Source organism: Acipenser ruthenus, chromosome 10 (genome assembly GCF_902713425.1).
Source record: "Acipenser ruthenus chromosome 10, fAciRut3.2 maternal haplotype, whole genome shotgun sequence".
Taxonomy (NCBI): domain Eukaryota; kingdom Metazoa; phylum Chordata; class Actinopteri; order Acipenseriformes; family Acipenseridae; genus Acipenser; species Acipenser ruthenus.
Genome location: NC_081198.1, coordinates 30,672,884 through 30,891,618, shown reverse-complemented (window position 1 = coordinate 30,891,618; position 218,735 = coordinate 30,672,884). Strand labels below are relative to the sequence as shown.

General features: G+C 39.0%; 2 protein-coding genes across 2 annotated transcripts; one reads left to right on the top strand and one right to left on the bottom strand.

Moving 5' to 3' along the window:
* Positions 1–13,203: 13,203 nt before the first annotated feature.
* LOC117401326 (aryl hydrocarbon receptor-like) lies at positions 13,204–131,379 on the bottom strand. Its single transcript, XM_034001923.3, has 11 exons — positions 130,956–131,379; positions 106,110–106,297; positions 42,193–42,314; positions 38,664–38,753; positions 30,301–30,421; positions 25,335–25,480; positions 24,972–25,174; positions 24,522–24,631; positions 24,133–24,274; positions 21,873–23,880; positions 13,204–18,402 (listed from the first exon to the last, which is right to left on the bottom strand). The coding sequence occupies exons 1-11, from the start codon at positions 131,012–131,014 to the stop codon at positions 18,292–18,294; spliced, it is 3,300 nt and encodes a 1,099-aa protein (XP_033857814.2). The 5' UTR covers positions 131,015–131,379; the 3' UTR covers positions 13,204–18,291.
* Positions 131,380–160,932: 29,553 nt separating this feature from the next.
* On the top strand, positions 160,933–215,635 carry ndufa10 (NADH:ubiquinone oxidoreductase subunit A10). The gene is made up of 10 exons (XM_034021927.3): positions 160,933–161,111; positions 168,380–168,548; positions 170,787–171,002; positions 171,927–172,013; positions 173,361–173,482; positions 181,482–181,549; positions 182,849–182,903; positions 207,498–207,583; positions 211,006–211,114; positions 215,302–215,635. Exons 1-10 carry the CDS (start codon positions 161,025–161,027, stop codon positions 215,368–215,370), a joined length of 1,068 nt encoding a protein of 355 aa, XP_033877818.1. The 5' UTR covers positions 160,933–161,024; the 3' UTR covers positions 215,371–215,635.
* Positions 215,636–218,735: the final 3,100 nt, after the last annotated feature.

Genomic DNA, 218,735 nt, shown 5'->3' with positions numbered 1-218,735 from the left:
TCTATGGCAAAGCATACCACCAACCTTACACAGCGCCGTTTCTGTTTGGGAGGGAGATTTGCAGCTCAGATTCCTTCTCTCTCTGTCACAGTGTCCTGTAACACTTTAAAACTACCTTTTACTATACTTAGACTTCGACTCCAGGAACCACTATCACACAAGTCCATTCATGTCGTAGTATGCTATCTCTTTACAAAATCATTTACTATTTGCAACACATATTTGCCGATTGTGACTCATAACTTTTGCAAGATAGACACATGGTATTTCTTATAAGAATTACTACCCGGAGAGCACAAACACTGCCAGTTTAATTGGTTAACCATTGTGCTATGATGATCCCTCCAGCCTGCAATGTCTTGTAACCTGCACTGACTTGGCCTCCCAACAAGAACTCACAGAATCATGCCTACACTAAGTGTATCAGGCACACCACTACTCACCCTGTGTTGTCCTTTTTTTGTAATATAATGACTGGCAAGCGATCAGTATTTGACAGTGTTGTTCCTGAAACACTGCACTAAAGAAGCTAATTTTCCTGACACAATTTTTTTGTCACTGTAGCAGAGGGTTTTCTTTATCTTAATATTTAAATTATATTTGATTGTAACATGATTAAAGAGTAAGTAACGTCAAAAGTCATTATAAATTGCATTTTTTGCCGTCATTCTTAGTGGTTCTGGGTTCTGTTACTCCCAACTCTGCCCCACCTACTCTATATTGAGAGGAACGGATAGTTCCTCCTACAAGTTAGAAAAACTACCAAGTGTCTCTATACAGCTCAAAGAGTTTAGCTGTTTTTACCATGTTGCAGCGACAAAACTAAATCACTTAGAATTACCATCTGTACCAGTATCAAAAGTCTGAAACTTTCTTACCTCGAATGTGAAAAAAAAACCGTACATACCTCTTATACACAATGAGATATAAGTCGTCAAACTAAGGTAAAATAATAATAATTCTTCTTCAACTTTTTAAGGGTGTGTAGCGACTATTCAAACAGAAAAACTAAATAACTGGACATCTACCAATCATGTGATTCCACATGTTGGTCAACGTCAAAACAAACCAGGGTATGCAAGTAGTTTGATATCCACACCATTTATATTAAACAAATTATTTATGTTTTAAAACAGCACATATCGCAGGAAAAAAACAACAACCCCCCCCCCCCCCCCCCCCCCCCAAAAAAAAACGTGGTTTGAACTTGCAACATGACGTTCTTGAATAGCACACGACCTCAGCCCGCTACGCCATTACGCAGTTGTTGCAATGCGTTCTTTTTTTTAAGCTTACATCCAAGCCTGACCAGCTTCGAATTCCTCAAAATTTCTAGTTTCCTGCTTGTTAGGGTAGATACCATAGAATGGAATTGCACACAAGAATAGCATGTACCTTCCTTGTCTAAATCTCTGATCTCTGGTAAATTGTAGTTCCTCGCTTAATTAAAAATAAAAAAAGGAATAATTTATTTGGTAGAAATAAATATATTATTTAAACAAATGCATAGAGGAATAAATACATTTATAAATAAATATTATTAAATAAATAAATGTAGAAATGAATACATGTTTATATTATAAATGTATAAATAAATTAATAAATAGCAAGCTAGAAAACTACATGTCATATTAATTGATTTGGCTGATGCGTTTATCCACAGCCATTCACATTTATATACCTATATAAAAAGTATATATTGCAAGTTGCCTAAAATTAATAGCGCATCAAAGAAAGTCACCGAGGTTGAAACATTTAATGGTAGCTACTGAGTCAACATTTACATTGTAACGTTTAAAACAATCTTTTAAAATGTAACAAACAAAGGTCATTTAAATGTGTTGGCTGAAAAAAGTAACAAGCAGACAAAACTGATTAAAACTAAACAAGTTCGAATGACAAATTCGGCAACATTGTCGAGTTTTGTAAACATTTAAAACTCGTATGCTATGTTCATACAGTAATTAAATTGACTGTGTTGTATAGCGTTATGCTGACATTGAAAAACAAAATGTTAAAAACAGGGTTTAGTGCAAGTGACAAAACCGTTTTTCTTTACACACACTAAATTATATATGATGCGCACGCAAGCATGCTCTCTCACACACACACACACGCGCGTGCGTACACACACTCCCACACTCACACACACTCACTCACACACTCAAACTCACAAACACGCACACGCGCGCACACATACACACACACATTATCTGGCCCTTGAGCAGAAAACGAGTTATTTGTTGAAAGCCAGCATGTGCAGCAGTGTGAAGTATTGGTTAGGGCTCTGGACTTGGGGGACACTGCTGCTGTACTAAAATAAATAACAATTCTAATAATCGTGCATCTTGTTGCAGTTTCAGTACTTGTGGTTTGTCTTTGTTGTGTAAAAACCTGTCCATATGCAGAAACTGCTTGTGTTGCATCCGCAGAGTTTGGTGGAATTGACAAAAAACAGCGTGCAATTTTTGCCATGTTTCGGAATCTGATTTCATACATCAGCCAGAAATCAATAATATTTACATTTTTCACGGTAGGCAGTCAAATACGTGAAATCGTATGTTTTAATTGCATTTGGATCATTCCAGACACTACGTGAGCGCAACAAACTCAGCAATGCACTGAACATTAATACATTTTAAAAACAAAACATCAAAGTCACAGCATGCATTATATTCGGGCTGGGACATTTCCGTTTTATGAGAATAAGCAGAGTGTGACATTAACAGAAATGGCATTAAATTTACACTGTAAAACAGGAGGCTGAAGTTGGCTTATTTGCCAGCTTCTTATTCGCAAGCTTTTAAGTGCATAAATGTATGTGTCTACGTTGAAGAAGTAACCTTGCATTTAAAGGCTTTAAATCACTTTGGGTCGCCGATTTCTCTGCAGGTACCTGAATGCAAATCGCTCAGCTTCTTATTCGCTTTTTATGTATCTACGTTGAATAAGTACAGAAATCGGCGGCACAAAGTGATTCAACCCTTTAAATGCAATGCTTTTTCCAGCGAAGAAGCTGTGCAATTGGCATACGCGGCATGTTTGCCCTCTGTTCTGCCCCAGTAAACCACGTTGGGCTGGGCTAAATACAGGTGTAGCTTACAGAGGGGGTGTGCCTCGCCAGGTACCTGCAGAGAAATCGGCAGCCCACGTGATTTAACCCGTTAAATGCAAGGCTACTTATTCAATGTAGATAAATAAAGAGCAAATAAGAAGCTGAGCGATTGGCATATGTGCGAACTGTATTCGCTGTTCTGCCCCAGTAAACCACGTTGGGCCGGGCTAAATACAGGTGTAGCTTGCAGAGGAGGTGCCCCTCGCTGGGTACCTGCAGAAAAATCAGCGGCCCAAAGTGATTTAACTAGTTAAATTCAAGACTACTTCTTCAACGTAGACAAATACATTTATGCACTAAAACTCAGCAACTAAGAAGCTGAGCGAATGAAAAGCTGGCGAATAAGAAGCCAACTTCAGCCTTGTCTGTAAAACAACAGACTTGTGAAACGTTTGTATGTAAATGGAATGTGTGTATAGTAAAAAAAAAAAAAGTGCTCTATTCCTAAACAGCAGTGTTTATACCTCATTATACCTGGACTCTTGACCAGAGGGTTGTGGGTTCAATCCCAGGTGAGGGACACTGCTGTTGTACCCTTGAGCAAGGTATTTTACCTAGATTCAGTATAAACAGCTGGATAAATTGGTAATTGTATGTAAACATAATGTGATATAATTGTGACAATTGTAAGTTGCCCTGGATAAGGATGTCTGCTAAAAAATAATAATTTAAATGCAATCTATTGAACTATTTGCATTTGACTTGGTATTTGTATATTCTGAAATATAAGAATTTGCATTTGAATTTCAAATCATGGGAAAGCTTCAAAAATACTTCAATTTTAAACACTTTTCAATAATAATGCTCATAATAAAGTAGAGAGACTTTTCAGTATTGCTGGTAAAATTGATTAACCTGAAAGATGCAAACTAAAGGACACTTTTGAGAACTTCATGTTTATTAAACATAACAAACAAAACAAGTAAAAATAATAATTGTGCAATGTACACATATATAAATATATACATATATCTCATCATTTATGTCAGTTTTTCACAAACCTGGTCCTGCGGGCCCACTGTGTCTGCTGTTTGTGTTCCAACTGAGTTCTCAATTATTAAATTGATCCCCCGATTGAACTAACAATTAGTGACTTAATGCAATGTTAGAAATAACCTGAAATATCCAACTCTTTTTGCTGCTTCCACAAACCCTGATCAGCACTAATCTTGGACTATCTTACCTGTGTTAACATTAGGTAGTCCTAGATTAGTGTTAATTTAGGCCTGTGCAGCCAGCCATTTCTATAAATAATTCAAATGCTCTGATTAGACATTTAATTCATTCAATTGAGGGTTCAATTCGTAATTTAAAGCTCAGTTGGAACACAAATCAGCAAACATTGGGTCCTCAGGACCAAGATTGAGAAACATTGTTTTATGTAACTTGCTTCCCATATTGGTACATACCTGTTAATTATTATGAACTACGTGATTACTGTGTTTATGTTGTCATTATATAAACTGTTTTCCTTGTATGTCACCTTGGATAAAGGCCTCTGCCTAATTCATGTTAATAAATTAACATTTATTGTATGGGAAAGTATTTGAAGTCCATTTAGCATTTGTCACATATTTGCATTTGTATTTAGTTTGGTAGTAAATGTATCACATTTGCATTTGTATTAAGCAAATTCGCAAGAACATTGACATTGCCACTGGTCTCATCAATTTCCTCAAAACCATAACCGTCAAATTTAACAATGGAGTCACCCATACCTTTCAACATTTATGCTCAAAGTTTGAAATAATGGAGAGAGTCTACATTGTTCGAGAGCAGTTCCCAGTCATTGGTGCTCATGCAATCACCATTCACAAATGACAGGGGATGACTCTAAAAGCAGTTATGATGGATCGTGGTAACTCCATTTTCTCCTATGGACAAAGTTTCGTTGCACTTTCCACAGTTACTTCCTTAAGCGGTATCCACCTTATCAACTTTGACCCCACCTGCATCTACGCATGTCAAACTGCAGTTGAAGAGTACCATCGGCTCAGAGGGATTTATCGTCCTAAGTTGATAAGCTTGAGGGAGACTTACATGCTCAAGGGACATAAGGTAAAAGATCATGCACATTTCATTCACTGAGCCATCATTAATGTTCAGGAACAGCAAAAGCCTCTCACTTGGCGCCTTTTTTTGATCGCGTCGCTCCACTTTATCGCTCCACTTGAAATGCTCTTTGTATGACTTGAAGTGACTGAGACACACACACTGAGGCACACACACAAAAAACTGACATACAGACACACTGAGACACACATACACTGAGACACACACACATACACTGAGACACACACAATGACATACACACACACTGAGAAACACACACACTGAGACACACACACACAGACACACACACAATGAGACACAAACACTCTGAGACACACACACACACTGACACACACACACACCAAAACACACACACTACAACACACACAGTCTCAGTCTCAGAGTGTGTCTCATTGTGTGAGTGTGTGTCTCAGTCACTTCAAGTCATACAAAGAGCATTTCGAGTGGTTTGAACTTGCAACATGACGTTCTTGAAGAGCACACGACCTTAGCCTGCTGCGCCACTGCGCATTTCAAGTGGAGCGAAGCGATCAAAAAAAGGCGCCAAGTTAGAAGCAAGAATTGTGTGAATCTTGGGCCCCAGCACCTTTCCAATTGTGCCTATTTGCTTGATGCTTGACAAGATTGGCCTAACTGCTTCTCCTAACTTGGACTTTTGTGTTTGTTATCACCCCTTTAAATGGCTGTTGCGTTTTTCTAACTTGTTTTTTTACATTGACAATGTTTTTGTTATATTTATATAAACAGGGAGAGGAGGTCAGGCTGGCAGACTGGTCATATTGTAACATGGTTTGAGTGGAATGAGAAAGGCTGTTCAGTACCTAACACTTAGGATTCCACAGACAAGTTCAAAGCAGCTGAAAAGCTCATTTACTGAAAAATTATAATAACTGCTTACAAACATCGAAAAAGGTAAGGGGTGTGTAAAAAAAGCTTTGCAACCGGTTTTCTTTATGTATTTTTTTTAAAACACCCTGTTATAAATGGATTGAAAAACAAATGGCATTTGCAACAAGAAAAACATGTCACTGGCATTTACTCTAGACAGCAGCAATACAACAAGACAGCTGGGTTTATCTGGCTGGCACTTGGCGAGAGCTGTGTCAGGAAAATCGTGCCCTTCTTCAACATTCTTGCTACAATTTGCAGGTCTTAAGACTACTTGGCAGTCTTTGATGTATATTTTAGTTACATTGGAACATGGTTGCATTGTACTGCCGGTGTGTCTTTCAGTAATGTTTCCATGAGGCTAAACAGATTGTTACATTTAAAACATGAATGTGAACATCATTATGTGGCAGAGCAGTGTGTCCCCGGACGTTCTCTAGTGTTGTTTCTGTCAGATAAATAGTCACCATGCTTACTAACTGTTCCAACAAAAATAAATTCCAACCCCATGTATTACATACTACAGTACAGAAATAAAGAGGGGGAGCATTGGAGTTGCATTGGTCCTTTGAGTTTCTTGTAGTTGCATGTGTATTTGATTTTAGATTTTTAGATTTTTTTAGGAATTGCTAGCTTTAGTGCTTTCAAATACATCATGCTTTAAATCCCAAGCAGTTGGGTCAGTTTTGATTAAAACTCTAATATGAATGCATGTCATTCATCAGCACTTAAACAATTAAATGCGTGACTGTTCCGAAAATTGAATACACATTTATGTGGAACGGTCACGCATTTTATTATTATTAGAAAGATCTACAACATGCTTCATATCTAAATCAACAGCGCAGTAGTGTCTTGAATAGTCCTGCACCTCTCATGATGGATATACTAAATAAATGATATCCTTGCGCAGAAACCTTTCCCAAACATTTTGAAGTAGGCCTACAAAGGCAATTCACCATAAATTCCATCAGCAGATTCACCTGAAAACTCAATTAAACTATAATACGGAAGAAAGGAGGGCCAAGGATTTGATTTGTATAGAGACTGCTCGCTCCCTCACACCTAAGAGAATGGGTGCTCCCTCCAGTCCAGGCCAAGCTTGAACCACTCCCTCACCCCCTAAGAGAACAGGTGCTCCCTCCAGTGCAGGGCAGACTTGGGGCATGGAGACTGAACCGCTCCCTCCCTAAATGTTTATGCAATGACAAAAGAAAGACACCGATTAGAAACTTTCGATGGCTGGAATACTTTGTTCATTACCAAGCCTCCTGAGCTATGAGTGAATCTTAAAATAAATCTACTTCAAAGGCTTAAGAAACAAACTCCCGATTCCTTTATTTTAATCAATTTGAAATCAGAGGAATTATCTTGAAAAGAGTATTTCCTTTCTTTTATTAACCACAAGTTACTTACATGGTGGCAGCGGACCAGTGTTTTCATAGAAACATCTTCAGCACTACCAACATGATGAAATTTTATGTGAGCTTGGAATTCATGGAAACAAAGAGCACATTACTCTGAATAATACTGACCGCAGAAAATGTATATATTCAGTCTGTGTCAAAAGATAAATCCAAACTGCTCTGTTATACCTTTTTAATATGGATAGAAACCCTAGCAGGACCACAGTATTACCAGCACTAGCAACACATTAGACATGGAACCAGTATTGCACAGTGGACCTGATACTGTAGCACACTGTCTGGCTGGTACTGATATGGTATCATGGTTCTGCAGTGAACAACAAGCAGTGTGTATTGATCTATACTGTATGTTGCATGAAGTAGGTGTTGTTTTTTAATGTAAATTAAAGACAACAACCAGACACTGCTCTCTCTGTTTTCTATGGAGGTCAACCGTTCTGTTATTACTCAATACAGGAAGAGCGAATAAAGCATGGTTGAGAGATGCTACTAATTAATGACATCAGTTCTAAAACCACGACTTACAGATGTATTCGTTTAGGGCAGCAACAATGATTATTTCAGACAAACAAAGGTAAATAAATAAATACGTTTTAAAAGGCCCTGTATAATAGTGATAATGATAATTACTGTGGCATGTTTGGTAACAGAACTTTATTGACTCAGGAGTTCCAGTATTACCCCATAACACCCCACAGCAAGGCCATTATACACCAAGTAAGTACCGTTAAATGGCAGGGAATTCATCCAATTACAATCTTGGCATTTCCCCTTACTCTGTCACTGTGTAGAAGAAGAACAGAAAAACTTACTTGGTAACATACATTTTAGTTAGAGTCTGTAATCTGAGCATTTTCAAACATCCTCTTAGGTTAAACAGTGCTTTCAGAATGAGAATGCACTTATTTGATTACTTACGCCTCATTTCCACTGCGGGCTGGGGCTGGTGCAGGCCGGCCCAGGCCAACAGACACGCGTTTCTGTGTTTTTTTCCTAACGTGGTCAAATTGGGAAGTTCTTGTCCTGCATCATCAGGTCTCTGGGGGTTGTGGGAAAGTTCTGTGCGGTGTTTTAAAGAAACCTGTCGTAGTAGAAGTTCAGACACAGTTGCTGGCAGCTTGTACGGACATTTTTCGATCCCAACCAAGCACAATTTTCCCTCATATCTCTTTTTAGCTGAAGCATTAAAACTTTCGATATAATCATATGCCATTTCTGTCGCAAATTTTTTTTTTTTCCCCAAGTCCGAAAGTACGCGTAACTCTATGTAAACTCTACGCAGCCTGCTTTTGTTTTTCCCTCCAAGAATGGTGGCTGTGCGTTGCTAGGCGTATTAATACATCTCATTGTGACACGGACTCCGTGGCATTGAATACGTCTAACACGCATGTAATTGTACATAACTTCCGTTTTGTTTGTCGTGGACAATATGTTTTTTTTTAATGTCCGTCACCACTTGATATGGTGCCAACCCCTGGCCCATACAGTCAACAAACATCATCCCGTCTGCTTCCAATCCTATAAAAGTACACGCCTCCCTGCTACGTGATGATGTAGTTCCTGTGTCAGCAGTCTGGCCACATCGGGTACGATAAAGCAAAGCAGGCCAGAAAAGCCATCCGTGGCTGACTAGGGCTGTTGTGGGCAACAGGGGAAAAACTCTTTTACAGACGTGGCCTACCGTGACATTATTCAAAATGGACATGTAGTTTTCTTTTTTGTTTTACCACGCCATAACGTTGTATGACGCTTGTGATTAATATGAGATGCACACATTATCTAAAACGTGTATTTGATTTTCAATGGTATTTTTTTCATAGCATTTGCAAATAAACAATAGAACGAATGTATGGACATGCATTCTTGTAATGTTGTTGAGGCAGGAACACATGGATCCAAGACCCAATTTGACAAAGTTCTGAGATCAATCAGGTACGGTACCTGTTACCAGACGACCTTAAGCCCCTTTCACATTGGCACTTCTCCCCGGGTCCGGAGCTGCGTCCCCAGGTTGAGCGAGACAAAATGCATGACGGCCGACGAAATAACAAACAGCCACGCCTGCATGACGGTTTCACTTCTGCAAGGAACACTTTAGTTTATTCTGTTTAGCCATATTTTTGTTGCTTGAGGCACACCATTAGCCAGATTGCAGCAGGGATGAAGAAACATTTGCTGTAATTAACATTTGAGCCAATGGTTCAATCCAGAGAAGCTTGGATGGCAGCGTCTGTAACAAGTTGCTTCTGGGGCATTGATATGCGTATTGGTTACTTGCGTCTGTCACCCAGGTCAACCCTGCTTTATCAAAAGCAGTGTGAAAATCTCGTAGCCGACCCGCATGACACCAGGTCCTGACCCGGGTAGAACATGCCAATGTGAAAGGGGCTTTAGATGGGTTGAATAGCCTCCTATCGTTAGTAAACTTTCTTATGTTCTTATATTCTTGCGCTCTTTTCCATGCTGTACTTCCCGTCGAAGGAAAGCATCCAGCACACGTGAGTAGCTTCTGTAAGTTTGAGTCTTTGTAGAAAAAAACAACTTCCTGAAAGTTTTGAAATATGTATTTCTCCAGAACCCCTCCCCCCCAATAAAAAAACCCCAAAACATTCTAAATGTTTGCCGTTTATTTTCTTTAACGGAACTTGAGCTCCCAGAAGCATCCTTTAAAGAAAATTATTTTAACATGGTTGGTAAATGTTTTAGTCAGTGAAAATATAGTCAATCAATAAACACTTGCTAATTCAAAGCAGTTGGTACAGGATTGTGATTTTGTAATTTGTCTAGGGTTTGTTTGATGTTTTCATAACTACAGTTCATCCATAATAAGTAATAGACATTGAGAGTGTAAACATATTAGGAATTATGATATGAAGGTTTATTTCTGCAGCTTCATCAGATAGATTGTATTATGGTAGAGCGGTTTGGATTATAGGTTGGATTAGTAAGAGAGTCCATTGCTATAAAGGTGTAACATGCTAGAGACTGGGAGCAAGCATTTTAGCCACTATGCAATAGAGCCAGGCTTGTTTGCATTTGTGGTTACACAGCTTTAAACCTCATCTCATCCTCAGGGGTCAGAATTTGGAAATGCTAAAAAGAAACTAAAATCCAATAACAAATAACAAACGTTTTGACTAGAAGTCTTTTTCAATGCCTTAGGTTCAGAATCCATACTGGCAGTGCATTACAAAAGCTAGGTGTGAAATCTGGTGGCCTCTTGTGGAAGTTTTCTTTCACCTGATCCACTGGCTACTTCACAGCTAACGCAGTGAGGATGCAACACATTTCAAACACCCGAACCAATTTAGCTATACCCCTTCCTAAATTGGAAGTGCGTAAATATCTTTTGTCCACAAACTTGCAAGGAGTGTTCAACTGTAGCCAGAACAGATGGAAAATTGAATTGAACTTACAAAAGGACAAACTGAACGTACAGACCAGGTTAAAAAACAGCACAAGTAGGGGTGGGAAAAATATCCTAATATCAGCAGCGAATGCAATCTTACGCTTTCAGCAGTTTTACCTGTGATCACAAACTTGGTTGACAAAATTAAACCAGAAGGGAGTGATTCACCCGCTGTTAGACAGACAAAAACTTTGATCAGAACTGACCTGGAGAATCGTTTCCTTAGCAATAATCAACCAAACTTCTGTGCAAGTACTAACAGTTGCTCTCAATCCCCGATTTAAAATGCTTCAGCTTCTTTATGATGTCCAAAAAAAAGAAACCAAAAGAAAAATTGAGTACAGATTACACGCACGCAACCCAGAGCTGGCAAGTACTACTCTACCTGGGGTTTCAGGGGCTGTTTTGGATTTGGGAAGCGAGACATTTTCAGCATTGGCTTCCGTCAGCAACACTGACGCAATTACCACAGAAAATACCCGCTGTGGCCAACAGAAAGCAAAACACGACTACAGCAGTTTATTTGGGGACGTAGATGAAGACCCGCTCTTATGGTGGAAGCAACATGTCTCCCGTTTTCCAACACTGTCCCAATTTGCATGGGAAATGTTATGCATACCGGCAACATCGACTCCGTCAGAGAGGGGTTTCTTCAGCAGCCGGTAACACCGTTACAAACAAGCGGCCCCGCCTAAGTGCAGAAGTCATGGACGCAATTCTGTTTCTTAAAAAAAACTGAACTTTAAAAAAACAAAAACTTTTTTTTTTCTTCAGATTTTTGAATTTAAATTCTATAAAGGCACTTGAACACGTATTGCGAATTAAATGTTAATACATTTAAATTTCTTTATTGGTTGGTATTTGTTAGTTATGAAAAGGCCTGAAGTACTGCCGAAATGTCAATGGTATACACAAGTGCTGTGTTTTTGTTGTTTTTCAGATTTCTTTGTTTAAATGTCATACGCAGTAAATATACTCCCTGAGTATCTCTCCACTTAAAATGTTTCATTTAATGGCTTTTTCTAAATTTCCAAACGAATATATTTATCTCGGACAAATATCCAAACATAAAAAAAAACATGTTCATCCCACCACTAAGCATAAGTAATCATAATAGCGATATTAAACAAAAGCCAGAATATGACTGTTTTTACATATTTAAGAAGGCTTTTTAAATCTCTGTATTTCACCTTGATGAACAATGTTTTCTATGCTGGGTATCATATTGATCAGGAGAGTATCCTGAAAAGGTGTGAGTAGATTTAGTAAACATTCATATTTATGAAACATTCACTGCGGTTTTGTTGGCCACAGGATTATAATAAATGGCATTTTTGGTGCACTGGATTCTGAGACTATATTTCCATTGGAATTACTGCTTTGATTTTTGCTTTGTGATGATATGCTGGTGTATGTATGTACACATTAGGGGTGCTGAATAGTAGAACACAGGTTCACATTTATGTAGCTCGAATTGTATGATCGGTTTCTATTTGACCTTCTGTTTAATCTGAATTGCTGAATCTGTTGGCTGGTTCCACAGACCCTGATTAGCACTAATCTTGACCTACCTATGGTAACGTTACCCTTGGTAAAATGGTCCAGGATTAATCACAAGTCAATGAAGCTAACAAAATAATTGAATAAATCTTCCGTGATGCATTTATATAAGCTACATAGGTCAGTTTTGAAAGAAACACATGCTATAGCAAACATGGATTTTCATTTTATAAAACATGATAAAAGGTTCTACACCAGGTTAAATCTCTGTTTGCAATCTTTGCTTTCAGATAGTCTTGCACTCCCTTGGTCACTTCACCTATAAACTAAAAATGTCCCCAAGCCTTTAAACACCTTCTTTCCAGTCATTCTCCAATTGACTGACATGCGTTGCAGCTTTGACCCTGAAAACTGAGTTTAATGACTTAGGAAGTAAAGCAGTAGCAGCAAACTGAAACCTGTTTTACCCTAGTACAGTACCAGATTTCATCTTTCAAAATGAAAATAAGTGTTTGCTGTAACATGTGTTTCTTTCAAAACTGCACATTTGAGACCTTTGCAGAGAGCATAGTTTGGTGTAATGACTGTATCTGACACATAAGATTGCAAAAAATAAGTGTTACCACCTTCACCTTGTAAAGTATGGTTTGTAAAAGGGTGCTTTGTAAAGAAATTGGGGTATTCTGGTAAATGAAATGTATTAATCCATCTTCTCTCATTTATTTTCTATGCACCTTCCAAAGCTGCATCAAACTAGCTACCACATTTCCACAACACAGAAGCTTATGAAATTATTTATTAAAAACGTCTTTAATAATTCAGGATGAAACGTTACATAACATTAAAGAGCAAAACTACTGTTTTTTTTAATAGGTCAAATAAAGCAAAAAGCTAAAAACATTTCTTTTTTTTTCTTTATAAAGCGAGCAGATGACTATGCAGTGTGCTGCAAACTACAAAATAACATCAGGTAAGTGCAGGGCAATAACAATTTAACTGCTAAGTGCCAAAAAAAGAAAACATTAAAAAAAACACACAAGAACAACCTGTACATAATACATGGATAATGGATTTCAATGTGGAGACCCTGGACACCCAAAGACAAACAAACTAAAAGACCAAATCAAATATCCTTCAGCAGCTAACATGCAAGGAGTGTCAGACCAGATGGACAAATTGAATTGAACTTATATTACAAAATTCTTATAAAGATAATCATCGACATATGAATGGTAGGTTGTGGTGGTATCACAAGTCTTATTTTCAGTGGGTAACACAAAAATAATAGATTAGTAAGGCCAGTGAACCCTTATAAAAGTTTACTATAGTAAAAGCACAGCAATGTGTAATAAAGAATAGTTAGCATGGTAAAACACAGGCAAACTTTGTAAATTACAGTGAGGTACATGTATGGTAAAGCATATTAAAAAAACATTGCAAACCATGGTAAATGCATAGTATAACCATGGGAAAAGCATAAGACAACGGCAAAAATACTGTAGTAAACTTTTATAAGAGAAGCCTCATTATTTGGTCCGCTCAGGAGGCCAACACAATGTGGCCTTAACGGGGCAGCCTTACTACTGAAGATTAGTCAAAAAACGTCACTAGGATTTTAGTTTTCTGTTCCTACTTACCGTTTTAGTTCAAATAGTCTAATTTGCAGATGAGTTACATCACATTGGATCCAGAGTCTGTATAAAAAATGATTTACAGCATTGGTTTGGTTTTATTAGAGGTCATTTAACAGTGTCTTGATACATTTGGGATCTCCGATGATGTCCTTAATACTGAATACAAGGGTGGCCTTAATATTGAAGGAGACGTTACAGTGCTGCCAATGGGAGCAAATCCGGACTTTTCAAAAGTGCCCTTAATAGCAAGGTGGCCTTTATATTGAGGTGGCCTTAACGCAGTGTTTTACAGTGTTTTGGAAAGTACGTCAGTGGCTACTTGAGTTTATGATTACGAGATTGTTAATTGTTGTGTTACCCACGCAGAGAAAATGTCCACTGTTTATCCTCCGCAGAAATATATAATATACATACACACGTGACGTGTTTTACATCTCATAAGCAGAAATCATTCAACACCTGAATAGATTAAATTGTATTTTTAAGAAGATGTGAGATTCTATTGGTATGGAATAAAATACTATTCACTGTTCATAAACCGTATCATAACTGGTATACATTACAAGGGCCCCTCTCTTTATTCTTAAAGTCTTTTTCATAAAGCTTCTCTTATCAGGTGTTACTGTCATGACTTCAGACATCTAGAAAAATACATCAATTTAAAATAGCTGCCTCAATGGTGTTATTACTTAGATACAGGATCTGTGATGGTTCCAAAATAATCAGTGACAGAAGACATTATTTAAGGAAAAATAACTATCGATTTATACATAAATTTGCTTATGAACCCTGCCACGCAGGATAAGAGGGTCTCACAGCGGCCTGCTTTCTGGCAATTATTATTTTATTTATAATATGCAAAATGAAAACAATATAGGTCAATGGAATTTCATGGACAGACTGGGAGAAAAAAGTCAATATACTCATAAACAGCAAAAGCCAGTTCCATTTTTTTTTTTTTTTTTTTTTTAATATTTATTTCATTTTATATTGGTACAAGATTGTGCCAGAACCAAAAGGTGTTTTAGGATATAATAATACAGCCCTTAGAAACACTTATTATTTGGGTGTTTACATAATGCCGCAAATTAATTTTTTCCCATGTTTGAATTGGTCAAATCTGGAGTAAAATTCTGAAAATGATTACTGAATTATTGATAATGTACATTGGTTAACATGGGCAATAACGGTCCAATATTAAAATCCAAAGTGGTATTGATTTTTTTTACGATTGTCACAGAGCATTATATTACTGTCAGAAATGCCTTTCATTGATACTTTTCATTAACATATTAATGTCAGTATTAAAAAAATACATTGGACTGTATAAATGTTATAAAATACTTTTTTTTTACAGTTGTGGTGTAATATTTTTGATATACTTTATTAATGTAAGAAAAAGGAAATTTCACTCTGGATATTAAGAAAACCAGTAAAGTATACATTATATTACATCTTCAAAAACATTATTGGGTAATTAGTCCTTGCTTATTTGCATTCATGCCTCTTATGTACATAATTTAAGTTAATGTTTGAATTATGAAAAAAGGCCAAGTATAGACTTATTCCTTGAAACTATGGCAAGAAAGACAACCTCTAGAAATATATGAAGCCAATTAGTAATACCAGTATTGTATTTCTGCAAATCTTAATGCCAATGTTTTATTTATTTATATTTTTTAATACAAATAAATAATATCTTATGACATCTTTCTTAGAGATTAAAATATGTTCAGCTCAAAATGACTTATCTTTTGTCTGTCAAAAGAACTCTGCTGGCATCAATGTTCCAAGTACCAGGTTATGTATCTGAAAGATCTGATCCTGCCAACATGTGCTGTGGAGTCTCTTCAGTTACATTTCATTAAGTAAATACCAAAATAAATGTGTTGAAGCTGTTACAACAATGTACAACACAGGAGAGAGAGAAGTGGGACGGAATGACTTTGACTTAATGATTATTTTAAGTTGTTATAAAATGCTTTTAGATTTACATAGAGTAATGACGAGGGCATACTGTTCATATGCAGGGCAGCGAAAAAGATTACCGCAAGATATTTTTCATTCTTATTTATCGTTTCCTTAACTTGCTATTGACTGAGCAACAGGTATCAGTGATCTTCCTTGAAAGCATTTGAGGCATGATTCTTCAACTCCTACTGTTGTTTGACAGGCAGCGTCTTTCTAGATATATGACTAGGTACTGTAAGTAATCCATACATATTTCTGGTTGTCACACTTGTTTTCACCAGCATTTCTGTACGTTTAGCCCTCACATCCACTCCGTTAACACTAGCCCCGGCGAATCTTCTGCTCTGTAGTGTAAAGCACTTTTTAAATAGCTGCCACTTTACATCTCTGTCTAACTGCAGAGCACAACCTTCAGCTCCCTTCATGAAAAACAAAACAGAGAAAACCTATAAAATATTTGCTTTGGTGTATTAGCTTTAAAGATGTTATATAAAGTCAGTTACATTAAAAATGCAATTCCCATTTCAAAGCCCGAACTACAAATCACTGTCCAGCTAAATCCACTGTTTGCATTACCTGTACATATATTAGCTCTCTCATTTGTGTACATTAATGGCATTCCTGCCAATGATCTATGTTACAACAGATTATTAGGGTATATAATTTTATTATATAGTATACATCTATTGTTACGTTGTTACAGTTTTCAAGCCGAGACTAAAAATGCACTTTTATAAAATGGCTTTCTTATCTTAGTGGCTTTTAATGTAACTTTAAAATTGCCGCTTTTGTATTATGTGTATACTGTTATTTAAATGTGTTATTTAAATGGTCTGATTGTGGCAGTTTTATGTGTGACATGCTACACAAATGTATTGTGGTTTGTTCTTTTTTTCTGCTATGTACTGTACAGTGCTTTGCGATACTTTTGTATAAAAAGCGCTATATAAATGCAATAAATAAATACATAAATCTGTTGTAACCTGCATCAAACTCATCTCCTCAAAAATACACAATAATCAATTGCTTGTTTCTTTCAAAGGGAAATGAGAACTTCATTGTCCAGCATCCTTTGCAACTCCCATCCCATCACCTCCCCATGATTCCAGCAACCAGGAAATAAACAGCCCGATCCTCCACAGAAGCTGTGTTTTGTTAGATAATGTTGGTTTTATAGCTAGAAAAATATGATATTTCAAAATTCACATTTCCCATTAATTGTGGTTCGTTCATAATCAAGAAATTAAAAAAAAACTAAGCTAAAAGCATCATTAAATTGTGCTTTAAATTTTTTAAAGAAATTGCAAATTTTTCAGCACATTGCTTAATTTTTTTAAGAAGAAAACTTGTATTGGTTTTCCCTGGGCTTTGAATCCAAAGGATATTGCATTTTTAACATTTGGCCAGGGTGCCTCCTTCTTATCTACTAACTGAGAGCACATACACAAAAACACACACGCTCACTCACACAACAAAGGAAGAAAATACCATACAATAGAGTTTCAATGGCTCAAGAGCACAGGTTAATAATGTCAATAAAATGCATACAAAATATAAAAAGGGTGGGGTTTTTTTGTACAAACAAAATCAAAATGAAGCACCCACAGGATACAGTTATAATAGCATTGAGATTAATATGATTAGCTATATGGGAACATTCACATGGAATCCTGCTTTTGGGTTTTCCTCCAAATTGCCTCCAGACGTTTCTGCAATAAAGGTAATTCTGGTTTTATGAACCATTTGTTGTTGCTGTGGTTTTGTGATTATATTATCCACCGAATATTGTATTTTGACAATCTGGTATTTTGACCCTACCATAGGTTTTACAGAATGCCAAGACAAATACATACCCTACGCAGAGCTGTTTTCATTCATCAGAATGAGATTATGGAATATAATCCAGTCCATTTTGAGTGTGAACATCACCATGCTCACATTAGTTCATCCAGCCACATTTACTTGACAAAAGATTTGTTTTCTTCAGATGGCTTTTCTTATACCAAAAACTTTAGTCTATCATAAAATCAACATGCTGGACTCCTTTCAAATACTTGGGAATGACATCTAAGTAATCCCTTTTGGATTTAGTAGAATTTTGCCCAAAAAAAGAGAGGAATCTTTCTGAGGGTGAAACTGTCCACATCAAAAAGGAACAACAACCCATAATAATAATAATAATAATAATTTCGTAAGGCAACTGTTGATTTCACATGGCTGTGTGCTTCTGCTTTTTTTTTTTTTTTTGGTGTTCTAAAATACAGTGATACTCATCTAGTAATCACAGCAGTTGGCTTGTCTGGAATGTTCTGGAAAATATGTGTTTCCGTTAGGAAGTGCAGTATAGGGTAACTCTCCATTTTCTTCCATTGGATGGCCTGGTTGCTAAAGATACAAAGAAAGAAAGGCAGTTGAGGGACTCACAGAAATAGTCATTTAAAGTTAGTGTTATACATTATCATAAATATGCATATGAACTACAGATGTTGGCCTTAGTGTGTATATAGTAGTGTCTGTACAGTGTAAGGTTATTTACTTAATACCGTAGTCCTTCGAATTTAAGGTGCCCTCGAATTTAAGACACAGACCAAATTTCCCACCCTCAATTTGAGGAAAAAATAAAACATCAAATAAATATATGCATTTACAAATATGCCTCAATTACACATATGGAGGCAGTTTGCGGCCATCTGTTGTCACACAGAGCATTACAGTTAGGGTTTGACCCGAACAGTCCAGGAATTGGCAGCTGTGTCCGGGTGGCAGGAATTAACAAGCCTGAATGCCCTAATGTCCCGTTTTAAGTGAAAAAGAAACACCAACCTTCCTTTAATATTTTCTTTGACATACCGTATAATGGGACATTTTGGCATGGAACTTATTTTGGCTTTATTGGCGGTTTTGATTGGATCACTAAAAATACTTCCACCAATCAGAGTGTGGCATACAGTGAGTGATCCCGCTCTGACAGACTAGTATGCAGCACAGGTTAAAGAAGCGATGAACAAGGGAAAGAATGTGTCGGATGTCAAAGTGAATATGAGAATGGCAGTGAGTGATGAAGCCAATTTTCTTGAAAAAAAATTAAAGCAGACCAGACATTTCCATCAATGGATTTAGGAAATCTGGAATTGATGAGATGATCAGAAACTGAGGCAGTGTAAACTGCGCCTGCTACTGTGGTACCTGTAGGACTTTTTTGATATATATATGTGTATATATCATATATACATATATATATATATATATATATATATATATATATATATATATATATATATATATATATATATATATATATATTTTTTTTTTTTTTTTTTTTTTCAAGGGGTTAAATAAGTAACAGCCAAAATGGTTTATGCCAGATAAAATGGTGCAAATTTGCTTTGGACTGTTATTGTCGATACGTTGTAGATACTATTACGACACTCACCGTAGAGGTAACGCAAAGTCCCTAAACAATATGTTAAAATAAATTAGTTCTGCACCATATAAAACTGAACTGATTTTTCCAGTGCTTGCTAGTCTATTAACCAGTTTTAAATGTAAAGTGTTTTAATTTTGGCTTTATTGTTAAAGTTTTCACATGTGCAATTGTTGCTTACATTTAGTAAATGATACTGTGATCATTCCACTGTGTTATGTTAGTCAACCATAGCTAAGTTTTAAAACTGAGTTAGCAAATGCCTATCATTAAAGTGTACTCCAGTTAGAATATCCTTTCCAGTTACTGGTATCTTAAAAGGGCCATATATAAGAATGATAAATATTGTAACTCATTTTTAGAAGGTCTTCTTTGTTCTCCAAGTTGCTGCAGTGACATTGTAGATTCTATAACATGTTACTGTAAATTATATACTGTTTTAGCAGACAGATTTAATTAAGTAAACATGCATGTGAATGTTTGAATTCCTCAGGAAGCTAATAACGCTTGTTTGAAAATGGCTGTCTGTATGTCATGGATAATTCGAGATCGGGCTGTAATGTTTTGGTTCGTCTTTTCTCGGCAGTAAGTCACGTTGCAGTTTTTGTACTCTGGTAGTCACATCTTTTGTTGATGATTTTAATGCACGCATCACTGTACTGTACTGCTATTTTTGAGAAGCAAAAGATTGTTAAAAAAGTGCGTCTTAAATTCGAAGGAATACAGTATTATGTATTTATTAATAGCTTATTCCATATACACATTAGTACACATGTAGTTTATACACATTCATATTGTAGTCATTTATTATATTATAAAATATATTGGGAGTGCTTCTTAATATGAGCTATCTGATTGGTTACCAACATCCCAAATACATTGAAGTTAAACATTTATTCTTAAAAGTTTAAACCTTTAGCTGGGGTCCTCATAATAACATTTGTATACAATCAAGAGATTATTGGATTATATTCAAATGCAATCGAAATGTCTAAAGGTGGCTTTGTGTTGAAGTTTGTGATGAGTTTCTGAAGTGAGGGGGTTTGAAGACTGACCCCCAGGGGCGTGAAGCTGTCATTTCTGTCCCCACGGATTCTGTATTGTGATGTTCCTGCAACTGACACTGTGACATTGCCACAGTCGCAGAGGGTGTTTTTCTTTAACCTTTAAAAATGTATGGTGTAAAAAGCTTTGAAAATAAAATATACAGACATTGAGCCATTTTTCAAAGCGTTTACACCAGTCAGTAATTAAATCCTGTTTGTTTATTTTTTTTAAGGAGAAATTGTCAGGTTAATGTTACAGATTTATTTTTAATAGTAGACGATCAGATTTAAAGAAATTAAATCACAAAGTTATTTCCAGCAATTTTTTAAAATTTGTTTGTTCTCTTTCGGACTAAAATAGGGGCTATTTTACGTTCTTAAAAAATGAATCATTCCATTTTATTTTCCAAAGCTTTAGGATTCAGAAAAAAAACCACACTGTTGGCACTCTTTGAAATGCTACATGACGTGGCTATATCCAGGGATGGGGGCCATGTGGCACTGTCCCTGATTCCAGGATGTCTCTTTGATTTGGTAAACCATAATCTTCTGATAATTAAATGGTCATTGCTGGGTTTCACCCAAAATGCACTTTGCTTTAAAATGTGATTGCTTTAATTTGATTGCTTTAATGACTGTTTGCGTTACAAATTATAGCTGTAAATAAAGTTCAAAGGGCTTTGTTTCGTGTTGTCGTTACATAATTTGTTACACTGCTCTTTACTGCATTCATTTAAAAGACTGTTCAGTTCAAAATTAGGTGCTATTTGTGAACAACTCCCTGATTGCTTTTTTGATAATATTGTTTCTCATCCATTGTTTTCAAAGGGACATTTTCAGGAAGGAATAAAATAATGGGGCTGATTTTCAGATTTATTCCATCATAAATTACTAAAAACTTGAGATAAGCACAGCAGGGGTTTCATTTAAGGCATTAATTGGAGGATATTTCTGATCGTTTGTTTACCTTTTGAAAAATAAAATTTTCACTTTGGCCTAAAGAATCTGTCCCAATGTTAACAGTATGAGCCAGAAATAACACTGAACAATAAATGACCTGCTCCTTCTGGCAAACAAGTTGCTTTTCATTAATTCCGTGCTATTGCAGTTGTTTTATTACTAAACCTTACACTTGCGATTTATGCTGCCTGTTAAGAAATATGTGGGGACAGTTGGGGTCCTATTTCATGTAACACAAGAAGGAAGTGACTTGGGCATGAAAATCAAGTACTGTACTGCTCTCCTATCGAAGTGAGCAGTGGCACTGGAAAATGGGTTCATCTCACCACAATCTCAGTGAAAAGTCAGGGAAAAAAACAATAAGGGACTCTAATGCCAACTAGAGATGCCTTGCTTTTTAACATTTAACATAAACTTTGAGTTACCGGAGTCTGCCCATTGCAGTTTATAAAGCACTGCTCCAGGAGAACCTCAGGAGGAAAGCCAGGCTGGAACTGGCATGATGGAGGGCTGATGCTGATGTCTTCCTGCGCAATTACTGTAGTGCCCACTATGGGTTCACTAGGTTTTGTCTGGTAGTAGCAGGATGCCTGGAGGGGGCTTTCGTTGGGGGACGGCTTTATATTAAGGCAAGAAGGGGTAGAGTGTTCCATGCTGCTGAACTGCACCTCGTTCATCGGGGGAGAGGAATTGTTCTCGAACATGCAGCTGCTTGTCGAAGAGAGGCCTGCTGACCCCACAGGGGTCTGATAGATCTTTCTTATTTGCTGGGCTCCGGATCCCAACCCACATTGTTGAAACTGATTGCTCTGAGCCAACAGAGAACTTATTTGGGGGATGCTTTGAAGTCCTTGGGTTTGGCTATAAGACACAGTAGGGTGAACACCCACTAGTCTTTCCTGTTGTGGCTCGGTGGGGTACAGCTGTCCATTTTGGATCACTGCTTGTGGCTGCAACTGTTGCATTCGCTGCACTAAATCTGCTGGATGATGGTGCTGTGTTGGTAGTTGGTTCATCATCAAAGGGTTCTGGGGTAGGGATAGCTGCTGCAGATCCCTTCGTATTTCATTGTGGGCTGACATGGGCACCTGTTGATGGTTCTGGGTGTAGTTAGTGTTGGATGCGGAAGTAACCCATTGACTATCCTTGTTAGAAGCCATGGGATTCAGTAGCTGCTGTGCTGGCATCAGCTGGGACTTCTGAAGTGGGCTTTGGGGAGTCAGTGGGTTGGGCTGACCCATGTTGGCCTGAGAGTTTGGTCTTATTTGGTTTTGAGAGAAGCCACCCATGTTATTCTGGGGTATCTGTGGTTGCCTATGGTTGGACAAGCCCAGGGAGCCAACTGTGCTCTGCTGCAAGCTGTGTCCCATGAGGTTCTGTGTACAGGGTCCAGCCAACATCTGGCCAAACTGCAGCTGATTGTTAGCATTGAGTTCCATGTTGTCTTGGGAGCAGATGTGAACGAAGGAGTTTGGGGTGTTCAGATTGGCAGGTGACTGCTGCTGCTGAAGCCTGGGCTGCATATCGTTTGAGACATTCAGTCCTATGTGATTTTGAGGACCAGCCTGCAGAAAGCCTTGGAAGCCTGCCAGACTGGGCTTACCCATTCCAACTTGGTTGGGCTGGGTGCCTATCTGATGGGCTGGTAGCAACTGCTGGTTTAGATCCATCTGAGTGGCCTGAAAGGATTGCAAGGGCGGCTCCTGGAAGTCCTGTAGGGTTCGACCTTGCGGCAGCTGTGAGCAAGTTTGATTGCCAAACTGGGCAACAAAGCCATTCAGAAGTTGGCCTTCAAATACATTTGGCTGAACAACTCCCATGGAATCCATCTGGTTGGCCAGGGAGTTGATAGAAGACTGACCGTTATCTTTGCCGTTGTTCTTGGGTTTGCATTGCTCTTTGAACAAGGCATCCTCAACATAGGAGAAGATGTCGTTGTTAAGGATATCATTGAGCTCTATGGACATTTCACTGTTGTTGATATCCATCTTGAGCAAGGTTTCCTCCCAGTGCTTTAGCTCCAGCCCATCAACACCTTGGAGGTCATTTCCATTGAAGAGCTTCTCCAAAGTGTCCATCATGGCCAAAGTCTCACTTTCCTGCTTGACGTTTGCATTCTGTCTGTGGCTTCCTGGAATCCTGGGGTCACCCAGGGCATTCACAATCGTGGTGTCTTCCATGGCTTTATCGAGGGAGTACTGGGGCTCGGTGGCTGCGTGCGACACGTAGATGGCCTGGTCTTGCTTCAACATGGCGCCCAGAAGAGAGTTGGGATCGATGCTCTTCTGTTCGGCACCCTTCTTGCTCTTGGCTGGAAAGAAATTAGAGAAATCCCCAGTAGAACTGGTTTCGTAAAGGACCGCCTCTCCGGTGGCGAAATGGAAGGGAAGCTGCAGCGTCCGCTGGCGTAAGTGCTCCTCCCCTTCTTCGTTTCTGGAAAATATAAAAATACAGTTAATGTACATTACAGAAATACATGCTGTGCTTCAATATTAACAGGGAGCAGTTCAGAGTGAGAAAGAGAGTTAGAGAGATTAGAAGGAGGCTATAGAAGACAAGTGAGTGTGAGCTAGTCTAAGCAGGACACAAAGGGCTGCCATGCTTTAGGAAAGTTTTCATTGAACCACATTCTTGTGAATGGTTTTCATGCAGAAAAAATAATAGAAGTTTCAGGAAACTACTTACGTCAAGGCTCTTTGTCGGGCAACGATGAAATCTGGCCTTCCTCCCTTATAAATAAGGCGAGCATTTGCCTGGACCCAAACCCAGCTTCCATTCTTGGTCAGTAGTCTGAATACTGTGAGGCCGCTTTCTCCTGTTTTAATCACTGCAATAATACAATTAAATAAATAATTTTAAAAAAGAGCTTGAATAGAATTCCGTAATGCACAACTGTGGTGGTTAATTCACAATTAGGCCATATTGTCTGAAATTGTTACAAAAAACAAAGAATAAGCTGAAATGATTGTCTCAAGGCTCTTAAACTCTCTTAAGCAGGAACTGCTTCTGTTTACAGGCCATTCAGACTGTGAGAGGAAAGGCCAGTAATGCAGTGATGACAGACTTTAACTTACTTCTGACATGGCTGTCTGCACAGTGCATCATATCGGCTGCGTGAATAAACTGATACCCGGTGCCTCTCATGCAGAGCTCAGTGTCTGTGTAACCCAGCACCACCTTCCCTCTAAAAGGTGAAACAAAAAAACATTTTCAACATCAGAAAGGAAACAGAGGCTTCTTTTCACATATTGCTTGTTTCTAAATGTCTAAGCAACATATAAACTTTTGGGGGGGGGGGGGGGGGGGTCTTAGTTCGGTTTGATCAGAACGACCTTTGGGCATTCATATGTGCTTTCAAATGTACCTAACGCATTCATGTAAAAATAAACTGCAGAAATTGCCAGCGGGGCATTCAGGAGTGAGGTGAGTTTCTTTTCATTTGCATGACGTCTGCCATCACCTCGGCTGACTGTAGTAAAACATTGGAAATCAAGTATCAATATTTAAAAATAAAAAGAACGTACCTGGTGTCGCATCCCGTAGGTGTGAAGTCCAGCTTGTGCTTTGTCTGGAAGATGAGGGTCTTGGTCCTGATCTCCAGAATGGAAGGAGGCTGGAGGGGCGTGCCAATGGCAAACAAAGCCAGCTGAGAGGGGACCAGGGTGCCATCCTCCGATACCTTGTTCTGCCCATGGAGGAACTTCAACCGGCCTTGGAAATTGAGTGCCTAAATAAAACAAAATGTTAACAAAAAAAACGACCACTTGCTGACAGGGAGCTAAATTATTAAAGATTAAAATTGTCAGAAAAAAAAAAAATGACCCAATCAATAAAACTAAAGCTTGTAAGAAACCCCAGGTACATTTGTAAGAATTAAAACTACTCACCAGAAAGCCAGAAGAGTTGTCAAGGAGACAGCGGAAGCGGCAGCAGAAGCTTCTCTCCAGGAAGGACGAGTTCTCGGGCGGAATGAGTTGGGGGTCATAGTTCACAATGTTGGAAAGCCCGGTGCTATTGCTGCCACTTTGCATGACTTCAAAACAAAAAACAAACATGCATTTTCATCAGGACTTTATTATAGGGTTACTGGACGGCGAATGTCTGCGTATGTGGGTAATATCGGCATCAGTAGTGAACTGAACGAGACTGAAAGCCGAGGTGACATGACCCATACACAGACACTCGCAGTCTATTTCTATTATATACTGCTTTATGAAGTAAAAAGAAATCCAGCTATATTTGTTTTCTAATCATTAGCCTTCTTATTTAGTCCATTGTCAATTTCATTGAAAAGAGGTAAAAGGTTGATGAAGAGAATACGGTCATACGTGGCTGAGGTACACGACCAGTTGTGCTGTCACAGACTTTGCAGCTGATTGGTGCCTCGGTTATAATTTTTTAAAGCAGGTGACGTCAGCCATGCTGATGTAAAAACTAGGGGTGCACCGATAATCTGTAGCCTATCGGCATGACACCGATATAAGGAAAAAAAACACAATCGGCGATCGGCAGTTTTTGTTATTTTAGCCAATAATGTACACTGATATTCATGCTTGAATTTCTTCCAGCACAGAATGTAATGTTTGGTCAGGCGCGCTTACTATACTAATGACGCAAGAACACTGAGACAGTCATTTCCCTGTGCTGTGTAACATACGATCACCCTGCAGTAAATATATAAATATATGGATTTTTTTAAAATAATGTAGAGAACAATAGGATAGCTGAGTTGTGTGCAGCAGAACAGACTTGATGTTACATTAAATCCAACGATGAACTGTGAGTAGAATAGTATTCTGATGCGTTTTAAAAAAAAAACTCTCTTCTTTGAATGCCGGGTTGAGTTTGACTGAATTTTGTAACCGGAAATGTAATATTTTTGTGACATCTTTTTTTTTTTTTTTTTTTTTGATTAAGTGAACAATTTAAGTTGCACTTAAGCAGTGTATGCTTAAAATACAAATTGAACAAAAGTTGACATGCGGCTACTGTAAAGTATAGGTCGAAGTTATAATATGCAATGTCTGACAGCAAGTGGCTATAAAAGTTAATGTCACATTATATATATTTTTTCTACAGAAGTGTTTTTACTAGTACAAATGCAAAATGTTATTTTTGTGTGACTGTTGTAAAACACATGTATAATTTGCTGTCAAGCACACAATATAATAGAACATTATTCTGAAGTAAATGGAACAAGTAATGTGGAGTGTCCCGCCCCTTTGTTTATTATTTATTTATATTATAATTTATATGTTTATATGACGGCGAAAGCCAATGTTATTTGTTATTTTGTCTTTTCATTATAAAACCTCGTGAGGATGCATGACGGATCAGCTACTCTCCTCCGAGCGCAGACAGCTGCAGGCTTTTATATTCTGGCCGAGTGGTTAACTAGCTATTAATTAATTATCTTATTACCCCTCGGCCACAGTCTGCACAAGTTTAATAAGGATGCGTGACTGTCAGCTAGTTAAACAATCAGTAGCTGATCAGTCACGCATCCTCACGAGGTTTTAATAATCAAAAGACAAAACAATAACACATAATATTGGCTTTTGCGGTCATATAAACATGTAAATCATAATATAAATAAATACTAAACAAAGGGGCTGGACTAAACAATACCTGTTCATTTTTGTCATAAATACAACAAGTACACCTGTTCATGTTTTAACATTTATAATTATAAAATAGTTTAAATATAGGCCCTATGTCTTGTTCCAGTAGATTAAAATAGCTTACCTGCACTATCTATTATTATCAGTATCGGCAGATATGGGTAGATAATCATTGGCTATCAGTAACAGCCAAGAAAATCTATATCGGTGCACCCCTAGTAAAAACTGAAAGTGGTATGGCTGATGTCATGAATTGGGTTTCTCCCCCAGTAGGGGAGAATGGTGTGCTAACAAGGGGCGAGCCTTGATGGGCCGAATGACCTTGTCTTGTTCCCAAACATTTGGCGAAACATGCGCTTTGATTGGCTGAAAGATCCTGAGCAGTCTATAATAAACATTATCAAAAAACAATTTCATGTTATGGTTATTCATATGTAAATATTTGAATTAGAACGCTCAACATGAAGATATATAGCAGCTGCTTCCTGGTACCTATGTCGTAGGTGACATGGTCTACAGCTGGACAATTGGAATGAGTTACATCTACAACACAGGAAATGATTAGGAACATTATTAGGTTATTACCATAACCCTGGTACTCTGAAATAGAAATGTAACCATTACCGCATGGGTATTTACCTCTTAAAGACCCGAAACCTGAATAAGATATCAAAACTGCTTACAAAGCCTGTGACGCAGTAATGGTATGCCCACGAGGACTGAGTGCAAAGATCTCAGCATCATTCTTCCTACAAGCATGCTGCAATCATGGATGCAGTGACCTTGAAGGTTAATGGTTACATTTCTATTTCAGGGAACAGGAGTTAGGATAATAAACTAACTTTCCTTTTCGAGTACGAAATGTAACCATTACAGCATGAGTAAGTGTACCAAAGCCGTTGCATGCCAAGATTGCAGAATGACTGGAAGGCAAGATTGCAGAATGACTGGAAAGTTGAGAGGCTGCCTTGTGCGTTACCATATGGAACCCCAGTAACAAGTAGCTAGGGCTAAAAAACTGAGGGAGAAACTTGCCTCTATGCCTGTGTTGTAAGGGTCAACTGAGAAGTCACCTTTAACACTAGGTCCAAAGACAGGGTTTTGGGGATCCACGACATTCAGTCCGTAGAACCTAGTAGACGTATGGGGAGTAGCCCACACCGCTGCATTGCAAATGTCCTTTACAGGCGCACCCTGGAATAAAGCCCACGAAGTTGCCATGCCCCTGGTGGAAATGGGCAGTGAGCTTTTCTGGAGAGGGCCAGCTCATAGGCAGTCCTGACTGTGCTATCCATTTGTACAGCCTCTGCTTAGACAAGGCTTCACCATGGGATTTAGTCCCATAGCAGACAAAACATTGTTAGGACTGCCCCCAACTTTCCGTCCTATCAACGTAGTATGCCAGGGCCCGCTCTGGGCAGAGCGTATGGAGCTGTCACTCCTGTCAGACTGGAAAGGAGGTGGCTGGAAAGCCTCCAATTCCACAGACTGGTTGACATAGAATGCTGAGATCGTCTTTGGCAAAAAGGCAGGATTTGTACGGAGCATAACCTTTGTCCTGGCCTTTGTAAAAATTAAGCAGGCTTTTGCAATAGAGATGGCCTGCATCTCACTCACCTGCTTTGCGGTGATAGCGAGCAAGAAAGCCTCTTTAAACGATAAATATTTCAGCTCAGCTGAATGCATGGGCTTAAATAGAGGCTTCATGAGTGCCTGAAGCACCACATTTAGCCTCCAGCGAGGAACAATGTCCTTCACAATGTCCCACCAGGAAGTGAACTCCTGGGGAGACCAAGTCAGTCTTGACATGGCAAGGTGAAACAGCTGCCAAATAGACCTTTAATGTACTTTAGTATGGAACCCCAGTAACAAGGGGATTTCCCCTCGCCAAACAAGTTCTGCAAAAATTGCTGTATAACTGCCATAGGACAGGTAGTGGGGTCAGACAAACGAGGCAGGCACCACGTCTGAAAGACGCCCCGCTTGTACCCGTACTGTGTCAATAGCCCTATTTGACAGACCCAGACTGCTCAAATGCAGCTGTTCAGGGGCCAGACCCAGAGGGGCAGGCTCGATGGGTCGGGATGCCATAAAGTCCCCCGTGCCTGACTGAGCCAGTCACGGTGCTTGGGCAGTCTCCACGGCTAGCCGCTCAGGAGCTGCATGAGGGCTGAAAACCAGAGTGAGTCAAGGTTCGCGTGTGCCCAGAGCAAAAGCTTGTGGGTCACACGATGGAGACTGGGTGACCTGAGGCCGCCCTGGTGGTTGATGAAAGCCACCACTGTTTTGTTGTGTTGTCTGTACTGTTTCGGTGGCTTTATCACCGGGTCAGTAGGGTACAGTACTAGGTCAGAACCAGACCGTACTGGGATGGTGCCGAGTCGGCTTGGTTCGGTATCGGTTCAGTGTCTGTAGCACCAGGTCGATACGATGCCGGGTCGGAACCGTGAAGGTACCGGTCTGTTCGGTACTGGTTCGGTGACTGTAGCTCCGGGTTAGTATGGCACAGTACTGGGTTTGTACAAGCACAGCACCGATACAGCACCAGTTGGGAACGGAGCAGGTCGGTGACCTCAGTACCGTTACAGTACGGATTCACCGGTTCACAGTTACCGCGGGTAGCAAGGTACAGGGATGCCCACCCACTGTCAAAACCACTCAGTCAGTACCACACGCAGGACACAAGGCCACTGCGCACTGTAGCACACAATATACGCATAATTAATTTATTTAAAACTATTACATCGTAAATAAAATCTGGCATAAATTATGTAAAACACAAGTCATAAGCAACAAGTACTCTGATACCAGGTTCCCGTCAGGGTCAGTCTTGAAAAGAAAAATGCTGCCGAGATCTGTGCGTCTTTTTATGTCTTTGGCGGCGGGCCATGAGTGCGTCACAGATTTTGCAAGCAGCTTTGATATATCTTATTCTGGTTTTGGATCTATAAGAGGTAAATATCCATGCGGTAATGGTTACATTTCGTACTTGAAATGGAACCAGGAAACAGAAGAACTCTTTAGTGCTGTATCTGAACATCTGCATCACGCGCAATGAAGGTTGGACCAGCAAGTGCTCAAGCCCATTCAAGATTTAATAATATACAGTTCTTGTACTGAATGTTTGTCTGACAGAATATGCTGCCGTTCTGAATTTGCTATTGCTGTGGTAGGGTGTCTTCGTCTGTCTCTACTGTGTTGAAAAAAGGAGCGATCCCGTCAGAAAACTCACGTTCTGTGCCCTGCTCAGATTCGAATGGGTTGGGATTGAGGGCGAAGTGAAGCTGGCGCCGGAACGTAGCCCGGTCGTCTGTATGGATCAGCTCAAACACACTCTGATGGACCACATCAGACTGCGGGGAGAAAACACAAGAAAAATAATGGATCGCTGTTCTATGTACTACCCTTATCAGAGTTTACCAGGGATATTAGCATTTTTTCCCATGCTTTTCCCATGGTAATACCATGCATTTACCATGGTTTGCCATGTTTTTTAATGTTTTCTGTAGTTCAATTTTCCATTCAGCCTGCCACCACACTGTATATGCTCTCCCTGTGCAGCATGTATGAGGACACACCTGAACCCTCCTAATATCCTACAGCTTCGAGTGGGGTCTCAATACCTGTTGCTCAGGGAGTGAATCTGCAGTGTGATGACTGGTTAATTAACACTAGAACCACCATGCGGGTCAGTTTGACCCATTTTGCATTTAAAATGTTAATTACTCTTCCGTTGTAAATGTATGTGTAAGTTCATTTTTGACTTTTCCTAAATATATGAATTAAATATCCTGACGGCGTTTGATAGCCAGAATTGCAAAAATGACAAAGTTATAAACAATTCTACCTAGAACCACCATGTGGGTCAATGTGACCCATGCATTACAATATATATATTTTTTTAATATAACTTAAGATATTCTATTATTTTTGTAAATGCGGCAAACAAGACACACCCCCTACTCATAGCACATGTGTTTTTTTTATTTCAAGCCTTTCTTTGTTTGTAGACTGACTACGAGACAGAGATTGCTATGATTGTGGATTTGTCAAGATGTCAACTCAGTGAAAGCCTAGTTGATTTATTTCTCAATGTACCTGGGAGACAACAATCCTTCGTTTTGTTCCACAAATGCAACTGGGAATATATCAGAAGGAAATATTTAATCTTGAAAGTAGTCATTTTGATTGTCAGCTGGCAGACGCGTACGCTCCTCCATAGTGTACAGTGTAGCCGTCATACCGGAAATGGTGTTATATTTTCTTTTTATGTAGTATTAGAAACGATGATTTCGGTTTTATAGCTTTGTGTGTACATGTACCAGTTTACACCTGTACACGGGTATACTGTATGTACAGACTCGTTTCTTTTGAAATGTGAATTTTTTTCACTGTTTGTAGTTGTGCTGTATACGTGCTCATTTTAAAAATAAAGCCCTTTAGGTTTCATTTTCCATTTAAATGTGGTGTTTCTGCAATGCAAATGTAAGATATGATGTTCATGAATAAAACTTTTAAGTTGTATCCGATAGTATGTCTTTCATTTTCATAATGAAGCAGTTTAAAAATGTATGGGTCAAAGTGACCCACCTGGCGGTTCTAGGTAGTTCGAAAATCCGGCGGTTCTGGTGTTAAAATGTAAAGATTGGAAAACTAAACTGAAACAATGTGGGGAACTTGCAGAAAAGTCCATATACTAATGAAAAGGCTTAGTTATTATTCATTCAAACCTGTAGTTTTCTCAGATAGACAAAATATATGCCCCTTGTTAAACAGTTTTAGGAGGAAAAAAAAAAAAAACTTTTTGTTTTAAGAGCCCGCCTCCTCCCCAGTGGTGTAGCCCAGTAACTGCAGAGAGCATTAGATTGTATCTGACAGTTGTCATGGAAACCCAGATGGAATTCAGCACTCAGCACGGATAAGCAAACAGCTCTTCAATGTTTATACCAATTAGCTCTGTGAAGCACAGCCTGCCTGACTCTGCTGGAAACTCCTGCCATGGAGCTACATGAATGGGTATTGAAGGACAAATTAAACCAGGGCAAAAAGTTTTGTGACATTCAAAGTTTGCCACTATGTATTATAATAATAATAATAATAATAATAATAATAATAATAATAAGAAGAAGAAGAAGAAGAAGAAGAAGAAGAAGAAGAAGAAGAAGAAGAAGAAGAAGAATAAATAGTTATGGTATACTGTTATATATGTCTATGCAGTATTTAGGAGATTGATTCTTACAGCAGTGAGCCATGTTGTAATCACAACGTAATTTAAGGGGCCCTCCAGGCAATATCAATGAAAACGTTTTCCTGTGCTTATTTTGTCCTCTTTTCTGTTTTCTTTTTTGTTTTTTTAATTTGGAATCACCAATTATTTTTTCTCATTTTCTCGACCATTTTAGAAAGCCCAATTATTTTTTATTTCAACCCGGCTCACCGCTGCCACTCCCGTGCTGACTCGGGAGAGACGAAGACCTACACATGCGTCCTCCGAAACGTCTGCCGTCAGCCGTCCGCTTCTTTTCACTCTGCAGGCCTGCCATGGAGCCACCTCAGAGCTACAGTGTTGGAGGACCACGCAACTCCGGGCAACTTACAGGTAAGCCTGCAGGTGCCCGGCCAGTCTATAGGGGTCGCTGGTACTTGGCGAGCCGAGGACACTTTGGCCGACCAAAGCCCTCCCCGGTGCTTGGCCAATTGTGCACCACCCCCTGGGAACTCCCGTCCATGGTCGGCAGTGTGTTTGTTTCTTTTTAATCTCAGTTTTTCTCACTGAAGTCACTCTACAGCTATGGCCAAACGTTTTGCATCATCTTATAGAATTAACAAATTTTGATTCATAAAGTCGAATGAAACTAGATGAATAATGTTACATTAACATATTGCATTACATACTGCTTTGTAGTTTTTCATAGACTTAACGAAAAACTGACAAAAACTTTTGAGAAATCATTTAGCAGTTTCTTTGATTACATGATGTTAAATAAAATATCAAAATGATGCTCAATTATTATTTTTCTTTTAATTACACTAACATTCTAGGCCATAGCTGTAGTTTCTGACTACCCTTCAGCAGACTTGTCCAGTAGGTCACAAATGCTTCAGATTTGTACACTGGTTGAAATGCTCATGCAAAACTGAGTTGTAAGCTAGACAGAACAGCAAGTGTTGAGTCTATCTGGAGATCAGCTGTCTGTATTTGCAGTAGTATGAATCATATGGCAACTAGTAACATGAAATGGCTATGGAAACCTGTGTATTAATACTATAAAAGTTCCAATATATATATTATATATATATATATATATACACAGTACTGTGCAAAAGTTTTAGGCAGGTGTGAAAAAATGCTGTAAAATAAGAATGCTTTCAAAAATAGACATATATTAGCATGTTTATTTTTGAAAGCATTCTTACTTTACAGCATTTTTTCACACCTGCCTAAAACTTTTGCACAGTACTGTATATACATATATATGATACTTTAAGCAGGAACTCTAATTGTTTTGTTGTAAAGGAAACTAGAAAGTACAATGTTAATTGTTGCTGCTAGTTTTATGACATCCTGTTCGCAGCCAGTCTCTGCCTGTTACACATGCTAAATCACTCTGTGGTAAAATCAGCTATGGCCAAGTTTTATAAATGTAGCATCTAAGCTGGAGCAATGCAAATTAAACTGCACATTTGCACTCCCCTTACTATTGTATAGTGTTTGCAATCATTCTCAGTGGTTCTGAGTTATTATCATTTTTCTCTAAATCTGCCTTTACCTAGCTTTAGGAGAAGCCTAAGTGCCGGGACAGAACAGCCTTCCACGTTCTAGTCAAGTGACAAGGTGGTCTTGTAATTGCCAGTTTTATACAATTACAATCCTGTCATTCCTCTCACAGATTTTCCTTTAGTATTCTGGACACTTCCACTTCTTTTTCTTTTTTTGGAGTGGCAGACATCGCATGACTAACTGTAATAATGTTTTTCCTAAAGCTTTCGATTTTGGCCCCTGGTGCCAGTGCATGTTTTTCCTCGGTATTAAACTATAGGGCTTATCGCTTGGGCTGTCAGCCAAAATAGCCAGAGCTCCGTTTCAGAGCCAAATTCAATTTTAGAAGCAAGTTTATGTAACAAGATCCTCGTTTCTCATCCTGCCTCGACAGGTTGTGGGTTAGGAGCCTTTCAGAGAGACTGACATTCCATCAAACTGCCTTCAGATGGCAAAAAGGAGAAGATAGAGCACCTTGTGTGGGAGAACTCTGCCGTGTTTTAATTTGCCAAGAGCAGGGAGTACCAACACATGAGCAGCAAATACATACTGCTGAGAAGCACCGGCGTAGATTTAGCTAGGGACGGTAGGGACATGTCCCTACCAATGTCAAGGGACCGTTGAATTGTCCCTACCAATAATTTTGATAAATCTGAAACGTCTTTTGTCAAGTCATTTTATCCGCTCCACAAAGGGTTAACTCTCTCAAGATCCCCTCGTTGCTCCAATGCTAAACAATGCTAATTTGATTGGCTTAGGCCCTAGGTTTTCAACCGGGGAGGCCTGAAACCTTCCAGGGGGGCGCGGTGAACATTTGAATAATAACGTACTAGTAATAATAACAGTGACGTGCCAAACGATACTACCGATTTCGCCCTTTGAGTGCAGCGAGTTATTAAAGAGAGAACAAGAGATACCGGTAGCTTTAAAAAGAATGGCACCCTGGGATGTGTAGGTGTTTGGTGGGGTTTTGGGGTGTAATTAGCAGACAAGAAAACTACAAATTCCATAATGCATCACTGTAACACTGACTCAGTGCGCGGCTGACGTCAGGGACCAAGCAGAGTGTGTTGTTTTCATTGAGGCGCGAAAGTGCACAAGGACTCGGGAGTGAAAGGTCGTGTTCCGGGTTTAAAATTTAAAAAATCTAGTCATTCTTAAACAGTGTATATTGTGCCACAATTTTCACATTTATTTTTTAAAATAAGAATAAATCTAATCAGTTGAATTCGATATTTGTGTTTGTTGGTTAATGCGTTGTCACATTATTTCTATCCTCCTCCTTCCTCCCTTTGTAACTAACTTACTCCTTGCTAGATATTTTTGTATTGTGTGTGTAAAAAGCGAACACGAACATGTGTATTTGATTGAATGGACAGTGTGATTATCCAGGCGGCTAAATAAACGCACTATATTATATAGGCAGTAAAAAAATACATATTAAAGTCAAATTAACCGGGGGGCGGGGGCGGGGGGGGGACAGATATAAAAAGTAATTTCAGTGGGGCGTGAGTAAAACAAGGTTGGGAATCGCTGGCTTAGGCTGGACTCTGGAAAGACGCTCATCTGAAGTTGCCGCTTGCCGGTCAGTCTGATATGAGTGTGAGCCACTGACTGAATGAAAGCCAGGTACCGCGGCTGAAGGTATTGTCAGCTCGTCAGCAACATAGTTTGAGAGAATAAACCTACCTACCTACCTAATGGGTAGGTAAGTAGGTTTATTACGTTAGCGACCCATTGTTGCTAAATTGTTTCACAGCTAAATCATTGTGTGTGTGTGTGTGTGTGTGTGTGTGTGTGTGTGTGTGTGTGTGTGTGTGTGTGTGTGTGAGAGAGAGAGAGAGAGAGAGAGAGAGAGAGCATGAGCATGTTTTGATATCGTCAGCCAACTAAGGTTATCTAATCACTTCAATTTGGCTTTAGGTGACTAAAGCATAATGGCAGCCAAAAAAAGAAAGATGGACGTAAGGAAGTTTTTTTTTTTTTTACAAAAAGTCAAAGTGTAAGTAGGAAGATGTCATTAAAGTAATAAACACAACTGATAATGATTCTCATAGCAAATGTAAAAATAATTTACTAATGAAGTTTGCAGTCATACTTTCTCTCTAAACAGCATGCATCAATTTATCATTTTATCAGGCAAATGAAGCAGTGCAACCTGGTAAAAGCAGTACAGAGGTAGGTGAAGCAACAGGGTCGCAGGTGAGGTCTGTAATGGCTTAGTGATTATAACAGTGAAAGTATTAGACTCAGTTTTGAGATATGTTATTGTTTGAGGCACATTGTGATATGATAGTAGGCTAATGCTGTATAGTAATACTCAGCAAATAAAGTTAGCATAGCCATATATTCTCTCTCTATATGGCATGCATTAATTTATTATTTTATCAGGTGAATGAAGCAATGCACCCAGGTACGAGCAGCAGCACAGACACAGGAGAGGCAGGCAGAGCACGTAAGCGTGCATGTGCTCATGCTTGTAGTGGCAGGGGTATTGGTAGCTTACAGTAAGGCTGGGATAGGTTATAATTCAGGTTATTAGTAATTCTATAGCAGGGATATCAAACCAGCTTCCAGGAGGATCACTTTATCATAGTGTTTTGAGTGTATACCAGCCAACTTCATGTCAATCAGATTGTCCTCGATTCATGTCCAGCATTCATTTCAAGCCACCAGATGTGACCATTTAACAGCTGTCTCCTAAAAAAAATTTTCCCGGGTGGGCATGCCCCCGAACCCCCCTAGCAACCGCGACTCCGCCCCCCTAAATAATTGTGTCCCCACCAATGTTCAAACCAAACCTACGCCCTTGCTGAGAAGCACAGACCCTCCTTAATAAAACATTCCAATAAAACTGCATTGCACAAACGCAGCCGCTGTATTTGATGAACTATCAACTTGCATGGCAACTCTAAATTTGAATTTAGGTTAAATTGGTCATTTTGCCTGTGACCTTTTCCTTTTCTCACTGTTGAGTAATATAAGACAAACCCCTTAGTGTTTGTGGAAAATTCTGTTTGTATATTCAGGTTTAATGATGGTGAATTCATCAGCTTTACATTAAATGGCAAAAGAAAAATAAATGTGAAGGACAACATTCATGGAACTGCCACTGTTAAATCTGTTTTGACCATGTTAGTTAGTTGCAGTTATTTACTTAGCCACAACGTGCTCCTGCAATACAAGCTTACTGTATAGAGTATGCAAGCAGCATCTACTGCGTGTACACAAAACAAAGTGTATTTCAATTTTATTTTAATTATAAAAACGTGATTAAGAGTATACTAAAAATGTACATACCTGAGCTTCATTATACAGAGACGTGTGATACTCTCGTGTGTGGGCGAAGAGGTTGGATGTATTCCCACCTCTAGCTGTGTTACCCGAATCCTGCATGTTCTGCACACTGGCTTTCCATCCGCAACTACAAAGCCTTCATTTTTGTCATACCCAAAATATCCCCAGACGGATGATTGTATCCATTTTGCAGGGGAAGGAGGTCACTTTCGTTACTTGTACGAGATTGTTTACTATCTGATATATATATATATATATATTTTTTGCTTGTTTAGTTTCAACACAACTGCTTCCTGTGCTGAACACCACGCAGTTTAAATGGCAGCACCGCCGCAATTAGGAGCTGGTAGAGACGTAAATGCGTGAACTACTTTAGCATATTGTGGTAAACCGTGAACTCATATACTGTGAAACCAGTATACCGTGACATCCCGAGAAGGAAGCACTTTTTTACACAAATGCAAAGAACATTCTCCCAGATATCTAAAACACTAGGGGCATAAAAACAAATAAAACATAGATTATATCCTATTTAATACAATACCCCAGGTAGGGGCAAATAATTCTCAAACCATTCATAAACATGGAATGTAGCTTGTGGTCCCTTACAGTCTTAACATAGTAATATAAGACCAATTGCCATTGTGTGTGTGTCAGTTGCTGTGGGTTTTTGTGTGTTTCTGTATGTGTCAGTTGTGGTGCTTTTCTGTGTGTGTCAATTGCTGTGTGTTTCTATGTGTGTCAGTTGCTGTGTGTGTCAGTCTGTGTGTGTTAGTCACTGTGTGTTTCTGTGTGTGTGTCAGTCTGTGTTTGCGTGTGTAGGTTGCTGTGTGTTTCTGTGTGTGTCAGTCTCTGTGTTTGTGTGTGTCAGTTTGTATGTGTTTCTGTCTGCGTCAGCCTCTGAATGTGTGTGTGTCAGCCTCTGAATGTCTTTCTGTCTGTGTATGTTTCTGTGTATGTCAGTCTGTGTGTGTTTCTGTATGTGTCAGTCTGTTTGTGTGTATGTGTCAGTTTGTGTGTGTTTCTGTCTGTCAGTCTGTGTGTTTCTTTGTGTGTGTTAGTCTGTGAGTGTGTGTGTCAGTTTCCTTAGTATTCTCTTGTTATTGTTATTTCAACATTCAGTCCTTCACGTTGCTTCCTGAGCAAGCAGGTTTTTCTAGTTTAATGAAATATAATTAAAGCCCCAATTATAAACTCAAAACAAGAGCTTGTTTTAAACTCCTCTTTTATGTATCTGAAGCTATAATTAAGCTTTGAGTCACAGATGAGACGCTTTCTTTCTATAGGATTTAAACAGGATAGCTTTGCACCAGATCAAAGGGCCGTTTCATCTTTCACATTGACTGTTAATCACTGTGAAATACATTATTTCCTGAAAAAAGAGTCAGAGCTTGTTTTTTAAATGTAAGATAGAAAGTTACAAGTGATTTGCTTTTGCTTGAAATGAAGTGTGGGTATTGTAGCTAAGATGCAGGGAATCTATTTTGTTATAGCACTTCATTTGACCCTGCCCCAGCACCCAGTCTTGTGTTACTAACCTGGTGAAAGCCAAGATAGTCCTGTATGGTAGGTGATGAATAGAAAACATATCCTTCTGCTGTGACTGCCAGGACAAAGCCATTCAGAGCCTGCAAAAAAACAAAGGCACAATACATCAGAAACCAGAACCACCATGCAAACAATGCATTACAATCTAAATATAAATGCTCTCTCTATATTTATTTTTATTCATTAATATTCCTATTCATTTCCAATAGCTTGCATGTACAATAGGCCAGGTAAAGCTTAGAATACAAAAATGTAAACTACATACCAGCAAATAAAATACTGTGATGCAAAAAAGTTGAGAGACAATTTAACAAGTAGTGAAACAGAAACAATGAGGTGAAGGGGCTAGTCTGCACAGCAAGTTAATTAACTAGATTCCCAGGCTTTTCACCTCTGGAGGCCTGGGTCTGCCCTCAGAAAAGTTCCCCATAGTGTAATCATCACAAAGTGCAATAAAGTACAGTGAAAGCGAGGTAAGCACAAGGGAGCATTGTAAAGAGACGATAAAGCCTAATAAAAAACATGGCAAACCATGGTGAACTGTGGTAAATGAATAGCAGAACCAATGGGAAGAGAAAATTACAAAATTACCCTGCAAACTTACTGTGGTAAACTTGTTATAATCCGGCTGCTCAGGTCACAAGTTAATGAGTTAGGTGGTATGTTTTACATTTTTACGAAAGTTGTTTTATATTTGTATGCTTTTATTTGTATCACTGTTTTTATGATTGTTTGAACTGCTTTTGTCCTGTTTGAATGATTTTTTTGATTTTATAATTATTTATTTCTTGCCACCTTCTCTTGCCAGGATCCCCTTAGAAAATTAGATGTATATCTCAAGGGTTCTTTCCTGGTTAAATAAATACATTTGAAAACTGAAAAATTAAACTGAGCCCCATCAGTCTACATCAAGCAATTAGCAGTCTCTGCGCCAGAGAGGCCTCAGGCTGAATGGCACGCTTCTGTACAATATATTTTATTTGATTTCAAACGTCATTTATGCATTGGTTTCCTCTACACGATATCTTTTTAATACAGTCATTTATCAACAAACACGAACATGGACCTTTTTGACACTGCAGTGTTTGTTCGAATATTCAATATTCCAGCACTACTAAATTCACAAGCACCCCAAATAGACTGGGTCCAATAGAGAATTTTAGAAGGGGAAAATGACATTGGCCTATTGGTTCTCAGACATTAGACGTATTACTGAACACAAACTTAAATCTGAGTACCTGTAGAAATACAACGATGTCAATAAAACAGAAAGTGAGCTTGACTGGGTAAACTTCCCTTGCAATTAGTGGCTCCTTTGTTCGGGTGTTAAACATGTTAACAAGTAGGAGAGAATAGCCCTTCCAGTCACGCAAAGGACCTCGTTCCCTATAAACAAAGCACTTCCGGCGCTGCCTGATATTAACAGGAGGGAGGGATCCTACTTTACACTGCTGCCAAAAACAACCCTACTCCTACCTCAACCCCATGACCCGACTGACCCAAACATGAGAGACAGGCCGAGTCCAGTGGCTGGACAACGCAGAACTTTCATTTCAATCTCTTTATATCATCTACAGTTTCATTGTATTATATTGCTTACCAGTTTAACTCAACACTGCAGACCTCTAAACAGGCCTTAACCTCATTCAAATCCAACAACAGAACGACAAATCACACCGCATTGCTTAAAGCAGACGGACAGCCGTATCTATGGAAAGCTGTTTCATTCTGATTGTAAAGTAACTTCTTTTCCATACATTGTACTTGTTATATAAACAGAATCCGGCATCAATGTTCATAACGGCCTGCCGTTAATCAGCCTAATCCTCACTTGTGGAATAACTACACTGTTCCGTGAACTGCAGGGCTTGCAACGCTCATGGTGTATAGTGTATGTATTTCCGGTTTATACTGTCAAGTCTTGTATTTCTATTATTCTGGCACACTCAAGTACCACCCACTGATACAAAGAGTTAATTTCTTCCAATAAAAACCTTCTTCTAGTTCTGCCAGACTTGTTCACCTACTGCCACTTGCCACCTCTGGGAAAGAACAAACGGGAAACAGACAGCGCAATCCTCGTACCTACCATGAAAGCATGAAAGTGAAAACAATTGAGAGTCTTTAAGGTTAAACTGAAGCAGTGCAGTTCAAGGCAAGTCAGCAGCAGTGGGGAGCAGTGCTGTATGTGTTATTGATCACAAGACACAATTCAATATTACATTACCTAGGGCTCTGTTCATTACACTTTAAAGAATGTTTTTGGAGCATGTTAAACAGTGGTTTTCATGTAGGTGGTTTAAGGTAGGGATGATAATAGTTTACAGAGTTAAACATTTAAATGCAGTGTTAAACGTTTAGAAATGTGCCAGTCAAATCTAGGTGTTATCCTTATTGTACAGGGTCTGCTAATTGGTTTCATATTCAATATAAAATGAAATGCTGTACAGTTTTCCACACATGTTGCAGTAATGTATCAAACTATGCCCAGGATCGTGTACATTTATTTATTTCTTAGCAGACGCCCTTATCCAGGGCGACTTGCAGTTGTTACAAGATATCACATTATTTTTACATACAATTACCTATTTATACAGTTGGTTTTTTTACTGGAGAAATCTAGGTAAAGTTCCTTGCTCAAGAGTACAGCAGCAGTGTCCTCCACCTGGGATTGAACCCACGACCCTCCAGTCAAGAGTCCAAAGCCTTAACCACTACTCCACACTGCTGCCCACTTTGGAATGGTTTGATTTTATGTTTCTATTTTATACCACTGTTTTTATGACACTTTTTTTTTTGTTTTCTGTTAATTGTTTTTGTCCTGTTTGTAAGATTTGTTTCTTTTTTGTTATTGATTTTATAATGCTGTTTCTTGCCAGCTTTTGTTGCCAGGACCCCCTTGTGAATGAGATGTATATCTCAAGGGTTCTATCCTGCTTAAATAAATACAATTGAAATGTATATCAAAAGGTGATGGCTTTCTGATTGGTTAAAAATATCCAGCAAACATGAACTTCTTTAGGTTAAAGAAATTTCTCAGTTTCCATGCCTTATTTTCATGATATCTGTTATGCGTGCACTTCCTGGGATATTTCACCTCTGTGTTTTATCGGTCAAAGCATGTTACTGGCTGTAAGCATGTCAGTCAATAGGGGAAGCAGCTGGTTGATTACTAATAGGATAGAAGCCATGGAAGGGGTGGGAACAAATCTACCCTCCAATTGCAGCACTAACTGAAAACATGGCTTGCAAACAGATATTTCTGTAACCAAGTCTAGTCCCAGATATCTTTGTTTACAATCAACATTTTAAAATAAAAATACATGTTTACTATAGAATGTATGCATATTTGAGACCAATATTAATTGAACTGGTAAGATTAATAGAATTATTAGATTTAGGTAATGAAATGGAAAATAGCATGTTTGTTGTTTGCACTGGGGGCGTGACAGCACGCCTCACTAGATTGAGTTAACTGGAATTCCCAGGGGAAGGGTCCAGGCCTATTCATGGATTTACCTGGAGCAGGAGGTCCCCTTCGGAGAAGCTAGCTCCGTTAGTCTGAGGCACGCTCTGTCCATTCCCTCCGAAAGTCCCTGGCTTCTCCCTGAGCCAGCCCACATTGTTCTTCTTCATGGTGGCTGCAAAAGAGAAAAGAAACAAATTTAGCATCGGCACGCAAACTTGAAAGCAATACATGCAGGAATTTGGAACAGTCTGCTTTTTTTTTTTGCAGAATGTTTATAGACTTACTGCCAAGTTGTGAAATTATCTCTTTTTTTTGTGACACCAACACCACCATCCCACCGACCCTCCCTCCTTTCCATTTAAGGAACAACAGATTGAGAAAGACACTGTGCGGCATCTTTTCAATGTGTTTACTCCAGTCTTTAATTAACTCACTTGTAAGAATTCTCAGGTTGTTTTTATGTTTTTTCTTTTTTTCCTCAGTTTTATAAAATTAATATTTCCTTTAAAAAAAAAACAGAAGTTAATTACAGGTAAGTAGCTTCAAATGTAATTGCAATTGCTTCCAGTTGTATGGTGTTTGCAATCCTTTTGAATGGTGATGGGTTCTGTAAGTCCATTATTGAGTTATCATTTGTATTTTTCTTCTCTAAATTTGCCTCTACCTGGCTTTGAACTTGCATCAAGTCACATTATCAATTGATTTGAATGGAGTGAGGAAGGCTGTTCTGCTTAGCATCTCAGGTCACCGGGAATGTGCCGTTAGATTTGACTCAAGGAGTTTCCGTATCACTGAAAATAGGAATGTGCCAGCTGAAATGCTTTAAGAGATTTTAGCAGTTGTCGTGACGATGGGGAATTTGCAAACAAGCTCCCTTCACTGGGATACTAAAATTTGTACATGTATATTCTCACATTCGGGTACTCGCAATGGCCAAAGAATGTCCTAATGAAGTTGGAGAAACTTGTGTGACATATCTGAGAATAGAAGTAAATGTTCCACCTCTACATTCCTTCCCTTGCACCCAGGCGAGACTTAGTACTCAATTCACAAGCAATCCTTCACGGAGGGCGGGCTCATTTGTTATTTCCTTGCTTTCTATTTCAATTTTTGTAATTTTTTTTATCAAAGCTGCTTCCTGTGTGCCGGTCCTTAAATATCTTTCCACAGGAGACAGATGTTGTACAATAATTACAGGAATTTCAGACCAAGTGTAATTGGGACTATGGCCTTTCAATACATCAATTTAACTGGTCACGTACTGTAATGCCCGTGCCAAATAAAAGAACACTGTATAAAAATCCCCCACCTTCAGGGATAAGAGACACAGACTGTATAGCTACATCTCATACCCTGTCAATATGCTAAATAAATAAATACATTCTTTACAACATATTTTAATAACCAAAGCTTTAAAAACATCTTTATGTTCATAACAATAACAAATATTGTTTCTCTTCACTTCCTGTGTTATAGGCAATAGGACCCCACATAGTTCCCTATGTGTAGCAATGCAGCAATGAACAGAAGTGCAAGGTTTAGGTGGGATCCTAATACCTGCAACACAGGAAGTGAATAAGGACAGTACTAGCACGAACAGCAAAGCAATAAGGGCCTTTTCAGAATGTCAGGTAAGCACGTTTTTAATGCTTTGGTTATTATAAATTCTTACAATTATGTATATTATGTATTGAAGAAGGAAAAATTGGATTGTAAAGTGAAAATGAAGCGTGAAAACCAAAAGAAAAAAAAAATAAAATAAAGTTTACCATGGTAAATTTGCACAGTAATTTTGCAGTGTTCCAATGCTTTTTGCATGGTTATACAGTACTTTGCATTTGCCAAAGTTTATATAGTTTGCTAGTTTTTTTTTCAAAATATGCTTTACCATAACTCGCTGAGCTTTACAATGCTACCTATAGTTTACAAAGCTTTCACTAAGCTTCATTACACTTGCTTTTACTATAGGAAGCTTTTATAAGGGTAATGAAAAGTAACGGCCGCTTCTGTTTTCTACTCCTTTAATACCAGCCAGCTTTCTTCAAAGCTCAACCAGCTTATCTAGTAAGAAAAAGGCAAAATGCCCGCTTGGCAGAGGGCCCTGGCCATATGGACAAGACCATCAGAACACCTCTTTGAGAATGACTGGGCCATACTCGACTGACCAGTTAGGTTAGTTCTGTGTGTTGGGTGTTTTCCTCTCTCCTGAACTTAGTTTCCAAACTGCAACTGGTAACAATGACTGGCGATCACTTTTACACCACATTGGTTGAGCTAGTGAAGGCTATTGCCAAAATTAAACTTTACATAACAAGTTTTACAAGAAGTTGTTATAGTTATCAAACAAAAGAAGCATTTAAAAAGGATGGCTGCTACTGTACTGTATGCAAAACTCTGAATGTTAAGAATAACACTTCCAATGGAAAAGCGATGTTAATGCCTCCTTTTTTATATGCAACACGTGCTTTCGTCAGATGTGGTGCCAAGCCTGGTCTGATCCCTGTATTCAAATTCAGCAGCTATGCTGTGGTATAAACTTATTTGCAAGAATTATGTCCCAGATGTTTTTCATTTAACTCGCCGATAATCTGTCCTTAGAAATTTTCTTTCAGGTTAAACAAACAAAAGTACACAAACAAATATGTTTTTGCAAACAACATAAATTGATTTATTTGGGGAAACCAACATTTTTAACAAAAAAACTTTTTTGTTTTCTTTTTTGGGTTACTTTCCACCCCCCCAAATGTCCTCACCGACCCTCTTGCTCTACAAATAGCATTAAATGCAATTTGATATACCTTTTAAGGTTTTTTTTTTTATGACAAAACCATTCTTCAGAGAACAAAACAGGTTAAGTATGAAATATTATTCTTTACTAATCTTTTCTTTATTTTTGAATGTTACTGTAGCATTTTTAATGTTGTCCCTTGATTTTAAGACTAAAATGTCCTCATCGACATTTGACCTTTGACATAATTTTGCTCAGATCTAAGTTTTTTTTTATTTTATTGAGATGAAAGGTCAACTTTCTCTTGACGGACAACAGCTGTTGCTGAAGTAAGGCCTGTCTTGGTGTTCATGAAATTGTCACATTTTACATGAAACCTCAGTGTAAGGACCTTATAAATGTCTTTACCAACATGCATAGAAAACAGGGGGAATACAGACATTTTAAAAAAATAGATATATATATATATATAGATAAAAAACAGGGTTTGCTCTCTGTACCTTGATGTCAAGGCCAGATATTAATGGCCGTCAACATAAAAAAAAAAAAAAAAAAAAATGAAACGTTGGTGAAGATATTCACGTCAGGTAGGACAATTTATGTTTTTTTCATCTTCGCTGTTCCTGAAGTCTTTTATAGTCTTCAATAAGCTACATAACTACAAACATTGTACTTGTAATTGTGAAAACTAAACATTGTAAAGTTTGAAAACTGCAATTGTATATACATTTTAATATTCTACATTCAGAAATATCTATCCACTGCTTGTGCTTCACAGTGTGCCATTGTGTCTGCTTTCTCTTGTCTATTTCTGCTTCTTCTGATGCACTGTTTTTGTAATGCACTGTATTAGAAATCAGAAGTCTTACTGAAGTAAACTGTAGATTAAGCCAATATTTCTAGAACTCTAGAAGCATCGATTGCTGTGTAATGTATACGTTGCTTGAATATTCTTGGAATACTTTTGTGTCTTAAAAGTTACCATTACTGCCTTGTCAGTAAAGAAAAGCAAACAAAAGTTCAAACCTTTTAATCTATTTTTCTAGTCATCATGCCAGCCAAGAGTACCAGTAAGCTGACAAATACTGAAAGATGCAGGAGGTATAGAGAAAAATGGTTGCATATGGTTTGTTTAATTATAACTCTTTATATAATTTTGGCGCATCCGGTAATGCACTCTGCCCGGAGTGCAGGAGATCGCTGGTTCAAATCCAAGCTATGCTATACAGACAGGGAAAGCGCATAATTGGCCAAGCACTGCCCAGGCGGGGAGGGGTTAGGTCGGCTAGGGAGTCCTTGGCTCACCGCACACCAGCAACCACTGTGGCCTGCAGGCCTGCCTATATGCTATTCAGAATTGCATGGTCCTCCGACATTGTAAGTTCTGAGATGGCTGCACAGCGAGCTTGTAGAGCAAAAAAAAGTGGATGGCTGATGGCATTCTTTTCAGAGGACGTGTGTGCTCGTCCTCATCTCTCCCAAGTTAGTTCAGGGGTTGCAGTGGTAAGCCAGGATGAATAATAATTGGACATTCCAATATTGGGAGAAAATCAGGAATTAATGAAAAATAATTGTTAAAGAAAAAAAGTAACAATAATAAATATAATTGTAAAGTGTACATAAAAAGAATCTGATTGAAGTCTGTTTCATGAATTTATCTACTAAAATATGCAAAACCCTTTCATTTTAAAACAACATGTCGGTGAATACTTTTCACTCACTTTGCCTGTTAAAAACTGCAAAAATATGGAAAAAAGTAATTTCAAGGGTCCCTTTTTTAAGAATATTGCACTTAAGGTTGTGGTGATTATAAAAAAGGTACTTTCTGAACAAAAAGTGTTGGTCTTTGAATATCAGCATGTTAAATGAAAAATGCCCATCCCCTGGCAACGGTCCCAGTTGTAAATATGTACTTGACGGAGCTATTGTTGGAAGTATGTACAGACATGTTTGCAAGCTACAGCAGAGCAATTCAACTAGGAGCCTGAACGCCTACTATACTCATAAACTCTAAAGTACACAGAGCTAACATAACAATTCCAGTAATTCTTATTTTATATGTATAGACATCATTTTGCAGGTCTTAAAAAACATGATTTTTTAATAGTGTTTTAGTTGAAGCTGTTAGTGCAGAAAATGTCAGCTGTGTTCCTTTATGACAGGAAGTGCAGCATTGAGTCGGTTGGCGTCGCTAACGGGTGAAAATTACAAATTACAAAACAAACGTTTAACTGAGATTTTTTTGTTTAGGAAAATGCCTGATCCCCAAGGAGATGGTAATACATATTAGGTAAGATTTACTGGAATTATTTTGTCAGCTCCATGTACTTTGAAAAGAACTAAGATAACTGCATTTTATTTAATGGCAGGGGAATACAATACACCAGGCCTTGTTTTGGAGCAAGTGGAAAAGCAGCTAGCTAATCTCATCTAAAGAACCAGTCAATGTTTTGTCAGCTTTGGTAATCTTTTAATAGCTATATGTGTTTTCACATCTGCACAGGGCTTACACACCCAGAGAACTGTCAGATCACTGGAATAAAAATAGAAGAACCAAAGAAGGCTGGCCCTGTGCTTTATCTCATCTGTTATTTACAATTTGGTATTCATGAAACAGTTTTAGACGGTTGTCAAATAACCAACTTCAGTAAAAAGGTGAATTTAAATCTGTATTTTAAATATAAAAACAGACTTTACATAAGAATAAACAAGAGAATGTGAGGAGGCCATTTGCCCCTTCACTGCTCATCTGGTTCTTGTAGCTGACTGATCTCGAAACTGTCAAGTTGGTCTTAAAGAATACCAGTGATTCAGCATCAACAACATGCCTAGGTAACTCTACCCTCCTTACCCTCACCACTCTCAGTGTCTCTACTGTTTATAATATCCTACTGCTTCAAGTAGCAGCAATAACATCTTACTAGGATACAGTGGTACTGTCAGCAGGGTACAGTAGTGGACAAGATATAGTGCCCGTTTTTGAGGAATGTAAACAAACTGGACAGTCAACACAATTTCTTTCTGACAAAGAAGAACACACAGAATTCGAAGCCCGTTTGTGTCTGTTTTTGAGGAATGTAAATAAACTTGACTGTCAACGCGGTTTCTTTCCAATGGAGCACACAGAATTATAAACTATGGGAGGAATGTAGTAAACAGAGACCATCTGGTTTAACCCGAAAAGAAAACCTAATTGTATAATTTTTTTACGCACATGAAACTGCTTAATAGTGGGTCTTTAATAAATTAGCAGCTACATTACAGAACCTAACCACTTAAACCAGGGGTCTGGATACAAACATAACAGATTTTTAGTTAATGCAACTTAGAAGATCATTAATGACTTTTATGAGTAGAAAGAGTCTAGTCATTAGGTTTCCTGGTTTTGTGCTTTCATTTTCTTCGACAAAACCCCCTTCTTCTCTTCTATCAGGGGATATGTTTTCCTAGAAACGATATCAACGGCTGCATAAACTTGGGTTTTTTTTTTTTAACATTGCTGTAATTTACAACATATAAAAACACTGTTTTTTTCTCTTTTCTGGCATCTATCAACTTTCTCTATATGATGAGTGAATTGCAGGAATACCAAAATTGTCAATAGGTGAAGATTTAATGATTACTTTTAATGCTTCTTAAGAAGGCTATGTGGTGGGCTACTTTGTTAAATGGCTTCCACCTCTAGGGGCTTTGGTTCTAAGCCAGCTCAGGTCACATTAAATTGAGTTTGGAGGTCTCACCTTAAAACTAGGCCGCAGTTAGCCACAATCATGTTAATTATTATATTTAAATATTTTTCCTGGACGACTGTTTACATTCTTCCATGGTTTAGCCTTCTTTTTGCTGTACTTACCTGCTTGTTTACATGCTGGCAGTTTGACTCACTGGAATACTTCCTGACACTGTCACCCTGTGAACGTGACAGGTATTTTAACCCTGCTAGCAACTTTTTAAAGCACATGTAACCGCAGTGCTTCCTCCCTTTTTAGGGTCAGTTTTCAAAGTGTGGTCCCTTATGCACTGATCGTGTCTCTGTGTCTGTCACACTCGGGGAACAAAATAGGATTCTCTGTATGTGTGTGTGCTGGCTATTTGTTTATATTACCTTCAGCAGCAGGAGGTTAAATGTGACCTGCAAACAGGAAAACCAAAAGAAGGGGGTTACTGTTACAAGGAAATTAAAAATTGTTGGGAGGGCCGTACAGAGCTCTAGATAGCTCAGCCAAAACTTGGCACAATAGAGACTTTTTATAGTCATCATATGTACCAAGGAATTTAAGTGGGGAGAAATAACTACATGTAGATATCTAGCTGTTGTAAAAAAAAAAAAAAAAAAAGTTGTAGTATTGAATAGTTTCATTATTTAATTTATATATTCCTTTTCCCCTTTGTTTACATTTCTATTTTGCTTCCCTACGCTGCAGGGGAGCTTGTGGACGTCATTAACATATTGTTACTGCAGGCACTAGTAGGAGCATATTGTAGTTGACAGAGTGAACAAGTCAAGGCCTCTGGAGAAAGAGGAAGTCTGTGTGCCTGCAGTGGATCTACCTTTAGGGAATATAAACAACTGGCAACAAAACTGCCTGACCAGGCCTGTCTGTGATACACAAACAGAGTGTGCAAAAGGCTAGGGAAGAATGTAAACCGTCTCCAAATGATGACACTGAAGTATAAAGGGGTAGTCTTTCACAGATACAATGAAGTTAGCTCCATTCAGACACTTTTACCGGCTAAAGGGGGGATCCATTTGCTCTTATTTGGCCTTGTTGTTAATGACCATTGCGTGCAGAGCGAGCCTACATCCTTAACAGCACCTGAACACCATTAGCTAACAAACTGGATGGCGTCCCAGTTTTTTTTTTTATATATATATTTTTTTGGTTTCTTAATGGTGTGCAGTCCTAATGGTTTTCTTCTAAACTTAATTAAGTTCATAAATCTCAGAAATACAAGTATGATTAAACTCTGGCACACTGTGTATGTAATGTATCCAGAATTAACAGGCTGAATTTCACGCTGTTAAAATAACACAGTCTAAAATAAACAATATTTAACCTTTTTCCATACTGCATATTGTTGAAGTTTAAATCTATGTTATAAATGTTATGACCAGTTGCAATAAAAATAATATATTCAAAAATATTCAAATATAATGATCCTATACATGAAATAATCTGTATACTACTAAAACATATACAAAACTACAAACAGTCCCCTCATGTGAAAAAATAAATACTCTTTTATATTGACAAACAGAAATACACTTTAGCTGCAGCTCAGTATCAGCTTTGCTATATAATCAATACCTTAAATAAAATTAATACATTTGTCATTGGCCTATTTTGCTATACTTCATAAAACAAGCAAACAAAAAAATCTCAATTTAGGATTCTCGATATGGTTATTCTGGGAAATGCGTTTTAAAAAGACAACTGGGTTTCTATAGCCCACAGGTTTCAGAACTAACTTTCATCCCAGCCTCAACCTTCTGACTTTAATTAGAACCAGCCGCTAAGACCAACCCTAATTATAAAACAAGAAGACCCCCCCCCCCCCCACCCCCCCCCCCCCCCCACTTGAAATAATTTCCAATTTGAACCACTAGGGGTCCCAGAGGGTCTTCCATACAGCCTGATCCATTCACCCCACATTTAGGGCCCTATGAAATCCGTGTTGAGGAGAACACAGACGGAATCGCGGAATTCAGAGAAAAAAATTGAATTAGGCACCTGAGGACATTACCATAAAAACAGTTTAAAGAAACAAAATATATATGTATATATTTTAAAAATTACATTGAAATAGCACAGTGTAGACAAGAGGCTTCAAGAAACACATGTCATGGGAATGCATAAAAAATATATTTTTGCACCTCCCAGCCACCATACATGACCGTGAGTTTAACTGTAAAAAGCACTGCCTCTCATGCCACTTCACTTGCTAGCTACTGTTATCGCTTGGGGGGGAAATGACTACCTATAATTATTCTGAGCAGATAGTACTGTAATTATTATTATTATTATTATTATTATTATTATTATTATTTATTTCATAGCAGACACCCTTATCCAGGGCGACTTACAATTGTTACAAGATATCACATTACACATTATTTCACATTATACAGATATCACATTATTTTTACATACAATTCCCCATTTATACAGTTGGGTTTTTACTGGAGCAATCTAGGTAAAGTACCTTGCTCAAGGGTACAACAGCAGTATCCCCCACTGGGGATTGAACCCACAACCCTCCGGTCAAGAGTCCAGAGCCCTAACCACTACTCCACACTGCTGCCCCCCTGCCCTAGTAATTACTACTGCAGAATGTAGGGTCTAGTTGCGCCATTTTTTCTCCAAAGTTCCCAGGGAGATACTACTAAGTGCCTTTTTATTAAATTTGAATAAATCAAAATATTTAGGCTTTTATTTACACTGTTTGTCATTAATTATTAATGAAAACATTAAAGCTATTTTGAAATGTTATAGTTCAGCTTGTGTTGAAAAGAAAAACTACTAAAAAAGCCTACATGTTTATTTCTTTTAAAATTAATTTACAATGTTCCTAGCTTGTTTCTATTCCATTGTGCCAATTTGTACCCTTTTTTCTGAAAGCACTTTGATTAAAACCGTTTAGAAAGGGGTTTTCATCATTGCTGTCAATGTATCAAACACTTGTGGTTATAAAAAACTAACTAACTAACAAATTACAGATTTTTAAAACCGAAAAATCCGAAATCAGGAAAAAATAAATCAGAAAGTTCAAAATAATAAAACGGATTTCATAGGGCCCTACACTTTGAACAAAGCCTTCACATAAAAGGGAATCCCTCAGTACACCCCCCACGCACAGAACTGGAACTGAATTGAACCATTGTTTCCCAAGCTGGGAGTGTTAGATCACCCGCATTCGTTCTCCAAGCGAGTCCAGGCAAGCAGGCCCAGGCTTTTTGGTTGCACAGGGGCTGACTGTGAAACTTTAAGACATTTATGAGCTTTCCAATCATGGCTAAAGAGAGCCCTGGCCTCCTTCCACGCTTCTTTCTGTGCAAGGCTGTTGCCGACTAAATCACACCCAGGCTGTGTCTTAATGTGCCTACGAGAAGTTTTTGTGTCTGCCACTGTGTAGGGGTGTCTCTGCCTCTCTCAATGTATAGGGAGGACCACAGTTTAATAATTCAGGTAAAACAGGATAACCTGGGGTAAAAAGTCAAGAAAGTTACTTTAAAACGTACAGTACTTAAATATCCCCCTTGTTACAGTATATATGCTTTAGAGTTGAGGAGCAATGGCACTGGCTTCAGTTAGGCACGGTGCTGGCAGGCTGGCGCCATGAGAGCTTCCCCTCGCAGCTGGATCACCAAACTCAATTGAGTTTCCAGCGGTAAAAAGCACAGGCACCTTGTAAATTAGCCTGCCATCTGTCTGTGCCCCCTAACCTAGAGATTCCAACTGTAACACCTCCAACTGGAACATGAAATCCCTCATAAAACAGTTCCATCTCCCCCCCTCTGCGCAGCCCTTGAATGCAGAGAGCTCTGTGTCAGTGACCCATGTACTGTGAATCTACTCGACTGTTGCATGCCTGGCTCACCATTTAGGCATCTGTGTGCCCTGGAGCTACACAGGTGTGACAAAAACCTAACCAGCAGCCGAGAGGACACGGTGAGAGATGAGTGCACTTCAGCATCTCAGCTCTTGGTCCTTCTCTCTATTAACACCAGCCTGGAGAGGATTAGGAGACCAAAAATAGCTCAAAAGCCTGGTGCCTGTTTCTAATTGTGATCCTTCCGTGTTAAAGGACAACACACAGCATTATACTAGGATTTTTACCCCTGTACATATAATTCAAAATACACCTGAACTGTGTCAAATATTACTTTTTATGGTAGTATAAATATGTACAGTAACCTTGCTTTAAGGCCAACTCAGTATAAAGGCCACCTAAAAGTTCAGGCCACTTTTTCCAGTCCTGATTTGCTCCTATTGATGGCAATGTAAAGTCACCTTCACACAGCTAAAGAATTCCTTTCCTTGGCACACTGGTGACTCACGCTTTGTCTAGACTGAATCCTAATTTCTCTGTATAGTTTCACAACTGTACAATCAGGGCTGGAGCCAGGAATTTGGGGGCCCAGGACAAGTCCTATGAGAAGGGCCCCCCTCTCAATTGTCAGAATTTACCTTGTAACAACCTTCTAATTTTATAATTTATTTTCTTTGTATTTTAACAAGACCTCACTTGTCACCCATGAATCATCTTGAATCAAATACAGTAAACCTATTTGAATAAAAAATGCTATTTAGATATACACATTCATATGTTTTTATATGTACTTATTCCCCTACGATTAATAGCCCATGTCAAAGAATCAAAAACAGATCAAATTTTTCTTTAGACTACGACTATGACTACTACTACTACTACTACTAATAATAATAATAATAATAATAATAATAATAATAATAATAATAAACTATTCCTATCTGTATGTTTGAGAAAAATGTTGATGATTGAAAGTTTACTGAAATCTCTTTCTCCCTCAGCAACAGTCACAGGCAGTGTGCAAAAGATCCTAATGGCGATGCAAATTTTCCCAAAAACAGTTTGCAGTTTAACTTTGTAGATTGCATTCAGTAGGTCGACGACCTTTCTCTCTGTGAAAGCGCGTTGTTTTTCTCTTTATTTACAAAATACTTTAAGATAGGGTTCCTGCTTCTCAGCTTCAATTCGCCTTTCTCTCTCCTTTCTCTCTTTTGCTTTCGCGAGCCGGATTTATGATGATACATGTTTTTGAATCATCAGACTACAATCGCACATCATTTTTATGCATTGAGGAGCACGGAAAAAATATTTAAAGCTTATGGTATGATTATGCAAAAATTATTGGGATAGAGTAACAAAATATTTCCAGGACTTATAAGGAAATGTGTTTTGGCAATATAATTAAAACAATAAATAAAGCTGAGGAATATTGTATTTCCATGCAGGCTGCTGTGTTACTACCATACTCACTTATTACAGTACAATGACACTTGATGCAACTAAAGGTAAGGTTGAACGACCAGTAGCATTAAAAAGCGGCTGTACAGTGGCGTGCAAATCTTGAGAATTACTGAACAGTCAAAGAATCACAGAGAATTGGGGGCGGGTTTATCAACTGACTGTTGCTAAAACAAACTGGCGGCTATCCTCGTCTGAATCACCACTCTCGCTGCCTGAAGAGGTTAGACTACTGTAGTCTAACAATAACGGCTCATACAGGTACTGTTTATATTGTGTTGGAATTATTCTCTTCATCCATGATATTTGTATATTAGTGATCAAATGACTTTGCTTTGTGTATAGCTATAGGCGACAATTGTGGAAATTACACCTTGATCCATGTCTCAGCCTACACTGTTGACCAATTTACATTGTCAGAAGATGCTTTCTCATGTTCATTGATTGGTACCAAAAAATGGAATAGGCTGGAAATGTCATCATGCAATTAACATGTTTTTAACTGGTTTCTTTCTGTTTTAACTCATGCCCGTCATCTTACAACATGTTAAAGGCGGGATTTGGAAATACAACTATTCTGAGAAACTTAAAGGGTTTGCCTACATGGATTACTATTTACCATACTTAACTACTTCAGAAGGAAATTCCTGTTTCTGCAATCTGGGCAGCTTCTAAACAAAACTCAGAAAAGCTGATTAGTGGGCTTCATTTATTACACACAGTCAAAAGATAGGATGTTGAACTCATTTCATCACCTTTAAAAGTAACAGTTTAATAGCAGAAAGTGGCTGAAAAAAGATCCACGCAGAAACTGCAATAGAAAAAAAAAACATACAGAACAAATACCATGTCATATTAAATGGTAAGAAATTAAATATTTTGAAAAAAAAAAGATTCTATGAAGTAACCATTTAATAATTAGAAATATTGAGATATGTAATGTTTTCATACAGGCAGGGCCTGGTTTGCAGATTGGACACTGGAAGATAGCATAGAGATGGAGAAAGATGGAAAGTGGAAATCCAAGAAAGAAGATGTAGTTTCTTAAACAGAAAAGGGACTAGATTTTCAGCATTAATCAGCAATAAAATAGAATCTCCGAATTTGATATTATTGAACAGCTACTGTGTAATGTAATTATTTGTGTAAAAATGAAATTACAAAGACAATAAGATCATTTATTCACAAAGAGAAGTTTTTGAAAATAAAAGATTCCACTCTGAATATCTCCAGTCTCTGTATTCACCTTCAATACGGTATTAGATCAAACATTGCCAAAGTGAAAATAAAAACCCTAGAGCTTCCCCGTAGCTTGAAAGTAGGAAGTTATTCACAATGTTTCCAAACTGTCCCAGTTTAAGGACTTAAAAATCTGGTCATGTTACCTATGCGGTTTGGGAAAGGGGGATCCTAGAATTCCCTTTGAGACCTGATGAACAAGGGATTCTGGTTCTGGCGTCTTTTGGAAAGCAGGAAAACCAGAAAAGCTTGTACTGAGGTTTTTTTGTTGTTTGTTTTTCTTTGTTTTGGAATTTCCTTTGTTTTAGGTTGAAAAAACAGAATTCCTTTTGTATGAAATTCCAAGAAAACCAAAACAACATTACTAGTGTTTGAGGCCTTGAGGCCTACATTTTGAGAACACTTTATCTTATGTTTGTCTAATGTAATAGTCATGGCATCCCGAGCTAGTATTCTGTAATATATAAAAGCTGCATCTCTCTGTTCAAAGTCAGTTTTAGTTATGATGAGCAAGATGGTAAAAGCAGTGGCAACAACCATCCTACACTATACAGAGCCATACATGTTTAAAATTGATTGATTTTTAAAGATTATTATATCCTCCTTTTACATATTATAGGATTCTCTTCTCTTCCTTTCTATTTCAGTTCTTGGAGTCAGTGTCTGGTCTCTTATACAAGGCATAGTGTACATTGCTACATGCCAACTCTTATTATAGACTCATAGCATCATCCCACACCAATTAAAAATCCTAGATTGATCAGATTTCAGCTTTATAGGGGGACAAACCTGACAGAGGGCATTACCAGGCATTATGGAATGTTTGGGTATTACAACCAAATGATCCATAATACCTGGTAATGCTCAATGTGGAGGGTCATATTGGTTTTATGCTTATATTACAGCACAATTAATTATCATTTGTATGTATTTTAACTGTATTTATTTCGCTTTTTTATGTATCCTTCCAATAAGCATTCTAAAAATGTTGTCCTCTATTATAACAATGTTGCTATGAGCGTCTATATAAAATGAGTGTACAAAACAGTGTTTTTAAAACCCATTTTTGCCATTATATTACTGATTTTTATTGCAAGCCTGCAAGTATACCAGATATTTTGATTAATCTCAGGATCTAGTCCGGTTCGTGGATAAAGATAGAAAGCTGGTGGATTCTTCAGACATTTCATTATATATTTCTCCAGTCACTTGATGGGGCAGTTTGGATCATCGGGGTCCTCATACATTTAATGATCATATTTTGATATGTTGTAAATAAAACATTACCCTTTTAAATGACTCCTATGTGTTTTATTGCAGTACGGACGTGATTTACAGTGAGAGGTACGCATTGTAAAACCAAGTCAGCGATTTGCTATTTTAACAAAACAATGCAGCACACGTTCAGATTTAAAAAAAAAAAAAAAAAAGCATTTTTAATATGATTTTTTTAACTATTGAAACTTTAAGTTAGTTCAGCGTGCACAGTGAATCCAAGATGGACTTCTGGTTGAATAATGAGCTGAATTATGCATATTAAACAGATATGTAATGATTTAAAAAACTTTTTAAAGTCTTTGTTTCATGTATCGTTGCGTTTAAACTGATTAATAAAATGCATTTTTTTTTCTGTTTCACCACCCTGCTAGGTGTAGAAGGTTTTTCAGTTTGTCCTACAGTACTCCTCTCATCAGGTCAACATATGATGTTCTCCCATCACCACAGAACCTTCATCTATGGATCCGTGGTGTCAAAGGATCCGCTTTGTGTTCATCGCCAGCTACATTAGACACATTTTGACAGGATGTAAGGTGGTTCTTAGCCAAGGACGGTTTGCTTGGTGTTATGACCAGGTGCTGCGATGTTTGGTCTCAGCATTGGAAGACAAGCGCAGCATGACCAACACGTTGCCACCAATGCCAGCAATATATGACACACAAAGAACAACAATCCTCCATCCAGGGAAGCAACCTCCAAGAAAAGGTATTAAAACCAAAACTCGTCTAGGACAACTGGAAGCTGCTAGAGAATGGAAAATGCTGGCAGATGTTGGACAACAGCTTATTTTCCCACCTGAGATTGCCACCACTAACCTTCAACCTGATATTGCCTTGTGTTCTGGATCAGCACGCCTTGTTCACCTGGTAGAGTTAACAGTGCCATGGGAGGATGCTGTGGATTAAGTGTATGAGAGGAAGAAACTTCGGTACGCCCAACTAGCTGCTGAAGCGAAACAGCGAGGATGGAGAGTCCGGGTTTACCCAGTAGAGGTGGGTTGTCGAGGAATTGTGGCACACTTCACACTCCGGTTTCTCAGAGACATCAGATTCAGTGGTCAAGAGTTGCGACGCATAGTGAAGAACTTATCTGAAGCAGCAGAGAGGAGCAGCAACTGGCTCTGGTTGAGATGAAAAGATTCTGGTGGGGGACGAGGGGTGGTGGTGCTGGGATGCATCTCTTAAGGTGTCGTGGGCTAAAACACCAAGGATGGAAGGAGCCCACTTGAAGACTCCAGAGAAGTACCCTACTCAGCTCAGTCCAGACGGTTGTGATGTGCTAAGGAGGCCGCACTGTGTTTGATCCCTGAAGCCAGCATTGCAGCCGTTGTCTGTGCTGATGCACCAGGGAGGCAAAATAGGCTGATCCCTGGAGCCAGCACTACCCTTCAGCCATCAGCACCAGGCAGAACGCAGATGGATCACATTAGTTTACAGTAAATTAAGCTATGTTTTAGTTGGTGCTTATCTTGGCGAGAGCTGAGTTCAATATAAGCATGAAGTTTTAACACCTACAAATCTTGTTACAAATAAAACTGGTGGGAATGATATTGTGTGATTTCTTTTTGTGATGCGGTTACAAACATTCTAAGGGCATATACTAGAGATTATATCTCTCTAGCTCAGCCAATCTGTATCTGGAGGCTGTCTGTCACACCTATAAACGTATATGTATAGAGAACCCTTCATCAAGTTGTGATGAAATATGCTAAGGACATTCGTCAGCACAAATTCTTGAGCATATCAAAATCTGAGGGAGTCTATAGTTCCTCATGGTCCACTTTTTCTTGTTAATGATATTAACTTACAGCTGTGGTGACGGATAATTGTCACTGTTATGCTTGTTAATACTAATAATAGTTTTCCAATTGTCTCTGAGATGTTTCAATTCAAAGCATGCTGTTTTGGTTGAGAGATGAAAGTATTGTAGTCAAGGGTAAATGGCGTTTGCCTACTCATTTAAGCAATAAAGTGTTTACTCTGTCCTCCTACTCTCCTGTGATACACAAATCCTGCCTATATCAAGGGTTAAAGCTAAAGCCGTATCCACACTGGACGCGAGCGACACGAGCGAATAATGTAGAAGTCACTGCAGTCAAATGGGAGTAGCCACACCAGCAGCAAGCGTCGCTAAAATATAACCTGTTTCTATTTTTTTTTTCCGTCGCACGACTGGAATGAAACTGACCAATCAGAAGCAAGGATAACACCCTTGACACACGCCTCAAAACACATCAAGCCTGAAAACAAGTCACGCCTCAAAACAAGTTAATCATGGACGGCGAAAAGTTAATTTATGAGGTGCAGCAGTATCCATTATTATATGATTGCAAACTGAACGACTACAAAGACACTCAGAAGAAAGACAATGCCTGGGTGGCTTGCAGGTGGTGCATTTAGCAGCACTAAGACATTTTTTTTCTGATTATGCAAGTTGGATAAAAATAGGTTTATTAATAAGCAAAAATAAACCAGACCATACATGCAGTCTACATATGCATAAAGTGAAGCTTTGTGGAGATTCACCAAACAAACAAAATTATTATCGAGGTCCTACTATTCAATACTTTTGTATTCTATGTGACACATCCCAACATTACCAAGCTCATGCATAGTTTTGAAGATCATGAGCCATATTTATAAAGCATTTCCTGTCACTGGACTGTTTGAAAAGGAAAAACTAAATAAACGTAAATAATAACACAAGGTAAGTGGTGACATGCATAATAACATGGATAATAATAATAATAATAATAATAATAATAATAATAATAATAATAATAATAATAATAATGTTGCACTTCAAAATACTTAATAAAGTTAATAAACAAAAAGGATCAAAAAAGGAATTTGTAAAGAAACACATTTGAGATTTCAGTAAGTTGTATATTAAATGTATAACAATAAAATAATTTTGTTGAAAATATACTACTATGGTCCAGCTGTCTCCTGACAGCTGTAGATGTACCGGGCTTCAAATCAGACTACTACCACAACTACTGGTACCACGAAAAAAAAATAAAATAAATACTACGACTACAACTGTACAATTACTACAAATAATAATGATAACAATAAAACTGTTGGATATATAGGGATGTTCAATAACTCTGATCTATATAAGTCCAAGCTTTATTTTACAACAGAGTTGTCAGAGGTCAGGGTGGTAACCTTTTATCAAAACAAGCCCTGTTTTGTAATGGGACAGCCCATCTCTAGTGTGTCCAATAGGAATGCATGGGCGGGGTCATGTATTTATTTCCAGTCTTTTGGATTGTTTGGAAGTCTCGTCTGGTGTGGATTGACATTCGGCAACTTTGCTTGCGTCGCTCTGTCCAGTGTGGATGCAGCCTAAGCATATTATTATATAAAGCAACCATACCGAGTGGTGACAGACATTTAAAAAAAAACCAAAAAAAAAAACATATTGTCCACAGACAAACAAAACGGAAGTTATATACAATTACATGCGTGTGTGTGTTAGACGTATTCACTGCCACGGACACTGATAACTCTTGCCACGGACATATGTGTTGTCGACTCCTGGCTTTTAATGATGGAAAGGATCTCTTCCGATTAACCTGTAACCCATAATTCTGTATGACCACCATAACTGACAAAAAGGTTAGTTTACCAACTTTTTTTTTTTTTTTTTTTACCACTTCACCACTGTGAAAGGGTTAACTATATACTGCACTGTGTTATTGAAGTGAGCGATTCCTCTTAGGTGGTCCACTGTGATTCCAGTGGTCCAGTGATGTCATTGTTGTGACTGTTGAGCATACCATGCAATTTCAAGACCCTGGTTTGAAGGAAGAGACTCGTTTTCTGAGAGGAACAAAAACAACCGTAACAGTAAAAAAAAAAAAAAAAAAAACATTTTTCGGCTAAAGCCTTCAGCAGAGACCTTGTTTGCAGTCCAGTCTGTTTATATTCCCCAAAGTAGTTTTAGAGGCTAAAGCTCCCCTGATGAAGCCTGCTTGTCGCTATGGCACTCAGGAAGCGTTATAGTAAGCAACCTTCTGGTACTACTTGCAGCAGAAGGATGTGGATTTTAAAAGGTTTGATTTTCTGTAAGGTGGACCAGTGGCTAATTTTGTAAGCATCCATAAGAAGTAAAAAGATTGATTTTAAAGCCTTGTTTCACACTACTTTAAAGGGGAACCAATTGCAATGTTGCTAGTATACATAAGAGGTAAGAAAATTGATTCTGAAAGCCTTGGTTAGCACTCCTTTAATGGCCCTGCAGCTCTTTGTAAACTTTGTAAGCTTGTACTGCTGGGAGCCAGAGGAAACGGGACCTTGAAAAGAAAATGAATACCAAGCAGTCTTTTCCTTGGCTGGCCACTTCTCAGTTAGTTCCCTGCTGATCCTAATTACCCAACTCCATATCCTTGTGTAACCCAACCCCCCCCCCCCCCAAATCGCCTCATTCTCTGCCAGGGTTTAAAGTTTGCACGCTTTCTCCGCACGCAATGAAAAGGGAGCTTACTCTACTTGAATACAACTCTTCCAATCTGAACAGACAGCCAGGCCCAGGTAAACACAATAGCGCTCATTGTTAGAAAGTTGGCAGTTAGACAGCTAAAAAAAAATGAAACAAGCGAGGACTGTCACTTTGATGCTTCTAAACAGGTAAGTTTTTCTTCTTTCCTTTTGCCAATTGCCTAATACAGTGCTCCCTCCCTTTTTTCCTGCTATCTGACACATTTAAAAAAAAAAATCATAATAAAAACAGACTTTGAAAAACTCACGAGCTGGAGTTAATCTTAAGCAACAATCAAGAAGGGTTTAATGAAAATCAAACAGCATTCACAAAAACAGACTTAGGCAGGATTCTCTCTCTCTCTCTCTCTCTCTCTCTCCCTCTCTCTCTCTCTCTCTCTCTCTCTCTCTCTCTCTCAGCATCATGCCTGAGATGAACATTTCAATTCCAAATGTAAGACGACATTAAGAAATAATAATAATAATAATAATAATAGGGACTTGTTCTATCATGCGTGATGTCAAGGTTGGAAAAACAGTTTGGTTAGCGTATCAGTAAACTGTAAAAAACGAGACACGCATCATTTGATGTAGCCTGCACAGTCGAAACCCCACCGAAACAGTGCAGATTATTTTGAGTGCGTCAGACGCTGCTGTACGCAAAGATACCATCTGACAGGCTTCAAATCAGAACCTCCTGACACAACAACGAACAATGCACAAGATGGGGGCTTGCGTGCCAGTAAAAGAGCTTGTGACTGGACAATACGCGCTAGCTATTCTCCTAATATGGCTAGTTTTACTTGCTCAGTTTCCTCTCATCTTTCATTTCAAAACAGCAAGTAAACACATGAAAAACACCCCAGTGCAAACAGCAACACAGCCTTGACAGACAGAACCCACCCAGTACTTGATGGAAGCTGGCAAACAACAAACAGATTATTTGCATAGACTGCATGATATCAAATAAGTAATGTAGTGCCAGTAAGATCCAGTTTCATATATAAGAAACTGTTCTAGACTATTGCTGCCTTCTGCAACAACAGTCTACTGCTGGACTGGTAACATTGGAGACTGGAGGGAGCACCCTTTCTCTTAGGGGGTGAGGGAGCAGTTCAGTCCCCAAGCCTCAAGCCTGCCCTAGACTGGATGGCACACCTTTTCTCTTAGGGGGTGAGGGAGCAGTTCATTCTCCAAGCCTCAAGCCTGCCCTGGACCTGGATGGAGCACCCTTTCTCATAGGCTGTAATGGAGGGAGCAGTTCAGTCTCCAAGCCTCAAGCCTGCCCTGGACTGGCAGGAGCAAAATGATAATTAATAAAACTGGAAATTGGTAAAATTACCACACTTCTTCCAAAAGGCCCCAGTATAGTGCTTTGCAAGGAAGAAATCTCTTTACCCCATATTTTATTTTTTTTGTTTCACCTTTTTTTCATTTGTGGTCAGTTTTATTTTGTCTTGCTTTGTGCTGCCAAAAAGGCTACACTTGAGTTTCCTGGTCTGTAAAGGATTGTTTCTATGGAAACTGAAAACAACCTTGCTGCAACATTCCAAGCTTATTTTATCTTTGTAATGTTAATATTTCAAGTAAAAAAAATGATATATATAGCAGTAGCACAACATATATTTAAAAAAATGGAAATACAACAAAACAATCCTTTCGCCTTTATTTTTGCTGTTACTGTTTCAAATACATGTTAATGCAGGAAAGGCGAAAGTGCCCATTAGCGTCTTCATACTTCCCTGACTATCAGAGATCCATTAGCCTCTTCATATCTCCCTGATTATCAGAGATTCAGGTTCACCCTTTTAGCACGTTATGTATTCCCCTTTGGGCATTCATTTTATCATGTAATCAGAAAATAGCCAAAAATGCCGTTTCACCCTATTTGCAGGGTAGGGACCGTAACTACTTGTCAAAATTACAGAAAAAAATGAAGACTGCAACCTTTTTATTACGATAAACTCTGCACATCCGTTCACAAGGATACAAAAAATTATGAGAACTAAACTGTGTACATAGTCCTCCACCTTGCTTTGCACGCAGAGTGAGTGAGAAAGCCACCATCAGTCACGATAGTTACTCCTGCCAAGTTGAAATAATGAATACGAAAATCTTACTGTTGATTGATTAGAAGAAATAAGCAGTCAACACGTTAAAAAATCTTGTTCTCCTTGTTAAATAACATCGTTAAAGAAAACGGATCTTCATGAACTAGGGGTGACATTTTTTAACAATTATATTAATTTTCTAATATCTTAGTTGCCACCATAGCCAATATTTAAAATATATACAGTACTGTGCAAAAGTTTTAGGCAGGTGTGAAAAAATGCTGTAAAGAATGCTTTCAAAAATAGACATGTTAATAGTTTATATTTATCAATTAACAAAATGCAAAGTGAGTGAACAGAAGAAAAATCTGGTGTATTTGGTGTGACCACCCTTTGCCTTTAAAACAGCATCAATTCTTCTAGGTACACTTGCACACAGTTTTTGAAGGAACTCGGCAGGTAGGTTGGCCCAAACATCTTGGAGAACTAACCACAGTTCTTCTGTGGATTTAGGCAGCCTCAGTTGCTTCTCTCTCTTCATGTAATCCCAGACAGACTCGATGATGTTGAGATCAGGGCTCTGTGGGGGCCATACCATCACTTCCAGGACTCCTTGTTCTTCTTTACGCTGAAGATAGTTCTTAATGACTTTCGCTGTATGTTTGGGGTCGTTGTCATGCTGCAGAATAAATTTGGGGCCAATCAGATGCCTCCCTGATGGTATTGTATGATGGATAAGTATCTGCCCGTACTTCTCAGCATTGAGGAGACCATTAATTCTGACCAAATCCCCAACTCCAATTGCAGAAATGCAGCCCCAAACTTGCAAGGAACCTCCACCATGCTTCACTGTTGCCTGCAGACACTCATTCATGTACCGCTCTCCAGCCCTTCGGCGAACAAACTGCCTACTGTTACAGCCAAATATTTCAAATTTTGACTCATCAGTCCAGAGCACCTGCTGCCACTTTTCTGCACCCCAGTTCCTGTGTTTTCGTGCATAGTTGAGTCGCTTGGCCTTGTTTCCACGTCGGAGGTATGGCTTTTTGGCCGCAAGTCTTCCATGAAGGCCACTTCTGACCAGACTTCTCCGCACAGTAGATGGGTGTACCAGGGTCCCACTGTTTTCTGCCAGTTCTGAGCTGATGGCACCGCTGGACATCTTCCGATTGCGAAGGGAAGTAAGCATAATGTGTCTTTCATCTGCTGCAGTAAGTTTCCTTGGCCGACCATTGTGTTTCAACCTACATATTAAATTGATGATCATTAGCACCTGTTTGGTATAATTGTTTAATCATACACCTGACTATATGCCTACAAAATCCCTGACTTTGTGCAAGTGTACCTAGAAGAATTGATGCTGTTTTGAAGGCAAAGGGTGGTCACACCAAATATGGATTTGATTTAGATTTTTCTTCTGTTCACTCACCTTGCATTTAGTTAATTGATAAATATAATCTATTAACATGTCTATTTTTGAAAGCATTCTTACTTTACAGCATTTTTTCACACCTGCCTAAAACTTTTGCACAGTACTGTATATATTTTTTATTTCTTTATAATTTCCTTTTGTAAATAACATGATTGTTAACTTTAGTCTAACTTGGTTGTTTTTGTACTTGTAAAATGGTCTTGTTTTAAAATAGCAAGAAACAACTTCAACATTGCAACAATTATTGCATTCCTCTCTAAATAAACGGATCCCTGGGTTGTTGTTTTTATAGAAACACCTGGCAGGTAATCATTGTGAAAGACATGAGAGACACAACCTTATTTGTATTTTCTTGCATGTACAGTTGTGCCAAAAAAAAAGATATTAGCATGATTTCTAGAGGAGGAAAAGGCTAATTATTTCTGGGGCGCTCTGCACAATAACCAGCCTGTTCAAAATGAGTTGTTAAAAGCCTTTTTTTAAGATTGTAAACAAAGTGAATTACGTAAAGCTGTGTGCCAGGATGACCATGCAAGCGTAATTAATATGTTTACATAACTGAATTGACTTCAAGTGTGCACAGTCTTGTGTGTTCAGTTAACTGAATAATGAGTTTCCAGAATGTCTTTCCATGATTACATGCAAAGTGAGGTTATGCAGCCATGTTCTTTGTGTATATGTGTGTGTGTGTGGGTGTATATATATATATATATATATATATATATATATATATATATATATATATATATATTAAACTAAATTTGTGGTGAGGGCTTTGGCCAAAACGTTTGTCAATTTTACTTCCTATGACCCAATACTTGTTGGTGTGCATTCTTCATAATGATTGTCTAATGCAAAATATAAATGCATACAAAGTTGACACCGCAAAAAATAAAAAATAAAAATGCTGTCATTCTGCAGTAGCAGACAGGAATTTGTAAGTGCAAATTGCTGCACAATAAAATTACTGACCACGGGACGCTGTTCCCTAAATCACTGCTGTTGTTGGCAAACAGCAGCTTTCCTGGCTGGCTCTGTATGCTTCACGGTTTCAGATATTATAAACATTCTCTCTCTTTCCCCCCATCTCCCCCTCTCCTTCCCTCGCTAAATAAACTCTTTACACGCAAGGCCACTGGCACAGGCAGACACTTCCAGACTGCATCTGCCAATTACTGTCAGTCCACAGCTTAGGCCCCGGGAACAGAGGAGCCGACGGAGAGGCTTGTCCAACAATACAAACCCTTTGGTCTGCTTTCAGACGGGTCAAACAGAGGCTAACATTGGAGCCCAGAAAAAACATTCCAAAAGAATTAAAAACATTACCCTTAGAACAAAAATATGTTAGTAACATACATCCACCGCCATGATAGTACATACAAAATACAACATTACAAAAAGGTCAGGGGTCCACAAGTTGGGCATTTAGCCTACAAGTGATGGCCAAAAATCATATTTACTATGGAAGTCACCTTTAATGGTGCTACCATAGGGCATATTTGAAGAAATGAACTGATATATTGCCACATTCTTATTTACTTTTCTGCGTGTATCGAATCCTACTGTTTAGAGGCCCCTTTGTGCCTCCTTTGTGCTCACTTCAGGTCCTTATTTGCTTGCATCCATTTTTGAATGTTAGCGCCATCTTTTAGTCTTCAGTATGTTGTTAGCATTATGAGATGTAATGAATTTCAAATGATTATATTGCTTTGAGTTGGATGCACGGTTGGTGAAACAACTTCTATAGTAAACATTTCATTTAGGCAACCTTCCCATCTTATAGACCCTTGTCCTTTTCACTATGGATTACAAAGACCTATATCAATCATATGTATACTGTATGTAAATGTGAATATGACATACGGACTGCCAGACAAACTGGTTCCAACATATAGCCCTAGTTTTTATTGCCAGGAGGTTCTCTAGATATAAAAACTACATTGTGACATGCAAAGGTACATAAGGACAGACAGAGAGCCATGCTCTTGTAACCCACAATTCTGATACTCTGAATACATTGTGCCAAAGAATATCCAAATCAAGCTTCATCACCACTGGGTAAGTGGTACAGACTGGAGATAAAAACAAATGAGGTGGGGTCCTACTAGAAAAGGTCTGAGGTAATAATAATATCTGGAAAATAATCTACAGGGGACCTGTGAAAATAATAAACTGAGTTGTAAACCCTTGGCTCATTTTGGCTAAATACAGAAAGATGTTCAGTTCCTTTTGGTGACATGCTTTGACTGTGATTTATCACACATTGTTTTGCTTTTACTTTAGTAATTTTTTTAAAGGGCTATAGTAAACTATAGTTAAATGGGTATAAGCTTGGGGAATGCATGACTACAAAATGACCGCTCAAATTGCCCATAAACATTTAGAATTTCTCCAAGCGAAGCTCTACATTAGTCAACGAGTGCAGCTGTCCTGCTTCAGACTAAACAAATGAACAAGCCGCCCTCTATAAAATTGGGAATAGCAAAGGAAGGATAAACACTGGTTTACCAGTAAGGGAACAGAGATAAGGGAGATAGGGAGGTTAGTGCCTATGCCATTGACCGATGGGGTGTCAACAGCAGAAGGTTCTCTCGCCTGTCTGGCTTTCTCACCAGGAACCTCACTGAACTGAAGGGCATTCTCACATCTGCTTTACTTCCTAATGAATTCAGTACAGTATATTTGGAAACTAACTCTGAAAAAAGACCAAAAGTAAAATTACTTCCTTTAGAATTATCTTCACATTTCTGTGCTTTCTAAAAGCTAATCTACAGTGTGGCTGCAGGATAAATATACCTGTCAAGAAAGTGAAAATAAAGAAGTCTGGTAAATGTCCAAGCTGTAATAAAGCCGTACAAGACTTTTTTTGCTGTGTAAAGGTCAACTTGTTTATAGTTCAGTCTTCTGTGCACCCTGCTTCACCAGAAACCAACCATTGTTGGCTTAGCAGTTTGTTTTAGCTTTTAAAGTGTGTGTATTGTTTATTTTATTGATTTATTTATTTTGTTACATTTTGACCACTTTTTTAAACTTTTAAATTGCATTCCCTGCCTCAAGATGGCTTCCCATGTACCCGCATGGACCTCTCAGAACTACATTTCCCATCATCCTCCTGCTCAAACAATACACACACCTTACATAAACAGTTGTAGCAACACATGGGAACATGTTACACAATAAAACAAAAAAGTCCTTATGTACCCTTTAACCTGAGTTCAGATGCTGCTCCCCAGTTCTACTTGCCTGCCATAGATATATGCATCACAGGCTAGATCAGACAGCGTTTCTTTGTAGAAACAACAGTCAGCACCATTTTCTGATCAAGTAGATGCAGTTTATTTTTGCTTTTTAGGCAATACACTGCTGAGCACTAGATGGCATTAGTGCATCCCATGTCCAAGCTGACCATGGTATTTTTGCAGTTTTCCCCCATGCTTTTCCCATGGCTATACTATGCATAGTGTACCCTGATTTGCTGTGTTTTTAAAATATTCTTTATCATACCTCTCTGGGCTTTATAATGCTCACCTATGCTTTACCATATGTGTGCTATGCTTTATTACACTTTGCTATAAACACTATGACAAACTTACTATGACAAAAGGGTTACTAATATAACAACACTTTGGCTCAGAAACATTGAACTGAAAAGCAGCTCTTAAAACTCATAGTACAAGCACCTTAACTAAAACAATGTTTAAAAAATAAAAAAAAACAATTTGAAAATGTCAATTATTATGTTATATGTGATGCAATCAGAATTAAAAATACATATTCAAATAAATATAAATAAACACTGGATACATTTTTTTTTTTTTAAACAGCCGTTGCCATGCTTTTGAGGGTTTGTTCATTGACAAACAACCTGTTTTTTTAACCCAGTTTTTGTGAATGGATACATGACTGTATTTGAATCACAGGATCATGACAACAATGTGTCCCTGTCACGCTACTTTAGTCAACACTGAAAAATGTACTACAGTCAAAGCTGGGATCTAGAATGAATCACTCTGTCAAGGAAATACTCTGCAAAGTTACTGCCTGTGTGGGGCGGAGCAGTCAAGCAGAGAGGCACACTGAAACTGGGAGTAGGAGGACTGGTATGTGAAGTATGAGATGCACATTGTGCTGAGGAGGTGCTTCTGAAAAGGGGTTTACAGCTAAGTGTTTAAACCTCTAGAAACACACCAGGTCAGACCTGAGCAATAAACTGACAGAAACTGACAACTCACAGAGGGAAAGTACTTATAAAAAGGTACTGTAAGCACTGTCATCCTTTAGTTTTAGGGCCCTATTTACAAAAAATGTAAGGAATGTTTTGTTAAGGAATGTTTTTTTTTTTTACATTTAAAGTCAAGTTTTCAATTCAATTCGTCAGTGAATTTTTCCCGAAAAACTTTTCAAATGTTTTAGAGAGGGTTTATTAGTTGATTCGATTTTTTTTTTTTTTACCTCAGAGACTGTTTATAAGCACTCTTCCAAAAACAGTCCTTAAAAGAACATTATTTAAAACGGTCCTTAAAGTTTTGTGAATAAGGCCATTACATACTGAACAGCAAGTAGCTCCAAAATATAATGTTCTTAGTTTTTGTTTTTAATGCCCTCTTACCTTTTTATGACCGTTCTGAGTGTTTTTTGGTGCAATTAATCACATAGTGTTTTTTTTTTCTATAAGTCATGTTCAGGAGCTGCTCTTCAGAGTAGTTGCCTGCACTAAATATATATGTAACATAGGCCAGATCTGCCAAAGTGTCTTTTAAAAAAATAAGAGCCAGATCTTCTATTTTGGATCTAGTTTCCTTTTTGGTGGCAATACACTGCAACAGAGGGTACTGGCACTTACTAATAGAAAGACACTGGCTAATACAGCTGTGTTGTTTATTAGATCTGTGTGCCTGTGCGACGTGTCAACACCCACTGCTCTGTGTCTGCCTCAGTATTATTCAGTGATGACCCCCGTAACACTTCACCCTGTTACAGACACTCTTCAGGTAACTTTCACTATCAGTGTGGAGAGATCAGATTCTGCCAACTCCTCAATCCTAACCTGGGCCTGATAGACCAATTCAGTTTGATCTCAATCTGCTGCCAGTGGAAATGAACAATCACAAATAAAAAAAGAAAGAAATTTGACTTCATAGCCTTATCACTGCTTTCAACGTTAGAAGAAAATCTTATAAATCTGTCAACTGAGATTTTGTAATTGACTAATTTACTCAGTGATATTAACCTTGATCTTGGTATTTATACATATAAAACCTATAATGTCATTTCTGAAAATATTTAGATCAAAACTAGATGCCCAGCAGTTTCGTAGGCTGTGCTTTGAAACATTCACCATCCTTTTCTACACTGTTCACCAACCTTGCGTTTCCATGGCGAAGATTAAAAAGGGCTATTCAGAGTTGTTTGCAGTAAATGCATCCACAGTGGGAAAGCACACAGAGATTAACACAGGATATACACATTTACACACCAGAGGAAACCCATTAGAACTCAAAACTCTCAGCAAGCGAAGTAGAGTTCTAAACACCCATTACCAAATTAGCTGCAGACTTTCCACGTGAATAATCAGAATGAATGTGAATCATCACTCCCTCCAGCGAAGTGGAGGAAATACACTGACAAAGATCAGAGGCATGAGATTCCCCTCAAAGCAATGCTGTAGCTCTTCAGGGATTGGTGTCTGGAAAGACTATAGTGTAGATACCGAACAGTGACATTTCAACAGCACTGGTACATTTGCATTGATGGCAATTCCTCAAATGCAGTTAACATACATTGTACATGTGCATGCCTGACTGGTTTTACGATTGAAAGTGCTGCTCACTCAAAAGACTGCAACACACTACTGAATAAAGTTATTAATTGTTGTGCGATGCCTGTGGATTACTATAAAGTGGGATGAATCTGTGATTTGCGCACTGCCACAGCTATAAATATTAGCGCTAACAATATCATTTCACAGGTGCTTGCACCGTACTGTACACAAAGTGGAATAAAAAGACACTCTAGTATATTTTGATACAGTGCTCCATATTTAACCATTCGATAATTCAAACAGTACCAACTATAAATCAGATTACTATGAAATAAACAACCTAGCTGTACCTAAAAGTCTAAATTAAATATCAGTATTTCTTGTTTTGTAGCATTTGTATTGAATTAATTAGTCAAATTATTGCATTAACTTATGTATAAACACTTTAACCCTTCCACTACGGCGCCGCTAGATATCGTTCATATATGAACGATGATGTAATGGTGATGTCAGGCGCCCATTTTAAGCCTTTTTAAACAACCATTAGTTGCTTACCAAATCACTGCCATCTAAAAACACTCCAACAACCAATTAGAGATGGTTTTATATATTTTCAAAACGAAAGTTAGATAGACAGAAAGCTAGAAGAGCAAGTTTTAGTTTTTTGTGTTCTGTCGGGAGATCAGCGATCTCAAGTACAAGCACAGGCGTAATTTACACGTGGGACACGGGGGGACATGTTCCCCTCACTTTTGAAACCACCAGAAATAATACTAAATTGTCCAAAATGTTCATAAACCCAAAAAGAAATTAACAAAATATTAACTGTAGTGAAATATGTGTATGATGAACTTCAGGGATGACTCTCATTACCTGAGCGCATACCATCTGATGGTGAACGTCTTCACATTGAGCACCTGTCAAACAATCTGATGTAAAATCAAAACCAGACACGGTAATTATTTCTGATCCTAGTTCCTGAGGGTTGTGGCTACCACTGATAATTTTACAGTTTTTAGGTAGGCGATCACTAAATTACACTTATGAGGTCATTTCTAAAGAAAAATGAATTTGAGTAAATTTTAAAACTTATTTTTTACATTCAAACTAGGTAATCGTGGGGTATTTCATCATATACCTATGAAAACAGAAAAAAAAGGTATTTTCTGATTACTAGGCCTAAGTACTTACTGATGTTAACTGAATATATATATATATATATATATATATATATATATATATATATATATATATATATATATATAAAAAAATAAAATAAAATAAAATAAATATATATAAATTCTTACCTACCAATGTGATAGCCTGCTTTTTATCACAGATTTCAGTAAAACTACACTGATTAGTAAACAATGCAGCCCATACACAAGGGTATGTTATTCTGTTTTTTAAAATGAACGAATAGGACTTCAAGTTACAAAAAAATTTAAGTGGGTCATTAAAAAAAATAAACAAGCCTCGATTTGCTGGCTCAGAAGGCACACAGGGAAGGAGGGACTAGAGTTCAGCCAATTACTGTTCATGGAAAACTGCTGTTAAACTAATTAAATCAAATTAAATTAAATTAAATTAAATTAAATTAAATTAAATTAAAACTAAAAATGCTATGTAAAATTATTTCAAAATCCAGACAAATAAGTATGGCAAAACGAGTCCAAAAACAGGTTATGCTTTTGAAAAACAAAAACTAGGGTTCTAATTTAAAACAAAATCAGAAAGCAATTCTCAACAAAAGTCGTGCATTCATTTCTTCCAATAAATCCAGAAGTGTGGAGAGAAAACAGACAGTGTATTTTGCATAAAAACAATTTAAAATTTACAAATGCAGGCATTTTTAAAAAAAATCAGGTAGCATGCGCAACTGTGTCGTGTGCAGTATCGAATCCAGCCAGAATAAGCACATTGTTTTGAAGTGAATATTTCCAAAAGCTAAATTTGATGAAAGTAGAAAGGTGACATTTATATCATGCAGTCAAAAATGACTTTTAGCAAAATGCTTCCATGTTAGTGTTTAGTGCAGTTTTCTGTTCATGGTAATCAGCTGCCAGACAGCTTGTTGATGGGCACTCGCTGTATGATATGAACACACTCAATAGGTCTGGAGATGGGAATCCAGTTCCAGACACTTCCCAATCCCAGGAGTTAGGGATTGATTGATTGATTTTTTTTTTTTAATCGTACGATTCCATTTTTGTAATAAAAATACCGTGCTTTTGCTTTTATTAGCCTAATAATTAGCGGCGTACATGCGTAGGCTAATGCAATCACTCGACAAAGTAGTTTTTCAACGAATTAGTTATAGTGAAAAAACACATAAAGCATTGCAAGTAAAGATAACACAGTCGTGAACGCTCCCGCTCCAGCGCTGTGACTTCACTGTCTTAATGAGCACAGCTGCCTGCTCAACTCAATAATACTGTTATTTAAAAACATAAACTTAGATAAAACACACTGAACTGATTAAATTACAAACACTGAACATTTAAACTCCAGAAAGTAAATGTACCTAGTAAATACTACACGTTTTTTAGCCGACAGACTGCAGAACCACCACCCTGCTGTTTAAATATGTAATTTAGCCATGTGCGCTCAACGCTCACTCACTGTCAGCAGCCGGTTGGGTGTTTATAGTTAACCTCGCCCAACAGAAAGGAAACGTACACCAGTATGGTTGTGGTTTTATTTTTAAGGAGATTCAACATTATTAATTCGATTGCTAAGTCGCAAAAGTACTACATCCATTACAGGATTTTTCTTGCGTACCACGAGGAGCACTCGAGTACCCCCAGGGGTACGTGTACCCCAGTTTGAAAACCACTGTAATACAGTATACTCGGTTGATATTCGTCCTGCTACAACAAGCTGAAAGTCAAGTTATGTCAGTCAGACCTCAAACAGACCTCAAGGGTTTGTTACTGTTATGCAGGCCTCTGCTTAGGCCTTGGCGTTACCATAGTTACCGATCTGTGTTTTGATATAACCTTGAAGGTACACTTGGAACACTCCCTATTGCCACCTCCACTGAGAATATTCCATTGAGAGAAATTGCACTGGCCTGGTGGCTGGGTATTAAGCTTGGGTTTCCCTGATGAGTGACTGGTCTCCATCACGACTCTAGTCAGCTGAATGGAAAACTACAACACCCTGCTGTATTCACATCTGGAACCAAAAAACCCTGCTGAGACCTGAACCCGAAGCTGGTGTGCCCTCGAGGTTAAAGGATTTCATCTGGGAATATGATGGACTCAAAATGACCGTCAATGACAGCCGCATTACAATACAATGCAACGGTTTTGTGCAGTGAGAAGGGGAAATGGTAGCACAAGAGCAGATATTGCATCATACTGGTAATTTGTAATATTTTCACATCATGACGGTATCACAAGCATGGCATGAACCGTAATAGGACCATTGTGCTGGTCCATGTCTATTATGTTGCCATTGCTGGTAATGCTGAAGTCTGCTATTGGTTCTGCTAGGAATTCTTTAGGGTGGATTTATCAGAGTAAGATTTTTCATGCTTCTCAATAATTATCAGAATTTAGAAAGTAAATGGTTTTACATTAGCAACTTCAATTAACTATATAAGGCTTGTTTTAGTGAATCTCAATGGAATAATGTATCCTTATAAAACTAGAAAGGCTGGCTCTGTACACAGAAGGTATTAGGTTGGCTGTAACCATGAAAAACAAATACAATGTTTTCATCCTTTGAGATAATCCTAACACAAAAGGACCAATGATTTATTCTGAATGAAGAAAATGTAATGGAACTGCCATTAACTCCTAATGACTATTTAAAAATGTATTCTCAAGCTAGCCCAGGGTGAAATGAAAGAGCTTTTTACCAAGAAAACTGCTGGTGCACAAGCAAGTACATCCCTTAGCAACCTTTACCGTTGTTAACAGTTGCATAACTCCAGTTCACTTACACAAAACAGACATAAATGTATTGAATTACACTAGTTTACTTTAAAGGTGTTAATGGATTTAAAACTGTTCTCTAAAAATTGAATTTTGTCTAAACTTACAGTAACTGTTTGAAGTTCACATTGTCCTTTTATACTCCAAGTGCAGCATTAGAGAGAAAATGGAAGTGTCACACAATAAAAAATAGGGGTCCTGGGCTCCCGAGTGGCGCATCTGGCAAAGGCGCTTCGCGTGGAGCGCAGGATGTGCCCTATAGCCTGAAGGTTTGCCGGTTCGAGTCCAGGCTATTGCACTGCCGACGGTGGAGAAGAACTCCGAAGGGGCGGCGCAAATTGGCCGAGCGTTGCCCGGTTGGGGAGGGTCAGCCAGGGTGTCCTTGGCTCACTGCGCACCAGCGACCCCTGTGGACTGGCCGGGCGGCTGCGGGCTTGCCTGTAATCTGCCTAGAGCTGCGTTGTTCTCCGACACTGTAGCTCTGAGGTGGCTGCATGGTGGTCCTGCAGAGTGAAAAGAAGTGGTCGGCTGATGGCATACACTTCGGGAACAGCGTGTGTTCGACTTCGTCACTCCTGAGTCAGCGCGGGGGTGGTAGCAGTGAGCTGAGCCTAAATTAATTGGCTATTTCAAATTGAGAGAAAAACGGGGTAAAACTCAATTGGCAACTACTAAATTTAAAAAATTGATATTAACCTACACAAACTGAGGACACGCCAGACCAATACTAATAGAGACTGAGGGCAGGGCCAATGCTGACTCACTCAAGAATTAAGGCCATCGAACATGAAGGCAATGTGTTTCGAATGCATTGGGTAGTGCTTACTGAAAGCAATAAACTTGCCTCTAGAGTTCAACAGCAGGCGTGTCTCTGGTTTGTTTTGTCAACAGATACTTCGCAGTAGAAACATCCTTTTCTAAAGGCATAATTTCCATTAATATTAATTAAACGACTCACAACATTTCAACTACCATTGCAAACTGATACAGGATGAGTTCAACAACTTCAAAGTTACAGTATGTCATTATAGATGCAACACTTACATCCCACATTCAACAAGTCAGAGAGAGAGTCAGATGCAGTACAAGTTATTCCAGTTTCTGGGAAGCTAAAGCCATACATTAATAATGGCTATTATAAAAGTCTTTAGTAGGACTGATGCCCGACTATGTAGATAGGTGCTTGAAGTTAATTTAAAACAGTGTCTTATAATCATTTTCTCTTCAATACTAGAAAAAGGTTCTACTGTTTGTATTTGACTATGTTCTTCCTTTTCAATAATGTTTCTCAAAGCATATATTAATATGTATAATATTATGCACGTCACGTTTTGTAAAGAGCCTTCACATTCTGTGCTACTTGCTTTTGAATGCTATCTCAATACGTGGATTATTGTTGATTATTATAGGTTTGATGTTTGGAATGTGATTGCTCCTTTAGTCATCACTATTCTTCAGTGCAGAAGACTCTAGTAAAATTGGCTGGCTCACCTGCAATGGAGTAACAGCTGTTTTGCAGTTTATCACAAACCTACAGGGTCAGCACAAGCCCTCTTTTTGAAGAGCTGTCACAGGTAGCAATAATTGCAGGCTGAATACCAGACTTCCCAAGATATGCACAGCTTGACATGCTGCTCCCAGGCACCCCCAAGGTTAATATTGTTTTAAGTCTGAAAGGGGCTGCCTTAGGTGAGCCGGTCACCAGATGCCTCCTTATGGGCTCTCCAGTCCCAGTATTCATTTCAAATGGGTGTAGCAATTTACCTTCACAAATCATTTTCACTCATAAATCATTCATTGCAGTTTAAGCCATTGTAGGCTTCATGGTAGGCTTCTATTGTATTTCCTGCTCTTATTGTATTACTTGTATTGTAACACTTAATGTATTTGCTTACGATTGTAAGTCGTCCTGGATAAGGGCGTCTGCTAAGAAATAAATAATAATAATAATAATAATAATAATAATAATAATAATAATAATAATAATAATAATAATAATAATGGTGAGCATGTAAATATTTAAGTGCATTTTTTATGTTATTATTTTAAATGTCTATTTATGTACTGTGACAGGATTTGGCAGTCACACCCAGTATGGGCTTCAGAACCTCCCTGGTTAGGAATATTATTGAAATGACCTGGTGTCAGGAGTTTAAACAATCAGGCCCAAATCAGGCCTGCTCTAAACTGATCACACTTCTCATCACAGCATGAATAAGTCATACCAGTCTTGAGGTGTTCATGCGTTAACATCAAACTCCTGATTCCTGACCATTTCAATAAAATATTTCACTGAGGGGAGTTCTGAAACCAAGGACTGGGTGCAGCAGGGCTAGTGTGAGCTTCTAACCCTGCTCAAACTCCTGGCTCATGATCATTTCAATAATATACTTGATATTGGGGAGTTCTGAAACCCAGGACTGGGTGCAGGGCTAGTGTAAGTTTCAGTGCTTCTGGTAAAAGGACAATGGCACTGGCTACAGTCAGGCACTGTGTCAGACTATGCTTGTTGAATAAAGTCCACTGGGGGCTAAATTGAGACCAACGAAACTAATTTGAGAGCCGAATTCCAACAGAGACCTCTAGAGATGAAAAGCATTCCAAGTTGAGTCTCAGATTTTTGTATCCTGTTTAAACCATGTTAACCACGTTTTTTTCCCCATGTTTTAACCATGAACTATCAACGGTCAACCCTGACTTGACCCTCAGTTACCATGGTTACCCATTGAAATGCTTGGTATGTTTCTCCATAGTCAAACCATGTTCAACACATTGTCATTATCAGAGTTTCTGAACATGGTTGTAAATCCCAGCCAGTCACTGTTATATCAGGAGTGACCAGGAATGATACTGTGGTTTACAGAAAGCCATGGTAATTACAGCTGAATGTTCCAAGTAATTGAGACACTTTGAGATTTGAGTGTACAGTTTCAGAACACGGTGTAATTTTACTGCAATAATATTTTTGATTCCTTTATGAATCTACAGACTAATATTCTAAGCAAAACAAAGTTGTTTCTTACAATTTTTTAGGTGCTGTATTTAGACCACTTAAAGTGGTTATAGATAATTACTTCCTGCATAAATCTTGCATGCAATGCATGTGCAGTTGTGAAGGAAACATGCATTACAAAAAACTGATATCTGGTACCATGTTTAGCTACCAAACACTTGTAAACATTTAAGAAGTCATTAAATCTAAATAAAAAACAGACATCAACGTATTTAATCTGCTTACATAGTCCCTGTTGTGGTTAAACATTTAAAAGGCTTTGTCACTGACATTCTGAATGCAAGATCTACAGTCAGTGTCGTTGCTCTCAGTGTAGTTGCTGCTAACAGGTTCCAATGGGTCGTGACCTGTAATGTACTCTGGGACAACCATCCAGTATAAAATTCTCCACTTTACCCACTCGAAAAGACTGTTACCGTATCTCCTCATAGACTTGTCCTGTGAGTCTGTGGTGATGATGGTGTCGCAAGCAGAAACTCCCTCTACAAACACGTATAAAGAGGCTTATTCTTTGATGATGACAGTGATTAGACCAGGGATGAACACTGTGGTTGTTTTAATGCAAAGGAGGCTGGTAGTGTGGACAGATGCCTATTGTGAATGGCTGAAGGATGTGAAAGGTATTAAACCCCACCAGGTGAAAGGGACATTCACATTTGCATTGGGTTTCAATTAGACAGGTGCAGCGATGTTCACTGCAGTTTCCTGAGCTGAAGCACCAAGCGTGTCTTTTTGAATAATACTGTTTTTTTTAAAGGTGACATTTATGTTACAAAACTAAAAAGAAAAAAAAAACTTTAGACGAATTATATTAGTTTGGTTCTAGTTTTGTAAAACTTGCAACCAAATATAAATGAACGTGTTTGTTTAATTATTTAATTGAGAAAACAACCAATCAGAGCTAAGTATTCCAGTACATTTTGTACCTATGTCATCCTGTGCATGGCACCGACACAAACAAATTTCTAAACAAATCTTATTTTTTTGTAATTTTTGTAATCATGTGTATGTGTGTCTCTTGTTGTTATAAGAGATGTAATTTCATGCAGTTTGGGTTTTATTATCATTTTGCAACACAAGAAAAACATGTTTCTCTTGTTTTCAGAAGGCCAATTTCTGATGGAAACCCATGCACTGGTAATTCTATGAATTTCTTATTAAAGTTTGTTTCTGTCATGACAGACTGTGCCACCCAGGTTTCTGTGGCAACGGTAATACTGGCCTAGGATCCATTAATCCTAGAAACTATGTTGTGGTACACTGGAGGAGGTGTCTGACATATTAATTGCCATTGAACCTCAGCACTGAAAAGTGGATTGAAATGACAAAATCTCCTGAACTGAAGGGTGGAACTTTAAACTACGACTCCTTAGTGCATTCAACATATATACAGCAATTTTAAAAAATGACTGGAGAAACAGGAATTGGGGGGGGGGGGGGGGGGGGGGTCTCTTTGATATGTGCAAATAAAATAAATATATAAAAACAACAAGACAATAAAAGTACATCTGGAACTCCAGGTTTGCATGACACAAGCTTGTCTCCCTCTAACTCAGAGCTTCTGTCAGATAGTATCAAATGGGCATGTTTATTTCAGAGCGGGAGAGGGAGAAATTAAAACATGCCAGCTATGCAGTGGGATATTATCTTAATCTGAAAACATTTATTTCCAGCAGATTCTACCAGCAGATTCCTGCTTGCACGCATGGGCTGGGGTGGTCGTGTATGTACTACAAGAGATTGACACAGCCAATCTGTACAAGAGTCAGGGAGCCTGTGCAATTATAAATCCCCTTCCCACACACCTCTTTCCCAGGCTAAGTCACAAATAGCCCATTTTGCTACCAGAACCACTGTTTACTACAATGGGTAGGGCATTTGAATGACTGCAAATATATCTTCTCTAAGAAATGATTTGTTTACCCTACTCCCAAACTAAGTATGCATTTTCTGGGTTAGTATCATGCAGTACATATCCACAGATACAGTATAACTGCATATATTGGGCAAAAGAATGTTTCAACCAATATGTATAGAATTTGATAAATTATGTACAAATGTATCTATCTGGCCTGAGTGTGTATGTACAGTTCCTAACAACGGTTTGATACAGAGAATCATTTCCCTATATATCATAAATAGCTAGGAAAAAATGTATATACAAATGTGTTAATTTCAACAGAAATATCCCTTTACAGTGTCAAAGAAAATCACTTTTTCCTGTAACAAACTGCATTTAAAAGCGTTAAACAGTAAGAAAGTGGTAAACTGGTTTCAATTTTGAATTAGTACACTACATTTGCTCCCAACTGAGGTAGGTATCCTGTTTACATATTTCAACTCAGACTTAAAACAGAAATCCCAGCAGGTTGGGAACCTGCTCACACAGGCCCACTTCGCCCCAGACGAGAACTTCACTACAATAGCTGGTTTGTGTACTCTTCTCTTCACAAAACAGCTTCCATTAATCCAGGTCAGGGGGAAGAGCATGACAGGCACCTGACAGGAAACATTAGGGATGGCTCCTTAGACTACAACTTGCTGTTGCTGCATGTGTACTACTTGTGTATTGTTGCAAATTTCAAGGTATTTACTGAAATTTGCACTGTTTTTGTGAATAAATCCATTAGTTTCAAACCTAGCTAGAGCAGAGGTTCCCAACCGTGTTTTCAGTGTCAGTGTATTCCAGATCGTCTCTGAAAAATTGCCCAAATGAGTCTGCTACTTTCAGTACTGTATATCCATTCCCATACACACACCCAAAGCATTAATCTGCTGCACATGTCTACACCCAACACATCTCAACATACCCTGTTCCGAAAAGACTTCAGAACTCTTGACTTGTTATTCAATTAGAAGTAACGAAAAGGTGACAATTAGAAGTGGTAATGAGTAGAATAAGCATGATTTTTACATAACTTCAGAGCCATACCTCCTCGGAAACATGCTCAGTCATCATTGCACTTCATAAGGAAGGTTTTAGCAGTCGTCAGATAGCCAACAGAGGTTATGTCAGCCAAAGCACAGTATCTATGATCATCCAGAAATATAAGAAAGACTGGAAGCTGTAAAGCTGCCCCCAGGTCTGGACACCCAAAAGTCAGCCCTGCTCACCTGGATCACCACCTGTGCCGTTTGAGAGACACGATGGCCAGTAGTGCCCACTTACTGCAGCAATGGAAAAAAGTTGGAGTGATGGCATCATGCGCGCACCATAAGAAGACGTCTCTTGGAGAATGGTCTGGTGTGAGGGAGGCCTAATAAGAAGCTCCTTCTGAGCAAGAAAAACATCAGAGATTGCCTGTAGAGATTGTCACACATACAAAGACTGGACCAAATATGACTGGACCAAAGTAATTTTGGAAACCAAGGTGGATTAAGAGTTTGAAGACCGAAAGGAGAAAGATACAAGCTAGACTGTACCATCCCAACGACGAAGCATCTGGAAACTGTCCATATCTGGGGATGCACAGGATCCCTACACGTTTTACCTAAAGAGACAGCTATAACCAAGGAGTGGCACTGCAAATACTAAGTACTACTATTATGGCTTCCAGTAGACTTCTGCAATATCATTTTGTAGTTTCTTTGATTACATAATGTTAAATAAAAGATCTAAATTATATTCATATTTTTTTTTTCTTCTTAAATTATGTCTCAAATCTAAATTCTAGGGCGATGCTAGGAGCTCAGAGGCTGGGAGCCCAGAGGCAGGGAGCTCAGAGGCCTGCGAGTCCCCTGCTTCAGTGTTGACAGAGGCCCTGTGTTTGTGCTGAGCTAGGCAGGAACTGGATACCACATTAGTACAACCGTTTCCTCCAGGAAGACATGGAAGGACAGACAGACACAACCAGCTCTGGTTTCTCTAGGATTACTCGAGATTTACAGAAACCCATCTGACAAGGACGAGGTGAGTGACTGTCACAAGCCTGTGAAGAGCTCAGTATACTCACAGTATACTGACAGTGAGATGAGGCGATATGTATCCTTTATATTAAAACATGCACTTCCTCAGTCATTTCACCTGGAGAGTGAAATTTCTCCACATTTCAACGCCTTCTTTCCTGTTATTAATCGACCAGCCACTCCCCTAATGTCAGGCATGCTTTTATTGCACAGCCACCTGTTTTAAGGACCTTGTAAAAAACATATAAAACTTTATATTTAATTTGAGTTTCCTGTCTGCCCATTGTAGGGGCTTTCCACAGTATTATTGACAAAATTAATGTAAATGTGACATATATTCTCCAGATTATGACACTAATTTAATTTAAAGAATGTTCTTAGAAAGTTTAATCAATATTGTTTAACAAATAAAAAACTACTTTTAAAAACAAAAATCAAGGTTTATTGAGGTTCTATTTATTTTGCATTCAAGTAAAGTTATTTGTTATAGAAGGGATTTTGAAAAAGGGGTTTGAAGATATCTGAATTTGGATTAAGAATTGCGATAATGTGGAATCTGTCTTTCTTTAGTTTTTTTATATATGTTGTAATGTTCCAGGAGATCAGATTGTGACACAACCTGCTTGGTTAGTTTAGTCTAGCCCCTACACATTTTCCCAGCAGCAGGTGATCTCAGGGAATCGGAAACAAATTTAGACTCAGGATGTAGTTGCGGCCAAACAGATAATTCTAAATAAGGTGTTGTATGTTTTGCCAGTTCACATTGGAGAACAATTGTGTGCTAATTAGACAGCATCCCTGGAAACCACTTGGGAATCCAAACTGTGCGTGACAACTGGTTAACCCCCACCCCCCTGGACTGACACACACACACACCCACACACACACACACACGCAAATCCACAAATTCCAAACCTTTCTGGCTTTCTGGAGACAATCAGCATTGCCTGCCCATGTTGAAAGAAACCCTGGGTTTGAACACTAACACCCGATTACTGCTGAAAGAAGAGGGCATTCTGTCCCAAATGGGACACAAATCAGTGGTCTAAGACCAGTGACATTGGCACATAAGGGGGGCTGACGACAGATCTATAGCCCTCTGTCACGCATCTATACCTCGAGGTGGGAGGAAAGATTAGCAATGATACAGAGATTAAAACATTTGTGTCACTTCTTTAAATAACTATGAGGCTTCGTGAAAAAACACCAAACCAGCCAATCAGAGTACTATGGACTACAAATCAACAATGAAGTTGTATACTGCATCGGTAAGACCACACTCAGAAAACTGTGTTCAATTCTGGTCCCCAAAATACTAAAAGGACACTCTGGCCTTCGAAAAAGTCCAGAGAAAGACTAATCCCAGGGCCTAAAGGAATGAAATATGACTGTTGAGGGAAATTAATCTATTTAGCTTAAATCAAAGATGGGTTTAGGGTGGGGGTGACTAGATTTAACCGCAACCAATACTTGAAACTCAGCACAGAAACCATGACCAGAGGACACAGTTGGAAATTAAGTGGAGACAGACTTCCAGCACATGTGGAACACTAAGCATTGATAAGCACCAGCACTGGTGAAGCACTAACATTAGAGGAGAACATGTTGCTGGCTATATAGGCAACACACTGACATTATAATAGTATCATGAATGGTGTTAAACAACTATTTGTAAAACCAGCTAATCCACAATCTGTGTCTTTCCCCTTGGTCTGCATTTGCCCGGTAATTATCATTTTGAATGAGCAGATAAGGATCTGCATGAAAATCTTCATTCCTCTGCATACAGGCCTGATTATACAGTGCAACCTCGTTAGGCTGTCATTAAGTGAGCAGACAAAACCTCAAGCCAAAACCTCAAGTGAAGGTGATGTTAATCAAAGGCAGGGAACTGTTTTGAAATTATAATTTGAAGAAGGGAAAAAATGTACAATTTAAGCAGTACAACATCCGTTCAGAACGTTGCACTTTTTGTCATAACATTCCGCAGAAGTGAAGCAGTTACAGCCTTCTTGAGGCTAAAGGCCTATTCACACCGGACACGATGCCACAAGCAAATCTGTAGTACCACACACTGTGCCACGACAAAAAAAATAGAACATTTAGTTTTGATACGAACCAGTCACACTGCCTGAGATGCGATGGGGCGACACTGAAGCGATGCAGAAAAAATAGGATAATCGTCTGTTTTTGAGATTTTGTCCCGTGGCAGCTAGGGAATTGACCAGTGATCTATCAGAGGAGAGTCGCCTATCAAATAATGCGTGCCTGTCGCCACTGGTGTGACAGATCATGTCACAGCGAAAGTATCACTTTATCGCAGGACAAATCGCATCATTTTCTTTAACCAAGTGTAGTACCAGGTATAATGACTAAAGATCACACACTTGAGACCTATGTAGCAAATGAAAGTGCAAAAGACTTTTAGAATTATTATGTAATCCACATTCAGTTTCGCAAGTTAAATAGCTGGTTTTCCAGCCATATGATTTCTCATTTTTAGCCCATTGGCCCTCACTCACCATTAGCTACTTTCAATTTCCATCCCTAGTATCTCCTTATCACTTATATGCCAGGCAGCTGTAGGAGTTAATGTTCCTGGTTTTAATGATTGAATAAAAAAAATAACCACACCTGCCTCAGGTGTTATTTCAATCAACAGCCCAGATGCAAACACTGGCTTAGCACTGGCAGGGCCTGCTGCTTCAAATGATACACCAAGCAGAATGCCAGGAACAGCTCCTCACGTCTTAGAAGGATGACTGTCATCAACTGTGCTCCAGATCTCTCTGGCAGAGGGCGTTAAATCAGCACACACACACACACACAAACCGTACATCCCTGAGCAACATCGCCTCAGGAAACTGACAATGTTTCAAGTGAACTGTTCAAACAATTCCTGCCAAAAAAAAACAAAAAAAAAACTCAAAATGACAAAACACTTCCTGTCCTTGCTGGCTATACCTGTTACAAAAAAAACATTTTTTTTTCAGTGTTAGATAGTGTGTTATGTACTGTAAATATGCAAGTCATCCGAAACTCTGGACATACTTAAAAGTGGCTTCCAAAATGTTCCACTTTGTAAAAGTATTCTTTGTGTTACAGTAGGTTTGTCTTTGCAAATTAATGTTTTAAAATCCTCTCCTGGGGTTTATAGCGGAGGCTGACATATAATTGTGACGAATCCTGTTTAAGTTATTGAATGTACAGTGTTATAGTTTCAGTTTATATGGAGGATTCATGTGTCCCACTGTCTTCCTTTTTGATATGTATGCATGTATCTAGAGAACGGCTTGTGCAATTGTTATGAAACTTGCTTAGGGCCTTCTCCCTGTCCGTCACATGTTATTTATAGCTCTGATTTTAAATGTACAGCCGTGGTGGAGGAAGAATGTCCCTGCCATGCTTGTTAGTCCGTGCAACATTATCGCTGGTTCCCCTTTAAAGGAATGCTAACCAAGCCATTAAAATCCATTTTATTACCTCTTACTGGCACTAACGACATTACCACAAACAGCAATACTGTATACGGTGCATTGGAAGACATTATAAATTGGCAAGGAAGCAGGAACATCACTTCTCCTTTATACGGCTTTGTTTTGTCATGTGTCTTAGAACAAGATTAAATGGAACCCCCATTTCCCAATTTAACACTCATTAAGTTATTGTGTAATCAGAGCACAGTATCCAATAACAACTAACCTCATGCCCACTGAGGCTCCACTAATGAACTGTTCACTCTGCTGTTCTTAATACACTGCTCCCTCGATATCAGATTGGATAAGTGGCAAGCACATGAGGTATTTGTATCATGATGAAATAAATGTAAAAATCTATGAATGACATACAGCCAGAAAAAAAAAAAAAACACTATCTGAAACTCCCAGTGCTAAATAATGTTAATATGGGCAGCAGTGTGGAGTAGTGGTTAGAGCTCTGGACTCTGGACCGGAGGGTTGTGGGTTCAATCCCCGGTGGGGGGACACTGCTGCTGTACCCTTGAGCAAGGTACTTTACCTAGATTGCTCTAGTAAAAACCCAACTGCATAAATGGGTAATTGTATGTAAAAAAAATAATGTGATATCGCCCTGGATAAGGGCGTCTGCTAAGAAATAAATAATAATAATAATACCAACTGTTAACGATTTTCAAGATGTATGGGAAAATGTAGTGTGACATATGTAGGAGGGGGATAATAAAACAGAAAAGGAAAGATGAGTAGCTTATTACATAGAGGAGCCCAGCTCTTCACAGCCCAGTCCCACCATTAAAACTAACAAGACAGTACCCCAATCTCTCACACAACCCTCCACACACAGCCTCCTAGTACCTGGATTCTATTGGTTTGGTTTCATTGAAATTTTATTGTGTCTCTTTATACACACTATTTGTACGACTGTGACACTAAAGAATACATTTAAGATAATAAAACAAGGACGTTTTCAGTTTCCAGCTGTTCTAGACTGAGGTCGCGAGAAGCATCAGGTGAATTCTATTGCTGAAAACAGCAATAGAAGAGCAAAATTTAATAGCTTTGATACTGTTTACCTTTCTTTCTACTACACGTCACACTATGCTTGTATATCCCACCCTCAAACAAACAACACATGTCCTTGGTTATCCTTACCTAAGTAACAGTAGGTAGTGCTAACAAGTATGTCCATACCATACATCCCTGCCACAGCAGTACATTCAAAAGCTATATCCAAACGTTTTGCATCACCTAGGATTGAGACATAAAACATTTTAAATAAGCTACATGAACATAATTTATATATTTTATTTCACATCATGTAATCAAAGAAACTATAAAATGAACACTGGTTCTCATATCAACAGGTAACGGTACATATTATAACTTGTATCTAAGTTTCTATTTTAACTGTACTGAATAAAGTCCCTTAGCAGGGGCACCTTTTCATTTCACCTGCTTAAAATGGGGCTTTTCTTTCCGCAAGGCAGTTACTTGAGTTTTAACTGACTGTCTCTCTGAAGAACTCAAACTCCTTACCACCCTCATAGTTTCCTGTAAATGAATCACCAGACAGTTTCATAAGCCATTTCAAAAGCCACTCCACACCGGACATTGGAGCCCCCTGCTCTCCTGGATTTCCACAGAGGCTTGAGCTCCATTTTGTAAAAAATAAATTAATCATTTTCACAATTGTTTGTTAAACAGGCAATTGATAAGCAGTAATTCCATTTAAAAAAGTATTATCTTTAAATGGATTGTCATTGGGTTATTGTACTTTACCATATGGACAATAGTATACCTCAAAATGTTTCCTGTCAGTGTTAAGGTTTCACTACGAGTTCAGGTGCTGTTCATCAGGTTGAGGCGCCTGCCAAAAATACATGTAGCATAGGCTAGAGCAGTGCCATTCTACAAGGAACAGCCAATGCCATCTTGTGATCTGCCACACCGGATCAAGTTTCACTTTGGGTTTTTTTCTGGCAAAGCACCGCTGTGCATTAGATGGTGCTGGAGCTTACTAATATAAAGACACACTGGCTGATCTAGCCTACATTAAAAAGGACAGCTCCTGAACTTATAGTCAAAGCACCTTAAAAGTGTTTGGGTAATTGCAATAATTGCAATAAGATCCACTCAGAATTAAAGCAAACACTATAAAAAGGGGCAGTAAAACACGCTAATATAATGTCATTTCCAGCACCACTTTCTGCAGCACCATATTTCCCATAGAAGGCCCTATCCATGTACAGATCAGGCTTAACTTAAGATCGGTCAATATCAGTCTCCAAAGTGATACAGAATTGCTACAGACAAAGATATCCCACATATTTTAGGTTATTAAAGTGATAATTGAGAACCCTTAAATGTGTTTCTGTCTCAGGATTACATCATCAACTGATGAGCAGCTTGGGAGAAAAAATTCCTGTTCACAGTGGGGTTCAAAAGGGTGTCGGGGGGGGGGGGGGGGGGGGGTCACAGAGGGTTCAAGAGGGCGTCATAGGGGGTTATAGAGGGTTCTCAAGGGCGTCACAGGTGGGTTATGGGGGTCACAGGGGAATCACAGGGGGTTACAGGGGGTTCATGAGGGTGTCACAGTGGGGTCATAAGGGAGGTTACAAGGGGTTCACAAGGGTGTCACAGGGGGAGTCACAGCGGGGTCACAGGGTTGGTGACAGGGGGGTCACAGGGGAGTTCAGGAGGGCGTTACAGGGGGTTCACAAATAGCAGCTTTCCATGAGGGAGAGACGCACCTCTTCAGACACACACATACTGCAAGATTTTTATTTTCATAAAACCTGTGACCAAACCAACTTGTTAATGTAGTTTAGTTCTCTTGTGTCAAGCCCCAGATTATATGGGCCTCCAATATGAAAAGTAAAGCCTGTCAGATCTTTGCATTTCTCAACTAGCAGAGAAGGGGTTAACTACAGGTGTTTCAGATTAAATTGACTTCTTAAAAGCTTTTCTTCAGTAGAAAATAGAACTTCCTGTATACGATATCAAGCAACACGTCTAACAGGTTTTCCATTAAGAGTGTTAAAAGAAGTCTGTGAGTACGCTGAGAATCAGTGAAGATCAAAGTTAGGGTATACAACAACAAGGTTTATTTTAAAAGCACAGAAACACACATAAACACACATCTCATTCTTTGGTTGTTTTTTCTTGTGATATAACCCCTTTTTTCCATTGTTTATTAATGTTTTACCATACACTAACTAAAACAGCAAACCTGATCAAAATTGGTCAAACCCCCTGAAAAATCATATCCACATATTTTTTTTAATAATGTTTTAAAAAGAGAAACATACAATAAGACAATCTGCATGAAAAGTATTTCTCCAGACAACTTGATTGTCACTAAATGCTATAAAGCAAGGTTATTACTGTACAACCATTTTGGCTAACACCTTCATCATCAGTGTTATGTTCCCTATCATTGTACCTAACAATCACATGTCATGGATCTGCAGAGCTGGCCTGCATTGTCCTGATTAATGACAGTATGAATTAGTTATTGTGGTTTTAAACAGATCAGGTTTCAGAGTCGGAAACCTGATTCCTGAAGAGACAGGAGGTAAATCTCTGAGCGCTTCTCTCCACCTCAAGGCATGCCTGACACCTTCCGATACGTCTCCTTTTACTGCACTTCCCAATCCCAGGGTGTTCATTAAGAAAACTCCCAAGAGAAGATTTTCATTTCTCTTTTATTTTGATGTGTGTGAATTCTTGTGGGTTCACAAGCCAACAAACAAGCCTTATTCCTGACCTGAACACCCCCTGTCAGTCAGTCATTCCAGTACCTCCCTCAAGCACAGAATGATGACAAATTCAGTTTTTTGATGTGGATTCAAACAACGAATGTGAGAAGCGTGAATCAGCCTGCTATAAACTACGCCACCGGACACAGATATAAACACTACATACACACTGAGGCTCACTCACCAACTCAATGCCCAGCCAAGTTCAAAGGGTAACTGCGAGTTTTAACAGGTGAATCGCACCCATGGAAACTTGAAACAAGGAAAACCTTAAGTTGGCTGGTAAAGGTTTTTCTTATTTCAAGCAGATGCTATGACAATGTAGTGTGGGTAAGGTAATGGCTGCAGATACCAGAATATTTGAAAATGAATAAATCATAAGAAACTTTAAGAAGAGAAAGATGCCCCCTCCCCCACAGCTGTGTGTTTCTGTTACTGGAGCCTGTGATCGTGTAATAGTACTACTCCAGTTTTCTCTTTTGTTCTTTAAACTGGTTTGCGTGGCATACTTCTTTCCGCAGCACAAGACAAAAGAATTTGTTTTCTTCTGCTGAAAATCGCAGCCGTTTCTCTTATCAGCCCCTCCTTATCAAAACAACTTGTAATCAATTCAGGATACTCCGGCTCTTTCTGTTCTAGCCCTTTGCACTTTCCCTCAGCTCCCTCCTGGTTTAGTCCAGATAGAGAGTTCAAACAATAGACAGAGGGCTGGGTTCTTCAAATAGGCCAGGGGAACTTACTGAACTGGAAAGAACTGCCGGCCTTTCTGAAAACACAAACAGATATCCCTGTACTTAAATCACAACACACCTCTGCCACTGTACTGTCCTTTTAAAAGTTTTCCATGTACATTTCATTGTCATTTTTGGTAATACAGTAGTCTCTGGCTAAGAGAACACCCTTCGGGAAGCAAGCGAAGTGTTCTCTAGACGGAGTTAGCCACCAGACACAATATGAATCAATAAATAAATATATATTACTTGTCATGAGGCACGCGCATCAATATATGAAATGAAATGAATAAGTAAAAGAAATAGGCAGGTGTATATTAATAAACTATAATAATAAAGTAACAGACAAACTATAGTTAATAAACTGTCAAACTCAATTAACACAGCATCCCTATTCGAATAACCCCTACACACGTTATTCAAATAAAACTCATGTGTGTGACTTTTATTTGAATAAACTCATCTATGTCCTGCCTGACTTGCTACACTGTTTCCTAATTCAGAGTTATCTACACTTTACTTCAACAGAAAGTTTACATCCCCCCAAACCCTTTTAAAAATATTCCATGGTAAATTTGCTTGGCAAATGTGCAGTTTTTCCATTGGTATACTATACTTTTACCATCATTTACCACAGTTTGCCATGCTTTTAAAAAGGTTTTACCAAACCTCTCTGGGCTTTACAATGCTTACCTATGCTTCACTGTACTTTCACTGTGTTTTTTTTACACTTTGCTTTTCTTTTACTATGGGAAACTATTGGAAACTATGGGAATAAGTGAGGATAACCAGTGCTTTGTGTTCCAGCCCTATGACAAACCGAATAGCCATGCTCCTGCCACTACCTACAGCAGCAGTGTAGGTGGTTAGAAATCTTCAAGCTGTTGCCCATGAAGTGAAACAAACATCTGAAAATGGGATTGTCTATTTGCACCGTCTTTTTACACAGTACATTTGACAGGAAACACCTAAAAAGCTTTTTTATTTTCAGAATGGACTTTTCAACCTTGAACTGTAAGATACATGTTTTTAATGTTTTTAAATCTGTACAGAGCACTGCACCATGAATTTAAGGATGTAAGTCTGGAATTTAAACCTGTGGGACATTCTACACACATACTGTGTCAGACATGGCAGAAGTTTTTGTATGTAGTCAATATTGCTTTATATCAGGTTGGCGAGCTAAAAAAATGAAAGAGCTGTATTTTATCTTGTGTGAGACTACACCAATTTATGAGGTCATTTGATAGTCAGTTTGTATCGTTAGTTTAGGTTTGTTTGTGTCTTTCTGTTTTGCTATGGCCCATATAGTTTGCTGTTTTGTTTTCTCCTCTGTACGCACTCAAAAAGCGTTTCTTTTTCACTTTAAGTCAGCTTTGCACATCAGAATGTGCTTTTGTTTTGAAAAAGATCATTTGAATGCCGGCATTTCAGTGCTGTTGTTTTGTCACAGTTTGTAAAAGGGAAAAAATGATATAGCCTGTAACAATTTCAGTATAATATATTACGTTCTATTCACCAACCTTTAAGGACTGTTCAATACAGAGTTTATATCTCAGTCTGAGGTAGTACAAATATATGTAAAAAAAAGGTTTAATCTTGTTCTCATGTATACTCAATTGAGTTATTTTTTTAATTAGATAACTTAATTTTGTATTCTTCAGGTCGACAAAAGTAATTCAGGACTGAATGGGTTCAAAAAATTTTGAGTATAGGGCCCATATTCCAGCTGTTAGTTTTTAAACCAAAATATGCCCTGAATCTGTTCTACATTCCTTTACTCAAAATGACTGGAGAACATTTCTTCAAGTTATTTTCTCAGTTCAAAATTCTTATCAGATCTCTAGGCCTGTTCCTGCACGACCCTTCAATCTTCATATTTTGACTCTGGTACTCTCAGATGCTCCCTGACTGTCTTGACGATCGACGGGATCTGATCATATCAGAAATCGGTTAGGGTCGTCATATACATACTTGTTGCCGGGAGTACAAAGTAACTTGTTTTTCTTTATTAAAGGTATGCAGCCACTGGGATGTATTTGTGCAGTCACAGTAAACATGTTATAACCCTTTTATCCTATAACTAAATGACTTTTCAGACCCAGTAAGTTGTTTTAGTGCCAATACTGCAAGGGAGAAGTTGTGTAAGGGGGCACAGCATGTTATTCACCTCTAGGGCGTGGGTTTGATTCTGGCTGCAATGCACTCACGTGAAGTGAGTTTTATCGTCAACATTTAGCCCGCGGTGGGCATAAGGAACTAGGTCAGAGGTTCGTTCTCTCTCTCTCTCTCTCTCTCTCTCTCTCTCTCTCTCTCTCTCTCTCTCTCTCTCTCTCTCTCTCTCTCTCCATATGCATTTGTACAGACGCACACAGCTATGTAGGGTAAGCATATTTTTAGCCTGCATGGTTGATGCTGACGGAGACTGTATTAAGAAGCACTTTAAAAGGGCTGGGCTCTGTGTCAACTGTGGTGAAGGGAAAGTTGACATCAGTGCGGAATGCTGATTTCCTGTCTTGCTTACTCCAAGGTTAAAGGCTGTATTTTAGTGGTTGTTGAGGCGTAGTGATGAAAAGCCTGACATTGGCAAACCCAAGGTCATTCAGAGTTCAGTACAGCATGCCCAGTCGCTTCCTCTGCTTGTTCCCTGACCCCTTTTTTAAACCAGCTTCCTTTTCTTCTTTATGGTTTCAGTTTTGTCATACACAGAAGTACAGGGTGTGGACAAATACTTGCCACCATGGGCTGCCAGTGCCACTGATTTGGTGACAAATCTCTAAGCTCTTTGAAACATTCTTGAGGGATTCGTGACCATACCTAAATAATAAACCAACCTCCAATTCAGGGACAGAATAGAAATCACATCGATGGCCAGCAATCGGCATAATAACTGTATGTGGACTAAACGACTTCTGTGTCAGTTTGCACAGTCCTTCCTGTCCACGGCGAGCACAATAGAATTCTATGCCGAACCAAACCTTGTTTAAAAGCCCAACAGTTATGTCACTTGAGAGCAAGAGAGTTTTTAATTTAGTTTTAAATATGTTTCTGAAATCAGAGGGTAGTGGTGAGATGTATCTGTTGTGTCTAATTTAAACATTGCATACTCACTAATCAGTTTTATAAGGCAATATTTAGTTTAATAAGTAGATGCCGTTGCTGTATATATATTACATGCTGAGTGAGACTTGCGTGGTGATTTCTCAGATGGCTTCTGAATAACGTGTTACTGCTACTGCTTACCTCAGAGTTTTCTTTGTTCTGTTGTCTGACTAAATACCACAGTATATTTGCCAGTTTTTCTGTAATTCTTAGTGACAGAGATGAAAAAAACAGATTGTTGGGTGATTTAAATGCTGTTTCAGTTGTATGTTGACATTTCTACCTAGAGAAACACTGTTTAGATAATTGTTACTATTAAGATGTAGTAATATTAACAGATCAGGTAAGTATTCTTACCGCATGGTCATGTGATCTTGTTAAGCCAATCACAGCACTTAATTTATCCCAGCCATTTTATAACATGATTTCTGTGATGTGCATCCATGTTCTGAAACTCTGTGTTCCTACAATACATATGTTGAAGACAGATTTTCAATAGCCAATGGGTTGAGCATTTTAATAGAGCATGGTTTTAACATGATGCAAATATCTGGCTCTGAAACCATCTTCCATGGCTGCTTTATAAACATAGCAGTCAAAGGCTGTCACTGTTACAGCAAGGCAAAGTCTGCTTTGTCACTTATTTTCTCAACCAAAACATGTTACATCTGATATAAGCAATGCTGGGGCATTGAAAAGAGCAGATGACAAAATCTGATCCAGCTGACTTAAAGAATTCCAATTATATATCAATATGAAAGAAAAACTAAGCTGTCAATAAGTAGTACAAATGTTTTGAGGCATATAACTTTGCCTCAAATGCATTCTCCTCTTCCATTATTAACATTTATAGCAAATGATCTTATCCAGGGTGACTTACAATTGTTACAAGATATCACATTATTTTTACATACAATTACCCATTTATACAGTTGGGTTTTTACTGGAGCAATCTAGGTAAAGTACCTTGCTCAAGGGTACAGCAGCAGTGTCCCTCACCTGGGATTGAACCCATGACCCTCCGGTCAAGAGTCCAGAGCCCTAACCAATACTCCATACTGCTGCCCTGCCATTAGTTCTAAAGCAACAACATTAGTCTGACAAAACTTTTGGAATCTAATTATAACCCCAGTGTATTACCCTGAAGAATCCTGAGCAGAACATAAGCAGACCACAGCATTTCCAGCAATGGCAACACAATGGATTTGGAACACATTGTGGTCCTGATACAGAATCATACTGTCTTGTCAGGTACTTGCTTGGCACTGCAACAGATTATTACAGTATCTTTCAAAACCTCAAAAGTATTTTTTTCAAGTGTAAGTGGAAATGTAAAGACAACTAATAGGAAATTCGGTTTTGAACCTTACTTTAAACCACCATGGTAACAAACAATGATTCCTGTGAAAGGCCTTGATGTTTCTGTTGTTTTGTTTCTGTTGCTAGTTTTCTTATTTGGCTGCCTTATTTTTCCAAGGTATTTTTTCACAGTATTTTTTGCAGTTTCCTCATGCTTTTCCCATGGTTATACTATGCATTTACCATAATTTACCCTGCTTTGCCGTGTTTATTAATAGGCTTTATCATACCTAGTTATTCTTTACAATTCTTAAGTTGCCATGTTTTCACTACGCTTTTACTATGGTAAAGTTTTATAATGGCAGTTTGATGATGTGCATTCCTTTGACACGCAAAGTAATAAGCTCACACAATTTTTGTGTGCGCGGTCTGTCTGACAGAGACGAAAGGGGGAAAGCCTCTGTCCTTTGATGTGGCTAATAAAGAATGTTTGATAATGCACCATTAAAAGACGTTTCTTCAAAGCCATTAAAATAATGTCAGAGATGGGGAAGGGCCCCCAAGCTAGGCCCAGAAGAGTCTCTGGAAGGGGAAAGGTGACACTCGCCAGAGAATGCTGTGTGTCTGGCTTTCACTTCAACCCATGGTCCAGGCTTATATTTAAACTGAACTACACTATGCTTTTCTTTTCTACTTCTGCTGCCTCCAGGTTGTGTAATTAACTCCTCCAATATCTGGGCTAATGCTTGATTCACTGTATACAGAGAATGAAGGTCAAAATGTGTGAAATTACACAGGCTTATTCAGTGCAAAACAAAGCAGGCCTACTGGCAAAGCATTTATTGGCGCTATTTTGATGACGGGAGAAAAACAGCCATTAGGGTTACAAAACTAACAACCCTATTAAGAAGGTGTTTTTGTTCTTTCAGAAATCAAACTACTTTCTGATAAAAGCCTTGAAAACGTAGACCGACATTGAACGGATTTGAAAATAAGCAGAAATTGCATGAGCCAATATTGACATTGTGTACACAGTTCCACTGGGAAGTGTGAATTGCTCTCCTTGTAGCTCTGCTTCACTTCAGGTCACTGAACTGAAAGGAATTGAATTAATCCACTCCAGGCCCTGCTTAGAAGGTCATTTCTGCAGCAGGTTTTTTTATGCAAAAAAAATGGTTCCAGTGCCACTCATTATTGACAGAGATTATCACCACCTCTAGGAAAAACAGGGTCTATTTCTGCCTCTCTCAGCCATTCTTTATTCATGTTTCATCAAAATACAATCCTAATTTAAAAGCTGAAAGTGGAGCTGTGGGCTAATTCACTAGTCTTATAACCTAGCCCCCATTAGACATTGGTCCACATCACAAAACCATCAGAAAATTCAGCACAATTGACTTCAGAGAGACCCAGGTTTGAACTGTAGGTGTTCAGATCGAATTCGGTGCTCGAGCCAAGCAGGGAAGCACTCGTGGCATGTTCTGGCACTATTCCTGGCTGTAGCCATGGGCACTACATTTAAAAATGTGTGTAGCATTTGAGACATGTTCCGACACACATCAGGCCCGAATCAAAGGCCAGTAAACTTTATTATTGACAGTAAGACTCGAAACTGTGACCTTCCTCAGGAGTCTGGAAGCAAGCAGCCACCATGTTTATTGCCAGCAGAGCCCACATCTAGTGCCCCCATGCTCTGGAGACAATGAACAAAACACACCCATGTGAGGTAGCCACAGATGGGAGGAGCACAGATCAGGTTATTGATACAGGGCTTGGAAAGAGACAAACACAGAGAGGAAGAGAGAGACATTGAAGGGAGGCCAAACACGACGAAAGTTTAAAAAATGTGCTTTGTTTTTACATATTTCGATGACTTCTTTTGACATAAAATTACATTAATCTGAATTCCTGTTTAAATTTCTTGTACCATACATTTGGTAAAACATCTATTCATTCCCGGGCACTGCTGGTATAACAATGGCCGGTTGTGATGCATAACTGTGTTCTGAAACTCCATGGTCTGACGATGAATATACACTAAAGATAGTCTGGTAATGATTTAGTAAATGAAGCCAAATCAGGGTTGGATCATGGATTAATAAGGGGAAATTACATGATTAAAACAGGATAAAACTAGTGCAGGCATATTCGGAGTGTCCTCATAAGCACATTGAGGTTACATAGATTATAGCCAAATGCAATCCGAAACATCTGTAGGAGGCTAGGATTGAATAATAAAATATAAGTTTGGTGAACATTTGTCCAGAATCAAGGCAGTTATTGTGTTCACCATGAGAAGTGTGGGTAACTATTATTGAGTTAAAATGACCTCAATTTACAAAGCCTCATTAGTAATTTAAAAGTAATTTAAAAGTTATCTATAAAGTAGAATATAAATTAAACCTGAAATGAAACTATAACAAGCATTTGGCTGTCTCAAAAAACATAAACATGTTTTTGCTTTCCTTGTATGCATTTAGCTCTGCTTGGTTTAGCGCTTGTTAATGTATCCATTCATTACATGAAAGGCCCTTTTCTTGTTTTTTTCTTTCCATGCTGGTTGTGTGGTGTAGGGTTTTTACTTTTATCTTGTGGTGATGTGGTCTCATGGATAGTACTAGAGACTTGTCTTCTGAGTTTTCAGGCCATTGACAAAGTATAGATTTTTTGGTAAAGCATTCCAATATTTTTATAATACTGAAGTTTATTGTAGTAACACTAAAAAAAAAAAAAAAAAATACAGCTTGTGTTTGTTTGGATAAGCTACAAGAAAAGAAAATATCTTAGCCTAGTAAATGGGCCTTGTGACAACCGCATGTGATGCCACAAACTGTCAGCCAAGAATAAAACTGCATTTCCTCTTTTTCATGACAGAATAAATAATTATTCACTGGAGCTGTTTGGCTTTAAAAGTCAAACACTATACTACAGTAGTGAATATGGACCTTTTACCTAAGAGGTTATGTGTGTCCAAATGAAATCATTCCTATGACATAGTATCTATTTGTGTTCCTTCTTTGGTGTTTATTTTAACAGTCTGTCTAAATAGCACTGATCTTTAATTCTATATTAATTCAAGTGTTGCTGTAACGATACACTAATGTTGTGATATGAAATGTATCATAATACATGTGATTATCCTGATGAGCTTCTTGTATCATGCATAATAAGACCAAGTGTTGAAAGGCAAACATTAAATGGGAGAGTATGCATTCATACTTTAAAGAAAAGGGGAGTGTGTATCAGATATATTGTGGATAATCGATCCCAGTTTGTGCTATGAATCCACAGAAAACTGTTGATTCGTCAACCAAACCAGTCAGAACAATTCAGCAGAAAAGCAAATACCATTTAATTACGCAACAATCCTTTCAACAGTTAGTTAATTATAGTATAACACATTTCAAATGTAACACTTAGAAAAGGGCTTGCGATTTCAATTTAGCCTTCCTTATTGTTAAAGAAAAGTAATACGATTATACAGTAACATAATTTAAAAAGTTTTCATAATTACAAATACACTTCCACATAAACACCCCCATTTTTAATTGTTATTTCTTTTGGACAACTTCACTCTCCGTTCCTGGTACATTTTTATTTTGCTAAAGCCATTTTCACGTTCTACATCAAGAACATAGTCCTCGCTCACCATCTTCACTTACAATAGACACTTTGTATGCAGGATTTCATACTCAGAATGTTTGAACCAAGTAGAACAAAAGGGCAAAAAAAAAATCAAATTACCAAATTAACAATCAACTGAATCTCATTATCGAACAAGTATCAATTAGGAAGAAATGTTTTAAGTTGCATAAACAACTCAAAGTATTATTATATTTCTAATTTACTGGTAACATTTACACTGACGAAGGCATCAGTTGAAATGGTTGTCCATTGACTTTAAATCCAATTGTTTAACTACAATATTTACCTGGGAATTGACAATAGATTTTCATATTTAGGTTGAGCTACCTTCCTAAATCAAAAAATCAAACAACACATGAAAGGCTATAAAACAAGTTTAAAACTTGCTATGCAATGATGATAAGAAAGGATTTCACAGACATTTGTATTCAGTTCACACATAATAGGTCATACATCTGGGGAATACCTCTCTCAACTATGTCTTGTTCAAATTTCTTTTAGAAGCATCAAAGTGTACCCAGAACATGCTCCCTCCTGCAAGAATGCTGCTTGTTTTCTGTTCCCACATACTCAATCAGAGCACCAACATTGTTGCAGGAGCGGGCATGGTCTGGATACAGAAAGAGGAATCCTAACAAAAGATATGTCTTAAAAAGATCCACTGAATTCTGGAGGCAAGTTCTGGCTTACCGACAACAACACAAACAGAAAAAGAAAAATAAGAGAAAGAGAAGTGATTGCGACACTTTGTTCGGTTCCAGCAGTACCTTTCATTTCAAAGCAGGTCCAGATCTCAGCACATACGGTATCCAGCAAGCTCTGCCTGACATCTGGCACTGAATCGACGTCTGGCACTCAACTGTACCTCACTGTTCTCAGTACAACAACTTTAGCTGTAACCCTACAATACATTAAACCTGTTTACCATTTAAATATGCATACTCAGTTTGAATAGAAAAGTTGGCATTTATAGTAAATTTAATGTTTTACTTCTGTTTACTGTTTAAAAGTTTAAACCATTACAGCCTTAAACTTTAGCAAACAAAAGTTGCCATTCAGTTTGATTTAAAACAGAATGAGGTAAAAGTTTCTGCTAACACTCAATAAGACAGGAGCCAAAAGCACCACTGAAAAGAGAAAATAAGCAAATAATAAAGCACCGATGTATTTTTGATTGAGTCCAGCCTTTTGGATTTTGTGTTATTTATCCGTTTGATGCGCTATTCAGTCACAGTTCCAGACATACAGTACCGTAGGACATCACGTCTCAAACATATCACTGCCTAAACAAGCCGCAATAGAACAAGGAGCTGTATTTTTGATTGAATCCTCCCTTTTGCTGGGATAAATATTCGAATATTCGAACAGACACTGCTAGACATGTATTCTGTGGCAAAAATGACCATTTGCATCCGTTCATAAAACAAAATGTACAAATGACAGTATCAAACATATCATGCAAAGGAAACCAATGCATAAAATACATCAGAAATAAATAACACTAATACTGTATAGAAAAGTGTTTCTCTTCTCAGTAACAGCTCATTTGATGGGGCTTTAGGTTACTCATGAGATCTGATTACTGTAAAGTGGAACAAATTATAGGCTACTTTTGTTTTTTAGCTAATTTAAAACTAAAGAATATTTGAATATTCCTTTAAATTTAGCAAGAATATTCAAACATGAAAAACTCTTATTTGTCCCGACACTACAAACAAACCAGATTAAAGCTTTCTAGTTTACCTCGTAAATGTAAACTATATGACTATTCTAAATGGGGAAGGACTAAATACTGTCCTTATAAAAATGAACCATGGTAAACTTGTAAATGTGACGTTTCCCCATGCGTATACTATTTATTTACTCTTTACTACACTTTACTATGCTTTTACATTGATGTACCGCAGTGAACATTTTTACATACCATTTTCCTTTGAGAAAGTATGCCAGTTCATCTGGCCCCGTTAGTGTCTGTTATGAATTATTGCTAAGACTGAACAATATGAGGAAACCATAAACCCAGACTCGCGCTGACAGACTGGCAATGCGGCCTTGACTGCCCTGTCTGCCCTTCTGAAAAGCTTGGCTAATTAAACCTCAAACAGGGAAGGGCATTGAACCCTTTTACTGCTGGAAGTTCCAGGCATGCAACCAAAGAAATTCGATCGGATAAATCTGCAAACAATACGCTCCTCACTTCCTGTCAGGAAAGGGCAGCTTCCCTCCGAACCTGTGACAGCCTGGGGTCAGAGCTTCTCAGAAGACTCATTTCTCTATTTAAAAACCTCAAATTAAAAAACAGCAGGCTTTTGGCCTTGCTGTCTGAGATGAAGCAAATGAGTCAGCCATAAGCCGGTATGTATTTATTTTTTATTTTTTTAAACTGATTTATAGTTAATGTGAATTTACTTCTGAAAGGTGTGAGACAATGGGAATGGCAGTCGGAAGCAGGCAGACAGATGTCATGAGCTTCCCCTCAGGGGGAGAGGGAGGGAGAGAGGGAGAGAGAGAGAGAGAGAGAGAGAGAGAGAGAGAGAGAGAGAGAGAGAGAGAGAGAGAGAGAGAGAGAGAGAGCGCTCTCCAAACAATTGATATAATAGGGTATTTATTTGGCAACAACTGCTGTTTGACATACAGTAATGGGTTGCCATGGAAACCTTATAACTAAACCTAAACTTGGTATCAATAATAATGCAATAGCAAATATCTATGTTCATGGTAAAACAGGACATATGGTACTACATTAGGTTAAAGAAATGGTATTTTATGGGCCAAATCATGTGACTGTAACAAACAAGTGTACAACTGCATGTGACTGAGGGACTCAGCTGTCTCTTTAAATATGCAGAGACAATCTGTCTCCAGTGTCTTCACAGTGACAGAGCGGGAATGCTGTGATTTTAATTCTAACTCCACAACGCTCCGGCAAGGTTAAGCAAACACAGAAATAGCATGGATCACAGGGATTACAAACTAGCTTTTACATTTTTAATGTTTCAGAGGCAGCATCTTGAAACATTCATGCAGTGTTCACTGAGTTCCTTTCAGTTTCCTTTAGCAGCTGTGTTTAAAACAAAAGGCTTCTTTCTTTTTCCTTTAAACTGTATTCCTCTGCAAAACAGCATTTTTATTGCCTGCTTAGGACTACTGAAGTAATAAAAGGGAAAATGACAACACCTCCCCCACTGTGATAGACTAGCAGAAATATATTATTAAAACATGATGTGTCAGATGTATGCTGCTGTGAAAGACCTTGTAGAGTTCTATGATGATATCTACGCTACATTCTTACAACCTATTTTCTGCAGAGTTCATCTTCAATCGAATACAACTGTGCACACAAACACTGTAGCACCATCTTAAACACCCCCTTGGAATGCCGTGACTCCTTACAGAGTATCCCCTGTGCTCAAACTGAAATGTTCACATTGAAACTGGTAAACTTCCATGACAAAACGATGGGGAAGTTTATGCAGTACTAAGTTGGCATTATTTATTTTGGAAAATGAAAGCTGCTACACAACTAGGAAGAAACAAGTGTTACCTTTAATGCTAACTTAACCACTAATGTCTGACGTAACTGTCATTACCTGCTAGATAACTGACCGTGATGACAGTTAGGTGGCTTGAGCCAATTGTGAGGGCATTTCATGAAAGACAAGATCAATTATCCACAGTGGAGGGTATTAATGCTATTACAAACCAATGTTTTTTGTGTATGAAGACATTTTTTTAATTGCATTTTTATGTTATATTTTGATCTGGATTGCTTATTCTGACTGCGGGATAATGACCACTCTACTGGGAACCAGGCTGATCTGTGAGCTTTGTCATTTCTGAATATTGCCCTGGTTCTATATTTTTAAGAGAGATATTTTTCTGTGTATGTTTTTTTTTTAGTTTAGTATTGTTCAGACACGAGTTTATTTCTCTCTGAAAAATTACTTTTGCATCAAAATAGAGCCCAGTTTATAACATTCGAAGTCCAGCAATATAACCTTGTGTTGAATCAAAAAAGCTTGGCCAGGCAGACGCGATTATTATTTCTGGTTTGTGCTTACACATGCATAATAAATTAGCAGTTTGTGCTTCCTGACCCATTTTTATATACTTGCTCTGTGCAAATGCGAGCTGTGTGATATTTTCACCCTATAGCAGCAACCATCTTTGCTTTATGATGAACTCATCTGAATTTTAAACCCTAATGGTTTCAATTTTCATTGAAAAAAAAAAAAATCTCTTATTATTATTTATTTCTTAGCAGACGCCCTTATCCAGGGCGACTTACAATTGTTACAAGATATCACATTATTTTTACATACAATTACATTTTTTTTAACATATTATTTCTACATACAATTACTCATTTATACAGTTGAGTTTTTTTACTGGAGCAATCTAGGTAAAGTACCTTGCTCAACAGTACAGCAGCAGTGTCCCCAGCTGGGATTAAACCCACAACCCTCCGGCCAAGAGTCCAGAGCCCTAACTTCTACTCCACACTGCTGCCTTAGGATGACCAGTGAGCAGCACTCCTCAAACCTGTCCCCTTGTGACCAGTGTTGTGCTGAGAACCAATCTGACATAGGGTCGGTCCAAATCAAAGTTAGCACTTAGTGAACGAGGACGCGAAAGCATTCAAGGTAATAAAACACAAGAAAAATTCCAAGAGAAATCTCGCGGAACCAAAACAAGCCCTTTTCGCCCTTCAAAAAGCAGCTATTGCTTGTTGACTACAAGTGGGTTGAGAAGGGGGAGTGGTTTGCTATCACGGACCAAATCTACTCAATTCCAGCTATAAATCACATTGCAAGACTTTCACAGGACCGGATTTTATAGTCAGCTTTGAAATTGTCTAAAGCTATTGCGTATTAGCAAATAGTAAAAAAAATAACACTAAACATCCTGATATTTGCACAAAAAAAGAGATGGAGCGATGTCTCTTTCAGTGATGGTAAAGCTTTTTAGATATATTTTCTTTTATTTCTTATCTTTGTAGTAAGCTACGACTACGGTACACTTATTTTTAAGTCCATGGACAATACTCGCACATCATCTGTGACGTCACCTACTTCTGTTCAAATTATTCATTTCCTAAAGGCACAGTGGTTCATTACATTGAACTTCGATCAAACTCAAGGCTAGCAAATGTAAACAAACTAGAATACTAATAAAGAACGTATGAATGTTTTAACCACTTTAAAGATATTAACTTTTATTTTTTAACATTTGGTTACTCTCGTAAAGTACTTAAAAATGTAGGCCTACACAGAAACATTGCATGAAGCCCAAATTCTCGGCATGTAAGAACAAGCCCATTGTTCCAGTACAAGGGAGCACAATTTTTATTTTGGCTATACCGTGTCAGCATGCCAAGTGGTCCCCTCGAAACATATAACAAAATTACGTAATACCTATAATGGTAGTCTAACTGCCATCTAAGAAGCATCAAGATGAAGTTTTTTTAATTTGCTTTGGATTTTCGACAGAAGAAATAATAATAATAATAATAATAATCTGCAATCAACCTTTTTTTTTTTCACGGCACTGGATAGCATTTCATTTGACTTCTTATTGTATAATATGTACTGGTACTGATCCTGGTGACAGTGTTATGTTGGTTTTTGGATGTTCTATTTTTTTTATCAGCATTTAAATTTTATAATACTCGCAGAGTTTCTTTGTTAACCGACTTTTTTTTTTTTAATCTTCGTTCTTGTGCAGTTATAGCCTACTATACAGCCTTGATTTTGCATTAGCTGGAAAACAGAACTATAATTAGTACCATATTACAGCAAACAAAAATCTCAGCAAAACATTTCCCCATCAAATTAGCTATTAGAGATAGGGGAGAAACACTCTTATGTGTGGTAGAGTGTTTGTTATTTATTTCAGACATCATTGATGCACCGCTTTCCTTGCATGTTATCTTTTTGAAATTGTTAAAATTACAGAATGTATAAATGACTTACTCGCTGAACACAAAACTAGCCTACTTAGCTTGTAAGACAATTTGCGAGTTCCGCTTCCTGTATGAAAGCCCTCCTCTTCTCCCTCTCCTGTAGAGCTTGCTGACCTCTACTCTAGACAACACTGAGGTGCTTATCATCTCTAATCTCTCATTTGCTCAATTCCCTCTGGGGGGGAAACTGAGGGGCAAAGTTTCCCAGACACCCTTCCTGCCGTCTAATTAAAGAGACCCCTTGTATTCCTGTCCCACCATCACAAAGACCCAAACTCAAACAGGAGACAACTGGATTCATAGAAACGAGAGCAGGGGTCTGAACAAAGCTTCACATACAGTAAATACACCCTCAGGGCTTTAGAGAATAACTGAGTTCGTTTTTACTTTAGAATACTGTACACTTTATCCAGAACAGAACTATAGATACTATAAATGTTTCATACAAGTGATATGGTTCATAAACGTTAAACCTTAAATGCTATTGTTTGTACAAAGAACAAAAAAAAGAAAAGTCTAAAATATACTTTTTTAAGCATTATGGAAACATGGAGGTCTTTAAATGCCAGTTAATGACTTACACGGGTGGTTTAAGTCTGAAGCTTTTAGGCTTTATTTAGCCTTTTTTTTTTTTTTTTTTAGCTATTAACAAACAAAACACAAACAAAACTGGTAAAAATTGGATGACATATTTATTTGTTGTGAATTCTAACAACTGTCTTACAAACTAGTGTCTTGAAAAAGTACTTCACTGTGACCTACAGCACATTGACAGCATGTAGAATCTCACTACAAAAGGCCACATGTAGTTTCATCAAAAGTATAAAAATGGTTCTCAAGATATTGCCTTTAATAGTTCAGTCAATGAAATTAAAGAATCTTGTCAAATGACTTCAGTCCATTTGATGTTTAGTCCAATTTGTCCATAAAACACTCAATCATAAGCTACTTGCATTTGTCTCATTGTATTAGTATTTCTGTTTAGTACTTCTGTAAATTAAACATGTTTTCAGAGTAATATTTATTTTACACAACCTTTTAACTCGTTTTACTCTGAATACTGTAACACAGTCCTCACATTTAAACACTTTGAACAATAATACGTGCTTATGAATGTATACCATTTATATGCGAGTGAAGGTGCTAAATGTTCATCCGTATGTCGTATTCTTCTGAGAGGAGAAACAAAATAGATTGAAGACTTACCTTCCCCCCCCCCCCAGTTGTATCTCGATTAGTGGTCTGTGGAAGTGTAATAAAGCACAGGAAAAGCAAGGCAAGGCACAGACGAACATGGTTAGTCAATAAGAAAAAGTGTGAAAAAGCATTGGTCACAAAAATATGACTAATACAAGCAAAGGGAAAGAGTGGGAAACTGCAAAACTACTTTGTACCATGGTACACTGCCATGATAGCTCTGTGGAAAGAGCACCATGGAGAGAAATCCTGCTCTCTCATTGGCTGACAGGGTAGAGGTAAAGGGTGTATTTAACATATATACAGCGAAAATGATTGAAGGACTCAACCTGTGGTCTGGTCCCACAATCCTTTCCGCAATCCTCAAATTGCACATAATATCCACCCCAGTGTTCTTCAGTGCTTAATTCTACTAGAGTATTTAAAATAATAATAATAATAATAATAATAATAATAATAATAATAATAATAATAATAATAATAATAATAATTCCATATATTTTAAATGTATAAACCATATTGAAATATATTTTATTTCCATATCATATCAGTATATTTCAGTCACAGGTACGGTATTCTCTTATTCAATATTCTTCCAAGCTTTTATAAAACAAGCTTTGCTATTACACTATTGCATTACATCAGTCCTAAGAAATCTACAGTCCAAGCCTAGATGTATGGACAAACACTGCTCTGAATCCTCAGAATCTGACATATCTACATACGACCGTCTCCACTATATCCCCTTCACAGGGGACTTCATCACCAGCGGAGGATAATTAACAGGAAACACCTATGGAATGCACATTTCTGTGTAAAAACTTTAAACCATAAAGGGACTCAAAGGCTTAAGAAAAGAAAGTATGTGTCTCCGTTCTGGACTCTGCTAAACCCCTTGCGTGTGCCTACTTTCAGACCGCAACCTTGACAGACACAGACCTCATAAATCCTTTTTTGCAGCACCGTGAAACCTGAAAACACCACAACATGGCCTCCTGAAATCCTCCACCATACAAGGAAACAATACTGCCCTTTATTGAAACTTGAAGTTGACAGAAAGGCTTGTCGACGGATAACTGGCAAACAAAAAGAGGCTGTCATCCACCTTTGCGCTCAATAACACCTATTAACTTCTCCACCAGCCTGATATCGAGATAAGCCAGAGGTGCTGAAACATAAATGATGCCAGTACTTCTGTTTACCAGCTCTTCTAACAGCAATTTCTATGAGGGTACCAGCTGGGTAAAAGCTAGTGCTTTCAAAACACATTTTCGTAATCAGCATAATAACATTCTAACAAAGACCCTTGTCCATTTTATTTTCCAGACCCTTAAATTTACATTCACTACTGCCTTCCTGTGGAGCAGATATCAGGGCCCCACACGCTGAGCCTCACTCACAGGACATGGGGGACCCTTAAATGGGAATGAAATTACTTTATAGTGCGATGGCAACATTAACTCGCTCCACTGTTCTCTCCCGCAAAACAGGGGGACCGAATGAAGTTATATTCCATTGCCCACTTTGATTATGTGGCTCACAACCCCTACCAGAATCTCTGTATGAATAATAGAGAAACAAAACATCCTGGTACCAGTGGAGCTGATCCTTTTTAGCTTTGGATAATTGTCAGAAACACGATTACTGTTAACAATACTATTAGTGGGAAAAAAAATTCAGCAAAATTAATAACCAAAACTTATAAAATTCTAGATACTACCATGATACACTTCTCCAGGCATGCATCAGCATGTGGATGGAGAGTTGTAACAGGGCGTAGACAGGGGGCGAAACAGCGACCTCGAACGCCACAAGCAAGCTTAACCGCTATGCAAATGAGCCAAATTCGTGGTTATAGAGCTTTTAACTTTATCACACCTCACCAACAGGGGACAGAATCTGTAACAGCAGTGCATCACACAGCACTGCCCGTGACACCAACTCAGGGTGCTTACCATTGAAGTAGCTCTTGACTTTGAGATAGCCCACGCTGAGACGCAGCACAGACAGCTTGTCGAGGCGGGCACGCACATCCTCCGAGAACGGCAGGAGGCTGGTCAGCTTGTCCAGCTCAGAGTTCAGCCTGTCCCGGTGTCGCTTAGATGGGTTCGATTTGATTCCATCTGTGGGCTGGGGCTTTGGGCTACAGGACAAATAAATAAACATTAATTATTCATTAATACAGGTATTTATATAGACATTATAATAATCTTAAAACATTTTCATCCGTATCTTCAAAATCACAGATTCTAAGGTAAAGACACAAGCCAACCTTTCTACTGGACATACTGTAAGGCCCAAGATTCACAAAACTGTAAAGACTGTTTCAAGGACTGTTTTTTTTTTAACATTCAATGCTTTGGAAAATGACAATAAACTTAAAACCCTTCTCTAAGAGTTGGAAAAAAAAGGTTTTGTGAACTGCAAACTTCATTGAATTAATCAAATGGGATTTAAAAAAACAGTTCTTAAAAAAACATTCCTTAAAACAGCCCTTAAATGTGTGTGAATAGTTTTGTTCACCATCTTCTTTTATTATTTTTACATACAGCATCTTTGGTTTGCGTGCACATACATGAGAGTAAATGGACTGACCCTCACAAAACCTGGCAATTTAGTTATACAAATGGAATCTGTGACAAGGATTTTGTAATATATAAAAGTTGCATCTCCCAGCTTAAGTCCCAAGATGGCAAATCTGTCAGAGGGCTCAAGCTTGTATGTAATCAGTTGGCAAGTGACACTGTATTCAAAACTGCACTTATATCTTTGTGCCCCATACTTTACATTTCTTAACATCTTCCTTATTTTAAGTGTGGTGTACTTATCATCAATGTGTTGTGTGGTGTCAACCTTAGCAACCAGGTTAGCAACACAAACCAATATGACAGGCCATAAGGGACTACACACCTTTAGCCTAACATCATGGCCTACAGGAACACAAAGAGACCACATCCTTCCCCTTTTTGGGTGTTTGCACAAATACTGGCCAAGAAAACTTAAATTTGCCCAGAGTAACCACATTCATGTGTTTTATCAATGTCACCAAAAAACAGATTTGTACAGTAGAGTGGACTTTGTTACAAGTAGTAAATGATTACATTAATTTCTCTGTTTTCACATTCATATTAAATATGTATGTAGCTTGTTGTTGTTTTCATTGTTGTAACATTTTATCGGAATATATTTGTTCTTCCTCCTCATAAATTAAAATAATTTGAAATCTGGTCATCATTTTGATCTGCTGATGTTGACGTTTGGCTTGTACAGCTGATTTCAGTTGAAGTCAGTGAAGATGTTGCGTTTATTATTATTTGTTTATTTATTAGCTACAGTTGGCACTGCCCAGTCACATTAACTTACAGGGGACGCAAGACCGTTGTAAATACTAAGGCTGTAGTTTGTACTACAGAAAATAACTCCTGTAGTTTATACAGATGTACACGTTTACAACTAATTAAAAACAAACTCACACTACTGAAATTCAATTTGCTTTTTGATTATACTTATACTAAAATGATAAATCATTTATTTGTAATGAGTTTCATTCTGAATATTTTTTCAAAGTGTTAAATCGATGCAGAAATGTTCTCTTTGAGATACAGCGACTCACTGGCAGTCACCTGCCCCACAGTTTCAGTAAAGCGTGTGTTTTAAGTTTTAAGTAGAGTTTGAACTCCTGTATTCAAACACTCAATCATATATTCTTAAGTGTCAAAACTAAGCCAAGTAGACAGACGTGTGGACTAATGCCTTTATGAGGACAAGAAAATCACTCACGAAGGCGTTTGCCACAATATTTGTCATCTTGTTTTAACAAGTGCAGTAAAGACAGCTTGATAGGACTTTAACTTCCATTAGAAAAGAGAAGAAAATGGTTCAAGAAAGGAGTAGTGGAAATTAAAGTATTAAAGCCAATTAGGCAGGAGACTACTTTTAAAATCTGAGTTACAACACCTTTCAGTTGTTTAGTACATATTACTCATGATGTATTACATGCAGTGGTATACTGAGTTTGTTATACAGTATCATGGGACAGAAAGCAAAGGAAAGCGCATTAAGATATAACTCACAGAATTAGACTGGATTGTGCATCCTGGAGAAAATACTCGACTCCATGAGCAACTCATAATTGAAACTTAACCAGATTACATTTATTTGATTCAGAAGCACAAACTTGCACGTACAGTAATCTCCGCATATAGGAACATCTCCTAAGAGAACACTTCGGCTAAGAGAACTACCTTGTAGTGAAACTGATTTTTCCCATTGTAAATGCTCCTCCTAAGGAACAGGAACTTAAAAGAACACCTTTTTGGTAACGATAGCAACTCGTTCACAACTAATACAGTACTGTTTTATAACCTGATAACTCATCATCATGAAACTCAAATTCAAACGGTTTATTCAATCTTTTCAAATGTGACTTGTTATCGTGAGTGTCTTGAGGCACACTGATTCAATTCAATCTTTCCAGAACCGCCGCCACTTATCATTCATTGCCTTTTGTATTGATTTCCATGACTGCACCGCATCGCTACAAGTCGCTGAGCAATTTGGTGTTTCCTTTTCTGGTGAGTTGCTTCAGTACATGTATTCATAATCTAGAGTTGCTGCTGCTGCTGCGTTTTTTAATGTGTGTTGGGGTGCTGTGCTAATTTAGTTTGACAGTTTATTAACATTAGTTTGTCTGTTACTTTATTATTACAGTTTATTAACACTTGCCTATTGCTTTTCTCTTATTCTGTTCATTTCATATGCTGATGCACGTGCATCATGAAAGTAATACATATATATTTATTAATTGATTCATATTGTAGTCAAATCCTTCTCAGGAGAACACTTTGCTTGCTTCCCGGAGACTACTGTAGTAAACTTTAGTTACATTTAGTTATGTAAGGCAGACACTGGCAGCAAATAGCAGATTTAAGATAATGGCCAAGTTACCTTTTTTCTACTGGGAGGCAACGGTATAGGACTCCAAAGTCATAAGCAAATTTCTGTCAAACAGGTCATTATGGTTCTCTCCTAATAATCACCTTACAATATATACCATAGGTTAAACATAAGTCAGTACATATATATTCTTTTACCAAAGCCTGATATAATTTTGTACATTGGTCACTGAGCACTTAATTCAAGCTCCCACTTATTCCCAATCATTCTTCAGTTAAAGCTATAAAGCTCTCTCACTCCAGTTGCTGGTACACTTGGTTTACATGATCATCATATTTCTCTACAAGGTACATAGTACAGTAATAGTAATACAATTAGGCATTTCTTTTTATTTGTTATTATTTAGTGTGCCCAATTATTTTACCCCCGATTTTCTACCCAATTTGGAATGTCCGATAATTTTTTCCCCTCACCGCAGTAATTCCCCGCACAGCTTATGAGAACTTAAGGTTTGGTGGTCGTTCTCCAATCCCACGACAGGGCCAGCTTCCTCTTCTACACTCAGGAACTCGAGAGCGCATGTTAGCGAGCTACTGGCCTCTGGAGGACAAAGGCCAGCCCTGCAGATGTCTGCTTGAGCTCACCAGTGCCTGACCAGCAGGGTTCGCTGTAGCGCGATGAGGAGAATCAGTCCCTGCCTGTTTTGCCTACCTAACCCACGGGAGCACCAGAGTCAATGCGATCCTCCCCTTCGGAATTCTCAGCGAAGACTGGCGACTTCACACAGCCAGGATGCGATCCTGCACACCACTCGGGGACCCCTGACCGTATTTTAAAGTGCGTATTTGGGTGTTTATTTCACTGCACATACTTAACCTTTATTAAACATTTGTCTATGTGGTATTTCTGTTGAACGTTATAATCAAGTACCAATCATCTTTTTCCAGACACTGCCCTCTCTTCTGAGTCCTTGCACTGCAACATGATTATATTGTAGTTGCCACAGCAGACTGGGAGTCTGGACTTCTATTTGTTGAAGTAATGTATCGTTCTACCTTTGTAAAAGCTGAAACAAAAGGGAAGGGTGTTTTTGTATTTAGAGTGCTGCTGATTCACTGCATGAGTGCCTCATTAGATCTCTCAGTTCAGAAGAGCTAATCTATTTAATCTGCCTTGAACCACCCTGACTGGCTAATTACACCCATGGAGACTCCCCCACCTGTACCTGTGGCTGCAGCAGAGAAGACATTCTCCCTGCCAGTGTTATTGTTGCCAATAATAGTATGAAATAGGGGCAGAATGTCTACTAATTGGACAGGGTAAAAATGGTTGAATAGGTTGAATATGGATAAACCATTCGTATTTGATAACGTCTGGTGCCCTATTTGGGAGCAGACTGTTTTGTAACACTTTGCTGTTTGTTATGAACTGCTTGGAATTTTTCTTTATTAACGTTTTAAAATATAATTTGTGTGTGAATGGATTGCAACTGCAACGGCACTTCCGTCCGTCAGGGTGTGAACTATGTATCAACAACTGCTGCTGCAGAGTCACTTACAATAGGACCTCTGTGTTACACCTCCTCCAGTGTACTAGCTCTGTTCATTAATAACATTCATTGTCAGTGCAGTTTTTTACCCTGTACATGTACAACGCATTGTAATAATTAAAAACATAAGAAAGCTGTAAACATCCACATTGCAGTGTTCTGTATTATATAGTGTGGTGCCATACCTTACTTACAGTAGAACCTTTAAATACTGTATAGCAACCTACTTACATGTAAATCCTCCATGTCATGCATCTATTTCCCAGAGTATTTGTACGACTGCTAAATGTGGATGATCCCTCATAAAAGTTTCAGATTGTAAAAGCATAGCAAAGTACAACATTGTACTTTTATTAGGGCTAAACTTGTATTAGGGCTAAACTTTTATTAGGGATATTAAGTGCTATATTTACAAAGGAGACTGTTTTTTGAATGATATAATGAAGGCGAATGCCCAGCAGGTATTGTTCTTGTGTAAGCCTTTTCTTTTGGTCCTTGTGAATTTTAGAACCACCACTGCAGTAATTTTGACGGTTTTCACTTTTAAAATTGACTGTGTGTGTGTGAAAGATACGTGGTTGCCTGTTCTTGATTTTTCCTAAATACATGTATTAAATACCCTGATGGCGTTTGAAAGGCAGGCTATCAAAAATAAAAAAGTTATAATCCCCTCTACCTAGAACTGCCACAGCAGTTATTTTCACTGCCTTTTACAATATATTTAATATAACCTACAATACTCTATTTTATTTTTATATACAAGCCTGTTGTTATCTCTACTGGACCTGGCAGCCATCAGTTCTTTCGTTTGGTACAAGGAGTACACCGGCGAAAATATCAGTAGGAGAGATTTCATCTTGAAGCCAGCCACAGCGCTTCCGCAGAAACTCTTCGATCAGAAAACTGCAAAGCAGCAAAGCAGCAGGCTGCAGCAGCTCAGCCTGGATTCTCTGCTGCACCGAATGCCACATGCAAGAGCTATAACACATGTTACTTTAGTTTTAAATTTAACTAATTTTTTCAGTTTTGTATGTACACATACCTTGTTTACACACTAGTTTCTTCTGAAATGTTTATTTTATTATAGGTTTTCATTTTTTTGAAGTAGTGCTTTTATATGGTAAGTTAGAAAATAAACCCTTTTATGTTTAATTGTTCATTTAAATACAGCATTTCGGCTGTGCAGACGATATGATGCGCTTGAATAAAACTTTTGAGTTGTAGCCGACAGTTGACACTAAGTCTTGACACTAAGTCTCCCTCCTGCCAGCTTGGGCTGTGACGCTTTCCTGCCACAGCATTTTTTGGGGGTAAAAAAGCTCTGATTTGTGAACTATGAGGTGATTTACTGTATGTGTTATCTTATCAATAATATTGCAAATTACTGCAGAAAGTGCTTGATGACCCATATACAAAAGTTTGTGAAGAGCACATTTATCCACGCAAATAACAGTTGTAAAATATTCTGCCCTATAACAATTAAAACAAGAAAAAAGCATGAAGTTTAACATGGAAATGTACTGTGACTGTCAGTCCAGGCAATCCAAATAAAAATGTAACAAAGTAATTTTGCTTTTCCCATTGCTATGCTATGCATTTATGGTTTGTCATGTTTTGAATGTCCTTTGCCACACCTCTCTGGGTTTAACAGTGCCTTTTCTGCTTTCCCATGCTTTCAATATGCTTTATTACATGTTCCTATGGTAAACTTATATAGGAAGCTGCTGTCTAGATCTGTTTACATATCCTATACTCTACGATGCATTGTTTTTTCTTTTATTTAAATCATCTTATCAACAGTTCATAAAAGTTAAGCTTGTGGTTCATAAAAATTATAATGTGGCCTTGAATATTTCATCTATTAAACTTTTAACACATTAGCACTAATCTATTAAATACAAAAGTTTCAACTAACAGTAATCAATTGCAGTTGTAAAACAGTTATGCAAAATGTATTTTTATGTTATTGCTACAAAAAAATGACCTTTGGCCACAAGTGGCGCCAGGAAAGTCGTATAAACATCAGTTAGAATATTATGTTTTGCATATGTCTGCCTGTTTTGCATTTAAAAGGCAGGCGTCATGACAGCTTCCCCTCACAGCTCTGCAAACCAGAGAGAGAGAGCGCACCTCAACTCTGGCCAAGCAGAGACTGTGTTGAATTATAGTGTGATATGGATTAAATTTAAACTACAGGCTAAGTTGAGACCACAAGTTCACATCACTTATTACCTGGCTGACTGGATTCAAACCCTACACAAAAGGCTGCTACTGTATACCACCCCTTACACAACTTTGACCGTATTGCCAACAAATTATTTTTAACCAGAATTAAAATAATTGGCCTTCAAAGATGTCCCTGTTGCAATTCAGTTTTAGTCATGGGGAATAATATTGAAACTAATATGGCATTTCAATCAAATGTGCAGATTCGTGTTCTGTAACCGTTCTGTGAATGGGGTACTGTATTGTTTGATAAGTTATGTAATATGTAATGAAACATATAGATGACCCTTGCTACCTTCTGGGCACCCCTGTAAACAAGATGGTTCATCTCAATGGGTCTTTCCCAGGTTTTAAGTAAAAATAAATACATTTAAAATAATACAGTTAAATTGTTAAGGCCATCTTAATATTTTACAAATCTGACAAACCTTCAGTAATAAGGCCACCTTCCATACTAAGGCCACATTTGGTTGTTCTCTTAAATCAAGTTTTTACTGTACTGCCGCTCTAAATAAGGATTCCAATGCTTGACTTTGCAAAGACACTTTTAAAATTGAACTTCTGTGGGCTCCCAATTGGCGCATCCAGTAAAGGCGCTCCACGTGTAATGCAGGATGCGCCTATAGCCTGGAGATCGCAGGTTCAAATCCAGGCTATGTCACAGTCGACCGTGACCGGGGGTTCCAAGGGGGCGGCGCACAATTGACCACCACCCGGGTAGGAAGGGCTTAGGTCGGCAGGGGAATCCACGGTTCACCGTGCACCAGCGACCCCTGTGGCCGATAGGGCGCCTGAGGGTCTGCAGTGGAGCCATCAGATCTGTGTTGTCCTCCAGCACTATAGGTCTGGTGGCCTCGCTGTGGATCCGCAGTGCAAAAAACGACAGATTGGCAGGAACACGTTTCGGAGAACGCGTGTTCCAGCCTCCGTTTCCCAAGTCGTCGGGGGGTTGCAACAGTGGACCAGAATACAAATAATAATTGGGCATTCCAAATTGAGGAGAAAACCAGGGTAAAAAATAAAGAAAAAAAAAATTGAACTTCCCAAACACTTAAGTGCCTGAATTTTACCAGCAGACCCTGAGTCTCTTTAGGATTGGAAGTTTGCATAACTGGCTCAGCAAGTCTGTCTGAGGAGTTGTTTGATGTGTTTAAGCATGCGTCTCAACGACAGCGTCTCATTCACTCTCTTACAGATTGGAGTGTTCCTGTTCCACCTATAGAATAGAAACCTGAGCTAGAAAATGTTTACATTGATGCTTAATTATTTATTTACCATAAGCAACAAAAAAACTCTGTGTCTGGTGTTTCTGACTATAAAGTAAGTTCAGGAGCCTTACTTGCCTCTTAAGCCCTGGACACACTGCCCGATGTGATCAATAACGACACAATTTTTCAGTTGCATCAGGCATTGTGTTATGCTTTGCGTCTCAACGACAGCGTCTCATTCACTCTCTTACAGATTGGAGTGTTCCTGTTCCACCTATAGAATAGAAACCTGAGCTAGAAAATGTTTACATTGATGCTTAATTATTTATTTACCATAAGCAACAAAAAAACTCTGTGTCTGGTGTTTCTGACTATAAAGTAAGTTCAGGAGCCTTACTTGCATCTTAAGCCCTGGACACACTGCCCGATGTGATCAATAACGACACAATTTTTCAGTTGCATCAGGCATTGTGTTATGCTTTGCAGTGCGATTTTACAAGATCGGCCTATCGATCGCAAAGTTTAAACATGTTTCATATTTTGCAATGCAAATCACTAGCATCAGGAACAGGAACAGTCAGGAACCAATGACTTCATCATGTTCAGTCATGACTGGAGACAGACATGCATGTATTCTCTCTCTATTAATATATATACACACACACACACACAAGGTATTCCATTGGTTTGCATATGATGTCCGTGCTGATATCTTTTGAAAACAACATAAGCATCGTATTTTTTAACTGTTAGACAAAATATTTACAGAATACTTAAAAACGGCTGATAACCATGATTTATTTATTCTTAATAGCGTTTTAATTAAATTATACCGAATCATGTTTTTATTTACAATGTAAGGGAAACATCATACTGTGCATGTTTTCATTATAAGCATTTGGGCGACACAGTATGTTCCCTATATTGTAAACAAAAACATGATTTGGTACAATTTAATTAAAACACTATTAATAATAAATGAATCATGGTTGTGGCAGCAGTTTTTAAGTACTGTATTCTGTAAATATTTAATCTAATAGTTAAAAGGCACAATGCTTATGGGGGCTGTCAGGGCTTGTTTTCAAAAGATACTGGCACAGACATCATATACAAACCAATGGAATACTGAGTGAGTGTGTGTGTGTGTGTTAATAGACAGAGAATATATGCATGTCTCCAGTCATATGTGGTTTTCACAATCACGCTGCCTTCTAGCCAAAATTGTAGATAGTAATAATAATAATAATATCTTTATTTTTATATAGCACCTTTCATAGAGGACCTCCATCACAAAGCACTTTACAAAGGTAGGCTGTGAACTGTGCATTATATGCAGAGTCACTTACAATAGGACATTGATTTAACATCTCATCCGCAGGATGGAGCACAAGGAGGTTACATGACTTGCTCCGGGTCAGACAGTCAGTGGCAGAGGTGGGATTTGAACTGGTGACCTTCTGGTTACAAGCCCTGGACTTTAACCACTGGCCTTATGTTTTTGTCTATTGTCATTGATTTACCCCATTGCTACTATACTTAATGCATCCAGGGCAGGTCAAACATCAGGAAAAAAATCACAAATTGTGTGTCCCTTCCTGCAATTTCAATCAGGCAGTGTGTGATGCCCTCCTCCATTGAGATGCAACTGTTGCATCGTGCAGTGTGTTCCAGGCTTTACAGACATATGTTTCATAGGCTAGATCAAAGTGTATATTAGTGCAAGCACCCTCTTGTGTACAAAAAAAGGGAAACTTGATCTAAACTGCCACGCCACTAGATGGCGCTGGCTCTTCTGTCAAGATGATTGTTATATATATCTATGGCAGGCAACTGTCACTGAAGAATTCATAGTGGAAAAAACGTTCACTATAACAAACCCTTCTCATAACGAACCCTCTTTTTTAATGATCCAAGCAGCAAGAACCTTTTATTTTTTCAATGGAAATGAGCACTATTAGAACGATCACTTTTACAAAATCTACCCAGATAAAACGATCTCGGTAGTGACTGACAATGAACTTTCTCCAGTGTGAATGTGTATTCTCTCAGTGAAAACAAAGACCTTGGTAGGCTAATTCGAAGATATGGCTGATTCATAGATAACCGATTGTAGTGCGAATCATGTGTGACGTATGCAACCGTTGCCATCTTCACATAAACTGCAACCATGGCAACAGGCGTGAGGAGGCAACAAGATTGAAACAGCGTGCATTGAGAAAAGCACGAAACGCTTGAAGCAATCTACGCTGGATATGTTTTTCAAGAGAAAGGGCACATAATTACTGTATTCAACATGTAAGTGTACTTTTTATTTATTTTTCATTTCTTTACTGTTTTCTTTTAAATATACAGTTTAAATGTTGATCAATGTGAAAGTTGTCTTGAAAGAACTACTGTATACTCTATAAAGATGTTCAATTCAATGTGGGCGGTTCTTCATTATTCTGATACAGCAAATTGCCAAACCCTATTATAGTGAACAACCTGATATAACAAACATTTCTCCAGATCCCAGGGGGTTCGTTATAATGAAGTTAGACTTTATGTGTATATATATATATATATAAATATATATATATATATATATATATATATATATATATATATATATATTACCGCCTGGTAAGGCCCGGCTCGTGTTATTAAATGTCCAGAGCTGAAGGCGAGGGCATCTAACATAACAAAAAGGAACTTACCAGACGGTGAGTTAAAAAAAAAAAAAAGTTTTTCTGTTTGATTTTTTTGTGATTTTATGCAGCACTAGTTTTTGTTGCTCGTGAACACACAGGTTTTCCTCATTATTCCACGAGTAATGCGGTTTGCTCAGAATTCCACCGGTGGTCTGGTATCCTTCACAGGCTTCATTATCCCAGCGGTGGATGCTTCATGTGTATTTCCAATTACCAAATAATACCTCAATACTAAAAGAAAAAAGCTTCTACTTACATGGAGCTGTTATTCAGTTCAGGTACCTCATACAAAAAAAGCAAACATGGTTTGTGAACTGTTTGTAAAACATGTAAAAGTATAAAAGTACAGCTCAGTTTTTAATTTTTTTTAAAAGGATTTCAGTGCCTGTTCATGTATTTGCATAAGTTTCAGTATTTAAGTTACCGTTCATAAAATGTATTCGTCTGTGTTAATGCTGATCATTCAGTAACTTGTTCACAATGTGTTCATAAAGTTTATTCAAAGCCTCCTTCCTGGCTTTCGAGAAGAGAGCACTGTGCATTTGTTGTTACTGATATGCTGAAATAAATTTGCTAAAAGTAATCAGACTGAATCCAGTTGTTTGATTTCTTCACTTGTCATTCAAACTAGAGACCAGTTGCTATTATGGTTATTGTGTTGCTGCTGACAGAAAACACTATTCTTGATTTTGTTTTTTACTTTATTTGTAATAAATTGAAATAGATAGATAGGACAGCAAGATAAACAGAATAGTCTACATTGACAGCTAACATTCAGAGGGCATGTACAAGAACTGAGATTTTCTTTTATCAAGCAGAAAAAAGGTACACATTTTCCAGCAGACTGATTTGGAACCGTGATTAAACATAGTGTGAAAGATATATTCGATGTCCTTTACCAGAGATTAAGGCCCTCGTATTGATCATTCAGGATAATGGAAATGTTCTAATACAATGTTATTGCATAGTTACATGGTGATCTGAAGTGCTACAATTGTAAAATCTGAGAAACCAAGGTTTTTATAGGTGTGAAAGTGAACACACTCCATGTGTCCTTAAGGTACAGCTATTATCTGACAAGGTCTTGTTGGATTTTTTTTTTTTTTTCTGTATTCGTTTTAAAACGTTATTTGAGCTGCCAAAACCCCCAGAAAATCCAAGCAACATAACTTCTGAAAGTACCCCAAAAAACCACATCTAAAAATAGTAATGGTGCCCTGCTGTTGCTGCAAATGCTTCTTGCGATTGCCTGTGTGCAGTGTCTGTCACCCTCTTGGCTCCATACCCAGTGTGTTACGGTTAGTGTAAGAATGCTAGACAGTCTGTGTAACTACAGATATACACTACTTCAGCCTGCTTGATTTCTGATAATGTAAGGGGAAGTATATAACGTCTCAGGAGTGCTCTTGGACAGTTACCAAGGTTCATGAAAACCCAGATATTGTGATATGTGAGAAAGATGTTCTTTATGTTACTTAAAAAAATGTTTCGTCTTTAAATATTTCTCTATTTTTGCATTTAGAATATATAATCACAAATAAAAGCGGTCCAAAGAAATACGTTTTTCTACTTCTTTTTGTATTTTCTGTTCAAAGATTCACTTTTTAGGTGCAGAAGCACATGGTAAAAATATAACTGGAAATCAATATTACAGTGTAAAAACAAAGGGATTTCATGTTTGACTGCAAATAAAATGGAATGCTGCGGAGCAATCAGAGACCAAGGTCCTAATCAACAGGAACTGATGCATTGAAAATTCTGTAGTTTTCAAAAGCAAGGGTCAACTATTAATATAATAGCCTTTCAATACAAATAAAGGCCTGCATGTCCATATTATTATACAAAGTAATATAATATGCATGTTGAGCAAGAGACTAAAAAATGTACTCTTCACAAAAACTCAAGATACAACTGTACACAGGAGATATTAATATAATATAAACTTTAGACTCACCAGAGTGATTAAATCGATCAAAGAATGTTTAACTAAGGCATGCAAAATAAAAGCCATGGGGATCACAGATTCATCGAACTGGTCTGGGGGATCTTGCTTGAACCAAAGTCATTGTATTTATCTTGCTCTTAATTGTATTATTACTTGTACTGTAACACTTGAAATGTATTTGCTTACGATTGTAAGTCACCCTGGACAAGGGCGTCTGCTAAGAAATAAATAATAATAATAATAATAATAATAATAATAATAATAATAATAATCTAGTAGCTGTAGGATTGTGTAGTTAAATGAACAGGTAATAGAAAACACTATTACACTTCACAAACTTTTCACATAATTAACTAGAATAGCCAGTGTTTTTATATTGTTATTCAAAGAAAAAAATGAAGGTAACATCCTTGAATATTGGTGGATGAGCTTATTTTAGCAATAATATGGTCATTGTGAAAACTCCAAATTCACAAATTAAAATCCAGTACAGGTAAACTGCTTAAAACTGTATAGCCTACTGCAACATGTCAGCTTTGCCTGGCAAGTGAGAACTTGTTTTGGGATCTGTTATTCCTCCCCTTTCTCTCCTAATCGTTTGAGGCGCAGTACTTTCATGCAGGTTGTCTGTCTCTGCTTGGGTTCTTTTCTTCCTAAACATAACACACAGAGTCCATCAATCACTACCACAGCTGTGGGCCTAGTTTTGGTAAAATAAAATGCGCTCATTATTCCAGGTACTGGAACCAGTGCCGCCCACCGGGGGTTAACCAGGAATTTTGTCCCACGCCTGTACATTCTGGGGGGCCCAGACTGTTTTTTTTTTACAGCCGAGATAAAAAAAGTAATGCCGAGGGGAGGGAGCCTGACTTAAAAACTTGTCCTGGAAATTTCTGTGGGTGGCACTGACTGGAACTGCTATTCCACTCGTTCTATACAAATAAATTAAAATATAACTTATTTTTGTTGTTACATTGCTGGCTGCAGGCAATGCTTAAAATTATGTATAAATTAATGTTTAGAGTAGTTAATAAAATAATTAAATATAGTTTGTGTCTCTTGTGCACTTCCATTCATTATAGAAAAGTATTGTTTTCACTTTAATGATATGGTGTATTGTACCATAATAAAGAAAAGCATGCTTTACTTTTACAGGGCACGAAATAACCGACGGCACCGCCACTTGACACAATGCCTCTCAAATTTACAGTAAAAGTTGCCTGTAAGCCCATCTGTCATTGCCATCGGTGTCCGTCAGCTGGCCTGTTCTGTCACAATTCAATTTAATTCTGTCTAATCTCGTCCTGTGAGAAAATGACTGTATTATTGTTGCCATCCTTTTTACTGTGCACCTCCCAGCACTAAGCCACGAGAAAGACGTTCTGTAGCCGTAGCCATTAATTCTAAGGGGGGGCGGGGGGGGGGGGGGCAAGGTGTTTAAAAGTAGTCGGGTAACATGGTTTTGTATTGCATAATAATTCTTCTAAGCCTCATTTACATTAACAACTGAGACTTAAGCTAAAATCCAATGAAATTCAATACTGTAAATGTGCCTCCATTAGGGTTCGTAATTTTATTTGAATATAGATGCTCAGAAATTGTATTCTGCAAAGGAGTAAATTACAATAAAAAAAAACAAAGATTTGCACAGTGGAGCTGAGAGTAGCTCCTACCCAAACAGCAACCCTAGCCTCCATATTGACTCCGATTACCAAATTCAGACTAACGAACGTCAAGAAATACAGAGTAACATTCTTTAATCTAATAAGTTATAAGGTACCTGACTGGTCTGGGTTTCTTTGTGCTCCTGGTTGTTTGAATGTGTGAGTTCTTTAATGTCGCACTGCCTTTCTCTCCCTGTAGCCAGCCAGCTTGTTATCCTATAGCTTTCAAAAACATTATATCATCACCCGAATAGATTCTCTGTACTACTGCGCACCACTAACTGAGACAGTTAAGGTAGGGCTAAGGAAAGGGTTTAAAAATAACTAACAGATTTTTTTTTCTCACTATTTATTATTTAAGATCTGTAAAGTAAATTACTACCAATTAATGAAGATTGGGTCATTTTATATGCATTCTGAGACCAAAAAAAGGTCAAAGGTCAAATTTCAGGGTAATGCATTTTAACAAGACCAATATCTATTTACATATTTGTTCTTAACCATTTTTTTGTCTGAAAAAGATGACTCTACATTGAATTTTGTTTTGTGAACTTTAGCAAGGACATACCTAATTCATTTTTGCATAACAATCTTAGAAAAAACTTTTTTTTTTAAATATATATATCAATTTGTCAGGTAAGTAAGCTGGGCTGAGTTGAGTGGGGGACGGAGGGGGGTGATGCTGGGACGCCAGAATCACCGTCGAGCCCTCTTGAGGTGTCGTGGGCTAGTCGACGAAACACTGAGGATGGAAGGTGCCCACTTGAAAACCCCAGAGATGTACCCTACTTAGCTCAATCCAGACGGTTGTCATGCTGATGCGCTGGGGAGGCCGCACTTTGGTTGATCCCCGGAGCCAGCATCGCAGCCGTTGTGTGTGCTGATGCGCCAGGGAGGCAAAATAAGCTGATCCCTGGAGCCAGCATTACACTTCAGCCATTAACACCAGACAGAAGGATATCTACATCATCATATGGAAGGAAACGTAAATGGATGGAGACACATATGGATCACATTAGTTTACTGTAAAGCTACGTCTTAGTTGGTGCTTATCTTGGCGAGAGCCGAGTTCAAATCAGCATGAAGTTTTAACATCTACTCTCGTGTAATGGAAATCATGTCTGCTTTCTTTAGCCTTCAATGGCATACAGAAAAAGTAATATGGTGATCTTTCAATTTTATAGCTTTAAAACATTTCTTTACATCTATTATTTGAAACAAAACAAAAAAATGCATTCTGGCAAAATATTAAGATATAATGAATTATATGCAGTAAAATGCACTCGTGAGTAAGGGTCAGCACAAGGATTTCCTCTGTATTTTAGAAGTAGTGTTAGCCCATTCAGTCCATCACCGGGGCACTGATGAAAAAAGGGCACTGCTAGTGTTCGATTCGTTTAGAGGCCATCTACACGATTCTGTGCGCCAGAAGCTGAAGGACTGCAACACCGACGTGGCCGTTATCCAAGGGGGCATCACTGGAATTTTGCAGCTGCTGGACGTAGGGATCAACAAGCCGTTTAAGGATCGTGTGAGACAGAAATGGGTGGACCAAGGTGAGTGTTTTTTTTTTCTCCGTTTATGCGATTGCTCTGATTATGATGTTGCAAAAATAAGATGTGTGTTGTGTTTAGAACATAATTAATTGATGTTTATTTCATACAAGTTGTTAAATGGATAGACCAACAACACTATTACAGGTAACTGTCATTTAAATATACAGTAAATGATACAAAACATACTTTTCTAATATCAAAATGTATTGTTAATGTAAACTGCTAAAAAGTTTTTTAAAAGTTTGCATTTGTTTAGTAAGGCTAAACGACTTTTTCAATCAAAAAACGTTGTTACAGACCTTATATATTGTATATTGTGTATATGAACAAATAAAATAACTCTTATAATGTTACAACACTAAAAACAACCACATTGAAAGCGCTTAAGAGAACTTGAATTGTATTAGCTGTTTTGTTGGAGTAATCAAAGACTGGAGTAAACGCTTTGAACAAACAGCACGGTCCTTTGAATCTTTCTAGGATTCTTCTTTTGTGCACAGGTGCACAGCATAGAAGATTGAGAGTTGCTGCTGCGTCATTGTGGCTGATGTACAGCAGCGGTATAAACGTCACAGACAGAAGCATGTTGGAGTTGACAACAAGCCATTACCACAGCATTTCTGACAACCACATTTGGCGCCCATGAGAAAGTTACTAATTTAGGAAGCGTGAGGTAGGCCAATAATCAAATCAGAACAAAGCCTTAAAAGGAAATTAATTTTATAAATCTTTTATATAGGGCCTTTCGCAATAAATCGCCTCAAAGCACTTTTCAGATAAATATAACAAAAAATGTATACTATTGTGACAGGGTAGCTCCTCGGCCCAGGCTGGTTACTGGTTACAGAAACAAATAAACAGGGCATGCGGGCCAAAATAAACAGTTCAAACAAAAGAACAACACACTTGTAGGCTGGGCCGCTGCCTTCTCTACAGTTCAAAACTCAAAGCACAAACTCCTCCAACAAACAAAGGCTGTTGCTTCTGTTTTTATACACATGGCCACTCCCCAATTAGCACTCAATTACCTAATTTGGGAAAGGCCACACCTGTGATTGCTGGCAGGGACCAATTTAACCCCATCCCTGCCAATCTTACATTTTCACACAAACACTTCTATTTACAGCAGCAGGGCTTTCATCCTGCCACAAATACACAAAAAAATTCAGAGAAATAGTAGATAAGGTGATAAAATACATTTTAAATGACATACATTAAAATAATTAAAAAAAAAATGTAAATGTCTTTAAAAAGCAGTAACAAAATATACAGGTGTTGTTAATCGTACTTTAAAAGCAGCGTGAGACGATGCCTCCCTTACAAATTGTGGCACATCACTCCACAACTTAGGGGCTCTAAAGCTGAATGCTGTGCCACCTGCCTTCTTTGTATCCATAGAATACTGAACAAACTTATAATAGAGCAACTAGGGACATATAGAGTCAGCAAATCTTTTAGATATAGAGGAGCAATACCTTAAAATCAGTCCTGAACCATACAAGAAGCCAATGTAAGGGAGCTAACAGCACTTTCAGTCGGAAGTATGCAATCACTCAACTATGTATGCAATGGAACCAGACTAGCACTCTTATAAGTGGCGTGCTGGCCACGAAGAAGGCATATTACTGCACTACCAAATGTATCCATACAAAGGTTAGGCTCATTTCAAAGCAAGTAAGATACTATGAACATTTTAAACAAAACAGTTTTTTGTTTAAGCCAAAAGAGACAGAATGCTTGAGCAAGCGGCATGACTGCATGTTGTTTCAAATAAAATTAAAACAAGCGCCCAGGTTTTCCTGGATGCTTAAATCTGTTTCTGCTACAGTTATGCTTATAATGCTATGTTAAATATGCATAGTACCATGTATAGTACCATTTTAAAGACTGTTAAATCATTACAATACTGTGCTAAGTGATTGTATTTTTCCCCAGATTAAGATGGTAGATAGCAGGTGTGAATCTGTCCTGTGGTAGCTGGTTAGATCTAAATTCACCAGCTATAAAGGGACGACAAACATGTCAGTGACTGTTCACTATGCACATGTTTGGGTTCTCGATGCACCATGCCATATTAAATTAGGAAAATGTTTACTGATTTTAGACTTCCTAAAAGTAAGGCATGCAAACAGTTTTTATTTTATTATGGTACGGACAATAAATGTTTGCTGTAAAGAATGGAAATGCATAAGAGGTAACATTTATGTCCTTATTTCATGAACTACAACTGTTAGTTTGACATACAGAGCCTCATGCTGTATACCACCATCTTTACTCTTTGTAGAGTATATTCAGACCAGGTTTCATCCCAATTCAATAAGCAGTTCTTTAATTATTTGTACAAGTGTAAGTGTGGCATATACATATATAGTGTAAGACATATACATGCATCCCCAGCAGGGGCCAATAAGTGTCTCAGTATAACGGTACAGTTTAGTTTATGGCAGTTCCTGTGCAGGTTTACAAAAGTGTAGGCTGCATATCCCTGAACCATGCAGATTTAGTGGAGGTGTCACATTTTTGGTTAATCTCAAGAAATGCTTATGCTATTCTGATGAAAAGTGGTAAGGACCTTCTTTAGTTACTGAGAGTATCAGTTGCTATGTAATATCACAGTGGTGATTTCTGACAGTCATAATGAAGCTTTCAAGATTATATGAACTGATTCATATCAATTCAGAATGGTAAATGTTTTTTACTTTTTTCTTTTTATTTGTCCAGCATCTCCTCTACTAGGAACCAACCCAGCCTTTTCAGAGCCAACCCAGTACTGTCCCTTTTCTCAAGTGCCTTTTTCTTACAGTATTTCAACCTCTTGTTTGTAGTCTAGGGACGAACAAGGGTGTTTTTTCTGGTCATCTAGTGTCTATAAACTGTGTTTCCCGACACAGTACTTGTGTATGATATTATTAGTTAGAAATTACACACTTGAGATGCCTGCTGTGGCTTCATTAAGGTTCAATCTGCTTTCTGTCTTCTGGACTCAAATGACTATGCTACATGAACCCATTAAAAGAGAATGTTATTTTATTTTGTATGCCCAATTATTATTTAAGTCCTGTTTTTCCCTCACTGCTGCAACCCCCACAGCAGCTCAGGTGAACTGAAGCTCAGTGAGCATCCTGATCACAGCCAAGCCAATTGCCTCTTTACACCCAGGTGCTTTACCGGTCTGCAAAAGGAGGTCCATGATGGCCCTTATCCTACTCACACAAACTAAATAGACTGGCCTAAATCTGTTGCAGACAGCAAAAGCACAGCAGGATTAAAGTAATCTGCATTTACACTTATCAAGATCAATCAGTATAAAATGGCAAATTGGAGACACAATGACAAGTGTATTGGAGACACATCTAATACCACTTCACTTCAGCAATGTAGGAGTCTTTTAAAAGCTGATCGCCGTGGTTGTTTTTTTGGGTTTTTTTTTGGAACAGGTATGCTAAACAGCAATGGAGGAGGATAGCAAACACATATTATAATATATTACACGGGTAACAGGCTGAAACAGCAATAGAAAATGGTACACTGAGCACATACTGTACCATCAACCTATTTTAAATGCTGTAACAGACTAGAAACTTTCCATAAAGTACGTCAGGGGTGCAATTTGCTAACCATACGAAACTGTTCGGTCACGTTCGGAACAGCATATTTTGCTATCTATTACTGGGTGTAAAGCTGTATTTAATTCTCTCCCAGAATACCCCTCTCTGCAGAGCACTGGGCCAAGTGTTCATATAAGACCCTTTGTCATTTTGTTACTAAACATTACATCATTGCCTAGACACTGTTTCATAAAAGTGTCTGGGGCCAGAAAAAGGGTCTCTCTCATTGAGTCAGGGGTATGTCTGGTATTGGTTCACCAAGTTCTTTTCTAGTTGTATCTTTAGCTGATTTTTGTATGTGAAGCATCAGTGAGGGCCCTTTTCTAACAACTACGCATGTTTGTAAAATGTTGTAAATACAAAATTACAGCTGTGCGTATCATTAAAAAAATAAAATAAATTAATCCACTTTATGTTTCTAATCCCAGATTGTAATACACCAATAACTTGCTTTAAAGAATGTCCTTAGTTTTATCATGAAAGGACATCAAAATACAATGTGTCCTGCACACCATGCGTATGTAAAGATAGAAGTACAGGCATCTCCTTAAACACACAAATTCTATTGTGAGGCCCTTTAAACATTAAGTGACCTACTTTAAAAAAATCTTGTCTTACAACTTGTGTTAACAAATTCCCGAGACCCCATTCCCAATCTGGAAGCCTTGTGGCTTTCATCCCGGCACTATAGCTGGGAAACATTACTGATTAAAATTTGGCTTGAGGGGCCTTGGGATTATCCTCTTAACGCCGACGAGGTCCACTCAATTGAGCTAAACGGTAGGGGACTTTCATTTTTACAGACAACAAAAAATGAATAATATGAACATAACATATTCATTGCAAGCCCCTTCTTCGTTATAACTTTAAAGTGGGTACAGGCCTTTTAGCACGACACCGCTGTACTATAAATTCACCCCTTTGCAGCACATACTATCATCCCACATCCTGACACCACAGCACTGCAGATTATATGGACTGCGCCTGAGTCATGTTGAAAATAAACCTGGAATCAACAGAATTCTGACTTGTTGTTTCAAGTGACTGTAGCTATCAAAATATTACATAAGCCTTACTTGCATTTCCATTTGCATTACAGGTCTCAAATGTGTGCTTCCTTGATCATTTGTTCTGGAGGGTGAAATTGCCCCCACCACTTCAACATCTTATTTTCTATCGTTAACTAACTAGCCACTTCTCCAAATGACTGACATGATTTCAGCTTTAAACATGCTCTGATCCAGAAGACACTGCTGAGGTGGAAAGACCTAGTAAGTGCCCGCATAGCACCTTTCTTTAACCTAATGTCATACAAGAACTCATATTTTAAAATGAAAAGACAGGCTTCTTATAACATGTATTTCTTTCAAAACTGCAACACCTACAGTATGTGGGTAATGGAAGTGCAGGCCAGGTCAGATTTATGGAATTATTTTGGTAGCAGTGAGAGGAATGATATCTAGGACACTGACTGATACTGACCTGGCATCATCGGCTCAGACATTTCAATAGGGTTTGGGTGGGATGCTTAATCCTAAAAGCAGATCACCCTTTTTAAGACAACGATTTGTGGACATAAAAGTGGCTTGCCCATAAGTTAACTGTAAATAGTACTTTACAGATGTCAAAATATTTATGTATATTCATTGGGCCTAAGCCAAAGCTTATCAGCGAGCTTTAAGTGGTTTATATTGCTAGGGACATCCCCTATTCATCTTTGCAGAGCCCCAACTCACAAAGTCCTTTAAAATACGAAAGAAACAGTAATTTCTGGCAACAACAAAGTGATAAACATGCCAAATTTGGTAATGGCACAGAACGAGCACAGGAGGCGCTGTTGAGTTCCATACGTGTATTACATAGTTAATTAACTTTGAAATATAAAATGTAAACAGCAAAAAAGACAGAAAAGTGCAAATGTCTGATACGGCAGTTACACAAGTTCAGCAGAGTGTGTGCTCATAATACTAAGAAAACTATAATGCAAACTCTCCACTGTGACCCATAGGAGGCGCTGTGCATCCACAGTGAATTTTGTGACAATATGGCGCTCATCATGTGGCAACTATACCTACCAAATGTCATTGCTATGACTGATACCTTTTCTACACCCTCACTGCTTTTTACAACGCTCTCAATTAATTTCAATTCATGTAGCGATGACACAAAGCAGGTGCTCTACGGCGTGCCAGAAAATCGTATGGTCATAAAAATCTACCATCTTGAAACTAATTCAAAGCAGTGTATATCTGCAGCTGCCTTTCTGTGAGGACTCCAACTGCTGTACCAGTGGCCAAATCTATCAGTAACCAACCCCTGCTCTCCCTATGACTGCGTTCATCAGATCTCTTTTTGCATAAGTACAAGAGTGAGCTTTTGGCATTTCTTCAATAATATATTTAAAAAAAACACTGAAAAATCAATAGGAAATGTTTTCTGCTAAAATATCAAGCAACATATGTCTGTTGTTATGTCAACTTGACATGGCTTTGAAATACACTTCTGAACGAACCACACTCAGGATGAAATAAACAACCCCTGGAAATGTGTGAATGGGACCATTTCAAGCCCCCTGTACTATATAAAGCACACTGCTGCAGCCCCTGCTTCCAGGGCAGCAGATACTACAAGCTAGCAGGCCACCCTCATGCAATAGCCCATAGAGATCACTTTTAAGAATTGCACTTCTATTTACTGAATGCCTTGCAGGCTATGAATGCAATTACTGTAAGTGCTTCCTTGCTCGCTCACTGGCTATGAATTAGAATAAGCCTGGGAAATGAACAGGACAGATATTCACAGAAGTGAGGTCTGGAAATGATAAGAGGAACAAATAACCAACAATTACATGGGGCAGTATACAGATCCCTGTGAAAATGTCAGTGTGGTATCCTTATCAAAAGTCTTTAATGTTATATTACTGTAATGTAGCTACGCGCATTCTTTCTTAAGTTAAACGTTGCAGTTTCTTACTTGTCCTCAATCCCTTTCAGGGTTGTAGTGCAGTTTTAGGAAAATTAATCAGAATATTGTATGTGTCTACTTGAAAAGTGTTTTATGGAAACTTTATATACATGACTTCTGAAATTTGAATTGTTCCCAGTATAGTTACCTATCTTTAATTCTGAAAAAAATGTCTTATTTCCAAAATTGATTTATGCATTGAACAAACAAACACATAAACGTGCTAATTAAATAATTATCAATTGAATAATAAGCCTAGTTACTTACAAGGCAGACTTCAAGGGTTCGGTATTAGAAATGGCCAACAAGGACTGCAGAGGGAAGGCTAGGCTCATAAATGTGCTGGTTTTGTGGTTATTTCCAGAAATATTTTCTGAACTGATTTCCGTCATATATACTGTATAGGAGGTTCATAGGTCCTTTCTCATTACCGAATTAAGTAGTTTTTTTCCTCTGCAAACTTTTTTTTTTGCCTGAGTGAACAGTCTTCAAGCCAAGAGGATTGTGTATTTTTGTTTACTACATTTCTCACCATAGTTCAGCCTTTTGGGTACTGCTTTGAAACCAGACATGGTTGGCTTACCAGTTTGTTTACATTAACCATGGTAGCTTTCGCTGCAGACACCCAACCTTCCTTACTCCTTGAAGCTTATTGGCCACTCAAGCACTAACCTGCAACCACCTTGGTACCAGCACTTACCATACAGAAAATTTGTTACAGCCAAGGAAGTGAAAAATAAATGTGTTAGACAGGAAACTGTAACACTAATTTGGATTTAGGAGGCAAAGCCTTAAATACCAATACATAATATACGCTTTAAAGGACAGTGCCTATTCAAATGAGGATACAAGAAAAGGGAATTACTTAAGAGTAATTTAGTTATCTAGTCACCCTGCAAAAAAAAATTAATCTGCCTTGGACACAAACTGAAGAGACTAGACCTTCACCACCTACAAAAAAAATGTGCAAACGCAACAGTAATACCAAAAAGCCCTTTTCGCGTCGCTCGTCTGGAAAACCCAAAAGTTACAATCTGAATACGCTTTGTAAAACGGAAAAACAGTACAACTCAAGTTCTTCACGAGTTTGAGGATATTATTGTGCGTTTCAAAATGCAGTATTTAATAACGTTCTAAAATAACTAAAAAACACAGATTAAATTATATGTCGTGGCTTTTATTAAACGCAAAGCGGTGCAAGATGAAGAAAAGTCAAAAAAAGCTTGTTCTAATATGACAAGAACCCGTGTATCGGATTACAATAACACACTTCAACTTGAAGCCCGCACCCCCGCCTCTCGCCCTCAGTAAGCATCGCGTGAGAGCAGCTCCAGCTCTCAACTTGATTAATGCAAGCGTAGTATTTCCATGCCAAACCAAAACTACACTATCTGCTTCTTAAGGTGAACCTACTAGAAATTAAAAGACGTCAGCATGCTTTTACCCCATAGGTCCTTACAATATTCCTCGACGACTAGAAACATTTGGCATTACATTTTTTTTTTTAAAAAATACCAACCAGTTTTTAGCAAAGTTTTAAAAACAAAGTTAGAGACCTAGTTAGTTAGGTTGTTTCGTCCTGTCAGCACCATTCAAATGGTGGTATTGTTCATTACAAGAAATAAAAGCAATTTGTTGGCAGAATGAAAATTGAAATCAATACCGAAGCACGAAAAGCATTTAAAAGTAACTATTATGTCGAAATACCATTTCACTGTGACCGATTATTTATAACTACAGGTAAAAGCACATGTGCCAGTTACACTTACAGTAACGTAACACGTTGGTAAAGATGTATTAGTTTTTAGTTGTTGGGTCTGCTTAGATCACAGACAATACGGCACTGACTTTTCATAGACGAATTGAGAGTCAAAGTAACACCTTCGTCTTTTACAAGATACATTTTAACTATACTGTTAAGGTTTTGAAAGTTTTTGAGTAAGATGTATATTTACCAAATAGTTATGGTTCTAGATATTGTATTGTTAATACCACATTTAATAAATTAGCGCTACTTTATGTATTTTTTAAATCGACATTAGAAAAAAAAAAAAAAAGTATAGGTCCTACTACGCAGCCAAACTGTATGGAATTCATTTCCTACTCAAATAATTGAAAATGACCTTACAAAAACGCATTCCATAATCGTGTCAACATAGTTCATGTTTTGTTTTTTTTTAATTTTATTTTTTTATTCATTAAACATCGTGCTGCCCTTTATTAAAACATCGGTTGTGAATATATATATATATATATATATATATATATATATATATATATATATATATATATATATATATATATATATTAAAGCATAATTATTAAAAAGTACAATTTATAAAAAATCGCCTAAAGGTGTTTTTTTTATATATATGTTGGTGGTTTCTGCTAGTGATTGCTTAAGCAATACAGAAAGCATGCGTTTATGTAAGCAAATCATATATACCCAACACACCTTAAACCATTGTTAACGTATTATTATATAGATATCTTACATTTTCTGTATCGGCTTCTTTCGTTTTTTGACAGCGTAGATCCCTCCGGTGGCCAACATACTCTTCTTACAAGTTAGTGTAACTAGTGAAGTTTCTTTTCACTGCATGCAATTTTTCAAAGAAATGCGATCAAACACCGAGATAAGTAAAATCCCCAAAGAGAATGTATGTAGTCGACATTCAACCACCTCAGCGCGGAACTGGCAAATGCGAAATCAAAAACAAATGAAGAACGATCCGAGACACCCACAAACCCAAATAACCCTTGAAAAAGATTCCAAAAAAGTGTCCTGTTTAACAGCGAATAGTAATGGCGTGATCAGAACAAATTTCCCTTCTTCTTTTCAATTTTTTAAAGCTGTCACTCTATACTGCCCCCAAACAAAGTTTCCTTGTGTTCTTTGGTGTTGTTTTCACTTTGCTCAGACCAATCCGGAGTACTGTAACAGTACCGAGCTCGAAGCAGGTACAGTATTGGTGCGCCTATTCTGCGCCTCCCATTCAGGAAATAGTACATTGTATATAACAGTGCTTTTTAACGTGGAGCGGAAGCAAGAGGGAGTGCAGTTAAACGATCACGCATCTCCCTCCTCCGGTCGCATAGATGAACTGGACTTCTTATACAAACTGGTAGCATGAACACACACAGGCATATGGTATTCATGATAGACTAAGGCTGAGATAAAAAAAAAAAGTAAAAACTGCACAGGTAGACCAGACCGAACCCCTTCCCCCCTAATAAGGAGCCTAAATATACATTTCTCGAATTCCAGTGGCTATGTAGGCCACGTTTAAATGCATACTGTCCAGCTCTGTTCATCAGCCTAATAAAGTATGTTATGTGCATATTAATTAATTGTTAAAAAAAAAAAAAAAGGATAGCAATAATGCAAATATAATACATTTCATAGCATCGTAATTTTGCTTCATTCAGGAGTGCAGTGGGTTCAAATGGAAAGTGCGGCTGGATTCACTTTTCTTAAGGGTTATTTGAAGTGGGGTCCCTTACTCTTTGAAGCCACAGCAAACCCATTGACTGACCAGGAGGTCTGAAAATAGACATACGACCAACCTTCCCACTGTCAAGCAAATCACCTCTGTTAACTTTCCGAACCATTCCCATTTGCTACTATACTCATGCGAAATGTAAAAAAACAAACAAAAAAAAAAAACATCATTAGGGGTTTTTAGCAGTGCAGGGGAAAACAATTGTAAAGCAATGAGGGGCTCGTTGGAAAAAAAACTTTGAAACAAGAAAAAACGCCGCCTTAGTCAAGTGAAATTCCTCATAACTCATATGACACTCACGATTTTTAGGGCTGCTCTGTGCCGCTAATCTCATCAACAATAGACACAGAGTCATCAGACGTGACTTGTATAATTCTGGATGAACGCATTTTTAACCTATCATATTTCAGAACAGTCATATTAATAGCAAGAACTGGCCCTGAGGTTTTATATGATGTCATGTGCCAGTTGAGAATGTGAACCCAGTTCACCCTGCTAGGGTCTCTGAAAAGGCAACAAAGCCCAGTTAATCCAGATTTGGATGTACAGTACAGTAGCTGCTGATGCTTCTATTCCCTTCCTGTGTTACAGGCAATAGGATTAAAAAAAGTTTTCACATTTAAACTTTTATAATTAGTTTATAGTTGTTACCGTGTATCCCGATCACATATCCTGTATATAATAAATCTATGGTCTAATCTTTACATTTTCTGTTTTAACCTGTTGCATATTTTCCTATGTTTATGATTTGATACATTTTAAAAATAATAAAAACAACCTATGATTTGGTCTTTTTTCATACTGTAAAAAGTCACTGTTCATAATTGCACAAAATGTCAGTATCAGAAGTGCACTTTACTTGGGTACCTCCATTTATATCTATACATTGTTTTTCTTTTATATTGTTTTCTGTGTAATTTGTGGGATTATGAGTTGTTTTTGCACAGATGCTGTACATATATGGACATTAAAGCTGTGTTCAGTCTAGGCTGAAAAAACAAGTTGAGACTGATCAGACTGTCCAGACTCACCCTCAAATCAGACTGACTGGTTAAACAGACTGATCTCTGTCCAGACTCACCCTCAGATCAGACTGACTGGTTAAACAGACTGATCTCTGTCCAGACTCACCCTCAGATCAGACTGACTGGTTAAAACAGACTGATCTCTGTCCAGACTCACCCTCAGATCAGACTGATTGGTTAAACAGACTGATCTCTGTCCAGACTCACCCTCAGATCAGACTGACTGGTTAAACAGACTGATCTCTGTCCAAACTCACCTTCAGATCAGACTGATTGGTTAAACAGACTGATCTCTGTCCAGACTCACCCTCAGATCAGACTGACTGGTTAAACAGACTGATCTCTGTCCAGACTCACCCTCAGATCAGACTGAGACTGGTTGAACAGACTGATCTCTGTCCAGAGATTGGTCTGAGACTGGTTAAACTCAGGCCTGCTGGGGAGTGGGTCTCAGATCTTCACAAGAAGAAATACAGAACTAAATAACTATCATACTATACTGTAATAGAGGTATCTGTTCGTGCAGTTGATGCACATTTTCATGGTGGTTTATTAAGGACAGGGATTTTTTTAATATCAATTTCATATCTCTATAAATTATAGAAGCATTTTGATATATTGAGAGCCGAATACAATTTTGCAAACTACTACCGTAATTCTTGTCAGGGAAGATCTACAAACATCCGAAAACTGTCACCATAAAGCATTTCTCATTTAAGGTTTTTCAGATTGATTAAATAAAAAGAGTCTCGTCAGAACAGTTGAGAAGAGAGAAGAGAGACACAGATTTCCTTTTCCTGCATATTCTAAACAGGGAAACCCCATCAAAGTGTACTTTATTTCTTTTAATGCAATACATGTGTGATTTTTTTCCCTTACTAAAATTCAGGAGATTCAGACCGATTCTTGTTTTTTTTCTTTTTTTTTAATTAAACAAAACACCTAACAATTTAGTGTTGGGATAAATATTCAAATACCCAAACAAACACCGCAGTAAATATATTCAGTAAAACTGGCCATGTTTATGTTCTGTATCTTAAATTATAAATGAATGCATCATTATGCAAAGGAATTCAATGGAGAGATGACATCTGAAATGAATTATGCATTCTACTGTTTATAAGGTCATTTGATAGGGTACTGGGTTCATTTTACTCCCAACTGATTTTTTTTTTTTTTACTGTAATATGGTACAAATTATACATTTCTCCAGCTAATTGAAAATGAATGAAGCTTTGAATATTTGTTTGAATTTTGAAAGACTAACATGAAAAAAATCCATGTTGATCCCAGAACTATATACAATGTTATATACAGTATATTCCATACCATAAATAACATGAACACATCCTTAATGAGTCATTCTTGCACAAACAGTGTTTGTTTCCTTAATGAAGTAGTTATGCAACATTTGTAAGCTAATTGTTTGCTACTGGCGTGAGAGGTACTTTAACTGCAGCTTTTTATTTTTAATTACTCAATTTACTTTACAGCATGGCTTTTTAAATTGTGAAATACATGTTTTGTCTCTTTGTTTATAATGTACACTATTTAGCAGGAAGTGCAGAGGCAAATAAATAAATAATAATACATCTGGGGTATTCACCAGTCTTTATTAGAAATAAAATGGCAAGATACAAATTAGTTGCTTGTAGGAGCAGTTGAGCTCAGTAATTAAGTTCAGAAAATGTGCCCTTTGAAATAGTCCACATTAGCCTCATTTGCTTCTTTGATAAAGTTGCTAAAACGGGATACACCACCAGTGACAGTACTGTACCAGGCGATACCTCAGAATAGCAATATATTTAGACTGTCACATAGAGTGCTGCATAACACAAACAGATATTCACTCAGGTTAGAGCAGCCAGTCACTCTGAGTGAGTCAAAAATATCTAGTATTATGGCTTCCAGTAGATTTATGCGATATCATTTTGTAGTTTCTTTGATTACATGAGGTTAAATAAAAGATCAACGTTATGTTCATATAGTTTTTTTTGTTTTAAATTAAGATTCAATCCTAAAACTCTAGGTGATGCAAAACCTTTAGCCATAGCTGTAAATATCCAGACCTGACTGACAAGGCAATCCTCATAAATATAGCAGCAAAACATTTTTTTTTCCTGATAGAAATATGTGTTTTTGACATGCTTTCAGGACAGAATATGTAAAAACAAACCCACTGTAAGGCTCCAAATTAAATACCTTATTTTCAATGTGGACAACAGCTGCTGCTGCTCATTATATAGTTTATATGCAGTATACATTCCAAATGACTACACTGGACTAGCTTAATGAGGTCTATGGGCTCTGAATGATACCCACAAAATAAACTACAGTATTCAGGCGGATTAACAAGGGACATGTTATCTAGCTCTGCCTCGTTGTAATTTTCCATTTTGTTTTAATATTATTATTATTATTTATTTCTTAGCCGACGTCCTTATCCAAGGCGACTTAAAATTATTACAAGATATCACATTATTTTTACATACAATTACCCATTTATACAGTTGGGTTTTTATTGGAGCAATCTAGGTAAAGTACCTTGCTCAAGGGTACAGCAGCAGTGTCCCCACCTGGGATTGAACCCACGACCCTCTGGTCAAGAGTCCAGAGCCCTAACCACTACTCCACACTGCTGCCCTAGGGGTGTGCAGATACTAGGGGTGTGCAGATACTCATATTTTCCAAGTAAGTCCCTTTAATGAGTTTTAAGTTGTTAGGTATTGATGAAACTGAATACAATGTGTTAATTACTCAACACAAATCAAAGCCAACCCTCAGTTGCCCTTGTTTACACAACCAATAACAATGAGTGTAACCTGTCATAATCAAACTAACTAAAACTACTTATATTTCATTTGAGAATATTTTACCCTTCTTATATCTTTTTGATATAAAATCATTCTGATTTTGCTTTGCTTGTTTCCTTAGAAATGCATCAGCTCTGCAGTAAATTGTGGGATTGTAGTTTAACCTCTGATTAAATCTCCCAGTATACACTAGATAATTCGGTACAGCAGTAAAAATTATGTGCGTTAAAACATGTTTCAGCTGTGGTACCGTATACTAAGCATGGTCTAGCAATGGTAAATGGGAGATGACTGTGTTAATGGTTCATGAATTAACCATCGAAAAGCATTGTGTAAAGGAGTGACGACTCTATTTAATCAGCATTACCATATGCTGTAACTGTATGGTATTCAGCTTCAACCCAAACGATGCAGTAGTTTTCCTAGTTTCTAAATAGCACATTTGGAATTGTCTTCTCACTGCACATTTGTCAAATAAATACATAAATAAATACATTAATAAACAACATTGGCCAGCAACATCAGGGTTCTCATAGTCCCAAGAACAGGAAAAGTGAAAAACAGGAAATGAAGGCAAGTCAGACTCCCTGCAGGGGGCAGCGTGGGGTCAGATAGCGGTATCCCAGTGGCAACAACAGGGCTACAGGACAAATAAACTCAAAGCAAACTGACAGAATGAATTCTAAAGGAAGATAAACACACAAAGGTTTCCATTCATGGTGCAGGGACTATATTCTTCCTCAGACCTCTAAGGTTCAGCTATTACATCCATATTGGTTTGAATAACTCAAATCTACAGGGATCCACAAACCCATCTCTATTTCATTATCCACTCACTCCCCAGTTAACAAATGTCATCTGAAAACCTATTTTAATAAAAGCATTTATAATGTGGTTTTGACAATGCCTTATTGAAATGTACAAAGTAAACTAACCATTAACAAGAAATATGTATTTAATTGTCTAATAGAAACGTATTTATTGTATTTTCCACCAAACTCTGCAATAACGCTAAATAATATTGCCACGTTTCCAATTCTTCTGGCAAAATAAGATGCAATGGAATGCTCAGCTATCTGGCGTTTGGATTTATTGAGAGTTGCTTCATGACTCATAATAAACACTAACAGCCCCATATCAGTTTTAAACCTGGTACCTCCACGCTATTACAGGACATATTCGTCCTGTAATACACCACCGATACACCACTGCTGTTGTTTAAACACGTAAAAAGCACTACCCTGACCACAAACATCCTTGTGGCATGCCCCTGAGCTGACACTTCGATGGGGTTTTAATGATCAGATCTGAAATGTCCCTGAAGGCGAGTGTCACAGTCAGGTGTTACATTGCTTTTGTAAACCAGTCAACTCCGACCCACTCCCCCTGAAACCAGAAGCACGGCTTGTTTGTATCAGTTCCTCGCCTGTTTCCCCAATCCTGCTTGCTTGCCTCTTGTGTTACATTGCTGCCAAAATCTTTTTAGACGGCTTCAAGATAGTTGTACTGGTATTTAACTCAACTTATTTGGACAGTACTACTTATGCTTGATATACTTTACAACACTATACATTTGATTTGATCTAGGTTGTTTAAAGAGTAAGAATCTTCACATTGTATTTTCTTAGGGCTTTTTTTCTCCATTTTTGGTTCTAATTGCAATATCTATTGTGTTTGTATAACTATTCTTTTTTGCTTATTTGTTAGGGTGCTTTCACTTGAGTTCAGAAGCTTTATGTCAGCTACATTTGCCTGCCATAGATATAACCCAGGCTAGATTAGCACAAGTCTATAGAAGAAAGAGACAGCGCCATCTAGTGGTCTGCCACTTTGGATCAAGTTTCCTTTTGATTTGATTTGCTAGATGGTGCTGGTGCTTAATAATTTAAAGACACTTTGGCAGATCTAGCTTACATTACATATCTCTATGACAGGCAACTTAAACTGAAGAGCACCTTAATACAGACTTATCAAAACATAAAGAAAACAACACAATATTTGCGAGTAATTGCAAAAATCACAAATAAGAATGATTGCAAACATCATAAAAATAAGGGGACAGCAATTGTCCTAACCCTTATCTTTTCATGATGTTTGTAAGTTACTCAACCTTTCCTGACACTTTTGTTGTGTTACTTAACTGAATTAACATCAATCGAATAATCTGTCTAGCTAAATAAAAATATACTTTCAGGGGTGTATTAGCAATGGCAAAACAAATGTAGCATAAACATTCATGATAGAAGTAAGTCGTGGGTACAGTAGTCATAAGGGAAGGTTATAGCCAGATTTGTGTTGCACATTGGTATACTGCACCACAACCAAACCATGTTCAATGTTCAGCTCACACACATTTCCATTGTCTGACCATAGAGTTTCAGAACACAGTACATCATAACCAGCTATTATTACATCATGAGGGAGCAGGAAGCTATCACAGGCAACAATGGAAATGGAAAGAAATGGAATGTAACTCCTTGGTTATTATTCCTTTAGCTTCGCCATTATTACTGGAGATTACTGTACTGTAGTGTGTCAGAGTTAAGGCTTTGTCATTTTAATAGAAAGGCTCTATTCTTTCTGGGGAAGTCCCTACAGGTTTTGCAGTAAACCACACTCCTGCTGAAAGCTCATTTCACCTTCTTCCACTGTGCATTATCATTGAGGTCACAGGAAACTGTGGGGATCTGTTTCTCAGCTCATTGACAGTGACTCAGCTATAAGGATTGCAGCAGTGTCACTCAAAGGGGGTGTGTGGAGTCTGACAACTCCCGTGAACGTTTGAGAGTAAAGTGTAACTATCGTTATCTGGCAAATGTGTGGTACACATTTGTGTTGTAGTGCCTGCAATGGGAGGCCAGAAATATACTACAATGACACAACTTTAACAGTCGTAGTAGGCCTGCACTGTTGATAAACATTTCACAGTACCACCGTTGTGCCAAATTTTGCACCTTGCCTAATTTTGGATTCTTTTGAGATATGCACATTTGTGTTTGTTCCATCATCATGTGTTGCTAGCGAGGCTGCTTTTAGTATTGCAGGTGTACCGTCGCAATAGGTCCATTGTGACGTGATGAGTGGACATTTTACATTTCTAAGAGCCCCAGAAGACATGCTCTCCAGAGGACACCAATTTCCACAGCTATAATAAACAGTATATCCAGCCGTGGATATAGGTTTCTTTTATGCCAGGGTGCACCATTAAAATTTAAGGGAGTCCATGCCATTTGATATGGGAGATACTGAAACTGAACACATGAAAAAGACCTAGGAGTTTATGTTGACACAGGAATGTCTTCATCTAGACAATGTTGGGAAGCTATAAAAAAAGGCCAACAAGATGCTCAGATATATAGTGATAAGTGTTGAGTTTAAATCAAGGGAAGTAATGTTAAAACTTTACAATGCATTAGTAAGACCTCATCTAGAATATTGTGTTCAGTTCTGGTCACCTCGCTACTAAAAGGATATTGCTGCTCTAGAAAGAGTGCAAAGAGTGACCAGAATTATTCCGGGTTTAAAAGGCATGTCATATGCAGACAGGCTTAAAGAATTGAATCTATTCAGTCTTGACCAAATAAGACTACGCAGCGATCTGATTCAAGCATTCAAAATTCTAAAAGGTATTGACAATGTCGACCCAAGGGACTTTTTTCGACCTGAAAAAAGAAACAAGGACCAGGGGTCACAAATGGAGATTAGATAAAGGGGCATTCAGAACAGAAAATAGGAGGCACAGAGAATTGTGAGGGTCTGGAACCAACTCCCCTGTAATGTCATTGAAGCTGACAGTGGATCAATAAGCTACTAACAACCAAACGAGCAAGATGGGCCGAATGGCCTCCTCTCTTTTGTAAACTTTCTTATGTTATTATGTTCTTATGTAATGTAAACCCACAGCAATTTCTGGCAATTATAGACGTAAAAATGTGCCACCTTGTGAGAAATTGTCACCCTTGTTTATGCTATGGGGAAAAGGAAGTAGTAAATTCTAGCAAGTTTTATTGTTGTGTCAGAAAATGCCAAACGTATATATTATAAACAGCAGCAATCTTCTCTTCCACTCTGAAGACAAATAATAAGAAACTTGTCACACAAAATAAAGTATCTTTTACTATCTTTTAAATGGGTGTTTTACAGAAATGTAAAGCAGAAACTACAGCATCACATAGTTTTCTTACCGATCAGGAATATTCATTACCTGTGTTTAAAATAGTCAGCTACTGCTATGCCTTCACTAGTACACTGGTACTTATTTTTTCATTTAAGTCAGTATAATAATTGTGTGTAAAGCTACCAAACATCTCGGATTGGCCAGGACATTCCAAGTTTCAGAAATGCTGTCCCGGTGTTGCGAAGCATTCGAGAAAGTATGGAAATCAGTGCTTTTTGCAGTCTATACACGGGCTCTGTCCCCTGGCTGGATGTACTGTTTATTATAACTGTGGAAACTGGTGTCCAGAGAGTGTGTCTTCTGGGGCTCTTACAAATCTAAAATTCACTCTGTCCACTCCTCATGTCTCAATTTACATTATAAACACGGCATAGCCTATAATGTGACTCTTTTGTTAAGAAACCAAGGGGTCACCAATTTGCACAGCTATAATAAACAGTATATCAAGCCGTGGAAACTGAATCGACCGTTTTAGACATGGAAGAAATTGTGAATTAATCACTTTCCATCGATGCCAATCAATTAGGAGCAGCATGTGTAAATGACACAGAGGTTCATCAGTTAATAGAGGGTATTATACTGTATCTTACAGGATTGGATGTGACAGATTCTGCTGTATTTGAATGATCAAATTGCAGCTGAATAAAACTACCTGTTGCAGGAAATTACCCAGAATAATAATGTAACCCCTTCCTGCAGCTTGGTTGTTTTTTGCTATTTTTTATCATTACAATTGGAATATTCCTCTCTGAACATTGACCTTTGTGATTCCTCCAAAACAGGGCAAGCAGCTTCAAGCGTTTCACCGGTCAGACCTTTCTTGTAAAAAAGAACGTCAGTGAGAACTGCCTGTTAACTATGGATTTACAGAGTGACGATGGATGAGGGAAAAAGGATCCATTCTAGTGAATTAATCTAAAAAGAAGTGATTATCAAAATAGCCAAACACGTTACTGAACAGTTGAACCACTCTAGGTGTTTTTTTTTATTTTTTAATTTGAATTATTTTATGAATTCTAATCAACCGTTTTGAATTTCTGATACATGGAAAGGCCTGTGATTGATAAATCTTTAAATGAAGAAGATTGTTCTGCTATCCCACCTGGTATTAGCTCTTATTAGTCAGAATATATAAATATATTAATAATTAAGTGTCCATCATTATATATAAATATATATATATAATGTGAAAGATTGGTAGTGTGGCGTTACTGGACACCGGTATTTTCTTCCCCAAAGACTGGAGCAAACTCTTTATGTATTCAGGTAAGCACTTTTATTTACACAAGGTTGAAATTATCCAAAGGCGTTTATTTACCCTGTACGGGCTACTAACTACCTCACTTCTCCCCTCTCTATGCTACTTTGAGACGACCAGACTATGTCAGGCTTTGCCTGTAGAAAGTCCCGAATCTGCACCACAGGAAAGCTGAGGCTGGGCTCCCTCTGGTGGAGTGAGCCGGGAACACAAGTAAGTCGAGGCTGGGCTCCCTCTGGTGGAGTGAGCCAGAAACACAGGTAAGTTGACGTTGGGCTCCCTCTGGTGGAGTGAGCCAGAAACACAGGTAAGTTGACGTTGGGCTCTCTCTGGTGGAGTTAGCCAGGAACACGGGTAAGTATAGGTTGAACTCCCTCGGTTGATTACCTCCTGGAAACAGAGAGCAACGACACCCTCTGGAGGAGTGAGCCCGGAACACGAACAAGGGAAGTCCAAGATATTTAGAAGCTTTCCTACAACAGCCAGGTCCCAGAATAAACACGGATGAATACTGAATCCCCTTAAGCAGAATGTCATACCACTTGTTCTCCCACTGCAGTGACTGTTTTAAAAGGCCACCTTCAAACAGTAATAAACAATGATCCACTACCTCTTCTTGTGGAAACAAACAGTGTTTTAACCAGTTCCGGTCATAGAACTAACACACTTGGTATAACAGATCACTGCTCCTGTAGCTAGGAACCATACAGTATTTTAACCAGTCCCAGTCGTAGAAGTAACACAGTTGGTAGAACAGTATCATTCACAGTGACTGTGCCACGTAGGTATCCAGACTAGCCCCGCTGGTCACCTACTAGCAACGGCACAGGCAGCAGTAAACACAGTAGTTTAATGAATCGCCACAGCGAAACAAAACCAAAACACACCAAAACAAAAGGCTGCCTCACCAAGAGGAAAAACGTGCTAAACTAAACTTTCACAAAATAACTACGACTGAAATGTAGTGCACTTACTATAGCTTTCCAACGATACAGGTAACTCCAAAGGCTGATGCAGGCAAGACAATTGGGCCGTGTTCCCCACACTCACACAACCCCCGATTGTTCTGCTTCCTTTTAAACTGAATAACCCCGCTTCACTAATTTGCGCTGAGGTTTCTGGGGTGTGTAGTTTTTCCTCAGCGACGCCATTCCTTAAAGGCGTCCCTGCTCTCTCTTCACAATAAATTTAAATACAACCTCGCTGCTTTGTCACAGGACCACGAAAATGTAACCTTATTACTGAAGGTACCTATGCAAAACTGTTCTATTTGTTTTTAATTTAAACTTTACATTGCTCCCAATAAAAAAAAAAAAGTGGCCTTAATTGTGAGGGGGTCTCTTTACAGGAGTCACTGTAGTAGGAAACCACTCATTATTGAAAAAGTGTTTTTTAGCTGCTTGCTATTCTGCTCTATTTGATTAGGGACTGCTGCTTTTAATGGTCTACTGGGGCAAACCTTCATTGATTCAGCTAGCTCAATAAACCCAGGATTGAAGCTACTCTCCTGGAACATGCAGTCTATTATCTGCCAACTGTACAGGCCTCCTGTAAACCTTTTAAAATAACAAAGAAGGGGGCAAGAGTAATACAGAGTAGGCATACAGCTAAGTAACTTAAAGGGGTGGCAGCATTTTACAATGGGGTTCATACCTTCTAAAAAGGGATCTCCCACTCCAGTTCTAACCAGATATGGAGAAACATATTCAGCATTGTTTAAACTGGCATGACACAGAGTCAAACCAGTCTGACACCCAGCCATCCCTAACATAATATTATGAATGAGCGCACTTTTATTCAATTCAGACTGCATTCATATAAAGTAATATGGCTAATACACAGAGCTGGCCCTTGTGCTAACTAGTTATGAGAGGCCTATACCATCAAAAGTGATCAAACAAAACTGATCTCATGCCTGGGAATACCCTAATCCACTCATTTATTTGATATTCCATAACTTCCTAAATGTAGTCACAGCTGTACTTCCTCTAGTAAGCAGGGCCATGCTCTTGACCTCAACCAAAGTACACCCTCTTTAGACAGATGTACTCTCACTTCTCATACACATTAAAGGTCTACCCGCAACTTGGCTCCTTTTCGTAACCCCCTTTTTCTCAATATAGTTGTTTACTACGCAGACAAAGGCCTATATTTGCTCCTATGGGCAAATTGCTGGCAAATTGCTTCACCAAAGTAAATGTATTACATGGGCAATTTGCCCACAGTGGATAATCGGGCCCAAAATCTCTTTTACTATGAAGACGACTTGTCTGCTAAATTCAGTTTCATCAGTAATATTAATCTTTTATATATATATATAAATACATTTGAGAATGACTCAAGTATAACAAGGAAACTGACAATTAGGATGACCAGATCCAACCTGTCAGTATATTTTAAACCCTGTTTCGTGTACCTCATTGCAAAAATAAGAAAGTTAGCATAATTTGTATTTGAGGGACACAGTGCCTTGTACCTTAATCTTTAAGGGTTAAGGTTAAACAACAGAGGCCTGAACCCTCAGAAAGAAGGGAAACATAATTGGACATCGTAAATTGGGGAGAAAAAGCAAGGATAAAATAATTGTGGACAATAAGTAAATAAATATACAAAATATTTTCAGAAGACAAAGACAATTGAGAGTACAAATATTACTGATGGCTCTAATGTTATCTATGCAACTGTGTCACTAACACATGTGTTTTTATTATCACTGAATACAATAAAAAAACATCTATTTTATTTTCAGATAGCATATGATGAGAAGTTTCTCAATATGTAAAGATGTTCGTAATACAATAAGTCTGGCAAACAAAAAAACACTTTTATAAATGACAACAATAATAATGGGACTCTGAAATTACTGTGAGAAGATGTTTTGTTTTAATAGTTGAGTTTCGCTGTAGTGTTCCATGCACGGGATGATGACATTATATACACTAGATAAGAGAAATCCTTTATTTCATATGTTATAATATTCTTTATTATTATTATTATTATTATTATTATTATTATTATTATTATTATTATTATTATTAGTAGCGTTAGTAGTAGTAGTAGTAGTAGTAGTAGTAGTAGTCATAGTAGTAGTAGTCGTCATAGTCATAGTAGTTTATTTTGCAGACACCTTTATCCAAGGTGACTTACAAGGTGACACTGGATTTGTATGTTCTTTAAAATGTTGATGATAAGTTGTGATGAATTTAAGGGCTGTTGGTGATAAAACTTGTGACGAATTTAAGGGCTGTAGATATTTCTTTGGATATGTTATAGCCACAAGAAGAATTTTCCAAAGCCACAAACCACAAAGTACACTTGACTACAGCTCAAATGGTCTGCCTGTTTTCAATAGCCTTGCAGACATTAGACAATCGACTACATTTGTGGACAAGATCCAACACAACACAAAAACTATGTTTTGTGGTGATACAGAAGTATTCCTTTTTTATAATGTTTTTATAAAGTTCTTAGAATGACAGAAAACGTACAACTTTTAGACAAACTTTTATTGTCATGGCAACTTCTTGTACCCCATGGAATTCAAATCAGCCTTTAAATATAAAAATTAGTTTATCACTAATAATCCATAAATTCAATTGAAATTATTTTATTAGTTATACAGTAGATCAAACCTTGCTTGGCTAGTCTTGTTTTCTGTGATGTGCCACATTAGTGAAGAAACATATTTCAGAGCATGTGTATGCTAATGGTGCGTACACACCCCATTCTTTGTTATACATGCAATGACTAATGTTAAAGCCACGCAAAAACCTCACAACACAGTTGCCATTGTAAGCGCCATGTTATCCAAGCTTCTTACCTTTCCTTCTCCCTCAACATGTAGGAACCTGGCTTGGTAACACAGGATGATGTCATATTTAACTTGGCTTGGTAAAACACGATGATGTCATATTTCCTGTATTTAACAGTCCTTGGCAACGTTATTGTTTTCAATTATCTCTGTATATATTGTTGTGCCACTGTGAGTACATTTCATTGTGTAAGCCATTTCATTATATATATATTTAATTTAGAGTGATCAATTATTATTTTTCATTTATTTTCCCCCAATTTGAAATGTCCAGTTATGTTTTTTCTCCTCATCGCAGCGACTCCCCACACAGCACAGATGTTCTGAGGCTGTATGAGCGTCCTCCAATCTCACAAGCCTAAAGCCACAATCGCTTTTAAGCTCAGCAATCCAGAACATAAGTGGGCGGGCTACCGATCCTGGGAGACAGAGATCAGCTTCTTATCCATTCTGAATATGCTCTTTGTCTGGCCAGTAGGGTTCACTGTTGCGCGATGAGTAGAATAAGTCCCTGCCGGTTTCCCATCCCCCACCCCGGGGAGTGTCAGAGCCAATGTGACGCCCCCCTCGGGGTCCCTAGCAAAATTCGGCCTCTTTGCACAGCCTGGACATGAAATAGCGGCGTCCAAGCTGTGTGACTCATCCTGCGCTCCCTGTGGCAGCGCTTTAACTGGGTGAGCCACTCGGGGACCCGTCACCAGCATATTGTGACTTTCTCTGAGCAAGGTAGATTTCTTTAATGAGACCAGTATAAAAACACCACTATGGCCCTGTCACAAAGACGGCCAGAGTGGGTGGCGTCAGACCAGAAACAGGAACACAATAAACAGAGAGATGGGGTTTTGGTGAGGCTGAACGCGTGATCGCGTTCAGCATTTAATAAACAGACAGAAAATAAAAGGTTTGAAACAACAAAACACAGGACACGGCACTTGCGCCAAAATAAACAGACATACAAAACGACTAACCACTAAACAGACGGTGCAGGACAGACGAACAAACACGGTGAGTGAAAACACTTATCTTTACGATTTTACTTTACTTTTACTTTATAATACCCTCCGTCTCCTAACCCGTTCTCCACTCACCGAACACCAACCCCGACTGAGTGAAACTGTGCATCTATATATACTGTTGTGCTGGGATTCAATTACTAATTAATTACTCACTTGAATCCCAGCACGTGAATTCATTACGTGCAACCCCGTGCCACACATTATACACATTTTATCTGCACGTGAAGTGATGTGCCATCCTCGTGCCTAAATATAATTATACACTTTAAACACACGTGAAACACAGACCCGTTTATATCCCGTGTACCAATCTATACACCAACATTAACATACGCACGCAACATACATACACAGAACACACAAATGCACACAGGGGCGGGGCACTTTGCCACATATACCCCCCCTTGTGCGCAGCACACATGGCCTCAACGGCCACCTCCCCCCTTAAAAATCCAGCAGTCCAGGACAAAGTCTCGGGCTGGGAAGGGAGGCTCCAGTGGGCCCATGGCTGGCCATGCTGTCAGCACCCCTGCCGGTAGTGGCACGGCTGACAGCCTGTTGGTCCTGTCCTGCAGCGAAAAAGCTGCGGGGGCAGGTGGTCCCCCGACCTCCCCCTTCTTCGTAGCCGGCAGCTCCCTCCTGTGGGGCTCCGGCCACAAGAACTCCTGCAGCGAAACTGCTGCTGGGGAAAGTGGTCTCCAGACCTCGTCCCCCTTCGTGGCCGGCAGCTCCCCTTTCTGGGGCTCCGGCCACCGTACTCCCTGCGGAGGTATGGGCAGCAGAGGCAGCTCCTGCTCCTCTGCTCCGGGCGGTGGCGGAGGCAGAGGCAGCTCCAGCTCCTCTGCTCCTGGCGGTGGTGGTGGCGGAGGCAGAGGCAGCTCCTGCTCCTCTGCTCCTTGCGGTGGTGGTGGCGGAGGCAGAGGCAGCTCCTGCTCCTCTGCTCCTGGAGGTGGTGGAGGCAGAGGCAGCTCCTGCTCCTCTGCTCCTGGCGGTGGTGGTGGCGGAGGCAGAGGCAGCTCCTGCTCCTCTGCTCCTGGAGGTGGTGGAGGCAGAGGCAGCTCCTGCTCCTCTGCTCCTGGAGGTGGTGGAGGCAGAGGCAGCTCCAGCTCCTCTGCTCCTGGCGGTGCTGGCTCCCTCTGCTGTGGCGGCTGGGCATGTGCACGCCGTGCTGCCTTCAGCAGCATAGCGAGAGGCTGCTGGGGGACACCAGCATCCTGCCCTTCTCCCCCCCAAAAATTTTCAGGGGGTTGAGCCTGTAACTCCTCCCCTTCTGGCTCCTGGGGCTGAACCAGCAGGCATTTTCCCTCTGCTGGTGGCTTGGGTCCCAGGGCTGTGGAAGCCCCGACTTGCCTCCCTTTGGGCTGTGGACGCCCCGACTCCTCCCTGTTGGGCTGTGGACGCCCCGACTCCTCCCTGTTGGGCTGTGGACGCCCCGACTCCTCCCTGTTGGGCTGTGGACGCCCCGACTCCTCCCTGTTGGGCTGTGGACGCCCCGACTCCTCCCTGTTGGGCTGTGGACGTTCGGGCTCCCCCCACTCAGGCGTAGGACGTTCGGGCTCCTCCCACTCAGGCGTAGGACGTTCGGGCTCCTCCCACTCAGGCGTAGGACGTTCGGGCTCCTCCCACTCAGGCGTAGGACATTCGGGCTCCTTCCGCTTGGGCTCCTCCCATTTGGGCTGTGGATGCTCAGGCTCCTCCCATTTGGGCTGTGGAGGCAAAACCAGCAGGCATTCACCCTCTGCTGGTGGAGATGGGGACAGCAGGTACTCACCCTCTGCTGGTGGAGATGGGGACAGCAGGTACTCACCCTCTGCTGGTGGAGATGGGGACAGCAGGTACTCACCCTCTGCTGGTGGAGATGGGGACAGCAGGTACTCCTCTGCTGGTGGTCCTGCTACCTGGGCTGCTGTTCCATTTATGGTTGCCTCCAGGTAGCTGAGGACAAACTCCACACCTTCCTCCAAGGTGTTTGGGGTGTGTTCCTCCTGATAGGCCTCCCATCTCTCACTGTCCATCATCCACAGGGCCTGGACGACTATGGGCAGAGACTGGGCCTCCAGCCCAGCATTCTCCAGCATCCAGTCCCGCACTTTGATGGCGTCTTCTGCCATTTTTTTTTTTTTTTTTTCTCTTTTTTTTAAATCCAAACTGCGGTTCCTGCTCTGGCCTGAGTCCTGGAGGCGCTGTCGATCCCACGCAGGACACCACGTGTCACAAAGACGGCCGGAGTGGGTGGCGTCAGACCAGAAACAGGAACACAATAAACAGAGAGATGGGGTTTTGGTGAGGCTGAACGCGTGATCGCGTTCAGCATTTAATAAACAGACAGAAAATAAAAGGTTTGAAACAACAAAACACAGGACACGGCACTTGCGCCAAAATAAACAGACATACAAAACGACTAACCACTAAACAGACGGTGCAGGACAGACGAACAAACACGGTGAGTGAAAACACTTATCTTTACGATTTTACTTTACTTTTACTTTATAATACCCTCCGTCTCCTAACCCGTTCTCCACTCACCGAACACCAACCCCGACTGAGTGAAACTGTGCATCTATATATACTGTTGTGCTGGGATTCAATTACTAATTAATTACTCACTTGAATCCCAGCACGTGAATTCATTACGTGCAACCCCGTGCCACACATTATACACATTTTATCTGCACGTGAAGTGATGTGCCATCCTCGTGCCTAAATATAATTATACACTTTAAACACACGTGAAACACAGACCCGTTTATATCCCGTGTACCAATCTATACACCAACATTAACATACGCACGCAACATACATACACAGAACACACAAATGCACACAGGGGCGGGGCACTTTGCCACAGGCCCCCATGAAACAATGAGTTTCTCGGACATTTTGTATTGTAAATATTTAACATCTAAAATGTTTAAAATAGGGTCCAATACGACTGCAAGCTGAGAACTAAAGATAATTCAAAGAACAAGTAGCTTGCCTTCCGTAGATATATCTAACATAGGCCATATCAGCCTACATGTCTTTATAAAAGTAAGAGACAGCGCCATCTAGTGATCTGCCACTTTGACTTAAGTTTCCTTTTGTTTTGCTGATGATAATACACTGCTCTGCACTAGATGCTTATAGATGATTATAGCAGTTGTTGATATAAAGATACTTTGTTCGAGCCAGCATTACATATATCTATGCAATGCTGGCATTTGAATCATTGCAATAAGAATCACGCAAAATAATTGTAAACATCACAAAAATGTTAGGGGATACAACTACTGTTTAGCCTCAAAGTTGCTATAAGAATTTTCTGTTTTTAACAGAATAATTTTCTTAGGTGCATCCCTTTTTGCGTGTCATGGGTTGCCAGGTTTTTCAGCCAAGTCAAATAAAAACCCATGAACATGTCTAAAGACTTAGACATGAAATATTAAGCGGTGTCTCTGACAACAGATTAGGCCTTGTTGTTTACAGACGTGGTTTCTACGGAAACTAAGTAAACAGTTGTTTGGTCTGTGTAACTAAGTCTTGCAAATCTCAAAGCTATTAACAGAATATCTGGAAGTCAAATCTTCAAACTAAGATCTGAAAATTTGATAAAACCCCAGAGTTGCTGGCTAGCTGTCTGCTGAAGCTTGGCAGGCCCAGTACTGCTGTTTTGGGTACTTTGTTGGCACACTTCAAAGTACAACACTGCCTAAAGCTTGTCAGCTATTGTTTTTGTAGAAGGCATTAACATTAATAACTGGTATAATTATATGTTACAGACTGTGCATTAAGCGGCGGCTTTTAAAGTCTTCAAAATAGCTTTTGCTGTAAGCTTTTAGTAATGGTTTGATCACATGACCAGATAGTAAGACAATTAAAGTTACACAATCCTTTTTTCCTCTCACTCTAAAATTATTTAAACTCTGTTTAGTTGCGTCACGTGTAGGCCCTACTTGTAAGTACTACTGCTGCTGAGAAAAACAGAAGTAGTTTACAGTATATAAGTTGTAGTAACAAAAAACAAAATAAAGTTTAATTCAAGTTTTTCCACCTAAAACTGGAGTGAAAACTTTTGTCAAACCATAGTCAAAGATGAAAAACTCAGGTTGTTTGTCTGAAACTGAAATTTGGGGACAGAATTTAAATTAGGTGAACTGAACAGTTTTCATGTTTCACAAACCTAAATGTTTTAGTAAATTGGGATATCATTTCAGTTAGGTGAAGATTAGTTTCACAAAATGTATTTAAAAGACTTGATTAAATTACCATAAAACTTTGTTTGATTAACTTTAGTTTTTAGTATCTTTACTAATACTATAGTTTACGGAAACTAAAGTTATCTGAACTTTAAGTTCACCCAACTTTGTCCCAATGTGCTTAAAGTCTTTAAAGCATTAGTTTGTTTTAGTATGGAAGTGCCCTGTAGTTTTAGCTGACTAAATCCCACTTTAAGGAGCTCCAACTGGCTTTGAAATCCATTTTGTACCTCTTATTAGTTCTAGGCTAGATTATGTTCACTTTTGTCTTCGTACAGCAACTCATGCATTTTAGTCCTGGGATTAGCCTAGTTCCTCTTCATTGTTTCAAAATCTCAATGTCTTCTTTGTGCCAAAAAACACGTCCTGAGCAAGTTCACTCCAGATGTAGGTACACAATATAAGTGTGAAGTATACCTCCACTATATCCCATTGCAGAGGATATGTATCCCTAGAGAGGGTTAAGAAGAGCTTTGACTGTAAAAAAAATGTTTGTAGAAATATGAGACTCAACTCAAACACCTTGATCAGCAATTACAACATCCCTCCTGGTCCTATTCCTTTCACTGCAAACTCAATACATTTTCAGCTCCAACTCAATACATTTCACCCCAGGCTTACTTGCTTCTTTGAAATGCATTGTGGTTACATTTTCATTTTTGACATGTTCTTAATTACCACATACGTGCCAGCATCTGCTGTGCAGGTTATTGGTTCATTGACTGAGAAAGGCTCTGGGAACATCAACTAATCCATTTCTACATGCAAACTTAACATCATTTGTGTTGGACTCATCCCTGTAATCTTTAAGTTTAACAGATTCTATAATTAGATTTGCTGTGCTATAAAATCAATGTTATATACGGGATTATGCATCTGTACCCTGTGTGGATTGTACATGACTGAACAGGTTATAGCCCTTGTATAACACCAACTTCTTGTGTACTACCCCATTAAAACCATGGTATACGGTATATAATATTATACATTGGTAACAATCTCCCTCCTATTTGTTTCAATGTGCTTAGTGATGTCATAGCTGTGGCGATATCTCAGGACGCATATCTCAGGATCGCAGTATGGCACTGTAGCAGGGGAGATCTGTGCTGACTCTTCTGGCGTGTTCATAGTGCTGCAGGGAGAGGGCAGCAGCTCGTCAATATCTGCCTGTCAGTCATGGCAGTGACACGGAGAGGGGAAAGAGTGGGTGTGCGGACTTTCCTTCTCTCTGAGTGGCTGGGAGGCGGGTCTTGGGGGGATTGCTGACCCTATAAGTTTCATTCTGCTGTTCCCTCAGGTCTGCCCACGGAGACGTAAACCGGCGTGCGGAAGCGCTGGAGAAAAATCAGCCCGGACGAAAAATCCCGGCGAGACAAACAAATAAGAAACCAAAAGAAAGAAAGATTTAGCAGTAGCGGGGGAAAAGAAAACTCTTGGGCAGCCCCGACAAAGTGGATAGCAGGCTGAGGGAGCCGCTAGAGTAGGACGGAGACCCGGGCCGTACGGATAGCGACGGTTGGGGAGAAGCTGCCGAGTGCAGCACTTTTTATTTTGTAGTTTTGTTTACTGTGTTTTGTTTTCTCTGTTTCTTTTGCCTTTTGATTAGTGTTCTTTTTGTTCTCACTTCTGTACCCTGTACCGCTCCGGTATAGTTGTGGCTCTGTCGCTACCATAGTTGGTACGGCAGGCCACCGACAACAGCGCCCTCTGCGGGCTGAACCCAAAATAAGTTTCTAATAAAACTGGGCACCTGTGCGGTGTTTTCAGCCTCATTTCTGTCTCCTGTGTCAGTGAATTACCCACCACCCTTCCACACGTGGTGTCAGAAGTGGGATTCACTGGCACTGCCCCCTTCAAGCAGTGCACACCAGCATGGATGCTTCCCAGTTTGCGGAGATGATGAATCTCCTGCGCCAGACCCTGACGGCAGCGGTGCAAGGGCCGGCTAGACCGGCGGGACATGACCCCCGGTTGATGAGACCAACCAAGATGACGGCAGAGGATCGACCCGAAGCCTACCTGGAGGTGTTCGAGGCGCTGGCGACCTCTGCCGGGTGGGATCAGGCCCAATGGGCCAGTTACCTCTTGCCCCAGTTAACGGGGGAGGCGCAAGCGGCAGCGAGGACGCTGTCTCCCGACCGGATGATGGACTACCCCACGCTAAAAGCTACCATCCTGAATCGCGTGGGGGCCACACCGGAGGGCTATCGGAGGAGGTTTCGGGAGGAGCGCTTCCCGCCCGAGGAGCACCCTAGAACCATAGCGCATCGTTTAAATGAGTATGCCATGGGGTGGTTGCGGCCAGATGCGACCACGAAAGCGAGGCTGGTGGAGGTGATTGTGGTGGAGCGCTTTCTGGAGTGTCTAGCTCCGGAACCACGGCTGTGGGTACAGCGGCAGGCACCCGCCACCATGGATCAGGCGGTCGCCCTGGCAGAGCAGTACCGGGCAGCCGAACCAACGCCAGCCAGGCTGCCGGGGAGAAGCACTGCGGCATCATTGGCTCCACCGGCCCCGGATAGGGCGAAGGGACTGGGGGGAAGGGGTGTACAAGGTTTTGGGCGGGGGGGGGCTGTGCGAGCTCCCGGCCCGGGGACCGGGGCAGCGTGGGGTTCCCCGCGGGCTGCTGCGGGGTCGGACCGGGGTCTCGCACGGTTTCCTTACCGTCGAGCCCCTTTGATGGCTCCGGTGTTTCCACCTCTTGCCGAGGCTCCAGGGCGAGAAACTAGCCCACTGCGGTGTTGGACGTGCCGGGAGGTGGGACACCTCGCGCGGGATTGCCCCGTGATGGAGTGTGACCTCAGCCAACCAGGTAAGCCTGTTCAATTACCTCAGTCACTTCAGCAGACGGGTTTTGTTATTCCTGTGACAGTGGATGGTACAAAAACCCAGGCGCTCCTGGATTCAGGGTGTGGTCAGTCCCTAATACAGGATAGCCTAATCTCACTGGGGCATAAACGGTTATTGGGACAGGTGCATATCAAATGTATTCATGGGGATGTACGCTCCTACCCTAAGATAAGTGTGAATATAACGATTGGCCAGCAGGGGACGCAGGTGCATGTAGGGTTATGTCCTCGATTGCCAGTACCAGTAGTTCTGGGGCGGGACTGTGGGCAGTTTAAGGATTGGTTAGCTGCTCTGACAGCCCCGCCCACCCTATTGGCCAAGAAGGAGGAAGTAATTGGAGAGATCTTCCCCTTCTGTGACCCGAATTGGTTTTGCCAGAGATTTAGACCCCGAAAAACTAAACGGGAACGTCGGGCCGCTAAGAATGAGGGCTGGCGATGGAAGGAGTCCGAGAGGTTTGAGGTGGGGGCGGTTGGTGAAGAGTCGGGGGGGGAGGCTGCAGAGCCGGCACAAGCGTCCGGCTCGGCTGCCTCCGCTCCGGACCGACCCGACCCCGAGCTGGAAGCCATGGGAGCTGATTTTTTAGCTCGTTCCCGTGACTTCCGACTCGAGCAAGGGCGTGACGACGTGCTGGGCAGGCTCTTTGACCAGGCAGCGGTGGTTAATGGTCGGGTGGTCGAGCCCAGACGCGCCGCCACGTACCCTCACTTTGAGATTAATCGAGACCTGCTGTATCGTGTTGACAAATTACCCCAGACGGGGGAGGTGCGTCATCAGTTGCTCATCCCTCAGCCCTTTAAGGAGGATTTGCTGCAGCTTGCTCACGCTATTCCCCTGTCTGGTCACTTAGGAAGGGACAAAACCAAAGCGAGGCTTGTGACACGGTTCTATTGGCTGGGGCTGGATGGTGACGTCAGACGGTTTTGTGAACGGTGTGGGGAGTGTCAGAAAGCTAGCCCTAGAGCCGTCCCGCGAGCCCCACTGGTGCCATTGCCCCTAGTGGAAGCTCCGTTTGAGCGTATTGGGATGGACATAATCGGGCCATTGGAAAGGAGTGCGGCGGGATACACACACCTATTAGTCATTTTGGATTACGCGACGCGTTATCCAGAGGCTATACCCCTCCGATCTATGTCCGCTAAGTCTGTTGCCGACGAGCTCGTGAAGGTTTTCTCCCGGGTGGGGATCCCCAAGGAGATACTGACCGACCAAGGCACTAACTTTATGTCCCGGCTAATCCGCGGGACATGTAAACTTTTGGGGATTAAGACCATTAGGACATCGGTGTTTCATCCTCAGACCGATGGGCTTGTGGAGCGCTTTAATAAGACCCTTAAGAACATGTTGCGCAGATTTATTAGTAGTGATGTGCGTTACTGGGACCAGCTGATTCCTCCCCTTCTCTTTGCGATCAGAGAGGTACCCCAGGCTTCCACGGGGTTTTCTCCATTCGAGCTGCTGTATGGGCGAAGACCCCGGGGTGTGCTCGATCTGGTCAGAGAGATGTGGGAGGAACAGCAGGATAATTCGACGAATGCCGTCCGGTATGTGTTGGACCTGCGCAAACGTCTGGAGTCTGTTGGAAAATGGGCGCAGGATAATTTGCAGCAGGCACAACACAGACAGGAGACCCAATACAATAGAGGAGCCCGGTTGCGCACATTTCAGCCGGGGGATAAAGTGCTTCTATTATTACCCAGTTCCGAGTCAAAACTCCTGGCTAAGTGGCAAGGACCCTTCGAGGTTACACGCCGGGTTGGGGCGGTGGATTATGAGATCTGCCAGCCGGAGCGGCGGAGAGAGAAACACATTTATCATGTTAACCTCCTGAAGCCCTGGCTGCAACCGGAGGCATTGATAGTGGCGCAGGCAGATGACGTCACCGACCTGGGACCTGATCTTTCTGTGTTGGCGAAAACAGGGTCGGTACAGATTGCAGAGAATCTGACACCAACACAGAAATGTCAGGCTCGGGCGCTGGTGACGAAATTTCCTGATGTGTTTTCTCCCGTCCCGTGGCGGACTCGAGTAGCCCATCATCACATTGAAGTTGAGCCGGGGACGCTAGTTCGCCAGAGGCCATACCGTGTACCTGAACGTAAAAGACAGGTAATAAAAACGGAAATTGATGAAATGCTGAGACTGGGGGTAATAGAAGAGTCCCAAAGTGACTGGAATAGTCCAATTGTTTTAGTGGATAAGCCGGACGGGTCAACTCGATTTTGCATTGACTTCAGGCGAGTTAATGAAAAATCGAAGTTTGACGCTTATCCCATGCCCCGGGTAGATGAATTGCTGGAGCGTCTTGGCACGGCTCATTTTATGACGACACTGGATTTAACGAAGGGGTACTGGCAGATACCCCTGACCCCGAAATCCAAAGAGAGGACGGCGTTTTCGACTCCCTTCGGATTATACCAATTTAGGACCATGCCCTTTGGGTTGCACGGAGCACCAGCCACTTTCCAGCGGATGATGGATCGCATTTTGCGGCCCCATCAGCAGTACGCCGCTGCTTACATAGATGACGTGGTTATCCACAGTGAGGATTGGCCGAGTCATCTGTGTAAGGTAGCGGCGGTATTGCAATCCTTGCGGGAGGCTGGGCTCACTGCTAACCCAAAGAAATGTGCCATTGGGAAGAGTGAGTCGGAGTATTTGGGGTATCGAGTAGGGGGTGGCCAGATCAGACCGCTGATTGCTAAGGTGAAAGCCTTGGCTGACTGGCCGGTCCCTACGACCAAAACCCAGGTGCGCTCTTTCTTGGGACTAGCGGGCTATTACAGGAAGTTCATTCCGGACTTCGCTACGCTCGCTGCTCCCTTGACAGACCTCACCCGGAAGGCTGCCCCAAATACGGTTCAGTGGACGGAGCCGTGCCAGAGGGCCTTTCTCGCTTTGAAGCGGAGATTGTGTAGTAAGCCAGTGCTATGCAGTCCGGATTTCGGTAAGAGGTTCACCCTGCAGACGGATGCGTCAGAGACAGGTCTCGGGGCAGTGTTGTCTCAGGAGATGCGGGGAAGCGAGCACCCGGTCCTGTACATCAGCAGGAAGCTCCTTCCCCGCGAGAAGAACTATAGTACCATCGAGAAGGAGTGTCTCGCAGTAAAATGGGCAGTCGAGTCACTCCGGTACTACCTCCTGGGGCGACACTTCACCCTGGTTACAGATCATGCCCCCTTGGCATGGCTTCACCGGATGAAGGATAACAACGCCAGAATCACGCGATGGTACTTGGCCCTGCAGCCCTATGCCTTCAGGGTTGTCCACCGAGCAGGGAAACTGCATCAAAACGCAGATTTTTTCTCTCGGGAAGGCATGGGGTTGTAGGATTTTCGAATGGACCGGTGGTGCCATTCTAAGGGGGAGGATATGTAGCAGGGGAGATCTGTGCTGACTCTTCTGGCGTGTTCATAGTGCTGCAGGGAGAGGGCAGCAGCTCGTCAATATCTGCCTGTCAGTCATGGCAGTGACACGGAGAGGGGAAAGAGTGGGTGTGCGGACTTTCCTTCTCTCTGAGTGGCTGGGAGGCGGGTCTTGGGGGGATTGCTGACCCTATAAGTTTCATTCTGCTGTTCCCTCAGGTCTGCCCACGGAGACGTAAGCCGGCGTGCGGAAGCGCTGGAGAAAAATCAGCCCGGACGAAAAATCCCGGCGAGACAAACAAATAAGAAACCAAAAGAAAGAAAGATTTAGCAGTAGCGGGGGAAAAGAAAACTCTTGGGCAGCCCCGACAAAGTGGATAGCAGGCTGAGGGAGCCGCTAGAGTAGGACGGAGACCCGGGCCGTACGGATAGCGACGGTTGGGGAGAAGCTGCCGAGTGCAGCACTTTTTATTTTGTAGTTTTGTTTACTGTGTTTTGTTTTCTCTGTTTCTTTTGCCTTTTGATTAGTGTTCTTTTTGTTCTCACTTCTGTACCCTGTACCGCTCCGGTATAGTTGTGGCTCTGTCGCTACCATAGTTGGTACGGCAGGCCACCGACAACAGCGCCCTCTGCGGGCTGAACCCAAAATAAGTTTCTAATAAAACTGGGCACCTGTGCGGTGTTTTCAGCCTCATTTCTGTCTCCTGTGTCAGTGAATTACCCACCACCCTTCCACAGGCACTTTAGGGTATGTGTCCCCACTTCTTGAGTGGCTGAACGCCTCATGCCTCACAACGCACCCTATGTGTGGTGATATCCCACAACGACACACCCTGTCATGCTATATTGCTCAGTGATAAAATGGTAAAAAAGAGGGAGCAATCTCATTGGCTAACAAGTGTTCCAACCTGTCACTATATCAACAACAGGTTAGTATTGTGAGCCTTGTACACCACTCTCCAGTTATTTTAATAAGTGTGCACATTATTATTATTTTCTTAGCAGACACCTTTATCCAGGGTGACTTACAATTGTTACAAGATATCACATTATACAGATATCACATTATTTTTTACATACAATTACCCATTTATACAGTTGGGTTTTTACTGGCGCAATCTAGGTAAAGTACCTTGCTCAAGGGTACAGCAGCAGTGTCCCCCACTTGGGATTGAACCCACGACCCTCCGGTCAAGAGTCCAGGGCCTTAACCACTACTCCACACTGCTCCCCTTTGCCCACATAACATGCCATACATAAAGATAATAAACGGTATTAATCAGGTAATTGCTTCCAAAAATGGTTCCCTTAATTCTTTTCTCCAAACTGGAAATTCAAGTACAGGACTAATAAAGTCTGATTAGTGTGTTAATTATAGGTGAAACACTAATTTGTACTTTAAATGGCTGGTCCATCACAATACTAATAAATGCAAATACAATCTCTGACATGTATTCTGTATAAAAGCTGCATTCATGTTTTTTCAGTTATATTATCACCAAATGCACACTGCTACTGACAATAGAGAATATGATATGGGTACCGGTGTAGGGCTAAAAAGTGGTAAATTGTCAGAGTGGGGTACGCATACCAAAACTTGACCTGTGTAAGGTCACAAATCATTACAGCTGCAATCAATGGCTATAGTCATAAGGTTTGTTGGAAAATTGAAAGCAAATGCTAAAGTTAATTATACATTATTTTTTTGCAAACTTAAACTGGAAACAGACAACCAATTTCTCTTAAAAGAAAAAACCATTCACGACAAAACGAGAAGTCACTGCAAAGTTGTACAAGTAAACAAATTTACAAGACCCAATGTATTGCATATGATAAATATTCACATGATATTTTCATAATGGTGGGAAAATATGATGAATTAAATTTAAGAAGGTGTTAAAGACCAACAACAACATAACGTACCGGATTTGAAGGGGCATTTCCCTGCTTTCTTAGCGGAAGTTCTTCTTCTTCTTCTTCTTCTTCTTCTTTTTAGGGGTTGTTGGTGCATACCATCTAACATCTACCTTTATATATGTACATATAGTTCTTTCCTTGCATCGTCTCCCATTTCTTTATGCTTTCTACAAATTATAATATACATTTCTCTTTCTCCATTTGTTTTTCTCTCCCTTCTACCTTCAAAATATAATTTACTGTTGCTACTTCAACTTCTATATCCCTTAATTTTCTAATGTTTCTTTGCTGATCATGTGTATTGCATTTCATGAATATACAGTATGTTCCACTGTTTCTTGTTCACCAGAATTATTACATAACCCATTCTCACAACTCCAAATTCTGAATAAATGATAATTTCATGCTGTGTGCCCTATCCTTATTGTATTAATATTAGTTTCTTCCTCCCTGTTTTTCCCTTTCTCCTATGTTTGTATTTTCCTACTCGAGTGATTTTTATAGTAACACCTTCCCTTTCCATTGTTTTCCCATTGTTCTTGCCATACACCCATGCTTGCTTTAGCCACAGCATTCACCTCTGCAGGACTCAAAGGTATTATTATGTACATTTAAAAACATTATTTAAATTGATAGTTGAGTGCTGTATATGATACAAATAGTTTAAAAAAATTACAAAAAAGGAATCAAATCCTTGTTTCTTTTTACCTTTCTTCTTTAAAAATATCTAATAAGCTGCCTTAGAGGCAGGGTACGGCTCTTTTTTAATTTGGTGACCCCTTATTTTTATTTCTGTGTTAAATGTATTATAGAAGAAGTATATTTTATCCTGCAAAGTTTAAGAAAAAAAATTGAGACAATGGAGTACTCATATTTAAGATTAATGCTATCTGTTGCATACGTGTGATAGCTAAGGTATTTTATAAGTATTTTACTTTATCACATCTATTAGTTTTATAGAAGAAAAACAACACATTGATAAAAACATGTTCTTCCTTCAGCAAAAGAGGCAAATGTCAGCGCTCGAATTACTGGGGGGCTGGAGGTGGGGTCGATCCCTTTAAGTTTCTCCAAATAATTTTATTTCCAAATTTCCTTTTTAACATGTTTTAACTCAACAGGTATCACTTAAAACTGAAAGGAACCTGTTAATTGTATGATGACATTTCCTGCCTTGTATATGCAGTTTTTCAGTACCAATCAATGATAATGAGAAAGCGTCTTGACAATCTGAAAACATCTCTGCGCACTTTACATAGGCTAATGCTTATGCTAATATTAAGGACGATTAAATTGAATTCCTTTCGTAATTAAATAAATGACAACATTTCATTTGATCACAAAAGGAATATGAAGTAATCTTATTACACATTGATCCATGTCTCAGCCTATACTGCTGACTCAAAAAAATAAACTGCAGCGAAGATCAGCAAATAAATTAGCCATCGTAAAATGCGTAGTTAATTTAGATCCAGAATACGCTTTCTCATGATCATTGATCGGTACCGAAAAATGGAATAGGCAGGACATTTCATCATGCAATTAACACGTTTTTAACAGGTTCCTTTCCGTTTTAAGCCATGCTACAACATGTTAAAGGGGGGGATTTGAAAGTACAACTTTTCGGAGAAACTTAAAGGGTTTGCCCACGTGGACTCAGAAAAGCTGATTAGTGAGCTTCATTAATTGCACACAGTCAAAAGATCCTATCTGAACACATTTCATCACCTTTAATAGTAGAAAGTGGCTGAAAAAACCCTAGTATCTATTAATCACAGCACACTAATGATCCAAGTAGAAACTGCAATAGAAAAAATATATACGGAACAAATACCATGTCATATTAAACAGTAAAAAAATATATATTTTTGAAAGAAAAAAAAGATTTTATGAAGCAACCATTTAATAAATAGAAATATTGAGATATGTAATGTTTTCATACAGGCAGGGCCTGATTTGCAGATTGGACACTGGAGGATAGCACAGAGATACAGCGAGATGGAAAGAGGAAATTAAAAACAGAATATGCAGTTTCTGCTCAGGCAGAAAAGGGGCTAGATCTGCAACAGTAGGCCTAATCAGCAATAAAATAGAATCTCGGAATTTGATATTATTGAATTGCTACTGTGCAATGCAATAACTATACTTAATGTGTAGAAATGAAATTACAAAGACAATGAGATAATTTATTAACAACACTTTTTTTTTAAGTAAAAGTTTCCACTCTAAATACTACCATGAGTGCATTCACTTTCAATATGATATTAGATGATTGCCAAAGTGAAACTAAAAACCCTAGATCTTCCTCGTAGCTTCGAAGTTATTCACAATATGTCCATACAGTCCCAGTTTAAGAAGTTAAAAATCTGGTCACTTTACCATAGTCAGGCTGCAGTCAGTCGTACAATGTGAAATACACTAGTGGTATTTACAGTCAGGCGCTCGTTGGCCACCCTCTCTTGGTTTCAACAGTAGGCAATGACGTGTTTATACAGCGCTTCTAGAGTGGCAGGCACACTGAAGTTTGAGACTGTCGCAAGTGGCGGAGGAGGGCGAATTTGGGGTCAGGTTTGGAGGTTTTGCAGTAAAAAGAAATGGCTCTCCGGGTTATTAGGCTGCTTACCCCGTCGGGTTCAGCCGCACTGAGCGCCTCGACTCGGATCGGAATCACAGTGCAAGCAGTAAGTGTAATCTCAGGGTTAAATTGTTGTCAATGTATTTAATGTCTGTCTTACATAGAAGCCAAGGACATGAGCCTAGTCTACATTATGCTACCGGTAAACTGTAGTATGGGTTATTCACTGCTACAGGTTCCTAAATATAAGGACAGTAGATCTGCAAAGCCCAAAGTTTCTATGATTTCATGATAAAAAATGCTGTAAAGAGGCACTGAACGAAGCAGGTGCCAGTACTGTGCTAGCTTTAGAAAGAAGGTCAGTGTCACAGACAGAGTGCATGCCATGATGTATTTTATTTTTTTAATTTAAGATAATTATTATTATTATTATTTATTTCTTAGCAGACGCCCTTATCCAGGGCGACTTACAATTGTTACAAGATATCACATTATACATTATACAGATATCACATTATTTTTACATACAATTACCCATTTATACAGTTGGGTTTTTACTGGAGCAATCTAGGTAAAGTACCTTGCTCAAGGGTACAACAGCAGTGTCCCCCACTGGGGATTGAACCCACAACCCTCCCGTCAAGAGTCCAGAGCCCTAACCACTACTCCACACTGCTGCCCATAATTGCTGGTATACTGCGAGTGTATGGAAGCCGTGTTCAAATTCCATGTTAAAACAGTTCTGCCAGAATGGGTTCGATTACAAACATCTATACACATTTTTTTTTTCTAGTAAATACTTTTTTTTTAGACTGTAAAGCATGACAGGGTGATTGCCATGTTTTTTTTGTATTGATCCCAAGCTGATCCTGTATTATTAATTGCAAAATATTGATACAGGGTGCGCAGATTCATACCAACTCCCTCCATGTATTAATTATTTGTGGACTACAAGTTGCTACGTTGTGCTTTTATGTATAGCGATGTATTCCTCTGTCACTCAGTTAAGAGTAGGTGGTGTTTGCAGTCATTCTGAGTGTTCAGGTGTGTGTGTTTATTTAATGTGGGGTTTTTCAGATCTTAGAATCATGAGCTGCTTTAGGCAAGAAACCTAGGCAGGGGTGCGGAATCTAAGCTATATATATATATATATATATATATATATATATATATACAGTACTGTGCAAAAGTTTGTGTGGCAGGTGTGAAAAAATGCTGTAAAGTAAGAATGCTTTCAAAAATAGACATGTTAATAGTTTATATTTATCAATTAACAAAATGCAAAGTGAGTGAACAGAAGAAAAATCTACATCAAATCAATATTTGGTGTGACCACCCTTTGCCTTCAAAACAGCATCAATTCTTCTAGGTACACTTGCACACAGTTTTTGAAGAAACTCGGCAGGTAGGTTGGCGCAAACATCTTGGAGAGCTAACCACAGTTCTTCTGTGGATTTAGGCAGCCTCAGTTGCTTCTGTCTCTTCATTTAATCCCAGACAGACTCGATGATGTTGAGATCAGTGCTCTGTGGGGGCCATACCATCACTTCCAGGACTCCTTGTTCTTCTTTACACTGAAGATAGTTCTTAATGACTTTCGCTGTATGTTTGGGGTCGTTGTCATGCTGCAGAATAAATTTGGTGCCAATCAGGTGCCTCCCTGATGGTATTGCATGATGGATAAGCCTGTACTTCTCAGCATTGAGGAGACCATTAATTCTGACCAAATCCCCAACTCCATTTGCAGAAATGCAGACCCAAACTTGCAAGGAACCTCCACCATGCTTTACTGTTGCCTGCAGACACTCATTCGTGTACCGCTCTCCAGCCCTTCGGCGAACAAACTGCCTTCTGCTACAGCCAAATATTTCATATTTTGACTCATCAGTCCAGAGCACCTGCTGCCATTTTTCTGCACCCCAGTTCCTGTGTTTTCGTGCATAGTTGAGTCGCTTGGCCTTGTTTCCACGTCGGAGGTATGGCTTTTTGGCCGCAAGTCTTCCATGAAGGCCACTTCTGACCAGACTTCTCCGGACAGTAGATGGGTGTACCAGGGTCCCACTGTTTTGTGCCAATTCTGAGCTGATGGCACTGCTGGACATCTTCCGATTGCAAAGGGAAGTAAGCATGATGTGTCTTTCATCTGCTGCAGTAAGTTTCCTTGGCCGACCACTGCGTCTACGGTCCTCAACGTTGCCCGTTTCTTTGTGCTTCTTCAAAAGAGCTTGGACAGCACATCTGGAAACCCCTGTCTGCCTTTAAATTTTTGCCTGGGAGAGACCTTGCTGATGCAGTATAACTACCTTGTGTTTTGTTGCTGTGCTCAGTCTTGCCATGGTATATGACTTTTGACAGTAAACTGTCTTCAGCAACCTCACCTTGTTAGCTGAGTGAATCTAAGCTGCTGTAATAAAGCAAAATACCTTGTGCCTGGTTGATTAATGTGTTTTACTGCTGTTGCCCAAATTGTTTTTCAAATGTCATTATTATTATTTATTATTATTTATTTCTTACAGACGCCCTTATCCAGGGTGACTTACAATTGTTTCAAGGTATCACATTATTTTTACATACAATTACCCATTTATAAGGTTGGGTTTTACTGGAGCAATCTAGGTAAAGTACCTTGCTCAAGGGTACAGCAGCAGTGTCCTCCACCTGGGATTAAACCCACAACCCTCTGGTCAAGAGTCCAAAGCCCTAACAACTGCTCCACACTGCTGCCCTAGTAGTGAATACTGTTTCAACTAATTTATCTTATGACTCATTAATTAAAAATTAACTCGGATGTATAAAATGAAACTGACCAACAGGTATTGCAGATCACCATGGGTGAAAACCGGCAGAGACGTTATATATATTTCCCTTTCATTCAGGCAATACAGCATATAGGGGATCAGGTGATGCTGCGTATACTACCCTGGCTTAGAAACCCTACCTGTCTGGACGGCTGACAGCTGCTGAGGAAGCATTCAACACCACGCTTGGGCAAATACGGGTAGTGGGCACTTGAAAGGGAGGTGGCAGATACTGATGAAACAGACTGAAGTGCAGCATTAGTTCGTTCCCAAAATTGCCACTGCCTGCTGTATCCTGCACAAACTCTTGCCAACAACAAAATGAGGTGTTCAGGAATCAGTGGCTGCCTGCGAGAGATTTTATGCTGGGAAAGCTTGTCTTGAAATGCTTCTAAACAGTAAACTACATTTTTTAAAACATCCCAACAAATACATGCATGACCACAAAGTAGACTCAGAAATTTTTTTATAAATTACACAGTAATCCGCGAATACCTTAGCGACTTAAAAAAAAAAAAAAAACTTTACTAGAATGCTGCATTTAAATGTCCGATTCATGTATTAAAAAAGCAGCATTTCTTATTTGCTAACTTATAGAAAACGTAAATAATACCTGAAGTTTAAAAGATTAGTCTGTGCCTCAATAGGGTATTACTGCAGCTGCTGTCTCATAGCAGAAGTTGAGGTTGTCACATGGTATGTAGTGGGCAGTATGACAGTTGTATAAACAAGGAAGTAATGTGTAAAACTGTGTTTTTCATTAATAACCAACAGAAATTCATCGTCACGCTAATTCGAAAGTAATATGTGTAAAGTTAAAATTATATTGCACTTCAGCTGTTTGTTTTTGTTTACTTTCTCTGACGGATGCGCCTTTGCTCCCTTACCAAAAAGTACGGTAGTATACTATAGTACTTTATAGTAATACTATAGGACATCATAGTAGTACTATAGTATATTGTAGTACTTTATAGGAATTTATAGTATTTTATAGTAAAACTGTAGGACATCATAGTAGTACGATAGTATATTTGAGTACTTTATATTAATACTGTATGTCGTAGCATTTTGTAGTAGTACTTTTAAGTACTACCTGTACTTTAATGCACTTCTTATTAAGTGTTTCTGAGTTACCTGCAAACACCACTGCACCTTCTACCTCATATAAAAATCCTTCACACCCTATAGCAAGATCACCAACCTCAGCACACTTACTGGTCAGCATTGTTACATGTCTGAAGAAACACATGCACCATTGCTGCTGGGATTGCATTGACAGTCAAGGACATCATGTCAACAACATATCTCCCATTCTCTAACTGACCTGCATGGTTGATTCTCTTAGTGGCTCTAGTGTAGTTCACAGAATGATACAAAGTGTGATTAACAACAAAGGGGGCAAAATATTCACCCATTGTATTTATTAAGATTGTATTGGAAGCATGTTCTAGAGCTAGTTGATGAATGACAGACATACCATTATTAAAACCACATCCCAGGGGCATGATTTTATGACCTGTGATAGTTGGATCCAGTTTAAAATGTGGAAGTATCCTATTGAATGCTCTTAGAATATTCGCAGAGGCCTTATACATGCACTTTTCTGCTTTCCGAGGTAGACTATTAATAAGATATGCATTGCAAATCTGATGAGGGACATACTAAATAAAACAAGAATACTCTGTTGTTACCTTCATAATGTTGTTACCTTCATAATGAAATGCAGACATACACCGTGCTGGACCCCAATCTCTGCAACTATCTGACAGGTGCAAAAGCAGGTGTATATTTTCTAAGTCAGAGCATTTCCGTTTGTTTTTTTAACACATTTTTTAAGAGCATGGTTTACTGACCACAATTGTACTGTCTGTCATTTTATCTGCCAATAACACATGAATGGCATAAACAAGGAGGAACCAAAACTGTGAAAGCAAGGGTAGTGAATAAAAAGTAAAAATGCTCTTCACTCAGATGCTTTCCAAATGTCCCCATATATCTACGTGAAGAATGAGGTTTTGGTGAGCTAGACGGATCAAACCAAAGATTGACTAACTGCTGTACAACCCCTAGCAAAACACAGTGCATGTAATCAAGAATGATATAAAAGTTTGGAATGAACATCAAACCACTGGTTTGAATAATAATAATAATTGTTAGTCAAAATAATAATTCATGTTTCAAAATGATGCCTGAAAGCATTTAGGTACCTCAGGGAGGTGGGTTAACATGTATTAGCCACGTGTAGTCACCCTATTAGAATGTGAATCCTTGATTAGAAAACAAATGTATTGGAAAGATTTTTTTTTTTCTTCAACAGACAGCTGAGCACACAGTAATAATTGTTGTAAGTTGTACTTTTATGGGGTTTTTTTGCATGCAAGGCAAAGGAAGTAAATGCAGCTATCAGGACAAAACTGATTAATGAAGAGAAACTGCTTGCAAGGAATTCACATTATTAATAAATTAATAAACAAAGTTCTGAACACTATTTTTTTATGAGAACTCTCTTTTTGAGAGTGTATTGCACAGTACAATAATAACACCGTGTAACAAATTTTTTTTTGGTTCCTGGGTAGTAAGTGTTATTTCCTAATTGCTTATGCCTCAAAAGTATAGAAAATGGCTATTCCCCACAAACTTTGCTTTTGTGACCAGGACAGTGATATTTTGAAATTTACCTATTTTCCAGAACATTCCAGATAGATTCAGTGCTGAGTAAACTTGGAGTAACTTCTAGAACTTTCTAGAACTTTCCAGTAATATAAACAGTAGTATAAATACAGGGGCCTTAAGCCCACCAGTTCAGTTTAGTTCCAGCTGCCTAAGTGGATACATATCTGCATTTTTCTGAGATGGCATCAAGGTCATAGGAGACTTCAAAATGGTGGCATTCCTGATGGGTCTCCAAGGCGGTTTTACCAAGTTTCCCTGCTATCTTTGCCTTTGGGACAGCAGGGACACCAAGGCGCACTACCACAGGCGGGACTGGCCACAGCGGACTGAGTTCTCTGTGGGGAGGAACAACGTCAAGTGGGAGCCACTGGTGGACCCCCGGAAGGTGCTGATGCCACCACTGCACATCAAATTGGGCCTTATGAAACAATTTGTCAGAGCTCTAGAGAAGCCTTCAAGACTTCTTCCCTAAGCTGTCTGAGGCAAAGGTCAAAGCTGGTGTCTTCGTCGGACCACAGATAAAGAGGGTCCTGGAGTGCAATGAATTCCCCAAGAAGCTCACTAGTAAGGAGAAAGCGGCTTGGAACAGCTTTTTCGCAGTGGTTCGGGGCTTCCTGGGCAATCACAAGGCCGAAAACTATGTGGAGCTGGTTGAGACTCTGGTGAAGAACTACGGCACAATGGGCTGTAGGATGTCCCTCAAAGTCCATATCCTTGATGCTCATCTTGATAAATTCAAGGAGAACATGGGAGCGTACTCGGAGGAGTAAGGCGAGCGCTTCCACCAGGATATACTGGACTTTGAACGCCGCTACCAAGGACAGTATAACGAGAACTTGATGGGAGACTACATTTGGGGGCTGATTCATGAAAGTATAATCGTAAATCTCAAAAGTACTCACTGCTAAATCTTTTGCAGTCATTTTTGTATTACTTTAGTATAAATACATGTTAATTTGGATTCATATGTTGTTTTTTTCTGACTTTATGTGAACAAAAAGACACACATTCGCCTGTTTTCTCATTGGAAATAGGTACATTTCAAAATATCACTGTCTGGTCACAAAAGCAAAGTTTGTGGGGAATAATAGCCATTTTCTATACTTTTGAGGCATAAGCAATTAGGAAATAACACTTACTACCCAGGAACAAAAATTGTGTTACATAGTGTAATTGGATTGTAGCCCAGTAATAGTAATTGTAGTACAGTACAATAGTACAGTATTATAGTACTGTATTACTATAGTAGTCTCATTTTACTTTAGTACTACAGTATATTTTGATAGTAATACTATAGTATTACTTTTTGTAAGGGCTATAACGTGTGCCTGATTTAAATGAACCGTCTGTGTCTGTGCTCCACAGCCTTCCTCATTCCATTCAAATCAGTCCCACATACTCCCTCATTGGTATAGGCAGAGAGTAGTCTGGGCTGGCAGAGTGGAAAGGTTACACTGTCATCTTATTTGGCTGTGTCTGTTCAGTGCATTGATGATCTCTAGCTCATGTTCTAAGCCAAGTAAAAGCAGATGCACAACATGTCACGTTGTTATATGTGAAGTATTCCAGTTATTCAATGCAGTTCATTGTTTCACAGAGGGGCGTTAGTAGTTTAGACTTTAAACGTTAGTCAAGTGTTAAAACATTTAGAATTTTTCCTAAACGTTTAACTGTGCAGGCCAACTTATATAATATTCAATGTTTATTCAGAGTATTTTCTATACAGATAAATGCTATACACATACTATCTTATACACAAATATATGTTGCAGTTATTTATAAATTATGACTTTGCTTTACAAACATTCCCAATATGTTAATGTTTAAACAATTTCTATACTAAAGTTTTTAGGAGACAACTGACAGATTGCCGCTTTGTAAACTGCCGCTCTGCTCCCTTCAGGCGCGGATCCATGTTGGTGCCCAGAATAATCTGCAGTATGGCTGGTGGGCCTATGCACTGGGTGAGAGAACCACCCCCAGGTTCAAGGAGAACAGCAAGATCATCACCATCGATGGGAACCTGGCCTCTGGGAAGGGAGCGCTGGCACAGAAACTTGCAGACAAGCTAGGTAAAGTATCCCGTGGCACTGTACAGACCCTGGCTATCTCACAAGCTTATAGACTAGGTTACACCATTCTACACGGAGTACTGTACTGTAGTTATTCCACGAATGAGGATGGCCGAATAGTGAAGTCATTCCATAACAAGTCACTCAAAAAATGTTCGATTTATATTAATCCTTCATATCAAACTGAGCGGTTTTTTCTAAACTGTTGTACAGATTCTGGCAAGATAGTAAATCAGTGCAAGACAAAACAAGTTGCTTTACGTTTTTATTATGGTAAGATATATATATATATATATATATATATATATATATATATATATATATATAGAGAGAGAGATATAGAGATATATATATCTATATATCTCTATATATCTATATAAAATATATCTATATATCTATATAATATATCTATATATATATATATATATATATATATATATATCTCTATCAATTTTTTTGCAGCAACAAACAAAAAATATTAACTTCCTGTAAGCAGATTCAGATTTTTATTTGTGAGGTTTCATTCCAAGGTCAAAAACGTTAAGGGTTAACTTGTTTGTTTTTAATACCGTTTTTGGAGTCCTCATGCAATTTCCAATAAAATGACACCCAACACAAATCTGAAGCACAAACAGTTTTTGAGTAAAAGGTTGATTTAAAGGGGGGTCCTAAGTTGACCAAGATTTGACCCCTTGAGCCGATCAGGCTGAAAACAATTTTTGTATTTTATTTGTTTTGCTTGGAACAACCCCGAGCACAGAGTTTAGGGGAGAGTGTGTTACCTGTTAGGTAATTTGTCACGGAATGATCTGTGAGTTGTTTTGAAATAATCACTGTACTTGAACTTCCCTGGAGAGCTCTGTTTATTTAACAAGTAAAATTAAATAAGTTTAAACCTAAATTAAACTGCTAAATTCAAATACTTTCATTAGAGCAAGCTCTAAATCTGCTTAGCAACTTAGCCTAATTTGGAACCAAGAAGCATCTCAAACTCAAAGTTTTTAAAGTAATGTCACCTTCAGAATTTCTCTAAGTAATAACATTTTAATCCTTGTAGAAGTATTCCTGTAACTCACCATTTAGAATGACAGCACACTTCCCAAAATAGTCAGAACAATGACATCTCTGCTAGCTACACTCAACTACTTAGTAGTAGCAATAGTAGGTTATTAAAACTTAAAACCTGCTTAAGTGTGAAAACTGTTTTAAAAACTGCTACACTAACTGGTAAATAATTAGAAAAGGCCTTAAAGTGGGCGGGACCACATAGTTCCTGGCACATTGTTTGAGTGGAAACTGGTGTGTCTTGTCCAGTGTTTCTGTGCTTTGGGCTGCTGTATCAAGTCTGTTGCTAATTTTCAGTCCATTGACTTGTATTTATGAATGAGATAATTGCTTCCTGAAAGTAATCTCTTCATTTTTATTTCTGAACTTGAAATTCAAGTACAGGACTGATATCCAATATGGGTCAGAGTGAACTGAAACTGTTAACAGGTAGTGCGTAAAGAAACTAATATTGTGGTTGTAATTTATAAAGATTCATGTCCAGACAGTAATTAAACATTTAACAAATTTTCTTTATTTGATTCCAATATTCAAGAGTTACACCCACATTATTTAAACATCGTCTTTATACAAAAAATGTACTGTAGTACTAGTCATTACAGAAGTACAGGTAGGGCTCAGTTACCTATCCCTCTGGGAGCGCCTCAGCCACACTTTCAAGGTCGCCGGGAGGAATTGGAGCGCGTCTCAAAAAGTGTCTTTCCTGTGCTTATATTTATATGCCTTTATGAAGCTGTGAGCTATAAGCTTGGTGTGTTGCCAACTGGTTATTGTTAACTTGCTAATTGTAGTCAAAAGCAGTATTTTCTCTAATAAGCAGGATGTGGGTTCTTGAGTTCAACTGAAGTGCACCCCCTTCAGACAGACATACTCTCACTTCCCATTCACCTTAAATATCAAACAGCAACTTGGTTCTTTTCCTAAAGAATAGTCTGTATTCTTAATATAGTTGTTTGCTACATAGACCAAAACTATTTTCCTATGAAGACAACTTGTTTGGTAAATTCAGTTTCCATTAATATTAACCCTTTCTTAGTTAATCTCTAACCCTGCAATGTGTAAATGAATTTGTCTTGCAAATGGATCCCGGGCGTGTATTCTGTAATATATAAAAGTGGCACCTCCCCGTTTCAAGTAAGATCCTGAAAAGTGACCTCCTGGGTTTTGTTTCAGGCATGCTGTACATTCCTGAGCCAGACGCCTATTACTGGGACAGGAAGATGGGGGAGAAGGAACTGCTTGACACCAGGTTTAATGGGAACTGCAGCCTGGAGAAGTTCTACAAAGACCCGAAATGTGCCGATGGGAACTCCTACCGCCTGCAGTCCTGGATGTATCACATTCGCCTGCTTCAGTACTCCGACGCGCTGGAACATCTCCTCACAACAGGTACAAACACAAAAGAATATGTGCCAGGTGGAGCTGTCCAATTGCTACAAACCCGCCCCCCAAAAAGAGTTAAACAAAGCCACATTTACACACATCGCATATCGATGAATAGTGAGACTTTTCATTACATTATATATCATCTGGTAATAGTGGTTTGTGTCATTTGTATTGTGATACAAGACCAACAGCACAGCACAGCTCATATTCACCAAATGGTACTTGAAAGAAGAACATGTATCATGATGCGTATCGTATTGCAACCTGCATATCGTATCGTGATATTAGTGTTTAGTTACACCCTTAATAATGAGTGTGTCTTTCACATTGGAGAATGCAAGACCTACACAGTGAATAATAACACATCAACATTAATATTGACTGGGATTAGGCAGTCCCTGGGTGGCTCATCTGGTTAAGGCGTGACCGCGTGGTGTTCGGGGTGAGTCCTACAGTCAGGAGAGAGCAGATTCAAAGTTGAGGAGCTTTGTTGGGGATTCCACAGAAAGTTTTGGCTCTGGCACTCCCACTGGTTAGGATGGCAAAATCTTCAGGGACTGTTTCTCTTCATCACGCTGTAGCAGGCCCTACTGACCAGGTGCCTGCTGAGCTCAAAGCTGACACCTGCAAGGCTGGTCTGTCTTCCAGGGATTGGTATCTCGCTGATGTCAAGCTCCAGGGTGTGAAAAGACCTTTAGTCTCCTGAGCTGTTGTAGGGAGTTGCTGCAGTTAGTGAGCAGCTGGACATTCTAAACTAATGAGAGAAAACCAGGGTGAATAATTTAGCACACTAATAAACAAATTAATAAAAACCTTCATTAGTTTTATGTGCTTTAAGAAACTGTACTAGTGCAGTAAACTGTGTTGTATTTTTTTGTACATGCTAGCTTTAATGCATTCTTCAACATATGTTTTTCTCCATGACAGGCCAAGGTGTAGTGCTGGAGCGATCTCCCTTCAGTGACATGGTGTTCCTGGAGGCCCTGTACAAGCAAGGCTACATCAGGAAGGAGTGTGAGTCTCCAATTTTCATGAACCTCTTGTTTTATTATCTGTGCTGTTTAAAATCTGCAGAGCGGGGAAAGGTCTTGGTCAACATGGAGATGAAACTGAACAAACAAGCCACTTGAGAAGTAAACATCTCTGTCTCTCTATGTAACGCATCATGCTACATGTATGTTGAGGACACAAGCAGTGTCATTAGTTGGATACTCAATATGAAGGGGTAGAAATTACAAGACACCTGTGTTCTCAGCATTCTTTTACGTAAGTTATAAGTGCTGCCTGTATTCTGCAGCAATTCAGTTAGATTGCACATTAAGAGTGTTTAAGAGAGTTATTGTAACCAATATATTTCATTTTGATGCCCTGTTGTTGCAGAGCACTGACGCAAGTGGTTTAAAATAAGACACAAGTCATTGTTGCGGTGCTGTCTTGTTTTTTTCCATTGAGTATTTTAAAGGTCCGTGTTGGTATTTGCTAATAAACCTTTCTTGTTCCATATGGTAAAAGGTCACCTCATTCCAAGTCCTGAGGCAGTCTAAATCATATCCTGCAATACTGGCATGACACATAAGAATGAAATGTTCTGTACAAAAATTAATTTGAAATGTAATGGATCTTCACATGAATAAACTTTCAAAAAACAAATGGGTTTAGCTCGAGTCACAATGAAAACAGTCAGTCTCAATACTTAAAGGGTACATAAGAACCTTTTTATTTTGTGTTACATGTTCCCATGTGTTGCTACAACTGTTTACGTATGGTGTGTGTTTTATTCTTTTACATTTTGACCACTTTTTTTTTTAACTATTAAATTGCATTCCCTGCCTCAAGATGGCTTTCCATGTTCCTGGCATGGACCGCTTAGAACTAACTTTCCCATCATCCTCCTGCTCACATATTTAACTGAGATGGATTTACCAGTGAGCAGGAGGATGATGGGAAATGTAGTTCTGAGAGGTCCATGTGGGTATATGGGAAGCCATCTTGAGGCAGGGAATACAATTTAAAAAAAAAAAAAATAAATAAATAAACAATACACACACCTTACGTAAACAGATGTAGCAACACATGGGAACATGTAACACAATAAAATAAAAAGGTCCTTTTGTATCCTTTTAATGGTCGGGATTGATAGTGCCATCGTCTCTCACATTTTTAATTAAGGGTTTTTAAATTGTTTTAAAAGGCTGTATGTCAAACTTGCCATTGCAAAAATATGTAGAGACCTGCTTATCCAATTGTGATGCAACTTGCTAAGGATATTCCTTATTTTCCAATGGCATAGAGGTGTGTTTTTGTATTTACTGTCGAGCTGGGATGAGTGCCACTGACATGCTGCTTTCCTTTTTGCTGCAGGTGTGGATCACTATAATGAGATCAAGGGGATCAGTATCTGTGAGTTCTTGCCCCCGCACCTGACCATTTACGTTGATGTCCCTGCGGAGGAGGTGCATAAGAAACTCCAGCAGTCTGGCAAGGTAGAGATACAGTCCTGCTTCAGAGCTTCACTTCAAATGCAAAAACTATTATATATTGAACGTCATCATAATGTATTTAGTAGTATAAGGTTGGAACAGTAATCGATTATATCGATAATCACAATCATTCTTTTGTAGCGATAATTTTATCGCATTGAAAAATTATCGAAAATCATAATCGTCGTCCGTGACCCAATGAAGCAGGAAGCGGCTTTGCCTTGAGCAGTAAGTGGCACTGAACTGTCTGCGTGAGGCATTAAACATGATCTTGTGAGCACTGCGTACATTGGGAACTTACAGTAAGTATTGATTTTAAACAATATGCTCAGGATTTTAACTTACGTCATGGTTTCATTTTGATAATAAGTTGTACACTGGCAAAGGATGACTGGTTTTCTAACATAAAAACACAAATAGTGTAAATTGTAAAAAAAAAAAAAAAATAACGTTAGCTCACCTGTAAAATTACTGTAGAAAAGGACATTTTAACACAGGATTTTTTTTTTTTTCTTAACGTAAGTTGAATGTAATTGAAAACAACAAAAAAAGCACAACCATGTGGCAAACATTTAATATAGCCTCAACAACTTTGTTGCTTCTGTTGCTTCTTTATTTTAAACTACAGTAAAGACATTAGTACTATACTGCAGCCTATGCACCGCATGGGGAAAAATAAGTGGGTGTTCCGCACCCTCGTATATATACCTGTTCCCTTGGCGGTGCAGAACACCCACTACATATATATATATATATTAAAAATTATAATTATAAATGTATTATAGAAGAGATATCTTATTCACAAAATATTTTCTTAAAGAATATTGTAAGATGAAAAACCCTTATTCTCACAGCACTAGTTTAAACTTAAAACTCTTACATTCTCCAAATAGTATATTTGACAGAAAACACATTATGGCATTTTAAACATGGGATTTCAATTACTGGCGTAATAAAAAAATAATGTAGGGGGCACTTAACCTTTAAAACCTTGTTATTTTATTATGACCAGACGTGATTCTGGGAACATTTCTCCTCTAAAGAGTTTCTGGCTTACTATGGCTTACTCCGCTGCAGAAGCTATGATAACACTAAAGGGTGAAAAAATGATGTGTCAAAAAGTGTCAAATTCAAATACATGACATTCTGTATATCACTGGAAAAGTAGAAGTTTGTAGATTTGGAATTATAAATTATTTTTAAATCCCGCCTCCCTCAAAGAAACTACCGAAAATGTGTATAATTATACATGCCTGCGCGTTGCAGACATAACCAGGAACAGTCCACACTTGCTGAACTGTGTTCCAACAAAACGAATCCTTCCCGTAGGTAGTTTACCTACTATAAGTGGGTCAGTATAGCTTCTGTAAAAAGACAACCAATTGTTGTTTTTGGTTCATTTTCATTATTCTCTTTTAATATTTAAGGGCAGCAGTGTGGAGTAGTGGTTAGGGCTCTGGACTCTGGACCGGAGGGTTGTGGGTTCAATCCCCAGTGGGGGACACTGCTGTTGTACCCTTGAGCAAGGTACTTTACCTAGATTGCTCCAGTAAAACACCCAACTGTATAAATGGGTAATTGTATGTAATGTGAAATAATGTATAATGTGATATCTTGTAACAATTGTAAGTCGCCCTGGATAAGGGCGTCTGCTAAGAAATAAATAATAATAATAATAATAATAATAATAATAATAATAATAATAATAATAATAATAATAATATTGTCTAATGACATATTTGGCCACAATATATTTCAAATAGCATTACTATTACATTTTATATAGATGACTGAAATTGTTTAGTTTAGTCTGCATTGGAATTGTATGCTGCTCTGTTTTTAAGTACTTTAAGATCCACCACTCTAGTGTTGAGGCTACAAGTCAATCAAACTACACCCTCTTTAGCATAGTACTGAAAATGGCAGATATCATGCATCTAAAGTGCTACAAAATCATAATTTTACATGAACAAAGTGTCCATGATCTGTTTCCATGTGTTGGTTGATAAACTTGGTAAAATATAATTCAGACTTGCTGCCTTTTTGTGCGTGACTTGCAATGACAGTTCTGCATGAAGGCTTGTGTTACAGAACACCTAGAGGTCTCCCTATTTTGTGGTCATCACTGGGTGACAATCACACACAGGCTTAAGCACTGTTATATCTTCCTACAGTACATATATTGCATTGCTTTTTGTTTATTGTTTTAAGTGTTGCTTCATTAAAGCTTTTCTACATTAAAGGTTACTCTTTAAGAACACAATACACAATGTTGCGCATAGAAAAAAAACATATGGTGGCTGTAACCTATGATCTAAGCCAGAAGCGGCTTAATTTACCACTGTGGCATTTAATGGTTCATAATGCACATGCTACTGTTTTAAAAGTCTGGCCCCCACTAAGATTTTCACATATGCTGTAAGCTATTAGCTTATCTTATAATTCCAGCCTGTAGTTAAACATGGATGTTAAAAACAGGGGTTTATTAAATGAGCTTGTGACAGGATGGCTTGCAGTGGTGAGGTGTGGTGACGTCACGGACCAGGAAGTAACTGACACCAAAACAGTGGATGGGCAGCTGAAGCTGAATGCAACTGCATTCAGCGTGGATTTATAAACAAACAAAACAAAATATTTTAAAAAAAACATCAAAACAGAAACCAAAGTGCACGAGGGCCAAACGAATAAACAAACAAACAAGTAAGTGTCGTGCTGGATAATCCAGCAAGTTTTAGCAATTGTTTTTAAATGTCGTTCTTTCTCTCCGCTCCCCGTACTCTCCTCTCTACATTCCAACCCTGCAGCACGGGCAGCTGCCGGTTCTTATACTCTGGCCGAGCGGTTAACTAGTTGTTAATTATCTTATTACCCCTCGGCCAGAATCTGCACGCGTTTGGTAAGGATGCATGACTGTCAGCTAGTTAAATAATCAGTAGCTGATCAGTCATGCATCCTCACGGGGTTTTAAATATAAGTAATAATAGACGCGGCGCTTTTACCCACGCCGCAAACAAAAATACAAATAATTATACATAGGGGCGGGACACTCCGCCACAGAGCTATAAAAAGAAGCTCTGAGAGAGAGAGAGAGAGAGAGAGAGAGAGAGAGATTGATTGCAGGTAGCCTTGGTAAGAAGTGCAGTGGAGTTATCCATATGTATGTACTTATGTAATTCATAGTTTTACATACACTTTATTGGGACCGTGCCCACAAGGGATACAGTCATAAATATTTCACACATTTTGTTGCAGAGAGAGGTTGACAAAGGATTGTGATGACAAATGTGGTGTTCAAGTTCATCCAAAACTTGCTCAATTGGATTGAGATTTGGGGATTGTGGTGGCCATGGAAGACACCTGGGGTCTCTGGCAAACCATTTGTACACAATTCTGGAATGGTTGATTGGTGAATTATGTTTTGAATGTAGCCAACCCCATCAGAGTAGTAGTGCAGCATTAATCCTCAGCGATACTTTATTAAAGTTTGTTCAGCCTTCCACAGAAATCAAGGGACCTGGGATACACAAGGAGAACATGCCCTACACCAGGGCGATGACAAATCCAGTCGCGTAGACTGGTCTTAATAAAGTGGCCAGGCAGCACATCACTGTACCAGTTTTAGCAAGGGTTAAGGGGTGAGGGATTGGTTTTACCTCCTCATCTGCAGAATGTGGTCTCTGTTTGGATATCCTGAGGAAAGAATGTCTTGGATTAAAAAGTTTCCACCTGCCTGACCGATTGCTGTAGTGGCTGATCACTTACTGATCTATAATTACATTCAAAGCAAATGGGCCGGAACACCAGTTGTAATTATTTGCCTAACTGGAAACAGTTGATCAGGAAGCTTTCATGTAGCTTTTGTAACTAAATAGCTGAACAGATTTTCAAGCAAGATTACATTGGGGGCCCCATTTAATATTTCTTGGAAAAAAATCAGAGAGCTGTGTGATGGCACACAAGGTAATGTACAGCTGTGGCCAAAAGTTTTCAATTAACTTAGAATTTTAGGACTGAGACTGGGTTGGTCATATAATGCTGCACTTTATATGACCGACCCAGAGTGAACACGTACACAATTACCGGTGTTCGTTTTTTAAAACACGTACATTATTGGTATCCTTTATAATGCGGGAAACCACAGCTTCCCGATTTGTAGATGACTGAGGTTTGTACCGCCCAATGCAAATCGTATTGGACAGTGGAGTACAAATACCTACAGTACAGAACAGCGTGGATACAATTTAAAGGTATGAAGTTTATTTTATAGACCAAAAGTAAAATCAAATTACTATTAAAAACATTGCGATTTTATAAGATAACAGGCAGTGACCTAAGTTTATTCAGTGTCTATAACATGCTAATTTAATCTGTCATGGAGAATGGCAGCTCCGGTTTTGTTATACGAAGTGTCTCCAGGTACGGCGCGCCGGCAAAATGCACAGTATTCTTTTTTTCCCGTAGGTGGTCAAGTGGGATGCGGAGGTCACGTGACGTGGGTGGGTGGGTTGGGAAGAGTGCGAGTGTGACAAGATAGTGAGATGGAGTCGACTGAGCTAAGACACAGTCCTGGCTTTTGGTAGTTATCAGCAGCCGTACTCCTAGTAACTGCCTTTGTTATAATGTTAACCCTGGTTTCACCCACGCTAAAAATAAACACATAATAGGTAGATAATCCTTACTTTATGAAAATTCTGACAAAAAAAAAAAAAAGGAGCAAATAGCTAGCTACAACGTTACCATGATCCAGGTAACGGCTTCCTTGTTTTATCAGTATGAATAATAGACAAAATGCAGTCTTGAGGTGCATTAATTTATCTAGGTTTTATAATGGATTATCACTGCCTTGCATACTTCTCCTGTTTACATGTGCTTTAACAAAAAATGTATAATATTTATTGCACTGTCAAACTACAATTTACACACATAGCTAACTAATGTCACTGTTTAATAAAACAAACCCAGTGTGTGTGTTTTTTTTTTCTTGGTTGATATCCCTTATTCTGTTATTACGTCTTAGTTAATTTCTTCAAAATTGTACAGCATTTAAAAATGCAGTGAAAAGGCAGGGTGCGAGTATGCATATTTATGAACAAACCAGTTAGTGTAACACTGGAATGAGCTTTCATTTTCAATGTTGTGGTTATAACCTTGTATTTTATAAGGGCATACAAAGCAGGATTCAACGATAATGTGGCACACGTTACTTTTTTTTTAAATTACAGTCTTTATAGGTGTGTATGATTTGTTAGTTACCGAAATGTCAGTCAACAACTGAAGACAGATAAGAGGATAATTTTGTACCACTTAATTTGCACTGATGAAACATGACCTGGTTAACCATACTGATGGCATATCAGATGCTTAGATGACAGATCTGGTTGCATTCTTGTAGAACTTAAGGATAAAATAAAATACATTTCGACAAGGAATTGCATTAGTTCCATTACTTAGTTTAGCTAGGTGGTCTCAATAAATACTTTCTGATTTAACTATAAGCTTACAATGTTATAATTTGTGATATTTGGTTTATTTAAAACATTAGGTAGGTGTTCATTTTTTTTCATTATTTGTATATATCATTATTTGTCAAATAAACTGCTACTGAATAAGATCATTTTGCTACCTACTTTCCAGGCAGGTAGCAAATCCTCACTACTGCCTCTAAAAGTTAACTTCAAGTATGCACGTTATGTCACAGATATCCAATGAAGTGCTTGCAGACAGTGCCCCCTGTCCTACCAGGCAATCACCCCACCACACCTTTGCCCCATAAGCCCCTCAACTTCCTCAAGCTCACTACCCGTTAAAACCTATCCCTCTGTAAAATGCCACAGGGTGTTTTAAGACGTTTTATTTAGGTGTCTATTACTTTTATTTTTGGGTGATCAAGATAGTATATATATATTTTCTACCCATTTTAAAATGCCCAATCTGAGCCTCACCTCACTGCTGCAACACATTTACCAGTAAGGACCGCTGAAGGTATACAGGCGACCTCACTTCCCTCTGTTAACCCAATGGCTTCTTTTCAATTGTCAGCAAGGCCCAGCCCAAAAGAAAGTGTCTACTTGATTTATAAGTTTTACCTTAAAGTGATTGTAGCTAACAAAATCATTCTGTAAATCTTACCCATTTTGCAATTCCATTAGCTACCTAGGTCACAAATGTGCAGCTTTTAATGAGCCACATGTTATAGCAAACAAGCATTTTCTTTTTAAAACATATGGTACAACAGTAGGTTAAAGAAAGATCCCAGTTTGCTTGCCCTTCCTTCCAAGAAGTCTGTTACTGCTTTACTTCACAGGTCATTTCACCCCAGCAGTGTCTTCTGGGTCAAAGGATGTTACTGGCTGAAAGCATGTCAGTCAATAGGAGCAGCTGGTTTCTGGCAGGAAAAAATCTGACTCCAGGTGAAAAGACCCAGGAAGTGCAAGATGGTCTAAAGGCATGGTTTGCAAACAGATTTCTTTAACCTAGTGTAGTACCAGATTGTTTTTTTAAAACTGCACATTTGGTGCAGAACAAATACATAACTACTTAGTTAGCTACAATTACTTTAATACAAAAAAAAAATGTAGTCCACTGTATAGTATAGAAATTTGCCCCCAACTTCAAACACTTGTAGATTCTAAGCTTAAACTTACAATTACACTGTTGAAGGCCATAATGTTCGCCTATTTGACTTTTCTTACAAGTTTTACATTAAGATATTTACTAATCTTATATTTGGGTGAAGCGAATTTAGTTCTGGTCTGTGCTAGTGTTCTGAGATAACAATCAATCAAATTGGCAAGCGGGATTTCTTTTATCGAGTTTAGAATTTAAATTATGTTGCATGAAAAGCTTAAAAACAAACAGAAAGTTCTGGTTTTTGACAGATGCCCTGAGTGAGGTTTGACTTTGAAAACGTGCCAAAAGCTCAGTAATTGGTCTCAGATGTTAGAAGAGGCTGGGGGAAGGAGGGTGGCTCAGTGAAGTTTACCTTGCATCCCGCCTAGTCTTCTCCTTTGCAGTGCTTTTTCAAAGTGTTTCGAGAGACTGGCTGCTGAGTCACAGCTCACTGCGGGAGTGACTTTCATTCGCACGATTCTGGTGGGATCGCCTTTGCTGAAAAATACACCTTTTTTAAATTTATTTTTACTGTTAATAGTCGTTGTAATTAGTTTCAGACTGACCTGTTTAATGTCATTTAATGAAATCTCCTGATTATTAGGGTGAAAACAATTCATTGACTATTAAAAAAACTAGAGATGTGTTAGACCAAATGCTTCTTGAATGATGAATGCATGGGAATAAGCATCCCTGTGGGTGAGCTCATGCTTTTGTAAATCTGCTGCTATTTCAACTGCTAATATCTTGGGGTGTAACAATTTATTGTGTATTGATGAGTCGCAATACTTTCTTTACATGATACATCATTTCTATCACAATACAAGACCAAAAGCACATCATAGCTCATTGCAGTTCACCAGATGGTTCTTGAATTAATAGTAAGTGTGTTTTATAGCTGGTATGAATACATACTCTTCCTAACTCGTTTACCATTTGTCTTTAAGAAAATAAATTCGGTCTTAATATGCATTATACAAGCATCCTGTCAGGACGCATAGTGACATTAGTGTATTGTTCTGCACCTACTAATATGTCAAACATTTTCACTGGACCATTTTCATATTTTCAGTTTTCAGGAAAGTACTCTCAATCTAACCTGACCTTTTTTTGTTTGTTTTTTTAATATAAAGACTTGAGGGGGTGGGAGAAGCATATTGGTGTGGCACTGTTCACAGAAGCCCATAGGTAAACTTACACAATGCTAATATGCTTCCCCATTGTCAGCCTTGAGGAGGTTATCCTAGAACCATGGCATAACTGATTAAAGTGAAATCAATAGAGAATGATGCAGAACACACACAGCAGGATATAAAGGGTGGTGGGCAGCTACATGTCTCACTGCTGTGTTATTGTTGTTAAAGCTTTGTCTGCTCCTCCTCTGCCAATACAGAATGTCCCTGTGGCCTACCTGAAGAGTATAGAGGATGCCTACAAGAAGACTTTCCTCCCCCAGATAAGGTAAAGCATACAGCCAGCAATGCTGACACATGCTGTGGCTTATCTAGCCTATGTAAAGTGCTGAAAGTTGGTACTGGCAAAGAACAAGCCATGGAGAATAGACGGACGCAATACAAAAAAAAAGCAAGCCCAAATGTTAATTATTTGTAAAAATAGAATTGTCTCCATAAACAAAATGTTAAAAAAATATTTATTGTTTAACCAAAGTGAAAAGGGATATTACTTATTAAGATCAAGATCTTTGTAGTGAGATCCTGAGTAAGGAAGCTTAAGACAAATACAATCCAAAATACACTGTACACACAAAAATCAATTAAACAAAAATAAACTATGAATCAGTCTAGTAGTCAGTGTGGACATTTAAGAGTGAGAGTTTGAAGTCAACCGGTAAATCATATGGGAGCTCAATCCATTAAGAGTAGCCAAGATAGAGACGAGAGTTACAAACCTGTTTGTTATCACTGCTTTGGAACACTGTTCTCAAAGCGTACAAAGATCAAATGTGAGAAACAATATTAGTAAGGTTATCTTATACAGTTTTATGATGACATCAAAACAAGATTAGCAACTGAATAGTAGCACTAAGTGGCAACCATCTAGTTTAGCGTATACAACACAGTGATGAGTGTTTTAATGAATTAGTTTAAGCTTGGAGGCATCTTTTATACTGCAGACCTTTATACAGGGAAAGAGAACTCCACTCGACACTGCAGGCTGCTCTAGCGGTATAGTAAAGATACTGTAACTCCATTTAAAACTGTAGAGCGCTCTAGCAGTATAGGGAAGAGAACTCCACTCGACACTGCAGGCTGCTCTAGCGGTATAGTAAAGATACTGTAACTCCATTTAAAACTGTAGAGCGCTCTAGCAGTATAGGGAAGAGAACTCCACTCGACACTGCAGGCTGCTCTAGCGGTATAGTAAATATACTGTAACTCCATTTAAAACTGTAGAGCGCTCTAGCAGTATAGGGAAGAGAACTCCACTCAACACTGCAGGCTGCTCTAGCGGTATAGTAAAGATACTGTAACTCCATTTAAAACTGTAGAGCGCTCTAGCAGTATAGGGAAGAGAACTCCATTCAACACTGCCGAGCATTCTGTACTATAAACTGCAGACCAGTAAATGAATCTACTAATATCTGTACTGATCATTTATATTTAGTTCCAGTTTAATAACCTGAATCAATTGAATTAGTTATAGTCTTTCTGTAGAGTTAATTAGCACAGAAAGAGCTGAACATTAAATTCTGCATACTAGTCCAGTGTGGGTAATGTTTCTTTTCTTTTTGCATTTCAGTGAGACGTCAGAGGTTCTGGCATATGATGGAACTCAGTCCCAAGATATCGAGAGGGTAAGGACTAAAATGCCCAAATAAGGCAACCTGGTAGTTGTATCTTGTTCTGGTTAGCTTTTCATCGGAACAATGGGGGGACGGGGTTGCATGTAAAGAAAAAAGCTTACACTGGTAAACACATTATTAGCCAGTGATTGTCTGTTGGACTTAGTTCTTATTGTTTCACTCAAACGTCTTTGGCATAATATACCCAATTGGCAAATATTTAAGACTGATGTGGCGTCCAGTGGTAAAAAGTGCAAATAAACATTCCTAGGTAGCAAAATGCAGTGCTGATAAACAAAATGCAAGGAATCCTTGTGTTTCTTATTCAGTGTGACTTGCCAAAAACAGTAATAGCTAAGCAGGGGTATGTGATGTTTATTTAGATGCAGGACAAGATACAGGACAATGTAGGAAACATTTCAGCATGTTTGCTGTATTATTGTGCAGAGGCCAAAACATATTTATCAAGCAGTTTCCAATTGATTTGGCTGCTGGTAAAATAGTCTTGGAAATATCGGTCATGCTGTTTAACTGTGGGGATACTCAATACTCAAGCACATGTGCAAATAAGGGGAGTTTAGATGGACGAGGGAGGGGTGTGACATGGTTTAGACAACACCAAAGAAGCGTCTCGTATAACACAGTGTGTAAAGTATATAACGCAGCATTATTGACCAGGACTTCTCTGGCATTTATTGTGCCAGTATTTCGATATATATATATATATTTTTTTTAATTGACACCACCTTACTACAAACATTGCAATATATACAAAACATGCTTTCCTGTTGTACCGAGAGCAAACGGATAGTTATAGTTCTGACTGTCAATGGAGAACACACTGTTTCAGTGTGTTTTTAAATCTGATCTCAGAGTAACGGGCAGCACACTTCTAGATTGACTGGTTAACCAAACTAGGACTCCTGACTAGTGTGAAAGATGTGAAGATCCAATGCTGAGTTTTAACAGAAACACAGCTCTCCTGACTTATTTCTGTTTTCTTCTTATTATTATTATTACCCATGTTAAAGATGGAGACTTTTTTTAATACAGCACATAGCCAGGAAATCACTGAAAATAGTACAAGTTTCAGAGTTAAAGTCTTCAGTCTTATGGGCATCCTCCATTCCCTATGTGTTTGTAATTTTGGGTAGGGGTGAAAATGATGGGTGTCATTGTAATGGAAACCAACATGCTTTTTACTATAGTCACAGGCAGCGCTCCAGATAAGGTTTCGGGTCATTGTGTAGTTTACTCTCCAATTTAGACATAATGCGAGTAAAATGTATTTTGGGTGAGTAAAATGCATCAAATACCTTGAAGTCATGAGTACTTTTAATAAATACATATGGCTTTTCTTATTTTTCCCCATGAAAAAAACAAAACAAAAACAACCATGTCTTTTTCACAGCAAGTTTCACCTTAGTCATGTTCAGTGGCGACGCGTAACTGTTGATAGTGGGGGGGCACAATTTAAAGTTCCTGGTGGTATGCAATGTTCAGGGTCAGTAGACAAAGTAGTTTTAATTACCCCAAATCTCTCGGGTATTTGTTAACCACATAGCAAGTTTTCCAAAAAATAACACAGCGACGACTGCACCACAGTAATGAGACGACTAGCGGGTGTTCTTAAATCAGAAAGAAAACAGAGCGACTTCCTGGGTTGTGGCGTGCTAACTTTCCATTCATAATAAACATAGCCACGCCACCTTGCGGCTCCCAATACGAAATGCTTTAACAAACATATGACCTAATCCTATTATTGTGACAAATAACCATTAGCTAAAAAATAACACATGTAAATGACAATAACAAATTCAATAACAAATGTACATGCTTTAAAAACCTTACCTTGTCAAAAGAATTGTAGGCGTCGGTCCTTTCTGCTTGCAAACCTTGTTACAACGTCCAGTATGTTAACAGCGTGTCCTCCTTTTTCAATCTGTAGTATTGCCAGGTTAGAAACACGAGCATCTGTCATTGTCGTCCTCAGGTAAGTTTTCAGTTGCCGCAAAGAAGAAAAGCTTCTCTCAGCCGATGCTGTAGTCACTGGGATAGTTAAGTAAAGCACGTAGAGTTTGGACAGATTTGGAAGGGTGTCACGCAGTGCCATTTCACGAAAGAATCGCAGTCTTTTTTCCAGCTGGGTGCGCTCCTCTTCCTCATTACTCTTGTCAGCAATGCCATCTTTAAACATCCGGGAAAACAAATTGATTTCAGAGTTCAGATCTTCTTGATCAATACTGTAAGTGGTGGAAACAGCGCCAACACTTTCATCTGATGGGCTTTCAGAAGAGAGAACGTCTGCAAGGGACTTGAAAATGAACAGGTCATTCTCGGAAAAGCGGTCTTCTACTTCCTCAATAAGGGTATCCAGAGTGCTGTACAGTATTTCAGTCCTGTAGTAGTCCTCAGGCTTTTCAAAAGAGGACTTTACCCCTCCTCCCAGTTTTGTGGGAATAACCGGTTTGCGTGGCACACAAGGGCCAGAATAACCATTTTTCTGGCACAGTTCATTGACGTGATTAAAGGTTTGGGATGCAAAATCATCACTTCTCATTTCCTTTAGTACAGACACTGTGGATTTAGCCATCGCCATTGCTGTTTGATATGTAAAGTCTTTTGATTGAAGAAATTTGGACAGGTGGTTTGTTTGCATTAGCACTCTCCGCATAAAAAACATGCAGTACAGAAAATTGAAGTCTTGCACATTTCTGAGAAGTGCATAAGCTTCAGTTCCAGCTTTTGAACCCCCATGTGCAATTTCGTTCAGAGCTTGAACCATTTCATCAAAATTTTCCAATACAGCTCTGATAGCCTCGACTCGACAGTTCCAACGAGTGTCGCTGAGTGATTTAAGAGTAGCTGGCCCCGCAGAATACGTTTTTTGTGACGTAATTTTTTCAAACACAGCATGTCTCTTTGAGCTTACTTCAATGAAATTTCGTAGAGCCTGGAGAATTCCGAAAGCATTTCGGACAACTGGAATGCAGGAAACCATGTCCACTACGCACAGATTTAATATATGAGCATAACAGTGAACATAGTAAGCTAGAGGATTTTCGCTAAGTATCCGTGTGGCCACACCTTTGTAGGGTCCTCTCATGTTGGCGGCTCCATCATAACATTGACCTCTTAGAGCTGAAATATCAAGTCCCAAGGCTGATAATGTACTCTTGATCAGTGTGGCAAGTGAAGCCCCGTCCGTCTGCAGCGTCCTGTAGAAGCCAATAAACCGCTCCTGTATTTCAAATGACTGGTTTACGTAGCGCACTATGAGAGCAACTTGCTCGTGTCTTGACAGATCCATTGTTTCGTCTGCAATGATGGAAAACACTTCAGCTTTTTTTACTTCATTTACGATTGAATCTGTTACTTGTGAAGCCATGATTTCGATTATTTCATTCTGACACGAGCTGTGAAGGTAGGTGCAGTATTTCTCTCGGTTAACCATAAATCGTTGAATCAGTTCGTTGTCTGTACTACGCAGTTTCATCAATTCCCGCAAATTGCCTTGATTTGTGGAATCCATTCCCTCTTCGTGTCCCCTCAAAGGTATACCCTGGCAAAATAAAGTACTCTCTATTACAGTTTCTAAATATGCTCTGTTGTCCGCCACTCTTTTTTTCTTTTGACTATCAAGCTGGGACGCAACACTCCCTGTTTTACAGGACTGCAGCCTACCCTTCCATTTAGCAACGGCCTCTAGATGAGCTTCACACTTTGAATGTTCCCGAAATCTTTCATTTGCTTTCTTCCATGTTTTAAAACCAGTAACTCGAAATGCCAGGTCACTGTTTGGCCCATTGCCAAATGCTCGACAGCAAAAGCAGAAAGCTCTGTCATCATATACACTGTATTCAAGCCATTTATACTCATTGTACCACACTTGCCTGAATTTTCTGGTTTTGATCCCACAGGCACTGGCTGGAAAATCAATTACTGGCTGATACGGACCTTCTTCGATATATTCCAAAGCTGCATCCGGTCCAAGGCAAGGGTCTCTTTTATCGACAGACTCGACAGTTACACCCGCACTAACCAGGGCGTTTGAAATGGTATCGTCACTCTCGTTGCTGCTAACATTCTGAACTACAGAAGAGTCAGGTTCGGTTTCTGTTGATGTCTCTGGCGTTGGTGGTTTAGATTTTTTGTTGTAAAAAAACTCCAAACTTAGCTGTCTTTTTGCCATTTTAACATATTTTCGAATGCCGCGCTGACTGAAAAAGTGTCTCTCACGAGAACAAGTATAACGGTGAACGGTCAGACACTCGTTCTCGCGAGAACAAATATAACGGTGTGGTTATGTTAATAAGGTTTGAAAGTCTGAAATAAACTACTGCGCACTCACACATTCTCTACCCACTTACGAAAAACATTAAAACAAAACAAAAAAATATTATATATGTATATATATATTAATAATAAAACCTGGCAGAAGTCTGGAAATCTGGGGGGGCACGTGACCAGGCGTGCCCCCCCTACGCGTCGCCACTGGTCATGTTAGTATTATAGTCTGGGAAGTTGCTACTCTTGATTTACCGTATTCCTTTGAATTTAAGACACACTTTTTTTAACCATGTTTTATTTTTTCCTCAAATTAAGGGTGGGAAATTTGGGCTGCATCTTAAATTCGAAGGCATATAGTAGGTAGCTACTGCGTTCACTGTGTCTCTTCCCACTAGTACTAGGCTGTTGCAGTTTGTAGAGTTGTTTTGTCTTTCTCAGTCTCCTTATACTCTCTCGTTCCAAGTCGACAGACACACTCCCTAAAATTTTAAAAGCAAGCCTTTTTTTCCCAAAAATATTTAAGAAAATATACCTATAATGCACTAATCCAAATAAATAAACAATACTATTGTATTCCTTATTGATCACCTTGCTATAGCAATATAAAGCATCTTGACTCCCAACACATAATATTGTATTTATTTACAAATTTACCTTCCAGAAATTCAGTTGACAGAAGGTTAGTTTGAGGGGGATTAACACTCCGCTAAGAAAGAATCCAGTCGCTGATCCACCAGTGACAAGAAGCGTGAAGCTTGCCTACAAGTGACAGCAAAAATATAATATCTACTACGAAAGTTGTTTCACATTTTAATGGAACTACCATGTGTACTGAATCCTTTGAAGGCCCTACTGTGCAATTTTACAAATGTTTTCCTACTTTTGCATACGTTTAATAAGAGCGCCATCTTTCTACTATACCATCCTTTAGTAATTGGTGACTAAGTCAATAGTAATACACAATGATTACCTAACTCTAATTCCTAAAAAAAAACATTTGGTCATATTCTATAATTACACAGAGCTTTTAAAATGAATGGGGCGTGCCCATATTGTATTGCTTGGGCTTGTTAAAAGGGAAAAAAAAACAGTGCTTTTATAACAAAACCCACCATTATTATCTAACTTTGTTTTATTTCTAATGGAAATTGCTTCCCTTCTAAAGAGAAGCTTATGTTAAACTGCCTTTGTGTCTGTTGCAGTTTTAATTTACAATTATGAATTAATGCCAGAAAAAAAGGATGTCCGCTTACAATTACAGATTCCCGACTCAGTATTAAACATTTAGGAGCCCTGTAGGCAAAAAACCACTAGGCTGATTAAAAGTAGTTTATCTAGCTTTACCTGTCTGTCAGCCATATCATTTTACACAGGCTTTGTATGAACTGGTTACTGTTTCTACAAGAGTCGGTACATTTAAATGGCTTCTCTGCTCTTCTGTTACCATTATGAGGGGAACAAAAGATTGGGGGAAGCTTGCCTGGATTTAACAAGCTAATCATTTTGATTAATTTTCTTTATTTTTTTTTGAAGACCCTAATATGTATCACAGCTCATAAAATGAGAACAAAAATGAGCAGAAATTAATTGTACACAAAATAAACAATCATTGCGTTAAACTATGTTCTTCTCTTGTTTTAAATAAGTAATAACCAGGGCTTTTAAAATCAATTGTATTACCTTTTTTAAATGTGTTATATTTGTTGTTGTTGTTTTAACATTTCAATGATCTAGAGCTTTTTCATATATCCATTTTACTTCATGTTTACAAACCATCGGATCTGATTTGACATTCCCCTTTAGATTATGCCCCTGCGGATGCTTTTGTTTTAGTTCACAAGATGGCATTTCCATTCTCACTCAGTAGGATTTGTCCCCTGTGATTCAACTGTTTCCACTGGGGTCATATGGGACAGCGGTTCATTATGTTACAGTTAAACAATGCAGACAACATTCATGCAATAGACCATTTCTGAATGTCCGCAGACAGATTAAATATGCACATTTTAGAAAAGCAATCGCATCCTATTTTTTTCTTTTTAGTATTTTTTTTCGAAAAGCAAACTAGATCACATTATCTGGAGCTCTCTGTACTACTCTCTAATATTCAGTGCTGCAATGATCAGTTACATTTTTTTAATAGTTGATTTTTTGAAAAAGAATAGGACCAGGATTATTATTGAAATGTATCAGTTGGGTGCATGTAAAAAGTAGTATATAATATGACATGGCAATGCAAAGATTCCTGAATGTGATTCCTAAGATAGTGTGACATATTAAAGAATGCGTACGTTTAGTTAGAATTAGATTCTCAAGATACATGTAAAAATATACCATATACCCCATCCTAAAATCTGCTACTTCCAATTACTTATGCTAAATAAGGTTACTACAGAGTTTCATCACAAATGAAAATGCGGTTTTTTAGGTATATGCAAAAATGTGTGACATACATATAGACAAATGTAGAGACAGGCAGACATTTCATCACAAATGAAAATGTGGTTTACCAGATTAATGGAAAAATGTGATGTGTGACATTATGCATACATGCATAAGTGCGTAGGACTGCCTCCACTATATTGCAAGGAGCTCCTTTCCCTGATGGGGATTACAATGAATATGTTATTCAAAATGTCCATGTGTTTACTTGGTTTGAAATGCAGTACTATTCTATACACTGCCAAAAAGCATTTCTAAAAAGTTGAACTGAGAATTGAATATGTGAATTGAAAATTAAAGCAAATGCCAGTTTACTCTCTGCCATGTTCAATTTCTTGAAGCTTCAAACACAAATCTATAACACAAATCAGATGTGCTCTCGGTGTTTTATGCATTCCACAGAACAATTTGGTGAGAGAAGTAAAACTGCTAGTCCTTTGCTTCTGTTGCTGAACTTGTTCCATCAAGACATTAGAGGTGCAGCATGCTGGAGTCTATTCAGTAAATCAAAATGGTGGTCTACCTAAGTAGTGTTGCTTTAACAGTACACTTAAATTCACCGAAACAGAAATGTGTGTCACACTTTGTCATGAGAATTGCTTGTTCAGTTCAGATATGCTAAGGATGTTCTTCAGCAGGTATCATGGTTAGGGGTCTACTTTAATCGCTGAGAATTTACATATTTTTTGCGGGTAGGTTATGGAATAAAATTAGGATTTCGCGGACCTGTTTAAACATTAAATAAACCTAAGAAGATAATATTTCAGAGCACTATAAAAGCCTAAAACTGAGTGCTGTCATTTGTTAAAGGCAAGCATGCAACATGCCTTAGTAGTTGCTGCTGACATTCTCTGTCTCTGTGTTGAGACTGCACCGTAGGTTGTTTGAACCAAGGTGGCTGTGCTTGATCGTACCTATGGTACTGATTTAAATTGGCTACAACCGACAGGAATACTTTTTTTTATTATTATTATTTGTTTATTTAGCAGACGCCTTTATCCAAGGCGACTTACAGAGACTAGGATGTGTGAACTATGCATCGGCTGCAGAGTCACTTACAATTACGTCTCGCCCGAAAGACGGAGCACAAGAAGGTTAAGTAACTTGCTCAGGGTCACACAATGAGTCAGTGGCTGAGCCGGGATTTGAACCGGGGACCTCCTGGTTACAAGCCCCTTTTCATTAACCACTGACCCACACAGCCTCCTTGTCTCTTAATGTGTTATTCTGAAGCTAAATAGCGATCGATTGTATTTTCTCCAAAGTGACATTGCAAGATGTGCAAAACAATTTACCTCTATCTGCATGCAAAGATCCTCGGCAGAATTTTTTTTGCTTTGTCATCCATTTTTCGTATTTTACCTCCAATGTTTTTTTTGTTTGTTGCCTAAGTGCAATGCACACAGACAGCAAAGGAATAAAAAAAAAAAGACCATCTACAGAATTACGGTACGTAGTTTGTGTCGCTTGCGGTGTGCAGTAGTTAATTTAAATTGGGTTTCTTCTCTTTTTTTTCCCCATACTAGTCCGGTTGCATTTGCCCCTAAAAAAGGTGGATTTCGCAGTGACCCCTCAATTTCCCGATTTCCGCGAAATCATGAATTAGGTAGACCCCTAATGGTATGTGAAGTCTGTCTGGCTGTCATTTTTTCGTACACTGCCTGGATATTTTATTAGGACCTGCCCCTAATATTTGTTTGGGCCACATTTTTCAATGATCACAGCCTTTACATGGGGAGGCATGAACACCAAAAGGTGCGGAAGGTATCTCGAGGGATATTAATCCTTTCAGTCAGTATTTCACACAATTGGTGCAGAGAGGTAGACAGAGGATCATGATGTTGATGTTGAAGCTCATCCCAAACATGCTTATTTGGATTGAGATCCGGGGATTGTGGTAGCATTGCTAGGTGGACTTGATCCGCAACAAGGCTTAAGTAAACCAGGAGGGGTCGGCAACCCCCGGCACACATTTTGGGGGGCGGGGGGCGGGATATGTGGGGTCACGGTGTGTTCTCTCAAATACATTTCACAAAAGTGATTGAGAAATAAAATTGCACATACCTGCAAAAAAAAAAAAAAATAAATAAAATAAAATCCTTAATCCGCGAGCTACTGTGTATCTCACGCCAAAAAAAATAGCATCGAATCATCTTGTGGTATTTAAACATGAACTTCAGAAAATGTTTTAAAAAATGTGTAATGATAAATAGTTATAACACAAGATGTTCAGTACATGTACTGTATTATTAAAAAATAATAATCTCCAAAAACAACTCTGACGCATCTCATTAAAAAAAAATATATTCCACCCACCCTAACCTAAACCAATTATGTGGAGACATGTCCCGCAGTCATGGTTATGACCCACAGGGGAAAAAAATAAAATAAAAAAAGTTTGCTTCTTGCTGTTTGGACGGAAGAGACATGAAACGTCATCGGATACACAAACATTAAAGCACAGTGTTAGTAGGCCTAGCTATTCTTAACTATGGAAAGTAAAATAATTAAAATTAGATAATCGAGTTTCAGCCAGCATGGACAGAAGTATATGGATTTGTGCAGAAAGGGGATCGTGTTGTTTGTAGCCTGTGCAGTGAAAGTGTGGTATCTCGTACTTCCAGTGTCCAGCGCCATTTCACATCCAAGCACGAAGCCAAATTTTCTGGAGTTGATGAAGCAGACAAACGGGAGTGCATTAGAAAAGCTGTTGATTCTTTTGAAAAACAGACAGTCAGCTTTTCTAAGTGTGTAACTAAAAATGCTGCTCCTACACGGGCAAGTTACATCGCAGCTCTGCTATAGCTCGGAAAGGCAAGTGTTTCACGGATGGAGACTACATAAAGGAAGCCTTCGTAAACTGTGCTGAGGAACTATTTCACGACGTTGCGAACAAGAAAGACATCATTGCTCATATTGAAGAAATGCCATTGTCAGCCAGGACTGTTCAAAGGCAAATAGATGAAATGTCAACTGATGTTAGGAAACAAATGACGGAAAACCTACAAACATGTGATGTGGATGAAAGCACAGACAGAAATGATTCCCCTGTCTGGCTATACTTGTTCGCTACTGTATCAATGGGAAAGTTAAGGAAGAACTGTTTTCTTTGACTGCTATGCATGGTACAGCGAGGGCTACAGACATGCTGTCAAATACTTTTTCACACAACAACAAATCTACCTGCATAAAGTGTTTTCTGTTACCACTGATAGCGCACCTGCTATGGTGGGTAAAACAAATGGTTTTATAAAATGTATGGAAACTGAGATCGGACGTTCTCTTAAGAGTTTCCGTTGCATCATTCATCATGAGAGCCTGTGTGCTAAGATCGCACCTTCTGATTTAAACAAAGTAATGACAACAGTTGTGAAAATTGTAAGCTTTTTGATTGCCACACAGGAGATTCCGCAAACTTCTGAATGATATGGATTCTGCATATGGAGATTTAGTACTGCACAGTAATGTACGCTGGTTGAGTCGAGGTAACGTGCTCAAGCGATTTGTTGCTTGTCTTTAACCCATCAAGCTCTTTCTTGGAGAAGAAAGTAGTCAACAATATGCAGACCCTACTGATGATAAGTGGCTAACAAAACTTATGTTTCTGACAGACATCACATCACATCACACTTAAACGACCTGAATACTAAGTTACAAGGAGAAAACCGTACTTCTGGAAAGGTTTCTGTGCTTATCGGTTTTCAGACGAGATATCGGAACGTCTACCTTTCGTTACTTCCCCCACTGTGAAAACCCATTCAGAGGAGCATCATGTGAACACTGGGGATATATACCTCATCCCTCTGCCTCTCCCCCCCTCCTGCACACTCTCTGGTGCACTCTGGAACTGTCACTCTTCTGCTAACAAAGCTGATTTCATCTCTGCCTTTGCCTCCCACCTCTCTCGATTTCCTTGCTCTCTGTACTGTACTGTCCCCCTGGGCCTCTCACTCACTTTCTAGATGAACTCGACTATCTACTCTCCTCCCTCCCCTCTCTGCCTTGCTTCTCCCACACTACTCCGCTCACTCCACTCGCTCCTGATCACCGCTCGCATCCAGTTGAAGACTCTTGTACTAGCCTACAGATGCCTTGACCAGACTCCACCCAGCTACCTCCAGACCCTCATCTCTCCCTACACCCCCACTCGGCCTCTCCGCTCCGCCTGCACTATGACTGGCTCTACCTCCTCTACGCTTCCCTGCCTCCAGAGCCCGCTCCTTCTCCACCCTCGCCCCGCAGTGGTGGAATGACCTTCCTACAGATGTCAGGACTGTCCAGTACCTGACCACATTCCGGTGCCTCCTCAAGACTCACCTCTTCAGAAAGCACCTGTAGAATTCCTCTGTTTTTCCCCTGGGACACTTATCACCCTTCCTTAAATGCGCTTTACTTGCTCTTATCTGCCCCTATTTTACTGCATTTAATCCTGTACTTCAGAGTACTGTAATCTGCCAAGTGTTTAATCTGTAGTATTTTATATTTAATCATATCCTGATGTAACTATCACTGACACTGTTATCTGCTGTATTATTGAATTGTATTTTGTCACACTTGTACTTGCTTGAACCAAAGTCATTGTATTTATCTTGCTCTTAATTGTATTATTACTTGTACAGTGATACTTGAAATGTATTTGCTTACGACTGTAAGTCGCCCTGGATAAGGGCGTCTGCTAAGAAATAAATAATAATAATAATAATAATAATAATAATAATAATAATAATAATAATAATAATATGCAACTATATGGGACAGCTTTAAAATGTGTTCAGAAGACGATTCCAAGACTTTCGAGACAAAGGACCCATGTTTTCATTTCTTGTGAACACTGACAATACAAAGGAAAGCGACATACAACTTCTGTATTTTCAGTGGATGAACATTGACGGATTTGAAAGGAACCGATTGACTTCCAAAGCTCAGGCATCTGGGTATCAAAGCAAATCAATGCGAGGTGAGCTTGAAAAGGAAAGCGGCTGGCAACTCAAGATCAAAGTACGCCTGCATGAAAAAAGTAGCTTTTGCCTTGCTGTTGGCCTTTGGTTCTACTTACTGCTGTGAACAGGTGTTTTCACAATTGAAAACTGTACTAAGTCCAGTTAGAAGCCGTCTGACCACTGACCATTCTGATGCATGTTTGCATCTGATGACAGCTTGACATATCCAACCTTAGCAGTAAGAAACAGGGCCAAGGAAGCCACTAAAGAGGACACAGGTAAGGATGAGAGCTACTTTTATTATTTTTTTATGTGTTTATGCAAGTGCTAAACAAAGTTTGCATTGCAATATTCAGTGTTATCGATATTAATTGTCTGTATAAGTTTAAGTAGGTAATGTTTATTTATTTTTTTGGTGTAGTTTTGTGGCTGTGAATACTGGGCATCTGTGTTGGTGAGCATTTAGCTCAGTCCCTGCATATATGCGTTTCTCTTTGTAGTATTTATTTGTTTATTTGTTGTCACTGGTTGTTAGCTTTGGTATTGTTTAAATTTGGTATTTACTATAAGAAACAATAATATAGATGGGAACCTTAATAATTATGCAGGCCTGTCACACTGGCTGAGTGGTGACATCAGAACCAGGAAATGAATACACAGAGAACAGATGAGGTGAAAGCGCTGTTGCACGGTTTATTATAAATAAAAGGTTTAAACAAACAGAAGACAGGACACGGCACTTGAAGCCAAATAAATCAGATAAACAAAACGGACTAACACTTAAACAAACGGTGGACGGACAGACAAACAAACACGGTGAGTTTAAACACATTATTATTATTTTAGTTTATTTTCGTTAATTTTACCACCTCCTCCACACCCGTTCTCTACTCACCGAACACACAACCCCGAGTGAGTAAAACGTGCATCTATATATACTGTTGTGCTGGGATTCAATTACTAATTAATTAATTATTCACTTGAATCCCAGCACGTGAATTAATTATGTGCAACCTCGTGCTCACATATTATATACTTTAAATGCACGTGAAGTGATGTGCAATCCCGTGCCTAAATACAATTATACATTTTAAATAACTCGTGCTGCACACACCCATTTATATCCCGTGCAGCCATCTCTATACACCAACATTAACACACCACACACAACATACAACACAGAAATGCACACAGGGGCGGAGCACATTGCCACAAGGCCTTAATAATTATGCACCCCCCCCCCCCCCCTTTTTTGTTTGCCTGGCATGCCAACATCTTAAAAGTAGATTTTGCGGGTTTTTTTGGCACTCTGCCCAAAAACGTTGCCGACCTCTGAACTACAGCATGTATTCAGCCTTCCAGAGTATTTAAGGGACCGGGTATACCAGGAGACCTCTACCCCAGGGTGATGCCTAATCCAATTGACGGGTCCTGGCAGTGAATATCTAGGGAAGTGTTTATTCAATTGGGATGGAACTTGATTAGGACATCCTTTAACACAAGTTCAGAATTTGGGGAATACAGTGGATATGCATCTACTTTTTCATGTTACTGATCAGTAATTTCATGTTTACAACTGTGGCGGGTGATTGTGTTACTGAGCATACTTGCTTTAATTTATTATTTGAATAATCAAAGCAAGTATCAGTAGATTTGACTATTTTGATAGGCAACCAACTGTTACCAAACAAATACAGACATTTATAACCTTAATTATACAAGTTGTTACACCAGGGCGTAGCGTACATTGAGGTAGCCGAGGCGGCTTAAAATCAGCTAGGTACATTTTTGAAAGAAAAAGTACAAAAATAGATCTAAAGATTTTTTTTATTTTTTTTAATAATGTGCCCATTTGAATTAAGAGTGACATAATCGACATGTTGCCATATTATTATTTTTATTTGCCATTTATTTGTAAAATTATTGTGATCTCAGGCTGTATAGAAATTTGCCACCCCACATAGATATGTTCGCTTCTCATTTGTCAGTTTCCCTAGTTACGCTGCGTGTAGCTCCAGAATTGGATCAAGATTATGGATCAGTGTAGTCTGACACAGATCGGCTTAGTAAAACACCACCTTATGATCCGACTTAAGTGAATTCAGATCTGATCCCATTTTTTGTTCTCGTTAGTACAACCGGCACCTGATGCAGCGAATAGTCCAGTGTATTATTTAGTGGACGGTTCATTACTGTACATACTCAAAGATTAAACCAGTCTATAACGCATTTCTTTTAGAAGAAGACAACTCTTGGTAAGAATGTTTAGTGGTTGTATTTCTTATATTAATATTGTTTTTCTGCTGACAGTCCTGTGCAATGTGATGTTTAGCTGCGATACGTTTTGAAAAATCAATGTTTTTTCTTGTGCAATGTCAATGCCTTCCCCCTCCCCCAATATAACGATTCATAGCTGTTAGGCTTTAGTACTTTTCATGCATTGTATTTGATGCCATGTGCTAGAAGAATTGGAGGTAATTAGTGGGGCTTGCGAAGCAAGAGTCCCCACTTTAAATCTTCGACATACTACTTCTTCTTATTCTTTGGCACGCTACTCCTCTTACACTGTTTAAGCTAGAAACGCTGTTCAAACTTTAAAACGTGTAGACTGGTCTGGAATAGTGTGCTTGTATACAACTTTTTGATATATTTTATACTTTTTAAACTATTAAGCTTTTTGTCCTTTTTTGTCCGTGTTTTGTCATTCACTTTAATGGGACTTTTCAACATTCTAAAGCTTCCCATTGTTTAAAAACTCCCAGACTTCCAACATTCTATTTACTGTAAACGATGTAACTTTTGACACAAATCAGCTAATTTGACCACTTTCCCAACAAGTAAGACAAAAAGTTACTTTGGAATGGAATATTCCTCTACTTCTCTGCTATTCAAAAACAGAAATCTGAAATCAAAACAGAAATAACTTTTACAAATCAAGACGTACAGCTGTTTTAGTAACCACATCAACTACATTTTCTCTAACTTTTTATAAACTGAAATTTTGAGCACTTTCCCTAAGCAAGCCCCACAACTTTACTTGTAAAGTTACCATCTAGTTCTATCAATGTTTTAAACATATATATATTTTCCAAATGTTTTCTTTAGAGAAAAAAAAAAAAATTAAGGAAGTACTGTTTTTAATACTGGTGTGTTGTACAGAATGTGTAAACCGGGCAGCTGAGTTTGCTTTATTTATATGGGTTTCATTAGGTTTGATGCCGATTCCATGATTTCTTGCATTGCAGGCATATCTTGGTTAATATTGTGGTTCATGGCCAGGGATCCTAGTTTTCCTCAATAAAAAAAAGAAACAAATTCTCAGATAAAAATCTGTGTTTTTTCTGCAATTTCAATAAAAGGCTAAAATTATAAGATACACAGATAGTACTATTGAATAACAGTTAACACAGTATTTATTGGTACACTTTTAAATTCTAAGGAAGTTACAAGCTCACCAGTACCATCAATCAGTAATATAAACACACTTACCACTTTACTTTAAACATTACAAATAAGTCAAGTTAGTCTTTGTCACCTGGATGGCTATTGCCAAACTCACTGACCCAATCTTTAAGGGTGATTTTTTTTTGCAGTAACGATGCACTGGATACTGAAGAAACAGCAGCTACGTTTCAGCATGAATGTGTTGTTCAACCTTGACACCAGAAGCAGTTTTTTTGGAACAAGTATATTTACGTAAATTTAAAGCAGAATTGCCTGTGTTGATGATTATATATGATAAGTGTATTGATTTGGTTATCAAACAAACAAAAAAAGCCTTGCTTTTTTTTTTGCCCCACCCAAAGTGCAAAACCTAAAAATTCCGACAGCATTGAAAATTCGTGTTTTTCCACGTTATTCCGCAGCAAATGGATTCCCTGTTAGTGATGTAGACAGTTTAACAGTGCATCCTTTCGATGTGTTTGAGTGGTGTTGCAGCAGTATGGGTGAAAATAGACTGAATGGCCTTGCACTGCTGTGTCCACAGAGACAAGGAGGTGTCCCTGGAGGAAGTGTTACAGCATTTCAATAGATCAGGTCATAGGAGGATTGGCAAACTCTATATTTTAAAGTAAAGCCTTCTAAATCATGGCATCATACAGTCTCAGCAGTACAATCAGTCTAAGCACTAGTATCAGCAATCTTACCAGATCCCAGCAGTATCAGCACCAGTCTTACCAGTCCACCAGTGTCGGCACCAGTCTTACCAGTCCCAACAGTGTCGGCACCAGTCTTACCAGTCCCAGCAGTGTCGGAATCAGTCTTACCAGTCCCAGCAGTGTCGGAATCAGTCTTACCAGTCCCAGCAGTGTCGGAATCAGTCTTACCAGTCCCAGCAGTGTCGGAATCAGTCTTGCCAGTCCCAGCAGTGTCGGAATCAGTCTTGCCAGTCCCAGCAGTGTCGGAATCAGTCTTCCCAGTCCCAGCAGTGTCGGAATCAGTCTTCCCAGTCCCAGCAGTGTCGGAATCAGTCTTACCAGTCCCAGCAGTGTCGGAATCAGTCTTACCAGTCCCAGCAGTGTCTGCACCAGTTTTGCCAGTCCCAGCAGTGTCAACATCAGTCTTACCAGTCCCAGCAGTGACAGCACCAGTCTTACCAGTCCCATCAGTGACAGCACTAGTCTTACCAGTTGCAGCTGTAATATCAGTGTAATCAGTCTCAGCATTAACTTCAGTAGCAGTGTACCAAACGCATGTCTCTCAATATAAACCCATCTACTTATTCATATTGCTTTGCAGTTTCCATTAATAGTCTGTCTAAGATAGGCTTTATAAGATGATAACTATCACCTTCATAACAAACCGGATATGCAGGGTTTTTTTTTTTTTTTAGACAATTCGATTTTTGCCTGAGTAAAAATCTATTCCTAGCTACGCCCCTGTACACATAACATGTTATAAAGTTGCAAACAGCTGCAAGGTATAATTCACGTAATGTATACAGCCCATGAGTGGCTGGATCATATGTTATACATTATTTTATGGTTACTTTGCACTTGACAGATTCAAAACGCCCTACTATAATACATTGTTTCTTGTGGTATGGGGAAGGGGGTGGAGAAGAAATATGTTATGGTAGCAATGGCGCATACAGCTAGCACATACTGTATGGAAACAGTTATGTTTTGTTTGGGCTGTGACTTTGACTTTTATGTTTTTTTTCCCAGTGTACCGGTAATTACTTTTTTGGCCCCTTTTTAACAGTTTGGAAGATCATTTTGGATTTCTTAAATTTGTATGCAGTTGATTCTTGGAATGTTGCTCACCATTGGAAGAAACTCAATTTAGCGATACTGTGCAGAACAAATATCCCTTCCAGTCTTTTCTGCATTGGTTGTTAAGGGTATGGAAATGAACTGACTCCTGAGTGCAGGACTTTGTCGAGAGCTGTTTGCACTAGCAAGGAAGACATTTTTTGCATTTATGCAGCAAGTGTTTTTAGAAATGTCAGAGCCTGGCAACAGTAGAATCTCTGACTGAGCTGGAAGTAAAAAATGGAGTTCTAAAAAATGGGGTTGGACACCAGTGAAGAAATATCGCCGTAGTTGACAATTTGTAATATTTAAAAAAAAGTTATTTTTATGAGCAACCATAGGAGAATAACTAATCATTATATCCACATACTTATTTAGATAGCTATTTTAAGTCAGTTTCATTTAAAGTGTTGTGTGTGTTTTGTTTTTTTTGTGAAGGGGAGCACATTTATATTTTCAGGATATACAAGGATACATTCCCAAACCAGCAATTTTTTAGACCAAATTACTAAGCTACAAGTGTCTTGTGTTAAATAGAGCCTGCCTGACCGCTTGTTTATGTCAAACTGACATTTTTACATTTACCTAGGGAACCGCATGTCCAGTAATGATGACTTTCAAAGGATATTCTTTTGCACATGTTATTAGAAGTTTCAGAATCAGTCTACGTGTTGCATGCCATATATCTAGAACAGTGCTTGACTGTGATTGAACTTGGTTGGGATATCCTTTAGCATCAGTCATGCCATACTCATTTTTACTTGTGCATGTAGGTTGTGGTGATCAACTTTTTGATGTTACTGATAGCTGAATTTTGCGTTTGGCATAGTGTCAATGTCACTGACATACTTGAGGCAATTGCATTTGTTTTACCTACTGTATTTATAGATAACCTCTTATGTAGCAGTGATAAAGTGGTAAAGTTATTGAGAATATCGGGGGACATAGTGCGGTGCCTGTCAGTCTGTTGGTGCATATGTCCCACTTTACATTTTTACATGGGCGTACTGTGTGTGTAGGTCACTGAGATTGTATGTAATATACATGTACTTGCTAACATACTATAGTAACATTCTGCAGAATGAAAGAACAACAAAACTTAAAGCCATTGAAATAAGTGAAGACAGTATGTGTCAGCTTGCGTGAAAAGTGGAACTGCTGACAGTCCCTGGGAGTTGATTCCCTGGGAGTTGTGCCCTTTCAAGGTCAGGGATTGCGTGTTATTTTTAGTGTCATTTAAGAACACTTTAAATACTTTCATCTGCAGTCAATTACACAGAGGCTCCCCATGTTGACATGACGTGTGGGCCTTGCAGATACCAAACAATATACAAGCACAAAAAATTGATGGATTGCCATGAAGTTCAAAATAAATAATCCTTAAATGTGACTGAGGAGCCAAATATGTTAATGAAGATCCTCTGTTTATTGTTGTGTGTATTACTGCCTAGTAATATACATCATGATAGTGAAATACTGTATTGTACAATTATGTTTAGTAAAGATCTGGTGGATTCGAGGTAGGGTGATAGGTTAGAACGGGTGTCTGAAAGCACTGTTTAACAAGGAGAATAAGAATGTGAATTGTATATAGTAGTTTGTGTTTTTTTTTTTTAAAGCATGAGCTTGGCTTAAATAAACTTGGCAGCTAATTTGCTTAATGCACTAACTTCGAGGCATGGGTCCCTCACCCCTGTGAGAGAGGGTGCTCCCTCCAGTCCAGGGCAAGCTTGAGACATGGAGACTGAACTGCTCCCTCACCCCTGTGAGAAAGGGGGCTCCCTCCAGTCCAGGGCAAGCTTGATGCATGGAGACTGAACTGCTCCCTCACCCCTGTGAGAGAGGTTGCTCCCTGCAGTCCATGGCATCCTTGATGAATGCTTTCAGTGTCGTTTGTAGATGCTTGCATTCCCACCTCCTGTGCTGTCCAGCTCTGGATAAATCGAGAGGTCTATACTTTCTTTCTGTCTCGGCATCCGATACTGCCAATCCTTTTGTGAGCATCCATTACAAAATTAAAAACAAGTGCAGCTGATCAAAGTGAATGTATGTGTGGCTGAAGTCTTGTGTGTTCCTCAGGCCCATTGACTTGGCAAAGCTTAAAAGCACAGCACAATGGCAAAGGCATTATTGCTCGCTCTGTATATTAACAGCTGTTAACAGAAGTTCTTGTGTTTGTGCCATGCAAGCCCATACATTTGACATCATGCAAATTCAGTGGTTTAAAAATAATCTTGAGAGCTTTGCTAGTCCTACAGACTGGTATTTTGATTTATATTTGAAAGAAATTTTAGGACTGTGATGGGGTACCCCCCGCCCCTATGTGTATTATGTATTATTTTTCATTTGTGTTATTATTATTTAAAACGTATTGTTTAATTTGTATAAAACACAATGTTTTGTTGTTGTTGTTTTTGCAGCACGGATAGGGTTAAACTTCCCCATCCATGCTAAACCCATGCAGAATGTGACCATCTTCAGATTGATTTATTTGATTGATTAATTTATTATTAATTTGGAGACGATCACATGTATATAAACCCGCAGCTTTGGCTGATCGGGGAAGGTGTTCAGAGGTGGATACTTGTTTTATTTAGTGCTCTATTTGTTTTGTGTTTTGTCTGTTTGTATTGGCCAACAAGCCATTTTATTTTGTGTTTGTTTAAACCTTTTATTTATTAAATAAAACACGCAAGTGGCACTTACATACCCCAGTACTGTTCCTGACGTCATGACAGAGCTATCTTATGGTGTCCTGCGTGGGATAAACAACACCTCCACAATTCAAACCAGAAAAGTACTGTGGGTTTCAAACTCTGTCAACAACTGCCCCCGCCCTGGAGAGGAGGAGGAGAAGGGACGACCGGAAGGCAGTTGGGAGGCCTACCTCAGTGCTCTCGAGGCCTTGAACATGTGCCCTACCTGCGGGGAATGGGACCAACTGCCCCCTCCTCCAAGAAGATGATAAGGAGTACCAGTTCCTGGCATTAGAGGGAGAAGCTCTGCTGTCTCCAGTGATTCAGGGAGAGTCGCACCAGCCTCCAGTGACCTGAGGGAGAGCCGCACCCGCCTCCAGTGACCTGAGGGAGAGCCGCACCCGCCTCCAGTGACCTGAGGGAGAGCCGCACCCGCCTCCAGTGACCTGAGGGAGATCCGCACCCGCCTCCAGTGACCTGAGGGAGAGCCGCACCCGCCTCCAGTGACTGAGGGAGAGCCGCACCCGCCTCCAGTGACTGAGGGAGAGCCGCACCCGCCTCCAGTGACTGAGGGAGAGCCGCACTCGCCTCCAGTGACCTGAGGGAGAGCCGCACTCGCCTCCAGTGAATGAGGGAGAGCCGCACCCGCCTCCAGTGACTGCGGGAGAGCCGCACCCGCCTCCGGTGACTGAGGGAGAGCCTCTCCGTTTAATTAGGTATTCGATTATACTTTTGTTACTTTGGTAGTTTAAACGATAACATCTGTTCCGTACATTATGTTGCGTATGTTATTGTACTTACCAAGAATCACATATTCAGTTCTGAAGTTACTAAGAACAGTAAACAACTGCAGTGCGACCAAAGCTCCAGAACAAAAATCAATTTCAAGAACCCAAATCCAGTAATATTATAAACATTCTCAAAAAAATTGGCTTCATTCAGAAATGTTATTTAAAATATATATATATATATATATATATATATATATATATATATATATATATATATATAGTTTACAGTAACTGTGTCTTCCTTGAATCGTTTTAATTGTTGTCCAACTTCAGTTGGTTTTAGTTTAAGAAAATTCAGTTTAACAAAAGCTCCAGAACAAAAAGCAATTTGAGGAACTCAAATCCAGGAATATTCATGGCAGTTTTTCAGAAAAGTTCTGCTTCATTCAGAAATACCTATTTTTTTAAAAATGAAAAAACTAAGAATAATAAAGTTCAGTTTGAATGTTTAGTTTAACTGTGCCATTCTACTTTAGTTACATGCTTTCAGTTGTTTTTGTTAAATCATCTCAACATACTTCAGGGTGAGTCTTGTGCGTAAATGATTGACTGCAAGCCCAGCAGCGGACAAAACACGTTCTGAGTGCACAGATGATCCTGGGATGCGCAAATACGTCTTCGCCAGTTTTGAGAGCCTGGGCAAGCGCTGAGTATTAGCCGTCCATCATTCCAATGGGCTTGCACTTTGATAGAGTGCAATCTCCTTAAAATAAAAAAAAACACCTTCCATTTCACTTTCTACAACAGTCTCTGTGGCATCTGGTAGTCATCTCCTTAAAAGAATTGCCATGGCACTCTTTAGACTCTCCGTCTCTCTGTACTGTAACTTTGATGCTGGCTCAGTCGTTACAGTTGTTGTACACCGTGCAGCTTTGCTATCAGAGAGCAATTGCAAAAGCTTTGATTTTGCAGTCATTTACAAATGACTGGATCTAGCAGTGGTGCTTTACCTGAAGCTTCATTTGTTTTTTCTCTAGTGCTTTAACGGCAACAGTGCTGTGGTGGAAGTGTGAAACTAGCCGACCTTGCTAAAGTAATAACGTGATCAACACTACTGAGAGAAAAAACGTCATGAACGCATGCAACAACTTGGCCAACAAGACCCCATTTCTCAACTGCAATATTCAGCCTTTCAGAAAGATTTTCCTCTCTTTGTCGTTCAGGCAAGTTTTTTGTCTTAAGTACAGCAGATTGAAGCTTCCAGTTTTCAATGTAATGACATGTAATTGTCATGTAGCTTTCAGTGTTTAATGCAGTCCAACAGTCTGTGGTAAGTGCCACTTTATCAGCGGCCTGCAGTTTGTCACAAAGCATACTTGCACATTCTTCGTAGTGTTTCTCCATGCATGTGGTTATAGTTTACCTCAAAGACGCATGGTATTCTGGCTCCACAAAAGCCATTCATTTAAGAAATCCTGCACCTTCAGCAAAATGTATTGGCAGCATGTCTTCAGTTACCATTGTGCACAAAAGCTCACTTAATTACTCAGCCCAGGTTGTGCCTCATCTACATGAATTTTCAGAAACAAATGTCGGTGTTATTTGCTTCGTATCATCTTTCTTTCCCATTGAAACACGTGGCTGCTCAAGTTTAAAATGATTTAGCATTGTTCCAGTGCTGTTTTGAATAAGTAATCTCTGCATACATATTTACATTTAACACACGTTTCTTTAACCTTTTCTAAATGATTCCACACGTAGCTCCTTTTCGAACGATCCAGTTAGCTAGTAGCTGGATTCTCCTTCTCACCCACGTGGATGCAATCAACCAGAGTTCTTTTCCCTCTGTCACTACGCAGCATGCAAAATAGTATTTATGTCACATTATGTATTTATGTGAGACATATTTATGTAGTTGTTTTTTACTCTAATTTAAACTAATTAAGTATATACTAAATGTTTAAGAAGTTTATAGTTTAAATGATTTAAATGTTTAAACTAGTACATCCCTAATAGCTACAAATGGTAAAATGCATGATACTTTTAAGATGCCTAATTAAAGCACAAAGTGGTCTAACATTTTCACACAAGTGCCTATTGTTTCTATATCGCCGATTACCGACCGGAAATTTAAATTCTCGGTAGGTAGGCTAAATAGAGTCCAGTACAGCTAACGTAGTTTGGTGAAACCTGTTTAGTGATGCATTTAAAATGCCAAAAAAGAGAATTAACATAATTTGACAGTCAGATGCTCAATAAATGACTAATCTTTTTTTTTTTTTTTACGTTGATTTATTTTTATTTTTAAATTGAGTGACCAATTATTATTTTTATTTATTTTTCCCCCAATTTGGAATGTCCAATTTATGTTTTTTCTCCTCATCGCAGCGAGTCCCCACACAGCACAGACGTTCTGAGGGCGTGTGAGTGTCCTCCGATCTCACAACCCTGAAGCCAGAATCGCTTTTGCGCCGAGCAATTTAGAGCAGAGGTGGACGGACTACTGATACCGGAGAACAGAGATCAGCCCTGCTTTTTATACGCTGTGAATGTGCTTGGTGTCTGGCCAGTAGGGCTTGCTGTTGTGTGATGAAGAGAAGGAGTCCCTGCCGGTTTCCCATCCCCCACCCCAGGAGGGTCAGAGCCAATGTGATGCCCCCTTCGAAATTAATTATATCCTGTGGTTACTTAAAAAGACCGGTGACACAGCATTTGACAGGCTGCACAAAACGAATAAGCGGGTTTGTTAGACTATATTAGAGAGGTAATTTCTCAAAGAACTGACCCGACCCCAGCCCAAACCATAATATACAAACTACACACGACCCGACCTGAACCCGACACTTACTGTTGGGTCCCATCGGGCTCGGGTCGGGTAGCAAGGCTTTACTTCCTAAGGTCCACTGCATCATGATTCAGATACTGGTGCAAACAGGATATGTGATCTTTTGGGCAAAGGGCCTCAGTAACAGGCTTCAAGTCATTTGGTGCAGAAGCTGGTTGGTTGAACTGGAAAAGGATATTGGACTGAAGTTACATGAAGTTAAATACATTATCTGAAGCCAGAACACACTGAGGCAATTAAATGCCCCCAGGAAGTACAGGCAGTACCCAATTGGAAGTTATTGAAAGTACTGAACTGGCTGGCCTCATGTTGCCTCCATATATGTTGAAACCAGAAAGTCATGTTTGTTTGGTGGTTTCAAGCTAGACCCCACCGACAATAGACATTACTCCACATCACAAAAAAAACCCCACAAAATCTGGCACAACTGTTTGCTTGAGAGATAATAGGCAGAGTGTTCAGGTTGTGATTCAGCTGCTCTCTCTCTTACTTCGCTGTGAGGGGAGTATGTAGGTAAATTCACAAAATCGTGGTGTAGGAACTTCCAGAAGAGATTTTGTTAAATGTTTAATGAACTGTATGCAACAATTACACTTGGAACACAGCTATATTCTGTGATCAAAAAGGTCCATTACTGGTGTTCTTGAGTATTAATAAACTGTTTCACGTTTCATGTTGAAACAGTTTGTTTGTTTGTATGTGGAGGACGAGCGAGGTGCCGTCCGCCACGTTATTGTTTTGTTTATTTATTTTAGAACGGGGTACCCCTCCACCCCTGTGCAGGTGTATTATTTTGTATTTGTTTATTAATATTATTGTTATAATTATGTATTTATAAATATGACGATGAAGCCGTAAGTTTTGTTATTGTTAAATGTGTTCTGGCAGAGGCGAGGTCGGCAGCTTGTCCTCTGCCATTAGTAATTGGGAAAACCCGTGCAGAATATGGCTGAGGGATTAGCAGATAATTGACAGCTAGTTAATCCCTCTGTCACTAATATAAAAGCCTGCAGTTCTCCCTGCTCTGGGTGGGTTGTTTGGAGGAGAGAATAGAGCGAGAGCGAGAGCAGTGTAAGAATTAAAAAATTAAAAAAATATAGGCGATTGCCCAGCCTGACCTATGGTTTTTTGGCGTTTTTGTTTATCTTTTTTATTTTGCTCTGTGAGCAGTGTGTTTTTTGTTAAACATTTTATTTTTGTTATTTTTAAAAATAAGCTGCGCCGCAGCGTCTTTTGCCCTGCAGTACGTACTTGTTTGTTTTCTTCCTGCATCTGGCCGGACGTCGCCACTCAGCCATCCCTGTCACAGATACATTCCCCTAACATTATGCACCACGGGGGATACCTTGTTTTTGTTCTAGTTAACCTGCTACTCCAGGTCTAACGGTTTTGTTTTGATTCTCCTAGGTGGCTGAAGATATTGAGTACCTGAAGTTTGAAAAGGGGCCCTGGTTGGAGCAGGATGATGTCACCTTTCATTACATCCGGATGCTGTAAGTCTTATTGGAATGATTTCAGGTGTACAGTTTCCCATTGTATCTGTTGTCTTGGCTGTGGTGAAGTACACGGTCTCCTAAGCAACAGAGGAGATGCCTTTGGATCAGATGTTTTAATATCCCTCTTTGTAGACTCGCAGGTTTAATGTGAGCATCATAACACTAAAAGAATAGGTCACATTGTTGTACCACAGGTGTGCTGGTCTGCACATAGCAAACAGTAACATGTGAAGGTGTGACTGCCAATTATCGCTTTCAGTCACAGTCAGAGGAAGTAGAATTCAGTAAAATGCAAAGGTACTGTCAAGCGTACATTTGTTATTATTTTTTTCATGTTAGTTGGGATGTGCTTTTGATACATTTTTATGAAAGTTAACTCTTTGCAATGTCAGCATTTACATGTTTAAACCATATCTACATACACACACTCTCTTTATATTCCATTCTGGTACCGACAGCCCTGGTTAGTGTTTTCTAAGCAAATAAACCCTAAATAAGCAAATAATGTTTTAACATCGCAAAGACTTAATTACAAAGTAGTAAATAATTAATTAAATAAATAAACAAACACGTACACAAAGTATATATTGAAATGTTTATATTTATGCCACTCTCCTCTACATACCGTACTATGTACATAAACCTCCCAAACATTGCTACAAGTCCTATTTTAAATGCCAAATTAACACACACAAAAAGTAATATATTAAGTAATTAATATAATGTTTGCCTTCTTGTGCAGTTAATTGTATATAGTCAGGTATTACTAAATAACGTAAAGTATTCAAATTCATGAATCCACACAACTTTACATTAAATTGTAAAAAGAGATGCCTGGCCAAACTGTTTGAAGTGTGTCTCAGGGGTCCTTTACTTTAGTGCAGTAGTTCCAACATACAAATAAAAACTGTACTAAACATAAACGGCCATTCAATCCAAAAGCTTACAGAACAATTTCAAGTGAAAAAAGCCTTCCACCTGTGGGAAGATTGGGGCATGGGGTCCACGAGTCTGTGGTAATTGCAACTTTTTCTCCCTTTTGAAAGTTTTGTATGAACAGCTGCAGCACGGTTTTCTTTAAGTTTTTCTAGCCTCGCTGTTATTGTTTTATGGGTCGGCACAGTATTAGGTGTAACACAGCAGGGAGGGGGTTAAAATCCTCCCTGCATGAAACATGTGCGCAGGCACATTGTTGTTAATAGTGTAATTGTTTTTGTTTTATTGTTTAATTAAATTGGTTAATTGTTTTATTAGTAATGATCCCCTGCACCTAGCTATCGTTGTCAATTAGAGCCAGGTGCAGGGTATTTAAAGAGAGCAGCCAGTCTGTTTGGGGTGGTGGTGTGGTGTGTATAGGAGCTTGCTTGTCGGTGTTCACAAGTGTAGGAAAAAAAAAGAGAAAAGAAAGGTAGTGTAAACAGGTGTGGTTTTGTTTTGTTTGAGTATTTTGTCACGTCACAGGTAAACAGCTTAGCTGTCCTGTTTATAGTTAGGTTCCAGACCTGTGTGTTAGTTATTGCTCAGAAAAGAGCTAGGTGTTTAGTTTGTGTTTTGTTTAGTTTGTTTATTAAAAGTAGTGCGTCAGCTCAGTTAAAAATCCATTTTCGGAGTCCTGGGTGTGTTTTAAAGGGGAACGAACCGCGGAGAGGTGCAATTATGTTACATAGCATAATCTTACATAGATTTCAAAACTGCTGCATTCACAATTCACACGCACTGTCCTCATAGGGGATAACGTGATCACGTCCTGTTCGGCCAAATCTATAACAAACGTTGTTATGGATGTTTGCTTTTTATTGCCATCAGTAGCTCCATCCACAATAATTCTGAATGTTTTCATTTCAAACTGAAGCATTGAACTTGTGTTTTTGTGGTACGGCAACTTTGTTTGGCATAATTATTTACAGACCACGGTTTTCTCGTCCGGTTCCTCAAAATACTTTCAAACGGGGCTTCCTTTGTTTAGAGATGCCATTTTAAATATAGAACCAACTCAGAAAAAACACTTGTCATTAATGTTATTTAACCCTGCTGTGGAATTGATACCATACCACGCCTACTACAGGCATAAACACACACAGTGCACCAATGAAGCGCCAGATCGACCGAGAATAAAACCATCCCCAGTGTCAATCTTTCTGTTGCACCAATTAGAAAAGCTACTTGGAGGCAATTGCCAAACCCTTCCTTTTTATAATATCCACCATTACTCTCATACACGATGGACTACTGATGATAAATTACTAAAATTAATGCATTAAAAATATGCATTTGGTGACATTTGTTACGTGACCGGTTATATAGCATGTTATTAAATGTTTTACCACTGAGTTTAAAATTCCCATCCCTAGTTAAAGGGTTAAAAGCAGGCCCCTTGGGGAGGGGGGGTGAGACACTCCAGGAGTTTTTTGCTATGGAATGTGCAGCGCTCGGTGTGTGTTGCTACCACAAATATGTACAGACCAAGGGAGGGCATAGCTGCTGGAATGTTATACATCAGCTGGCTGTATATTTCAAGTTTCATAAAGTAATGAACTGCCTAGACGGTTCTTTAACAGAGCTAGGTGTGCAACGGGGTAGATTTTAATTTTCCGTTGGGGCTAAGATGTTTACAAATTGTGCAAATTGTTTTTGATATGTCAACTGGTGTCTGAAATGTATAGCTTCTATGGCGCTATGGGTGTTTGCTATTAAAAGGAGTCATCAGCAACCTGTACTGTACCTTTTAAACTCAATTTTGCGTGTCTGTAGGGTTTTTGTTTTTTGTTCCATTTCTCAACCAGACTTACTGAATTTGAATCCCCCCTGGTTTGTGAGACAGCAAAAATATGTTAATAAATCAGAAGTGAGTTAATCCTCCAATGAAATCTATCCTCTACTTTTAATTTAAAGCTTGCACTCTGGGTGCAGATGGAGAGGAGTCAAACCGCCAGCAGAAATGAGTCTCTATTGTGGGCAGTTCCCTATAAATAAAATGTGGGTCAGTGCAAAGTGACATTTAAAACGGTTAATTTTCAAAAATACCCAGAACTTAGAAGCCCTTCAGTTTGAACATTCCAGCCCTATTCACAAGACTCTAAAGGACTGTTTTAAGGAATGTTTTGTTAAGGACTGTTTTTCAAAGCCTGTTTAGACGATTTGTGATATATGGACCATTTTAGGCTGCTGCACCTTGACACCATGTAAGCTGTCATATATACCGTACTGTGAAACCAACTGATTTATTGATCAGTCCATAATTGGATAAAAAATAACGTTACCTTTGCATTAAACAAACGTTAATGTATTACACTTTATGCAGGGCGGAAGAATTGTTGGAACCACTGTCTTTCTCTATAGTGCTGTACCTGTTGGTGTTGACACTCAGTTTGCACAGATAGTTCCGTAGACTCATCCTTGTTTGTTTGGTTTCTCTCCAGGGTCGAGGATAAGCAGAAGGTGGCAGACCTGACCTGTATCCCCCGGTATCTGCCAGAAGTGACGATCGGCGCTCACGACTATGACGAGGCCTATTATGCGTTCAAGTCGGTAAGGCGAAGAAAAGAAAAAAAAAAACACCTTTTGTATTTCATCAACACACAGCCATCCAGCTAGCGGATGGTTTCTCCAGTTTATAAGACTTGATGCTACAGCATATGACTGAACTTAAAAAGCTGCTGCAGAGCTTTCATAATTTGACTGATTGATTAAAGATTATGTCTGAAATAACTTCATAGTTTAGAAAGGGGGCCTCCATATATCCCCAGATTCTGACACTGTCAATAACATTTGCTGAAGAATGTCCTTACCAAGTTCTATTACAATTGGATAATCAGTTACCTAGAAATATAGGTAAAAAGTGTTATTAGTATGGACAGGCATGTCCATATATCCACTTAATCTGAGTCCCCCAATAGCCTGTGTTAAAGAATCTCCTGAACGGGTTTCTTCACAATTCAATAAACGGTTCTCTAGATTTAAGTAAAAAAAATAAGTGAATTGTGTATGTACTTGGTGTGCATGTGTGTGCCTGCAGACAGTAATCTAGGCTGGGAACCCCAGGACTCCTGCTAGTTTGCTATTTTAAAGACTGTTCCACTGCAACACTACTAACACAACTTGCTGTTGATTTGTAAACATCTTGGCCCCCATGCTTTGCATGTGCAGTCATCGTCACCCATGGGGGCATCCTATACTCGAACACAGGTGCGTTAGCATATACATGAAATCAAAGCAGTAACTGCGTTTTCTCAGAAAAACTCATGCCCAAATATTAACCTGTACAACCATTTACATGATCTTATGCTGTGTACAGTGGTGCCGAAGCAAAGTTACAAAGTGACAGGCAGCCTGGCTCCCCCTGCACTGCAGACACTTCTCTTACTTGCAAGGCAGGGTTTAGCTGCTGTTTTTTATAGATGAAACACAGCAATCAGAGAGGGGCTGGGATCTTGGCTAGGATTTCAGAAAGTTCTGTAGTGGGGTAATTTACTCTTTAATGGATAGGAGGCGTCTCTTATTGGTTTCCTTTACAGAACTCGTAATTTGCACTAACAACATTTTAAAAAAGATATTTAGGCAACAATTACAAGAGATTACAGGTCAATTTGTTCACCTAGTATACTGTTTGTTATCTCTGTAGTACTTTTAAGAAGTCATTTTTAATAGTTCAGTATAAAAAAACAAAAACACCAATTAAATATCATTATAATTAAACATTTTCTGATTTCAGATACCCCAAAATAGATGCTGTGTTTAGCTTGTTTTGGCAGCATTTGATAGATAGATACATTAATCAAATGGAAGGTTTACTAAAAACCTCATTTCAGACTGTTTCCTTTTGAGTGATTATGGACCATTTTTTAGAGTTTGAAATAAAACCCATCTTATTTACAGTGAGAATGAGTGGTTGAATCTGTTTAAATAGTTCCATTAATCTTACCTGTCATTCTCTTTATTTGCGATGTAGTTCTGATATGTACAGTTTTGAAAGAAGCACATGTTTTAGTAAACACTTTTTTATGAAAATGTATGTCTGGTACCATAGTAAACACAGCAGTTAGTACCTGCCTTACTTCCATGTGTTCGGTTACTGTTTCACTTTGTGGATCATTTCATCTCATTTCCCCAGCAGGTCAAAGCATGTCAGTAATTGGAGGAAACAGACAGTTGGTAAATATCCAGTAAGGTGTAGAATTGGTGGGGACGATCTCCAGGTGAAATAACAAAGACAGTGCAAGACCACCTGAAAGTAACACATGCAAACAGAGCTTTTATAACCTAGTTTAGCCTAATGTAGTACCAGATATTCATGTAGTTTTAAAATGTCCATGCATTTGAAATATTAACATTACAACTATACTTCAAAAACGTTTAGATTCAAATCTTGTTTTGTCGTCGCACAAAGATGAGCGAGAAGCCACACTCAACATCATTAGCGGTAGCCACTTAGAACTTATGAAACCCATACAACCTGCATCTCCCTGTTGCAAGCCAGTTTGTCATGATGGGCAATGTCAGACAGATTTTGATGGATTACTGGCAGCAGGGCCTTGGTTAATATTGGGTACTTCCGTATTTGACTCTGCAGCTCTCAAAAGTGATAAACAGATGGCTCCGATTTTGATTTTACAGCAATGGCACAAGATGTATATTACTGACAATAACTTTATTTTAGACATCTGCTTACATTTTTATGATTAAAGACAGAAATTATTTCCTGATCTGGTATTTTTCTTTTTTTCTTTCTTTTTTGTTAATGTGGTGTGTTATTTCAAACTAATGAGTTGTGTGTTCTACTTTCTTTTTTTTTTTTTTTTACCAATCTGGTTTATTGTACAAAGGAATTTGGTATTTATAAAATAAAAACTTTACAGAATAGAATTGCAGCATTTGCAATTAATATCCAGGCAGCGTGCCCTAGGCAGGATGGGGTCTCTGTGAATCTGGCCACAAGCCACACCTGCCCACTACAAACCACAGATATAAGAAACTATTCAAGCTACTTTAATCTTTAACAAAAAGGATAAGGTGCAGAATTAATATAATTAACTAAGTAGAATTGCAGTCGCTCAATTCCAATGTGTTTAGCCCTGTTGTAAAAAGAAAAGGATACAGCAGTTCATCAGATCCGAGACCCATTTAGCAGATTTTTTGAAACATTGAACATAAGAACGTTTACAAACGAGAGGAGGCCATTTAGCCCATCTTTCTCGTTTTGTTGTTAGTAGCTTATTGATCCCAGAATCCCATCAAGCAGCTTCTTGAAGGATCCCAGGGTCTCAGCTTCAACAACATTTGTCAGCTTCAACACATGGTTGGATGTATGCAGGGCTTGTATGTGGAATGTGAAAAGAAGCGCTGATCCTGCTTAATTACTGATGCTTTTGCAAAAAAGCTTGCACTTTACAAGCAATTAGTCATGAAAACAGTAAAAAGAACAATACAAAATAATCAGTCGTAGGGCTGTAAGGATTCGTGATGCATTGTGATACAAGACCAAAAGCACAGCCCGTAGTTTATTGTAGTTCACCAAGCGGTTCTTGAATGAAGAGTGTTTTTTTGAAATGTAATTCATTCTCTCACTAATTTTAATTTTTGTCTTTTAAAAAATAGTCCATCATTTAAATGATCATGTGATCTTCTTGTGCCTCATACATCTACCCCATGAGGACAATCACATGTATTGTGACGTAGCAATGTAATTACAGAAGTACAACATACAGCATATTAACTGCTTTGCTTTTTCTCCTCTATCTGATCGAGTGGATATCTTAAACCAAACAAAAATAATTGGAGCAGCTAGCTTCCAATAACATTGTCTTGTTTGTGCGTTACCAGTTCCCTTACTTTCTTATGATGTTTGCAATCAAGCTGTTTACTTTTTTTAAAATGTATTTTTACTTTTTAGCTCTAGTTGCCTGCCATAGAGACTGATCAGATTAGCTAAAGTGCCTTGTATTAGTAACCGCCAGCGCCATCTAGTGCAGAGTAGTGTATTGGCTAAATAAATAACCCAAAGTGGCAGATCACTGGTGCTGGCGCTTACTTCTATAATAGACATGTTTTCATATCTGTGGCAGGCAGCTATAACTGAAGAGCAGCTCCTGAACTCAAGTGAAAGCACCTGCACAGGCTCCTCAAAAATGTAAAAAAAAAAAAAGCAAAACAAAAAAAATCAGTAACAACAGTTGAGAATGGTTTGCAAATATCTCAAAACGCTAATAAGACAGTGACATTTGAAGTGACTTCCTCTTTTAAATCTGTTTTTTCTCATCTCTTTGAGCAAAGGGCAGACACGCACACAAACAGGAACCAAAAGTATGCTTATTCGACCGAATACCAGGCAAGGCAACGCTATGCAGTACCAGATTAATCATTTATTGGCACACTCATTTTATGAATGGGGGTTTCTGGTTCAGGTACACAGTTTTTACTGAACCTGTTGGCTCAGCAGGACTTTATATTTATTGATCCTGGGCACACTTTACTGATTTTTGGATCATTGCAAAAATGCGTTTATTTACAGCCCTTGGTGTATGCAGGAATATACGCACACCATATTGAATAGCTTACTATAGACTGGATTCTTCACAATCAAACAATGAGGGATTTGCTGCCTCGGGTTTGCAAATGTAGAACACTGTGGACAGGGCATTGGTTGGGAGAATTGACTCTTTGAATATCAATGCACCCCAGACAATAGCATGCATCTCAGAGTGTTTTCTCTTTTCCAGCTTCCTGGTAAGAGGTTCAGCCCAGGTTACAACGAGGACGTCGGAGACAAATATATCTGGTTGAAATAAAATATGCGACTGTTGTGGAAGTCAATTGAAAGATGACGACTGCAGAAACAGAAGGATGACCCGGGATCAAATCGGGGTTTTGAACGGGACCTCTTAAGTTAATATTAGATGATGCCTGGGGCCTGGATTAAATTACAATGATGGCACTGCTGTAGCTACGGCAGCGTCGTAACTTTGATTTAATTCTGGCACAAATTTCAATATTCTCCTGCTTCTGTCGTTTCAGATTGTATTACATCTCTTAATAAACTTAATTATTAAAATATGTTGATGTATTCGTCCTGCTTTTATGAGTATTCTTTAAAGCCCATTAGTCTTCAGTATGTTTCTTAGCATTATGAGATGTGATGAATATTAAAGACGATACTGTTTAAAGAGGACGCTCACATTAAAGAATGGAACAAAGTAGTACATATTACCGTAGAACTGAGCCTACATAGGATTCTATACACAGCGAACATTATCTGCAAATATACCCTATGGTAGATCCATTAAAGGTGAAACAACTTCCATAGTAAATATTTCATTTTTAGCAGTCCCTTGTAGGCTAAATTCCCATAGACCCTTGTACATTACAGCCAACTTATTGGTGTCTAAAACAGACCTATTTACTTTAGGTCTAAGCTTGTTATTGTACAGACCAGTAAAGAAACCGAAACTAAAAATGTGTGTTTCAATTCCCAACTGTTGCTGTTCACAACCTGCTCAGGTATCGGTATTATCAGCAGGGTGTGATTGTACACACACACACACACCCCTAGCTAAACAACATGACATTGCTGTTAAAGTTTAAGAACTCACTAAAGTGCTTTTGAATCACCTCCTAAACCTGCAGCCTGCTATCCCGGGGTAATTGCAGCATAATTATCAACAATGACACTTGCCGTGCGTAGCTTTAATTAACTGTGGATTAACGCTGGATCCTGCCCAAGCCGGGAAATTAAGAATTATTAATAGCCTCGGGCTGGGAGCCAGTTAAACATAATTCTGAGACTCCATGATTTATTAAAAACAAAATGAATAGTATTAATCTGTGTTTAATAAGAGAGCTGGAGCTGCCCCACACCTGAAGTTTTCTAATATCGCTTGCTGTATCTTTCATCAGGAATTCAGTCAAATTTTGAAGACCCTTTCAGGAAAAGTCAGAACATTACAAGTGCAATTGCCAACTTATATTTTTTTCAATAAGGGATTCTGTAAATTAACAACTTATTGCAGTACAAGATTGTGTCCACATGATGGCAGTATTACCTTGGTTATAACTAAAAAATGTTTTGTACGTGACAGACTACATATCAACACCAATAAAACTAAATAATTAAAAAAACAGCCATGCTCCAACAGTACACCCCTGTTACAATTACTAATTAATAAAACAAGGCCTGAAACTGTTACAGCTGTTTATAGTTCATTAACCATGCAGTGTGCACATATAGGCCTCAAGCATGCTTTTTTATTTTATTGTTGTGTTCCAACATTACACCGACTAGATAAGCCACAGCATTTTTGGATATGCCCAAAGCCAAGTGATTTAAAACCAGCCATGTATGTGTCTGCCCGCTGGATGTTTAGGCACAGAAACAACTTGCTATCCCCTCACAAACTCCAGCTCTGGTATTTGCAGTCCAAACAGAAGCTGTGAAATTAGGGTTACCACATGTTGTACCGTCCAAAAAACAATAGCATGAGCTTAGTGCATATATTATAAAAGGATCTGATTTTCTGGATTAAAAAAAAAATGAGCTACTTTAAACACTATACAGCAGTTGAGATTTAAAACTCGATAACCTTTGTTAGGCCACTTTTATAAATTCTCATTGTTCTCAATTTGTTTTCCCTGGATAATAAAAAAAAAAAAAGAATTGTATTAAATTGAAAATTATTCTCTTTTTCCTTAAATCTTGGACAATCCTGGAGCATGGGGTAAGGTCTTTTGATAAGGTATTTTTATTAGAAGTCATTTCTAGGTAAAGTAAATTGCTTTCCACGTTCCTTCATTTTGCAATTAGTCATAGTCCTCAAGCTCAGTCAGTTTTGCAGTTTAATAAAATATCCTTTAATTTATTGTATTCCTGAAACTGACACAAAGGAGAAACTGAGAATTAATGTTCCATTTAATGTTAGCCTTTAGGTGTAATTCGGGGGATGACGTAGAGGGCTCTCTCCCACTTTGCGCTGCTTTTTTCCTATCCTATATCCTTTTCTCTAGCCTGTCTTACCTTCCCTCCATGGCGTCCTGCCCGGTAGCGTACGCAATCTCTTCCAGGTGGAAGCTGATCCCAGTTCAGCCTCATTTAGTATTTCCAGTCAATCTCACAATGCAGCGCTCGCCTCATCAATTATTAGGGCATGGCCAGCACTGCTCCGCGTATGTTATTGGCTCCCCCTCCTGTCTATCTCTCTCTCTTTTTCTACTTTAACCCAGCACTATTTCCGCTTCCTTGTCTGTGTTTGTTTTTTGTTCCTCCTCCTCCCCACCTCTGCTCCTTTCTATATCGCACTGTCCGCACAGGGCTCCCTCCCCCGGCTGTCCGGGTCGGCCTCTCGTCTCAACCACTGCCGCCCGGCTGTTCCTCACCGGCCTGAGGGGACCCCCAGCCATATCCTATTCTTCTGCTGCTCATGTGCTAAGCCTTCCAGGCCTTAACCTTGCTGTCCCATCTCCTCTCTTCCTTTTCAGGTTCAGGACCATTTCAGCCCCCTCATGCAGTAGGCCGAGCCTCCACCTGCCGAGCGGGCCCCGACCGAGGGGGGGGGGTGGGGGTGGGGGGGGGGGGGTTCTCTGTTTTCGTCTCTGTTTTCCTAAACGGACCCGAGACACTTTTTCCTAAGCTCTCCACGCCGCCCAGCTGCCAGCTTAGCTGCCTGAGGATGCTGCACTGACTTGCGAAGGATCTGTCCTTTTGTCCTGTTCGTCCCCTTCCTGTCTCTTGCTCCACTAAACGCCCAGCAGCCAGAGGATGCTGCCTGACCCGTCGGGAGCGAGAGTCAGATTTGTTGTATGTTATGTGTCTAAACTTTGCTCTCTCTCACTTTTACGTCACCCAGCAGTTGAAGGATGCTGCCTGACCCGGCGGAAAATGTTTATATCTAATCCTTTTCTCTTCTCGTGTCTCCCTCTCTACGTCGCCCAGCAGCCAGAGGATGCTGCCTGACTCGACGAGAAGGGAAAACTCTTCGTCCACCCTATCTCGTCCTGCTATCAGTATCTAACCTCAATGTTACTAAGCACCATTCCCAAACTCCAGCCTTCAATCTCGCCATCCCTCTCAAACTCGTCTCACTCTTAAACTCTCAAATGTCTCGCCCCTCTCAAGCCTCCTAAGCAACCGGAGAAATCCTCTCATCTTGTCTCATTCTTAATA

Bases quoted from the DNA above. Each gene is read 5' to 3' on its own strand.
- LOC117401326 (XM_034001923.3), bottom strand. From the start codon at position 131,014: ATGTTGGCCACCGGAGGGATCTACGCTGTCAAAAAACGAAAGAAGCCG. The intron at 42,315-106,109 runs GTAAGCACCCTG...TCTCTTTTGCAG, and splicing joins AGTCAAGAGCTACTTCAATG to CCACCATGAAGAAGAACAAT. The intron at 24,275-24,521 runs GTAAGTTAAAGT...GTATTATTGCAG, and splicing joins TGCAGACAGCCATGTCAGAA to TGATTAAAACAGGAGAAAGC.
- ndufa10 (XM_034021927.3), top strand. From the start codon at position 161,025: ATGGCTCTCCGGGTTATTAGGCTGCTTACCCCGTCGGGTTCAGCCGCA. The intron at 172,014-173,360 runs GTGAGTCTCCAA...TTTTTGCTGCAG, and splicing joins AGGCTACATCAGGAAGGAGT to GTGTGGATCACTATAATGAG. The intron at 207,584-211,005 runs GTAAGTCTTATT...GTTTCTCTCCAG, and splicing joins TTTCATTACATCCGGATGCT to GGTCGAGGATAAGCAGAAGG.